At 40.0% G+C, this 288358-nt stretch overlaps 4 protein-coding genes, 3 non-coding genes and 1 pseudogene across 14 annotated transcripts; 4 read left to right on the forward strand and 4 right to left on the reverse strand.

Annotated features, from left to right (window-relative positions):
- The first annotated feature begins 20070 nt into the window (after nt 1-20070).
- On the forward strand, nt 20071-26185 carry NDUFB4 (NADH:ubiquinone oxidoreductase subunit B4). 2 transcript variants are annotated; one of them, XM_069555267.1, is made up of 4 exons: nt 20188-20414; nt 21438-21558; nt 24536-24682; nt 26063-26185. In XM_069555267.1, exons 1-3 carry the CDS (start codon nt 20235-20237, stop codon nt 24670-24672), a joined length of 438 nt encoding a protein of 145 aa, XP_069411368.1. In that variant the 5' UTR covers nt 20188-20234; the 3' UTR covers nt 24673-24682; nt 26063-26185. The 2 variants fall into 2 exon arrangements, with proteins under 2 accessions (XP_069411376.1, XP_069411368.1); XM_069555275.1 differs by lacking the exon at nt 21438-21558 and having other exon boundaries at nt 20071-20414.
- A 13223-nt stretch (nt 26186-39408) lies between these two features.
- HGD (homogentisate 1,2-dioxygenase) lies at nt 39409-83094 on the reverse strand. Its single transcript, XM_069554940.1, has 14 exons — nt 82632-83094; nt 76972-77043; nt 76096-76184; nt 71945-72050; nt 59707-59766; nt 57964-58055; nt 56507-56541; nt 55586-55665; nt 54934-55033; nt 52567-52691; nt 51300-51404; nt 48867-48993; nt 42462-42643; nt 39409-39758 (listed from the first exon to the last, which is right to left on the reverse strand). The coding sequence occupies exons 1-14, from the start codon at nt 82644-82646 to the stop codon at nt 39609-39611; spliced, it is 1338 nt and encodes a 445-aa protein (XP_069411041.1). The 5' UTR covers nt 82647-83094; the 3' UTR covers nt 39409-39608.
- A 7226-nt stretch (nt 83095-90320) lies between these two features.
- Nucleotides 90321-128633, reverse strand: RABL3 (RAB, member of RAS oncogene family like 3). Its single transcript, XM_069555193.1, has 8 exons — nt 128003-128633; nt 121700-121791; nt 106952-107081; nt 102393-102507; nt 99884-100034; nt 95495-95566; nt 92208-92246; nt 90321-91613 (listed from the first exon to the last, which is right to left on the reverse strand). The coding sequence occupies exons 1-8, from the start codon at nt 128046-128048 to the stop codon at nt 91548-91550; spliced, it is 711 nt and encodes a 236-aa protein (XP_069411294.1). The 5' UTR covers nt 128049-128633; the 3' UTR covers nt 90321-91547.
- Nucleotides 96883-96954, forward strand: TRNAC-ACA (transfer RNA cysteine (anticodon ACA)). Its single transcript has one exon. It is a non-coding gene; the product is annotated as a tRNA-Cys (tRNA).
- On the forward strand, nt 128160-226055 carry GTF2E1 (general transcription factor IIE subunit 1). Of its 7 annotated transcripts, none has more exons than XM_069554899.1 (6): nt 128194-128333; nt 132905-133365; nt 150671-150872; nt 157748-157989; nt 162617-163037; nt 170964-171184. In XM_069554899.1, exons 2-6 carry the CDS (start codon nt 132918-132920, stop codon nt 170968-170970), a joined length of 1320 nt encoding a protein of 439 aa, XP_069411000.1. In that variant the 5' UTR covers nt 128194-128333; nt 132905-132917; the 3' UTR covers nt 170971-171184. The 7 variants fall into 7 exon arrangements, with proteins under 7 accessions (XP_069411012.1, XP_069411021.1, XP_069411000.1 ...); XM_069554874.1 differs by lacking the exon at nt 170964-171184 and adding an exon at nt 225632-226055 and having other exon boundaries at nt 128305-128509; XM_069554885.1 differs by having other exon boundaries at nt 128305-128509.
- TRNAW-CCA (transfer RNA tryptophan (anticodon CCA)) lies at nt 133850-133921 on the reverse strand. Its single transcript has one exon. It is a non-coding gene; the product is annotated as a tRNA-Trp (tRNA).
- On the reverse strand, nt 142117-142253 carry LOC138431615 (small nucleolar RNA SNORA70). The gene has a single exon (XR_011253769.1). It is a non-coding gene; the product is annotated as a small nucleolar RNA SNORA70 (small nucleolar RNA).
- On the forward strand, nt 210148-214161 carry LOC138434469 (RNA-binding protein EWS pseudogene; annotated as a pseudogene).
- Nucleotides 226056-288358: the final 62303 nt, after the last annotated feature.

Raw genomic sequence — 288358 nt, forward strand, 5'->3', positions numbered from 1 at the left:
GAATATGTGATTCTGGAGAGACAGTCTTCCCCTCAAGCTAAAACATATTTTGTATGAAAACAGCAGATTTAGTGCAGACTGAAAATAAAGGTAGCCAAACTCACTGCAGGAAGCAGGGAGAATTATCCACAAAGTAAACCAATCCTGCCTCTTCTCCAGCTGACTAACGTGTAAAGGGCTGACACCTCTCTGATCATGCAGTCATGGGTGCTATTTCACTCAAGGCAAGAGGGCCACCTTTGTGTTGACGTCACGGTGACCCCTGCGCAGAGAGAAATAAGGGAGAATCACACTCTTCAGCCCACAGTAATAGGAAAGACTTCCCAAGCTCTCAGAACTGGTGAGGAAGGAAGGTGATGATAGTTAAGTCACCAGCTCAGTTTCTGGGGGCCTCACAGTCACTCCTGCATCCCGGGTATATTATTAGTAATGCCTGCAGAGTCTAGAAGCCTGTGCTCTCTTCTTCCTGTTGCCCCCACAGCACCTTGAAGAACCTGAGCCTGTAAGAACTCTTAGTTAATACTTGAAAAAAGAGGAGGAGTGAAGAAATAGATGAGCACACAGGTGAGAAGCCGCAGTGAAATGCCCTGGGATGCCTGGGGCCATGGTCAACAGCCGTGGTCAACACATGAGTGAGCAAGAAAGACAGGAAGAAATGACTTTACTCACCCACTCTTCATCAGAAGATTAAGACGATTCATAGATCTCTGGACCTGCCTTGTTGAGTCCTGAAGGCAAGGGCAAGCTTCCAGGCACACCTAAGCACATCCTTCTAGAACAGGATGCTTGACTTACCTTTCATTTATCACCTTTATTCAATTCCTGGACAGAAGCTGTAATATGTTAATATCACTGTGTGCTAGTGAGTCAAAATCTGTTTCACTTCTAAGATGCACTGTGAAGAAACTCTGTGAGAGTGTATGCATTTTAAAATTTGTGTTTGCTAATTTAAAACAAACAAACGAAAAAGCACCTTCCTGTTCTGTAATTGGTTATTGTGACCAAGGAGAACAATGATAATGGAATATAGTAAATATTTTCCATCCCTGTGTTTTTCTCCAAGTCTGGTCCTCTGGGTGACCGTTAACGCATTTTAGGGAACCAGGGACTATGTCTAAGTATGTCTTATGAAACCTGCTTAATTATAGATTCAGTCAAGAGATGGGAACTCAGTAACTAATTATGTACCTAGAGCTTCAAACAGGCATTGGAACCAGAGCTCATAACACTTCCAGTTATGCAGTAAGTACGGGGTTAAAAAGTCACAGGCCAAATACCGATTGTTTTTAATAAATTATGAGTTCAGAAGTAAAAAGAATTAGATCTGGGAGCTGGGCAGATCTGGATCTAACACTTGGCTATTTCCTTCTGCTGTTCCTTTAGGAAGTGTGTATTGATCTCCTACTATGTCCAGGCACTGTTAGGCAGTGAAGATATCAATAGAAACACAAATGAGAAAGTCAGTCTCTATCCTTGGAGAGCTTACAGTCCAATAGCTACATAAATACTTATCTTTAAAATGTTGATAAAACTCTCTGCATTCAAATCTGTAAGATGAAAAAAGAAAAGATACCTAATTTGAAAGTTGTAGGAAGGACTAAGTTGAGTAACATAAAATGCCTAGAATATTGCATTTTAAAAAATGTTACTTCTTCTTTCCTTATATACACCCACTGGTAAACTTTATCATTTGCTACCACATGCTACTACTATCTTTAATTGAACATTCCTAGCTTAAAGTGACACCTAATGGGTCAGGGCTTTGGTTAGAAACCCCAAACAGTACGTGTTGCAGGGAGGAACCTTGGGGTTAACATCAGCGAGGTCTTCATTAGAAACCAACTCTGCTAGTTGCTGATTTGGGGCAAGTTATTTAACCTCTCCAAGTTTCACTTTTATCCTCTGTAAAATGAGGCTAAGAATCCTATCCTCATGGAGTTATTGGGAGGTTAAATGAGAAAGACCTGAATACATCATCACGAGTAACAATAATAAAGTGTTAGCTAGTGAAATCTTTGTTACATATCATATATGTGTGTTGATTTATGTATTCTGATGTCACAGTTTAAAATACACTTTTTACTGTGGGCCATGGTCCAAAAGAATTGAGTCACTGCTACTACTTTAAGACACTATATAAGTTGCCTGCAATTAAAACAACAACAACACTATTTTTCTTTTTTAATTGAGGTAAAATTGGTTTATTAAAGTGAAAATAGCTCAGTCATGTCTGACTCTTTGCAACCCCATGGACTGTAAAGGCCATGGGCTTCTCCAGGTCAGAATACTGGAGTGTGTAGCTGTTCCCTTCTCCTAGGGATCTTCCCAACCCAGGGATCGAACCCAGGTCTCTCTCACTGAAGGTGGATTCTTTACCAATTGAGCCACCAGAGAAGCCCCAAATTTGGTATATAACATTGTATAAATTTTAGGTGTACATTATGAATCAATATTTGTATACATTACAAGGCGATCACTCTCATAAATCTGGTTACTATTCATCATCATACAACTGGTTCACACCACCCATTTTATCCTCCCCCAAAACCCCCTTCCCCACTGGCAATCACCAGTCTGTTCTCTGTATCTGTGAGTTTGTTTTTGTTTTGTTTGTTTTATTAGAGTCCACATACAAGTGAAATCATATGGTATTTGTCTCTTTCTATCTATTTCACCTAGCATAATACCTTCTAGGTCCATCCGTGTTGCTGCAAATGGCAAAATTTCCTTCTTTCTAGGGCTGCATAGTATTCCATGGTGTGTGTGTATGATGGAGTTGGCCAAATGATTATATGCAAGGTTCTAAGACACAATGTCTTTCTGAAGACAAGCTGTGTATATACATACACACCACATCTTCTTTATCCATTCATCCATCAATGGACACAGTTGTTTCCGTATCTTGGCAACTGTAAATAATGCTGCAATAAATATAGGGTGCAAACATCTTTTCAAATTAGTGTTTTAATAGTCTTAAGATAATACCCCAAATTACAAGAATAACTGAATCATACGGTAGTGCCAATCTTTTTTTTCCTTTTTGAGGACTTTCCATACTGTTTTCTACCGTGGCTGCACCAATTCCCAGTTCTACCAACAGTGTACAAGTGTTCCTTTTTCTCCATATCCTCTCCAACACTTATTGTTTCTTGTCTTTTTACTAATAGCCATTCTAACAGGGGTGATATTGCATTGTGGTTTTGATTTGCATTTCCCTGATGATTACTGATGTTGAGTATCTTCTCATAAGTTTGGTGGCTATCTGTATGTCTTCTTTGGCAAAATGTATTCATATCTTCTGCCCATTTTTAAATTGGCTTCTTTTGTTTCTTGTTGATGAATTATGTGACTTCTTTAATCCTTTGGATATTAACTCCTTATCAGATACATGATTTAATTTGCAAGCATCTTCTCCCATTTAGCAGGCTGACTTTTCATTTTGTTGATGCTTTCCTTGGCCATGCAGAAGCTTTTTAGTTTGATATGGTACCGTTTGTTTATTTTTACTTTTGTTTCCCTTGCCTTTGGAGTCAGATCTTAAAAAAACACACTTCTAAGACCAATGACAAGGACCTATTTTTTTCCTCTGAGGAATTTTATGGTTTCAGTTAAGTCTTTAATCCATTTTGAGTTGATTTTTCTGAATGGTGTAAGACAGAGATCTAGTTTCATTCTTTTGCTTGCGGCTGTCTAGTTTTTCTAACACCATTTATTGGAGAGACTGTTTTTTCCCCATTATATATTCTTGGCTCCTGTGTGGTAAATCAACTGTCCATGTTTGCATGGATTTATTTCTGGGATCTCTATTTTGTCCCACTGATTTTTCTGTTTTTATATAATTTTTCAATTATATGCTCATTAATTCACTCAGTAAATGTTATTAAGCACCAAATGCCAGGCACTGTTCTAGGCACTGGAAATATAGCAGTGAACAAAATAGACAAAAATTCCTGCAGTCATCTGGCTTACCTTCAGGTTGGGGAGACACTAATGATATATATAGATATGGTACAAAATTAAGGAAATACATAGGAGGAGAAAGGAAGGAAGGAAAAAACAAAAGTGGAGGGCATTCACAATCAGGCAACCCAGAAAAAAACCACTGTTAACATTTCAGTTTATGGTCTTACAGACCTTTCTTCGCCTACGTATGCCTTTTGTCTTGCCATTTAGAGAACTTCAGGGTAATAGGCATCACATAAATGTACAGGATGGGTACTGACCCATATCTAGCCCCTGAAGCATGAAAGGAGAACCTTTGCATTCCTCTCCATCTGCCTTCCTCCTCCCTCTTCCCTTTTATCCCACAGTGGTCTCCACGTTGCCGCTTCTCTGTCTTCTATAGTAATTATACGGCCAGGTCCTCAGCCTTGAAGACAAAGATCTATATTGTACAGGAAACGGCCACAGTGCTGGCTGATGCAGAGCCCTGGGAAGGTCTAAGTCCGGGTTCTGTTGAATACCAACTTTTAGTGACTATGATGATTTAATTATTTATGGATTAAAAAGAAATTGAGGTCCAGAGAGGTTGTGACTTGTCCAGGGTCTCACAAAAAGAAGAGGATCAGAAGTCTGACATGCCTGTGCTCCCCGGTGTGAGCACTTCGATTTGGACATCTCCATCCACCCTGCATTTCAGATCCCCTTCTTATCATGCCTATATATATATATTTATATATATATATTTAATTAAAAAACACTAAGCTGTTGTTTGGTTATTTTCTAGAAGGCACAAGTGGTTAAACCTATCCTGCCTTAAAAGACCATTAATTTAGAAATTCTCCTTGGATTTTGTGACTGCCATACCAAAGATCTTAAAATAAGTGTAATAAGAAATTGCACTTGGGTCCAACAGACAAGAAGACAGAGTGGGGTCTCTTCCAAAGCCAGTGTTTATACTTGGATGCCTCTGACCTTCTCAGTTACTTTAACAAGCTATTTCATGAGGTTACGTTATCTTTAAAGACACCTTTTTTTTTTTTTAAAGGGGACGTGGTTTTTAGGAGAGCAAGAAACTTAAAATCAAGAGGTTTAGGCTCTAGTTCCAATTCTGCTGGGTGACCTTAGATGAATCATGTCTCAGCTTTGAGCCTAAATTCCTCCTTTGCACAATATGAAGGGTGGACTAGACTAGAGATTTTCACAATGGAGTCAGTGGGGCCTCAGGATCTGGGCCACACAGAGAAACCTAAAGTGAGACAGGCTGGGGCTCCAGAACCACGCTGCCCTCTGTCTTCCTTCCCAGCTCTACTCAGAGGACCAGCCCTTTTATTTGCCTCCCAAGGGGAGAATCTGCATCAGATTTTATTTGAAGAAAAGGTTTTGTTATTTTTTTAGTATTTAAATATCACCAGAACAGCTTGATGATCTGAAAGAACCTTCCTTGTTCTACTGTTTCTACCTTCAAAGATTAGCTCTTGATTTTCCTTTTTAGAGGTTTCTTTGTTCTTACGGGGACAGTACACTCACTTATCACCACTTAAAAATGAATATTTTCCCTAGCTGACTGCTAACTATGTATTATGCTGGCTGTAAAGATGCTGGAAATGAGCTTGTCTGGTAATCCTGCCCCAACAGTGTTGCGACCAGCAGGGAAGAGCATTTACAACCGTGCTCATTTGCTGACTGGGATTTTATTCATTTATTTAAACTCGGAGCTGTTTGTTCCAAGCACCTTGGAAAAACAGTCCCAGCTCTGGCCGGCACAGCAGTATCCTCATCCACATGCTGCCGCTTTTAGCGACAGGCATTCTGCTACACTATTTCTCACAGCTCCTATGCAGAGGGGGCCTCATACCCTCTCCTGTGCCTTTTGTCTTTCTGGCCGTCTGTCTCACTGTGTGCTCACAAAGTCGCCTCTCAACGCCAGCGACCTCTGGCTGCCGCTGCGGTTGGGGCTGGATCAGGCCGTGCCAGCCCTGTCCTTCCTAGAGCCTCTCTACCCTTTCTGGTATGGGTTTATTTCACATACAATGTAATTGTGGCTGCTTTGCCCAGAGTGAAGCAAGAGCAGTTTTTCTTTACAAAGAACTGATCTAGACTTTCATCTACTGTTGCTAAAAGCAGACAAAGATAAATCAGCATTTTTCACTCACTGCGGGCAGTAAGGTTCAAGAACTTGCCACCAGATATGTAAAATCAGGATGTAGGCTGGGGGCAGATGAACACTGGTTCAGGGTCTCTGATGTATCACACTGAGTGTTCTTTACCTCATTTAATCCTTAGGATAGCCCTCCTAGGTAGGGACTCTGATCTCTGTTTGTTAAGAGGAAGAACCCAAGGCTCAGGGAGGCAGAATAACTTGTCTGACACACTGTCAGGAAGTGGCAGATGCAGGAACTGGACTTGTTGTATCTGACACCAAATGCTGTGTTCTTTCCAATCTACCATGCTGCCTTCTTGATGAGCATGCTGACTCATTTGAGAAGTTACGTAAGCTTGTAGATCACATTGAGATTCCCAGATAATGTGACTGCATAAAGAAGAACAAAGAATTGCCATGATAGCTTTGGTGCAGTGGCATCGGTGAAAAGAGGAACTCTGCTGCTGGGAAGAATTATGGAAAACTATTGAGAGGTAAACAGTTACACTAGCAGAATCCAAACAAGAAGCAATCACTTGCCCCTTCCCCTCCCAACCTGTTCTGTAAATAAGTAAGGCTTAAATGATAAACATATGAATAAAGCTCTCTCTCTCTCCATTGAATTCACAACTGGACTCACTGAGATTCAAACTCCAAGTGAAACCTTGTCCCCATGCAGAGGTATGCCAAAAGTGCTCAGGATCATATGGTTAAGTACCACTCCAGACAGTCACCTCCATCAGGGGAAACGAACAAGGTTGTTCTTTAGTATCATCCATATACCCCCTTTTTTTTTTTTATTGAATTGAGAAGTGTTAGAGTCAGATTCGCACTTTGGAAAGTTACCTGTGGCCTTTGTGTGGAGAGAGAGCAAGGAGGGAGGCGGATGTACTGAGCGCTGTTAGTACCCTGCCACGTCCCTCTATCCTCACCACTGTGCACTGAAGGTCTGTGACCCTCTGCCTTCTGACTGGCAGCATGCTCAGCCTTTACACAGTGCAGGACTTCTTGCCCCTGAGAGCAGCCATTAAGCGCTGATAGGTAGAGAAGTGGTGGATAAATATCCCAGTTCCCTTGCCTGTCACTTGGGATGATTCTGAGGTGTGTTCTGTAATGTAGTGCTTGATAACACACACTACACTGGCTTCTTTCACTTCCCTGTCTCATTCTCCTACTCGAGTCCTAGGTCTCCTGAGATTACCTCTAGAATAAATTCAGTTCAGTTGCTCAGTCGTGTCCAACTCTTTGCGACCCCGTGAATCACGGCACACCAGGCCTCCCTGTCCATCACCAACTCCCGGAGTTCACTCAAACTCATGTCCATTGAGTCGGTGATGCCATCCAGCCATCTCATCCTCGGTCGTCCCCTTCTCCTCCTGCCCCCAATCCCTCCCAGCATCAGGGTCTTTTCCAATGAGTCAGCTCTTCGCATGAGGTGGCCAAAGTATTACCTACACCCAAATCCTTGTCTCAGGCTCTGTTGTTTGGGGAACTCAAAAGAAGACCTTTCCATATCTCAGTGTAGAGATAGATAATGGGGGTTCAAAAGGAGCAGAAGTGGGATTGGAGAGGAGGGGATGGATATGAGCAATATTCACCCTGAGATTTAGGACTTCAAAACTGGTAAAATGGAGTGCTGGAGAGAGGGGAGGGGAAAAAGACGACACAAGGACTCTGGATCTTGAACTTGAGCTCCTGGATGGTATCTGATGCCTCGAACTGAACTAGGGAATACATTCTGGGATAAGAAGATCCAATTTTGGATATGTAGGAGAAGGCAGCATCTGGTTCTGTGATGTCATTTACAAGAGTGAAAGTACCCATTTTGCCAAAAGCATCTTTCCAAACTGCTTACCCGAGTGCTTGAAATTCTGTATTACTCATTCCTTTGGCTTGCTTTTTCCAGAATCCTATTTTTAAAGTGCTCCTGAGATTATTGATAATTTTGTTACATGTGATAATAGCATTGTGGTTCTGTAGAGAAAAAAACCTTCTTAATGGTTAGAAATATATGCTGAAGTATTTATGGATAAAACAAAGCACTGTTAGAGACTGCTTTAAAATAATCCATTAAAGACAAAAGTGAAATGCAGGGGATAGGTAAAATGACACTAACAAAATATTTTAAATTGTAAAAGTTGGGGGATGAGTACTTGGGATTGGTTCATTGTACCATTTCTTCTCCTTTGTATATATTTGAAGATTTCAATTAAAAAAAACAAAACAACAGAAGTTACCCTGATAGTTTAATGATGGCTCTAGGAGGATATTACATCCAGCTGTCTTTACCACTTGTGAGAAAACAACCACAAAAGTGTGTTTAAAAACTTTGATTTGATTTTATATTTTTAGAACATTTAGAAGAAAAGGGAGGCTAGCCTTTTTAAGAAATAGACTTTTTAAGAGCTGGATCTTAAAAGAGAGAAGAAACTAGGATTCAGAGGTAGAACACCATATATTTTGCCACCTGTTTGATCTTTCCCCCCATTTTCCAAAGAGGAAGATGCTATCTAACCGTTTTCTATCATGGCCCCTACCACAATGGTCCTACATCAGGTGCTTTGAATGCATAATCTCATTTCTCTCCAAAACTCTGTCTAGGATCCATTTGAGAAAATGGAGGTTAGAGAGGTCAGGTCTTTTTCCTAAAGATCGTGGGATGATAAATTGCAGGAGCTTAAGTGATTGTTCACAAACTAGTTCCCATTGAATTGATTTTTCAGGAATTGATTGCTTCTGCACAGAATGAGCCTAAACCAAGAAAAATGAGAAGCATACTCTTTTGGTTAGGGATGACAGGATGATAAGAGTTCCTAGACCAGGCTGGGGCGTGTCAAGGAGGCATTGATCTTGTTTACCTCAGAGCATCATGGGACTGATAGAGGATGCCAGGAAAGCTGGACAAGAGCCCAACGTCTGGAAGAACCAACAGGGCATAAGAAGCAAAGACTGAATTGAAAAAAGCAAATAACTCCATGAGTAAGTGTAAGATGTTTGGAAAATCAGTGTTTTTTAAGTACTTACTATACTTTCTTCTTTTTTTAGTTTAAATACAGGAGATAAAGTAAGTTCCAATTATTTTCTCTTGTTTGACTTTTATATATCCTTAATATTATGGATATTATTATCCACAATAGAGACTAAAGAAAAATGCTTACATAAAATCTCAAGTGCAAAAGCAGAATACTATATCTATAGCATGATGACAATGTTTTAAAAATATTCTCTACATGGAAAAAGTTTGGAAAAAGATGACAAAAAATCTTGGGATTGTCCTTATGTTGTAGAACTATGCATTTTTAAAAATCTTTTGATTTTTTATTATTCTATTTTTAAATTTTCCTGTAATGATATGTATTACTCTTGGAATGGAAAAATGTTAAAAAATAAACCAAAGAACTTCATTTTACTTTTTATTGCTGTTTAATCTAGAGTAATGAAGATGCTAATAAGAGTAAGAAGCTAAAGATATTTATGGTTTCATGTTGAGAACATAAATACAATTTGGTAGGAAATTTGATTAAGTGATGGTAAGTTATATCTTAGCTACCCTCAGTTAGCCATATATACATGAAGCAATCTCATCACTGAGCCTCCAACCCTTTTGCATGATCAAGGTGACTGAAGATCACACTAATGGTAGCAAAATATAGACATCTAGCAACAGGTCTCTCTCTAGACCTCCAGAGTTTAAATGTGTACACCAACATTTTTTGCTGGCATTTTAAAGAAGTTGTAAGAGTTAGACTCTAGTTCTTTTAGGGGCTCTGATAGTCTTTCAGGGGCCAGACTGGTGCTGCATTTTAGAAAGCTAGAATCAACCCAGGCAAAAACGTCAGCTATATTTTCTACCTGGAGAGAGAAGTTCTTCCAAGACTATTAAACCAAAGCTGTGCTGCAGTCACTCATAATATCTACCAAGTTCCTTTATAGCAAGGAGTTGTTTCTGCTAGGTGACTCCAACATTGAAATATTAGCTGTCATTTGGACACATGCAATTTAGTCTCTTTCTTGAAGAGGCTTTTCCTAAAGTGTAAGAAAAGACATGAACAATTTCATTACAATCTAAGCAGGACTGGAGCGGGCTGTACACAGGGTCCTGAGCCAGTGGGACATGTAGAATAAGAAACCAAAGTTGGTCTTAAAGGAGAGGGAGAGAAACACAACTGTAACATTGCCTATAATAAGTAGAGTAAAAGAAGTAGTAAGCATACTTAGGAAAGAGAAAAATCACTTCTACTTGGGTGTTTTATGCAAAGGCTTCCAGAAAATTGGGCATTTGAAGTGGACCTTGATGGATATAATATTTCAGTTGGCCACAGACTGCAGGGAGAGCATAGGCTGGCAGTGATGGAAAGAAGATCATCAAGAAAAGGAGAAAAAAATTATACAAGGGACTTTTATTGGAATTTTTATTGGACTTTTATTGGAACTTTCTGTTCCTTTTTTTTTTTTTTTAAACGCAAGAGGCGCTATAAACTGAGGACTCTAGGAGTTGTGACTTGGTCTATGGCTTGCTCTGTTTTGCTGAGTTTAGACCTGGAGGCAGGTAGAGGACAAGGTAGCTTACTGGAAGGCCTCCCAGGGCAGATGTGGCAAGGGGGCAAAAGAAGAGGGATGAGAAAGTTGCTGCAGAAATAAGGACCAGGGGGAAAAGCAGAGATGTTAAAGGGCATTGTTGAGGCATTTTGCTTTGTGATGTACCCCTCCTCTGTTACTACACAAAATCTTCAGTAAAAGTCTACATTAGTAGACCATTATGGGTTTTGACAGGAATTTTTAATTTGGGGCTGTGAGCAGAAGGGGGTGAAGTGATTAGCATGGAGTATAGTGTAGAAGTGAGGATGGGATAAAAGCAGAGACAGCAAGAAAAGGGTAAGCGTGTTTCATTCATATATTCTCTTTGAAGTGAAGAAAGACAACTGATCATTTATTCATTCACCACTGCGATGATGTGCCAGGCACTGTGCTGGTGTGGGGATACAGGCTGAGCCAAGCCCGATGTGGGCCTGGACTTTGAAGAGTCTACATTCTAATGTGGGGCGGGGGGGGGGGGGGAGGGGGGGGGAGGAAAGACAGGGATTAACTAAATAAAACCAAATATAAAGTTAGGATTGTAGTTAGTGTTGTAAAGCAGACGTCTATAGTGCTACGAAAGCTCATAGGAGAATTTGACCTTGTTGGTTAGTTAAGGGAATACAGAATTGAGCGAGTTCTGAAGGATGAATAGGAGTGTAATGTTTATGGCAGAGGGAAAAATATGTGGAAAGGCCCTGTGGAAGAAAAGAACTCAAGGCAGGCCAGTGTGGCTGGAGCACAGACAGTGAAGGGGAGCATCGTGTAGCTGAAGAGGTAGGGAGCACACCTCACTGGATCTTGAAGTCATGTAAGAGGTGAGATAGATAACATATTTTAAAAGGTCACTTTGGCTGCTAGATAGCATCACTGACTCAATGGACACGAATCTGAACAAATTCTGGGAGACAGTGGAGGACAGAGGAGCCTGGTGTGCTGCAGTCCTTGGGGTCCCAAAGAGTCGGACCTGACTTAGAGACAGAACAGCAACAACTGGATGCTGTGTGGGGAAAAAAAATGCAAGCATAGCATGTGTGCATGTATACAAGAAAACCAACTAGGAGGCTACTGCTTTTCCCAAGCAGAAGATGATGTAGGGCAGAACTTTATCCCAAGAAGAAAGCACGACATAGCCTCAGGTAAGAGGATTAACCCTCTTTTATGTTAAACTGACAACCTGCAAGAAAATGTCACCTTATACTCTGTAGGAAACTTATTGTTCCTTTCAAGTACAAATATGTGCTTATGTAAGTGACTTTAGGAATAAGAACAGATATATGACTAGGATGAAAAGATGTCTCTGAAGAAGAGAAATGCAAAATGTAATATTCATAAGCTTTTGGATCTGTCTACATGACAGATGTGTTTCTAAGTGCACTGTATATTTTAAGCAGAAATCTTTTTTTCTGGTTGGTTTGTATACAGCACAATAAATGGATGGAGTGAGCGAACCCTTATGTATGAACTGTTTTGTCTTTATGGTAAAAACAATTCACAGATGCATGCACATTAAAACGTTTTCATATCACCTTCAATTCACCCTGTGTATTCCAATTTTGCTCAAGGAGAAATTAACAAACCACAGTGGCACTGGAAGATTATAACACACCTCCATGTTAGAAACAGATCAAGCAGACAAAGATATGAGAGATGAATAAAGATATGAGAGATCCAAACCACATGATTAACGAGCCTGATCTAACTTTGCTCTCAATGAATACAGAATATGCTTTCTTTTAAAGCTACACCAGAACTATTATAAAAATGACTATGTGTACACAGGGAATATAGCCAATATTTTATAATTTCTATAATAACTATAAATGGAATTTAATCTTTAAAATTGTGAATCACTGTACAACTGCAACATAATAAGGTATAGCAACTATACTTCAATTAAAAAACAACTGTGCAATTACAGGGGTGTGTCCACATTGTAATAACTCATTGACTATCATATGTACGATTTATGCATTTTTCTATATGTAGATTGGGCTTCCCAGGTGGCACTAGTGATAAAGAACCCACCTGCCAATGCAGGAGACAAGAGACGTGGGTTCAATCCCTGGGTCAGTATGATCCCCTGGTGGAGGGGATGGCTATCCATTCTAGTATTCTTGCCTGGAGAATCCCATGGACAGAGGAGCCTGGCAGGCTATATAGTCCATAGGGTCGCAAAGAGTTGGACAATACTGAAGCAACTCAGTACTCACATGAAAGTGAAAGTGTTAGTCACTCAGTTGTGTTGGATTCTTTGTGACCCCATGGACTGTAACCCACCAGGCGCCTCTGTCCATGAAATTCTCCAGACAAAAATAAATGAGATAAGCATTCTGCTTAAGAAGCCAGGAAAAGAACATTGGCATAATCTCAAGAAAAATAGAAGAAATAAGAGGAAAAATTACTGATTAGAAATAATTTTAAAAATGAAAAATAAGGTCTCTGAAAAGACAAACTAGACAGAACTCTAACAACATTGAGAAAGATAAAAAGAAGCAATAAATAAATAGTAATATAAGCAAAAAGAGGATCATAATTATAAAGACAGTGGAGACTGAAAAGATCGTAAGATGAGAAACTATGGCAGTAAGTTTAAAGAAAAATACCTCAGAAAATGTAAATTATGATAAATGATTCCAGAAGAAAACCTGAACAAACCAATAATAATTACTGAAATTGAACTGAAAGCCAAAAGTCTTCCTTGAAAAAATATGGAAGCCACAGACAATTTTATAAGATAATCTACTAAGCTTTTAAGAATTATAGTTCCTGTCTTGTACAAAATGTTTTGGAGAACTAAAAGAAAAAAAAGAAGGAAATATATCCAACTCATTTCATTTCAATATATTACCAAAAGTAGATAAAAACAAAATAAGAAGAGCCAATTCACTTATGAACATATATGGTAAAATTCTATTTTAAATGCTCATAAATTTAATTCAACAATATATTAAAAAAACACATGACCGTGATGTAGAGTTAATTCTAGAATGCAAAATCACATGACATCAGAAAAACCTACCAAGGTTTTCTGTCTTGTTCAACAAATTAACAGAGAAAAAACATACAGCTCAAGAAAGGTGGAAACAGCATTTGATCAATTAAACAATCATTCATTATTTTAAAACACTTTTGGCAAGAAATAAAGGGAAATTTTACTAATCTGATAGAGAGCTTTTACCAAACCCACAACAAACATCTAACAGTGAACTAACAGAAGATTTCTTATTAGAGCTGGGAATGAGATAGGAGGTTCACTGCTTTCACTATTGTACAATTTGGTCCTGAAGGTCAAAGCTAACGCAGTAAGAGAGAAAAAGGGAAGTATAAAACTTGGATAAGAAAAGGCAAGACTGCTATTTTCATAAGATAATGACTGACTATTCAGAATGTATAGAAAAGCTAATAGGACTGATTCAGCAAGCATACTGGTTTCAAGATCAGCATACTAACATCAATAATATTACTGTATACCAGCAATAATCCTTCAGAACATATAATAGGAGAAATAAACAATTAACAACAGCAATGAAATCTATAATGGAGCAGGAATTAATCTAAAAGAAGAGACCAGAATTCTTTATGGATAAAGTTATAAAACATGATTGAAGGAAATAAAAGACCTAACTAATGAATACATATGGGAAGATACAATATTATAAGGATGTTTGTTCTCAAGTCAAGCTACAACTTTAGTGCAATTCCAACACAAATCCCAATGAAGTTTTTATTTTTTCATGGAACTTGACAGTTTAATACTAAAATTCTTCTGAAAGAGAAAAGGAAAGAGAAGTAGCTAAGACAATTTTGAACTATAATAAAATGGAGAGATTTGCTCCATGATAGCAAGACTTATTAAAAAGCTATGATAGAAATATGTAGAAAGTGATGTTTATTTGTAAGAGGCTGTGTAGTCTAAAATCATCTTCTGGATACAATCTACTTCTGAAGATAGTAGTACTATATGAGTCTTTTCCAAATATGATAAGCTTCTTTGACTTAGGTGTATCTGCTAGGGTAAAATGATTGTGTAATCTTATTCGCATCTAATTCAGACAGTGCCCAAGTCAAAGAACCACAGATGAGCTGGATATAATGAAAGACAATCTCCCATGTGGTGCTTTGGGGTAACTCAGATTGAATAGTGTCAAACTGACTCAGTAATACCCTCTTTTAAAGGAAGAGTAAACGCTAAGTAAAAGCTTAGGTGGGATGCTGAAAACTCTGGAGTATTTTACTTATTCTTTGAACTGCTGTTCATTTCAATTTTGGAAAACAAGTTCCCAGGATGCTATGCAGCTCTTGAAGAGATGACTTTTCTTGCTACCCCCATGTTCCTTGGTTTCCATGCAATTAAATTAATTCACGTAGCATTATGAGTCTCTTCCTTGTAGCCTTAAACAAGACTGACAAACAGGAAGATCCATCAAGAAACTTGATGGGACTTGAAGTTTATACCATTTGGGGGAAAAGGAGCTGTGCCGGGGGGGAGGCATCTTCTTCCAGCAAAAATGATCCACTGATGACTAGAAGAATTTTCTACAAATTAGCTTCTGGTTCTGTTTATTTCAAACCTTGTTCTCTTCCTCTACCCTCATTATTTCCAGGGCCAGGCTTCACAGGACAAGTTTATGTCACAGTACAAACTCTAATCCTGCACCTTCATGGCACACTAGGTGATGACAGTATTCCTGGAAGACATCTTCTACCTGGATGGCTACTAATAACTCCACTTGGCATAGCTGCAAATCAAATAAACATATCTTACTAAATTCCACTTTTTGTGGGCAAGATCCCCCAAATAGCTAAGGTCACTGCAATACTACCCAACAGGTGAAAAATGTTACAGAAGGGGGAAGTCACAGAGGAGAGAGATGGCAGTCTTAGAAAACTGTGATTCAAATAGCTTTCCTTTTCTAATTTTACAAAAACAGAATGACCATTTGAACACATTTTGAGGGTCCTTCCCCGGGTAGTAGAGAGGGCTCTTGTGAAGAGGGGACCTTTCATTCACTTGTCAGTATATCCTTTGTTAACATTTAATGTAGGACAAGATTTTAAAAAATAATAATCGAGAATACTCACTAAATGTCAACTGCTATTAATCACCGATCAACTAAATCTCTGGGCATTGGGTTTACTTTCAACCCAAAGTGAAGAATTTATTCACAAATTTACTTAATATCCTACCCAGTTAAGAGAAGAAACATTCTTCATACTATTGCAAGCTGGAACCTAATCTGCTTCTTGCCCTTTCTGTATTAATCTGTCCGCCTTCTGTTCCCTGAAACCCTGCCCCATTTATATAGCTTAACCACCTCTGGACACATGTACTTCTCTCCTTCTACACTTCACCACTCCATCCACTCTCTTCTGACCAAGTACAGACACACGTGCTTATCCCTGTAATCCACGCTGCAGTAAATTCTGATAAATTCTATTAGGAGATTTCTCAGAGAAGTAAAAAATCTCAAAGCATAAAATTTTCATTGATGATATGACCACCTGTGAAATTGTTACTCACAGAAATTATTTCATTTGCTAACCCTAGTGCCTACATCTACCCCGTCACAGTCTTGGTCATCCATTTGAAAATATCCAGTCCTCAAATGCAATAGAAATCTATTGTAAATCTTGCAAAAGATGTGGAATTTTATGAAACTGATGAAAGTGATGTTGATGAACTGCTAGGTCCACATGCAAAGTCACCAATATACAGGAGGATCTTAGAGCTGAACCAGGTAACAAATGAAAACAAGAAAAATCAATCAGAATGATGATGACATCAATGCTTCAAAAGGAAATAATTCGGTTTCAAAGAATGAAGAGAGAGCATTGGGAAAACTAGACAAAGCCCTCCAACATTTTTGCAAATATGGCCCTACTACAAAACAATAAAATGCAGTGAAGAATAATGAGGTACATAAAAATAACATCCCCACAAGTTAACACTTCATTTATCAGAATTAGCACACAGTTGGAAAATAAAAGGTGATAAATACAAGATAAATTCACTGGTTGCATTGCTTCAAGATAAAATCCCAAACAATTTTTTTCTTTCACTATAGAATCCATGTCTCCAATGTAAATAGATTCATTCTAAGATGGCCATTTCTGGGAAAAGGAAGGCCTCTTGTATTTATTTTTGTGTTCCTCAAACATGCAATATTGTAAGAATCTCCTCAGGAAGTTGTAAAAATTACAACTGCCAGACCAATTCTAAGTGTGCAAGAGCAGAACAAACCCTGCTGCTGCTGCTGCTAAGTCGCTTCAGTCGTGTCCAATTCTGTGTCATCCCACAGACGGCAGCCCACCAGGCTCCCCCGTCCCTGGGACTCTCCAGGCAAGAACACTGGAGTGGGTTGCCATTTCCTTCTCCAATGCATGAAAGTGAAAAGTGAAAGGGAAGTCGCTCAGTCATGTCCAACTCTTCGTGACCCCATGGACTGCAGCCCACCAGGCTTCTCCGTCCATGGGATTTTCCAGGCAAGAGTACTGGAGTGGGGTGCCATTGTTTTCATATTTTTAACAATCATCTAAAGAGATCCTTATGGTAATCAAGCAAATGTAGAGACAACCCCCTTAACTCATCCAAATGAAATGATGAAATTTATTCTGTCTCTCTCTCCTCCTCTCTTAAAGTCTTTTTAAAAAACTTAGTCAGTTTATACTCACTGTACTTCTTTCTTCTTTCTTTTTTCTACATGTCCTTCTTTCTTCAGGGTTTAATCTATTAACAAAGGTTTTTGAAGCTATCAACACAGTCTTTAGAATTTCCAACCTGTTTCTTCTTTTCATTTTGCTTTTATTTTCTTAATCTGTTTAAACACTTTAGAAAAATGGAACTTTCCCCCTGCTCCTTTAAAATCGAGTATGACTGATTTGTCTCAAGCTTCTTTTTTTCTATATTCCCCCAGCCTGTATTCTCCTGGGCCCATTTTGCTCCGTATTCATTTGGACATTAAACTGCTTAGCAAATATTATCATATTCCGTCTGTTCTTTCTGTACCGACTGATTGTCAGCTCCTCAGCTCCTGATGTCAGACAAACATCTCCTCCTTCACTTCTTCTGTGTTTTCTTCACTGAGCCCAGAAGATTGACTAAGACTGACTAGTGCGCAGTGTGCTTCATGCAATGAGTGTTTAATAAATATTTTAAAACAGTATTAAAATGTTGAATTTGACAGCAGTGCTGCTCCTCATCACTTAAAGTGCCAGCATTTTCTAGATCCTTTCTCTGCTTAGCAACCATTTCTTAACATACCTACGTGTCCCCAGATGTTTCACCCAAGCTGATCCAGCTTTCCCTGCCTGAGTTATGGAAATATTGCTCATCTGTTTTCTCCAAAGGATTATCTAATTAGTACACAAAGACCCTGCCATACAACTTGAAGTTGCCCCCCTTTTTTTTTCTGGTGATAGTTGGGGAAAGAGAAGGACAGTAGGGATGGAGAACTTTTCCTTTTAGGTTACTCTTCTTTTTTCCCCAAATCATCTTTCACAGCAAGATACAATGCCCCGATGGTTATTTTCATACCTCTGTGGAACGTTTTTTATTCTTAGCCCCTGAAGAGTGCTAGGAATTTTACCTAAGAGGCTTCAGTAACTTTTTTTTTTGAGGCTTTACTATTTTAACTAAGATATTGTGTCTTCCAGAGGTCTATTCAATAACCTGTCCCCCTCTTTTCTGACCTATAGTCAGGAAGGGAATATTTCTAACATCATTCTATTAGACATCATTCTATGCCAATGAAAAACATTCTTCTGCTTATGTTGTATGGATCTAATATGGCAATGTACAGCAAAGATTATTTTCTTTTTCTTGGATAAGAAATTGAGTTTTGCAGAGTATGTTGGCATTCCATTCACTGTTATTTTAATTCTCACAACAAGTTTGCTAGGTAGAAAGAATAAGGGTCATTATCTCCAGGATAAACAAGAGGAAAGTGACTTGTCCCAGATTACAGAGATGAACCCACATGAATCAGAATCGCAGTCAATCCTTATGTTCCGTCTCTGCTAGCTCAACTTCACATAATAAGCTCTGTTTGTCAGTAGAGATAAGGTTGCTGCTGCTGCTAAGTCGCTTCAGCCGTGTCCAACTCTGTGCAACCCCATAGACAGCAGCCTACCAGGCTCCTCCGTCCCTGGGATTCTCCAGGCAAGAACACTGGAGTGGGTTGCCATTTCCTTCTTCAATGCATGCATGCATGCTAAGTCGCTGCAGTCGTGTCCAACTCTGTGCGACCTCATGGACAGTAGCCCACCAGGCTCCTCTGTCCACAGGCTTCTCCAGGCAAGAACAGTGGAGTGGGTTGTCATGTCCTTCTCCAGATAAGCCTGCTCAGTTCAGTTCAGTCACTCAGTCGTGTCCGACTCCTTGCGACCCCATGAATCGCAGCACGCCAGGCCTCCCTGTCCATCACCAACTCCCGGAGTTCACTCAGACTCACTTCCATCGAGTCAGTGATGCCATCCAGCCATCTCATCCTCTGCCATCCCCTTCTCCTCCTGCCCCCAATCCCTCCCAGCATCAGAATCTTTTCCAATGAGTCAGCTCTTCACATGAGGTGGCCAAAGTACTGGAGTTTCAGCTTTAGCATCATTCCTTCCAAAGTAATCCCAGGGTTGATCTCCTTCAGAATGGATTGGTTGGATCTCCTTGCAGTCCAAGGGACTCTCAAGAGTCTTCTCCAGCACCACAGTTCAAAAGCATCAATTCTTCGGCGCTCAGCCTTCTGCACAGTCCAACTCTCACATCCATACATGACCACAGGAAAAACCATAGCCTTGACTGCTGCTGCTACTGCTAAGTCGCTTCAGTCGTGTCCGACTCTGTGCGACTCCATAGACGGCAGCCCATCAGGCTCCCCTGCCCCTAGGATTCTCCAGGCAAGAACACTGGAGTGGATTGCCATTGCCTTCTCCAATGCATGAAAGTGAAAAGTGAAAGTGAAGTCGCTCAGTCGTGTCTGAGTCTTCGTGACCCCATGGACTGCAGCCCACCAGGCTTCTCCGTCCATGGGATTTTCCAGGCAAGAGTACTGGAGTGGGGTGCTATCGCCTTCTCCGTAGCCTTGACTAGACGGACCTTAGTCGGCAAAGTAATGTCTCTGCTTTTGAATATGCTATCTAGGTTGGTCAGAACTTTTCTTCCAAGGAGTAAGCGTCTTTTAATTTCATGGCTGCAATCACCATCTGCAGTGATTTTGGAGCCCCCCAAAATAAAGTCTGACACTGTTTCCAAAAAAGCGACAGATTTGGAGGCGGGTAGGGGAGGGAAAGTGAACTCCGGGAGTTGGTGATGGACAGGAACTGAGCGACTGAACTGAACTGAACTGAGAGGAGGGAAGCAGGGGTGGGGGAAGGCGAGCAAAGCACCTTGCGCAAGCGCAGATTGCCACTAGAGGGCCAGGACAGTGAGGAAGGAAGGTTGAGGAAAGAAGCTAGCTGAACTCCTTTAACTCCATCTTCAACCTCTGGCTAACGCGCAGGCGCACTTCCTCGGGACGAAGGTCAGACTGAAGTGGGCGGGCCTTGGAGTCGCGCAAGCGCAATTTTGCGCCGGGTCGTCAAGATGTCGTTCCCCAAGTACGAGCCATCGCGCTTGGCCAGCCTACCTACTACCCTCGACCCAGCTGAATACGACATATCTTCTGAAACCCGGAAAGCACAAGCCGAGCGGTTGGCCATAAGATCCCGGCTTAAACGGGAATACCAGCTTCAGTACAACGACCCTAGTCGCCGAGGGGTTGTCGTGAGTGAGGGGCCAGTGGGTGGGAATCGAGGGGCCAGAGTCAGGACTGTCCGGTCTGACTGCTCAGCCCAGACGTGCAGGGGGACCAGCAGCGGGTTGGTCACCATTGCTGAACAATATTTTAGACATAGGTCCTCTTCCAGGCCCAGAGAGCAGGCAGGTTCATTAGTCCTTTGACCTTGGGCAGGATGTTTGGTGGTAAAGAGGACGGATTGTGGATTCACACCTGGCTGGCTTTGAGTCTCGGCTAGATCACTTCCCGCCTGAGTGATCTTGAAAAAGTTGTTGAACTCTGCTGCTTAGCCTCGGTTTTCCTGCCAGAAAAATGGGGATAATATTGTACTTCCTGTCTTATGAGGCTCTTAGGATTAAACGAGATAAGGCAAGTGACCGGCCGGCACAGTGCCTGGCTTGTGATGAGTGTTCAGAAAATGTCGCGGGGAGAGGGGTGTTTTTTTTTTTTTAAGCTGTTTTCCACTTTTCAGTTCACAGTTGAGGCAATACTGCTCTCTCCTGATGGGAATATAGTGATTTTTAAGTTTGTATCTTTTAAAGACCCAAACAGGCTACAGCTTACTGAAGCTCTGTGCTTTGGAGTCAAACACCAAGGGTCTAAGTACTGGCAAACTAAATGACTTTGTACAATATCCCAGACCCTTCTGAAACTTAGTTTTCTAGTTTTCATTTATGGAAATGTTAGTACATTCTTTATAGATCCTTGTGAGGTTAAATGAGATAGTCTGTATAACACTCTTGGCACATGCCCAGTAAATTGAAGGGTATTATTATTTAACAAGCATGCTTTTAGATAATTTTTGTACAAGAACTGTTTAAATATGTCAGATATGATATTAAAACACTTTTCCCAACAATTACATTGGTATTCTGTAGGAATTTTTAGGAAGTTATGAGGATTGAAGGGAATTTACAGTGTGCCAGGCACTATTGAAACTCTTTCTGAATGATATTCAGATATCACAGCTATTCAAAGAGTTAAGCTCTATTACTGTCCCCATTTTACAGATGGGAAGGACCAACTGGCAAGTGATAGAGCAGAATTTGAACTGTAGTCCATGTAACCCAAAGCATCTTCTTACGTTTGGCTATATTGTCTCCAGCCAGAACCTCTTTCACTTGGAAGAAGGTGTGGAGAGAGATATTCATTATATACATACTCACGTGCTTGGGTTTGGTATGCTAGATAGTAAGATGTAGTTTTTAAAAAAAGAGTCTCTCATAAAGTCTCTCTCAAAGAGAGTCTTTGAGTCAGACCTAGTTGAGATTTAAATTCCAGATTTTCACTTTTCCAGTTCTGTGACCCAGAGCAGTTATAGTTTTGCCATGTAAAACAGGTTTTACACCAGCCTCGTTGATTGTTAAGTAAATGTGTGTGTGCTCAGTCATATCCCACTCTGCGACCCCATGGACTGTAGCCCGCCTGCCAGGATCCTCTGTCCATGGAATCCTCCAGGCAAGAATATTGGAGGGGGTTGCCCTTTTTCACTCTAGGGAATCTTCTCAACCTAAGGATCAAACCCATGTCTCTTGTGTCTCCTGCCTTGGCAGGCAGATTCTTTACCACTGTGCCACCTGTGAAGCCCCTAAATAAATGAATGCCTGACTATTATATATTGAGCAGTACATCCAAGTTCTTTGCCTAATCTTTTAAGAATGACTTATTCAGTGAATAAGTAATTGCTTAGAGTCTGTTACATGCCAGGCCTTCTTACAGATACTGTAGTGACAATGGAGAACAAACAGGCAAAGACTCCTGTCCCCATAAAGCTTTGTTTCCAGAGGGAAGACAAGTAATAAGTTAAAAAATTAAATTGTTTAGCGTGTTAAGTAGTGGTTAAGTGATGAGAAGAAAAATAAAGCAAGGAAGGGGGGATTAGGGGTGTGTGTATGTAGAAGCGATAGAGCAGCTATAATTTTAGAAAGGCTCAGGAAAGGCCTCACTTAGAAGGTGACATTGAAGAGTTCAGAAAACTGAAGTGAGGGAGCTAGCCACTTAGCTCTCTGGGAAGGTAGCGTTCTAGTATGGGAGACAGCAAGTACAAGGGTGCCACGACAGGAGTGTGCCTCATTAATCTCCCAAATACTGAAGAGACTGTTGTGATTAACATAGAGAAAGGTGAGGGCAGAGTAGGAAGAGATGAGATGGGAAAGGTGCCTGGAACTAGATCACACCAGGTCTCATAGGTCACTGAAAGGACTTTTCTAAGTTGGATGTTCCATAATCAGAACTTATATTTTAACAACATCTCTGGCTGCTTAGTTGAAAAAGAGACTATGGGAGAGCAAAACTAGGAGCAGGGAGACTAGGACCTTGTTGCAGTATTCTAATTTCTTAGTTGATGGTGGCTGCAAGGGTGGTGGCAGTGAAGTTGGTAAGACATGATCTTTTCTGGTTATGTATTGAAAGTAGAGCCAGCCAGGTTAGCTGGTAGATTGGATATATAGTGTAAGAGAAGGAGAGGGCTCAAGGATAACTCTCAGGTTTTTGACTGAAGTGAAGAATGAAGTTGCAGTTTGCCAGGATAGAGAAGAGTGTGAAAGGATCAGGGATGGAGGTGGAATGGCATGTTGGGAAATCGGTTTGGGATACATCACATTTGGCATCACATTTGCTGGTTAAACTTCCCTGATGGCACAGATGGTAAAGCATCTGCCTACAATGCGGGAGACCTGGGTTCAATCCCTGGGTTGGGAGGATCCCTTGGAGAAGGAAATGGCAACCCACCCACTCCAGTACTCTTGGCTGGAAAATCCCATGGATGGAGGAGCATGGTAGGCTACAGTCCATGGGGTCACAGAGTCGGACATGACTGAGCGACTTCACTTTCTTTTACTTTTCTTTTACTGGTTAAACAAGTCAGCCTTGAGCAGGGAGTGCAATATTATGTCTCCTGTTCAGGCTAGAGGTCTAGAGCTGGAGTTATACTTTTGGGGAGTCATCTGCCTATAGGACAGGGAGGCCTGCTGTGCTGCAGTCCATGGGGTCACTAAGAGTCAGACACAACTGAGCGACTGCATTGAATTGCCTATAGGTGGATATGTAAAGCCATATGACTAGAGATTATCAAGGGAGTGAATGTAGATAGGAAAGACCCATGGGTCTGAGGTCCACCCTTAAGAGATTGGAGAGAGAAGTAGGAAGGGAGAGAAAGAGACTAAGGGAATAGCCAGAGTTAGGAGAAAAGCCAAGCTGGCGTGTGCCCTGGAAGGGATAGATAGAAGAATAGACAGATGTTTTATTCTTTCAGGTATAGAGCTCACACGTCCTACTGAACCTGTATCTTGTGTCTTCACCTTCTTTACTGTCTCTGCAAACAGTTTCATTTAAAATATCACTGTGGGAGACTTCCCTTGTGGTACAGTGGTGAAAAATCCACCTTCAAATGCAGGGCACCTGGGTTTGATCCCTGGTTGGGGAACTGAGAACCCACATATTGCCAGTTAACTAAGCCCTCACATCACAACTACTTTTTTTAACCGAGACAATCTGATTATTTTTCTTTAACAAGTTTATCCTTTTGAAAAACCATTTTAATAGTGTGAAATGTAATAATTTTGCTCCTAAAACTACCAGCTAAGGCAGCTCAAAAACCTTTAAGTTCAGAGTTAGCCTACCTCAGTCTTCATCCTTCCTGCAGTTTATTTGTAGCCTGGAGAGACTGGCATGGGTGTAGCATTAGAAAGGGTCCTGGAAACAAAGTTGACAGTATGATAGAGCACATGAAATCTGTTTGTCTTCATTGGAAATACTGCCTACTTCAAGAAAGGCAGTGAAGCCAAAAACAATCCAGAAAAAAATAGAAAAAGGATTAAAAAAAAGTGCCTTCTCTGACTGCTTAAAATGATTAGGATTCTTAAATCAATGGAAAGCTGAAGGATAATATGAGTGTTTTAAATTGTGAACAGGATCATCAGGAGAAATTAGTCAACAAATGCTAGAAATGTGTGATCTTCTCTGAAGCTATGTAGGAATATTTGAGATATACCCTTAACTGCAGGAGAGAAGAAAGGGTATCGCCTCTGCTCCAGAACAAAAGTCCTGATGAGATTGCTTCTCAGTGTGGAACTTCATTTCCTGTATCTTTTGTTTTCATTCGTTTTAGGAAGATCCTGCCTTGATTCGTTGGACCTATGCAAGATCAGCAAATGTCTATCCCAATTTCAGACCCAATACCAAGACCTCCCTCTTAGGAGCTCTGTTCGGAATTGGGCCCCTCATCTTCTGGTATTACGTTTTTAAAACTGACAGAGTAAGTACTTGAACCTTGTGTTTGGTGACTGTGTGATAGGTTCCTGCTGCGCAGGCTGCAGCTCTCTCTCACTCGATAATTCCCTTCTTGGCTTTCTACTCCTCCTCCTTACCTTTCCTTTTATCTTCTCCTACCTTTATCCCTTTCCAGCTGAATTAAAAACCGGAAGTTTCATTTACATGTTTAGTTTTATTGCTCTATCCTTTCAACTCATGTAGAAATATTCCCTCTTAAAAACCACAGTTGTTTCTTGGTCTTTCAAATTTAATATTAGTGGCTGCTCTAGAATTTAAAATAATGAACTGGTCCCTTTAAATATGTAAGACTTGAACTTAGTTCAGGGCGGCGTCTTCCTGATGTATTCTAGATGAGGTAAGGAAGTTGTGTGTGTGTGTTTGTGTGTGTGCACTCAGTTGTGTCCAGCTCTTTGTACCTCCATGGACTGCGGGCCACCAAGCTCCTCTGTTCATGGAATTTTCCAGGCAAGAATACTGGAGTGGGTTGCTAGTTCCTTCTCCAGGGGATCTTCCTGACCCAGGGGTTGAACCTCTGTCTCTTGTGTCTCTGGCATTGGTAGGCGGATTCTTTACCACTGTACCACCTGTGTATATTAAACAAGAGGATACAGAAATAACTTAAAAAGTTAATTGCTTTTTTCTCATTAGATGTACAGAAGTTAAGATTTTCCATTCTGATTAACCTTTAGGTGTTGTTTTAAAGATATATTTATTGGGTTACATATTAGCAGAATACATGTATCACTTTGTATGTTCCCTGTCTGCTCTGCGTGAATTTCAGTTATATTGGTCACATTGTGTGAGTCAATGTTAAAACATTGATATTCCAACAGTAGAGTAGCAGAAGCAGCCTGTGGTGGGGATCACTGCCATCAGACGCCTGGGTATGTGATTGCATAGAAAGCCAAGCTTATCTTTGACACTAGACCAGTCTGATACTAGATCCCCAACCTGAGCCCACAGGCCTCATGTTGTCATCTACACTGGGGCCCACCAATGTGTTAATAGCTCTGCCTTAAACTGGTCAATCCACTCTCCTGTTAAAGTGTATATATTTTCATTATCTGATAAATTATTGCTTAACAGAAAGGTAGGCCACACTTACCAGAAGGTATATGCCTTTTGCTTTCAGTGTATGCTATTTGGTGGGGTAATATAGATATTTTTCAATGGGAGTGGTTTCTTACTATCCCTTTATTTCTTCAGATTATTGCTTCCTCAGTCACACTGTGCAGACTTTAGACAATGAGAGATTGGAATTAGGTTGGGAGTGTTTCTTCTTGTTTTTCAGAGTTACACCATGAATTGTACCAGAATGCATTGTTTTTGATGTACTTTTTTTTTTTTTTTTCTGTTTGTGCAGGATAGGAAAGAAAAACTTATCCAGGAAGGAAAATTGGATCGAACATTTAACATCTCATATTAAGTCTGACAATGATGTCTATATGTACTATTGTTTAAATAAATCAATTAATCACTAAATAAATAGTTTTCTTTCTTAATATTACTTGGATTCAGCAAACATTTGCTGAACATTGTGGAATCCCACTTTGTAAGAATTCAGTTTAATGAAGAAACAGATTCATGTTCATTCATGCAGTCATTTAGCAAATGAGTGTCTGCTATAAGCCAGGCATTGTGCTGCGTGCTGAGAATATAGCAGTCAGTAGGACAAACTTGGGCCCTGTGCTTTAGAAGTACACACTCTGACAAGTGTTTATTCAACAGTTATTATATGAGTGCTTATTATGTATCTAGTACTATTTAAGACCTAAGCTCTTGTCTGGCTCAAGCCCCAGTCATACAGAACAGTTACAACCTTGTGGTTTAAAGAAAAAAATAGTGATTCAGAAAAGTGATGTAGGCAAGCTGATGAAGAAGCAGTTCTGTCTAGGAAGATGGCATTTGATCTCGGCTCTGAAGATCACAGGGGCTGACAGAGCAAAACAGGAACACAAAAGGGTAAGATGTGTTGGGTATGGCTAGATTGGGGACCACTGTTAGGGAGAAGACAGGGAGGGTGGAGGACATGCTGAAGAACAGAAGTAAAATGATATACAGCATGGTCTTTGGAAGTCAGATCTGGGCTAGAATCTTAGCTTGAGATTAGCAGTTGGAATACCAGACCTCCACATCCTCATCCATGGTCTGGAGATAGTAATGCCTACTACCTCTTAAGATGAAGATGAAGTAACAGAGTATTGCTCAGTGAAAGTTGCCCCATGCTTTGTAGTTCAGTCTTGAAACTGGATGACAATTTCGTCTGTGAGAACAAAGTAAAATCAAATGTTGTAGGGGGAACAGCATGTTCTATGGGGCTGGCTTACATGAGTGTATTGGTTTTAGTTTTCAAAGCATATTTACAACTATTCTCTCATTTGATCCTCATATGAACCTGGAATACCCCCAAAATGCAGAGCCCAAGAGAAAAGCTTGTACAGACTTTATGTTAGGAAGTGATCTGAAAGAACAAGGGGCAGACTGCTAAGAATGAAACAGGGATTGAGGGAAAACCCATGAACTGTGTGCTCTTGGCCTGAGGGTAACGGGCTTAATTCCTATAGGGGCTTTCTGAGGAGCACTGTGGAATGGACACAGGTTTTCCTCAGACATGAGAAAGTGAATATATACCAGTCATTCCTCTCCCTCTTGGTCCACAGTTGTCTCATGCAGTTAATTCTCTTGAACTGCCAGGTGTGAGTAAGCCTCAGGCGGGCCAACGATTCTTATAGGCATCTCATGGAGGATGAAGGAAGGTTAGGGCAGAAAGAAGGTGACATGCTATGCAGCTGAGGTGAAGTATTGTCACACTTGCAGGCAGCTGAAAGCTGCAGCAGCAATGGGAGTGAAGATGGGTCAAGCAGAATTGAAGCAGGCACAAGAAGCATAGGATATCCTCCTCCACTCTGAACAGCTTGCCTCTGTGCACACACTGAATCTGTCATTCAAACGGGTGGTTAGGTACAGTGTCACAGGAGGGCTGGTGGAGCAAGCTGCTGTCCACAGTTGAGACTGGTTGAGGCCCTAGCTGATAATCATTTCCCCTCCCCATGCTTTCGAGATTTCCCTTCTCTTGGCCATCACTTTAGCAGATCTAGGTTGCTTGCCCGAGTCACCAGGATTTTCATTTCTAAAGGCCAGAACCTTAGTTACTCTAGCATCTTCAGGCCTTTGATGCACCAGCTGCCTGTTTACACTTCTCATGGAGCATGAAAGCGTGAAGATGAGCCAGTGAATCCCTTGGGAGCCAGGGGTATCCCTTTCTGCCCAACGGCAACCCTAGTTCCTTGTAATCAAGGTCATTTAGTGCTGCTAGTATAAATAGCCATTTTTTTTCTCTTATCTACTGCTTCTGAAGTACAAAAAACCCCAGATGGCCAGGAGTTAGTAATGACTTCAAATTAAAGTGAAATCCTGTTAACATTAGTTCTATGATTTATAATAAGTATATATTCAGTCTGTGTTTCTGGCACAGAACTCCTAAAATCCTTGGGATTTCCTAAGTGAGATAACAGAAAAAGGTGTCTTATGTTAATAAGGTGACTTTTGAACCACACCTAAGGATGGGGGCTGGCTGTCTGGAACTTTGAGTTGCACCCCTGACCTCCTTAGCTTTTTTTTTTCTCCTCCTTAGTTTTATATCCCTGCTCTGCCACTTATTGGTTAAGTGACCTGGAATATATTTAAAGTCTGTTTCCTTATCTTTAAAATGGATAAACTAGTAAAACATTTTTATTAAATTCATTATATGAGTTATTATAAAATATTTAGAACAGTGGCACACATTCAGGTCTTGGTGAGTATTTATTATTATAACTATTAAACTCTGAGTTTAAAAGTATATTTTAAGCCTAATTAATGAAAACATTTTAATTTGCATTTCATTTATTAAATATAACTTCATATCTCTGTTCAGAGATATGAATTCTCCAGGCAAGAATACTGGAGTGTATTGCCATTTCCTTCTCTAGGGGCTCTTCCTGACGTGATTGAACCTGGGTCTCCCATGTTCCAGGCAGTCTTTTTACCATCTGAGTCACCAAGGAAGTCCATAATATTGAAGTATAATATAACTTCATATATTTTTGTCCATTTATGTTTATTTTGTTCTTTGCTTGCTCAGATCCACTGCCAAATTTTTCTGATGTAAAATGTCTTCTTAGTGATTTAAGATTTGGACAGGTGAAGATATGAATCCTCAATTATACCAATCTTTTTTTCCTCTGAGAGTTATTCTAATTCACCTTAGTTATAGGAAAAACATTTACAGTAGGACTTCTCTGGTGGTACAGTGGATAAGAATCTGCCTGCCAATGCGGGGGATACAGGTTCAATCCCTGGTTCAGGAAGATTTCCATGTACTGCGGAGCAACTAAACTCACATGCCACCCACAATCACTGAGCCTTTGTGTCTAGAGCCTGTATTCTGCGACAAGAGAAGCCACTGCAATGCACTGCAATGAAGAGTAGCCCCCGATCACCACACCTAGAGAGAGCCTGCATGCACAGCAAGGAAGACCTAGCACAACCAGTAATGAATAAGAAGGCAGTATCCAGAAAGACATAGGCAGAATTTTTTAAACAATTGTTTAACATTGAGAATTACTCAACAGTGTGTTCTTATCATGATAAACTGCCCCAAATCACACTCAGAAGCTGTCACCTTATGTGAGCATTCAGTGCTGCCACATGTCTGACTGATGCCACTAGCCCTGGGCACTGGGCATAGACGCCCGCACTGGGTAAGCTGCCTCTGTTAGCCCAAGAACTCAAGTTTGTTACAAGTACAGCCACTGGCAAGAGTTCCTCAAGACCACCGTATTTTCCCATCACTTGCTCCTGAATCCAGGGCATGGGAGTGGCTGAGCTTAGGTGATGTGGGTGAGTTCTGGCTGCCAGGGAGACTGAAAAAGCCAACATGCAGCATGTTCAGCTCTAAAGCACTTCTAAAACAGTGGAAGCCTTTGAAGGTGTTAAGCAGGAGTAAGCTTATTGAATTTGCACTCCTGAAAGATCATTCTGGATCCTGGAGGAACTCATCTTGGGGTAACAGGCTGGAAGATGACCAGTACCAGGCTGTTATAAGACTTTAGGCCGGAAATTGTTTTCAATTTTTGAGATAGTTCTCAGTGCAGAATAAAGCAGCCCATTCCCAATCCCAGGATGACTCACTTCTATGTGAACCTGTCAAAAGCTTTATGAGATTCTAAATATATTATCTGTATTAGATCCCCTTTATGCTCATGCGTGAGGAGCCAGTTTTCTTAATAATTCCTTATCCTTGTATGACATCCCTTCTTCTTTCTGGAACAATATTGCTTCTCTAACAGCCTGGTTTGTTTACGTACTATGTTTTTTTTTACCCTTTATTATGGATCCTTCCTGAAGAAAAAGATTATTTGTGCTCTGATCAAAATCCCATTGGGTTAAGCCCCAGATTTATTTTTCTTCTTTCTCATTCATGGCACACAGTCTTCTCATAACTTCGGGGAAAATACAGGGTACTGATTATATTCTTCAGGATCATTAATGGGGTATTTGAAGAGATTAGAGTTCTGAACAAGAATCTGTCTTTCTGATTTACTTCACTTTGTATAATATGCAAAATAGATAGCCAGTAGAAATTTGCTCTATGACACAGGGAACCCAAAGCTGGTGCCCTGTGATGACTTAGAGGGGTGGAATGGAGAGGGAGGTGGGAAGAAGGTTTAAGAGGGAGGGGACATATGTATACCTATGGCTGATTCTTGCTGATGTATGGCAGAAACCATCACAATATTGTAAAGTAATCCTCCAATTAAAAAAAAAATAAAGAATCTGTCTTACTCAAATGTGTGATTTAAAAATATGAACAGCATTTTTAAATTAGTAAAAATATAATCCTGCAAATACATTCAAAGATTCTGAATTTCCAAAGCTTTCATTGCCACTCTCTACCTTTGTGTGGACAAATAGGGTTTTATGATGTTTCTGTTATAGGACCCATTTGTCCCCTATCACTAGGATTGTAACATATCCAATGATTCCCTCTTTGGCTGCCTTGTTTACTGCCATTTCTCTAGCTGAGCTAGAGATGACCCCTTCTGCTGATACCCATTGTGGCCTGGAGGGACAACGAGCAGTATCACTCACCTGGAAACCATCATCCCTAGAAGACTCAGCGATCTTATGGCCAAGTTTCAGGATTTGTAAGATTAAAGTCAAGCTGAAAGTCTGACATTTGATCTCTGAATACCCCTTAAGACAGATGGCTGGTGCAACATGAGGTTTCTTGAGCAAACTTGCACTAGAGTTCAAATTTATTTCTCCTATAATCACAAGGAGTTATCACCTTGTCATTGTAGGGTCGATTCTTTGCCACCAATCACATTTAAATCATTCCTCTTATTTAATAATTAGGCTGTGGAAAAATCTTAGGGATGGGAGAAAGAGGCAACTTGGCTAAGGCTGCTCCAGAAATCAACACAGGAGGGACTCAAGGACTGCAATCTGATAGACAATTGTGAGTAGGAGGAAAAGGTGGGAGATGGGACTTCTTACGAAACTACATTTGCACAGTTAAACACTTTTTTCTACTTATGTTATATGTTTTGCATGAATTAAAGTTTTTAAAGAGGGTTTTATTCTTTATGTGAGGTGGAGACAGTATCAAAGAGTGGTGTTTTATATGGAGTAGCTTGGATGAAGGTAGATGGAGATGGAGGGTTTCAGTAACCCCAGTGCCATGTCTTAGAAGCTGTACCCCAAGCTTCTGCTCCAAAATCATGCTCTGCAAGAGTGGTCCAGAAGCAGCTTGGTCCCATCAGGAACTTTAGGAGGAGAGACAAATGCCAGACCACAAGGAGAAGGAGCAGCTGTTGGTCTTCAGGTTCTAGAGATGGTTGGTTTCTTGGAGGTATGGACGGAGGAGCCTGTGTCCTGTTAAATTCTAGTAGGATGCTCACCATCAAGTCCCCTCTGCATTGATCATATATCAATACTTATTGAGCTGCAGTCATTTACTAAGCACTGAAGATATTAGTATAAAGATACAGCTTCTTCTTGGAGGAACTCACAATGGAGAACCGTTATAGCAGCCAACATTTATTAAACTTTTACTTGTGTTCCAGGCACTAAGATAAAGTAAGGGCTTTACATATCTCCCAACATACCTTAAAAATCATCACTAAAATGATACCTTAAATCTCATCATCATGAGGCTTTGAGAGGTTAAACAGTTTACTCAAGTCCTCTAGCTAATAAGGGCTAAGATAGAACTGAAATCTGGGCAACCTGAATTCAGAGGGAAATTTTTAACCAATTCTTTGAAAGGGATAAAGATAGATGTTATGAGAAGCCTGATACTGAGAAAGCACACCCAGTCCAGCCTGGAGGGATTAATAGATGGTGCCTTCAAGAGCAAGGACCCCCATGTGCACTTTCTTAGGGTTTCTAGCACATTCACAGGTACACAGAATGTTAGAGCTGGAGGAATTGTTAAAGATCTGCTAGTCTCACAGCCTAACTCTATAGAAAAGGCTTGGATAGGAACAACAACTTGTCCAATTCTTCAAGAACCCTGCTTAAAAAACTGTTGGTCATTACTGATGGGAATGTGAAATGATACAGTCACTTCAGCAGTTCATCAGTTTGTTAGTTTCCTACAAAATTAAACATACTTTTACCATGTGATCCAGCAACCATACTCCTTGTCATTAGCAAAAAGAGTTGAAAACTTAGGCCTACTCAGAAACCTGCATATGGATGTTTATAGATGCTTAATTCGTAATGGTCAGAATCTGGAAGCAACTAAGGGAAGGAAGAATAGGCAAAGCATTTAAGGCAGTGAAACTACTCTGTAGGGCACTGTAAAGATGGATATATGTCATTATGCATTTGTTCAAACCCATAGACTGTACAACGCCAAAAGTGAACCCTAAAGTAAACTATGGGCTTTTGGTGATGATGTATCAATGTAGGTTCATCAGTTATAACAACCATGCCACTTTAGTGGGGGATGTTGATAATGGGGTGGGCTATGCATAACTGAAGGTAGAGGATATTGGGAAATCTCTGTACCTTTAATAAGGATGTATTTGGAGAGAAATCAGGCAGATATTTGGAGCATTTTCTGTGTAAAGCAAGTATTAGAAGATTTATCTCTTCTTGGAGCTTGCACATGAAAATATCTGATTCAAAACCAATACCTCTCATGTTATTCTTGCTAAATCCTCATAAAAAGGTATCCATGGCAGGCATCAGCTCTTACTCATCAACACTCACTCTCCTTCCTTTTCTTCCAATAGAACCCTGGTTTATTTATGAGGCTGGTTCTCAGAGAAAGTGGGCATGATCCCACTCCAGGGAATGAACCTGGATTGGTCTAAGGATAGATGTGTAACCCAGTTCTGAACCAAAGACATAAGAGAAATCTACTAGGGAGGGCTTTCTTTCTTCAATAAAAGACATTTCCCAAAGAGAAATCCTTCTGTCCGTTTACCCTTTTCCTTTCTTCCCTTCCTCTGACCTAGAACATGGAAGTGAGGTGAAGATAAGACATACCCAAGAATCAGTTCAGTTCAGTTCAGTTCAATCTCTCAGTTGTGTCTGATGCTTTGTGACCCCATGGACTGCAGCATACCAGGCCTTCCTCACCATCACCAACTCCCAGGGCTTGTTGCCTCATGTCCATCAAATCGGTGATGCCTTCCAACCGTCTCATCCTCTGTTGTTTCCTTCTCTTCCTGCTTTCAATCTTTCCCAGCATCAGGGTATTTTCCAATGACCCAGTTCTTTGTATCAGGTAGCCAAAGTATTGGAGCTTCAGCATCAGTCCTTCCAATAAATATGCAGGACTTACTTCCTTTAGGATTGACTGGTTTGATCTCCTTGCAGTCCAAGGGACTCTCAGGAGTCTTCTCCAGCACCACTATTCGATTTGGAACCAGCCTGTTGTTCCATGTCCAGTTCTCACTGTTGCTTCTTGACCTGCATACAGATTTCTCAGGAGGCAGGTAAGGTGGTCTGGTAATCCCATCTCTTTAAGAGTTTTCCACAGTTTTTTGTGATCCACACAGTCAAAGTCTTGACATAGTCAGTAAAACAGAAGTAGATGTTTTTCTGGAACTCTCTTGCTTTCTCGATGATCCAACGGATGTTGGCAATTTGATCTCTGGTTCATCTGCCTTTTCTAAATCCAGCTTGAACATCTGGAAGTTCATGGTTCACATACTGTTGAAGCCTGGCTTGGAGAATTTTGAGCATTACTTTGCTAGAGGTGAGATTAGTGCAATTGTGCTGTAGTTTGAACATTCTTTGGCATTGCCTTTCTTTGGGGATGAAATGAAATATTCAGGAATAGCAAAGCAGAAAACCAGAATGAACTTGGCTCCCAACTAACTTCATGTTGTGATTGTCTTTGTCCTGACCTGCCAACCTCAGACTTCTTATATGAGATAAAATCTTAGTTGTTAAACTAATGTTAGATTTTCATTTACAATTGAATGCACTCTTAATTGATACCATGTCCTTTTATTTATTATAAAATATAATTGTTCAGATTTTAATTTTATTTATAAAATCCAAAATAAGGACACTAAATGCTCATGAATGAGCAAAACTGCCCCATTTGCTGAATTTCTCTTCCAGCGACTATATAGAATTTAGACTTGCACACACTTGGTTATTTTGTGAGGTATCACTGTTATAGTGCTATAGTGGGTTGTGTCAAAGCTTGTGATATAATTTTAGATTTTAAAAATACCTAGAGTAGGCTATTTAGAATCCAAAGGCCCACATGGTTAGGCAAGACTCCTCCAGGAAAAGCTCTATAGTTAGTCATAGGCGAACTACTTATATCAAAGGCACTTTAGATTCTGTCTTAGCTTTCACTTTAATTGAGCTATTAATACGCACTGTTGAGATCTTAAATTGAAATTCAATATGGTTTTCTTCAGATCTAAAAGATGATGGAAAAAGGCAATATGTACTTCTAAATTTTCTGCACTTCGGGCTTCTGTTACTTATTGCATTAGAAGAGTGCATGCCTTCCTTCTCAGCTAAAAGCTAGTTATTTACGGACAGGGACCTTGGCTTACTCATTCCAGTATATCCTATAGTAGGCCACACAATAGCCTCGCTGAGGCAGAAACTAATAAGTATTCACTGAATCACAATATCAACAATAACAACAATAATATCTAAATCTGCCCATGTTCACTAGGTGCCAAAAGCAGTGTGAGTGCTGTCAAAGCGTGGTCTCATTTTGTGTTGTTTTAGTCACTGAGTCGTGTCCAGTTCTTTTGAGACCCCATGGACTGTAGCCCACCAGGCTTCTCTATCCACGGTATGTCCCAGGCAAGATTTCTGGAGTGGGTTGCCATTTCCTTCTCCAGGGGATCTTACTGACCCAGGCATTGAACTCTCAACTCCTGCACTGGTGGGTGGATTCTTTACCACTGAGCCCCAAGGGAAGCCCATTGACTCATTTAAACCCCCCACCAAATTCTTATGAAATAAGTCATTTCCTTCTTTCAGAGGAGGAAAGTGAGGCACAGGTTAAGTCACTTGCTCAAACTCATTCAGCTATAAGTACCATCTGGATTCCAGAGTCAGAATTCCTCATGAAGTATTATCTTTATCCACATTTTACAGCTGAGGAAACAAAAGCTCAGAAAGGTTAATAACTCATTCAGAATCACATAGCTAACAAGTGGTTGTGCCTGGATTTGAATCCAGGCAGTCTGGTTTCAGCATCTGCCCTCTTAATTAGGTACCACACTGACTCACAAAAGGATAAATTTTAGATATACTTCAGATTGTCACACAATTATATAAAGTTGATTCTATCAAATTGAAGCCTAGCTGTTTATGAAATGTAACAAAGAAATTTAAATGTCAGCTCTCAAGCCTTTTTTTTTTTTTTTTCCATTTTAGCAGTAAAATATCTTTCTGGAAGGGCAGAACTTGCTTCAAACTCAGAAGTAATAACTCTTGCATCACTCTAGAAAATTACAACACAGAAACCACACATTAATTTTTAACTTATAGTTCACATCTAGGCCCTAGGTTTCCTACCTTCCCTCTCCTCCTCCATCTCTCTCTGTGCCCCATCTGGTCAACAAAGTGTGTGCTTTCTGGAGGCAGGCAGTGGCCCTTCCCACCACTGCCTAATAGTGGCTTCTCCTCCTGGGTAGTTGCTTGTTTACACAACCCATCCTATTCCATTTCAATGTATGTTTACTGAAACATTGGGAGCTTTTCTCACCTCCTTTCTGTAGACCCAAGAAGCCCAGATTTGGACCAGAATCAAAGATTGCAAACAGAATGTTTTGGATACTGATTTTAAGGTAGTTTCTATTAATAGAACAGTGGCCCTCTGCCTTGCTGCGCATTGGAATTACCTGAGGGATTTCAAGAAAATTCTCATTTGGATTCCATCCCCAGCATTTCTAATTTAATTGATCTGAGATACACCCTGGGCACCTGGAGTCTCAGAAACTACCAGGCGCTCCAATGTACAGGCAAAGATGAAAACCACCATGGGGCTTCTCAACCCTGACACTACTGACATTCAGTACCAGATAATACTCTGTCCTGTGCATTGTAGAATGTTTGCCAGCTTCTCTAACCTTTACCTAACAGATGCCAGTAACACCCTCCCCAGTTGTGACAACAATGATGTCTCTAGGCTTTGACAGGTGTCTTGGGTGAGGGATACAAAATCACCTTATTGTGAACCATTGTCTGGAGCCACTGCCAGTAGCCTGGGCTGTGAGAAGTCTCCCAAAAAGAAAAAAGAAAAAGAAGGGCGACTTCTGTGGCATTCTCTCTAACAGGAAAATATATAAAGATGTCAAGGATACCTAGCAGAAAACTCCTGTCATTGGAGGAAACCTAATCAGGGTGCCTTTTTTTTTCTTTTTAAAAAGAGTTTTAAATTTCTAAGCAAACAGATGGCTTATTCCTTGGGAGAACAATAGAGGAACGAATCTTTAAGAGTAGAGAATTAAGGAAATGATACAGATCTCTCTAGCTGATCTGAAGCACAACAGAAGGAAACTATATCTTTTTTTTTTAATTAGCATGAACAGCCTGGCCTGGGTGAAATATTGTCTCCTGCTGACAAGCTGCTGCCAGCAACAGGGAGATAAAGTACACGGGCTTGGATGCTAAATGGATGTAAACCCAGAATGTTTCTTTAGCTCTAGAAAGGTTTTGCCAGCACACTAACAGAGTGAACCAAAATCGGTGAGAGTCTAGGTTTGTGTATAAGAGGAGGGTTGTTGTTGAGTTGCTAAGTCGTGTCTGACTCGTGATCCCATGGACTGCAGCCTGCCAGGCTCCTTTGTCCGTGGAATTCTTCAGGCAAGAACACTGGAGTGGGTTGCCATTGCCTTCTCAAGGGGATCTTCCTGATTCAGGGATCTAATCTGAGTCTCCTTCACCTCCTGCATTGCAGGCGGATTCTTTACTGCTGAGGACTTCCCTGGTGGCTCAGATGGTAAAGTGTCTGTCTGCAATGAGGAAGACCCACGTTTGATCCCCTGGAGAAGGAAATGGCAACCTACTCCAGCACTCTTGCCTGGAAAATCCCATGGCTGGAGGAACATGGTAGGCTACAGTCCATGGGGTCGCAAAGAGTTGGATACAACTGAGCGACCTCACTTTAACTTTCACTTTATTTACTGCTGAGCCACTGCTAGAGTGAGCTCATTACGTAAGCGCTGGAATTTGGAATCATTTAGGGGTTGTCTTCGTTTGGGGTTATTTGAGAAAGATTCCAGCAAGCACTACAGGGGAGTGGGTAGGTAAGAGGCAAGGAAGCTACTAATGGATGTTTTCAGAAGTTGCCACTTTGGGCAGTGAAGCTTAATCATTCTGAAAGTTGCCAGGAACCCCAGCTGAACACAAGCCTCAGAGGTATGGAACAAGAGAACTGGCAGATTTATCCACTAATTTCAACTCTGGTGGTTGAGGACTGTGTCCAGGGCCATTCACTCCTCAGAACTTTTGTTCTGGTTTGGGCCTCAGGCAATATTGTGAGTGTGTTGCTGGCAACTGGAAGCAGCAACAGGATGGTGATCACTGATGGGGTCTCGGTGAGTCACTGGCCACCTGCTGTAGTGGTCAATTTAGAAATTTATCTAGGGACCTCCCTGGTTGCCCAGCGGTTAAGACTTCACACTTACAGTGCAGGGGGGCATGGGTTCAATCTCTGGCCAGAGAACTAAGATCTCATATGCTGGGCAAATAAATAAAAATTTAAAATTTTTTTATTTAAAACTATTAACTGTCTTACTAGTTTACAATGTTTAATTTTTAATAAAGACATCTTAATACGGTATGGAACATTGGGAAGGCACATCAGCTACTAAAATACCTCACCATTTGAGACCAAGAAATGCCACTGCCAGAAACCCACAGTAGTCCCACCCCATCTGCAACTCCTCTTTCCCACACCTCTTACGTCCAGTCCACTAGCGAGTTCTTTCAGGTCTAGTCCGAAGCTTTCATGGATTTATCCCCTAGGTCCCTGCTGTCACTTCGTTAGCCCAGGACAATGGTGTCTTTTGCCTGGACTATTGCAATGGCCTGGTCCTGGGCTCCCCACACTCACTCTCCCGTCAGTCCCTTAAATTCACAAGGCTTCTTCTTGGAATGCTCCTTTTCCCCACCCTAACCCAGAGCAACCCTACCTTTCCTATGACTTGCTCCTTCCTATCCTTTCCCAGTTCCCAAAGCACCTGTACATCATGCTTAGTTTTAGTTGCTAAGTCCTGTCCGACTCTGCAACATGGGATTCTCCAGGGAAGAATACTGGAGTGGGTAGCCATTCCCTTCTCCAGGGGATCTTCCTGACCCAGGGATCAAACCCAGGTCTCCCACATTGCAGGTGGATTCTTTACTGTCTCAGCCACCAGAGAAGCCCTAGGTGTCCTATCCTTTAAGTCTGGCTAAATGTCACTTCATCAAAGACCTAAAGAAAGGCGTCCCCATCCCACCCGTTATTCCCGTCTCAGTTCCTATTTGTTTTCTTCTTTGCATGTTTCTCAATTTGCAATTATTTTGTTTGCATATTTTGTCTCCCTGTCTATAATCTCTGTAAGGGCAATGACCATGCCTATCTCTTGACCTCCATATCCTCATAGAATTGACAAATTTAGTAAATAAAAACACAAGTGTGGTACTTCCTTAGGGGTCCAGTGGTTAAGACTCTGTCTTTCTAGTGCAGGAGGTGAGGGTTCGATCCCTGGTCAGGGAACTGAGATCCCATGCTGTGCCGTGAGAGGGGGAAAAAAAACAGAGGCATATCAGTTAAATTTGAATTTCAGATGAACTACAAATAATTTTTAGTATAGGTATATCCAAGTAATGCACAGGACATATACTAAAAATTATTCGTGATTTATCTGAAATTCACATTTAACAGGATATCTTATTTTATCTGGCAACCCTAGTTCCTAGGCCCCAACACATAGCTGACTCTCATTTTGCAGTGTTAAATAAAAATTTGGTAGCAGCATATCAAAACTGCTACTATGGCAACAAAGTGAGGGAAATGTGTTCAAACTACAAAGTAGTGACAAACACCACTTCCCATTCCTTTCTGTTCTTTTGCCTGTCTTCTCACTCCAGGAGAACCTAATCACCTGGTCCAATCTCGTGGACCCCGTTTCCCTGTCACCCTGGGTCTGCTTCGTCAATGCCTGTATTATGGCCAATTGTCACTTTCACGGAACACCAGCAAGTATTTATTGAGTAATTAAGCTGACAGAACTTAATACATTTCTAAAAATGTTTAAGTTCCTTGACTATGAAACAGTGAGTTCCCATTTTAACCAACTCCCTCCCCGAATACCGCCAAAGGGCATGAGATTCTGAAGGAAATCACACAAATCCATTCTCAACTGTGGCATCATGCTCCGGTTTCAATTAGTTTCTGCAGGGTTCCTGGAATTGGGGGTGAAGTGGCTCTTGAGAGGTTCCCAGCATTTGTAGTAGTTCTCATCCAGACAATTAGAGGTCTTCAGCCCCCACTTGGTGACGGCCATATTTAGAGAAGACTCAAACATAAATGCCTGTAGGGAATGCAAATGGAGACAAGAAAGAGGAAGTGAGGTGGATAATAAAACACATTACGGGTAGGTAGACTCTTTGAGTAATAAATCACATGTGCTTGCATGGTAAGGAGAAAATACTCAAGCCTTGGGTTCTGACTCTGATCCTACTACTTAGAAGTGGGTAATAGCTTGCGTGAAACCCTCAGCTTCTCTGACACTCAAGTTTTATTCTTACTAAACTAGAGTTGGGCACATAAGCATCACAGTGTTTTGTAGCACCACGGAGCTAAGTTTGCTAGATCCAAGGGCAGAGGTGGGAGAGTCCTGGGATTATTCTTTTCAGGAGCCATTATGGTGGCTATGTCCATGTGAAAAAGTTAAGTCGCTCAGTCGTGTCTGAATGTTTGTGACCAGGTGGACTGTAGCCCACCAGGCTCCTCCGTCCATGGGATTCTCCAGGCAAGAATATTGGAGTGGGTTGCCATTTCCTTCTCCAGGGGATCTTCCCAACCCAGGGATCGAACCCAGGTCTCCCGCATTAGAGGCAGACACTTTAACCTCTAAGACACCATGGACTAGAGCCCATCAGACTATGTTCATGTGAGGGAGAACATAATTCCCATTTAACAGATGAGGAAACTAGGGTTCAGATCTGGGAAGTGACTGTCTAAGGTGGTAGTAATGAGAAGTTGCAGATTTGGGATTTGAGCTTTTCTTTTGCAGGACTCTGAAAAGAGATAGGCTAGGGAAGGAAAAAGAAGGAAAAGAGAGACTGAGGAGACAGGAAGAAGGGAGCAGGAATGGCTGTCGCACTTTTAAAAGCCCTGTCCAGGAAGGTTCTGAATGGTGGGTGTCCTTCTATGTTCAGGCAGGTTTTATCTGCAACAGAAAGAATATGCAAGTGCCCTGTGCATCCTTGACATTCCAGCTTTACCTACTGCTGATTTTCTGACCAATTATGGCTTTAAAAAAACCCAAAAACCTACAATTCTTATGCACTCATATTTGGAAATTCTAAAAATATAGATGGACAAAAGGAAGATAAAAATTCTCTTTGTGCCACAACTCAGAGAACCTCTGTTAATGTCTGGTATACATTCTAATATGTCCTAACTTCTTTTTGTCTAAAATGATGGAGATGATGGTCCCTGCTTGACTTCCCATGACAAGCTTGATGTGAGGTGTTGGGCATGTTATAAAGCACTATTCAGATATAAAGATCATTATTATGGACATAATTATTGTTGTCTCTTTGCTAACTGCTTCTTAGGAGACTTCCTGTCTGACTGGACTAACAAAGCCCCATCCCAGCTGAGCTATGAAGGCAGTATTATAAAGTTAATTTATTCCAAAGTAGTATAAGGCTAAGGCATATGGAGGATCCTGGATCCAAATTACATAATGGGAAATGGGGAGGGAGACCCAAAGTCTTGTTCCTCATAAAAACAGCCCTGTCCTGTGCTTCACTGTTGCAGAATACTGCTCCCTGGTAACATTATCCAAAGCCAGGTTGGGCATTCAAGGTTGCTAAGTGGTAACTATGCGATAGCCTGTGTACCTCCAGGAACTTTTGGAGGTAGTAGCTTAAGATGATGAATATCTCATAGAGCTCTTGCACAGAGATGAAAGTGTTCTACAGAAACTGCAGAGGCCCTTGAAAGGGGAAACAGAGCTGAGGTCTGGCAGATGGGACTCACACCCTGCCCCTGAAGATAAGCTTCATCGACTCTGGTCCTTGAGTTGGGACTGAAAGCAATCTGTTGCGTTGGGTAGAGGGGCAGATAAGCTCTCTGCTTAGGTAGTTTGCAAGCTGGGCATGGAGTCAGGCTGGTCTGTGCTATTGATTTTAATGTCAGGTAACTTTGAAGGCATTGGTTTAAAACTGTAAAGCAAGCTTGCATATGATGTCGCATAAAATTACTCCTTGTGGTTCATAAACTCTATCTCCAAGAATGCAAAAATAAAATGAAATCAAGTACCGCAGCCAACTGCAATTGTGTTCAGTTTCAATGTTTACAGCGTGACACAGGAGGAATACAAAATAGCTTTTAAATCCCATCAGTTTCATCCCTTTACAAAGGAGAGCAAAAGAAAAGGAGAGAACTGCTGCTCACAAGCCCTGACTCTAGTCAGGCAAAGGCTTCCTGACCCTCCTGGGCTTGAGAAACCAGCTATAAGTGACACGCTGCAAACCTTGCTGCTATGGTCCTGGAGGATGACTTCAAGAAGCAGGAGATAACTCTGAGACAGAACATATATATATATTATATATATTATATATATTATATATATATACAGGGCCACACACAGATAAGGGAAGACTCCTGACACAGTAGTAATGATGTTCCCCCTTTTGTCTGAACAGTGTAGCGCAGTCAGCAGGGTTAAATCACAGCCACCAGCTGCACTGAATGCCCTACCTTTTCTACAGATGGAGAAAACGAAGCACAGAGAAGTTATGTAAATTCCTCAAGGTCACACAGGAACCAAGAGCTAGAGTTCAAACCTAGACCTGACTCCAAGTACAAAGCTCTTTTTACCCTAACACATCAGGCATCTGGTATACACACAAGGGTGTGTGCGTACACAGGTGGGAACATACATACAGACACTCTCCTCTCTAGACTTCTCTGTGACTTCGGAGAAATAAAAATTAGCCATTCCTTGCAACAAGGTTGGGGGTCCCAGAGGCCGCTAGAGCCTGATGTCTAACTTGCTTACCATGGTGCCATCAGCAATCCTCTCAGGTGCCAGCTTGGCTTTGCTGGCCTTCTCAAAGCAGTCGGCATCAGGCCCATGGGGAGTCATTGGGCTGTGCAGGCTGCCTCCCCCTGGCAGGAATCCACCTTGCTTTGCCTCATAGCGACCTTTGATGAGTCCCATGAATTCACTCATGCAGTTCCCTGGGAAAATTGAAACAGTATTTTTATTATCCAAGGCAAGGACCCCAAACACCTAGACTTCTCAAACATTATTTCCACAGAATGTCAAGAAGAGAGGAGAATCATAAAATTTCATAGAAATAATAAAGAACATAGATAGACAGGAAAACGACCACAAAACATTCATTAGTGTGGAATTCTTGGCATGCAAAGCTCTACTCCATGGCTATGTAGATTAACAGAGGTCTTAGGTTCCACTGTCTGAATGAAATTATGCTAGATCTAAAGAAAAGTAGGCCCCAAACAAGAATTTTAATAATAACTAACATGCAAATTGTGATAAAGAGTGAAGGTACTCCATATAAAAATTACAAGCCCCATATAAAAATTAACCACTTTCCCAGATCTGAATTCCTTCCCAAATAGCCTTACAGTAGTACAGGGCATCACCATATTTCTGGTTACAAATTAGAAAATTAAAGCAGGGTGTGTGTGTGTGTGTGTGTGTGTGTGTGTGTGTGTGTGTGTATGTTTGTGTGTATACGTGTTGATGGAAATGTGATATAAGGAAAGAACCCTGGACCTGGAGTCCATTATCAAATAATAATTTGTGTGAAAAAAATCTTATTATCTATATATCCATAAATACTATATATTCTAACAAATATCTTCTGTATCTGAATCTAATATCATCTTATTCTTTCATTTTCCAAAATGCTTCCTTAGATTGATTCCTTTTCCATTGACATTCTCTTCATAGAACCTGAAAATCTTAATACTAGAAGGGATCCATGAAAAAAAAGTGAAAGTGTTAGTTGCTCATTTGTGTTCAACTCTTTGTGACCGCATGGACTGTAGCCCGCTAGGCTCCTCTGTCCATGGGATTCTCCAGGCAAGAATACTGGAGTGAGTAGCCATTCCCTTCTCTAGGGGATCTTCCCAACCTAGGGATCAAACTCCGGTCTCCTGCATTGCAGGCAGATTCTTTACCATCTGAGCCACCAACGGATTCCCTACTTCTATTCAATACAGAAATAACCTGTGTATCATTCCTGACAAATTACCTGCATGCCTCCTGTAAATTGAAGTGCTCTATTCAACAAAGGAACCTATCATATTACTGAAGACTCTGGGTATTAGAAAGTTCTCCCAAGTCAATTGGAAATTTGCTTTCATGTAAGTTGAGTATATTGGTGCTAGTTGTGCCTCCTGGAATCAACAAAATTTCACAAAAATCACCATGTTCCCACTCTTTCTATCTCACATTTTTGTTTAAACAAAGCTTTTTATTTAGAGCAAGAATTAAAGAAATACAACACCTTGAAAACATCTACCCATCTATGCATCCATCTATTCATCTGTCCATTCCCCTCCCTATTCATCTGCCTATCCATCTAACCAGCATATATGGACACTGTGCTAAGTACTGTGATAGAAATGAGTAAGAAGCAGCATCTTTAATGTTCCTCATAATCATAGTCAGTCCTGTGAGAGTGCAGACACTGCAAATCACAGACAGTAGAGAGATATGGATGGCACTGGCAAACCTTGCAAAGCTAAACATTTGACATGATAAATACTCCACTCTTCTTCCCTACATGTGAATATAGCCAAGTGCCAAAATACTTGTCAGTCAGTTCAGTCGCTCAGTCATGTCCGATTCTTTGTGACCCCATGGACTGCAGCACACCAGCTTGCTCAAACTCATGTCCATCGAGTCGGTGATGCCATCCAACCATCTCATCCTCTGTTGTCCCCTTCTCTTCCTTGTGGAACTGCCCAAACAGTCATACCTATTTTGCCCAGAACCCAAAATGTTGCTGCAGGCCCCTGCAGAAAATGCAAGACCCAGATTATAGCACTACTTGTTTCTCCATGAAGCAGAAATAGAGGGGGGAAAGTAACTGTAAGCATATCTGTTTAGTTCAGTTCAGTTCAGTCGCTCAGTCGTGTCGGACTCTTTGCGACCCCATGAATCGCAGCACGCCAGGCCTCCCTGTCCATCACCAACTCCCAGAGTTCACTCAGACTCATGGCCATCGAGTCAGTGATGCCATCCAGCCATCTCATCCTCTGTCATCCCCTTCTCCTCCTGCCCCCAATCCCTCCCAGCATCACAGTCTTTTCCAGTGAGTCAACTCTTCACATGAGGTGGCCAAAGTACTGGAGTTTCAGCTTTAGCATCATTCCTTCCAAAGAGATCCCAGGGTTGATCTCCTTCAGAATGGATTGGTTGGATCTCCTTGCAGTCCAAGGGACTCTCAAGAGTCTTCTCCAACACCACAGTTCAAAAGCATCAATTCTTTGGCGCTCAGCCTTCTTCACAGTCCAGCTCTCACATCCATACATGACTACTGGAAAAACCATAGCCTTGACTAGACGTAACTTAGTCGGCAAAGTAATGTCTCTGCTTTTGAATATGCTGTCTAGGTCGGTCATAACTTTTCTTCCAAGGAGTAAGCGTCTTTTAATTTCATGGCTGCAGTCACCATCTGCATATAGTGTCTACATTTTAAAAGCAGTTCTGCTCATGACTTAAATATTCTGGCATACTCCTCCATCTAGTATGTGCCCTCAAGGTCACCTTCAAGGCTTAATTTTCAGAAGAGAGCAAGACTGAATTCAGCTTTGATCTGAATATGAATTTAGGTAGCAGTGAGATAGTGATGACATTTCTACATCATCTTCTATATTTCAAAGGACAGTGGGAAGGTAGGCCTTGCCTTTTTGATTAATGCTAAATCCAGTTGGCTAAGGTGCATTAAGATGACTAGAGGCAATATTTCTACAGAAATCATTCTCCATTTCTGTAAAGTCACATCAAAGTAGCAAAGATTTTGATTATTGCTAAAGCATTATTTTTAATGTCTCTGGTAAAAAATAATTTCTAACTCAGGGTTCTGTGGTTTTTCCAACTAACTCAGGGCAATCAAGCCTTTCTGAGATCTGTCTCTCCTGAGCCAAATTATTTCAGAGTTCTTTATAAAAAAAGAAGTTATACGAGGTATTTCATGAGGTCACTTATTTCAGGCAGCCTGAATTACAAACTAGTCATTCAGTGGGTTGAGTGCTGTAGCAGAGTAGGGAACCTGGATGGGGAAGACAAGCCCCAGGCCAGCATATCTCAGTGTGTGGTCTGTAGAGCTCCGGCATTAGAGCCCCTGACTCGCTAGTTCAAAATGCAGATTCTGAGGTTCCACCTCAATACCAACTAATTCAACTCTCTGATAGTGGGAATTTTTTAGCATTCTTTAAGCATTCTGCTAATAAGGGATTTTTATATCCCCTAATGTTCTCAAGTGTCAGACTTTATTTTTTGGGCTCCAAAATCACTGCAGATGGTGATTGCAGCCATGAAATTAAAAGACGCTTACTCCTTGGAAGAAAAGTTTTGACCAACCTAGATAGCATATTCAAAAGCAGAGACATTACTTTGCCAATAAAGGCCCATTTAGTCAAGGCTATGGTTTTTCCAGTAGTCATGTATGGATGTGAGAGTTGCTGAGCACCGAAGAATTGATGCTTTTGAACTGTGGTGTTGGAGAAGACTCTTGAGAGTCCCTTGGACTGCAAGGAGATCCAACCAGTCCATTCTAAAGGAGATCAGTCCTGTGTGTTCTTTGGAAGGAATGATGCTAAAGCTGAAACTCCAGTACTTTGACCACCTCATGTGAAGAGTTGACTCACTGGAAAAGACTGTGATGCTGGGAGGGATTGGGGGCAGGAGAAGAAGGGGACGATAGAGGATGAAATGGCTGGATGGCATCACTGAGTTTGAGTGAACTCCGAGAGCTGGTGATGGACAGGGAGGCCTGGCGTGCTGCGATTCATGGGGTCGCAAAGAGTCCGACACGACTGAGCGACTGAACTGAACTGAACTGAATGCTCTCAAAGTGTGGTTCCTGGAACAGCTGGAGGCCTTAACATCACTCAGGAATTTGTTACAAATGCAAATTATCATGGAGGAAGGTCCAAGAGGGAGATGATAGATGGATACATCTAGCTGATTCACTTCATTGTACAGCGGAAACTAACACAACATGGGAAAGCAATTATACTCCAATTAGAAAAACAAAAAAACAAAAAACAAAAAAACCAACCCACAGATTCTCAGGCCCTGCACTGGATATTCTGAAGGTGGGTCCAAAGAATCTATATTGTAACCCTCCAGGTGGCACTGACATTTGTTAAAATTTGAAAACCAGTGCCTCTGGCACGTACAGCCCCTCCATACAGAACTATGTGAATTAGGGAAGTACCAAGGGTCAGTATGCGAGGGCCAGACTATAATCCAGACTAAGCCTCTCGCCTTGACGACAGGTCCTCTTGGGGACTAGCTTCTAGGAGGAGAACAGTTAGGACATGTGATGGGCTTTGATGGCTGTGATACTTCCCAGGAAGGACAAAATTTGTTGTATCTCTATTCACAAAGCATCTGGTGTCTCTGAAGCATTAAACCAATTGCATCCTTTTCAGCTGATATCACCTGAAAAAGGCGATGCTGACATTTGACCATGAAGTGACCTTCTTCTGTTCTGAAGGCCTTTGTCCTCCACCCTCTGCAAACACCGACATTGCTCATTTTAGTCAAAGCCCTGGCACCTGGGCACATATAGAGAAAAGCCTCAGAGAGAAAGTGCTGAGGTTTACTAAAGAAAGGATTTTTTAAAAAAAAAAGAAAAAAAAAAAAGAAAGCAATGGCACCCCACTCCAGCACTCTTGCCTGGAAAATCCCATGGATGGAGGAGCCTGGTAGGCTGCAGTCCATGGGGTCGCTAAGAGTCGGACATGACTGAGTGACTTCACTTTTACTTTTCCCTTTCATGCATTGAAGAAGGAAATGGCAACCCACTCCAGTGTTCTTGCCTGGAGAATCCCAAGGACGGGGGAGCCTCATGGGCTGCCGTCTATGAGGTCGCACAGAGTCAGACACGACTGAAGCGACTTAGCAGCAGCAGCACAGCTGAAATGCACCTCAGAGTCTTTCCAGAACTCTGTGTACAAAAGTGCAATCTCCAGAAAGGAGAATTGTACATTGACATTTAGGTTGAATTTATAGCTAGCTGCTGCACAATTAAAAATGCCACCTTCATTAAGTACTCCATGAGGTACCTTATTCACGCTTGATGATGCATTCACTTACTAAATAAATATTTATTGGACGCATATCATGCACTGGGCACTGTGCTAGGGACATCCATTAATGCCCATGACTGTCTGCTCTGGCATCAGGCTGTCTTCATGTCCAGTACTTCACCTGTACTTCACTGACTCCACCACTTAACTAGCTGTGAGGACTTGATCCTTCACAGCTCAGTTGCATCTTCTTAAAATAAAAAAAAGAAAGAGAGGATAATGATACCTATCTCTCACAACAGTTATGAGAATTAAATGTGTTAATATTTTTGTAAGAACTTATTACAGAGTCATAAAGAAAGGGTCAATAATTTTTAACTTCCCTGGTGGCTCAGCCAGTAAAGAACTGCCTGTAATGCAGGAGACCCGCATTCAATCCCTGGGTCAGGAAGATCCCCTGAGGAATGGAATGGCTACCCATTCCAGTATTCTTGCCTGGAGAATTCCATGGACAGAAGAGCCTGGTTGGCTACAGTCCACGGGGTTGCAAAGAGTCAGACATGACTGAGTGACTTACACTTTCACTTTTCACCAAATAAAAATATTAATAAAATTAAAATAATAGATTTGACAAGTTCTCTTCTAGACAGCAACTGCTTTGCAGAAACTGCTTCTAGAATAGGATCCATCCCCTGGGGTGGACTGCAATCTGCTTTTCCATTTCAAAACCATTGGAGAAGGCACACTTTATTGGCTCTTGAGCCAGACTTAGATAATGAACTTTCCCCAAACAACTGACTAAGCAACAACAGGCCACAGATCCTCCTCCCTTTACACCTGAAATGTAAAGAAATGTCTTGCTTCAAGCTTTACCAGCCTCTGTGCCTCTCTTCGGGGCCAGAGGAACTGGGCTCTAGGCATTACACAGGGTTTTCTCCTCAGAGTCAACACGCCACTGCCAACTTGATGCCAAACATCACAAGTTGTGATGTTTAAGAAGCTAACAGTCTAGGGAGCAGCGCTGGGCCTTGGGAGGCAGGATTCTGAACTCCAGCCAGGGCAGGACATCCTGCCTCTAGAAATGCCTCTAGCAGTGTTCCCCAGGGGTCATGTTGACCCCTTGGCCGTCTCTCTCTTTTTCCCAAATGTAACTTGGCAAATGACTTACTGTGGTAATAAGGAGGCCTGAAGGTCTTATCAGCAACCCCCCATCGAGGTGGGAAGATGACAAAATCAGCAATGGCCACTCCAGGGCGTACAGACTTAGCAGTCAATACCGTGAAAATGGATGGGTCCTGGGAAAGGAAGGACATGGAGAGCCTGAAGACACGATGAAAGGGGAAGTGACCGATGATGACACACATCCTCCATGCTGAAGGGGTTTTCGAGCGACACTGTAACTTCTGATCAAACTGCAGGCCAGGCTACAAAGTCTGGGCTTGTCATCCAGGTGCAGTAATCACTCATCTGACTTTCCCCTCTTGCTGTGCTTGAAGCAAAATGAATTAACAGTAGCTAAGCAGATTCTGAGCAGCTTTTTCACCCTGCTGAGCCCCCATTTCATATAAGTACTACCCTGTGGATCTGAGAACTGGCAGTGCCTGCCTCCCAACCTCAGGTCAGAGTGACTGGAGCTGGCATGTGCTGCAGGGAGCTCTTGGCAGAAGGGATGCTCAGAGGGAGGTGGAAATAGAAATAAAATAATATCTGAGTGTTGGGATAGATGTAGGATGCGCATCTCTTTGGAGGAATTACTGAGATTCTAGACGGTATCCTTATGGCTTTTTTTATCCTTGTTTGACTCTCAGGCCTAAAATATTAATACATCACTCATCTGGGTGGTGGTAGTGTAGAGGGGAATAGGTTGGGGGACAATATTATGATTTGTAAAGAACGTTAGACTCTTTCAGTGGAAAGACTGAGATTCACATTTAATGGCCATCAGTGTGATCAGGTCTGCTTCCTGATGTCATGTGAGGGCTGGGGATTCAAAGACGACTGAGCTCCATTCTTGGCCCTTCAGCACCACTGGTGGTGGCGGCAAGTGTGTGTGACGGGGACAGAAGGAGTAATGAAACAAGTGTCTGAAGAATCACAGCAAGGTGCCAAGGGCGATCTATCTTTGTAGATAGAGAGCCAAAGGGGTACAGAGTGCTTATCTGTTCCTGAGAAGATCAGGGAAGGCTTCACAGAGGAGGTGATGTTTGAGGTGAGTCCTGAAGAATGAATGCAGAAAGAAAGAAACAGAGGGAATAAGGAAGGGAGGGAAGAAGGGAGGTAGGAAAAAAGAAAAGGAAGGGAAGGAAAGGAAGGAAAAGGCAAAAAGGCATTTTAAGCATAGAAAACAGGAAAGATATCAAAATGCACAGAGATTTTGTTAAGAAGCAAGAAAACTAAAGCCTAGAGTGCATTGGCAGGAGGGAGAGGGGCAGAGGTGGTCCTGGGAAATAAGTCCAGGGCCAGATGGTGAAGAGCATAGGACACCACGCTTCAAAGCTCAGACTTAATCCTACACCACAGGGAGCCTGCAAAGGTTTCTAATGTAGCGTTAGAAAGATCAGGTCTGAATTTTGGGAAAATGACTATAGCCGCAGTACAAAGGAGACTGTCTGTGTAAATGCAAGCCAAGAAATCCTTAATGCTGCAAGAATGAATACTTCTTCATCTGTCATGAGAAATGATCTGAAACTGTTAAAAGGCAGTGAGGCTCAAAAAAAGCTCTTTCAGTGTCTCAGCATCCTTTTTTTTGCTGCTTTGGGCATGATGCTTCATTTTCTTGTCTCTTGGTTTTATCAAGTTGCTGCTTTTCAGAAAGGTAGTTTTGAGCCTCAAGAGGTAAGCTGAACTGGCTTAGAGTAATCTTTCTGTCTTTGGTTCTTTGACTTCTGCTCTAATTGTCCCTCCAGTTTGTGGGTTAAGTTCATCTATTATGCAAAGTGAACTTTCCCCCAGGATCTCAGAACTAGCACTTTATCATGAAAGTGGGTTCTTGGGAGCCTGCACTGTAGGCTGGGGACCTATTTGCAGTCCCTGACTGAGTGTAAAATATGACCGAGTTCATACTCTAGAATTTCTTTGGTTTAAATTCAAGCACTGAATGTTACGAGTAACTTCAGAAGAGAGCTGTCAGTCCCATCTCAGCTAAATAGAGCCGGGAGCGGAAGCTCTGAAGTGGGCAGGCAGATTTTTGGTATTTACGAGCAGGACAGAGAAATTTCCAAATTCAGGAATTTTCCTTTCTCAATACTCCATCACTGACATTAGCCATTGGTTTTCTTATTGGGATACATTGTCTAGGAAGAAATCGTGTTCTTAGCCATGAAGGAAAGTTACTGTGAGTGCCCTGTAGAGGACTGAGCTGTGTGGCAGGGTGAATGCTGAGTGTCTAGTCTGGAGCTTTCTCTGGTAGGTTATTTACTCCTTCACTGAAGCCTTGCAGCAGATGATTCAAATTCCTGTCAACACAATGACAAATGACTTAAGTCTCGGGCTTCCAAGGCAATGCTGGAAAAGTTGAATCTGTGAACACCAGGTGTCTACTGCGGACCTCTCCAACCTAAAGGTACCCTCTCCCCAGGGTTCCTCCATGGGCCAGACTTACTGCATGGTCAAAGGCCACTGAATTGATGACCATAAAGTTCTCCAAGTTGTACTTGTAGGGGGTGTAATTCCCATGCCAAGCCACAACATTGAATGGGGAGACATCCTGATCGACAAAAAGAAAAAGCAGGAAAGGGTGATTTTAGCACATAATACTTTTATAGCTATGATTCCTCAGTTTGTAGTTGACATTACTCTTTCTTGATTTGATTCTGTTTGCATAACTTAATAATACCATCCTTTGGGAGAGATATCACCCTGAATCATCCTATGGTTGCTTCACTTTCTCTCAAACTGTCCTCCCTAAGCCACTGACCCTGTTCTTCCAGTACCTAAGCTACAGCTGCCTCTGATCACATGTGCAGCAGAAACACAGCCAAGTAGTGCCTTTTCAACAATATTAATACAATGGTGAGAATCTGTGGATGCCAGCAATTCTTTGACAATCTGGGCCACCGTCTGGGTTTCCAGTGCTGAGGGCAGGCACTGGCTGCGACTAAGATAAGAAAATAACAGGCCTTAGCAACACATAAGCAATAAGTTAAATGGGCAAAAACAAATCAAATGAATAATAGTAAATAGAATAGATCTTTGGATTATTTTTATTATATGGTTACTTTATTCTATGACATTATATATCCAGTAAATTAAGTAATAATGTATATTACATATTATATTATTATGTTAAAATTATTATTATCTATGCCTTTGTTTATCAATTGAGATTGGTCATGTCCGGGTGGTATGGCTATAGATAATGCCTTTGCTTATCTCCTGAGTTTACCAGTCTGGTGCTATCAACCAAGTCAAACTAATTAACTGAGTTTTGCTTGTTTTCTATCAGTCATTGCTTGTATTTGAAATATGGTGACTATTGACAAATATAAGTCTTAGATGAACTTCTATTAATTAATTTTCCTTTTCAGGCTGTACCTCCCTGCCTGTTTATTATGTTCCCTCACCATTTATAGAGACCTAGGTATTGTGGGGTTTTTTATTGCTTGATGAATAGAAACAGCATGACCTTTGGAGTCAGAAAGATATGGGTTTGAATGCTGATTCTGTCATTTACTGTGACATTTGGCAAGTTATCGCTACCTGGACTGTTTTCATGACTACAAACAGGGCAAATAGTACCTTATTGTAGTATCTTAGTGATGTAGTAAAGATGAAATAATGTATATAAATACTTAACACAAGCCCTGGCAATCAGAAGGTGCTTAATAATTATTCATTCATTCCCCTGCCTGTCAAGCCACTTACTTTACCTGTCTGGCAGCAAATAGCTTGCCCTGGTGTTTATTAATCACAGTGTAACCACCTGGCACTTGGCGATCTTCATACCAGGCAACAGGTATCAAGAAATCACGAGGGTTGGCCAAGCCATTGGCTCCTAGAATATAATGATCCAAAAGCCTTTTAGACACTTTTGAAATCACACAGGAAAGATGCCACTATTGCACAAAGAGAAAGGGCTTTCTCCCACGTCAACAGCCATTCCACAATTTGCTATCCTTGTTGAAAGACTCACTGGAATCCCAGTCTGGTACCTTTTGAGGAGGACCCAAGAAATTTGGTCAGAAAAAAGAAATCCTGAAAATATCACCAGCATTACCTGAATAGAGTGAATATGGTTTATAAACATTTTCCATGCATTACCTCACCACTATAGGGGATGGGAGGGGAAGAGAGGAAGAGAGTAGAAAAGAGGAAAAGGGAAGATACGATAGAATACTAGAGCTTTTTTCCTAATAAAACTCTGACAACTCTAGAACTCATCGACAGTCCTTGAGAAGGAGAAGGTTACACACTGTAGCCTCAGGCACGCCTCTGCTCCTTAGACAGGACTCAGAATCAGCCCACGTCTGCAACACTGCTCTGCAGCCTGACAAATCTGTCTGCCACTGAGGGAGACCTGCCTGCTCACCTTTGCTTTGTGAGTGTTCCCTCCAGAGAAAGCAAATAAATCAGAAGACCAGAAATGAAAAATCTAAGTGCAAAAACATAATTTAACTCTGAGAGGAGAGACCTAGGGAGTGTTTTATCATTTCTAGCTCCTGAGGTTAAAAAAAAATAGGCCCCCAGCTGGTTAGTCAATTATATATATTTTCCAGAGGGTACATGTGGCATGGCACCTGGAGGCCCTGCTGGCTGTGGAGCAGCAGGAAAGCAGACCAAAGTGGGAAGAGCGGATGGAGAGCAGGACGACAGACGGCCCACCGCGCCTCCAGCTGCCTCTCTGCTGCTTCCCACCTTCCTCTGACTATCTGGATCCCCCAGGGGACTGACCAGAAGGCTCATGCTGGCCTGTCCCTGTTTTGCTCTAAAAAAATCTGTTGACAAGGAAAGGGAAGAGCTGGGAGGTGTGGCCACCACCTTCAGCAAACACGCCAAAGATGAAACCAAGGGCCAGTTTCCCCAACCACTCCTGTCACTCGAGAGATGGTTTGAGAACATCCCCTCCTACCACCTCCACTTCTCAGATCCTGCTCTCTTTGCCTCCAGCTTGCCAGAAGAATCGGGGGTAGGGGACCTTGGTTCACTTTGGAAAGTTTTCATTTGCCTCATGGAGGCTGTGGTTTCCAGCTCCTTCACAGCACTGAGTGAGGCACACTTTTTGACTCCTAACTATGTAGATTTTGTAGAAGATGCTCAGTAGGAATGTGACATCCATAGACTTTCTTTCAGTCCATTTCCCCTTTTTATAGCCACATAGCCCCTGCCATTATTATGGTTTTTCCCACTTTATTGTCTACACACAAGCCACTGACAAGAAAATGGTCTCTCTTCTATCCACAAAATCCATTCCCACTTGTACACTTTTTCTTAAACTGGTCCCTTTCCTCTTTCAGTTCAGTTCAGTTCATTTCAGTCACTTGGTTGTGTCCGACTCTTTGCAACCCAATGAATTGCAGCATCCCAGGCCTCCCTGTCCATCACCAACTCCCAGAGTCCACCCAAACCCATGTCCATTGAGTCGGTGATACCATCCAACCATCTCATCCTCTTTTGTCCCCTTCTCCTTTCCTCTTTATTTCTCCTATCTTTCCATCAAGGATTAGTCATATCTTATGATTGCTATGAAGCTGTTCCTGGAAACTTGGCTCACAGTAACCCAGACTTTATATCCTCTAGGGTTTACACTGTATAACCTATAACCTGAAATCTATTACAGATTGTCTTGCTCTCCAATGGTCTATATACTATTCTAGAGAAAGATTTATTGTGGGTTGGGCTGGATTGTTCTCTGTTATGAACGTATGTGATGGGAAGAGGCTTGTGCCATCCTTGATGTGGTTCTGGTCATTACCCTCAGCACACCATGGGAACTGGGACAAGCTGATGGACTGGTGCACTGACCAGCTAATTAATGAAGCTATCATCTCATCAAATGGGTCAACTATACCACCTGGAGCCCCTGAACTTAGAGGCCTGAAATAAGAAGTCTGTGATTGTTCAGGGGACTTTAATATGTTCTGAAATTCCCAACTACACTTGGTCTGGAGAAGAAGTTGTCTAGAGAGGAAAGCTGTAGTTTGAGTGAGATAAGGTGGAGAGATGGATGTTTAACTTTCATGCAATTATTTGTGTCCTATATTTCAAGTCAGGCTTAGAAGCTTGCATTGAAGATTTACCAATTGGTCCCAGGTCAGGCAACTCGAAGTGGACTCCATAAACCTCCAGGATGTAGCCTCTAGTCTCCTCGAAGACATCGATGCTGAACCGCATTCCTCTCTGGAACAGGAAGTAGACACTGGTATGCTCTCGCCAATCATACCTATAGTTATGAAGAAGCTGCCCAAGAGCTACAGCCAACCTCACATGCACAAATAATTCTATAGTCTGCTGAGCTATGTTGGAGAGGTGACCAGCTGAAAGATGAGTTTAAAGAAGTTAACCTCCAATCACATATGTGACCCAAACCAATTCTAGCCTACACTCTCACTGGGTTCAGAGATAAGAGTGCCCTGATTTCACCAAAATTTAAAGAAATCCATCTTCACTGCCTTCTGTCCCCTCCAGAGTATCATCCAGAGTGTGCATAAATATTTAGGAAAGTGAATTGACAATGCTCTTTGCTTTGTGATTGTGTGCTATTTTAAAACAAAGTAGGCACAGAAGCCTGCTTAATCCTTCTACACAGGGAGCCTTCTCTATAACTCAAACTCCCTCCCCATTGCCCAGACATGATAGAGAAATTTCAGAGTTAGAAATAGCAGCAGCTGCAACATCTGATTGCTCCCAAATTAGGGAGAAGCTGGGAGGAGAGGGGGACACATCACCAACCTGAATGACGCAGATCTCGTTGGGCTGAACAAGCATCTTGCCAAACTCGGTGTAAATGAGAAGTTTCCCTTTCTGGGGAACTAACATAAAAGACAAGGCAGCAGTGAGTAACTCGTTTCATGTAAGAACCACTTCATGAAGAGTGAAAGGCTTAAGGGCGGCATTTGCTTTTTCAATCCAAATGAAAAGTGCTTCATTGAGTTTTATGGGAGAAAATGTCAGAATTGACAACTTAAGTTGGCTATTTCTAGAAAAGCATGAATGAAAAAATTGACTCTGCTTTTTTCTTATTTTTGGTTGCCAGATAAGGAGCTTGTATTTGCACAGTTCTGTGGCTTGACCAGAAAGGGCACCAGAAATAGGATGGAAAAAGACCCAGCTCTGATAGTTCCAGCAGGAAGCTGGCATTTGCATGTCTAAGGTTTACATCAAAATGTTCATTCCAAAATATCAGTACTAAGATCATCAAAAAAGAATCAGGAAGAAAAAAAAAAAAGAATCAGGAGACCAGAGAAATCCGTACTAGACTTTCCATCTGGATGGTTTCATGAAAATTTGTATTTATACAAATTTGCAGATATCGATGACAGATGATCTTTACTTGGGTGAGTTTGAAGGCAAATAGAGTTATCTCAATAAGTTAATCACATGTTGATTTTACCCTGTATTTCCTTTAAGTTGCCCAGAGCTTGCATATCAGAAAGGCCTAGAAGAAATGAGTAAAGACAGGGAGACCAGGAAATAGGATAGGGGCTTGAAGGTACAAGGAATCTTTTCCAGACCACCAGTTGCCTTTACACCTCAGTCTGTAGACTACATTAAGTAAGACAGATTGAAAGGACAGTAATATGTATACAATTAATAAGCAGCTTATAACTAGGGATCAATTACCAAGGAAAGGGTCTGAAGTCTAAAACTCACCAATCAAGAGGTCTCCATCTGAATTGTAAAAGCATCTGAAACATATAGAATAATTCCTATGAATAATTCCTATGATTTTCTATTTTAACAATGTCCAGACAAATTAATTCACTGCACAAATTATTGCTCAGTAGATAGGCTGTGCCAGGCTTAGTGCTAGGCATAAAATGATGAGCAAAATGACCTCATCTCTGCCTTCATGGAGACTTAGAGTCTAGTAGGAAGTCAGACTGCAATCCAACAATTATATAACCATCTCATAAACTGTAATGGCACCATGGAAGTCAAGTTCAGGGGACTGAAAGAATAATGGACCTGATCTAGTCTGAGGCTGCAGCCAAGGTTTTCCTGAAGAGGGGATGTTTGACTTGAGATCTGAAGAAATCATCTAGGCAGGGACTTGGGGATGGGAGTGATGTCGGAGAACATTCCAGGCAGAAGGCTGCTCTGAGGCAGGAGGGTGGATGGAAAGCAAAAGGAACTGAATGAAGGCTAATGTATGTAACAGCTCAAGTAGAGAGGGAGGGGAGGTGCCTCATATCACACCGAACATCTCTAGTGTCTTGTCATAGGGCCATGATCTTGGCCCTGATTCGTGGCTCAGAGAAGTTAAATGACTTGCCCAAGGTTGCTCAGCCAGGAAGAATGGACTGGGCTTTGAACACAGTGGTCTGATTCCAGAGGTAGTGGGCAAAACTGTTATGATACTCTGCTTCCCAAAGAAACAGGAAACATACCTTTTATATATAAGTTTTTCTTATTGAAAAAAAATCTAACATGTAAGTTCTCCTATTCAGGATCTTTAAGCTTACACAGTTATTAGTCCGCCAGTTTGAACTGCCACCAACAGGTAGTCCTAATGGCTGCTCAGGTAGTATGACTTTGGACTCAAGAACAGCCCTGGGGAACCCTAGAAGTTAAGGATATTCTGACTCAAACCTGGTTAAAGCCTAAATGCTTCTTGGACTTTCAGTGCCCCATTATTACTTTTCTGCTTGCATTGCTAGGTGACATTCTTGCTTCCCAGGTGGTGCTAGTGGTACAGAACCCACCACCCCACACCCCAACCCCCTGCCAGTGAAAGAGACATAAGAGACACAGTTTCGATCCCTGGGTTGGGAAGATCCCCTGGAGGAGGAAATGGCAATCCACTGCAGTATTCTTGCCTGGAAGAATCCCATGGACAGAGGAGCCTGGCGGGCTACAGTCCATGGAGTTGCAAAGAGTCAGACACGGCTGAAGCAACTTAGCATACACGCACAGGACATTCTTCTTTATGTCACAGGAGTCAGTCAAGATAGAAATGCTCATTTATTGTCATTTTTAAAAAATGTATATTAAGATTGCTCTGGGGTTAAAAGAAAAAAGCAGTAACAAAAACAACGCCCCAGCCTTCACCCTCTGGGCAGCAGCTCTTAGGGAAGGGGGCTGACCTGCTGTAGGGCTGAGCCACTTACCTATTCTCCATGGAGGTATTACAGAGGAAAACGTGGATAGCAAGCCCATTGTTAGACCTGATGTCTCCAGCTCCACACAAGGTGTGCAGGCCCTGGGAAAGATCCGCACAAGAGGGAAAGGTGAATGCAGCTAGCCCTCCCCTAGGTCCCTGAGAATCAGAGGCAAGTTCTACTAGGGTCTTCCCTTTGGGACCAGACTGCCTATGCGGAGCCTGGAATTGACTGACTTATGTTTTGTAGATGTCGGCCCACCCTCATTGCTAGGCATGGCCCTAGATCTGGATTGTCTTAATGGCTCCATCAGAATTGAACTTAGAGAACATCAATTCATTACTTGACGTTTTATCAGTATAGTGCTTAAGAGCACCCTTAAGTAGAGTTTCCTTTGGAGGTAAAATCGGGCATCTAGGAAGCTTGGGGAGGAAGGCTGCAGCATTAGGGCCCAATGAATGATCCTCAGATAACACGTCACTACGTGGACAGCTGTCTGCTTACAAATAGGGTCAGCCCTAATCTTTCCAGAACAGGGTAGAGGAAAGTATTCTGACCAACTGTAATCCTCTCTGCCAATAACCCACAGTCCCAAAGACCTTAACACATGGGCCTCTCTGAAAGGAGGGAGCTCTGCTCTCCAGATATCCGTAATTCACCCAGGGTGAGGGATTTCTTTCGGTATTTTGACTCATTTTGCAAGTTTGGGGCCTATTTAGATGAGCCTTGCACATGGCTTGGAGCATTTAATATGGATAAAGAATTTAATAGGATACAAACAGTTTGGCCTAAGGCTGGATACTTGGACTCTTCCCTAAGTAAGCCATGGACTGAGGTTGGTCTACAGAACCCTCCCCCGGCTTCTTTGAGCCCCACCTCCTTACAGCTCCTGGCCTTTCCCCTACATATGCTTTCTCTGAGCAGAGATGTTTCAATACTCCCAGCACCTGTAACTACCAATCAGAACTTCTAATCATCATTGTGCTAACCGAAGTTGCCACCCTGATTTTGATGCTATTCTAATCTAGGGATCCATTTTGGAGAGTTCATGACCTTGGATGAGAAAAAAAAATGATATATGTATTTCTCTAACTTCTGACTGAAATTTATCATTTCCCTGAATTAATGTAAATGAATGTAAGCAACAAACCCTAGTGGGTTTAGAAGTGGCTGTAACAGTATAGTTGTTTCAGATATCTCAAAATATCATTTATGCTCATTCTTTTAATAACCACAGTTATTAGGTCTTTTTATAGATCTTATGATTTAGTGCATTAAAAAGGCAGCATATATATTACTCTAAAGCAAGCCAAGTTTGTTATTTGAATATTTTTATCACTGTATTTCAATATAATTGGCTACTTTGTACTTTTATGTAATTTATTTTATGCATTGAAAAACACAGGCTTCCAGACTATCAAAGGAGTCCCTGGAACAAAAAGGCTTAGAACCCCTGTTCTAGCCAAGAACAAAGAAACCTGAAGTCAGTAAATGCTCAATTTCCGCTGGCTGTTTGGAGATGTAAACAGCTCACGAGTGCCCTTTGGTGTCAGGGGCCATGTGGTGTCAGGGGCCATGTGGTGCTGGTAAGTAAGACCTCCCTTGGCCAGCCTGGAAGGCAGAGGCGGGTGGCACTCTGTCTGCTGCCCGCCTCCAAGGCTGCTTCTGCTTGGCATCCAGCCTGAAGGCGGCTGTATCACCCACCATGGGAGAGAAGAGAGTGGTGGGCAGGCGTGGATAGTATTGACTTACATTCACGAAGTCCACTTTCTTCTGAGAGGCTTTTGGAATCTCAAATGGTTTCCATCGCAGCTGGGAAAACACACACACACACACACACACACACACGCACGCACACACATGCACACATACAGGAAAGTTATTTCAAAAGGGGAAACCATAGACTTTCTAAATAAATCACATAAAAAGGATAGCTGCTCCCTCTGTGAGGCTCTGACGACTTGTGATTTTGCTATTTTCAATTTAATAATTTATCCATCATTTCCTTAAAGGGGCTCAGTTGGGTTCTGTGTGGGTATGCAGGGTGGGCGTGCGTGTGTGTGAGAGTGTGTGTGTGTGTGAGAGAGAATGTTTAATCTATATGTATACATACTGTCTTCATTCCTTAGCATTTTAAACTATAAAAATATAAAAAAAAATCATTGCTTCCTATTTCAGAAGCTATTTTTTTTAACATTTTGCTCAGGCACATCAGTGAGTTTTGACTGATGCTGCTCTTTGTGCTATTTATAATCAGCTCCCTTTCCTGGTGTGGCAGCCTCACTATGTGGGCTCCTGACACAGCAGGGGAAGGTTCTAGTTCTTACTTCCAGCCCTTGGAGTTTTGAATTATTTCTTTGAGAGAAAGAAAAAATTGAGATTGCCTTTAGTAAGTGCAGTACCGGGTTCAGTTTCTTCACCAAACCCTGTGCTTGTCCCCAGGCTGCCTGACAGTTCAGTTTAAATCACAACAACCTTTAATTTAATAATGAAATGATCTAAGCAAGTGGGAAATAAAATCAGCAGGTCTGAGCTCTACTAGAAGTATCAGCCCAGCACTTATTAATCAACTTGGCAGCAGGCCTGACCCAGGCAGGTTGGCACTTGATAGCCCCAGCAGCCTCAGGACATCTCAGGGAGGGACCTGCACCCCAAGGGCCGGCTCTGCTGGCTGCAGTGCCTGGTCAAGGCAAGCCAGGCTGGGCCACCAGGAGGTCATGGGGTTCAGCTCATTGAGTTATTTCCAGAGAGGCAGCTAGGTGGGGGAGGAAACAGCGAGTGGAAAAGGCGGCTCTGGGATGATCCTGCCTCTCTGATGCACACAGTCAGACAGCAGCCTTTATCTCTTAAAGGCAAAGCAGGATTGTCACATTCTAGGACTGCCTTAAAAGAATGTAAGACGTTGCTTTGAAAAACATTGGAATCATGCTTCAGAAAGAAGGAAAAGGCTTAATTCCACTAAAGATGATATTTCATGGAGGAGGTGCGGGACCTGAGAGCAAGAATCTAGGAAAGGGTTTCTCCTCTCAGGCACCACTGACATTTTGTGTCAGATAATTCTTTGTTGTGGGGGCTGTCCTGTGCACTGTAGGATGTCTGCCAGCATCCCTGACCTCTGCTCCCTGGATGCCGATAGCATTCCCCCATTTGTAACAGCCCCAAAAGTCTCCAGACATTGTCAGATGTCACTGGGAGACAAGCTTCCCCTGGTTGAGCACCATGGACATAGGAGGATATTCCCCTGACATCAGCCAGGGCCAAAACTAAGTGCCACTGGCTTCTTGAGGGAGGTTTTGGTCTATCACGAACTGTTATGTGCCGCTCCCTCTTCAGTAGCAGCATGGAGTTTGTAACCCAGGAAGACTGTCTGGAAGATCATACAATCTAGAATCCTGACTCTAAGAAAAATCTTTCTAGATTTCCCAATGGGAAGGATTTACTATACTCAGCATATCACAAACGATAATAAAGACCCCAAGGTGGTTCTGATAAACCCAAAACCCAGAAGAAGAAGCCAGTTTTGGGTCTTCTTCAGGCAAGAGTTTTGGTGCAATATCATGTTGAATATGGGGAGGCAAATTTGAGGAGAGGACGAACAGGAAGAAGCCCTGGAGTAGAGAGTGGAAACATCTCCTGCTAAACACAGATGTTCAGACTAACTGCATGCTGTGGAGGAGAAACTCTCTGATCCAAGGCCAGCCCAAGGGCACTGTGCACTGGGCTGACCCAGGAGACACGGGTTCTGTTGCTCCCTCTGTTCCTATTTATTCTGTGACTTCTGGAAAGTCATTTCATTCTTATTAACTAATGTAAATCTATAAATTTTTAACAGTTTATTTTATTCATACTATATATTATTGCTAAAGAGCCTCCCCCCATGGAATGCAATTATTAACATTTCAAAGACAACGAAATCCACTGAAGCATCCAATACAATATCTTGACTATCGCAGATATTAATATATTTGTACTGAATGATAGAATGAATGAGTAAATATAAGACACTGAGAACATTGCTAATATCTCAAAGAACAAGACTAAAGCAAATTTGTGAGACTTTCGGAAGTCCAATAACATTCAGGCAATAGCTAGCAAATTGAAAATTGTTTTTAAGAGTCCTAAGATTGTTTCTAAAATAAAAGTCAATTCTTGATATATGTGAAACCCCACAGTTTTTCTATATCCTTTCTGATTTTCTGTTCAGTTGTTCTATCAACTCTTGAGGGAGAAGTGTTGCTGTTTCCCACTATAATTATGGATTTAATCTATTTTTCCTTTTACTGCTATCAATACTTTACATATTTTGCAACTGTGTTCTGCAAATTCTACCGGAAAATAAAGTTTTGCTTAGTTTAAGTGAGGTGGTCAAAAATAACTTGAAAAGCATCTTCAACAGAGACTAAAGTTAGAAGTAAAAATTCTTTCAATTTATCGAAAGAGAAAGAGAATCTGGTAACATTTAATGATAAGGATTTGAAGTTTGTGCTCAGGAATGTAAATGAAACCAGAGAATTGGACTCAGTATTTCTAAAGTCAGAAGACTGGGAGTATGATCTGAGTATCACCTCTCACAGTTGGTTTCTTTGCTTCACTGAGAGTCCCTCCAAAGTTGTGCTAGACTCAATTAAATTGTGTGAGTTGGATACTCTCACCAATATTGGTGGATTAGAGGTAAACATATTGTTAGAAGTTGCTAATATCTATCCAAGAATTTGGAAGTAACTTGTAGATGCAGTTGTGATCACAATGGACAAACAATTGTTAGCAACAGCTATGGCTAGGTGAGGCTCAGGGTAATTCACTACAGAGAGTTTCAGCCCATACTAGGAAAGATTGGGGAGGGAGATAAAATAAAACAGTGGCTCATTAAATTCTTTGGAAAACCTAGAATTTGAGGGAAATGGCAGCATAATTTATGTGGTGAGGAATCAGGCTTTGGGTGACTTATTGGAGTTCTTAGAGGTAATAAGATCATGGTTAAAGAGGATTCAAATCACTTTGTTTAGAGTTTTTTTTTTTAATTAATTGTTTAGACTTTTAAAAGTCTTTTATGAGAAGACAAAAAAGATGAACTAGCATTGTATTTAGATGACATTTTTTCATGGACAGAAACCTGGATACTTGACCTTGCCCTTGAGTGTAAAGCTAAGGGCTTTATATCCCTTACTCAGCACCCAGCATAGAGCAAGCAACATAGTAGTCACTCAACAAATAGTTGTCAGATGACATTTAATTCTCACAACAGTCTTCTAGGGCTCCATTATTATTATCCCTATTTTATAGCGACAAAACTAATGGTTCAGAGCAGTTAAATTTTCTTTACTAAAAACTGATGCTAACAATCTCTCAGCCTCCTTTAGTAATCTAAACCCTGAGTCCTTTAATCTCAGCCTGTCTTGATCTGCTTCCAAAACCATTCATGATCTCCATGGCCCCTGAACCCAGGTTCTGGCTCCTTATAATGGCCTTGTACTTGGTCTTCTAATCTGGGCCCTTATCTACTGTTCCTCCAGGGCTGAGTTGCCTCGGCCTAGTCTAACTCCTGGGACCCAAATCCTGCTAAGGTCCTTCAAGGTCAGTATTCCTGTCCAATCCCTATATATTCACTTATTCAAATGATTTATTGTCGCTCTCCACAGGCTAGGTTTTATGCTAGGTACCATGACAGTCTCTGCCCTTGGGCAAAGAGAAGCCCCTGCAATATGGGCACGTTATGATAGGAAAACAAGGAACTGGGTAACTGGGAATGATTTTGGAAGAGAAATATAAACAGGAATGTTCCCTCAGGAATAATTCCTGGTGCAGGACGTATTTAACATTCTTACACATGAACAATAAAAAACACACACAATAGAATAATCTGGTTTGCAGATAGCTCCAACATCTTTTCCAAGGAATTAAGTGCAAGTTGATGGAGATGTACTGTAAAAAGAGCCAGCATGCTGTCTAAAACAGTTGAACAGGGCAATGTGCACTGCGGTGTTGGCAAACATCAGTGAATGCATTTAGAAGAATGCAATCTAGTCTATTTATAGGAGGATGGGATTGGAGCTATCAGGGAGCTTTTTCAACAAATACTTGGGATTCTACTGTCTGGAAGAAGGCATATGCTGGGTACTGCAGGTTGTAAGAAAATGAGGGAGATGTAGCTCCTACTCTCAAATACTCTGAGAAAAATATTGGAAGAGTTCAGTGAAGAAAGTAGTATTTTAGATCAAAGTGAAAGTGAAAGTTGCTCAGTTGTGTCCAACTCTTTGCAACCCCATGGACTATACCGTCCATGGAATTCTCCAGGCCAGAATGCTGGAGTGGGTAGCCTTTCCCTTCTCCAGGGGATCTTCCCAACCCAGGGATTGAACCCAGGTCTCCTGCATTGTGGGCAGGTTCTTTATCAGCTGCACCACAAGGGAGTTTTAAATTATGGGTGAGATTTGGATGGGTGGATACTTGTGAGGGAAGTAGAGAAAATTCGAGGTAGATGAAAGAGCATAAAGCAGCCAGGTAGGAAAATTTAGACTATTGTCCTAGGTTGGTGACGGTTCCAGGTTGGCTGATGGGTAGAGGACATGGAAGAGAGAAGTGTTTGAAAGGTACAATAGTGAACCACCTGTCTTGGGAGTCTGCATTTGATTGGCTGGGCAGTGAGAGAGAGGTAACAGCAGGATTTAAAGATTTCTGAGTAATAATTTAGTAAGCTGAGTCTGGCAGTAAGGTGTAGGAAAGGGTGGGTTGGGAAGACACATGGATCAGTTAGGAGGCCCTTATAACAGTCAGGTAAGAGGAAGTGAAGTCCAAATCAGGTGCTGCTAAGAAAAGAAAGGAGAGTACATGGCACCCTACTCCAGTACTCTTGCCTGGAAAACCCCATGGACAGAAGAGCCTGGTAGGCTGCGGTCCTTGGGGTCGCGAAGAGTAGGACACGACTGAGCGACTTCCCTTTCACTTTTCCCTTTCATGCATTGGAGATGGAAATGGCAACCCACTCCAGTGTTCTTGCCTGGAGAATCCCAGGGACGGGGGAGCCTGGTGGGCTGCCGTCTATGGGGTCGCACAAAGTTGGACACGTCTGAAGTGACTTAGCAGTAGCAGTAGCATAGATTCCAAAGACATCTTGGGAGCAAATTCTACGGCAATGTTTCTTAAAGTGCAGTCTAGAGCCAATCTGCATGGAAATCATCTGGAGAGAATCCTGTGTATCATCCCAGACCTACTGAATTAGAATCTCTGGGGTGGGAGAGTCTGGGGAATCTATGTCTTCAACAAGTCACCTTGGTAACTTTTATGTAGATGGGAATCATCATTTTATAGGCATGGCACATAACTCAATGTAAAGGGAGAAAGAAATTTTCATGATGACTCCAAGGACTGGCTGGGCAGTGGGTGGTGGTGGGGTAATTGCAGGTTGAGTGTGAAAGAGCGGTTGTGTCATTAACAGATCTAGAAAGCCTGAGAGAAAGGAAAGTCTCGCTGGGACTATGATGTCTTCAGTATGGATCCTGTTGAGGTGGGACATACTCATGGCAATGTCCCATATGGGGTTTGGAGTTGGGGGAGAGATTTGTAAAACATATTGTAGAGGTAATAGTTAATGTCATGGGAATGAATGATGTTTGTTAGATTTTAAAAAGTAAAATATGGGAGATGTGGAAGATAGTGAGAGGAAGATGAAGTAGATCATAGAGTGTAAATGAGGTTCCACAGTGAAGGCAGAATGGCTTACAAATATGACTGTTGGGATGGACTTCCTGAAATATGGCCTACAAGTTACACCAAGTTTGGGGCTGGAATTATGTTGGGTGAAGTTAGATTTCTGCCTGCAGAGACGAATATTTGTGGGGAATTTGGGGGATAGGTGGGAAATGAAGTGGGCTAGAAAAACCCTCTGCTGCTCAAGGAATTCCTCTTCTTAGTTCACCAAAGCTGGGTATTTCTTATCAACAGCAAGTAACCATTTGCCTCTAAGGCAAAGAGAGTCTAATAAAGTGGGAATCACTAACTGATAATTGGAAAGAAAATGGAGACGCAAAGGGCGAATTGGGTTGAACTGTCTTCTCGTGAAAATTCCTATGTGTGAGTCCAAACCCCTACTACCTTAGAATATAACCACATTTGGAGATAGGGTCTTTATGGAAGTGATTAAGTTAAAATGAGGTTGTTGGGGTGGCCCCTGACCAACCTACTGTGTCCTTATAAGAAGAGGAAGTTCAAACATTTAGAAGGAAGACGTTCAGAAGGAAGATGACATGAAGACAGAGGGAGAAGGTAGCCAACTACAAGCCCATCGAGAAGCCTCAGAAGAAACCCAGCTGCCGACACCTTGATCTCAGACATCTTGCCTCCACGGCTGTGAGAAAACAAATCTTTATTGGTTAAGCCACCCAGTAGGTGGTACTTTGTAAAGGCAGCCCTAGCAAAAGAATAAAGAGGGGAGGGGCCTATGTGGGTGATAAGAAAGAGAAGAGAATATAAGAAAGACAAGAAGGAAGAGGAAAGGAGCAGTAGGAGAGTAGGTACTTCTCTCTCTCCCAAGAGGGCGATGGAGACAGGGCAGAGACAAGGAGGTATTTCAGGACACTGGAGATGGCCTGTTTTGCAGGTTTACATGATGTCCTAGACCACAGGAGAGGACAGAGCTCCAGGAAGAAAAGAGGCAAGTCAACTACTCCAGGTTTGGGGATATTGGGGAGAAAAGGGTTGTGTTTAGCCATGGATGATTTATAATAATAAAAATGGAAACAATCTAAGTACCTGAAAATAAAGGAATCATCTCATAAACATGTCCTGGGTAATTATGCCACATGAAAAACCATCTACATTAAAAGAGTTTGAAAAGACATGGGGCAAAGCATAAAATATGATGTTTCCATTAAAAAAACAAAACGTAAAATTGTATTACAGCATGACTGTGTGCGTGCTAAGTCACTAAGTCCTGTCCGACTATGCGACCCTATGGACTGTAGCCCGCCAGGCTCCTCTGTCTGTGGGATTTTCTGGGCAAGAATACTGGAGTGGGTTGCCATGCTCTCCTCCAGGGGATCTTCCCAACCCAGAAATTGAACCTGTGTCCCTTGCATTGCAGGCAGATGCTTTACCACTGAGCCACCAGGGAAGCCCTTCTGTGCTCTACAGTATGACCTTATTATCTATGTATTTTAATTACAGTAATTTGTATCTGTTAATCTCAAATTCCTAACTTATTCCCATCCTGCTTGTTTTCTAAGTCTGTGAGTCTGTTTTTTGGCCATGATGCATGTTTTCCAGGATCTTAGTTCCTCGACCAGGGATCAAAACTGAACCTTGGCAGTGAAAGCATGGAGTCCTAGCCACTGGACCACCAGAGAATTCCTGTTTCTGTTTTGTAAATAAGTTCATTTGTGTTAGAGTTTACATTACACATTTAATTAGTATAATAATTTCTACTAAGTGAAGTTAGAGAAAGACAACATCATATAGTTTTTTAAAAACATCATTAATTTAAGAGTATTCATAGCCTCTTTTACGTCCCTTACCTGCTCCCTACAGAAAACTCTGCTTTGCTTATCCCCACTCCCTCAATCCTTGAACTTCAGTCTCACCATGTAAATCAAAGTTTTGTCCGCATGTGCTCGTGCATGTGCTGTGAAAAGTGGATGAGGACCTACTCTCTGACATCTTCTAGTGGCACAAGGTAGGGGGAGGCAGAGGCAAGCCAGGTACTTGTGGTCCCGGCCTGAGCTTGGGAAAGATAAGAGCTCAGGAGAGTGGTGTGAGAGGGTTGGAGTCCAGGGAAAATTGGGGAAAGAGGATTTTAAAAAGTGTTGCTGTGGGTCATATACTGGACACTCTTTGGTGTTTTCAGGAGAAGCAAATGTGCAAAGAAGAAGACTGGAAAGAAAGAAACCAAAACATTGGAAGTAGTTAACTCTGCATTGGTACGATTATTAAGCACTGACACTTTTATGTAAGTTTTGAATAGAACATGACTCAATAGTAAGGAGCAATTATTGTTGTTTAAAGGAAGTACACATATTAGTACTTTCAGCAGAGTGATCTGGGCAGGTTGTATTGCAAAGGGTTAGGAGTGAATAGAGGTGATAAAGTGGGCTTAGATTACTTTCTCAAGGAATCACTATGAATAGGAATGACAGGCAAAAATCATGAAGAGGCAGGAAATCCAAGACATTTTTGGTGGGAGGGGGTTTTTAGAATAGTGAAACCTAAAGAATGACAACTGCTACTGCTAAGTCGCTTTAGTCGTGTCCGACTCTGTGCGACCCCATAGACAGCAGCCCACCAGGCTCCCCTGTCCCTGGGATTCTCCAGGCAAGAACACTGGAGTGGGTTGCCATTTCCTTCTCCAATGCATGAAAGTGAAAAGTCAAAGTGAAGTTGCTCAGTCGTGTTTGACCCTCAGCGACCCCGTGGACTGCAGCCTTCCAGGCTCCTCTGTCCATGGGATTTTCCAGGCAAGAGTACTGGAGTGGGGTGCCATTGCCTTCTCCAAGAATGACAAATGAGACATCAAACACTCTGTAAGGATGTATTGTTTTGAAACAGTTATGATAATTTGTGTGTCCTGGACGCAGAGGGAGTTTTATGATGTGATCTTTTACTAGCTTTGAAGAATTTCTCACTCGGTCCAAATAATACTGGTTGAGATCTAATAGGTAATTTCCTCAGCTGAGGCTTAACTGGGTCAATAGTCTGATTTTCCAACAGTCAAGACATTAGAGCTAGGGCTATAGTGATAACAAAGATAAACTTTAAAGGACTCTGACTGGTAAAGAGGAATGCTGATTCAGGAATGCTAATTGAAATCTGTAAACTCACAGTTAAATTGGATGTATATTTGTTTGTTAAATTTTGGGATTCCAGAAGTTAGAGGAAGGTGCATGATGCACAAAATTAGGTATATATCTTATGTGAGATATTAATGGTTTGGATTTATGTCCACAGCTGAATCTAAATATAGTCAAAGTTTGCATTAATTCTTAGGTGATTAATTAAATATACACTAAAAGAAAATGAAGTCTTGGAGGACACTATTTCCAATCTTCCTGGGAGGAAATCACAGGTGATGGTGATGATAGCTTATCCCAAAATGCTCCCTTGGAGGAAACATTAAGTAACTGTCATGTCTTCAAATACTCAGAGATGACTAATACAGGGAGTTGATGAAGCATTGGATTGGGTCTGTGACAGGTGACATACCTATTGTACAGGTTTCAGCTGGGAAGACTGTCAGATGGATACCTAAAAATAATTTTCTCAGACTTTCTCGGTGAGAGTCTGGAGTACATATTTGGAAGAGGTTGAGGGGGGTAGGAGGGAGTGATGAATGCAGATTGGTGTGGTTAATTAATGAAGCATAAAATTAGAAAGAGATATTAACTTGTCAAGAAGGTGTAAACAAAAAGACAAAAGGATAAATTTTTCAAGAACAGCCAGGGTGTGTATCAGGACAGGGGAAGCAGGGTGGCAGGTGTAGATTACAGAGACGGAGGAGGATAAACCACCACGTTGATGGAACTGGTGTCCAACTCAAAGTACAGTTGAGTTCTGGGGCACATCTGTCCCCATTTGTGTGAGCACAGAGTCAAAAATGAGCAGGAGAAATAATGGAGAAGAAATGCATTTGGAGAAATGCACTATGGAGAAAGTGTTTGAAGGAATTCAGAACAGGAGGAAGGTAACAAGTTCGAGGAGAAATGCAAAGCAAGGAAATGGAGAAGGGGAGGAAGAAACAAGTGTGTATTGAGGCTCTACTAGAAACAAGCAGAAACTTTCGATGCATCTATTTGGATGCCTCTGGATTAACTCAGGCTTTTAAATCCAGTTTCCTCATTAACAGATATACACCACTACGTATAATAGATAAACAGCAAGGTCCTACTGTATAGTACAGGGAATTATACTCAATATCCTATAATGATGACCCAGAAAGATGTTCTGGGGAGGGAGGTGGGAGGGGGGTTCATGTTTGGGAATGCATAAAAAAAAAAAAATTAAAAAAAAAATAAAAAAAAAAAATAAAAATAAAATAAAAAGAAACAAATATAAAAAATTAAAAAAAACATAATAGAAAAGAATATGAAAAAGATTCTATATAAATAAATCACTTTGCTGTACAATAGAAACTAACACATTATAAATCAACCGTACTTCAATTAAATTTTTAAAACTGCAGTGTCCTCAAACTTCTCTCTCAGAATGTGTGTGTGCCAACTACTTATGCAATAATGAATTTACATGCACAACTGAGGTACTTGACTCTCACCGATGGTGGGAGACTTCCATTTTCTACTTTGCTAATTTCTATAACATTTAAGTTTTTATAAATATATATTACTCTTATAATAAGACAAAATCAGAAAAAATTCTATCAGAATGAGGTTAGCTTCCATAGAAAAGCCACTTGTACCCCCAAATAATCATTATGAAGTGTTGTATTTATGTCAAATAAAATGTATCATAGTAGTCATAGAGATAAAAATACGATATAATAAAAGGATATTACTGGGCATATTAGACATCACACTCACATTTTCCTTAAAGATTAGGTTTAAAACTTCACCCTCCACCCCCAAAAAATGACATAAGTGTGGCTCCACTATTGCCCACACAACCGCATCTAAGATGATGTACATAGACTATCAAGTCTTAGATAACTGTGTGAATGATATTAGCAGCAGGCACAGTGGAACTCCCCTCTTCACCCCATATACCAGGCTGATAGTTATCTTAAGGGTCCCATGATTTAATTCCCAAATATCTGCCTAAGATTTTGCCTGCAATCCTTCTTTTAATTAATGCTCAATGGTTTTCAAATTTAGCTCAATGGTTCTCAAATTTAATGTACATAAGAATTACCATACATGTAAGAATTAAAGATTTTAAAATTTAAAAAATAAAAAAAATAAAAAAAAATGAAAAAAAAAAAGAATTACCATACAGAGTAGCACACACAAAAGCATATATCTTATACTTTATGGGGAGTTAAGGGATTTTTCAGAGATGATTTGGTTTGAACTTGTTTAACTTGCTGATTTAACAGCCACCTTGTTCCTTTGTATAATATGAGATTTGGCTCCACTTGAGAGAACTATCAGAAACTTAATTGGGGATTCTCTTTGCTGAATAAGAAAAGAATTAGAAAGCTTACTGTGGTTCAATTACCTTCTCAACTTTCCAAAACAAATATCCAATAAATGCTTAATTTCTGTCCTGACCATGAATCCTTTAGTAGTATAGGTATCCATCCCTTTTTTTTTTTTTTTCTGATATGATGGAGTCCTGTTATTAAGCCATTGGGTCTATTAATTAATCTAAAACAAATGAGTATGAGCATTGTAACTCTAAAGGAGAAATTGGAGAATTTGAGATACAACCTGTTGAGGAATCAAGCAGATTTTCAGAGAATGAACAGTGACTTGACCGGTCAAAGACAGCGGGTTAATTAGAAGGCCAGGGAGGCAAACCTAGGTCTGTTTTCCTTTCTGCCTTATCCTTTTGTTATTGGTGACATGTACCTAAACTCAGGAGCAAAGAGAATACACTCGGGTGCTCAGAAGGTTAAAAAAAAAAAAAAGAGCTCAGTCTATTATAGCGCTGGGTGTCTCTCATTACTGAAAGCACAGTACATAAATGATATGCAGAGGGAAAGCCCATTTGTCACTAGACCGAAAGAAGGCAACTTTCAGGCAAGGAATGGAGGTTTGCAGGTGACAGTTTAGGTGAAAACCCACCAGTCTGCAGATGTGTAGATGCATTTTCACCAACCTGTATAATTTCCATTCATTCACTGGGCGCTCCTGCAGCTAGAAAAATGAAAGCTTATACACACACATGTGCACAGGCACGGCCGATCACTTCCAAAAGTCCTACCCAAGGTTGGGCAAAGGAACAGACACACTGTAGCACTTGTTTTAAAAATCTAATTTCTCAAAGACCCAGGTTAGGCTTAAATGTTTATATTTAAAGCTTTGCTCTCCAACTCATAGGACCAGGTTACCTGGTTAGGGTCAGGATTAACTTCGTCCCAGTTGTGAGTGATGTGGCCTTGGTCAATGAATTCAAAAGGCTTGTGACAAACTGAAGGGAGAATCCTATACAGCCAGCTGTGGGGAGGAAACAAGGACACACAAAACTTAGGGTGGTGTTATGGGTGATGCCCAGACTGTCTCAGGAAGTACCATCAGGAAGACACTCAAGTCCACAACGATCTGTGGGCTTTAATGTGAGATGCAATGACGCAGCATCGCTCCTTAACAGCCACTGTTGCCCATAGCCCTGCCTCTTCTCACCTTTCAGCTCTACCCATCAAATGCAGAGTTGGAGGCTCTAGCCCTTGGTTGTTTCCACGCTGGCAAAGAAAGAACTGTCTTTCCCAATGACAACTATAAAGGAAGGGAAAGTACCTGGAGGGATATCTGTGCAGGCAGACCCACAGGAAAACATTAGCTTATATATGTCATTGGGTCCTAATCTTTGCTCTGGCTCTAGTTAAGTGAGGAAAATGAAGCCCACACAGTTTGAGACAATACAGGTGGTTTCTTTGTCAGTCTTGAAATATTAACCAATTTTCTTACTTAAAATTGTAAAATTAATTCATGCCAGTGTGAAAAATAATTCAAGCAATTTAAAAAGTCCCAAAAGGTAAAAGACTTTCTCCTCTAGTTTCTCCAGCACCAGTTCTCAGAGGCATTAGAACTGTTTAACAATTTTCTTGTATATTCTTTCAGATGTTTCCAATGTGTAATAAGCAAAATTGCCAAATTGCTGTACCATTTTAGTTTCACAACAATAATGAATGAAAGTGGCTGATTACCAACATCTTTACAAATATGCAGTATTATGGATAATTTTGACCTTAGGTGAAAAATGCTATCTAATTTTTATTTTGAATTACCTTTATTTATGAGTAAGGTTGAGAATCTATATGTTTATGGGCCCCCTGTAATTTTTCTGTGAATGACTTGCCCAAGTTCTTTACTGTTTTTCTATTGGGTTGTCTTTTTTATGCTAATTTGTAAGAGATTTAGGAAATTAACACAACTGTACTCTAAAATTATAAAACCATCCATATTTTCCTATAGCACATTTGTAGCTTTGTTTCAAGCTTCTCTGGTGACTCAGAGAGTAAGCAATCCATCTATAATTCAGGAGACCGGGTTTGATCCCTGGGTTGGGAAGATCTCCTAGAGAAGGGAATGGCAACTCACTCCAGTATTCTTGCCTGGAGAATTCATTCCAGGGACCGAGCAGATTGTGAGCAGGCAGAGGAGACTGTGGCCCGTGGGGTCACAAAGAGTCGGATGTGACCAAGCGACCAACACACACACAGCTTTGCTTCAGTGAGAGATGATCTTAATGAGGGAACCCTGAAGGACACCAGGAGGAGAAGCATCCAGAAGTCGAGGGGACACTGAAATGCACTAAGAGGGACCCACGTCCTCTCAGAGGCTGTTACCCTGACAGAGTACGGCAGGCAGAGGAATACCTCCTGGGGCAATGGAAGATTAGACCTGCTTGAACCGCTTCTGGCCCTTTAAGCTCCAGGACAGTCTACATCAGGAGGTGGAGGTGACCTGGGCTAAAACTGAGTCATTCAGGAGATCAAGCTAGATTTGTTCAGTTTTCTTGTTTCCTCGAGCTCTAGGTGAAGTGATCTCAGGCATTGGACTTCAGACCGTGAATTATTAATAACTATGCCTCGCTAGCATCTAGTAGTATACAAAATTGAGAACACGTATGTGTGTCTTAGAACCAACTGTGAGATTCTGGGCAAGTTTTTTGAGTCTATGTTCCTCATCCTTATCTCCTAGGATTGTTGTCAGGATTCAGAGTTTATGTACCAAGAATGCCTGGTAGAGTAGGTGCTCACTTAATAGATGTGTGTTAAATTGTTTATCTGTCTACCCCTATCATCTAGGTTGTTATGATGGTCCAGATTTTCCACATTCTCTGTCCTGGCTTTCACCTTCTCAGGACTGAAAGGATCAGCTAACTAATCATAAAAACCAACCCCTGATAGATATACTCTCTGATAGTTTTTCGGTGGGGGTGAGGAGTCCTGAACCCTGTGGTTTAAATGCTGCTGCTGCTAAGTCACTTCAGTCGTGTCCCACTCTGTGTGACCCCATAGACGGCAGCCCACCAGGCTCCCAGATCCCTGGGATTCTCCAGGCAAGAACACTGGAGTGGGTTGCCATTTCCTTCTCCAATGCATGAAAGTGACAAATGAAAGTGAAGTCACTCAGTTGTGTCCGACCCTCAGCGACCCCATGGACTGCAGCCCACCAGGCTCCTCCATCCATGGGATTTTCCAGGCAAGAGTACTGGAGTAGGGTGCCATTGCCTTCTCCATGTGGTTTAGATGAGTAGTGACTAAATGTAGGAATACCAGGCTTTCTCACTTAAGGATGGGGTTGGCTCCATCTTCCCCCTGGGGATTTTGAGCATTTTCAGAAAACTCTTGTGGATACCTTTGAAGAGTTCTAGACAGATGGGTGAACCGTGCCTAGTGTCCTTTTTTTTTCAGCCGAGTTTGTATAACTCCCCAGGCAGCACTACATTGCCCTGGACAGAGATTTAATTCTGATTCAGGGAATGGTGCCAGCATCTTAATGAAATGCCAACAGCTCCTTTTCAGCCTCCTGGAACAGAGCTCTACTCCTGCTGGCTAAAGATATTGCTGAATAATGGGGGCAGGCAGCAGAATTCGGAGTCCAGGTGTCCCGTTAGTGAATGGGTCATAAAGTCAAAAACATAGCCATGGAGGCCAGGCTGTCATAAATTAGAATGGACAAGAATTGTCTGTGTGCTTACCTTACCTTGGCTATCTGGGCTTGCAGAGAGAGAGAGATGATTAAATAGTGATAGAATTAATCCTGATTTGACAAGTATGGGAAACTATCTCTTCCCCTCTTCATCTGCAAATCTAGCGAGAGAGAAGCAATATTGATATTGATGTGATAACAGCACCTGCCACTCAATTTTCTGACAGCCTCTTAGGGATACCATGCATTAAAGGGAGACACTCTGTTATTGTGGCAATAATGATGATTATGGTAATTAATGTTAATTGAGCACTCACCAGGTACCTGGCAATGTGCTAAGGACTTTGCATACATTCTTTCCTTTAATCCTCTTCAAGACTATGAAATAAGCACTATTATTATCTTTTTTACAAATGAAAAACCAAAAGGCTCTAAGAGGGTAGATGACATGCCCGAGGTCACACAGCTGAAAAGAGCAGGAGCCAGGATTTAAACTCAGGAGGCCTGACTGCAGTGTGGGCATGATTAACCAGTAAGGGGAACAATCTATCATTTGTGTGGTCCATGATGCTCTTGTACTCGGTCTCATTTACTTCTCAGGAAGACTCTCTGGAGATAAACCCAATCATCTTCCACTAAGCTGTACAAGACTGCCTACCCTCTGCCCCCAACCTCCAATATAAGTAGCAGCCCTCTTTGCAGATACCTTCATCTGGTCTGAAATTCTTGCAACTGGACACAGCTTGTTTAAGTCACAACACATAACTGCCTCCCCAAATCACAACACCTACTGCATCTTATCTGCACCATAGGAGTTAACCAAGGCAGTGTGTCCACTGACCTGGCTTGTAGGACATGGGAACACAACACGTTGTGCTAATGAATGTGCTGGTTTCCAGCAAAGGCAAATTCCAAGGAGAAAAAACCTTATTAATTCAAACCACAAGGGGCCATAATACATGACCTTTCATCTAACCCATGCTTGGATTATCCAATATTTTCATCCAAAGAACATAATACTTCTAGTCAGCTGAGGAAGATATTGCACTGAATCTTCTGTAACTTTGAGTTAATCAGTATTTTAAAAAAAAAAGTAAAACAAAATTGGACAATTCCTAGGGGAAGTCCAGATTATGAGGAACATTTTTTTCTGAGTACAAGCAATAATTTGTAAATGTCACTAGACATGTCTGTTTTCTAGGCTCTATGCAGCTGTTCTCTCCACCTCTTCCAACAGTCACTTGATTCTAGCTGGAGATGAGATTCATCCTTCCCTGACTATGATCCAAGGCACAGTCTATAAGAAGCAGGATTTGGGGCAGCCCTGGGAGGTTGTGGCCCAAGTATAGGAGGCAGAATTAAATACTAGTTATAGCTCCCATACCTTCTTTTATTGGTGCTCCGTGGACAAGTGAAAGCTGATCCTGAGAGCTGCTCAGCATACAGATTGTAGGGGCAAACTTGAGGATTATTCTAAAACAAAGGAGGCAATAAATGACATCACTCCATCAGAAAGGTATCCCACCTTCCCATGAAACAACTCAGTGGGGGAAGTTCTGGCTTGGATGGGGATGCTCTGGGTCACTTACTGCACATGACCATCTTCAACCTATATATCCTTCTTATAATAATGTTTTAGGTAACTTATTGTATAAAATTTATAAATTATAACCTATCTCACCCTTCAGAAATATCCCAGTGCTGACATATGAGTATATGTCTTTCTATTCTTACCCTCCAAAATGGGGATTCTGTGACATGTGTAGTCTTCTTAATAATTAGCACATTAAAATAGAGAAAACAATATATCATGAGCGTTTTTTATGCCATGAAATAGTCTTCAATTTTTTTGAAAGATTTTTGTTTGCCATAGTTTTTATTGTAACCAATACTAGTGTGAATATCTTTGTGTACACATTTTAAAACAAGGGCTGATTATTTTCTCCCCATTGTCATATCTTATGCTGTTCAAAGAAGTATAAGAAAGTCCCCTAACCCTGAACATGGGGGATCCTCCTGAAAGCCCTACAGTTAGTCTTACTTATTTTGGGATAAGTGTTTTGCCATAGGTAATCATCATCCAACTTTAATTTTTGTATTATTGCTGTTCAGTATCCCAGTTGTCTTAACAATCTGTAAAACTTTTAGACAGTTCACAGGCTAATACAATAGCTATGGTGGGAAGAGGCACTTGACCTGAAGGCTGGTATTACATTCCCTTAATTCAGAGCTCTCTAATTAATATTTTATTTACTCATACCTGTCCTTCTGGCAGGGCACCTGGGCAGCGAGGGTCCTCTGAGACACACTCATTCCCGAATCCAGAAATGTACTGCATGTGACAAGACACAAAGGCCACCATCAATGGGACTTAAAGGGTATTCTGCTATTTGACTATCTACGAAGGTAAGAAATTTCTCTATGGACATGTGTTTATCATGTTCTATACATCATATCTTTACTATGTCTTGGCATGTGACCCATTTAGGACAGATAATTTCCCTGCGTGAATTTCAAAGACCCACAGTTGATTGGGAGAAGAGTGCTGGATATTGCATAGACTCACCTCCCCTAGCTGTACTTACTTAATTGATTTATGGGCTTGTTCTTAATTGTCCCACTCCAAGAATAGGTTCTTTAATTCTGGGTCCATCAGGGAGTTCCTGAGAGGGGAGATGGGCTCAACTCCAGGTTAGTAAGATCTTGCTTGCCTAGATAGAAACCTCCCTGAGGTTGGCGCTCCACTCCCCCTCCGTACACTGAAACAAGCAGCTACAAGGAGATGTGTGGATCCAATCTGACAGCAAAACCCTTGAGAAAAAGCCGTCCAATCAACCTGGCTGCAGGCAAAAGCCTATGTCATCTGGGTCACATACAGAGCACTTGTATATATGTTTGCATCTATGTGGATACAGGAAAACAAAATTTGAAGATATGGGTGGCCTTCAGGAGAAGGGTCAGACCGGAATCTGTCCTCAGTGGCACAAAGGAGTGCATTCTGCCTGCCATCTGTTTACTTTACATTCAGAGAGAGGAAAAGAGAGTTTCTCAACAAAGTGTGTAGGTCCCCTGAAACTGACTCTGACAACACTTAACACACTTGTGAGTTCTTGTTCACTCCCTGGCTTTTCTGCTGGTTTATAAGCTCCATAAAGGCAGGAACTACAGCATCTTGTTTACCTCTATATATGACTTGTGCCTTGTTTATAGAAGGTACTCAATAGATACCTATTGTTTTAGTTTCCCTTTGAAGCCTATGCCAGCGCAAGAGTATGTATCCTGCTCTAAGTAGGGTTGTGTGTGTGTGTGTGCACGTGCGTGCGTGTGCTAAGTTGCTTCAGTCGAGTCCTACTCTTTGTGACCCCATGGACAGCAGCCTGCCAGGCTCCCCTGTTCATGGAATTCTCCAGGCAAGGATACTGGAATGCGTAGCCATGCCCTCCTCCAGGGGATCTTCCCGACCGAGGGATTGAACCCACATCTCTTGCATATCCAGCATTTGCAGGCAGGTTCTTTACCAGTAGGGCCACCTGGGAAGCCCAAGTAGGGTTAGGATCAACCCCCCACACCCTTTTCTCTAACTTAAACATCAAAAACGGCTGTTTTCTTCCCATAGTTGTTTCTTAAATGTACTTAGTTTTAGCCCATGAAGATGAAAGTGCAGCCTCACTCAGTGAGTGAAATACCACCATCTGAGCACAGTCTCTAAGAGATATAAGAAGGATGTAAGTGGGTGGAGGATAAGCCCTCCAGAGTTCTCAGCAGCGTGCAGAAGGGTGAGCTTGATGGAATACACCTGCACGTGTGAGCACCGAGCAGGGCAACAGCTGCCCATACTTGGAAGGAATATCAAATGTGAAATGTTAGAACCTAGAAAGCAATGGAACGGAAATTATTCCTTTTTGCCTCCAGACACAGTATTTTTTTTATATTTGAAAATCTATCAGCACTAAAAACAGCGAGTTATATTACACACAGATTGGTTAACAGCAGTGGCATGTAGTTTGGAATGATTTCTTTGGGGAAATGGCAGAGACCATCCAACATTATGACTCTCCACTGAATACAATTTTCTTCTCTCTAAATGAACCTCATGCTCACCAGCAAGAGGATTGAATCTGAGCTGCTGAGAAATGGTAATGACTCCAGATTATCTTTAGCTCTGTGGAATGGAATTTTAGACCAGTCTTGACTGAAGCCACAGGGTGTCACAGTGCCTTCACTATGTTCCGCTGCTGCGTTGTTTCTGCAACGGGAGGCAGGCAGGTCTGAGTGCTGAGTAAGACAGCTGAGGTCTCTGGCAGGAGTGAGTAGGTTTACTCATTAACTTGCTTCATTCTTTGCAATTGCCGGCCTCAGAGCAGAGTCCAGGGTGATTTGTACATTGGAAACAGAGGAAAAGAGTCTCACTATGTGTAGTTTTAAAGCATTTGCTTCAGACTGCTTTAAAAAATAGAAAAGAAAGTAGAAAGAACAGCTGGTGGTTTGGAAGGGAGCCACCCAACTTGGAGAGAGGTGTGAGTTCTGAACTGGTTTCCCACTCTTAGCTGCGGGGCATTGGCTGAAGAGGAGGGTGGAAACTGCTGAGTCATTCTCAGACCAGTTGGTTTTCCAAATCTCCTGAGAGAAAAATTACAGATGAGTTTGTTAGAGCTTTAAATATCTTGTGCCTCACTGCTGAATATATCAGAATGGAGGAAGCAGTGTTCTGCAGCTGCTTTCCCAAGGCTTTGAGATCAAGGGCAGAATCTGAACTCTGCTCCTATAGGCTGTGAAAATCCAAGCTTTCAACTCCAGCTGATTCAGTGACTATACAAATACATCTTATACAAATAAATAAATAAATCTGACATTAAGTGTGTGTATTTATATGCTTTCTTCAATCTGGATTTCTGAATAATTTTATCCAACATAAAAATATGATTTTGTTCCCTTCCAAGAGAATTATACACATCCTTTCCACATCCCTTCTAAAGAACAAATGACTGAACTCCATATCATTTCAGTAGCGTCAGTTCTTTGGCAGTTCCCTAGTGTACAGACTTCTAATTCTCACTTGGTCCCCAGGATATGATTTACTTGTCAGAGTAGTTTTATGAGGTGCTTTCGCCTTAATCTGATTCTGGATAACACCCTGATGGGATGAGCAGATGGTGTACCTCACCTCCTTTTACAGGGCATGAGGAAAAGTGAGAGAAGTCAGGGCAGAGATGGAACTATAGCTACCTTTTTCTCCTTTGTAAAGGGTCCAGTATTTTTAGTTAACCTTGTTGGGAACATAGATTATAGATTGCTAGGTGAACTTGCCGATTATTGCAAGTGGATTAAACTGCACTAGGCTGAAGAGTGAGTGGCTCTCCAAACATATCTATGTCTTAATCCCTTGAATTTGTGAGGGTTGCCTTATATAGCAAAAGAGACTTGGCAAATGTGATTAAGAATCTTGAGATGGGGAAATGTCCTGGATTATTTGGGTGTGCCCTAAATGCAATCAGGGCTTCCCTAATAGCTCAGTTGGTAAAGAATCCACCTGCAATGCAGAAGACCCCGATTTGATTCCTGGGTCAGGAAGACCTGCTGGATAAGGGATAGGCTACCCACTCCAGTATTCTTGGGCTTCCCTGTGGCTCAGCTGGTAAAGAATCTGCCTGCAATACGGGAGACCTAGGTTCGATCCCTGGGTTTGGAAGATGCCCTGGAGAAAGGAAAGGCTACCCACCCCAGTATTCTGGCCTAGAGAATTCCATGGATTGTATAGTCCATGGGGTCGAAAAGAGTCAGACACGACTGAGCGACTTTTCACTTCACTTAAATGTAATCACATATATTCATAAAAGAGGGTGGTAGAGGAGGATTTGATGACAGAAGAGGAAAAGGTGATATGATGATGGAAGCAGAAGTCAGAGTGATGCACTTTGAAGGTGAAGAAAGGGACCATGAATCAAGAAATTTCTAGAAGCTGGAAATGCAGGGAAATGGATTCTTCCCTTGAGTCGTCAAAAGGAACCAGCTAAACACTTTGACTTTAATCCATGGAAACAGATTTTAGACTTCTGAACTCCAGAATTTATTTTCCAGAAGAAAATAAATTTAGTCATTTTAAGCCATTAAATTTGTGGGAATTTGTTACAACAGAAACAGGAAAGTGATACGATAATTATGTAGAGTGGGGGTCCCATCTTCAACTAACCATTAGAATCACCCCCAAAGCTTGTTAAATACAGACCCAAACCTAGTAAATCAAAATAGTTAGTCCTGGGGCCCAAAGTCTGCTTGTTAAACATCTCTTTTCTATAGAAATGAGGAAATCAAGACTTGTAGAAGTGAAACAGCTTTAGAACATAGTGAGGTTCATTTAAAATTAAATTTTATTATTATATCCTTTGAATTTTCTTCCCCCAATTGTGCTGCTTTTATGTAAATATGATTTCATTTGAGGCTCTGGGTTGGCATATCCATTACAAGGAATAAATAAAAGCAGATTTTTTTTTAAACTTAAAATGTGTATTGATTAGAATGATGCAATCTGGCTTTCTGTGTTTGGATCTGTGATCTCTAGAGCTAACCTTTCCTTGCAGAGATTAGACAGCAGGCTGGTAAGAATGCCTTTGAAACTGAGAACAAAGACCAGCATGCAATTTACATTGGTGTGCTGGTGCTGTGCATATTAAGTTTCTTAAAAATTTCGGCAGGATAGGATTTTATATATTATTTATTTATAAATGGTAAGGATGTTTTCATCCTGCTGAACTTCCTCTAGGATTTTCATCAGGAAATAAATTTTTATGTACTCCCCCTCTTCTAAGGCTTCAACTACCATCATTGATATGATGACCTACTGTATCTTGTCTCCTGGGCTTCCCTGGTAGCTCAGATGGTAAAGAATTTGACTGCAGTGCAGGAGACAAGAGTTCAATCCCTGGGTTGGGAAGATCCCCTGAGGAGGAAATGGCAACCCCACTCCAGTATTCTTGCCTGGAAAATTCTATGGACAGAAGAGCCTGGTGGGCTGCAGCCCATGGGGTCACAAAGAGTTAGACATGACTGAGTGACTAACACACACAGACACACACATTTCTAGTCTCCTAGCTCTCCCCTCTTCCCTAAGTTCCAAACACATACAACTGACCATGTCTTGGTATCTCATCTTTGGTTATCTCTGGAGCAACTCAAATTTGACTCTTGGATCTCAGAACAAGATCCAGAGTCTGTGTGTGCCGCGCCTTTGCACTCGCTATTTCTTCTAGCCCTGACCCCTTCTAAGTTAGTCAATTTCAACTTCTCTCTTAAGACTGAGCTCAGGAAGAGTTTCCCTGGTGACTTAGATGCTAAAGAACCTGCTTGCAGTGTGGGAGACCTGGGTTTGATCCCTGGGTTGGGAAAATTCTCTGGAAAAGGGAATGACTACCCTTGCCAGTATTCTTGCCTGGAGACTCCCATACGTATTTTTCAATTGCAGATTAAATAATAAGGAATTATTTCCTAGAGGAAGTGCTAGGACTTCTGTTGGTCAAGGGCTGATTGTGAGCCTCAAAATAACTGAATAGATTAAACATATCTAACTGGTGGGCTGGAGGCTGTCCAGGAAACTGTAGCGACAGGAAGGTGTGTGAGAGTAGGGACTGGCAAACAGTCACAGGGAGAACTGTGTCTGTCCATAGTGGAGGAGAGCCCTTATAAGGTCTATAGATTCCCAAGACAATATATGAACTGAACAAGACAAGAGATAGACAATTAGACTGTCATCTATTTTCTTTGTCATCCCCCAGCCCCCGCCATGCTTACGGCAAAGCCTTGAACACAGTAGCTTGGACCAGGGCCTCTCTAAGTTAGTGTTAACCCTGGCTCTCTGGAATTTTCAGAAGCCTCCATGAATTGTGGCTGAAGAAACGACAGCAAACTGGCCAGATAGTTTCTTACCTTCAACTCAGTCATTTTCCTTCTGCTGCAGGTATGATGATTTCGGGAAACCCAGGCCCAGATGCTTCTGCTTCTCCTGCAAACCACCCTCTGGGTGTTATTCCACTTCTTCACTGTGCTCACTGGCCAGCAGGTCACTCAGATCAGTCACAGGCATTTCCTAACCGGGCTACGCTAGGGAGAAAGTCCAGCATGCGTGTTCCCAAACTGCTTTCCTAATTGCCTTGGGTTTTTATTAAACCTGGGCTGTTTCTAAAGAGTTTGCAGAGGCCTGTCTCCTTTTCACCAGAGATAAAGGTTGATCAGTTATTTGTTTCAGGTAAGGGAAGGAGGCTCATCACTAAAGGCAGAGAATTTAAAGCTCTCTGTGAGAGGAACTGTGGCAGTTAATGCTTTCTGTGTGAGGCAAAGGCTTCTCCACTCAGTCCTGACTGAGGCCAGGAAGGAACACGGCGGAGTGTTCGCTCTCTGAGAGCAGAGAGGAAACTAACTGTGCCCTGACACAGGTGTTTTCACATAGCTGCCTGAGACATGGACCGGGTCTGGGCAGCTCTCCACAGTTGCCTCCCAGGGATGAGCTGGATGAACAGTTCAGAGCGAAGCACTCCAGTTAAAACCAATTTAGATATTTACTGTTGTTCCACTTAATTTCTCAAATGTATTTAGTGTTCTTATAAATTCCTCAAGAATATTATTTCCTTATGCTTGTATCCCTCTGACTTCCCTGGTGGCTCAGAAGGTAAAGCGTCTGTCTACGATGCAGGAGACCTGGGTTCGATCCCTGGGTTGGGAAGGTCCCTTGGAGAAGGAGATGGCAATCCATTTCAGTACTATTGGCTGGAAAATCCCATGGACAGAGGAGCCTGGTAGGCTACAGTCCACGGGGTCACAAAGAGTTGGACACAACTGAACGACTTCACGTTCACGTATCCCTCTAACAAGAGACCCAAGGGTTATTTTCCAGCCACTTTTCCATGACTCCCTTGTCCTTCATCTTGGCTACTCTCCTTAGCCATGGTCAGGTATCAACTTCACGGCTAATGGCATTCAGGAAGGAAGAAACCATATATTGAGTGCTTGTCATGCCAGATTTTCCCACAGACATTACCTCATTTAATTGCACAAAAACAATCTTGTAAACCAGGCTTTATTATCGTAAACTCAAGTGCAGCAGACCAGGCAGAACATGTAAATGGGTAAGGTAGGCTAAGTAAGTTTTAAAGATATATAAATGAAGTTCCAATTTTTAAACACTGGCAACTTACATAAGTGAATGGATGAATGAATGAATGAAGTCATTGTAACAGATTGTAAAAAATGCCCACAATTTCCTTTCATCCTTGTATACATGCTCCTTTGCAATGTGACTTTGCTGCTCCTCCCAACATGAGATGGAGTCTTTAACTTATCTCCCTGAATCTTACTTTGGCTAATAGCAAACATAACACAAGCAGAGGTTTGAAAAATGCTTGTGCTTTAGGATTTTCCCATTTCTTGCTACTTGAGACCACCATGCAGGCTAGCCTCCTTGAGAGTGAGATACCATCTGGACAAAGAGAGTGAGATACCATCTGGACAAAGAGAGTGAGATACCATCTGGATAAAGAGAATGAGATACCACCTGGATAAAATAACTTTTGGGTCTCTTAGAGAGATACAGGCATAAGGAAATAAGATTCTTAAAGAATTTATACCATGTTGCCTTTGTTGAGTTGTCCAGGCACTCAACAGCCAGCACTAGTTGCCAGATGTGTGAATGAAGCAGTGTGGCTGCCAGATGACTGCAGACACATATGTGATCCTAGGTGAGACCAGCAGGAGAACCACCAGCTAAACCCAGCCCAAATTGTGGACACACAGAATGGTGAGTAAATAGAATGACGTATTTTATGCCAGTAAAGTTTTGGGGTGTTTTGTTAAGCAGTGATAGGTAACTGATACAATTATGTCAAAAAAGCATGCATATAGATGTGAGTGACTATGGGCTGCCAGTCTGACACCTTCTGCTTTAGATAAATGGGTCTAAGCATCTTCCAGAGGTCCCCAGGCTCCAGCATACTGCAGTAGCAGCAGAATGATTTGTGTCTGAGGTGTTAGTGCAGAAAGACCAGCCCAAAGGTGCCATGTTGATAGAAACAAGTGACAGGTTGGAAGCACACTGTGTGGATTGATGCCTGCAGACCAGGGAACTTATAGCACATCTTAGCATATGTCAGCACAGACAGCTAACGTGGTATTACATAAGCTCCCCTGGAATTTATATGCAAACCTGGGAGAAAGGGGGAAGGTGTAAACCCCAGCTTTACTGAGGCTAGGTTTTTTATTATTCCTGCAGTATGCAGACTCAAAATCAAAAGTGAATTCAGGAAAAATATTTCTTGCATATCTGAGTTTATGAGTACATTGGCTCTTGAACTGCTATTGATCCTGGAAGCCAGAGTTTGGTGATTAGGGGGGAAAATGGATGGGAACCAATACGAGACAAAGGAAAAGGTTTATTGCTTTGATTTTCCATAAACTTCATGTGCTCTTTCTGAATCAGCTTTAAAGGCAGATTTAAGAGGTGTTTCAGTTCTTTCCTAAGATGTGAGAGATTTCTGAAAGAGTAAGAAAGTGGTAAGAGATCCTTGACAGAATGAAAATTATTTTAGGGGCCTGAAAATATTTAAAATCGAATAAACCTATCAATTTCCTATTTAGGGGTTTTTCCCAAGTGAGTTCACTTTATTTCCTGTCTTCTGTTTTTGTAACAATAACTTAATAAAACAAGTATTTTCTTTGGACAACCATGTGCCAGGTATTGTGCCATATACACACAGGAGAAATGAGAACACATCAAACAGAGAAACACATAGCTTTGATTCTATGTCTGATGGCTTTCTATTTTAATCTAATCACATATTTACTTCACAACTATTGGGGACCTGCTAAATGCCAGGCCCTGTGAGGTGTGGGGGATACAGAGATGAGCCTGGTCCTCTAGGAGGGTGCACATTGGAGAAGACTGACCAATAAATGGGCCATTACAATGGGGTGCCTGGTCTCTTCCTGTGACAAGGAAGAAGAGTCCATGGTGTTATGGGAGGGATTAGGGACTGCAGAGCTCTGACTAGCAGGGCAGGGAAGGCTTCCTGAGGTGATAGCTGAGCCAAGTCACATACAGTAAGGGATGGATCAAGGGAGGATTGTGTACAAAGACCTATTTTTACTGCATTGATGGAATAGAGTGGAGTCTAGTGAGGGAACTCTTTCACAAAGGGGAGTTTGGGCAGATATTTAAAGCAAGGGAAAGAGGCAGAGTGATTAACATTCAAAGACACCCAGTGGAAGAAGCAGGTTGTGTGTAAGGCACACACTATACTGGGTAAGGCAATCATATACTGGACCAGGGAAGAATCACAGGACCCAAGTGGCGAGCAATAATAAAGATGCTAAAAACCAGGCAGAGGGAGAGGGATCCAGTGAATGGATGTGGGGAACAGGTGAAGTGAAGAATTTGCAAAGGACCAGGAATTGGAGACACCAGATATAGGCCACCTCTGGATTCTGGCACAAGATAGGTTTCCTCTCTGAAGAGGCTCTGGATTCACACACACCAGGGAGTGGGAAGAACCAAAACCAAGTGTAGTGATGATGAAATCTCCACTTTCCTTCTCTGACTGTACTTCCAGAATGCTACCAGCATGTGTCTTACCCTCCAGACAGGACCCTGGAGGATTCTTCTCTAGGACAGTGTTACATAAATACTATATATTTTGATAAATACTTATTAAATAAAAGACAAAGTCTTTCTAGAAATGCTTCTTTTAATGAGGTGACTGGCTCCCTCCCACCTTAATTTATATATTCATGAATTAATAATTCTTATTTCTAGAAAGACACAGGATTCCACATCTTTTAATCCTAGCTCTTGCCTTTACAGACATAAATGCTGAGAAAACTTGTTTGCATAAATAAGTGGTTATGAATGGAAGGGATTTTTTAATATCACTGAAATTCCTTCTGAATTAAACACCAAAAATCACACACTGATCTACTGTTAAATATTATTTTAATGACTTATCAGTTAACAACTCGGCTAGATTGATTTTATTGCAAGCAAATAACTGGAAACCTGATTTGGATCAGCTTTGTTACCCAGCTACTGGAATCACTGCTGTAACTGTCACCTTTTCACTTGGAGGTGCTTTGTCCAACTCATTTACTCAGAAAGGGTTAGGAAAATAAAAACGTTAATTATATAGACTTTGCCTGTATAATTATTTTTGATAAAAATGTTACTTCCATATTTTGATAGATTTCTTTCATGGTAAGAAGCCTTGACAAGAAACAAAGTGCCATATAGCCATGGATGTTTCTTACAAAAGCTCTTTGCTTTGTCCTCGGGAGCTATTCCTTAAGAGCTCTGCATTTTTTTTTTTTTTGTAATTGTGAGGAGTGGAACAGACAAAATCCTTAAATAAAACTAGTATTTAGAAATGCCCTTTTATTGGCATCCTGAAGGCATTTACACCTGGGGCAATAAGCCATATTTCTATTGCACTGCTAGGGAGATGCTCCTTTTCTGCCATGGGCAAAGGGCAATCGTGAATGTAGAGGTGAGAAGAACAAACCAGCATTGAGCTGCTTCACAAGCACTGTTAATATACATTCATGTGCGAATTAGTGATCTGGAAAATGATTCCCTTAAACTATCTGTGCCTTTGTACCTTTTGGAAGAGATACATGCACACATCCCAGTTGGAAGACCACTGATCCACACCAAGTAAGTGGAAAACATTGCATCCAGGAAGCTGGGGATTGTCACAGGGTAACGAGAAGGACAAGCGGCATGCCTAGAGAGCAGTCACTCCAGAGTGCAGTTAGAGCAGTGGTCCCCAACCTTTTTGGCACCAGGGACCAGTATCGTGGGACACAATTTTTCCACGAATGAGGCAGGGGGGATGGCTTTGGGATGATCCAAGAGCATTACATTTATTGTACACTTTATTTCTATTATTATTACATCAGCTCCACTTCAGATAATCAGGCCTCAGATCCCAGAGGTTGGGGACCCCTGAATTAGAGGATGGAGGACATCAGAACCGATGTCTCCAAGAAGAAAATGAAACTGATAGATTAGCTGATCTATTTGATGGTACTGAGCAAGATTTTAGATGAAGTTGATGAAGTTTAGGGGTTTCATTCTTCACTGTGACTTGTTGATGACCCTGGTTAGCCAGCTGAGAAAACAAATATGGTATAAGAGAGGGGCTAGGGCTTCCTGGTGGCTCCCACGGTAAAGCGTCTGCCTGCAATGCGGGAAATCCGGGTTTGATTCCTGGGTAGGGAAGATCCCCTGGAGAAGGAAATGGCAATCCACTCCAGCTCTCTTGCCTGGAAAATCCTATGGACAGAGGAGCCTGATAGGCTACAGTCCATGGGGTCGCAAAGGGTCGGACACGACTGAGCAACTTCACTTTACTTTTCATGTATTAGATGACATGGCATTTTATTAGAAATAGATATACTCAGAGGGTAGAAAGTGCTAGTAATAAAAATGGGTAGTAGTACATCAAAGATAAATATCTCCTGTTTTGTGCATAAAGGAGGTGACAATCAGGTTATGATTGCTGTGGTGTGTAGTCTTGAGACGGAGGCATGACTCAGCTCATTGCAGGGTGATCGTGCAGAGGAACCCAAACATGGACTTTGATGAACTCTGCAAAACTGGTGCCATTAGAGTCTACAATCCATGTATTCCTTACTTTTTTAGATATGAATTTGTTTTTTTCAAAGGCTGGATTCTGAACTACCTGCATTGAAATCACCTAGTTTGCCTGTTAAAAATACAAAATCCCAGCCCTACGTCATATAATAGGGTTGGCCAAAAAGTTCATTCTGTTTTTTCCCTAAGACTTTATGGGAAAAACCAAAGAGACTTTTTGGCCAACCCAATACACAGAATTGTGTGAAGAGGGCAGAAGAAATTTCAGAGTCTTTGCATTTTAAATAAACACTTCAGAGGACTTTCATGCATTTTTGAGTTTGAAAGTCATTTCTTTGAGTTCTTAAATGAAGGTGCTAATTGTAACTCAAAGTTGGATCTCTTTCCTACTCTATGGAGCAGCCCTGGTAGGCTCCAACTCTCAATTCTGCATCTGGCCAACATACTGGGGAATATGTGAGGCTCAGGGTTCTCACAGGACTAGGCTTCCTGCAACCCTTTCTCTCCTACCACAGTAATTTAACTCAGTTTTGGGGTTAGGGAGAAATGAAATTTTTATTTCCTTTTCCTCCTTCCCCCAAAGGGTATCCACCTTTGAATTTTAATAGATATTAAATCAAGGCAGACATCCTGTTAGACCTTCAAAGTTCTGAAAACAGTTGCTACCTGTGCTTTAAACCAGCATTTAGATACCCACACAAGGCCCTACCTCGGCTGGGTGCTAAAGCACACACTATTGAAATGAAGACTCAAAACCTCTGATCATAGAGGCGGGTTAGGAGCTCTTCACCTCAGTCTGATGGCCCAGCCCAGCACATCAGTTCTATTAAGTCCATTTTCAGAATGGACAGAAAAACAACAGTGTCAAGGCACCTGGATTATATCAAAGATGCCTCAAGTGCAGGGACTTCTGAGAACCTGAATAAAGCTGATATTGATCAACCCTTTTGGGAGTGGCTCTTTCCTTAGAGCACTAAAGTAGAAAGACCAACCCATATCCTTAGCTGGGTTGCAAACCAAGTAACCTGAGGGACAGATAAGTGGACAAATATTTTCATATCTGGTTGCCTCCACAGTGAGTAAGAATACTGGCTAGACATCTGAATCACAACAGGGGAAAACAAAACACTTTCTCTATTGCTAGCAATTTGTTCCATCAAGAAAGCAAGAAAATCGAAGATTTAATTAACACTTCTAAGGAAGTATTTGGTATTTATACTTGTTTATTACCTAAAAGCAATTTTTATAACCAGGTCTCAGGAAGTCTTGGCAAAAATTATGCTTCAAAAGATTCTTTTTGAAGAACTCTGGCTAATAACATTCATTTTGGCAAACAACCTTATTTTGCTGCTACTAATACTGCAACAAACTTAGTGTAGAGTATTAAAAATTATTTTTCCTTAGGAAACTATAATTTAGGAGTCAAGCCTGAGAGCAAGAAGAAATGGAGTGGAGTACTGTTAATTTTTCAAAGTTGATCCTGAAGCCATCAGGGATGGGTTATTTTTCAATAAGGGAGAAAATATAGAAATTGGAATAGATCTTTTTCTTAATTAAGGGAAAGAAAGAGGAAGAAAGGACTATTGATTTATTTTTTAAAAAAGGAACACAGAGAACTTCAGTTGGTTTAGGTCTCTGTGTATGCATTTGGTTTCTGCTTCCTAACTGCACAGCCTGTGTCACAACACACTTGTGCCAAATTCCACATACAGATCCTGATTTACATAGCTCTCCTCCATGTCAAAAAAGAAATCAGGGCTAACTCTTGTGGGGGAGGATGTGAAGAAAGACTGGAGAATATTCTAGCTGATGAAAAGTGCTTTAAAATCCTTTCTCAAATCCCCAAAACTGCCTTACTAAAAGCACTCTCTAACACTGTGATTTTGATATCCATTTTCAGCATACCTTGACTTCCAAAGTACGGAACAGAAAGAGAATTTAGTGTTTTTTCCCTAGTTTTAAAATGAGAAGCTGAAACTGTGTATTTACTATTATTATACTTTAATATGAAACAAAATCAGGAGTGTGGAGTCTTACAGCAAAGCCAGAGAGAGAATATGTGTGAAAAGCTGTTGTTGAATAAGGCAGCAAATTACAGTTTCTGTAAAACAGGTTTATATATTAATAAAGAACTGGGGCAAAGGGAATTATACAAGCAAAAAAGATGGGTAAAAAAAGTAACAATGAACAGTTATGCATATATACACACACACCACCCTGAAAAACTTTAGATTATGAAATCCAAGAATCCTAGTCCATAATTCATGTAAATGTGTTGCTGTGGAACTTATTTTTACTTCTCTCCATAAATGCATTGTTAACACAAAGAATAATATTCATAGTTTATGCACTATAGTTAAGGGACATTTTAGGAGTTGACTTTTCTTTCAAAAATAAAAATAAAAACTGAAGAGGTTGTAAATCCCTCTTGCTGCTCATGTGCAGGTCTTAGATTTCACCCTGCCTGTTTTCAAACAGAAAAAAGTAAGAGGGTGCAGACAGCTGTAACCTAAAGAGTGAAGGATTTAGTGAGCTGTCAATTTCTTGCAGAATTCTTCTTTACTGGTACTGCTGTTCTCTGTGTATTATTAATCTATTTATATTTAACTCCAGCTATTAGTCTGCCTCTTCCAGCCACTGAGCCATTTGCAAAGAAGAGAGAGAGACAATTGCTATTATTAGGCATCCTTGTGTGTGTGATGGAGGTGGAGACAATTAAATAACACCATTTTGCTTCTTTGAAAATGACAGAGATTGTTTGGGGTGGACAACTCAGGGCTGGTTAACATAACCTTTCCCCTCAGAAGGTAAAACAATGGAGATACATTTCTGAAGTACTTAATTAAGCCTTCAGCAATGAGTGTGGGAAAATTACAGACCCATAACAATCCTCCAGTTCTAGGCAAGAGTAAATGTTCTCTGCAGCATTCTGTCACTGCTCATTTACTGCATCATTTTGACATCTCATGTTTCCACAAGGTTTTTATATAATCTATAAACAGGGAAAAAGGTGAAAAATGGAATGAGGACCAAGTCTGGACCTCCCACGCTGTTACTTCCTTTCAGTTTTCCATTAAAGGGTGAGGCTGAAGGGTGGCATTTTTAAGATGATTTCATTAAAAGGCTGAGACATTAATAATCGACACAGGAAGAAGAAAGCTGTGAAAAACTGCCACCGCTTGCTCACTCTCCCAAAGGATGAGTGTCATTCAGTCATAATGTAAGCTCTTTAACGTTCCTCCCCCAAACCTTTTTCGATCAGGAAAGCCTGGAATCTGTAGGCAAGAAAGATAATCATGTTAGGACTCAAAACAGGCAGAGTTCAAATGCTAATAGCCTTTAAAATGTTTTCCTTATTTTTTGTTTCTGTATATTAGGCTGTTGTTCTTTAAAGAGCTATCTTTTTGAGGTTTTACTCAGAAAACCACAACAGATTAAATAATAAAAATAAATTCTACTAAAATGAAAAACATTTGCTGAGCAATTGGTGAGTGTCATCTAAATCAGACAGGATGAAGGTGAAACTCACAATATTCACCTGCTGGACTTTCATATGAATTATCTGCATTGTGATAGACTATGGATATGTACCTTTGCTGTCTCAAGCAAATTATTTCCTATTATTTTATAATGTAACTTTATCTCTGGATTCTTCTTGTTTCTAAGACCCTTATTTTCCCTTGATCTGAGTTTTCCTTCTGTATTTAAGAAGACAGAAGAAAGTCAGTTGGTTGGGCCTGCAAAGTACTGCCCCGTCACCCCAACTTCTTAAAAAAAACCTCAAAAATGAATTTGGAAGTTCATTTCAGATCAATCAAAACTTTCCACAAATTAAAGAAATCATTTTATCAAAAAAGATAGATACAGACCTGATTACCATCTCTTAAGAAGTATCTCTTCTCTATAACCTGTTAGAAACAAAGATATTAAGGGCTTAGCATGTATACCTTGAAAAAGCAGTAAGTGCACTGACCACTGATGGCACTAAAAGGTGTACACCCAAGTTAAAAGTCGTTTCAATAGCAACAGACATCTACTACACTGAGTTAAGCCTGGTGCTAATGGGATCAGGATTGTGGAAGTATTTTTATAAAAACCTGTCTCTAGTTCCAAAAAGCGTTAACGATCGGTCAAAAGATAAATGAACAAACAAAAACAACTAAATAAGGAGAGAAAATGACATGAGATCCCATGCAATTCCCAGTGTAAATCTGGAAATTTGGCTGCAAATTTGGTTCAAAACTCTCTAGCAGTCAGCCCCAAAAGATACCAGACAGAATCCATAAGATAATTCACTCTGCTGTATTGCAGAAACCAACACAACAGTCTAAAGCAATATCCTCCAATTAAAAAATAAATTAAAAAAAAAAAAGGCAAAGCACTTTTGCTACTACAATAGCACAACTATTCTTTAAAGAGGTCTCTGTATGTATACTGTAGTCAACTGCCATATCCCTCCAGTAACCACAGTTGTAAATTCTGTAGGTCCTTAATGGAGACAGATGACACAATATCAAAATTGGTCAAATAATTTCTTACAGACTTAATTCGCACCCTTAATTCAGCAGTTTCAGAACTATATTTGGTCAGTGGGAGAAATAAGGCAAAATCCATCTCTATTACTGAAAAGAAGCCTTCAAAACATACGCCTTAATATAATGAATTTAAGAGTACCACATGTCTATATGATGAACGCTTGAGAAACTGCAATGTCAACAGAGGCAGTATTATTTTCTTTACACAGAGCTGTTGTGATTAAGAAAAGTTCAGCAGATTAGAATACAGATTATTTGGAGATTAAGAGGTTAGAGTCTAGAACTATGAAGCTAGGAATCTCTCCTGAATAAAGCAGAGTATTTTCTTCCAGGCCTGTACCAGCTTGCTCCCACTGGCCTGACAGTCATCTCACCTGGATTCTTTTTATCTTCAAGACTATGGCTCAGTTACTTTTAGCCACAAGAGATTCAGGGTAAGGTGGCAATCACTGGCCTCAAAGGCAGAAAAGCTGGTTCGTGATTAGTATACATCTAAAATACCTGACCCCACAAAAACTATGACAGAACTGATTCTCTTTCTTCTCTCCAGGGTAGGACAGGAAAACTCTATTACTCTAGAGTGGAGAGGAATTACTATTAGTGAAGGGAGTGTGGAAGAGGATTAGATACCCTCTTGGAAAAGAAATCCTGTAAATTCTGGAAGATAAGATGCAGAGAAAACTGGGTGAAATTTAGCTGCCAGGGCCCTTGCTTTCAGCCAACCACTGCAATCTGGAGGTCTGGCCAACCTCTTAATCCACCTATCTTTTGTTGTGATTTAGGAAACCAAAAGAGGAGTAACTTTTCCCTTTTGCTCATAATTCCCTGCCCTCAACTTGTGTTATTATTCTCCTATTAAATCCTGCTCTCCTCTTAAAACCAACCAAATTCCCTCTAATCTCTTTCTTTTAAGTAAAACTTTGCCTGACAACTTGAATCACACTGGCCTATAATCCATTGTTTCTCTGGGATATAACTTGTCACATTTTATTTTTTTAATTTTAAAATTAATACATGATTTAAGTGACTTCCCTGGAGGCTCAGAGGTTAAGACTCTGTGCTTCCACTGCAGGGGGCATGGGTTCAATCCCTGGTGGGGGAACTAAGATCCCACATACCATGAGGTATGGCCAGAAAGTAGGAAAAAAAATTTTTTAAGTAAAAAATAAAATTAATAAATTATTTAAATTTAAGACAACATCCTGTGGGATCTTTCCATGTCAGATACAGATCTATTCATATAAGATGTTGTTCCTAGGGGACACAGATGGTATATGTCGGTCACGCAGTTGTGTCTGACTCTTGATTCCATGGACTCTAGCCCACCAGGCTCCTTTGCCCACAGAATTCTCTAGGCAAGAATACTGGAGTGGGTAGCCATTCCCTTTTCCAGGGGATCTTCCCAACCCAGGGATTGGGCCTGGGTCTCCTGCACTGGCAGGTGGATTCTTTACTATCTGAGTTACCATGGTGGTCATGGATCTAAACCAAGTAGGAGCTCATATGTTTTAACTGTGAAAACAACGTGGAAAGAAAATTTGGTCCCTTGCAGTGCTTCCTACCATTTTTTTTCAGTCATGGCACATTTAGAGAATACTAATATGTGTGTGTGACTTGGGGTAAATGGTAGAGCCAGTCCAGGGGCCTTGGCTGCTCTGAGAACTGAGGGGATCACCATTTCAGTATACCCGTACCTTTTCTGCCACACACCAGTTGGGAGTTTATGCAATGAAGCAAAAATTTCCCAGTGGTCTAATTTTAAACAGGGATGGGCTGTGGGGCCTATCTTATGTTGACCTATTGGACAAAAGAGCCAAATATTTAGATCTCTAAATAGCTAAAAGAAAAGACTCATAAAACAGAGCTTTGAGGAGGGAAATTTTCTTCTTGGGAGATTTACTTAATATAATACAGAAATCAATCTTTTTTCAATAATAATATAGAAATACATCCTATTTCACTTTACTGCACAATGTCAACATTGGGTGAACAGTTTAACTTGTTCAATATTATGTACAATGCAGACATATGGCCTTGTGAAGGAAAGACAAACAGTGCTCTAATTTACCAGTATGCTGAATCATTCTACATTTTCCTTCCAGTTCAGGACAGTAAGATGATGCTGGTAAGAGTCAATCACTGGAATGCAAAGGTTTCTGATAGGGAACATTAGGGAATCAAGAAGATGACAGAGCCTTAAAAGTAATAGTAACATTTATGTGGGAGAATATTAGTAGCTGGGTGAACAAAATAATTCAGGACTTTAAGCAGAATCTCCTCAGTTTAGTGTGTTTTATGGGGGCTTGAGAGTAGTGAATGAGTACAAAGGGAGCTAGAAAATATGGAAACATAAATTGTTTTAAGGAGGGAATTCAGTACCTTAAAAAAAAAACTATTTGAATCTAGTAGGTCTCATCCTTCACTTAGAGAACACTGGTGACAGAATAAACACGTCAGCAGGTGTTGAGCAATTATACAAACAGATAAGAGAGATCAAAACAAGTATTATTCAAGCTGTGAAGTTCAGGATGAAGGAATAAAAAGACAAAGCATTCTGCAAAGAATTTAAACTCTCATGGTACATAAATTAAGTTTAAAAATAACTTAATTGAAGCCATTACCTTATCAAAAAACCTACTGAGCTTGACAGCATTGGAAGAACCTGCAGCTAAGTACCGTGGATTTGTGCAATCCTAGGAGATAAAACGTAAGATCCACAATTAAACGTTAGGAAACATAAGCTTTTTGTTAGTCATTACTATTCCTCTTGCACATTTCTATAATAAAATATTAGCCATCATACTCTCAAGTAATTTTTCAAATTATGATACACAGAGCAAAAAGGAAAGTGGTAAAGGAAGATAAGGCCACTTACTCTTTGTTATTTAGGCAATTTTAGAGGACACTGAACTAATGCATTCATCATCAAATAATTTCATAAAGGAAGACAGGATTGGTAATGTCTTACTAACAACAAAATCAAGATACTACTTACGTGACTTACCTATATTTACCTTGAAAAGCAGAAACAGAGCTATCAAAAATAAATAACACTTCACTATTTAATACAAGTTATTTACCAGTACTCAACTAACTTAAGTAGTATGAAGTTCTTAGGAAAAGTAGGAAGCATGAAAATAGGAGTAAAGGAGTAACAGCTGCCAGGGGTTTCTCACTCACTGAATGCAAGGCACTACATCCTTGGTGGGCCACAGCAGATATACTTGTGATAATAGTAAACAACAGATAATAAGTTTATTTTAAAATATCATTATTATTTTTAATAATAATTAAATAAGAAACAACAGATATTACTAGAATAAAAAGAGGAGAAAATAGGGCTCTGAAAAGACAAAATAATCTGAAATAGTATAATGATAGTACATTGCAATGGTTAGTAAAGACCTTAAATGGTTTACTATCCTTTTCCTGGAAATCCAATGTTGAATTGCCTTCACTTGTCAATACTGACTTGCCACCTCAATAGACTGACTACTTCGATTTTTACCTCAAATGCCACTTAAGAGCCAACCATGGGGATATGATACAGGCTTCTGTGCAAGGACGATATTTAATTTTTCAGTTATAAATCATCTGTGTTCCTTGGGACCTAATTATTTTTGGATTTATTCTGACTATAATTTATTTGTAATTTATTCTGATAAATACCCACATGATTCCTTTCCAATATATTTTATAACAATCATCTATTTTACCAATATACAACATTTCAAAGCTCACATTTTAAATTTTGGCTAGAAGCTAAAATACATTTTCCAAAACCACAAAAGAAAAAAGAGACAACAATAACTTTTCAAAGATTGTAGAGTAAAAGAAAAATCAGAGGTCTCAGAAGCCAGCAGGCTCTGAACCTGAGTATCTATCTCATATCTCTAGGTTGTGTGACACTGGTTAGGTTACAAAACCTTTAAAGTTAAGCTTACTGATAGCAATACTCATCTCATAGGATTTTTGTGAAAATTAAAGGAGATAATGCATGCCCAGGACTTCCCTGGTGGCTCAGATGGTAAAGCGCTTGCCTACAATGCAGGAGACCCAGGTTTGATCCCTGGGTTGGGAAGATCCTCTGGAGAAGGAAATGGCAACTCGCTCCAGTACTCTTGCCTGGAAAATCCAATGGATGGAGGAGCGTGGTAGGCTACAGTCCATGGGGTTGCAAAGAGTCGGACAACTACTACTGAGCGACTTCACTTTCTTTCACTAACATAGCAGGTACTGAAATATTAGTTTCCTTCTTTCTTTATCCCAAGAAAATGCCATCAGATTGAATTTTTAGACACAAATGCACTTAACATAATAAAAGATAATTCTATATACGGATTAAATACACTGAAATATTGTGTAATCCGTTGTATTTGAAATAATGTTTGAACATTGATATAGTAGCTGGGGCATATAAAAGAAAAACCTTATGTAGATATGTTTTACAAAACGGATATTGATTACATAATCGTCAGACTGTTAAAAACTTCAGAGGTGATTCCACGTAGAGCAAAAGTACTAAATACAAAAACTAAATCAAACATCAAAAAAAACCCAAAACTTCTCCAAAACTTAATCCAACAATTTCAAGGTGATCAGGCTAGAGAAATCCTATAGTTTTAGGATGAGAATCTTAGATCTCAAAGAACTATAAACTATCTGCTATTGATCATGGAGGTCAAAGCCTGAAAACTAAAGCTCTAAATGCTTGCCTAAGCTTGAGAAAGAAATCTTAACTAGGGAAGATGCTTCAGAATGATCACTTTGAAGTAAACACGTAGCAGAGAAAAATTTGTGCTGGACACGATAAGCCTGGTGGTGATTTAGTTGCTAAGTAGTGTCCAACTCTTGTGACCATGGACTGTATCCTGCCAGGCTCCTCTGTCCATGGGATTTTCCAGGCAAGAGTACTGGAGTGGGTTGCCATTTCCTTCTCCAGGGGATCTTCCCAACCCAGGAATCAAACCTCGGTCTCCTGCATTGCAGGCAGATCCTTTTCCGACTGAGCTATGAGGGAAGCCCACAACAAGCCTGGCAGGATTTAAAACAATAAGTAATCGCCTCTCTGTTTATAATTTAAACAATTTGCCTTTTCTCCCCAACACAAGATAGCTTTGATTCTATCTTTGGGGTATACAATTATGTTAATTCGTACTGTTTAATAATGTTAAGTAAATTCATATAGGGACCAAAGATGTTAGCATTAATACTGTTAAATCAGTTTTTACTCGAGACTTTATATATACTTGCTGAGTCTTTTTGACTACTGTCTCTTTTTGAAAAGCTTATCTAATTTTCCTCCTCATTTTTTTCTTCTCTGCATCCTCAAGACCCTCCTGTTGTTTCTTCTGTGCTCTTGAAAGCGTACGCTGATAGAAGGCTTTAAGTATGTTGTATGTGAACACTGTGGAGACCATGCGTGCCAAAGTACCACTATTTGAGTACCTTTACATCTTGTTAACAATTAAAGATGGCCCTGCCTTTGCAAGTACAATACGAAAAGCATATAGCTAGGTGATTGTCATAGAAACTCACAGGCACGGAAACAGATACATTCTAAAATACATTAAAAGTAATTGCTGGAACAAATTAAGCATATTCAATGGTAAATTTCCCTTTGGAAACCATGTTCAAAAAAAGTAACCTCAGCGCTTCTTCAAGAAGGACATTATGTATTCTATGTAATCAGAATTCTCTGGACTGTGATGGTCCAGTCCTCACTACCTGGGACATAATGCTGGCAGCTGAGGAAAAAAGGCACCTCCACTGCAAAGCTGATTGTTAAAAAAAAACCCCCCAAAACCGTGGAATGTCAGGCACAAGCTAACTCAGTTATGGGGGCAGAGGTGGGGTTGAACCTAGCAGCGTTCACTGATGTTGAATCACAGAAGAAGGGCTCAGAATAACCTGAGTCATTTGTTAACATTACAGAATCCAGGTCCTTCTGTCACACGTTATGAATAAAAAGCTCCAGTTGTAGGGCACTTATTCAAAAATTTTTTCAAATACTGTTGGTAATATGAATATGCAGTCAGGTTTGGGTACTTGATGATCTAGATGATTTCTAACAACTCTTTCAGATCCAAGATTCTAAACGTTAGTTGAAGGATAATTAAGTGGAAAATAGGTTTAGTTGTAGAGCACAGGCTCTGGAGTTAGAGCACCTGGTTCCACCTGTGTAATCTTGGTTTAGTTACTCCTCTCCGCTTCTAGTCTTCATTTTTAAAATGGAGATATTTATAGTACCTATCTTCTAGGATTGATGTGACGATGATGCATGTGAGACAATGTACATAAAGTACTAAAATAGTGTGCCTGGCACTAATAAGTGCTTAATAAATGTGAGCCACCACCAGCACGGCTGAAATACCAGTACACCGACATATTGTAGAAATCTTACTTGTGAACAGTGACATATAAACCATGACTGAAACTGCTGGCCAGGATCATTCCCTCAGCAGCACTAACTGGCTTATATGAGAACTTTCCTAGCCTTTTTAAAGTCTAGTTTTAATTGAGCTAAATATCTCAAGAAGGGACTCAATTCATGGTGTATATATATAAATATATATAAACTAATGCTTATGAAGCACTCCTAGTTTTCAGTCTATAATTTTCTCATTTATATGTCTGTTTCCCTTTAAGGTAAACTCTCAAGTTTAAGAAGCTAAGAGGCTTTTTTAAAGCAAGAATAAACAACGCACAGTACCAGTGACCACTCTTTGTCTTCTTAGTTATTTTGATTTTGGTGTGATTTTTAAAGATCTTTTCAAGAAAAAGCCTGTGACTTACATTAGAACAAAGTCTGAACATTGCAACAGATCAGCACACAAGGAGGCTGTGCCCATCTCATAATTTGTATGGCTCCAGTCTTCACTACTGTTTGGATTAAAACCCAAATGCCTGATTCAAATATAAAGCTTCTTCTCTGAGTATGTAATTTGTGAAGTCTTTGGTTTTGCCTTTTCCTGATAATAAAACAAGCATGCATTAGTGAAAATACACACCAAATTGATCTCTTCTGCATTGAAATCCTCAGCCAGGAAAGCAGTCCTAGTTAAAACTTCATGACGCTTGTTTTCATGAATCTGATCCAGTTTAGTCCCTATTACCAACAGTGGGATTTGGTTATCAGCAAACTGTTCCCGGTCATAATCCCTGTGATAAATAATAATGAAGAGGTGAACAGAATTTACCTTTTCTCATGCAGATGTGTAATATTTAAATGTAACTAGCTTATACTATTTTACATATATGTCACTAACTCTTGCTCACCCATCACCTGTAAATCTACTTTTCTCCCAATTTCTTACACATGCCTGTTCATTTTTCAATCAGTCTTCAGCATCTTTCAAGTTCCAACTATTAATTCAACTACTCAAAATTTGTCCCTGGGTCTTTACGGACTACTTGAATAAAGTGAGAGCCCACCAGGTATATGAAAGTAGGTTGACTGACTTCTAAAACTCTGTCTTCTAAGGCTAACAGCTAAGGAATTTTTCTGAGGAGATATAGAGAGTGGATTCAACCCTCAGTGGATAGAAAACCCAGAAACCTAGCACGCAGTCAAGCCTTTTGGCAGAGGGGAATGCCAAGCTTCTGGGTACCTTCTGGAGTACATATAAGCTTTACATCCACCATACTTATTTCTGTCTGTGAACAGCAAAGAAAAATAGATCATTTCAGGAAAATAAGAAATAGGAATGCTGAGGCCAGAATAAATCACCCATAGCTGATGCTACCCTGGGGAAAGATGGATTCAACAAATGGAAAGGGAAAGAAACAGAAAACAGCTTAAATGTAAAATGAATAGTAAAAGGAAAGAATTAAGCAACAAATAGTTGTCTGTCCTGACATGAGCGCCATGGAGTCATAGGACAGGCAGTAAGAATCACTTGGGGTTGGTGGCCTTGGGTCACTCTATTACTGAAAGGAACATAGAGCCCAATATTATTCAGTTAATATAAATTCTACTCACGTATGAGAAATAAAACAGATTTGGATTTCTGACATATTATAAGCTCAGTTTATAACAGTCAGCAAAATCTGGTTGCAACACCGTATGTTAGTAAATCAATACTGCATAACCCAACCAATACAAACCAGGTGAGCATAGCTTTTTCCTTCTTTTGGTATTACTTTTCTTTCTCTTTAAATAATCTAAATCTTGTGTGTATGTGTGTGCAAAATTACCAAATCTTTTTGCCCTTCACAATAACCTTACAGGCCCTCAATTACTGTTCAGCCTTGGAGCACAATTATTTGAACTGCTTTACCTCCCATTTCATAAAAATATTATCATTCTGATTACTGCATCAAAACCAATAACAGTTTGAGTTCAAGGCTTTTGTTTCTTCTTACCAACATCAATGCTGACTTAGGAGACATGGTCCAAAACTGAAAATTGCTTTATTAGAGAATAAAGTTCTTAAAAAAAAACAGTATATGTTTATTTATTTGGTTGTACCAAGTCTTAGTTGCAGTGTGCGAATTCTTATTTGAGGCATGAGGGATCTAGTTCCCTGACCAGGGATTGAACCTTGGGTTCCCTGCATTGGGAGTGTGGTGTCTTAGCTACTAGACTGACAAGGAAGTCCCGAGAATAAAGCTTTAGAAAGGGTCCTCCTTTAGGACTTTTCCACCCCGTACTCTAACTTTGGCTTACATATAAATTTTTGTATGTATTTTAACAAACATCATCTTTGACAGATATATTTCTGTCACTTGCAGTCTTTCATAATCCCTTGCAAGTTAACATACATATGTTTATTGTATATATGTAACATAACATATATGTTACATGAAATATATATATATATATAAATATATACACACACAATCTGTTTTCTCATTTCTTTTTTTAGCTTTCCTTTTCGCTCATTTTCTTTCATTAAATCTTATATCCAATTTGAAACTTGGTAATGAAATCCTTTTTTTTCTTTTTAAATCATTAGGTAAAAAACAAATTAGGAATTTTATCATGAATGGATAAGGCTGATAACACCTTAACATCAAAAGAGACAGATAACCAGGTTTTTGTATTACACGTACAATACCACTTTGACAAAAACAAAAAACCTTGCATCTTTCAGACTATTGTATTTATTTACCATTTTGGAGAAGATAAGAATTCAGAAAAACAAATAATTTGGAATGAGACACTCAGATACAAAAGTCATCCTCAACTAAACCCTCACAACATTATAACTAATTCAAAGTGAATTACAGATCTAGAAGGAAACCAAAAACTAGAAAACTCCTAAAAAGAAACACAGATTAGGCAAATACGTGATTCTCAAAACACAATACATAAAGGTAAAAAACAGAGAAACTAGATTTCATCAAAATGAAAAACTATTGTTTTGTGAGAGATACTGCTAAGAGAATGAAAAGACAAACTACAGACTGGGAGAAAATATTTGCAAATCAAACATCTTCCAAAATGGTTATTTTGGAAGGTACATTCTTATGACTGCTATAGCATTTCAAACCAATTGTGAAGTAATTTGGGCTTACCCATTTGTTACCAAGACTCCAGTTGGCACCAAATCCCTATTTAGAGCTTCCAACGACCAACGGTACAAGTTTTGGGATGACTTCTTATTTGTTAAGTCATGTACTAAAATAATACCTAAAATAATCAGAGAAAATAATGTCAATATTTTAACATTTCCTCTTCATTTCACAAGTGACAAAGCATTAGATTCCTTAATGAATGCATTCTGCTATGACTAACAAACTCAGACATGATTATTTAAAAATTTCCTCTGTAAATTCTTGCAAATAATTAACTAAATTTTTTTCTTTGTCAGTTCTATAACCAAAAAAAAATTCTACAAGGGCTGACAAAAATTTCATTAAGCTTTTAGAATGTCTTTTCTTCCTTCATTAAACACTTAATGAGTGCCTACTCTGCCTGGTCCTAATTACAGAACTATTTCATCAATAAAAAGAATCAAAACTACTTTAAGTATATAGGAAATTATATTCATTCAAAAAGATTATTTTTCTACACTATGCATCTGTCATAGACATCATACATACACCTTTTACAGTCATTAAAATATTTAATAATAAAAATTTATTTAAATGGTATTGATTTAATTTGATACAAATTCCTATTCTTTAGCTGACAAGATGTTTTCTTGTAGGTTACCTGGACCTAAACTTAAAAGTCTAATCATTTAGTTCTCTGAATTAATGCCTAGCTATGTAAGCTTGCTCAATCTATAAGAGATTTAGTTAAAACACAGCAAAAGAAATATGCCACAAGGAGATAGGAAAAGATAGTTAAGAAGTATGAATAGTAGAAAATAGATGGACTTTCTAGAGATTGAGAAAAACTGTAAAATATAACGAAGTTGAGAAGTACAATTAAATAGAATCAGCTAAGATCCTAGACAGAAAGGCAAAGCAGGTAATTATGATACAATATATACAATAGAGGAACTGTTTTAATGCCTAGTGAAATTTAGAGTATCATCTTGTGGTCGAGACTATATGTTTTTAAACAAACCCCAACTCTTTCAAAAGCAGAGACATTACTTTGCCGACTAAGGTCTGTCTAGTCAAGGCTATGGTTTTTCCTGTGGTCATGTGTGGATGTGAGAGTTGGAGTGTGAAGAAGGCTGAGCGCCAAAGAATTGATGCTTTTGAACTGTGGTGTTGGAGAAGACTCTTGAGAGTCCCTTGGACTGCAAGGAGATCCAACCAATCCATTCTGAAGGAGATCAGCCCTGGAATTTCTTTGGAAGGAATGATGCTAAAGCTGAAACTCCAGTACTTTGGCCACCTCATGCGAAGAGTTGACTCACTGGAAAAGACTCTGATGCTGGGAGGATTGGGGGCAGGAGGAGAAGGGGACCACAGAGGATGAGATGGCTGGATGGCATCACTGACTTGATGGACATGAGTCTGAGTGAACTCCGAGAGTTGGTGATGGACAGGGAGGCCTGGCGTGCTGCGATTCATGGGGTCGCAAAGAGTCCGACACGACTGAGCGACTGAACTGAACTGAACTGAACTCTTTCCTATATTACCCAGATTCTACTGTGAAGAAAGAATGTGAAACTGATGATTCTCCCATCTTCAAGATGTAAGATATGTAAATATGAAAAGAGAAGGACATGAGAGTTAGAATTATTTGGCTCCTCTAGGTTTTACAGACACTGTACAACTAAGGTGCTTGCGCAAGTTATAGCTGACTAGTTCCAGGTCGCTTAAGTTAAATCTGCGTTTCTCCTGGCATCTGGAACAAATAGAGATCTGACACTGGCCCCCTGGTCCAACTGCATTCACTCTACCTTCCTCAATGAGGGGCTCTAATACACATTAAGGCAACAAGGGCAGACTGAAAAAGGAATAAAGAGCTACTATTTAAAATTATAGCTAATATTTATTCAGTATTTATGTACTACATATTGTGCTTTCCGCGTGTCATCTAATTTGATTTTCAGAACAGTTCAATGAAATAAGAATTATTATCTTTATTTTACACATGTGGAAACAGGCTCAGAGAGGCTGGTAAGTGGGGCAGCCAGGATTTGAAAATCAAGTAATCTGACAGTAAAAACTGGAGGAAAGCAGAATAAAGTCACCTCAGGGCAAAGGAATGGCAGATATGTTCTCCTCTCCTTATTTCCTAGGTATAAATTCAAACATATGAGTGGGAGAGTGGCTGGGAGAGTGAAAAAATTACAAAGCCCTAAATGAGTTACTAGATGTTTTGAGGATCTCTATTTATGGCTTTTGAGTTTTTAAGAGCACTGAGCACCCTTTCCCTTATGTCCCTTCCTTCATTTGGGCTGAGAGTCCATGCTTTGTAGACTATGAGCTAGAAGGGACACAGTGAGGCCCACAGAAGTCAGGGTAACAGCTGATCAGAATATGTGCTAAAACTGAAAGCGAGAGACACTTTACAGGTCTCCTTTAGGGATTATCAGCCTCAATCGTCACAGTGGGAAGAGGTAGGATATTGAGGGAAGAAAGTTATTGCTAAGAACAGACTGTGTATTTGAATGGAATGATCCTTATGCTCTGTTTCTTAGAAAACTAAGGATGGTAGATTGAGTAAAGAACCTTGAATGCTTCTAACAAGAGAAGTGTTCCAGAGGTAGGCTCAAAGAACTCAGAAACCAATTTTTCTCTTTTTTAAAAAAATGAAGTATCATTGATTTATAATACTGTGTTAGTTTCAAATGTACAGCAAAGTGATTCAGATATATTTATACACATATACATATATATATGAGATTCTTTTCCATTATGGGGTCATTACAAGATATTGAATATAGTTTTCTGTGCTATACACTAGGACCTTATTATCTATTTTATACATAGTATTTGTATCTGCTAATCCCAAACTCCTAATTTATCCCTCCCTACCTTTCTCTTTGGTAATCATAATTTTGTTTTCTGTGTCTGTGAATCCCTATTAAGATTGTTCTTAACAGGGATTATTTTTTAAGAAGCAGGAATGTATCTCAGTCTTACCTGTAAAACTAACACAGGGTATATGAAATTACTTCAATAATATTCAAGGAAGATACAAATCACTAATGGATAGTAGGTATAAAAAAGATAACCAAATAAATATGGATTTAGATGCATTTCTTCAGTACTTACTAAGTTTACAACTCAAAATTCCATGAAGTTTCTAGGATTTGAACAGTCCTTAACTTTATTATTTATTTATAATTTTTATCCTAATTCTTTCTAAAAAAGATCAAACAGCAAAAGTGTCATTTATCCAAACTTCTCTTTGCCAAATCAGATTGATACCAATGCTGACAAGTCATTTGACCAATATAATAAACCAGGCCTCATTTCTTTCTCTCCTAGTCACCTAACACTATACCTGTCTTATTTGTTTTTTCACTTATATACATTCTATTAATACATGCTATTATCATGTACTTTATCATGTATTATGATATCATATATTAATGTCACCATCTTTAACTTGGAGAAGGCAATGGCAACCCACTCCAGTACTCTTGCCTGGAAAATCCCATGGAAGGAGGAGCCTGGTGGGCTGCAGTCTATGGGGTCGCTATCTTTAACTATTTTGTTTCATTTATGAATATTTTGTTTCTTCAGTTAGATTGTGACACTTTCAGATAGAATTCTGAGTTAAATTCGACACAGGTCTGATACAACTAACACAACTCATCCTGTATTCTATAGTATGTATCCAGTGACAAGAGCCTTTTCTACTTTTTGTAGTATCTACAAAACCTTATGATATGGGAGATAACACATTGAAAGAGGAATATAAGTAATGAAGATGTTACTGAATAATTACAATGCTTACCTATTATTGAATAAGATCTAAGTATAGTATAAATGAAGCCCAATTAATAAATAAGCATCTATCAGAAAGGAAGGGTAAGATGCTAAATCTGTTGGTATATCAATCAAAGAGAAGCTGAAATTATATTTCACAGTAAAATAAAAAGAGATAAAAATTGAATTTAAAAAAGATTAAAAAAAAACACCTACGGGTAAATCACAGGTGCCAATAGTTTAGTTCCTTGACACAGAGTAGGCACTCTATGAACTGCAATCATGTCTTATTACACACTTCTGTCTGGAAGTCTGCTCCAGGTATTCGTACATAACTGGATGAAATTTCTGCACCCCTGAAAACATCCTTAGGTAGCTTTTATAATTACATAGGCCTCTCTCTAAGGAGCAGATGAAAGAATTCTCAGGATCTCTGTGACATCTGGCTTAGACCATGAGACTCCTAATGGTATACACTTAGTTGACTAAAGCAACAGCAAGCACTCCCAGGGAACAGTGTTTTGAAAGTTCCATGTTTTATGCCGAGTACCTAAAATACAATTTTATGTCTCAACATTTAGTTTATGACAATAATGTAAACAGAGGCACTTAGACAAAGCAAATATCTAATGTTCTGAAATACATAGTCAGAATCTAGAAAATACAAACTGGAATGTGTTATGCAGATTTAAGAGCTGTGACTATACTATATCTTTCTTAAACTGAGTCTAGCATTCCACATCAGATGATCTGAGACCACTAAAATATGGTAAAAATAAAAAAAGCTTTACCATTTACAGAGTTGTAGAATACTGCTCTTGTGCTTTTCACACTGCTGGCACTGCCCACAGAGCCTCCAACATCCCATAATTCTATATAGTAGGTCTTCTCTTCTGGAGTTCCTTCTTTGTAGTCATGAACCTAACAAATCAATCCATCAGAATAATTATTATAGCCACTAAGAAAACTGGTAAGCCTCCTCATTCCAGCTTAAAGCACTGGACCTTTCCATATCAGCAGCTTACCCTCTGACTTTGATTACCACCTCCCGTCTTTTCAGCTTCTCCCTACTACTCCAACTCTAATAATAACTTCTGACCCCAAAGGTTCCTACAGTTCATTGTTCCTAACATCTTCCAAAGTTCTCCCTTCCACTTCCAAATCTTCACTTCCTTCCTAACAAAGCAAAAGTTCCACTATTTGTCGTTTTTGTCACTCCTTCCCCACCCCACAACATAGTATTCACCAAACACTTCAACCTTGATTATATCCACCTTTTCCTGTATTCCATGTCTGCAACTGGATATAATGTTCAGAAAAATATAAATTCAAGCTAACTGGATTCATTTTAAATTCCAGTCTACCTTTGAAGCTGTCCTTTAGTCAGTTCCACAGCTGATTTCTACTTTTCCTCTCCTAGATAACTATTTCACACTTACTCGTCTTTTTCAAATTTCCAATAACTCTCTCCTATCCTCCAGCACAGCTAATAAGCTTGCTTCCCAAGACAGAAGCAATCAGAAAAGAATGTCTACAACCTGTTCTTCCCTTATCTATCTACTCTCTGCATCTGTACCCATATAATCTGCTTTCCTTGCAGCTCTTATAGATAACTGTCTGTGTCCCTAAGGCCAAATCCCCTTCTTAAGCATGAAATCCCATTTCTTCTTTCTTATCGAAGAGGTAGCTCTATCAATTCTCTTTTTCATCATTAAAATTTTCCTCTCTGTTGGATAATTCCCATCATCAAACATGCCATAATTTTTCCCATCTTAAAACTTGACCTCATGTCTTCCCTTAGCTACCATACCACTTCTCTATTCCTTTTTATAACAACAGCCCTCCAAAGAGTTGTCTCTTCTCAACTGTCTCTGGTTCTTTTCTTTACATTCTCTTTTGAACCCAGTCCTGTCATACCGTTTGTCCCAATCACCCCACTGAAATATTCCTTATCAAGGTCACTAATAGTCTCCATATTGCTAAATCCAACGATCAATGAACAGTTTTCATCTTACTCTACTATCTGATAAAACTAGTCACTCCTCTTTCAGTACTTTTTTCACTTAACTTATAGGATATCATACTGTTCTGCTTTTCTTCCCACCTCACCGTCTAATCTGTTTCTGTCTCCATTTGGGTTGTCCTCATTTGCCTACCCTCTAATTGTTAGAGTGTTCCAAGGTTTAGTTCTTGAGTCTCTATCAACATCTGCTTTTTTGACAATATCATCTAACCTTATGATTTAAAATGTCATAAATATGTTGATGAGCTTCCCTGGTGGCTCAAACGGTAAAGAATCCGTCTGCAATTTACATCCATGCTGGATCAGTCCATTCCACCTCAGACTTATCAGTCCATATCACCAGACTACAATTGGGATGTCTAAAAGGCACCTCAAATTTTACATACTTAAAAATAATATCTCAATCTGCCTCCCACACCCATTCTTCTCCCATTTTCTCTGCTTCAGTAAGAGGCAATTCTAGCCTTCTAGTTAAGATTGAATTCTTAACTTAAAACTTAACTCCTGTCACACTACATATCTGATTTGTCAGAAAATCCTGCTGCTTTTGTCTTAAAAATATACCCAAGACCCATTCATTTCTCACCATCTCTACTACTAACACCCTCAAAGCCTCTAACCATCTCTTTGCCTGAATTAATGTAATCATCTCCTAACTGCTTTCCCCACTGGAGCCTCAGTGACTCACTTTCCCACCACTCTCCGTTTATTCTAGTGTGATCATTTCAAAATGCAACTTAGATCATATCCCCCTTCAATTCAAAACTCTCCAATGTCTTCTACTCAGAGTAAACTCTATAAAATCTCTCTCTCATGGTCTAGACTTTATAAGCATTTATTGCTTGTACCATATTATTACTCAGAAATGAAATCTGATATACAGCAACCTTATTTATTAGAATATAAACAAGAACCAGATTATAGCATGATGGTTCAGGGGTGTACATCGGAGTCTTTCAAGAATTTGTCTGTTTTAGAAATATACATGCCAACAAAGGCAAAAAAAATAAACAAGTGGGACTACATCAAATAAAAGAGCTTCTATACAGCAAAGGAAATAAGCAACAAAGTGAAAAAGCATCCTATGGAATGGGATAAAATATTTGCAAATCATATATCTGATAAAGGGTTAATATCCAAAATATATAAAGAAATCATACAATTCAATAGCAAAAACACCAACAACCCAATTTTAAAAATGGGCAGAGTTTTTCAAAGAAGACAAATGGTCAACAAATACCTGAAAAGTTGCTCAATATCACTAATCAGAAGGGAAGTCCAAATTAAAGGATTGAGACAACACCTCCTACCTCTTAATACGGCTGTTACCAAAAAGACAAGAGATAACGAGTGTAGGTGAGGATGTGGAGAAAAGGGAACCCTTGTGCACTGTTGATGGCAATGTAAACTGGTTCAGCCACTATGGAAACAGAATAAACATTCCTCAAAAAGTTAAAAACAGAACTACCATCAGTTCAGTTCAGTTTAGTCGCTCAGTCGTGTCCGACTCTTTGCGACCCCATGAATCGCAGCACGCCAGGCCTCCCTGTCCATCACCAACTCCAGGAGTTCACTCAGATTCACGTCCATCGAGTCAGTGATGCCATCCAGCCATCTCATCCTGTCGTCCCCTTCTCCTCCTGCCTCCAATCCCTCCCAACATCAGAGTCTTTTCCAATGAGTCAACTCTTCACATGAGGCGGCCAAAGTACTGGAGTTTCAGCTTTAGCATCATTCCTTCCAAAGAAATCCCAGGGCTGATCTCCTTCAGAATGGACTGGTTGGATCTCCCTGCAGTCCAAGGGACTCTCAAGAGTCTTCTCCAACACCACAGTTCAAAAGCATCAATTCTTTGGTGCTCAGCCTTCTTCACAGTCCAACTCTCACATCCATAACCCAGCAATTCCACTTCTGGATATATAGCCAAAGGAAATGAAAATAGGATGCTGAAGAGATTATCTGCACTCCCACATTCTACTGCACAACAGCCAAGACACGACAACAATTCAAGTGTCTGTTAATGGATGATGAATGAACGAGAAGATAGGATATAAAACTGTGGGAAGGGAATAGTCTTCCATTATTCAGCCATGAGAAAAAAGGAAATTCTGCTATTTGCAACCACATGGTTGGATCTTGAGGGAATTATGCTAAGTGAAATAAGCCAGACTGAGAGAAAAAATAAAATACTACATGCTATCACTTATATGTGGAATCTGAATAAAAGGCTAAACTCATAGAAACAGAAAACAGAAAAGTGTTTGCCAGGGGTTGCAGAGGTGGGGGGAAATAGGGAGAATTTGGTAAAAAGGTGCAAATTTTCAGCTTTAAAATAATAAGGTCTGAGGATATACAATGTGGTGAGTGTAGTTGGGAACACTCTACTGTATAACTAAAATATGCTAAAAGAGTAGAATGTAAATGTTCTCACCAAATAAACACGTGAGGTGATGGATGTGCTAATTAACAGGATGGGAGGAATCCTTTCACAATGTATAAGAATATAGTATATCATCACAATATACATTTTATCTTATAATTGTTAATTATATCTAAACAAAGCTGAAAAAAAGTCCTTAAAAAAAAAAGAAAGAAGAAATATACATGCCAGACTTACTGAATCAGTTACTTTTGGGTCCAGTCTTTGGCATGCATAATTTGAAAATTCTCCAAATGATTTTGCTATAACCCCTAGGAATTAAGAATCACTGATTTTATAGAAAGTTGAAACTATTTTGGTATCAGGAGGCCCGACCATACTCCTTGACTGTTACTGATAATCCCTGATATCTTTGAGTCTCTTTACTTGCTTATAAAATGAAAATGAAGAAGTTATACTATGTGTATCAAATGTCTCTGAAATAAAAAGTAAGACAGTTGAGTAGAATGAACTGGGAGATTGGGATTGACATATATACACTACTGATACTATGTTTATAATAGATGATGAGAATCTACTGTAGAGCACAGAGAACTCTATGTTCTGTGGTGACCCAAATGGGAAGGAAAGCCAAAAAGAGATGCATGTATACATATAGCTGATTAACCCTGCTATAGAGTAGAAATTGGGCTTCCCTGGTAGCTCAGCTGGTAAAGAATTCACCTGCAATGCAGGAGACTCCAGTTCAATTCCTGGGTTGGGAAGATTCACTGGAAAAGGGACAGGCTACACACTCCAGTATTCTTGGGCTTCCCTGGAGGCTCAGATGGAAGACCTGAGTTTGATCCCTGGGTAGGAAGATCACTTGGAGGAGGGCATGGCAACTCAATTCAGTATTCTTACCTGGAGAATCCCACAGATAGAGTAACCTGGCGTACTGCAGTCCATGGGGTCACAAAGAGTCAAAGACAGCTGAGCAACTAAGCAGAGCATAGCACAGAGTAGAAACTAACAAAAATTAATTTTAAAAAGATAGCTGAGCAGTTAAAATATATATCATAAAATACATGTACTATATTTAACAGAATGATTCATACTTTTTACTTATTCACATTTTTTAGATACAAATCATTTTGTCCAAGGAAAATCTTAAATAAACAAGATATTCTACAGATAGCCACAATGACATTAAGAGAAGACAATGATTAGAATGGCAACAAAGAGGATAGGAAACACAAATGACAATAGCAAAATCACAGTAGTTGTGGACCATGGTGGATAACAGAAAGTAATTCTGTAGAGTGTGATAAAAGTTATCACTATTTTGCAATTATATGGCATAAATAACAGATAACAAATGATCATGTTAAATTATCAATAAAAAGATTAAACTACATGAATTCTGTTTTTAAAGCAAGAAAATGTTTAATACATTTGATCAAAATTTCTAAGCACAAGCACTGAAATGAACAATATGAGATATTATAAGGCATTAGTTATCTGGTATCAAAAAGCTCAACCACTTTGATGAAGCTCTCTTGATCCTGCCACCTTCCCTGGCTCCAAAACCAAGCAGGGCTGGTTAGGTACTCCTCCTATTTGCTCCCATAATATGCTGCACAGTTCTATCATTTCACTAACCACACTGTCACTTATCTGCCAGTATCTCTTCTATCAGATTCCTGAACTTAAGAGCAGGAACTATATTATTCAACTTTGTAAGCCCAGAACATAGCATAATACCTAGCACATATTAGACATTTGGATATGCTTGGTTAAATCAAGGAAAAGATTCAGGGTGTCTCATCCTCTAAGGTTTTATTGTATTCTGCTTATTATTTTACTGAATTTCAGTGATTCTCAAGTACAGTTCTGAGAATAAACTAAATTAGAACCAATAGGAAGGCTTATTAAAAAAATATATATTCTTGGACAACTCCTGATGCTTCCGGGGTGGGGCTCAAAAAAAAGATAGCTCCCTAGGTGATTCTGATACATAATTAAGTTGGACAACCATTTAAGTACATCACTTTTGTCTCTAATGGTATTTCAAATGTCTAATGTTGCCTCCCCTAAATGACTAACTCCTTCCACAACAGCCACCATGTAACACAATTTCCAGGTAGCATGCCCTCCTAGCCTTGCAATGTACCAAGTCTGTTAGACAGTTCCCTTCTGGCAGTATATACTCCCAAACTGGACTGACCTACTCATCTATACTCTCCACCACAAAATACTTTCCTTAAGCAAATCTTTTCATGTTTCCTTCCAGAGTTAGAAGAGAAGATGCCCTTCTTTCTTTCCAAACTGCTGAATTAAACTAAGTTTAATTTACTTCAAATGTAATGAGTCCTAAGAACTTTAAACCACAGCTTGCAGCTATGACATTGAATCTTTTATGTGGGTGAGTGATCTCCAAGGGAAAGCGTGACATTATAACAAGTATTGCTCTTGACACAGTAAGTGGTACCTTGCTGCTATACTAAGAGTTCAATATGATGGAGAGTAATGCCAAACTCTAAGAAATGTGTTTTATATTTAAATCAGGTCATCAGGGATCCAATATTTAGTCATGACAAACTTTATAGCTACAGAAGGAATGGTTTTTCTCAACAGGCAGCAACAGTATGTGCTGACCATTAAACGGGAAAAGGAACCATACTGTAACTTTGGTCCTTCTCATTTATTCACCTCTTTACTTTTTATTGGCCTTCCCTGGTGGCTCAGATGGTAAAGCGTCCGTCTACAATGCCGGAGACCCAGGTTCGATCCCTGGGTCGGGAAGATCCCCTGGAGAAGGAAATGGCAATCCACTCCAGTACTATTGCCTGGAAAATCCCATGGACAGAGGAGCCTGGTAGGCTACAGTCCATGGGGTCACAAAGAGTCGGACATGACTGAGCGACTTCACTTACTTTTTATTGGAAACCAAATCAAGATCAAGTATAATAGATTTTGTCTCATTTGAAGAGTTTATTCATTGTTCGTAATTTTTAAAAAGAACAAATTTAGTAAAGAAAATGATACATACCAGGAAAGAGCAGTGTAATGTTTTAAATGTTCTTTAATAAGTTTGGTTTGATATGTGTGCCTGTAAACTATTATTAAAGACAGGCAGGAAGGTAGGAGTCTTAGGAGACAATCGGGAGAAAAGACAGAAGGATAGAAAAAAGTCAACAATATGAGTGTATCAGGGGAACAGGAATTGAATTTGCTTCATGCTTCACAGTGTCCGATACCCAGGAGGTATGCAATATATATACTGAACAAATGAATGCATGAATATTATGGAGGTTTCTGCTAACTGTTTTGCCTTCAGCCAAGTTCATTTCCTCTATTAAAAAAAACCCAAAACCTTCACTTTCCCCTTCTATTCTGTACTCACTTGCTCCTTTATTTAACTTCTAAACTTTGTGAAAGATTGATTTAAACCTCTGTCTATATTTTCTCTCTGCCTACTCACATCATTTGGTTTCTATTAACCTTCCACTGCATTTTAAAAGGTCAGCACTAACTGTGTCATTACCAAATGCAGTTTTTCCTCTCAGTCATTATCTCTCTATACTATTTCACACTAAAAATCAATCCCTTCTTCACGAGAGTCTCGTCTCTTTTTTGCTCTTGTGGTTTTTCATCACCTTGGTTATCCCTCCTCTCTCTTCCTTTCTCTGACCCTGCTTTTCACCATCAACTCCCTAAATATACCTCAAGGCTCTCCCTTAGCTCTTCTCTTTCTAAATTTTCCTTTCTGAAAACCTCATCAGCTCTCATGATTCAAGATTATCCCCACAGAGATGATTCCGTCTCAGAATTCTCTCTTGAGCTTCAGCACGTCAAATGCTTTCTCGGCAGCCTCAGGTGGATAGCTCATAGATCCCTCCATTCATCATGTCCAGAGTAGAATCTCCATTTCCTTCTCTTTCACCTGTAATATATATCCCCCTTCTTAAGGAACAGTCTAGCTGTCTGTTGCCCAGGCTACCCATTCAATCATTAACACTCAGTATAATTTTCTGTTCCTCACAAGCACTTCACTTTTTCTCATCAACTGCTGTAACACTTATATTCTATTTAAGAGCTATTCCACAGAACTTTCTGTGATGATAGAAATGTCAAATATAATAATTACCAGCAATATGTGAATTCTGAGCACTTGAAATGTGGTTAGTTCACCTAGACAACTAAATTTTTTATTTTAGTTGATTTAAATTTAAATCTTCACATGAATCTAGTCATTACTATATTTAACAACACCAGAATACCTTTTTCTTAATACCATTCTGGAATAAAAGGTAGTACAGAGTACACAGGCTCTTGAACCAGACTGTCTGTGTTGGAATTTCATTTCCATTACTTTCTGGCAGTGTAACCATGAGCAAAGCAGTTAAGACTTCTGGGCCGCAGCTACCTCATGCATCAGATAGGGAAGCTCACAGTATCTACCTTGACAGGTGAGCATTAAGGGTCATGGATTAGTATATTAAATAGGTGCCTAGCCAAAGTAAGCACTAAAAAAAAAATGTTAGCCATCATCTCAATAATACTATTATTTTAAAGATCATTTATATAAACCCTTGGCCCACCTACTAGTTTCCACCTCATATTCTTAGTGTTAAGAAGACTGCCTCTAAAAAATTTTTTTCTCCCTACTGCTTACATATTGTTATGCTGCCCAAGAGGAATTCAATAAATATTGATTGTATGCAATGTGTAAATTACAGTTAAAAATCCCATTAAAGTAAACTAGAAATGACAAATCAATTTCCTTATTTATAGTTTGTGAAAATATTAAATTCTGTAAGTCTTATTTTCATAATTAAGCACAGCCATGCATTATATTGGTCCCATTAGACTTTGGGCAACAAAATAAGAACACAGTAATGAATGAAGGATACCACAAAATAAAACTTTTCTCCTTTTTCCTTCAATTCAGTTATGAACACCTCTGCAGTGCATACTAAATCCAAAATGTTAATAATTACTGAGTACATACTTTCGATCCCTGGGTTGGGAAGATTCCCCTGGAGATAGGAACAGCTACCCACTCCAGTATTCCGGCCTGGAGAATTCCATGGACTGTATAGTCCATGGGGTCACAAAGAGTCAGATATGACTGAGCGACTTTCACTTTCACTCACATACTTCAACATCATTAGCTTCACCCAGCACTTGAAATTAAACAATTATCTTATCACCTTTATCATCTCTATTTTTAGCTGGTTCTTAACAGTGTGAAATGAGTTAAATGGGGCAACTGTTTTTTTAAGAGTTCTGAAGAGTGTATATTTATGGACCTTTACTGATTCTGGACATCCTCATCACAGGTTTGAATAATACAGAGGCTATAATTACAATATAAAAGCTGCTAGAGAAGAATGTGTTCTTCCAAGTTATCTGGGTCTTATTAGATTTAATCATTTTTGCTGGAGGGAAGAACTGTTCCCTTTGTTATAACAACAGTCAAAATAATTTATATGTCTATCAGAACTTTCCTTAAAATTATTGTTTAAAAATGCCTTTTACTTATGCTGTCACTCAAGAAATGCATTTTTCTCAAAGAAGACAGATCAACCAGGCCAATTCAATGAAGAGTAAATAAAAGCAAGGTCATTTTCAACCCCACATGCTCCACTCTTCCATAGTAATACAATTCAGGCCAGCCTGGCTTTAAAGGAGTCAGTAACACACTCATTCCTGGAGAAGGAAATGGCAACCCACTCCAGTGTTCTTGCCTGGAGAATCCCAGGGACAGAGGAGCCTGGTGGGCTGCCGTCTATGGGGTCGCACAGAGTCAGACACGACTGAAGTGACTTAGCAGCATCAGCAACACACTCATTCCAGTAAAATCTGTCACATTATTACACGACACCATCTTCATCTACTATAGCCTTTATTCCGGACTCCCTTTGAGTAGTTTTACATCTTCTCTAGTGTTTTCTGGAACTATGGAGGGAGTTCAAAACTCAGCAGTCTTTCATTAGCTAACTCAAGGAAACTTTAATTTCACTTTCTTCAAAAGCAGAGGTTTCTGAAAGAAACCTAACTGTATCCTATTTATAAGAAATACACTATAAATACAAGGGTATAGGAAACATTAGAGATAGAAGTAAGATATACCACAGAACATTAACTAAAAATAAGTTGGTTTATATAATATAGTACTATCAGCTATAGTCACCATGTTGTACGTTATATCCCCAGAGCTTATTTATCTTACTATGGGAAGTTTGTACCTTTTGACTACCTTCACCCACAATAACCCTCCCCTTTTTCCACCCCTGACTCTAGCAACCACCAATCTACTTTCTGTTCCCATGAGTTTGTTTTTTTCCAGATTCTACAACTAAGTGTGCTAATACAGTGACTGTCTTTCTCTAACTTAGCATAACTTCACTTAGCATAAAGCCCTCAAGGTCCATTCTTGTTATTTCAAATGGCAGAATTTGCTTCTTTTTTATGGCTGAATAATATTTCCTTGCATATACATTTTATCCATTCATTAATGACACTTCTTAAAAATTCTCATGAAAACAAGAAAAAACCTGTTACTATGTGAGGTGATACATGTTAAAAAAGACATTGTGGTAATAATTTCTCAATATATACATGTATCAAGTCATTATGTTCTACACCTTAAACTAATGCAAAGTCATATGCCAATTATATATCAATAAAATCGGGGGAAAAAGTGGATTTAGCTGTTTTATTACCAGACAAAACAGACTTCAAGGTACAATGTATTACTGGATACAGAGAGGATACATCATGACGATAAAATGTTAAATCCTTCAGGAAGTTTAAACAGTCTTAAATTAGTACACATCTAGTAAAACAACCTCAAAATATATAAACAAAAAATTGGCAGAACTAAAATGAGGAACAGACAAATCCACACTTAAAGTTGGAGATTATAATTCTCATTCCTTAGCAATTGATGAAACAAGCAAAGAAAATCAGTTGGGATAGATAAGATTTGAACAAAAAGATTAACAAACTTGACCTAATTTATATAGTTAGAACAATGTGTGCCAACAGTTACAAAACTGCATTCTTTTCAAGTGCAAATTAAATATTTGCCAAAACTGGCATGAAGCAAATGTCATCAAATTTCAGAAAATGAAATCATATATCATATGTTCTAAGCACAATGAAAGTAAGTTAGAAATCAATAATTCAAAGGTAAAAAAATTCTCAAAGTTGGGAAATTAAGTGGTACATTGCTAAACAACCTATGAGTCAAAGAAGAAATCATAATGGAATTTAGACAGTATTCTAAACTGAATGATAACGAACAAAAGTTCAGAGAGGCAACTAAAGCTGTGCCTAGATAGAAAGAAATTTAGAGCCTTAGAGCTCTAAAAGGAAGCCTGAAACAAACCCAACAAAACAACTACCTAGTGCAAGAAGTTAGAAAAAAACACAGCTAATTAAACCCAAAGAAAGTATGGACATTATAGAGAAAAGAGCAGAAATTAATAAAATAGAAAATAAACATGTAGTAGATAAACTCAACAAAGCCAAAAAGTGGTCCTTGATAGACTCTGGAAAGACTGACCAAGAAAATAAGAGAAAAGCCACAAATTACCCCTATCAGAAATAAAAAAAAGAAATATTATTACAGATCCTACAGATAATGACAGATGACAGAGGATATAAAAATAAATTTTTTTGACAATTTACACAAAATAGATAAATTATTTAAAAAACATGTTACCAAAATTGATTTGGAAGAAATATAGTCATTTTCATATTTTCTTTAATGTTATTTAAAAACTTCCCACAAAGAAAACTTTAGGCCTGGCGGTTTTTAATTCTGAATTCTTCCAAATACCTAGGGAAGAAACAAAACCAAACTTACATAAAGTCTTCCAGAGAACAGACACAGAAATAAAACTTGCCAACTCATTTTACAAGACTAGCATAATCCTGATACTAAAATCCCACAAGGAGATTATAAGAATGGTGATAGGCCAATGTTTCTCATGAGTTTAGATGTAAATATTAGGGGGAAAAAAAACAAAAGAGGGCTTCCCTGGTGGCTCAGACAGTAAAGAATCGGCCTGCAATGCAGGAGATCCAGGTTTGATCCCTGGGTTGGGAAGAACCCCAGGAGAAGGAAATGGCAGTCCACTCCAGTATTCCTGCCTGGGAAATCCCAGAGACAGAGAAGCCTGGCGGGTTACAGTCCATGGAGTCGCCAAAAGTTAGATACAACTGAGTGACTAACACACTAAACACACTACATTTGAAAGAGTATTAGCAAACTGAACCCAGTAATATTATGAAAAGAATGCATCAAGACCAAGTTGGATTTACTCCAAGAATGCAAAGTTCATTTCACATTTAAAGATCAATCAACCTAACTTACCAAAAGTTACAAAATAAAGAAGGGAAATTATGATTACCATGCAAAAGCACCTGATAAAATCCAACACCAGTTTTGTGATACAAACTCTCATCAAAATAGAAAGAGAAGGTAACTTTAATCTGATAAAGTATATCTACAAAAAGTCCTATAACAAATACCATATTTAACAGTATTACATTAAAAATTTCCTGAGACTGGGAATGAGACAAAGATGCCTGTTAGCCCTGCTTCTACCTAACAGTGTACTGGATGGAAATTTAGCCGATTCAATAAGAATAGGGGAAAAAACCCCAAATAAGACAAAATATAAATTACATGAGCAGACTGGGTTCTAGATGGATAAGAGGGGCAAGTGGAAGCAGGGAAGAAAATTGAATTTTAAGTTCAATTTCAACTTCAAATTGTAAAGCACTAGACAGTAACTTCACACGTTTTAAGCTTCTCTGATCTTCCCTACAAACCTGTAGGCTAGATAAAGCAGGTATTATTAACCTTTAGTTTGGAAATGACACACAAGGCTCAGAGAAGTAAACTGATTAGTGTGTCTCTCTTTAAGAAGCAAAGGCAATATGGGGACTGACCAAGGAGGTGGGAGTTCAAATTTAAGTTTCTTTCCAGTATGTCATGCTTTCTCAAGGAAAAGGAGCTAGAAAAATCCAGAGGGAAATCATGCCCAGAACTTACTACTGGGTGTACCAAACTTAAAGTTGCCACTGAACTCATTATCTAGAATTTCTTTTTCTTTCCATAGCTAAGAATCTGGGAACATGGTAGGCTGAAATGACACAGACAAGTCCCTTTTGACTTTAACTCATAGAAAGGCCACACAAAATATGTATATATATTTTTTAAATAAAAAAGAGAAGCTCAAGAGAGAATGAGTGAGAGAGAGAGAAAAAAGGAAATTTCCCAGATGCTAGAAATGAAGAAAAAAGCTTTAGAATGTAAAGTGGGAGCTGACCCAGATTCAGATATAGTTTCAAGGGTTGGTCCCCAGAGTTAGAGTGCCCAGACAAGAATAGGGATCTGTTTTCCAGCTTTCAAAGCGAGCGTATATGTGGATGAGTGACAAAGGACAGATTCGCTTCTTAAAATGTGGACCCTTCATGAGCAGCCCAGTCAGTGAAAAAGAGTAGGAAAAACAGTTCACTGCATCAGGAAAGCGGGAAAAACTTTCTGTCAGAGATCTTGTAGAGAGCAGATGAAAGATCTACAAAAAATAAACACCACAACTGGATACTGGGGACTTTATATTATTAAGATGGCATGGACATTCCAACCCAAGAAATTACAGGGACCACTGAAATCTCTGGAGCTCTACAGAACAGGAACAAAAAGGCACTGTACTCTCAAAACATAAAACATAAGACTTCAAAACGGAAGCAGGAACAAAAATTCTGTTTAAAGATGTGGTCATCTTCAAAGAGTTACAAACCATACAGGAGGTACATTTCCACGAGGCCGAGTCAGCATATACAGCAAGCAGATCTGCCATCCACCCAGAAAAAATAGAATGCTCCAAAGAAACCATGAAATATTATGTTGAAAATGATTAAAATAAGAAACATAATGAAAGATCAGAATATTCTGAAAAATTTTGACATTTGAAAAAGAACCAAAGGATCAACTAGAAATTAAAAATTACAGTTACTGAAATTAAAAAAATTGAGTGGATTTACTAAAAAATGGATTAGACATAGTTGAAGAGATTCTTAGTTAACCAGAAAGTGAATATGAATACATTATCCAGAATGCACCACAGAGAAATAAACAATAGAAAACACGAAAGTGCAATTAAAATATGTGAGGACAAACATCCAGCAGAAGTTCAAAAGGAGAAGTTAGAGGGAACAAGGCGAGGCAAACAGATAACAGCTAAAAATTTTGAAAAATGAAGAGAGACATGAGGTGTACAATTTTTGATCAAGGTGACTAAAAACTAACCTACCCCCAAATATAGGTCAGCAAAACTACAGAACATCAAAGATTAAAAAAAAAATTTTTTTTCTAAAGCAACTAGAGAGAAGAAATTATCTTCAAAAGGAATACTTAGGCTGAAAGATTTCTAATCTTCAGCAACATACATCACAGACTATGGAACAACAGGTGCAATGAACTGAAGGAAAATATAATAGCTGTCAATCGAGCTAACTACTATTCCCTCCTCATTTATTTCTTAACTCAATGCAGAAAGGTATGCCAGTGTAAGAGGGGCTTGGACAGGACTAGCTGGAATTAGCAAGACCAAAATATCTGGAAGGCAGTTAATTCAGGGGAAACAGCACTTGCATTTCCTAAATGTGAGGTGGAACAGATGACCTAGACATAAGACTCCAGAAGCTTTTGTCTTTACACTGTATTTCTAGCCAAAGTTGGCTATCTTAGTGGTAAAGGCTTAGGCAGAATTATTTATGGAGCACATTAAGTGAGCTCTAGATATATAGCACAGTAATTAAAAGTGAAGTCTCTGGAATCAGGCTAATGAGAATCAAATCTTGACTCTGTTTCTTATGAACTGAATGAATTTCATCAAGTTACTTTACTTCTCTGTGCCTTGATTTTGGTAGCTCTATTTCACAGTTTAAAAATGACAAAATAAGCAAAGAAATGTAAAACATTGGGCATAGTATCCAGCACACACTAGGTATTTAATAAAGGCTAGTTATTCTTATTATTTAGTCTTGACTACAGGGCTGTAATCTGACCACAAGTTTGAAGAAGTTATCTTTAATATGACACTGAAAAACTAAAATATAAGAAATACATACTCTGACATCTACTGAGCAGCCCACAGTCCACGACGGATTTCCCAGCACTTGATTCTGGCACAGGAGATGAACTAAGGAAGATTTCCCAACACCTGTAAAAGATACAAGCACTCTAGTCATAAAAGACATGCTGAAAAGACTAAGAATAAGCAGTAATAACGTTATGCACAGCACGGTTGTTTAAAGGGTGTTCATACCATACCGATGATTTAATAGGCTTCGCTGATAGAGAAGGTGGTTAACGACACTGCTTCTCTCAAATTTAGTATCAGGATCCTCTGAAGGACTTTCTAAACAACATAGAATGCTGGGTCCTGTCCTCAGAGCTTGCAATTCAGCAGGTGTATCATGGAAGCCAAAGATTTGCACTTCTAACAAATTCCCAGGTAATGTTGAAGCTACTGATTCAGGGAACTCACTTTGAGAACTATTCATCCAGGGCAATTTCAAATCAACTAATCCTTTTCCTTTGGAATGATTTCATCTATTCAGCTTATTTTAGAATTGTAGACTCTTACACTTTAGAGGTAATCTCTCTATACTGACCACCAATGCAGAGGTCCCTTTCACAGCTCCTGTTAGTTGCTCTTTTGGATTGGGCTTGAACACTGTCAGTAACAGGGATTCACCATTTCACAAATTCATATTTAGATACTTCAGTTCTCCCATACAGTGATCTTTGGAAAGCAGTCAACCACTTGGCCTAGACTTATCTTTTGGAAAAGGAGAACAACTTTCTCCATCTATATTATGGCCCTTTTTCTTTACAGGCAGCAGTTTCCTTTTTATTGAAGTATAGTTGATATAAAATATTATGTTGGTTTCAGGTATACAACATTTAAATACATTATAAAATGATCACCACAGTAAGTCTGGTAACCATCTGTCCCTATACAAAGCTATTACAGTACGATTTGTGATATTTCCTATGCTGTAGAATACATCCCTGTGACTTATTTATAACCAGAAGTTTATAACTCAATTCCCTGTACCTATTTCACCCCTTTCCCCACAGCTCCTTTCTAGCAAACACCAGTTTGTTCTCAGTATTTGAGCCTGTTTTCATTTTGTTTTGTTTGTTTTTTAGATTCTATTATACATATAAGTGAGATCATACAGTTTGTCTTTCTCTGTTTGACTTATTTCACTGAGTATACCTTCTAGATCCATTCATGTTGTCATAAATGGCAAGATCTTGGCTACTGTCAATAACGCTGCAGTGAACATAGGGGTGGATACCTCTTTTCAAATTAGTGTTTTTGTTTTCTTCAGGTAAATACCCAAAAGTAGTTGCTGGATCATATGGCAACTATTTTTAATTTCATGAGGAGCTTCCATAGTTTTCCACAGTGGCTACACCAATTTACAATTACACCATGAGTACATGAGGTTCTCTTCTATCCACATCCTGGACAACACTTGTCATTTGCTGCCTTTTTGATGACAGTCATTCTGGCAGGTGTGAGACAATATTTTGTGGTTTTGATTTGCATTTTCCTGATGATTAGAGATGCTGAGCATATTTTCATGTGTATGTTTTCTTTGGAAAAATGTCTTTTAAGACACTCTGCATATTTTTTAAAATTAGATTTTTTTTATATTGAGTTGTATAAGTTCTTTACATATTTTGGATATCACCTTATGGGATATGTCATTTGCAAATATCTTCTCCCATTCAAAGGACAGTATTTTCTTTTATTATAGATTTCCTGGGTTTAGGATAATATAGTTACTAATGTTAGGGCTAGTATTTAGAGATCTGTAGGACGAGGAAAGGGAATGAACTATCCCATGTACGTTTGTGTGCAGGGTTACTCATTCAACTAACACATTTCAGGATGCTATTGTAACAAGCACATCTGGTGAGGCCTCGTGCGTCACTAGTTGTTATAAAAGATAAAATACCTCTTTGTGTGCTTTATTGCTCATGGACCTATCACTTTTTATAAGTTTTATTTTCAGACTATGTAGCAAGTATAGAAAAAAGAAGAAAAAAATCACCTGAAGAGCACTACTGTCAGCATGCAGATTTAATATCATAAGTAGAGTTTTTCTATAAGGAGGTTGTTATTGTGAACATATACATGTGCGTGTGTGCTCAGCCCCTCAGTCGTGTCCGACTCTTTGTGACCCCATGGACTGTAGCCCGCCAGGCTTCTCCGTCCATAGGATTTTCCAGGCAAGAATACTGGAGTGGGCTGCCATTCCCTTCTTCAGGGGATCTTCCCAACCCAGGGATAGAACCCAAGTCTCCTGCATCTCCTGCACTGTCAGGCAGATTCTTTTACCACTAGCGCCACCTGGGAAGTGCCCTGGTAGCTTAGACGGTAAAGCACCCGCCTGCAATGCAGGAGACCCAGGACAGATCCCTGGGTAGGGAAGATCCCCGGGAGAAGGGAATGGATACCTACTCCAGTATTCTTGCCTGGAGAATCCCACAGACAGAGGAGCCTGGCGGGCTACAGTCCATGGGCTCGCAAAGAGTCGGACTGAGTGACGCAATGCAGGTACTTAAAAAAAAAAAGAAACATAAGCCTTTGCTTACACAGCTGGTTTTGTCTGAAATATTCTACCCAGCCTCTCCTTCTAGTTCCCCTCTCCTGTTGGCCTGATGAATTAACCTTTCAAGACTCAGCATCATTCTATACAGAAAGTCTTTTCATATTCCATACAGGCAGAACTAAGCACATCATTCATCATCCTCTGCAACTCCACTTTTCATGCTCCCATACAGCACTTAAAATGCACTATTATATTTGCTTGTTTAGATTTTATTCTTGCTGCTTAATTTTAAGTTCTTTGAGGCCTGGGACTGGTTTTACTCATTTTTTATTTCTAGTACAAAGAATAGGGTCTCAATTAGTACTTCTTTATTGGCTAAAAATTTCCATGTTCTTACAGAATCTTCAGAAACATTTTCAATGTCTCCAAGTTCAGAGAGTAGACATAATGATTTATTTAAACATTTTCTCATTATTAGATATTAGGGTGCTTTGAACTTTTCACTATACTAAGAAAAGGTTTGTTTAAACTTTTGTTTAAAATTAAAAGTATTTTGTTAGTATACCTTCCAAGAAATGAAATTAACATGTAAAAGGAAACCAACATTTAAAGTTCTTGATATACACTGACAACTTGTATCTGGTTACTCTGCCACCAGCCATATACACAAGCCCGCAGGTCTTACTGCACCTCAACAGTGTGCAGTTGCTTTTTCATCTTTGTTAGTTTATAAGAGGAAAAAAAGTGACATTTTTGTTTTAGTATGCGTTTGTTTACCTTCTGGTAAAGATACACATTATGATCATCTTTGCAAGCCAGTTGCTTTTCCTCTCTTATTAATTATCTATTGACATGCTCTACCCATTTATCTACTGGGTTTTAGTGACCTCTTCATATAGTAAGAACCAAACATATTCTCAGATTTCCCTTTCATTTATTATTTTTATATAGAAGCAAGGAAGACTTTTGAATACTCAAACTGAGCTTTGTCTTTTATTCATCGCATTGCGTTTGCATATGCCTTTAGGGCATATTGTTGATTTTTGTGTTTGCAAGTAGGCTTGTTTATGTTGGAGGCACATAGCTAGGCATTTAGTTATCAGCTTGATACAAGGCTTGAATTTCAAGTTAAGTTTAACTCTGTCAGAGTAGACATTTCTATGCAATAATATTGTGTAGCTCTCCATGAATTAACTTTTGGGTATTTTCGGTGACAAGAGTTAGCTAACACGGGATGAACTTTACACAGTAAGAACAACTTAAGAGCCAAGAATAGTGGCTAACTTTAAGAATTTAAGGAGGTTCTAATTCTATGTTTTCATCAATAGAACTAACTTAGATCAAAAGAATGCACTTGATTTGCTGGGTAAAAAAGTTCAGTATAATCAAATAAATGCCAGGGCCAAACAGAGTTGGTAATGTGTTAAGATCATTCCTTATACCAAAGGAACAAAGAGAAAAGAGTATGTGCATGTTAGATTTTCAGGATTCCTTACTCAATTATCAAGTGACTCTACAGGATACAAACAGATTTCTAAATCCAGTCATTCCTTTATATATTTGTGAAACCCTCAAAATTTCACAGGAAAAATACGCCTTTATTCAAAAATAAACTTTGAAGTTTAAATACAAAGGCAGATGAAGTGTAAAAAGTATATACTAATCTGTCAGATAGCATATCACTGTTAAAAGGGAACTATAAAAAGACAAGAACTGACTTTGCAAATAAAGCCTAACTTCAGTGAATGTGTGACAGGATCAATCACTTTTCTGGTGGGTATGGCTATGTCTTCTGTTTTACAACTAAACTATAAGAATAATTTTAAAAAGCTTTCTATTGATAATTGCCTGATCACATTTCCACATTTAATAGAGCAGCCAATCTCATGGAGAGCTACACAATCAATGCCTTGATTCCACAGATATATCCCTACCACTTAACTCACTGCTTTGTGTAATAGGTGTTTAAAAATTGGGGTAGGGGAATGGACAGTTTGCACAAGATGTCAGCATGAAGGGGTTGCTACATGCAGTAGAAAGGGAATTAAAAAATGAGAGACAGCACCACCCACTTTTACGTGTCAAGCTAAAAATGACATAAACTGGATTATGTTCACAGGGTTTCATCATGCAACTTTCTGAAGGGAATATTAAATAATGCTCTCTGTAAAATATTTTGTAATACAAAATAATCTTCAGGTAATCTGAAAAGGTACTCAAACTCCTCCCCATGGCAATTTTACTCCATTTGGTAAGGCTCATTTTCAAGCTCTTTGGAGTATGTCCTCTCCACCTCCAAGCATCTGACACAATGTTTTTGCTCATAGCAAATATCCAAAGGTCAACTTAGAAAAGTACATCTATGATATGCACCAGGCTGCCCTAGTGGCTCAGAGGTAAAGAATCTGTCTGCAATGCAGGAGATGCAAGAGATGCGGGTTTGATCCCTGGGTCGGGAAGATCCCCTGGGGTAGGGAATGGCAAACCATTCCAGTATGTTTGCCTGGGAAATCCCACAGACAGAGAAGCCTGGTGGGCCACACACAGTCCACCGGGGTAGTAAGGGTCGGACACGACTTATCGACTACACCACCACCACCACCTCCACCACCTCCTGAAAAGCAAGGTTGTCATCTATTCCAAGTTTTTACGAAGATTAGGAATGGAGGCTAGGAGAAACAGAAAGATAGTGAAGGGGAGAGAGAAACACAGACTTCAATTCCAGTTCTCAAGTGTCCAAGGTAAGAATTTTAACACTAGGATTAAGCTGGGCTCAGCATTGTTCTAGCTGCTTCACAATATGGCCTCTATCTTAAATTTTCTATTTCTTACAGCCTAGATCCAACCAGTCCATTCTAAAGATCAGTACTCGGTGTTCTTTGGAAGGAATGATGCTAAAGCTGAAACTCCAGTACTTTGGCCACCTCATGCGAAGAGTTGACTCATTGGAAAAGACTCTGATGCTGGGAGGGATTGGGGGCAAGAGGAAAAGGGGACGGCAGAGGATGAGATGACTGGATGGCATCACCGACTCGATGGACATGAGTTTGAGTGAACTCCGAGAGTTGGTGATGGACAGGAGGCCTGGCGTGCTGCGATTCATGGGGTCGCAAGGAGTCGGACACGACTGAGCGACTGAACTAGAACTAGCACATAATAGGTTTTCAGTTAAGATTAAAGAGAACGAAAAAAAGAGAAGTGCAGCTGAAAGTAAAACAAGACTACCACCTGTTATTTTATGAAATAGTATGGGTTGGTGTTTTAGATACGTGGACTTGCAGCTCAAACCAGTTCTGTCATTTACAAAGTAAAAACCATAAATCATACATCTCTCCACCTCGCTTTTATCATTTGTAAAATGGTATAATAGGACTGATCTCGGGATTAAATGAGTTAATACCTGCAAAGTTTGGAACAGTGTCAATAATACTTGGAACAGTGTCATTCTTCCTAATGCATGTTTGATTTCCTTAACTAAAATCTCCCAAAGGCATCTGCGCTTGTCTCAGCCCGGCGCTCAATTCAACACTCAGTATCTGCGCATCTTGCCCTGGAAACCGACGTAGAAACCTGCGAAAGCAGAGAAAAGGCCCCGGGTCCGCGGCCCCCACCCGGACGACGCTGCCGCTCCGTTAAATTGAGCAAAGTCCTCTGGGAAGTGTAGTCTTTAAGACTTAAGAAGGAATTCAGCCACGAGCCGAAATCAGTTAGTCGGTGGCTGGATGGAGGGAGAGTGAAAGGGGAGGATTTTCGGATAACTCAAAAGTGTCGGGAGCCCCAGGGTTGTGTTAAGACGCTCACCTGAGTCTCCCAAAACCAGTACCTTCACTCGATCCAGGGACGCCATCTTGTCATCGCCTTCCTGAGGTTAACGCCTACTCCGGGATTATAGGCCAATCAGAGCTGGGTTTGAAAGGCAGTGCCTTCAATGTTATTGGCCAATAGGAGCGTGACTCTTGATTGAAGGCCTCGCTGTGCCGATTGGCCCTCCTAGTTGAAAGTAGCGGGTGGTTTCTAAAGCTGGTCGCAGGAATAAAGCGTTTTCTTTGACGCACAAGTGGCGTGGCTCGGATAAGCCGGTAGTTGAGGCGCTGAGGGAAGCTGTAGTGGGAGTGTTCGAGGATTCGCTTTGGTAAACCTTGTTCCCTGTTTCTCGGTTTCCTGGCCAGGCGCCGCCTCTTAGGGTGCCTTCTCTTTTTCGCTCCTTTCTTGGCTATCCTCCTCCCCCTTAGCTACTCTCTTGATTCGATTCTCTTCTTGGTCTTCCAAAGAACCAGTGACCGCGGAGCGGCCCATGTGCGACCTCGGGTAGGACGGGCTTGACTGCGCCGAGTGTGTCCTCAGCTGATAGAGTCCTAGGGAATTTAGGGTGTCGGGGTGTCACAGTGGGGAGGAGGAGAACGTTACCTGGCGCGTGGAGGCCAACTGATCCGGAGGTTTCGCGGTATTGTGCCACTTTATGTACGAAGGCATGGAGAGTACCGTGAAATGTGGCAACCGAGAAAGCCAGTTGGGTGTGTAAATCCAAGTTTTTCTGGAACTGGAATAGAAGTAAACTGAAATAATCTGACAGGACTCCCTACATCCACTCCTTCCATTTTTTCTTTTACACGCTGCAGTCAGCATAAGCCCTTAAAAACACGAATTTGATGCTGTCGCCTCCTGTTTAAAACCATTTGAAGTTTAAGAAGAGGATTTCCAATACCCTGTCTTTTTCTACTCTGGAAGCCGCAGTAAAGGAAGTGAATTGAGGGGAAGCTGGGTAGGCATATTTGAAGAACAGGTGCTTAGCCGACCTATTGAAAGTTTTGTGGGGCACTTGACCAGCTGTGGCACATGCTGGAAAGTCAGTGGTGGACAAGATCAAGCCCCTGGTCTCCGAGGTAGATATGGAGAAAGTATGTTCACTATATTCTGTTCACTGTAAAAAAATGAGGGGAGAGAACTGTGGGAACTTGGGAAAGGGGGCTCATTTAATCTGCTAAGGGGAACCTGAGACGGTGTCTCTGAGGAAATGTCACTCAACATGTGAAGGATTGTTAGGAGAAGGGACTTTGGGCTTAGCTGTGGGGGCATAGAGAACAGCATGTGCAAAGGCCTGGAAGCGGGGAACGCATGTATGGCTGGTGGAATTGGAGAATGCCTGGAAATGAGACTGAGGAGGATAGACCAAGTGCGAAGAGTGCATTCATTTCATCTTTGTTTCTCCACCTCTGTGCCCAGTGTTTGTATGATTGTAATACATATGGTTCAAAAACAGAACCAACTTACCTTTGGGGCTCTGGGCTGGGTAGGGTCATAGGTGAGGCTGAGAGGTAACTGATGAACTCTGAGGCTAAAAAAAGAGAAGCATGGGCTGGTCCCCAGAGGTCACACACTCAGAAGTCAACAGAGGCCAATCCAACTCCTTCCCTGTTTAGAAGTGTCAACTGCTCTTTGTTTCTATGTGGGAACATGGTCACATTTTCCCCCTCAGATGTTTCCAATTTTCAAGACTCTGAAAATTGAAATCTCATGATTTTTAATTGTTGACCAGTAATTCAGAAAATTTTCAAAACGTTCTTTGAATCAAGTGATGTGGTAGATGTTGCCAGTTTGAGACCTCTGACCTCAGTATTATGAAATCCAGAGATTGAGGAGATTCAGTATAATTAGGTGAGTAGAGGCGACTTAGCAGGAGCAGAGGCAGTTAGGGGAGAACACATGGTCAGGAAGGAGGATTTTAGAATGTAGAGATTTTGAACAAGGTGATTCTTTGCTGAGCTCCAGTTTCATTTGTCCAGTTACCTCCTGGGTGTCTTCACAGTAATATCCTGTGGTATTTCCTCAAAGACAAGCAGCTAACACTGATTGCTTCATTTCTTCCAAATCTGTTTCTCTTCAGGTGGTAATGTACTTCTCATAGTAGTACTTTTTTCTTCCAGTTACAGTGGCTTAAAATGAATAGCTGTATTTTATTGTTTAATAGGTATAATGTTTCAGTTTTACAGGATGAAAAGAGTTTGGAAGTGGTTGGTGATGATAGGTGGATAACATCAAGAATGTATTTAACATTACTGAACTATTACTTAAAAATGCTTAACTGGTAACTTTTGTTATGTATATTTTATCGCTATTAAAAAACTGGGGGGAAAACCCCAAATAGCTATTAAAAATTTTAAAAATACTCGATTTCCAGTATATTATTGGAATATATTATTGGGGCCTTTTGATTTTGTTTCTCTAATAAGTTTCATTCATCCTGTCCTCTGGTAATTTCTTCTCTTCTGTAGTATAAGTCTGATGACTATAGCTTTTAATATCAGTACTTCCATATAAATTGTCTCATTTAATCTCACACATCAATGCTATGAGGAAGGCACTGTTAATCTGATGAAATGGAGGCTGAGAATTTTCCAGGGTCATAGGCTAAGAAATGGTGGAACTGGGATTCAAAGCCTAAATCTATTGGAGTCCTCATGTCACTCCCTTTTTCAAATCTTTAGTGCACCCTGTGATGTTTCAGGCAAAAGTAACAGACTGAATGATAAGTAGTACAGGGTTCTTCCTATGTGCGATGTGCTTTAGTGGCGGTGTGTAGTAGCCAGGTACCCAGTTTGTTGGTGGCAGTAGTCACGGACTTATTCTGTATATTTGTCACCTAAGGAGCTTTAAAAAAAATCAGTATGATGCTTAATCTGGCCCTCCCAGACCAGCTAAAACAATCTCTGGGAATGGGTCCAGAGTGGATATTTTTAAATGCTCCCTGGGTGATTTGGCTTTACAGCCAGGGTTGAGCGTTGTTGGCCTGGAAATGGAGTATATGGGGTAGAAGGTCAGGGAGGGGAATACAATAGTAGGAAATAATACTAGAAAAATAGGTTATCTTCATATTTGTCTGAGATCCTTTGGTCTGTTTCTGAAACCACATACTATGTTCTGCCAGTTGTTGAGCATGTAAAACATAACCCCCAAAAGTAGGTTCAAGTACAACATATAGACCAAATTGGAAAGGAGAACAAAATACGTCTCTTAGTATATTATGATACTGCTTTGGTGTGGGCCCAGACACTTGCTTGGCCTCCTTAAGCCTTGGAATGACAGAAAGCCTCAAGGACCACAAGTTTGAATCTAGGTGCTACTTTGTTATCTCTTATATTTATTCATGCCTGAGTATTTATAATCCAAAATAAATATTATAACTATTCCCTTTTATTTTTCCTTTATTACAGGTCAGGTATTATATCCCTTCCCCTGTATGTGTATGTTATTGGCTATTTAGAAATACCTTTATAGTACTGTGGATATAAATATATTTCTTATAAAAAGGTATTAAATCTAATAAGGTTAATAACTACTGATTTTAAATAAAAGGGTCAGGAGAAACTAGTATTAATAACAGTATGATTCCCTATTGAAACAGTTCAATAGGATGTCTGTTAGAAATTTTCTTGTAGTGTAGGGACACATTAAATTGATATTCAAGCACTTTATTAACAAGTGCTTTCTAAGCACGTTGGACTTTCCTGGTGGCTCAGATGGTAAAGCATCTGCCCACTATGCGGGAGACCCAGGTTTGATCCCTGGGTCGGGAAGATCCGCTGGAGAAGGAAATGGCAATCCACTCCAGTAATCTTGCCTGGAAAATCCCATGGACGGAGGAGCGTGGTAGGCTACAGTCCATGGGGTTGCAAAGAGTCGGACACGACTGAGTGACTTCACTTTTTTCACTCTAAGCACATTACATTCTCATTAATTCACCACAACCTCATTGAGGCAGTTGATATTATCCTTATTTCTCAGGGAGTAAAGTGTGCCTTGAAGTTGTTAAGGAATTTGCTTAGAGTCACACAGCCACAAATTCAAATCCCAGGCTCTTTAACAATCACATGGAAGTCTAGTTTATGCCGGTTTGGGCTTCTAGAAGACCGTACTCTGGGTACAGTTAGCTTCTGCTTGTCCTGCAGGGGATCCAGTATTTAAGGATATCTTGGTCTTTGTTGTTGTTTTTAAGAACTGTATAGCATTTGCTTATTTGGTCATTTATCTTTTCAAGGTTGGTAAAGTGGTATGTAGTTGTTCATTTCTTTCAGATTTTTAACAGTAATTTTGCCAGTCCCCCCAACTGGTCATTATTTAGGTGTTTTATTGGTTTCTTATGAGTTTATTATGAGAGCATGACTGTGTAGAACATCCTACAATCTATCCTGGTAGAAAAATTTTACTCAAGAAATAAAGACACTTAAAAGAGTATGCTAACTGCTAACTAAGTTTCTCAGGGTTTTTTTTCCCCCAGCATTCCCAAAGATGTGTAGCTTTAAGAATAATGAATGAGACTTTATTTAGCCTTTTTGTGTTTCCCTTTCTGAAATAAAGTGGGTTTGATACAATATATCATTGTATCATTGCTATAAATAATGTTGCTTTTTGGAATTAAACACTCTGTAGGTCATGAAAATAACCATTTAAGAAATATGTCAAGCTTTTTATGTGTAATCTTTTGTGTACTCTAAAGGAATATCTTGTTCTCTTGTTACATGCTTGGGCATTATAAGTCTTTTAAAAACAACATTTTGAGTACTATTGTGGTACTCCAAGAATACTGGTTATCAGCTACTTAATGGGTTGATTATTTTAGATTTAAAATGATTGCTTTGTCCGTATTCTAGATAATTTTCTCTCTCTCTCTTTTTTTTTTTTCTGACCGTACATTTGAAATTGAAGTTTGCTGCTAAAGATGGCAGATCCAGATGTCCTCACTGAGGTTCCTGCAGCATTGAAGCGGCTAGCAAAGTACGTGATCCGGGGATTTTATGGCATTGAGCATGCTTTGGCCTTGGACATCTTGATCCGAAACCCCTGTGTGAAAGAGGAGGACATGCTGGAGCTTCTCAAATTTGATCGGAAGCAACTTCGATCAGTCTTGAATAATTTAAAGGGAGACAAGTTCATCAAGTGCAGAATGAGGGTAGAGACTGCTGCAGATGGGAAAACCACTCGCCACAACTACTACTTCATCAATTATCGTACTCTTGTTAATGTGGTAAAATATAAATTGGACCACATGAGAAGGAGGATTGAAACTGATGAGAGAGATTCCACCAACCGGGCTTCCTTCAAATGTCCTGTCTGTAGTAGTACTTTTACAGACTTAGAAGCTAATCAGCTCTTTGATCCCATGACAGGTGAGATTTTTCCAGTTAATGAATCTTTCTTTTAAGTAACTTTTTAGAATAAAGTGTATATCCTTTATCTTAAATTGATTTACATAGTTTTTAAACTGATTATATGTATCATTGTGTGCTCAGTTGTGTCCAACTCTTTGTGGCCCCATGGACTGTAGCCTGTCTGGCTCCTCTGTCCATGGGATTTCCCAGGCAAGCATACTGGAGTGGGTTGCCATTCCCTACTTCAGAGGATCTTCCTGACCCAGAGATCAAACTCTCACCTTTTGCATCTCCTGCACTGACAGGAGAATTCTTTACTACTAGCGCCACCTGGGAAGCTCTGTAGTGTAGTATAGTATAGTATAGTATAGTAAAGTGAAGTCGCTTAGTCGTGTCCAACTCTTTGCGACCCCGTGAACTGTAGCCTACCAGGCTTCTCTGTCCATGGGATTCTCCAGGCAAAATTACTGGAGTGGGTTACCATTTCCTTCTCCAGGGGATCTTCCCGACCCAGGGATCGAACCTGGGTCTCCAGCATTGGAGGCAGACGCTTTAACCTCTGAGCCACCAGGGAAGCTATATCATTATAAAAGGGAATATATTGGTGTAAGTAAGCATATAGTCATTCTTAGCCTTAATGTCCAATTTGTCATACTACTTTTAGGAGCTATTGCAAAGCACTTCTCCTTTACAAGGGAATTTACTCATCCATGGACTATTCTTTCACCCATGGCCCTTCCACCTCTCCTTCCACTCCCATCCCTTGTTTACAACTGCAGCCTAATCTGAAGGGTTTACTTTCCCTACCACTTTGAGGCTATTCTGACTTTACTGAGTTTACTTTTGACCTCTTCATTCAACAAATATTTGAGCATTTTCTTGTGCCAATCACTGCCAGACAGTTATAATAAATGCTTATTATTAGTACTTAAATACTTGGTTAGTAGAAATGCAAAGTGCTCTCAGGAGGATATAACTAGGGCAGCTAATCTGGTTTTGGGAAGGCCTCTGAAAGAAATTAAATAGCAGGGGCCTAAAAGATAAGTTAAAGTTAACCAGATGAAAGAAGAGGGAGCACCCTTTCCGCTTAAGTTAACAATATATATTTAGTTTCTTAGCCAGTCATTGATGGAAGAGAATTGTCAACAAGAGTTATAAATTGTTTCATTTCATTAAATACTTAGTTTTAAGGATTTTTCTGATCAACACAGAATTTACAAAACGTGTTTTCTGAAAATACAACGTCTAACATTAACATGAGAAACTTTAAATTGCTGACTTGTATAGTTGTGTTGCTATTTGTAAATTGGAAAATAGACTATAGTTTTACTAATTACTCAGTAGATCAATCTTGTATTAAAAATCTGTAAAAACCTAAGAAAGAATCACTGCTGCTATGTTACATCGTTCCTTTGTTATGACTGAATTCAGAAATACAGGTGACTTTTTCATTCATAGATCTGACTTTAAAATAACTTTCTAAAAATATAATCTAAATTTTTCACATATGAAATGCTTTATTGTAAAAAATATTACAGGTTTGTGAACATGTTTAGTTGTGTATATATTATATATTGTACATTGTAAAGAATTTTTAAAGATTTTTAATGGGTAATAATACCAATATCAATTAAGATTATTAACAAAAAGAGCATGATGGCCTATGACTTTTTCCCTTATCTATCGAGAAGCAATCATTTTGGATGAAAAGTCATTTAAAGAATTCACATTTGTGCTAAATATATAATTTTTTTAAACCTAACTATTTACTTTGAAAGGGCTTGACTAGGAGAGGTCTTAGTTATAAGAAAATCTTAACCATCCTGAGTATTGATGAGTGTACTATAGAGGAAGATTGTAGATTATATCTGGAGCTCTTTAAAATAGACTAGAAAGTCTCATGATTTTTTTGCTGTTGACTGTAACAGATTTCTTAAAGGAGCTCTGGGTTTTGGTTTTGTGATTTTCTGCAGATGTTGGTGTTACAGTGGTCGTCTTCGTCACTCTTGACTGCAGTGGAAGGTGTTATCCAGTCCCTCAGAGGGGGTAATTTAAAGTAATATGCTTCTATTACATTTACTCAATTTGATTCTCATTTAATTTCATGAAAGTTTCTAAAAGGAAGTTATCCCACTGCTTATATATCAGTATTCAGGAGTTTGATTCATGATATCTTCAAATTTTACCTAGGGTTTGTATCTGAAAGAAATTAGTTGTAATTAACAGGTGGTTTGTAGAAGAAGTGACCTAACCAAATACAGTCAAGATTATTTGGGTGAGGGAGTTGAGATAGAGTAGGGAGCATGAAAACCTTTTATAAAAGAGAGCTAAAACTGAAACAGTTGTTTGTGGTCAGTGTGAACAGAGGCCTGTTCTGTTCACTGTATTCTTAATACAGGGGTTATGGTCAGTGTGAAGCTGGAGAGAAGGGGTTCAGCAGAGCAAGAGTAAGTCCCTTTACATTGGTGTCACTCATGGGAAGGTGCCCCGATCAGCCAGCACTAATAGTCAACTTAATTGGCAGTTATGTCTCTTTAGTGAAGCCTGTATGTAACACCATGATTGAAAATTGTTAATCATTGGAGATCCCCATTCTGAGAAAGTACTTGCCTTTTGATTATGATTTTGTTTTTCATTTGACCTTTTCCTTTATGGAAAGAATACGCTGATTGGTGATATTAGACTTCTCAACCTGCTTGTCAGTTTGGTTTTGTTTTGTTTTTCCACTATTAATACCTGGACACCCTCCCTTGTTCTGCTGTATATTCCCTTTAGAAATCTTGGTCTTTTCCCATCTGTTTCCTTCCTGTTTTGCTCAGTATTCATTTCTCTCCCTGTCATTTTGAAGAAGACAAGAAATAAATTTTTGGTATGTGTATCAGAAGAGAAGGAGGGAAGTTTTTCTGCTGTTAATATACTCTATTTGAATTGGTACAGTTTTCATTCTAAGCTAGAGCTGTACAATGCTATTTTATTTCTTGGTTGCTGTTAGAGATTGATGGTATTTCTGACAGTGCTATCTAATGGGCTTCTATTTCCCTTCCCATTTCAACAGTTCTTAGGTTTATACACTGTGATTTATGTTAGTAAATAGGTGGTACTCAGGAATTAGATGAAGCCCTCTAGGTTTTACTTCTTCCCTGATGAAAAGTTCTTAACTGTGTATGGGCAACTCTGCCACTGGACAGAGAGTAGTGACTCCTAGATGAGTATCCAGAAATTCTGGGCTCAGGAAATTGGGTTCAGCAAAAATGGTTTTACCAGGGTTAATTCACATATAAGCCAGTGATTTCTCACTTTCAGTTCAGTTCGGTCACTCAGTTGTGTCCGACTCTTTGTAACCCCATGAATCTCAGCATGCCAGGCCTCCCTGTCCATCACCGTCTCCCAGAGTTCACTCAAACTCACGTCTATCGAGTCGGTGATGCCATCCAGCCATCTCATCCTCTGTCGTCCCCTTCTCCTCCTGCCCCCAATCCCTCCCAGCATTAGAGTCTTTTCCAGTGAGTCAGCTCTTTGCATGAGGTGGCCAAAGTACTGGAGTTTCAGCTTTAGCATCATTCCTTCCAAAGAACACCCAGGGCTGATCTCCTTCAGAATGGACTGGATGGATCTCCTTGCAGTCCAAGGGACTCTCAAGAGTCTTCTCTAACACCACAGTTCAAAAACATCAATTCTTCGGTGCTCAGCTTTTTTCACAGTCCAACTCTCGCATCCATATATGGCCACTGGAAAAACCATAGCCTTGACTAGACAGACCTTTGTTGGCAAAGTAATGTCTCTGCCTTTCAATATGCTGTCTAGGTTGGTCATAACTTTTCTTCCAAGGAGAAACCGTCTTTTAATTTCATGGCTGCAGTCACCATCTGCAGTGATTTTGGAGCCCAAAAAAATAGTCTGACACTGTTTCCACTGTTTCCCTATCTATTTCCCATGAAGTGATGGGACCAGATGCCATGATCTTCGTTTTCTGAATGTTGAGCTTTAAGCCAGCTTTTTCACTCTCCTCTTTCACTTTCATCAAGAGGCTTTTTAGCTCCTCTTCACTTTCTGCCATAAGGGTGGTGTCATCTGTATATCTGAGGTTATTGATATTTCTCCCGGTAATCTTGATTCCAGCTTGTGCTTCTTCCAGCCCAGCATTTCTCATGCTATACTCTGCATATAAGTTAAATAAGCAGGGTTACAATATACAGCCTTGATGTACTCCTTTTCCTATTTGGAACCAGTCTGTTGTTCCATGTCCAGTTCTAACTGTTGCTTCCTGACCTTCATAGAGGTTTCTCAAGAGGCAGGTCAGGTGGTCTGGTATTCCCATTTTTTTCAGAATTGTCCACAGTTTATTGTGATCCACACAGTCATAGGCTTTGGCACAGCCAATAAAGCAGAAATCGATGTTTTTCTGAAACTCTCTTGCTTTTTCGATGATCCAGTGGATGTTGGCAATTTGATCTCTGGTTCCTCTGCCTTTTCTAAAACCAGCTTGAACATCTGGAAGTTCACGGTTCACATATTGCTAAATCTTGGCTTGGAGAATTTTGAGCATTACTTGACTAGCATGTGAGATGAGTGCAATTGTGCAGTAGTTTGAGCTTTCTTTGGCATTGCCTTTCTTTGGGATTGGAATGAAAACTGACCTCTTCCAGTCCTGTGGCCACTGCTGAGTTTTCCAAATTTGCTGGCATATTGAGTGCAGCACTTTCACAGCATCCTCTCCCTCCCCCATTTCTTTTTCCTAAAGAGTGTAGACTCTTTCCATACTTTCCACTTAGATTCTTCCTTTGGTGTTCTGGGGTTGAACTCCAAAATTTTGATGCTTGATATGTTTAAAGTGAAAGTGAAGTCACTCAGTCGTGTCCGACTCTTTATGACCCCATGGACTGTAGCCTACCAGACCTCTCCATCCATGGGATTTTCCAGGCAAGAGTATTGGAGTGGGTTGCCATTTCCTTCTCCAATAGCTAATTTTATTAAAATGGAATAGTCTAGCTTTTGCCCAATAGTCCCTGGTTTCAGAAACTTAATCAGACAAAACCAGTTGTTTTCTTTCCTGAAATATGGGACTCTTCTGTAATGAAAACAAATGTAGCATGGCATTAAACCCCATCAATCAGCAAAATACCGTCTTGCGGTTCATAAATGCATATTTTAGATTTAGCAAGCCTCTGACCATGAGGATAGACTTAGCATTTCTACTTTGCAGTCTCAACCACCATGATATTGTTAATGATGCTTGTAAGTTAAATTCAGCAACATGTTTCCTAGAAGGGAGGGGGAGACTATATTTTCTTTTTAGATGTTAAAAGTTAGATGATATGGAAATATTTTTCATTTCTAATTTAAAAATTACATAGCCATAGTGCCAGAAAAAGTTCTGAAGAGAAAAAGGTTACCTCAGCACCACCAGCCTTTTGTGTATTATCTCATCTCTTGGTTTCTTAATGCAGCAACTCTCCTGTTTCTCTCTAGTGTTCTAAATGTGTTTTTAGGTGTGATTTTTCTCCCATATTTTCCTTTCCAGTCCTTTGGGGCACTTTTATTGTTCTTGTTTTTGGCTGATATAGATTGACACTTTAAGTATTTTTGTGCATATAGCCTTTTATTCTTGTTTTTAAGTTTTTCCTTAAGAGGAATTCTTAGCAATGGGAATACTATTAAAAAAAGTTTAAAAAGTTGAAAAAATAAGTTAAAATTATTGTTAAATAATTGAAATTAAGAAAGTTAAAAGTTAATAAGTTAAAAAATATAGTTTTATAACTTATGTAAAGGCATATACGAATAGTTGTATTGGGGGTTGGCTAAAATTGCTAGGTGTTTGGGTTAGAAATAGTTAGTGAAGCCCCTATTACTGAATTCAACTAGAGATGGGGGGGTGTCCCATATTAAATAAACTTTGAAATAAGTTAAGTTTTTAAAGAAGAATCTTATAAATGAGTGTTTAATACAGTCTTATAAATAGGAGCTTAGAGATTATCTAGTTCAACTCATCAAATGTGTGTGTGGGTATATATACTCATGTCTTTATTGTATTCTAGAGGATATTTCGAAGTAATAAATAAATGTAGGGCTATTTCTGGAATGTTTTAGATTGCGTGTATTGGAGATACAGTAGCTTTCATGGGGATTCACCTTTTCTGTGGCTCCTTGGAAAAGACTTAAGTGTCAGAGTTTAGGATTAGTGTAAAAGAGATGGACATGAGTTTGAGTGAACTCCAGGAGTTGATGGACAGGGAGGCCTGGTGTGCTGCAATTCATGGGGTCGCAAAGAGTCAGACACAACTGAGCGACTGAACTGAACTGAAAAGAAGTCTTTAATAATTAAACTAAAGTGTTTAATGAATAACTCTTAAAAATAGCCAACAGTGGAAACGGACCTCTTCCAGTGGTTAGTTTTTAGTCATTCAGAATATTCAAGTAAACTCCTTTTCTTCTTGGGATATTAATTTCTAAGTTTGGGGTTAAATCATGAGTCCCTCCTTCCTTTGTGACTGTAGGTATGCTTTTTGACTTAGATAGATCAGTTTCCTGATTCCTACATCATTGAACTTCCTCTGCAGCTCCTTTAACATTTTAAAGCTGTTAGAGTCCTGTTTTAGTGAGCCTGTTCAAGACTTGTTCGCTTGTGTCCTGCTTGGTTCATGTCTGACTCTGCATCTCCTTGGACTGTAGTCCATCAGGTTACTCTGTCCATTGTATTTTCCAGGCAAGAGTACAGGAGAGGGTTGCCGTTTCCTTCTGCAGGGGATCTTCCCAACCCAGGGCTCAAACCCTAGTCTCCTGCATTGACAGGCAGATTCTTTACCACTGAGCCACCAGGAAGCCCCAAGACTTGTTGCCTTCATGATTACTAACTTCATAGAGCAGGCTGCTGTTTCCTCTCTTCACCTCTTTCTGCTTAAGACAAGATGTCTGATAAGCAGTGTGTTCAATTCCTGAAATGCTAAAAACACAAACAAACATAAAGAGGAATCTTTCTAGGATTGCTTTGCTCAGTTGCTGATTTGGAATCTTTGCTCGGGATGGGTTCATTAGAAAATTATACTGGGAAGCTCAGAGGTGTGAACTGGGGGAGATTGGTGATGGGGCCAAACGAAGGTGTTATTAGAGTAAGTAAGGAATAAGTGTCTTCTTTTACCCTTAACTTTTCACCAAAACCTTTAGGGCTGATATTTTAAAAAATCTGTTTAAGGGTTTGAAAACTTTAAAAAAATTATCTGTGATTTATCTTTTTTGTATTTTGATGCTTTTTTGTATTTTACATAGGAGCAAACTCATTTGTGAAGAGTTGCTTTTTAGTTTTGATGCTGGTCTTTCAAATAGTCATATCAAAACAAGATACTTTTTTGCCTGCTCACGGTATGTTAAGATAAATTCGATTTAGGCCTAATTCAGAGAATATATTATAAACTTCCTTTAGTTTTCACTCAAACACTACACTTCAATTTATTGTTTTCTTTCCCAGGCGTAGTATATTTTTCCCCTTTTATAATGAGTTCCAGAATCTAGGAATGATGCATGATTAGACCAAATCTAGATGTGTTGATTTAAGGAAAGACAGAAGCCAATTTGATTGATTGAATTGAAGTTTTGGGGGTGGAATTATATTGTGTACATCATTAATATATTTGAGATCTTCTGAATTTAAAAACATATTAAATCTGCTTTAGTTTTTTTTTTCCTTTTTCATGCAAATGAATGAATATTTTACAGTGTAACTTATATGTTCTGCAGTAGATTGCTGAAGTCTGGTTTTTCAAATTCAATTTTATTATAGGTAAAATAATTGTATAAAATATATAACTATGCTCCTCTCATGTCTGTTACTATTTTATAATAGCAATTCCTTTTTTCATGCACATACCCTTCTCCAGTTATACTGAAAAAATTTGCTTTATGAAAGAAGTTTGGAAATTAGAATAAACGGTAACTTTTTGAGACTTCAGTATTTGGTGTAACATTTTAACAGATATACCCATTAACATTTTGAGTTATAAAGGTTTTAGCAAAGGACTTGATAGTGCTTTCAAAGAATATCCCAAGGATGATTGTACAACTTTCATGTATTAAGAGGTAGTTAGTTGAGTGTGTTTGGAGATTCAAAATAACATTTGTTTTCTTTCTTCTAAAAGTAAATAATTAATATATGAATGTAAACTTGTTAAACACTCAAAATATATAGACTAAAATGGCCAACCTAGTTTTTCTTCCTCTCCTACTCAACCCAGTCCCTGCTCTTTCCACCTTTCTCTGTGTTGACAATTGGTAAGTTTTATGATTATATAAAGTTTTACTTTATATACCCAAGTCTACCCCACCCTCCCTCCTCCATAAGCTAAATCTGAGAAAGCAAGTGAATTTTTCTTTTTTGACAGGAAAATAGGATTTATTTGTGGGCGTGAATAAGGAAGGGAAAGCGCCAAGGCTCTTGTGAGTGCAAGGCCCTCCATTTTTCCAGGGAACCACGATTAGGGTTGTATTGACCCCATAGCCGTCTGGAATGAGCCACTTTTCTGCCACCATGTTTTCAAATTCATCTGCATTAAACTTAGTAAATCTCTAGTCTTTGGAGATGTGGATCTTCTGGCAGCCAGGGATCTTGAACTTGGCCCTGAATAGGGCCTCAATCACATGCCCCTTCTTCTGCAGCTTGGTGCAGATAGACAGTATGACTTGGTCAGTGTGGACCCTAGTCACTGTGCCCTGGGGATTTCCAAAGGCAGTACATACTTGTCTGGGACAGCATGCCAGACATGAATGTCCACTGGAAAAGGCTGTCTCTAGGGTCCCTTAGGGTAACCCATATATGCAGCACACTATATACACTACCAGGGACGGTGCTGTTTGCAGCCACTGTACATCAGACCTCCATGGGGAAAGTGATAGTTAATGAAATATTTTTGTTATTGTAACAGCTGTGGTTATTAATGCTTGACCAACTTAGGTTCATATTGTAAGGGTATTTCAGAGCACTTATTATTAATGCATTGAGTCTTTTTTTTTTGCATGATCAGTGTGTTCAGTGGCTATGTCATTTTCAGAGGTTGTTTTTGTTTCATTTTGTTTTTTAAGCAGTGCCTATGAGACAGCAAAGTGACCTTGTATTTGGGTTCCAGAGCCATGCTGGCTTCCAGTCTTGTACTATATTAGTAACTATTCCTTGGGAAAATCCTATAATCATTGCAGGTCTTTTTTTAAGGATATGTAAAATGATAAAGTCAGTCTATTCTGTACCGTATATGATTTCTCTCAACTCTTAATTTCAAAGCACCCTTTTATTTGGAGAATAGTTGACATTTTAAAAGTATAGAGAAGCTTGGGGATGTTTTATCACTGCTTTTAGAGGGTAATGTTAGTCACTTTTGGTTAATTTGAAAGCCTTGGAAGCCTTGGTTAGGAACTGAAATTCCCATAGTAGCATTCATATAGAAAATATGCTCTGTTTAATTAGGCTGTCTTCAGAAACATATTGTGGCATAATGGAAAGTAATATTTAGAATTTTGGGTTATCTTATTTTCCCAAGCTCCTCAGTTTATTTTCTTTCTTCATATATACATAATCCATAAAATAGTCATTGGGAGGGAAACTGATGTCCAAATTTGATTTCTAAAATATATAATATATAGTGGTTGGATTTTTAAAGAATGGTAAAATTAATCCCAGGTCTCCTGCATTGCAGGTGGATTCTTTACTATCTGAGTCACCACGGAAGCCCATGAATACTAGAGTGGGTTGACTTTGGCTTAGTGGTAAAGAATCCACCTGTCAATGCAGGAGGTATGGATTCAAGCCCTGGGTCAGGAAGATCCCCTGGAGGAGGAAATGGCAACCCACTCCAGTATTCTTGCCTGGAAAATCCTATGGACAGAGGAGCCTTGTGGGCTACAGTCCATGGGGTCACAAGAGTTGGTTAGGACTTAGTGACTAAACCACCACCACTCCCCAGTAGAATATGAGCTCTAGAAAAGCAGCTCAGAAGATGACTGGCAAGATTTAGGGAGGCAGAATGTGGCAAATCCTTGGGACATTAGTTTCACTGTGTTGGAGTACGGGCTCTGCAGCAGCAAACATTTGATCATCCTGCCTCTTTCTTTGGCCAACCTTGAGAACTTGGGCTGCAGCATAACTTCTGCTTCAGCACTGCAACACCTGTAGCATATCAAAACAGTTCAGCTTATTTTATTTTGATTGATGGATTGATTTTGGGGGGGGGGTAGAAAAATGGCTGAGTAATAGTCCAGTTGCAATTAATATGTTTGGTAGATCTTTGACAGTGAACTCTAGGCATTAGCCAATGACTTACTCATTGTGTGTTTGTGTGAAGAAGGGAAAAACACAATCCAAATAATGTTTAATTCCTTGGGGATTTGACTCATAACGTCCTCATCCCTTTTCCTCAATTGTGATAAATTTTCAAAGCATTTTCTTCTTGTTAAACTAAGGAGGATATACAATTTTTTTCACTTTGGTTTTACTTGTACTTATTCATTGTTCCCTTGACTAAATACTTGCGTAATTAAAATGAGTCCCATGTGTGTTAATGAGTAAACAGTTAAGTCAAAGACCTTGGCCAGCATAATAGACATCATCTAAATTTTCTTTTTCTGGTTTAGCAAAGGAAAGTGTTAAGTTTGAATTTTGTTGAACATGACTTTTTTTTTTTTTTTCTCCTTTTGTTCCCAGTCCTTTTTCTCCCCTCCTCCCATGCCCCAGATTCATTTTGGTTGTTACATTTATTATTTTGGGAGAAAGTTAAAATTGTATAAAACTCTTTCACTCTCCCTCTTCTTTTCTCCTCATCCAAACAAGTAGGTCTCCATTTATTTTCTTGTTTTGGGGTAATAACTTACCTTCACAAGAAAAGTCCTGAGTCATAGAATTGGTACTTTCACATACTACTGAATGGACAACCCTAAATTATAGTTTTAAAATATGTTTTTTTAAAAAATCTTTTTCTCCCTATTTTCAATACCTGTTAATTATCTATATCTGGATATATTTTAATCATGCTGCCAATCCCAATACATTAAAACTCAGCAGAGTAAATACCAGGCATGTGATACACATTTAATGTTTGTTTAATACATTTTTTTTTGTTACAAATCTTCTCTCCTGCTCCATATTTTTTAAAATTGGAGCCTTTCCTACACATGGGAAAAGTTTGCTAAATTGTGGCTGGCAGGGATGATAGATTAGGAAAGGGATGTGTAATTCAGGGTGGTACAGTGAATTTAGTCTTTTGTGTCAGAAAGATTTGTATTTGAATCTAGGCTTTGTGATTTCGTTTTTAAGCTCTGACCTGATAGAGGTTAACTCCTCTGAGTCTTTATTCCCGCATATGTTAGATTTGAATAATACTGTTGCAGATTGACTGTGATGAATACATGGGATTATTTGTAAAGTAGCTTTCTTAGATGTGTGTGTGTGTAGTTTATGGGTGTGTATGATCAAATATAAGTGTTTTTGAACTCATCTTTTCCTCCTTATCTCATCATTTGTCAAACTTGGCCTAAAGAATCTTTGTAACCTTCATTTTCTGTCTGCTGGCACATTCTTTGATCTAGATTGCATGTTCTCCCTTATGTGCCTTTTTGGTCCTGTTTGAGGTGAGTGAAAGATCGTAAAGAAACTGAGGCAGCCTGGAGTAGTTAGAGAATACCCTAAGATAGGGTCTTCCCAGGTGGTGCTAGTGGTAAGGAACCTGCCTCCCAGTGAAGGAGATGTAAAAGATGCATATTTGATCCCTGGATTGGAAAGATCCCCTGGGGAGGGCATGGCAACCCACTCCAGTATTCTTCCCTGGAGAATCCCATGAACAGAGGAGCCTAGTGGGCTACAGTCCATGGGGTTGCAGAGTTGGACACAACCGAAGCGTCTTCGCATGCACACACCCTAAGATAGCATATAAACGAAAACCTCTCTAACCAAGGTCTCTATTTAGCTTTTGTTATGAAATATAAAGCATCCCTGGTGGCTCAGACAGTAAAGTATCTGCCTGCATTGTGGGAGAACCAGGTTCGATCCCTGGATCGGGAAGATCCCCTGGAGAAGGAAATAGCAAACCACTCCAATACCCTTGCCTGGAAAATCCTGTGGTTGGAGTAACCTGGTAGGCTACAGTCCATGAAGTCGCAGAGAGTCGGACATGACTGAGCAACTTCACTTTTCACTTTTACTTTGACTTTATGAAATATAAAAGCTAGCTTTCAATTCTTGTTGACCTTGAAAATTAGCACCATACCCTCTGATTGTACCAAATTCTATCTCTCAAAGATTTCTCTTGCCTTGGGTTTATACCTTAACTGTTTGTGCTTCTCACTCTCCTTAATCTCTGGATACTCTGATTTACTTTATGGCTTCAATTATCATCTATATGTTGTTGATTGTCATATCAAAATTTCTAATCTTAAATTGCACTTTTGAGCTTTCAGAAGTTATAATGCTTCTGCTGCTAAATCACTTCAGTTGTGTCCAACTCTCTGCAACCCCATAGATGGAAGCCCACCAGGCTCCCCTGTTCCCGGGATTCTCCAGGCAAGAACACTGGAGTGGGTCACCATTTCCTTCTCCAATGCATGAAAGTGAAAAGTGAAAGTGAAGTCCTGCTCAGTCGTGTCTGACTCTTAGTGACCCCATGAACTGCAGCCTACCAGGCTCCTCCGTCCATGGGATTTTCCAGGCAAGAGTACTGGAGTGGGGTGCCATTGCCTTCTCCGAGAAGTTATAATAAGTTGACTTCTAATAAATCCATTTTTTTGGTACATATCTTTTTACTTTTTTTTTTTTTTAATTTTGAAATCTTTATTTCTTACATGCGTTCCCAAACATGAACCCCCCTCCCACCTCCCTCCCCGTAACATCTCTCTGGGTCATCCCCATGCACCAGCCCCAAGCATGCTGTATCCTGCGTCAGACATAGACTGGAGATTCGATTCTTACATGATAGTATACATGTTAGAATGCCATTCTCCCAAATCATCCCACCCTCTCCCTCTCCCTCTGAGTCCAAAAGTCCGTTATACACATCTGTGTCTTTTTTGCTGTCTTGCATACAGGGTCGTCATTGCCATCTTTCTAAATTCCATATATATGTGTTAGTATACTGTATTGGTGTTTTTCTTTCTGGCTTACTTCACTCTGTATAATCGACTCCAGTTTCATCCATCTCATCAGAACTGATTCAAATGAATTCTTTTTAACGGCTGAGTAATACTCCATTGTGTATATGTACCACAGCTTTCTTATCCATTCATCTGCTGATGGACATCTAGGTTGTTTCCATGTCCTGGCTATTAGAAGGGCAGTGGATTCAGATATCTAAAGCAACTTGATATCTTTCTCCCACAAAGAAAAACAAACTTGTTCTTCCTCTTTGTTTTGGTAAATAGTATCCTTGTTCAGTTAAGTCAGATCTTTGTGTTGATGTCCATTAGTCAAAGACCATCAGATATATGCTCACAGTAAACAAAATCAAGTTTGTTGATGCTTTCTGCAGCAAGAAAGCCGCACACCATAGGGAGCCGTGTGGTGACTCAGCATGACTTTGCTAAACAAACTTAGAGAATATGGGCTTTTGTTAGATAATTTTGGGGAGGATTCAGGTAATTGGAGAAGATTTGCTGTGGATTAGGTACTGTCAAGAAGGGAGGCTAAGGGACTTCCCTGGTGGTTCAGTGGTTGGGACTTTTCCTTCCAATGTGGGGGTGCGGGTTCAAGCCCTGGCTGGGGATCTGGGATCCCACATGCCTTGTGGCTAAAAAACCAAGGCATAAAATAGAAGCAGTATTTAACAAATTCAATACAGAGTTTAAAAAAAGATAAGAAGTGAGTCTACTTCTTTGATTGGATATCTTAATAAATCTTATCCCAGAAGTGAGATGACCAGGCTGAGGCTAAAACTATAATTGGTAAAGAAGCAGCAGTCCCTTGTGTTACCTAGAATTTTCTTTTTTAGTGGTTGTGCAGACCTTGCCTTTATCTGTATTCAGACAGACACAAATTGACTTGGTTTTGCCTCATTTCCATCGTGGTTTCAGAGAACCTTTTATCTGATGTTGGTGATCTGTGGATTCCATTTGTCAGAAAAGCGCCACAATCTAACATATGAGTGCTGGGCTACTTCTTAGCTATGAGAAGCTGTTTTCTCCTTTTTATTTGTTTGGAATAGATGTAGATGATGAGATAGCATATGGATAGCAGAAAGATGGATTAAGAGTATTTAGACAGGGTTTATGAGCAAAGAATTTACATGTGATTGGATATTTTATGTGTGAGAGGCAGTAGAGAAACTTATTCTGTTGGAAATATATCAGTAGAGCCTACTGTTAATGTTGAAGCAGAGATGTCTAGATGGTTTATTCTTTATTAGGGGAAGTGGGGTTGAGGGTGGGGTTATTAATCAATCATATATTAGGCTTTTTAAAAGGAAATGTTTTACATATTTACTATGTGCCAGACACTTAAGTGCTTAGGTGATCACACTTAAGTGATCTCTCTTAATCTCTTGGGTTGATTGGGTTAGAAAGGAAGGATGGCTATCCCTGGCATTTGAGAGTCAGAACCAAACTGGAGGTCTGAGTTGGGCCAGTGGTATTAAGTAATGTTAAAGAGTATGAGTTTCATCATAATAGGTTGGATTTGAATCCTGCCATCACCTCCCAATTAGTAGTGATAAGATTTTTCGAAAGTTTCCTAACCTCTTAGAATCTCTGTATTGTACAGATTTAAATGAGCACTAATAATAATATCATCTTCAGATGATTGGCTATAGTTGGCACTTAGTAAACACTGGGTATACAATAGCTGCTGTTACTGCGTTTCTCTTGTTGGCTGTGTGCCTTTGGACAAATCATAAAACTCATATCCTCAGTTCTGACATCATTTTACAGGGTTGGTATAGGGATCAAAAAGTGTACATGGAAGTACTTTAGAAAGAAAGCACTTATATACAGTAAAATAGATGTTAATATATATTGTCTCTCAAGTGTTTGAATTTACTTGAAAAGTAAAGGACTGTGGTTGGGTTTTGATGTTTCTGGATCAAGTTATTTGGATCTTGAATGTTAGGATGAGAAATTTCAGTTTGATGCTGTGGACTTTAGAGATTCAACTATCAGACAGATTTCAGAGCAGGAGGATGAGATTAAGAAAACAGTGGCCTAGGAACTTGGAATTGGAAAGACAGAGCCTAAAGGTTCAAAGACCAGATCTAGGAAGCTAAATTTCAGGCTAAGTAGATAATGGTGCCCCAGATAGGTGAAATGATAGTAGAAGTGAAAAATCTGAGGTATTTCTAAAGAATTACAATTTAATTACAAGTTGAAATTATAATTAAGCTGAAGTTGAAGCTATAGATATAAAAACAACACAGGCTTCTTGAACTTTAAATTTGAAAATGGATTGGTCTCATCTATTCCAGTTGAGCTATTTCAAATCCTAAAAGATGATGCTGTGAAAGTGCTGCACTCAATATGCCAGCAAATTTGGAAAACTCAGCAGTGGCCACAGGACTGGAAGAGGTCAGTTTTCATTCCAATCCCAAAGAAAGGCAATGCCAAAGAAAGCTCAAACTACTGCACAATTGCACTCATCTCACACGCTAGTTAAGTAATGCTCAAAATTCTCCAAGCCAGGCTTCAGCAATATGTGAACCATGAACTTCCAGATTTTCAAGCTGGATTTAGAAAAGGCAGAGGAACCAGAGATCAAATTACCAAAATCCGTTGGATCATCGAAAAAACGAGAGTTTCAGAAAAACATCTATTTCTGCTTGATTGACTATGCCAAAGCCTTTGACTGTGTGGATCACAATAAACTGTGGACAATTCTGAAAGAGATGGGAATACCAGACCACCTGACCTGCCTCTTGAGAAATCTGTATGCAGGTCAGGAAGCAACAGTTAGAACTGGACATGGAACAACAGACTGGTTCCAAATAGGAAAAGCCGAGTACGTCAAGGCTGAATATTGTCACCCTGCTTATTTAACTTACATGCGGAGTACAGCATGAGAAATGCTGGGCTGGAAGAAGCACACGCTGGAATCAAGATTACCGGGAGAAATATCAATAACCTCAGATATACAGATGACACCACCCTTATGGCAGAAAGTGAAGAAGAACTAAAGAGCCTCTTGATGAAAGTGAAAGAGGAAAGTGAAAAAGTTGGCTTAAAGCTCAACATTCAGAAAACTAAGATCATGGCATATGGTCCCATCACTTCATGGGAAATAGATAGGGAAACAGTGGAAACAGTGTCAGACTATTTTTTTAGGCTCCAAAATCACTGCAGATGGTGACTGCAGCCATGAAATTAAAAGATGCTTACTCCTGGGAAGGAAAGTTATGACCAACCTAGACAGCTTATTAAAAAGCAGAGACATTACTTTGCCAACAAAGGTCTGTCTAGTCAAGGCTATTCCAGTAGTCATGTATGGATGTGAGAGTTGGATTATAAAAAAAGCTGAGCGCCGAAGAATTGATGCTTTTGAACTGTGGTGTTGAAGACTCTTGAGAGTCCCTTGGACTGCAAGGAGATCCAACTAGTCCATCCTAAGGGAGATCAGTCCTGGGTGTTCATTGGAAGGACTGATGTTGAAGCTGAAGCTCCAATACTTTGTCCACGTGATGTGAAGAGCTGACTCATTTGAAAGACCCTGATGCTGGGAAAGATTGAAGGCTGGAGGAAAAGGGGACAACAGCACATGAGATGGTTGGATGGCATCACCTACTCAATGGACATGAGTTTGGGCAAACTCCGGGACTTGGTAATGGGCAGGGAGGCCTGGCCTGCTGCAGTCCATGGGGTTGCAAAGAGTCCGACTGAACTGAACTGAGTTAGATGTAAGTAGTAAGTTTGAAGAAATAGCCTTAACGGCAATGTACAGAATTACTGGAGACTTTCGGTTTTAGGTATTTATTTGGCTTTCCCCATAATGTAGACTCAAATGTATACAGTGCGAAAAGAAAAGTGTTGATTTTAGGCTACAGGTCTCAGTGGAGCTGTAAAGAATTTGATTTTAAGTTAAAATAAGTATAAATGTGTTAGAAATGTTATGATTAAAATCTGTTTGCTGTAGTTAGGAGTGAAATTACTTGAAATGCTTCAAAAAATGATAGATGAATAGATATATGATAAATCAACAATAGAAAAATGTTAATTTTAAAATCTCGGTGGGCACAGAGAAGTTCACTGTAAAATTCTTTAATCTTTTGAATATTTTTGAAAGCTTTAATAATAAAATGTTGGAAGAAGAGTGGAGATATATACTGTTTGCTAAAGGCTAGTCTTTGTGTGCCCTGACTTAAGACTTTTATTTTCTCTGTAGGAACTTTCCGCTGTACCTTTTGCCAGACAGAGGTAGAAGAAGATGAATCAGCAATGCCTAAAAAAGATGCACGCACACTTTTGGCAAGGTTTAATGAACAAATTGAGCCTATTTATGCCTTGCTTCGAGAGACAGAGGATGTAAACTTGGCCTATGAAATACTTGAACCAGAACCTACAGAAATTCCAGCCCTGAAACAGAGGTGAGTATAGGCTCTGTACTCTTACCAAGAATACCTTTAAGCTCGCCGTTTTTTAAACTGCCTGTACTTTGGAGAACAGGTAAGTAATTTACTAGGAGACTAAAAACTATAAGATTAAGTGGATTCTAAGCTCTGTCACACTTGTTGTATTAACTTGTGCCTTTGATGAAATTTGTTTGTACTGAATGCAGAACAGTGTGGACCTTAGGAAAAAATCTTTCAATAGGTTTGATTTTAAGTATTCAATCAGCTTGGGCCTGCTGCAACTCTTCTAATTATTGGTTAGTCCCAAACTGGTTCTGCCTCTTGGGAAAATCTGAATTTTTGCCTAGTCAAGTTCTGAAGCCTGAAGTTCTTTAAGAAATACAGCAATCACTTTTTAAATTTGTATTTGAAGCATTCTAACCACACTTTTCTTGCCTTCCTTAGCTTTCAGTGCAACTTTCTTGAGAGTGAAGTATAAGTGGGTGTTACCTATGGGTTAATACTTCTTTCTATGGCTCTCTGTTTTTATCAGTGTATCCTAATGTTTGAATTGTAGAGGCAGCCTTCATTTTGTCATGCCGTAAAAAGCAGTTTATCTTCTTCTTTGAAAAGCATAAACAAGAATTGAGATCAGGGAGTGCTCTCCTATTATACCCTTTTTCTTTCTTCTTTCCAGTTTCAAGCTGATGGCTTAGAGTTTATATACATCTACTCCATTCCATAGAACCCAATAGTCCAAATTGTATGGATTTTGGGAGCACTCTTAGTATTCTATGTTCTCTGGTACAGATGTTGCTGAAAAGCCAGTTATGGGCAGTTCTGAGCAAATTGAATTTCATTTTGGTGGCTAAAAACAATCTAATTATATAGAAGGTTTTGTATCTATACAAATCAATGTGAATTTTCTTTCCTAGCATATGTGTCAGTTAGAATGCCTCTATCTGTAATAATAGAACACCAATTAGAAGTAGCTTGAACAGTAAGAAAAACATTCTAGCATAACCAAAAGTCCTTAGGTAGCACAGCTCAGAATTAATTTCACAGCTCAATTACATCTTCAAGGATCTAGATTTGTTCCATATTTACTCTGCTGAACTCAGCCTGTAGGTTGTCCTCTTGGGACCACCAGGGGAGCTAGCTAAGATAGCCATGTCTTTCTAGGTATCACATACAGATGAAAATGTTCACGTGCAGAAAATGGGACCATCCCTTCGTTGTGTCCTGTTTTAAGATGGAAGAAAGCTTTCTCAGAGGGCCACCTTCATCCTGCTGTATCCACCAATGTCGCACTGGCCAGAATTGCTTATTTGCTTATTTCTAAGCCAGCATCTCACAAAGAAAATGAGATCACATGATTGATGCTTAGACTGGTTAAGGTTTACCTCCTAGGACTAAGTAAGGTCCCAGAGTCCTTTGAAGCAAATAGCCATCAGTACTTGAATAAAATCGATAAACAAAGGAGAGGAGCCATAATTGATAGGCAGCCAGCATCATCCACATTACAGATAGCCTTTTCTTACTGGTTGTTGGTCTCTTATCAAGAATTTATTTGTTATATCTTTTTCTGTGCATTTAAATAATACTGCAACCCTGTCAGAATAGCCTGTGAGGGAAATTTGTTTTACAAAAATACATACATTTTAAGTGTATGGGTTATTTTATATTGAAGTGTTTTAGACATTTTCTCTGATTGCTTTCTGTACAGTGTATAATATTAATACTGTTTGTGAATTATACTTGTGTTTCCTCCTCTAAATATAGTTTATCTGGTTTATTAAGATCCTTCCCCACTGTAATAATGTTCATTCACCACCACCATTGGCATTCTACCTCTATTGTTCCACACTTACCACAGTCCACCTCCCATTCCAGGACCTTTACTTAGGTATCCCTCTGTCCATGCTGGCGATAAGTCTGAGCAACGAGAGAAGCCTAACAGCAGCTCAGTATATCAGATCACCTGCTCCTCGTTAGGAGTGATGGAAATACTAATCAAAAAAGAGGCCACTCAACAGCTTGGTCAGTAAGAAGAAAGGGGGAAATGAAGGCAGGCAAGAAAGATAGAATGGGGTACTTGGACTTCCAGCCAGAACAAAATACAATTGCTTCTACATAGTTAGGAGCAAGACTGTTAAGAGCTAGGTTAGAAGGTGTTACTCTGGCTAAGGTGGCCTCACCAGCATTTGACAAGCTCCACTGCTTGTATCCAACATCCTGGAAGTCGTGTTTATTTAAGTTTTCTGTACTGTAGGCTTTATTTCAGAGCACAACAGTTTTGTAGTAGCCACCCTGCCCCAGCGCAAGAAAAGGAAAACATCAATAGAGTGGTGTGGGAGTACACAGACAATAGTAATGCATTATTTTGTTTAAAAAATTGGTGGCATGATTGTTCGTTTGGCTCCTGTAACCAATTAATTCTAGTTAATCCCTAGAACAGGAACCAGAGGCTGCCTCTGCAAAACTGCCAGTAGATTTAACCCAAGAACTACTGATGAACAGTTCCAGCCTTTCAGCAAGTCGACCCACTGGTGATATTTAGTTTTTCTGTCCTTCCTAAATGGAATTCCTTGCCAGTAACCTCTCCTTTTCCATCATATCTTACTTAACACTCAAGTTAAAAATCTTTAAAAATTTAGTTTTGAAATAATATTCTTCCCTCATCCCTGAGTAAGAGTTATATCTTTTAAAAATTCTACAATTGTTTAAGTAATGTAAAAGGATTCAAAACTAAATTGTCACTTTGGTCATCTTTAAGTGAAATGTGTACATTCTCTCCATAGGAGAAATTTAAGCATGCAGAAGAAGTAAAGTCTGTTTTCTCTCACCCGGATTTTCTTTAGTGTCACATCTGCTGATGATTTGACTGTATATTTGGTGAAGATATAAATAAAATCTGTGTAGTCAATTCTCCATGCTTAAAAATATCTTTTAAAAAATTCTTCCAAATTTAATAATTTAACTTGTGGCCAAATCTTTTCTGCCTCAAACCAAAATAAAACCAATCTTGAGTTTCTGTAATGGAGTAATGAAAACAAAAGACCTTTAAAAAGTAGTCTTATATTCACATTTATTTGAATTGTCCTACCGAAAGTACTGAACACTTACTAACCTTCAGAAGATAGTCTTCAGAGTTAATGCTAAAGATACAGCGTAGATGACAACTATGTGTTCAAGCTGATATGGAGAAATAGTAGCTTCAGAAAGACTGAGTGGATCATTTAAGATTCTGGGTGAAGGAGCAACAGGACAGGATGGAGTTAGCCAAGTCAGAACTAGAGAAACATTGAGTGGGTGGAAAGAGACAGAAAAGGCATCTGGCTAACTCAGGGAGATGCATGTGGGCACAGACAGGCTCAGCACAACAAGGTAAGACTATTAGCTGAAGATAGAAGAGACATTAAAAGGAGTTAAGGAGACAACTGGGTGAGAGAGGAGAGACTCAGAATGTAGAGTAAGCACAGAAACATGAAAACACAGATCAGGCTAAGAGAGAAGGGAAGACTGAATGCTTGAGAGAGACCGGCTTTTAAAAAGATGGCTTACATCAGACTAAGTAGAGTCATATTATAGTGAAAGCAACAATACAACCTTTTAGAAGACAACATGGAAGAGAGAAAAGGAATGAAGAAGAACAGATATGGATTAAATTGAGATCGACATTGTAAATAATGCAAAAAGTAACATTAGAATGAATGCAGAAAGGAATAAAAGCTAGAAGGAAACCAGTTATTTGCAACTGTAACATAAGACTTTAAACTATAGCAAGACAGGTAGATGGATTGGGTACAGAGACATGCCTCGTAGGCCTAAACTCAGAGTGAGTGAGAAGATAACTAATAAGTTTGTGGGAAAGAATGATGTACAAAGCAGCCCTGGTACAGCTAAGGGCAGTAGTTAGAAGGCATGGATTAAGTGACCAGATCAGCATGGTTTGAACAGCTAGAGAGGGTACATTTATTATTCTTTTTCTTTTGAGGGAAAAAGTGGCAGTGGGTCTGTAGATATCCAGAGGCAAGGAGGTATGAGATGAAACCAGGATTACCTCCAGAGAAACATAGTGTTCTCAGGAAGAGGTGTAATGAGCCAGTCAGATACACGGACCACAGTATATATCAGTTGCTCAGTCATGTCCAACTCTTTGCAACCCCCATATATATCAGACAAGTCTTAATTAAACGTGAGACAAAAAAGTTAAGCAGATGTAAGTGGGCCCAGGAAGAAATGAGGAGCAATGGAGTAAGCAGACAGGAAGGAGGATCAAAGAGAAGGAAAAATAGTGAGTGGCATCTGAGAGAAGTGGTACAGAACTTAAAGACAAATGAAGTATTGCTTAGGCTCAGAACGAGAAAGGGTACTGCCCAGGAGACAGTTCAGGATCCATGGGAAAATTTTAGGGAAAAAATAGCAGAGAAGTTAGAGAAATGTGGAGCAAGGGAATCAGTAGACATGGAAAAGAACACAGCAGAAGGTATGGAGAAAGGTATAGGGCAGGTACTAAGTGAACAGGTAATTCATGAAACATGGAGATAATTTATGGACTAAAACAGAGTTGTCTAAACAGAAAGGGAGGGAGAGTCATGCATAGATGTTGATGCAGAAAGCATCAGTAGCAGGCAAAGAAAGGTAAGGTGTGAGCTTAGACACAGAAAATCAGGTATATTCAAAAGAGTTTGGAGCAGATTGAAAGTAAAACAAGCAGATGGAGCAGCAGAAAGACTAAAACTTAACAGAGATGAGGAAACATTAAGTGACTAGAGAAAAATAAGGAGTGATCTGGCCTGAAGCATGGGTCTTCCCTGGTGGCTCAGTGGTAAAGAATCTGCCTGCAGGAGACACAGGTTCGATCCCTGGTCCGGAAAGATCCCACATGCCACGGAGCAGCTAAGCCTGTGGGCCACAACTGTTGAGCCTGCGCACCCCAGCTACTGAGCCCACGTGCTGCAACTACTGAAGCCCTCAGGCCCTGAAGCCTGTGCTCCGCGACAAAATAAGCCACTGCAATGAGAAGCCCTTGCATTGCAATGAAGAGTAGTCCTTGCTCACTGCGACCAGAGAAAAGCCCATGCAGCAGTGAAGACCCACCACAGCCAAAAATAAATACATTATTTTTTTTTTTTTTAAATCATGGCTAGTAGAGGTAAAAAGCTAAACAAAATAGACTCAGAAACAGATTATGGTTGCCATGGAGTAGAAATAATGGTTGGAGCTGGATATGGAGAGTCAGTGTAGGTGCAGAAATGGAGAGATACAACTTGACAGAAAAGAGGCCAATCTCTGCATGAAGATTTGCCTTATTTGGTGAGTTGCAGAAGAACATTGATTCTGAGTTGAAGTCTGGCTTTGTAGAATATTTTTTTAGTTTCTCAGCACATGAAGTATTCAAGCAACTTCTGCAGCTCAATTCCAGAAAAATAAACGACCCAATCAAAAAATGGGCCAAAGAACTAAATAGACATTTCTCCAAAGAAGACATACGGATGGCTAACAAACACATGAAAAGATGCTCAACATCACTCATTATTAGAGAAATGCAAATCAAAACCACAATGAGGTACCACTTCACACCAGTCAGAATGGCTGCGATCCAAAAATCTGCAAGCAATAAATGCTGGAGAGGGTGTGGAGAAAAGGGAACCCTCCTACACTGTTGGTGGGAATGCAAACTAGTACAGCCACTATGGAGAACGGTGTGGAGATTCCTTAAAAAATTGCAAATAGAACTACCTTATGACCCAGCAATCCCACTGCTGGGCATACACACCGAGGAAACCAGAATTGAAAGAGACACATGTACCCCAATGTTCATTGCAGCACTGTTTATAATAGCCAGGACATGGAAACAACCTAGATGTCCATCAGCAGATGAATGGATAAGCAAGCTGTGGTACATATACACAATGGAGTATTACTCAGCCGTTAAAAAGAATTCATTTGAATCAGTTCTGATGAGATGGATGAAACTGGAGCCGATTATACAGAGTGAAGTAAGCCAGAAAGAAAAACACCAATACAGTATACTAACACATATATATGGAATTTAGGAAGATGGCAATGACGACCCTGTATGCAAGACAGGGAAAGAGACACAGATGTGTATAACGGACTTTTGGACTCAGAGGGAGAGGGAGAGGGTGTGATGATTTGGGAGAATGACATTCTAACATGTATACTATCATGTGAATTGAATCGCCAGTCTATGTCTGACGCAGGATGCAGCATGCTTGGGGCTGGTGCATGGGGATGACCCAGACAGTTGTTATGGGGAGGGAGGTGGGAGGGGGGTTCATGTTTGGGAATGCATGTAAGAATTAAAGATTTTAAAATTTAAAAAATAAAAAACTAAAATTAAAAAAAATAAAAAATTTTAAAAAAAAAATAAAAAAAATAAAAAAGAACATAAGCCAAAAAAAAAAAAAAAAAGAAAGACAGGGAAAAGCCTATAGAACTACTTTGAATTTTTCTGCATTCAGCTGAAAAGATGCTTTTAAAAATATAACATGTGTTTTGTTTTAAAACAAAATTCTCATCAAAGATTTTACTGGCAGAGAGTTTTGCCAAACTAGTGTCTTTAAGTGGTCTATGTCACTATATCTTTCTCTCTTCTCACTAAGTATATTTATTGAAACATCTTAATCTATCCAACCTCAAGCATTTGTACACACCAGAGGATTCAGAGTTTAAGGAACTTAAATATAAATATAATGTGTTCTTCTAACCAATGTAAGCTTCACCCAGAGGTATAAGAGCAAATTCTCAGAATTATTAAAGCATGTGTACATGATCACATTTATATGTAATGCTTCAGTAACCACTTCCCCAGCTGCCCTTCTTTTCCTGCACTAAGCCTTCAAGTTTTCTTCTTTCTTTCCTCCTCTGATCTTTTTATGTAGCAAGGACCGTGCAGCATCTGCTGCTGGAGCTGCTGGCCTGGCAGGTGGGCACCACCGGGAAGCGTGGACCACCAAGGGTCCCTCCTATGAGGACTTATACACTCAGAATGTTGTCATTAACATGGATGACCAAGAAGATCTTCATCGAGCCTCACTGGAGGGGAAATCTGCCAAAGAGAGACCTATTTGGTTAAGAGAGAGCACTGTCCAAGGAGCATATAGTTCTGAAGAGATGAAAGAAGGTAAGAGTAGAAGTTAGTAAGATGAATATGTCTTGAGTTCAGTAGAAAATAAACTTGACTTGGTAAGAAATTTTGCCTGGGCAATTCTTAGTTTTATTGAAAACCATTCCCCATCTGTTTATAAAACATATAGCAGAAAGTAAGTTGAGCAATAAGCAGTAAAACCAACCAGTATTCTTGTATTATCCTTTAACTTAATTGAAATACCAGAGACTTTTTAAATCCCTGTTTTTAGATTTGAGAAATTATCATTGTTTTGTCTTAATTTCTTGCAAAAGTACTCTTGTATGCAAAGTGGCCAAATTCATCTCTTCTTTAATCTTCTGTTGCCTTTTTACATGCATTTTTATTTCTTTGAATTGGGAGCCTTAACTATATACTAGCCCAAACTTTTTATGTTGCCTCCTCATAAGTAAAAAGGAGTTGTGCTCCTTGAAATACATAAAAGATACCACATAAATAAAGAACAAGTATCTCACCATCCAAGAAGACTGACAGAACTTTATACCAGAAGGTTTTAGAAATCTCTGTGAGCCCTGAAGTGTTAACAATTGCATAATAATCAGAAGTTTGAGAGCTACACCATTTTACTTTATAAATTTTAGTCTCAAATTACTGGATTTAGAGACTTTGGATGATGATGGTTTAGGAGTAGGTAGGAAATGGGAGGCTAAAACTGGATAAATATTATTCAGAAACTGGGAAACAGGGGTGAAATAGGGAGTCTGTACCTCTAATCAGATTTCATTAGTATTATAACCTACCTGCCCCTACTCCTAGGTTATGTATCATTGCCAATGTATCACTGAGTCTGGTTCTTTAATGCTGAAGAATCATCAGTAACTAAAAACCACTTGTTCACTTTTTTCCTAACCGCTTTCTCCTTCGTAATTAGCAGTGCTTTTACTAAGAATGTATGCTAAGAATTGTAAGAGTAATGTGGAGTTGGGTAGTGATGGTAAAAGCAGGTAATGCCTCTAGTGTGATTCTCTTTCGTTTTTTAATTCCAACTGGAAAAAAATTTCCCTTGGTAGTCATACTTCAGTCTCCCTTCTTCCCATTGATTACCTTGGCTGTGATGTTTAGTTATTTTGATGCAAGTTATTTTAGATTACATCGTAGTTAGTCTGTCAACTATTTAATGGTTTGTTTTCCCCGGCTTGGCCTCTTGCCTATTCTTGAAGCAACAAGACTTTTTTTCTGTGAACTTAGTAACAAAATCGAAGGAAATAAAGCCATTATTAGCCAGTGTTATATACAATTAGGCTCATAAGTTTAACATTCAATGTTTATAATTCCTAGAATGGTGGAATTTAAATCATAAGGACTTTAAATAAGTCATCTAGCCTTGGTTCCCTTTTGTGAATATTTCCTTCTGTGTATAAAATAGTATATGCTGTTAGGTCTAAATTTGCTTTCATTAGGTTTTGTGATAGTTGAATAGACTCTATCCAGTGAACTGTAAAGTGATTCTTATTTGTCCTACACTTTATTTTCCTCACAGTTCAATTTACTTTAATATCTTTAAGAATTTCATAGACTTCAATCATGTCCTCATTACTTTAGTGATAATTCTAATTCTTTTCTACTCTCCTTACAAATCATTCTCTTCCCCCAAGTGATCTCCACCTACATTTTTTGTCTTATTTTAATTGTCTTTTTCTGGACTATCTCCAGTTGTAATATACTTTACTTGAGACCTAATGACCAGAATAATACATATTATTTATGAATGATTTATCATTAATAATTTGAGTTTTATTTCAAATATCCTTCAGATTTTACATGACTCTTATTGCTTTGGTTCTGGAAGCATATTAAGACAACTTTAGAATTATTTGCAGGAATTTTTTTTTAGATCCTCTCCTTCCCTTTATGTGGTAGCTTAGATCAGGTTTTTTAGTATATTTTAGATTATTTTTTGCTAGGCAGATTTTCTTATACTATGCCAGTACTAAAATAGATCTAGGGACTTACCTAGTGGCCAGGGTTAAGACTATGCAATCTCGGTGCAGGGGGCATGGGTTTGATCCCTGATTAGGGAACCAAGATCTCTCTTGCTGCACAGCAGAGCCAAAAAAAATTTTTAAACTAAAAAAAAATCCCCCAAACTCAGCAGGTTTGAAAAACAAGCTAGATCTGACACTCTTATGCCCACTTATTCAACCTTCAGCTCTTCCTATATTTTTTTGGTGTTAGTTTGGGCTTTAAGTACCCAGAATCGCTTAGCCTCATCAGCAAACTTGACAGTTTCCCAGTACACATCTTCTTCGTAATCTATAACTCTGTTAAATAAGACAGTTCCTAGAACTGCTTTTTCTGCTTCACCATTTAGAGATTTCATATATCCTTATTTTTTGTCTTCTGTCTATATAATAGACAATTCCTTTTTTGCCTAAGTCTCTCAGGAACCTTGTCAGAAATCTTTTAGACATGACTTCATTTAGTTTTGGCTTGCATACATTACTTGTCTTTTTTTCCCCTTGAAACACTACATTGGCAATAAGGACCCTAAGGAGGAGGGTCAGCCGCCGGCACTATTTTTAAATAAATGGTGAAGTGTGATTTTAGTTCTCACGTCTACATCCATGTTATAAAAAACTTGTTTTCTCTGATCTAAACTTTTTAACTTCTCAACTCCTGTTTCCTTTTCTCTTTCTTGTATGTTTCATCTTAGGAGTTCTATCTATACGTTGTAAAAATGTCCAAGATTACAACTAATTCATTCTCATGTGTTAGTGAGAAGATGCTTTCACTTTATCCATGGCCAGAATTGGGCATAGCAACCAACCCACCCCAGTATGCTTGCCTGGAGAATCCCACAGATAGAGGAGCCTGGTGGGCTACACTCCATAGGGTTTCACAGAGTCGGCCACAAGGAGTGAAGCAGCTTAGCTCACACGGGTCTTCTCTTGATAATGATAATGGATAACACTAAAAAGTGCCAGACCTTTGCAGATATTCACTTAATCACCCTGGTAATCCAGTGAGATAAATACTATTTTCCACCCTTTTTGTACTTCAGAAAACTGAGGCAGAAAAAGATGAAGTAGCTTGGCCAAAATAACACATCTAATAAATGTTAGGATTTGAATAAAGGAGTCAGGTTTCAATCAACATTTATATTTGGTATTATTTTCAGAATACAGGATGCAGGTATTTTTCTTAAATTCTTCATTTGTAATGTGTACACAAAATGATAGGAAGTGTGTGATGGGAGAAGTATCCTTTCTGATACTAGATTCCTAGATAAAGTTCAAAGTACACTTAATTTGCTTCAGGAGAATAAGCTGCCATTTATTTACTCATTCATCAAATATTTATTCAGTACCTAACAATCAGTAGGCACTATTCCGGGTGCATGGGATATATCACTGAGTAAAAAGAGTAAGTATCTATTGTGGAGAACTGACATTTGTGGAAAGTAGATGACAGACTAGACATGAAGTACTATGTTAGAAAATAAATGCTATATGGAAAAAATAGAGCATTAAGAATATAGAGGTAGGGGTGAATTGAAAGAATGTAAAATTTGAGTAAAGACATGCAAAGAGAAAGATGCAAGAGAGTATAGGTAGCTAGAGGAAAGATATCCCAGGCAAAGGAAATGGGCAGTGGAGAGGGCCTGAGGTAGGAGTGTGTGTATGGTGTGCACGGGGAATCCGATGGAGGCCACTGTGACTGGAGCAGAACAAGCAAGGGGTAAGAGAAGGGGTAAGTAGTGGGGCAGGAGGGGTTCAGATGATGTGGGACTTTATAGGTTATTGTAAGGCCTTTGGCTTTTGCCCCAAGCAGGATGAGGAGCTTTATTTTGATGTCCTGTTATGCCAGCTACAAACTTGGTCCTTCACAGACATTATTTCATGTTCTTAACCAGAGCCCTAGAAACCAAACACTTCTATCATCCCATCTTATAGAAAAAGGTACCGAAGTTTAGAGACTAAATAACTAGCCCAAAGTGTTACAGCTTGCATGTTGGATGAACCAGGGTTCAGATCCAAGCTATGTCTCTTAAAACCCATGTGCAGGGACTTCCCTGATGGTCCAGTGGTTAAGAATCCACCTTGCAATGTAGAGAACATGCATTCGACCCCTGGTTGGGAAACTAAGATCCCACATGCCACAGGGCAACTAACCCTGTGTGCCCAGTGAAGATCCCATTGTGCCCCAACTAAGACCCGATGCAGGCCAATCAATAAGTAGATATTAAAAAACAAAACAAATCAAAACAGACCCAGGTACAGTTGACCTTTGAACATAGGGATTAACCTAGGTATAACTTACATTCATAGTTCCTTCACGTCCATGGATTCAACCAACCATGGATCATATATTACTGTAGTATTTACTGTTAGAAAAAATAAGTAAATCCATGTATAAGTGGGCCTGCACAGTTCAAACCTACATTGTTCAAGGGTCAAGCTATACTTATGGTTTATGTTACTTAAGCTCTAGTTTGTGAGAAACATTTTGAATGTCTTTTGGACAGTAGCTCAAAAAAATGAAACCAGCGAAATCTGTGTTATCTTATCCTATATTTAAATATATTAAGCTTTTATATTTTATTAGCTGTAAAGGAGTGCCTTTTTTATTTAAGGATACTGACTCTCTGATTTTCTCTTTCCAGGCGGCATAGATATAGACTCATTTCAGGAGCATGAAGAAGGCCACGCAGGGCCAGATGATAATGAGGAGGTCATGCGAGCGTTGCTTATTCATGAGAAGAAGACCCCGTCTGCCCCTGCAGGTTCAGTGGGGGCGGCTGCTCCCATGACTGCTGCCAACGGCAGTGACTCTGAGAGTGAGACCAGCGAGTCAGATGATGACTCTCCACCCCGTGTGGCCACTGTGGCTGCACATCATGGGGAAGAGGATGAGGAAGATGATGAATTTGAGGAAGTAGCAGATGACCCCATTGTCATGGTGGCTGGCCGTCCGTTCTCCTATAGTGAAGTGAGCCAGAAGCCCGAGCTGGTGGCCCAGATGACACCAGAGGAAAAGGAAGCATACATAGCAATGGGACAGCGCATGTTTGAGGACCTCTTTGAGTGAGCTTTCCCTGCCTTTTCCTCCCTTCTCTAATGCTCGTTTCAAAAAGAGATTTCTTACCTTTGAAGAAATGTGTTTAATGGCTTTCTGCCCCTCTTGATGTAAAGCAACTGTTAATCTTGTGCAAACAATAATGGGAGAGAAAGTTTGATTATTCTATGCCAGAAACTTCCCCCACAAGGTAGGTTAGCTATACGCATTCCCTTTCCTATTACTACAGTAGTAATATTTTGCTATATTCCCTTATCTAATCTTTTTCCTTTCCTTTTTAAGACACATTTTTCTCCCTTCTGAAATGAGTGCGACAAGTCTATAAGGTAAATTCTTCCTGTCTGCCTGTAAGAAGCCCATTATGATAGGTTACAGTTTCACTGATCACATCCTTTTTATCTGTTCTGACCAAGCATTCCTAACAGCCCCTGATATTGCTGCCAACCAAGCACCTTCACAACAGGCAAGTCATTGATGTAGGAAAAAAAATCTTAAAGCTTCACATTGCCTCATGGTTGAAGATGGAGTCATTGTATAAGGGGAGATGAGAGTATGTGTGGAAGGAGGATGGTTATGCCTATATCTCATGATTAATATGTAAACCAAAATTGGTGTGTTTAGAACTGACTTGACTGACAGATGTTGTTTTGCTTACTGCCTTGTGGTTTGTATATTGGATAATAGAAAACAGAAAGTGTGTTTGGAAAGTCCTTAGGAATAAATTAGAGAAAAAAAACGTGGGCTTAAGATAAGGAGTCCACATAAAGTATTGAAGAGTCGAGAGCATTGGGAACAGTACCCTTTAAAATTGTCTGAATTTGTGCTGAGACTGGTACCCTTCTTTTTTCAGTTCTTCCACAGTGCTGTAAATTGTTTAAAGAGGTCATCGTAGCAGAAATCAGCATATAACAATTGATTGCTCCTTTGTTTTTTCTCTCAACCTTTTTGAAGGCCGCCTTTGTCTCTTTTGATTCTTGTCAAGCATGGTATTTTAGAGTCCATCCAGTATATTGTTGAGCATTGTAACCTCAAGGAAAATAGTTTATTTTTGGTTCTGATATGTAGCATGGAATTATTCCCAAAGGCAGAACTTTAAAGAACTTTCATACAAGGGTCTACAGTTGTATTTTTTATAATATTTTCCCTTGCATTGTCATTTTTAGGTATTTATCATTTTCTAGTACATGTGTGAAGTTAAGATAGATTTTAGAGCATCTGAGCCTTGTGTGAAGTAATGTTTTATTAACCTGGGTTGTATGAATGACTGAATATTGACAATAAATCTATTTTATACTGACTGAAATTTGTTAATTTCTAGCTCTGTAACATCTTGGAGCATAATTAAAATGAATACTTTTCCCAATGAAGAAAAGTGTTTCAGAAATTTTTCTCTTACTGGCATTGTTTCAAATAGTAGATGCAGTTGTATGTGATCTAAACTTTTTTCTTAAGTTGCCTTAAGAATGACATTAAGTATGTACCTTGTGCAAATAGGGCTATTCAACTTTGAAACGTTGTTTTCTAAACATTGATAGTTTAGAAAGAAGTTCAGTAGTAATCAGATGTTAAGTTTTGAAATGTAGTTCTAGGTGAACTGTCAGCTCTTCATTTCAGTGAATACTCGTTTCTTGTGGTTTTTTTCTTAATCTCACTTGCATGTTCCTTTTCCTAAAGCTACTGTTCTATTTTTCTTATCTGTTATCTATTCTTTCATCTCCCTCTTGGAGTCTGTGTTATAACCTATGACTGTGCTGAAATTGTTCAGTTGTTTTTTTTTAATGTCTTATTTCTTATTTTCATTATTTCTCAGTTTCTTTGGCTGCTCTTTGGCTGTTCAACCCGTCTTTTCCTTGAAACATTTTTTGTTTGGTATCCTAGCTATTACACTGGCCAGGTTTCTCCTTACTTTAGGAAGCCTCCATGCTTCCCTGGCCTCTTTACCTTGCCTCTGCACCATCTGTACTGACTCACAGTAACCATGGACACAAGTCTGTGTGGCAGATTTTCACTGAAGTCTTGTATTATAGTAGAGGGCAAGGCATGGTCAATGGGAGGGAGTCAGCATTGAATAGTCAAGGAATATGATACACATTCTTGTTCTTAAAGAGTGTCTTTTCCATTCTCACATGTTTCATCCCAAGTAGAGTGCTGTAATATTTCAGCTTCCTTTTTCCTTCTCATCATCACCTTTTTCTTCCCAAAGGCCTTGGAAAGTTATAAATGTATTAGAAAAAATAACAGTTCTATATTTTATTCCTGTTCCAAGTATGACCTTGAAAGATCCTATCATATTCCAAAGTGGTCTATCAGAATGTTTCCCTAACTAAGAAACCATTTTTCCACCCACTTTTACCCCCTCCCCCCACTTTGCCACTTTTTTCTCCTCTCACTGCACTAAATAAATATTCCTCATACACTTGACCAAAGTCAGGTGATGAGTAAACAACTTTGGCTGTAGGTAATCGATCCATAGCTTTATATCTGCCGGAAGATTGCTTCCAATCTATCTGCCCTTGTAGTTGAAGCCTTTTTCTCATTTAGATACAACTTTTTTTCCAGAACACCTTAAGGAGCATTAACTTTAAATGATTAAAAGAAAATATCCAATTTGGCATAGCCTGGAAGTCAGGAGACTAGGTTCGAGTCCCAGTTAACTAGACACTTGCAGTGTGACACTATTACCTGATGTCATCTTCCTGGGCTAGTTTCTCAGTTGTCACTAATGAGAGGATTACGGTAGGATCACCAATATTCCTTTCTGCTCTGATATTTTATGAAGGTAAGTGGTAGCTAACGCATTTTAAAGTGAGGCTGAATAATAATAATACAAAACAACGAGAAGAAGTCTTCTGATGTGCTACAGCACTTCAAGCCAGTTGAAGGATATTTTAATGGCAGGGCTGGTGTAGATAGCAGCTTTAGGATATAGAATGTAGAAGACCAGAGCATAAGCAATTACTAACTAGGTTTTTGTCTTCCGGTCCTGCCAAGGTACTTCATTTCTGACCTCAATAACTGAGGAGGAAATAATTGAATATTTCATAACTCTTTTTGGTGTCATTTTGAGATGATTAGACAGTGAATGGGAATGAGATTGGGAAGAGCAGTTCCTCTTCTTTCTACCAGTTGGCTGTTTGGCTAGATTCCCAGCCATTACTACAATAGAAAAACTTTTATGTATAGTTTCTTGTTCTCCTTATTCCTGGGTTAAAAAAAAAAAGTAACTAGGAGATGACAATCAAAAAACAAATACGAAAATCTTTAGAATTTAGAAATTGGTATAATTCCATCTGCTATTTGTTCAGCATTTTGATTCCATGAAAGCTGTTTCACATTGTTATCTAGCAGAGCTATGCTGCTGCTGCTTAGTCGCTTCAGTCATGTCCAACTCTGTGTGATCCCATAGACGGCAGCCCACCAGGCTCCTTTGTCCCTGGGATTTTCCAGGCAAGAGTACTGGAGTGGGGTGCCATTGCCTTCTCCGAGAGCTATGCTACTGTCACTTAAAAATTTTTCTTTTTTAAATCTCCTGGGGAAATGAGGAAAATTTTCAGAAAGAAACTAGAACTATGACACTAAACTTACTGTCCCTTTCTATTGGCTTTTTATATTATAAAAGCAAAATAAACTGTAAATAAGAAAAGTACAGGTATTCTTAAAACATATAAAGCCGAATGGGTTGAAACGGGAAATGCCTTGAAACTTTGCTTCTTCCTTTGAAGAGCTAAAAGGAATGAACTAATTCTAGTGGGTCCTTAAGGAAAGGAACAAGCACCTTAACCTCTCTTCAGAAAGATCTTGCTGTCCTTCTGAGTACTAGAGGCTGCCATTCCTATTCCAGTTGCAAAGCAAATAGGTCTCTAACATGACCCAGTTTCAGCAATCAACCCACATTTCCCATCACACGAAAGTACATTATCATTTTCCTGATGTAAATAAGTCTGAGAAATTTGTGTGGAAACAAAGGCTAGTGCCAGGTGCTAAAGTGCCTTTAATCACATTAAGGCATGTAGAATAGCTGTACAATTTGTTGTTGTTATATAAATATATTATTGGAAAATTCATCCAATAAGATATATATATCTCCATATCCTTTGTTGACAGTGTGTATCATCCCAGACCTTTTCTAGACCTTTCGAAACAACATACACTCATACCCACAAATACACTGCAATGCTTTTTAAGTGAATACAATCATATATACACTGCCCATACATACATTGCTATTTGTTTTTGAAATATCTTGAAGATCTTTCTATATCTGTATATTTAAATCTGATTCATTTTTAGAAATAAGGACTAGGTTGAATTGTATAATTATGTGGTGGTTTGTATAACAGTTCCCTTCTTGAATGGCATTTCGGTAGTGTCCAGTTTTTCACTACTAAAGTGCTATAATGAATTAGCCTTATATATCCTTATTCTATATTTCTATAGGATAGAACCATAAAAGAGAAGTAGCAAGTCAAAGGACATGTCCATCTTAAACTGTTCAGTTCAGTTCAGTCACTCAGTCGTGTCCGACTCTTTGTGACCCCATGAATCATAGCACGCCAGGCCTCCCTGTCCATCAGCAACTCTCGGAGTTTACCCAAACTCATGTCCATTGAGTCGGTGATGCCATCCAGCCATCTCATCCTGTGTCGTCCCCTTCTCCTCCTGCCCCCAATCCCTCCCAGAATCAGAGTCTTTTCCAGTGAGTCAAATCTTCTCATGAGGTGGCCAAAGTATTGGAGTTTCAGCTTCAGCATCATTCCTTCCAATGAACACCCAGGACTGATCTCCTTTAGAATGGACTGGTTGGGTCTCCTTGCAGTCCAAGGGACTCTCAAGAGTCTTCTCCAACACCACGGTTCAAAAGCATCAATTCTTTGGCGCTCAGCTTTCTTCACAGTCCAACTCTCACATCCATACATGACCACGGGAAAAACCATAGCCTTGACTGATGGACCTTTCTTGGCAAAGTAATGTCTCTGCTTTGGAATATGCTATCTAGGTTGGTCATAACTTTCCTTCCAAGGAGTAAGTGTCTTTTAATTTCATGGCTGCAGTTACCATCTGCAGTGATTTTGGAACCCCAAAAAATAGAGTCTGACACTGTTTCCACTGTTACCCCATCTATTTCCCATGAAGTGATGGGACCAGATGCCATGATCTTTGTTTTCTGAATGTTGAGCTTTAAGCCAACTTTTTCACTCTCCTCTCTCACTTTCATCAAGCGGCTTTTTAGTTTCTCTTCACTTTCTGCCATAAGGATGATGTCATCCAAATCACTTTTCAAAAAAACTGTTGGAGAATTTTAAGCAGGGAGACAATTTGTAGCATTGCTGTTGGTTTGGAATTGAAACCTGGAGATTATTAAGGTGATTTCAATAGTCTTAGTAATAGAGGGCTTCCCTCATAGCTCAGATAGTAAAGAATCTTCCTGCAATGCAAGAGACCCAGGTTCAATCCCTGAGTTGGGAAGATCCCCTGGAGAAAGGAATGGCAACCCACTCTAGTATTCTTGCCTGGAGAATTCTATGGACAGAGGACTACAGTCCTCTACAGTCCTTGGGGTCACAAAGAGTCATGACTAAGCGACTAAAACACACACACACACACAAGTCTATGGGGATGGAAAGAGGGGACAGGTTTAAGAAACTTTGGAGAGGTGGCATTAATGGACTTGGTGACTGTTTGAATATGGCACTACTCTGGATGAAGCTGTCTTCTGACTGAATGGTTGTTCCATTTATCAAGATTGGAAATACAGGAGGGAGAGCAGAGTTTATTCTTGTTTCAGCTCACATAAATGGCACCATCATTTCACCTACATCCTCACACCAAAGTCTAGTAGTTGGTCATCACATCCTGTTCATCAGCAAATCCTGTCAGACTCAAAATATAATCTAATTTATATAACCTAAGTTTGAAGGTAGAGCTGATAGGACTTGCTAATAAATTGAAAATATATTCTAAATCTCACCTCTTATACTTCCAACACTACCAGCCTACCCCAGGCCATATTAATACCTCCCCCTACCTGCACTTAAAACACTTCATTGACTGTTTCTTAGAATAACATCTAGACTAAACTCCTGACCCTTTTCTATAGGTCCTAAGAGATCTGGCCTCTGACTACTTTGATGAGCACATCTATTTTCCTGTTAACTACTGTCTAACAACATTGACATTCTCTGCTTTGCAAATATGCCAAGGTTTTTCCTGCCTTAGGTCTTTGCCCTAACTATATTCTCTGTGTAGAACTGTCTTCTCCATGCCTGTCACTTTTATTTCATTCTCAGCTTAAATGGCACTTTCTCAGAAAAGCCTTCTCTTCTCTTAAAGTAATCTCTTCTCCCATTCATGGTGATATTTTCCTACTTTATTTTCTTCATAACAATATTGCTGTATACAATGAACCTGTTTATTTTTTTATGTCTCTCAACTCCCCCCCCCCCACGCCCACAACCCCAAAAGACTAAGGACAGAATACTAGTTATGTGCAGTTAATTCTGGCACGTGACAGGCTCTCAACAAATGTTGAATAGATGAATGGACAGATGAATTGGCACTAGGAGAACATACTCTTTTTCTCCACCAAGGCATATCATTTTGTTCCTGCCTGAATTTTATTTGTATATGTATTTCTTAATCAATTAGTTATGTTTACCTGTGGTTCATGGTACCTAGGACTGTGTCCCCAGGGTAGCAGAATATAGCTTCTTCAGTGCAACCAATGAGACGCCTAGAAACTTTAGTTCTGAGGAGCCATTTGCTTCAGTGTTCGTGGAAAAGAGAACTTAGTATTTTGTCTAGGACCACCCTGTCAAATAAGGTAGCCAACTAGCCACTTGTGACAATTGAGTACTTGAACTGTATCTAGTCCAAATTGAAATGTGCTGTAAATATGAAACACATACCAAATTTTGAAGACTCAGTGTGGGATTAAAGAATGTAAAATACCTTATTAATAACTTTTATATTGATTATTTGTTGAAAAGATAGTACTGTAGATATGCTAGGTTAGAGGAAATATGCTATTAAAGCTAATTTAACCTGTTTCTTTTTATTTCTTTTATATGGCTATTAGAAAATTTTAAATTGCCTATATTGCTAACATTTGTAGCTTGCATTGTATTTCTGTTGAACAGCACTAGTCTAGGACATTCCCTTCAGGTGCTAGAATTATGTATTGTACTTAGTGACGATATACATTTTTCCTTGTGTACAACTTTTTGACCTCAATGCTGTGCTCATGCTGCCCTCCTCCCTATCCTCTACTAGAAAGGTAGGCTTCGTTTTGTTGGTAGACTCTTTCTCTTGGGAACAATAATGAATTTTGCTTCTGGTTTAATTTTTCCACTTTCATGGGTGAAAATGATTGGGATGAGGAGTTTTTTTTTGTTGTTTTGTGTGTTTCCTGAAGTAGGGTGAAATATTAGGGATGACATCAGCAGTAGAGATAAGGAACTGAGAATTGTTGACTACCTAGACCAATTTTGTGATGTTGAAAGTGCTGCTGACTTCTCGGTAAGTGAGCATCCTGTGAAGCCACGCCAGAGACAGAGGAGCTCAGAGCCAGTCCGAAATCAGAGGAGGTGGAAGCCCAGAATGGTGCTCTGTATGCGTGATCTTAACAGCAGCGTATGTGAGACTGCTCATGTGTTTGTTTCTGTCTCTCCCCTTGCTAGAATGTAAGCTCCCTGAGGGCAGAGGCTTATCTTTCTTGCTTTCTGCAGTGTTCTGGCTCATATCCCTGACTCAGTATGCCCAGCACATAGTAAGTACTCATCAATAAATACTGAATGAATAAACGGTTATGTTTATCCAGGCCAGGAGTAAGCCATGGCTTATTCAAAAGACTATTTTCCGTTTGTATATCTAATCGTATACCTAATGTCTGTGATGCTATTTTGTATTAATTATCTTCCTGTTTGGAATGCTTACAGATGGTGAGTGCTGATCTACGCAGCAAAGTGCATTTTTCCCAGCAACTGGTGAAACCACCTAACCAAAATACATCTAACAAATGCGTCTAACTAAAGAGAATTTGTTCACTTAGTCTGTGTTAAGGTCATTCTTTACAGAAGAAATTGTGAGGAGCCAAGATTGTGCTATTTCTTCAACTGGAGATTTTATTTATCTCTTAATAAATTAAAATTGATGATTCCATGGTTTCCTTCATGATATCAAAGACCCAGCTTCCTTCTATCTTTATAATGAGTCTTTCTTTTTTGAGGCAAGTGTTTGTTGCTTTGTGGTTCCGTAATGGCCAATACTTCGTCTTTCTACATACATCTTCAGGTAGAAGTGAGGGAGTAAGGCGATAAAGTTATATCACAGCTGAGTCAGTACCCCACTCCCTTTTTAAAACAATTATGGTGAAATTCATATGACATAAAATTAATCATTTTAAACTGAACAGTTCAGTGACATTTAGTTTATTCACTATCCAGTTCCAAAACATTTTCATCACTGCAAAACAAAATCCATCCCCATTAAGCGGTTGTTTTCCTTTCTCCTGGGGAAACCACAGCCCTTGGCAACTACCATTCTTCTTTCTGTCTATGGATTTATGTATTCTGGTTATTTTGTATAAATGGAATCATTCAGTATGTGACCTGACCTTTGTATCTGGCCTCTTTCACTTAGTATAACGTTTTAGAGGTTCATCCATGGGGTAGCATGTGTCAGTTCTTCATTCCTTTTTACGACTGAGGAGTATTCTGTTGTGTGTGTATGCCACAATTTGTTTATTTATTCAGTTGTTGATGGGCATTTGGATTGTTTCAGCATTTTGGCTATTGTGAATAATGCTGCTGTGAATATTCATATACATGTATTTGAGTACCAGTTTTCAATTTGAGGGGCCTATAGCTAAGAGTGAAATTGCTGAGTTTGTGATAATGTCTTTGTGCTGTTTCTTTTTAGCATACCACCTTCCCAGCACTGTGTGCAGTAATTACTGGTACTCACTGGGGAGTAGTAACCAAGATGTCTGTTTTGGAAGTGAGAGTCAACAGAGAATATTCAGAGCTCTAGGGTCTGTGACCAGAGCAACAGCTACAGAGGGCCAAGTAATAGTAGGTGTGCGTATGAAGTAAGAATTGAAGCATCCTGGATTTTCTTTTGTGAAGGAATTAGCTTCTCTGCATTGACCTTTATATCCTTTCCTGGGTTTCAGACTTTTAAGTCATAACATAGACTTATTCTGGCCATCTGAGTACTCACCTGGGGCTGTGGTCTCTGTGCTCCATCCAGTTCTCTGTCACAGAGCCAATCCTTTAAGTTCAGGGTCATAGCGGGCTAATGTCTTCTTTTGGTCAAGCACGAGGTGAAGCCCTTTTTGTTTGAACATGCTTGGAAGTGTGCCAGTATCGAGGGTGGTGGTGATGGTAATTGTTAAGATCCAGAGGATGAATCCAGAACTAAATTGCCTCTCACAAGTATTTGCTCAGTATGAAGTCAGCTTTAATCAGCCCTGTTCCACCAGCTTCAAAAATGGGAGGCTGGCAGCTTTTCATTTCAGGGTAGTGACCTGCCTGGAAGGTCTAAAGAATGATTCTGACAATGTTCCAAGAGAATCCTTCCCTGCTGTTATGTGCCTGTGTGCAGGTATAATGTGTATGTAGGAGGGTAGAAGAAAGGCAAGACAGGGTGGGCCTTTCTGTTTAGTGGGTAGGTGGAGAGGACTTGGCGTGCTGTGTATGTCACTGACATTTCACATCTCTCTGACAGGCTGTAACTTTAGCAACTTTATGGATAATTTCTTTATTGCTTTTTCCACTGAGATTCATTAAGCTATCAAATTATGGCAGTGATAGGGAGACCTCTGCCCGTGTCTCCTGCGTTAGTCTAGTTCCTTCAAGACTGACACAGTCCTTTTCCCTCCCTCCCCCACCTCAGTAGTTAGCAACAAAAACACCTAACAAGCAAAGAATCATTTGAAAGTCTGTGACAGTGTCTACTTTTGTCTCCTAAACTACTATTTCTCAAAGAGTGTATTGGGCCACTTTGGGAATTCTTAAATATATTCTCAGTGTTTTGACCAACAGATATCTGTGATCACCATCTGTCTCATTACACTACTTCCCCATCTCCCAAAGTGCACTTGGTAAATCCCTTTTTTAAAACTTGCTATGCTGCAATAAATGCTGCTCTCCCTCTGCCTCAAATCCTCTCTTGATGTTCTTCCCTCCTCTGTCCTGTGTCCTCTTCTCCACAGTCATCACTTCAGGAACAGGCTTCCTAAGCCTGCTTCCTATGGTGGATGTGGGAGGTTTTCATTTGTTCTCCCACAGTGTGCATTTCTCCCCCACTCTCCCTCCATGTGATTCAGCTGGGATGGATGCCAGTCATAGTGACTGATTCAGAGAGGAGCATACGATCCAGACCAGGTAATGAGAGTTACTTCAGGACTTTGGTTGAAACAAGAAAAAGGCACTGCCTTTTTCTACTAGGGTTACTAAACTGGTAGAGTATAGCTGGTAGCAGCTGGGGACAATCTTTGTTACCATTTGAGGACAATCTGCCTGAAAATAAAACCAACACAGAGGAAGGTAGACACTATAGAGATGGAGAAAGAGTGATTTCCCATCACAGTGCTTGAGCACCTAATCTTACCATACTTGAATCCATTTTTACCTTTGTAATTATTTCTATTATGTGGGTCAGTATGTTTAGTTTTATTCTTTGGCCAGTTTGGGTTGAGGTTTCCCAGGTGATGGAGTGGTAAAAACTCCTCCCGCCAATGCAGGAGACTTAGGAGATGTGGGCTTGATCCCTGGGTTGGGAAGATGCCCTGGAGAAGGAAATGGCAACCAACTCCAGTATTCTTGCCTGGAAAGTTCCATGGACAGAGGAGCCTGGCAGGCTGCACTCCATGCCTGTCTAGTCAAGGCTATGGTTTTTCCAGTAGTCATGTATGGATGTGAGAGTTGGACTGTGAAGAAAGCTGAGCGCCAAAGAATTGATGCTTTTGAACTGCGGTGTTGGAGAAGACTCTTGAGAGTCCCTTGGACTGCAAGGAGATCCAACCAGTCCATCCTAAAGGAGATCAGTCCTGGGTGTTCTTTGGAAGGACTGATGTTGAAGCTGAAACTCCAGTATGACTGGTTCTGGGTTCTATTATGACTTTGGCCCCCCATGCACATTTGAGAACCTCTTAACTGTTTCAGCTCTTCAACATCTTTGACAATCCAAGACCTCACACAAAGCTCCTCAAATCATCCACCATCCCTACGTATCTTCCTGATAATGCAGTTTATGCTCCCATGGTGGGGCTGGGGAGCGTAGCCACAAAGATGCTAATTCATGCCCTGGCCCTGCTGCCTATTTCCATCTAGGCCCTTCCTGCTGTGCAGATCTCTAGATGGCTACAGACCTACAGTGGTTGCTTCTCTCTCCCTCAGCCTTTGCCAATCTGTTGATGATCTTCTTTTCTCCACTTGTTTGATGTCTGAGATCATTTTGCCTTCATATAACTTCTATAGTAAACATTATCAGTTCCATGCTTAGCATTCATTGCTTCCTTCCTAGTAGTACCTAATTTTTGCTAAGAGATTTCTTTCCCAAGGAGGTACATGTGCTTCAGGAGAAGCTAATTCTATAGTCATCTGTACAGTTCCTATATAGTTCCTGTATAGTCATCTGTACAGGTCCTGCTTGGGCCAAGAGTAATCGTAGTAGTGATTGTGCATGTGTGCATGCTTAATCATGTCCAACCCCATGGACTCTAGCCCACCAGACTCCTCTGCCCATGGGATTTTATAGGCAAGAATACTGGAGCGGATTGCCATTTCCTCCTCCAGAGCATCTTCCTGATGCAGGGATTGAACCTGCATCTCCTATGTCTCCTGCATTGGCAGGCGGATTGTTTACCAGTGAGCCACCTGGGAAGCCCAGTAGTGATTGTTCAGTTCAGTTCAGTTACTCAGTCGTGTCTGACTCTTTGCGACCCCATGAACCACAGCACGCCAGGCCTCCCTGTCCATCACCAACTTCCGGAGTCTACCCAAACCCATGTCCATTGAGTTGGTGATGCCATCCAACCATCTCATCCTCTGTCATCCCCTTCTCGTCCTGCCCTCAATCTTTCCCAGCATCAGGGTCTTTTCAAATGAGTCAGCTCTTTGCATCAGGTGGACAAAGTATTGGAGTTTCAGCTTCAGCATCAGTCCTTCCAATGAACACCCAGGACTGATCTCCCTTAGGATGGACTAGTTGGATCTCCTTGCAGTCCAAGGGACTCACGAGTCTTCTCCCACACCACAGTTCAAAGGCATCAGTTCTTCGGTGCTCAGCTTTCTTTATAGTGATTGTAGCTCTTCACAAATATTCCAGTTTACTATATACATTATAGAATTGCATTTCCTAGATTGTTTTAGGTAGGTGTGGCCATGTGACTTGCTTTGGTCTATGAAATGTGAATAGAAGTGATATATGTCTTTTCCAGGCAGAAGCCTTTAAGGGCTAGTGTATGATTCACCTGGTGCCCCTCCCAGATACTGCTAAGTCGCTTCAGTCATGTCTGACTCTGTGCGACCCCAGAGACGGCAGCCCACTAGGCTCCCCCGTCCCTGGGATTCTCCAGGCAAGAACACTGAAGTGGGTTGCCATGTCCTTCTCCAATGCATGAAAGTGAAAAGTGAAAGTGAAGTCGCTCAGTCGTGTCCGACCCTCAGCGACCGCATGGACTGCAGCCTTCCAGGCTCCTCTGTCCATGGGATTTTCCAGGCAAGAGTACTGGAGCGGGGTGCCATTGCCTTCTCCGCTCCCAGATACAGTGATTGCTAAAGCATGTGTCGAGATGAAGCCTCCATCAGCCTGGGTCCCAGGGTGACTATTATGGTAGAGATCCCCCTGCCGACATACACCAGCATATAGTTAGAACAAGAAGTAAATGTTTGCTGTTATGTCACTGAGATTTGCAGTATAAGCAGGACGTTCTGACTGATACAGTAATCTCATCTTTATAACAGTGCCTGGGTCAAAAACCTACTCTAAGCCAAGCCAAGTGAAAGCTACTCAGTTTTTTCCAACTCTTTGTGATCCCATGGGCTATACAGTCCATGGAATTCTTGAGGCCAGAATACTGGAGTGGATAGCCTTTCCCTTCTTCAGGGGATCTTCACAACCCGGGGATCGAGCCCAGGACTCCCTCATTGCAGACAGATTCTTTACCAGCTGAGCCACCAGGGAAACCCCATCTAAGCAAAGTAGTCATGGCATTTCTTGGTCAAGAAATTGGTTGAGAAAAATGCTGTGACTCACTTGGTACACTGAAATGAGAAGGGGATTTGCTGGGGCCTTTAGCAAAGAAGTTTCTTGATTTACAAGAAAGCTACCAGAAGAGGTAAATTCTCTCTTCCTCTTGATGTTATGTGTAAATGTGAAGCCTGTAGTTACTATAATTACCTTGCTACAGGGATAAAGCCAAAACAAGGGAGAGTGGTATCAAAAGAATCTCAAAGAAATGGTGCCAAAACCCTGATGGAATCATAACTGATCATTACTCTTTGTCTGGAATTTTTTCAGTTAGACAAGCCAATAAGCCCCTTTTACTATTTAAGCTATTTGAGTTGGATTTCTTATATATCTCCACAAAAGTAACCTAACAGTTGTAACTTCCTTTCTTAGTTCTTATCTTTACTTCTCACTCATTTATGTAGTATCAGAGAAATAATAGCTAATGATAGTTCATTTATAGAAGACATTATGTGTCTGGCACTATTCTAAGTGCTTTCTAGACAGATTCTGATTCCATTTCAGAATAGAGAATATATGTGTGAGCTCCTTGAGAACTCTTTTCTTATTTATATCTATTTCTCCCACAGTGCTGATTTGGTACAAACAGATGCTAACCAAATATTGAATAATTGAACAAATATAAATTGAGTTTTAGTCTTACAGAGTTTGTAGTGTATTTGACCATCCAGGTCTCACAAACCTGAAAGACTGAGACCAACACAAGACATCATCAATTCTGTTAGGTACTAAACCGAAGTTCCAAAAGGCATGTTAAAGGCTGTGAAGAAAAGATAGCATTATTGGGTGAAGGTTGGGAGTGAAAAGCTTTTGAAGAAAATCAGATTTGTTCTTTGAAAAAACAAAAGCAGATACGGATAAGCATAGCAGAGTGGGAGGGTGGATATTAAAGTTAGGGTAACAACAAGCAAGAGTATTGTGTCAAGAAGGAATGTGGTGTACTGAAGAACATTCAGTATGTTCAATTTAGGTGCTCAATAAATGTTAGATATTTTTTCTCATCATGAGACAATAGAGAGCCTTTTTCCCTTGAAATATTTGATGCGGGCTTGATATAAAAGAGATGTTATGGCCACTACTCTACTTATCTCCTTACCTGCTCAAACCCGTTGCACATAGTAAGCAGTCACAGATGTTTGTAAAATTTCAGGCATCCATTAATGCACTATTTCTCCTTAGAGAAAGAAGTTTCTGAGGGCTTGTCTGCTAAGCATTCTACATGTCTTCTGGCTCTCTTAACTCAATGCTGGGCACATACTGTGGCACTGTCGGACCTTAGTTAAATACTTGATTGAATTGATTCAAATTATCTGGCTTGGGAAGAACTTCTTTACCTAGTGAGCCTGGCTTTTCAGTACATCAACACTTCATCAAACCCCTGTCAGATCAGATCCTCAATAGGGTATCTTAAATGCATGCTATTAAAATACTTAAATAGAAGTCCCATCTGTTTGAATAGATTGAGCCTGATGAATCAGCCAGAGAGGTGGGAGGCTGATCCAGCCACACATGAACCAATCGGGTGGGGAACAGGCAGCTCTGTCTCCCTTTGCCACCCCAGAGTGCTTATGCCAGAATGTACAGATTTATAAACAGAAATCAGTTAGCAAAATATGAGGGCTGAAGCATGCCACAGGGCAGTGTCTGTGGGCTAATCAACAGAGATCTGGCTGGAGCCCTTCATCCCAGCTGCAGATCATGCTGAAGGGCATGTCAGAGCAGGAGAAAGAGGAGCCCAGGGACTTGCCCCTTCCATAATTCTTGCACCTCTGGAATCTAGATTTTGTTTTCATGCAATTGTAAACAACAGCTTTATTTTGGGAACTGTCACTGGTAAAGTCAGCAAGGACTTAAAGACCTAAGATAAAATACAATGATGGAAAAGTGTTGAGGAAGCTGCCTTTTTATTCCCCAAGAAGGATTTTGCACAGACATCCATCCCTGATGAGGTGTCATCAAGCCCTCATTTCCAAATGGCCTTGGCTGCCAGAGTCCTAATTACAATCAGCTTCTCAACCCCACTGTCTCCCTTTTCCCACCTCCCCTGATATACCCTGGATGTGGATCATACTCTTTAGTGCTGCATTAAAAAAAGAAAAAGTTTTTTGGGGGTCACTCTTCACCACACCAAAATACGTGTTAAAAAATATTCTTTCTGAAGCTCCATTCCTCTGATAACACTTAAGACATGAGGCCTTGTGCACAATAGATGCTCAATAAATAGTTTGTTCAATTAACATGAATCATTTCTCAGTTTCCTGCGCTAAGAAGAAAAAAATGTGATGTGCTTTCTTATTATCACGACTGATCTGATTTCTCTTCTGTTCTACTGTCAACTTTGCCCCTCCATACCCATGTCCTTAACCCAGCTGCGCATATACACATGGAAACATGGTCCCACTCTATCCCATTTGGGTTATTCTACTGCTTATTTAGGAGTTTTTTCAGAGTATTTTTTTTTCATTAGAGGAGAAGTTAAAAGAATAATGTATAAGTCAGATGTTCTGGATTCTGGTCCTAACTGGACCATTTTGTTTGGATCTAAGGTAAGTGAATATGTACTCAGATTCCTCACCTCAGATATAGTAATAATAATAATATATGACTCAGTCACCTCCCAGGTTGGTTCAAGTGTCAAATGAGCTAATATATATGAAAGTCTGAGAAAGAGACAAAGTACTTTAAATGACTCTTACTGTAAAAACCTAACCACTTCTGAGTTCATGTACCCAATAAAACACACACAGTATCAAAAAAGTATAGGAGAGGCCCTGTGGTTGAGATTCTGTACTTCCACTTCAGGGGGTCCAGGCTTGACTCCTGGTTGGGGAACAGATACATGAAAGAAAAAAAAAAAGTCTTCCATAGTGTGTTCCCCTGGGAAGTGGGCCCCTTCTCACTTTCCTCCTCAGGAGAGGCTAACTGGCTGGCTTCCTGGACCCGCATGGGATGCTTTTACTCTGATGAATTCAATGGGGCCTAGAGTCAGGCCCTCACCTTTGCAGCATCAGAATTCAGTTTTGGCAGAAACTCTGAGTTGATCAGCCTCAAGATGCTGACTCATGCCCACTCACAGGAGACTGATAAATAACCAGAATGCCCGTTTATTAATTTACAGTGGGGAGCATTTAGCCTGCTCTGTACCTTTGCTCCCTATAGACCAGTTGCAAGGGAAGAGGAAGTATCAGAAGGTTGCTCAGTGAGCAAGGAACTTTGATAAGGGGAGTAACATCAGGCTCTGCTCATTTGGCTTTGTTATCTTAAAAGGAATCCACTCTCCAGAAAGCCTGATGTTTCTGACACCCTGGCAGGCACCCAATTCTAGAATTTTGCTTACATGAGTCAGAATGTGCCAAGCATTCCCTTTGCTCGACCAGCCCTCTTCTGACCTACACATTGTTATTTATATATGATGATCCTTTTCAGACCTCCTGCAATGGTTCCCAGAGCCAGTCTGCTAGCCAGGCTGGGGTTTATTGCCACAACAGCACCTAGAGGATTTACAAAGAAAGATTTTTTTCCCCTCAACTAGAAATTCTAATTTATTGGATCTGGAAGGGCGTAGGAATCTGAATGTTTACAGGATCCCGAGTGACTCTGATCATTAGCCAGGTTGGGGAACCACTTATTTGGCTAAGAATCTATACTGTCCCTTTAAGATGACTTTGCATATTCTGATCTGATCTGTTCTGAACTGATTGTATAGGTTAACTCTGAGAACAGAATGTTATTTCCTAGGTCTCAAGGGCCAATCAGTGTTGCATCCTTGAACCAACCTTCCTTCTTTCCTTCCTTCCTGTCTTCTTTCTTTCTTTTCTTCCATAAATATTTATAAATACCCAATGCATAAGGAAGCTTACCAAGAGAAGATTGTGGCAATCAACACTTCAAGTGCCAAAAGCAAAAGCTGTTTTTAGGTGATAATAGACTTTGAGGATTAGGATATATAATCCCAGTGCATAGACCACTCTGAGGCCAGCCAATGAAATCAAGGCCTGACATGAAACAATCCAGAGACAATTTCCCTGTGGTAAGTAATGCTGGGTCTTGGTATACTTCCTGAGCTGATGTCGTCTAGGAAACATCCTTGTGCCCACAAATGGCCCTGATGGAAACTCTAAGGACCATGTATCCATCCCACTTACGGCCAAGAAAACACGTCATCGTCTTTCCTCTCAAACATGGTTCTCATCTTACCAGCACCTGGCAGTGGCTAGCTTCCATAAGAGTACCAACATCAGGGGAATCAAATGAGCATCATCTAAGGAGGGGTGCCAACAAGTGATGGGTATCTCAATATACCAGCCATTTTGTGTCCATAGTTGATAAGCCTTATACATCACAAAAGCTACTGTTAAGGGTTAGTATTCCCATTTTCCAGATGAAGAAATTTAACTTCAAAGAGGTTAAATGAGTTGCTAAAGGTCATACAAGCAGTAAGTGGTAGAATTGGGATTAGAATCCAGGCCCACTCAGTTTCCAAGTTCTATGCCCCTTCCCCATGACCGCATGGTGCTTAGTAAAGAGGGTTGTGTGTGTGTGTGTGTGTGGTGGTGTTTTTTAAGAAGTTTTGAGCATAAGATTCATTGTGCTATAGCTAATACTTAAAATTTCTCTCTACATAATAATGTATATATGTATAACAATTTATGGGATTCCCAGGTGGTTCAGTGGTAAAGAATCCGCCAGCCAATGCAGGAGACACAGGAGATGCAGGTTAGATCCCTGGGTCGGGAAGATCCCTGGAGGAAGAAATGGTAACTCCAGTATTCTTGCTGGGAAAATCCCATGAACAGAGGAGACGGGTGGGCTATGGTTTGTGGGGTTACAAAGAGTTGGACATGACTGAGCACAACAACAAAGCACCATACCAATTTAAATATCAATATATATATAGTAGCATCCAAGTGGGCATTTGGTAATGCACTAAGTCTGATTCCTTTCTGCTATAGCTGGGGACAGGATTGGGAGTCAGGATACCTGATTATAGTCCTGGCTCATTCATGTACTCACTGTGTGCCTTGAGAAGCTCCTTTTTCCTAGCTGGGCCTCAATTTTTTCATCTAGTCAGAGGAAGGTGAGACTAGATCTAGGGTTGAACTAGAGCTCTAACATGCTAGGATTCTAAGAATCTGGTGACAACAGTCACCATCTTTCTTAATTATTTTTATATCAAAGCATAGCAATTGAATTCTAGAAAAAAAGAAAGTTGAACATATATATCATTGTTGTTGAGTCACTCAGTCGTGTCCGACTCTTTGCAACCACATGGACTCCAGCACGCCAGGCTTCCCTGTTCTTCACTATCTCCCAGAGCTCGCTCACACTCATGTCTATTAGTCGGTGACGCCATCCAACCATCTCATCCTCTGTCATCCCCTCTCCTCCTGCCCTCAATCTTTCCCAACATCAAGGTTTTTTCCAATGGAACATGTATATTAGAAAACTATTTTAAAATAACACATTTATTAAGACCTATATAGATGCCAGGGACTATAATCACTAATTTACAGACTTTTGATTAATTCTTATCACATCAACTATTTTTATTTATCCATCTCTCAGGAACAGAGAGAGAAGTACTTTGCCCAGGACAGCATGGCCAATGGGTAGAGAAGCCAGGACTGAAATCTAGAACTGATTCTACAGCTATCTCTCAAATGTGGTCCTACCCTCTATTCTCTTGTTTTATGGCTCCCATAAATGGTATGATGACTATATAGAACATTTCTCAAAGTTCCATTTGACGTTACCCGACTTTGAAATATGAGGAAAAAGCAGCCCACACCATTGTAGCGGAATTTTCCTGGAGACTTTTGTTACTGTACGATTCTCTCTCCCTGGGAGGGGAGCTATAAAAGTCAGACTGAATATGGGTTTAGAGAGTATGTTTTCATTTCAACTGTATGAGAGAAAACATTATACTGGTCAGCAGACCCTGGCTATAAAATTGGTTCTATTTGTTAGCTTAATTAGTATCCTTTGTTTTCCTAATATTAAGCTCATAAAAGTTAGCCCCAGTTCCTTTGACTGGGTCTGAATAGGAGGAAGTAAATCAATGAAGGAAAAACTCCTTTTCTGTCTGTTACTGATCCTGTGGAGATGAAAAGAAGAAAGAGGAAGAGATGGTTACTGGCAGGAAAATAGAGAACTATCAAAGGTTTGGGTCTTAGACAGACTGGGGTGGATGCATCTGACTTCCATCCTCTTCAAATGATGCCTCGATACCTACCTGTTGCCTCTGATCTTCCTGGACAGGAAGTCAGGTGGCTAGTCTGAGCAATGGTCTAGAAAGAGCCATAAACACACCAGTCTAACCCTAACCCTAACCCACCCTATCAGCTTCATCTTCATTAGGGATGATGCCTGAATCAAACCACAGGAGTGTCCAATCCTGGGACCAGAGATAAGAGAATAGGGAGGAAGACAGAGGTAGCATCCCTACTTCCTTCCATTGTCTTGCTTACTACCCACAGGAAAGGGTTCTCTTTCTCTTGTGTGCCTTGAATTACATGTCACACAGGTGGGTTGGTGAGAATTGAAAAAGGCGGTCTATAAACTGCTCAAACAAATTTAGAAGTCATTCTGCAACATGTGCTCAAGTCTACACTTTCAGTAATGTCAGAAAAGTTCGCTTTACTTTTATATCAATAGGTTATGGCATTTTTTACTAAACATAAGAGTGACACAAAGCTGAAAAGCAGAACCACAGAACCAAATCAGAATGTAAAATTGTCTAGACAGTCTAGACTGTTTTGTCTAACTCAGTAAGTTAAAGTGTATCAGAAATAATTGCAGAATTCTACATTTCGGCTAAAAAAAGAAAACCAGCTCTGCAGGATGGAGGAGATTACCTGGACTGTGTTCATTCATATAAAAGAACTGGGAACTTAAATTAACCACAAGTTGAATATTTGCCACCACTGTGATGTGTCTGCTAAAGAAAACCAACCCAACCTTTGACTGCAAGAGGGGAAATGAGGTGGATATGACAGGCAGCCCTGGTCCTACTGCAGTGAGCTGTGGTCAGACCGCACTGAAGTGCTGGGTTCCGTGGTAGGTACCACAATTCTTGGGGGATACTGACCAACTAGAGCAATGGCAAATAGAATGGTGAGAGTCAGAAAATCAGAGAATTGATAGAAATGGTCATATTTAGCCTAGAGAAGAAAAAAACAGTCAACCAAAGGAGCAGCCCAATCATTGCAAATATTTCAAAGGCTCTTATGTGACTGGCAGAAGGAATTTGTCCTTCCCTGTCAAGATGTGGAGCAAGGCTAAGGAACAGAAGCTAAAAAAGTCAGAATTCAGAGCTATTTAATAGCTGAGCCACTGTCCTAGAGACGGGGGGCTCCCAGATTCTTGAAGTACCATGTTGCTAAGGCTGCCTTTGAGGAGAGCTTTCCATTAGGCAGTGGGAGGTGAGAAGGGAGGAAACATTATTTATTTGATTTTTATTCCCTACACCAAAGAGACCACCATTTTCTCTGTTTTCCCCCAATTGGATTCACTTCTCTGATTTCACATGATATTTCATATTTTTTTTCTTCAGCCTTAATTTGGGAGCCACTGACATCTGCTGAAAGTCCAGGCTTGAGGGTTCAAGTCTTGGGACTTTCTGAGCAGGGACCACCACTTTGGAGAACCTGAGTCTCTTAGGAATTCTCCCCATAGTGAAACTTAAGCTCTTGTACTAATCCATTACCTTAATAACAGAAATCCTCACTTTGCTTTTTGAACATACGTTAGGCAATAATTGTTTCTGCTGGAGAAATATTTTTATTATTTCATATATTATACTTTCATTTCTTTGAGTTTCATTTGGTGATTCTTACACACTTTCCCCCTGCTTTTAAAAATGATGAACAGACATTTGATAATAGATTAATTTTAATTTGTTACATGAAAGAAAAAAAAGATGACAGGAAGTTTCTACTCTGAGGCTTGACTGTGTAGTTAAGATGACACCAGGAGACTTTTCACTGTAAAGTCATCCTTTTCACTGAAAGTCATCCTTTTCACTGTCAAGTCATCCCCAAAGAGATTGACCACCATAATACCTTCATTCCTTTCCTCACTGCTATTCCACTAGAAAAGGAAGGCAATCATTCTTAAAATCCTCAGTGCAGGAGCTTAGGAGAGTTTTAGCCCAGATTTCTTTTCAGAAGAATAGCTTGGCTTCAAAAACCTTGGAATAAAAATAATAATAAGAACAATACTGACAACAGCAATAATACTTTCATAGTACTCACTATGTGCCAGGTGCTATTTAAGCATTTTATGTAATACAATAGTTTTCACAATAACCCCATAGTAGGTGCTATTATCTCCATTTTGTCAATGGAGAAAATATGTTATGGGGAAGTTATGTAACTTGCCTAGGGTCGTGGAGATAGCAAGACTATGTAACTGAAAGTTGAGCTCATGAGTTCTGGCTCCAAAATCCAGGCTCTTAACCACCATACTAAATATACTATTATGCCATGTACCCTTTCATTTTTAGAACAGTACAATTTCTTAAGATAAAGTCATGACTAAATTTCTAGTTTCAACATCTTATAATCTTTATTTAATGTGTACTTTCTCTGTTATAAAAATAATATTGTTGTAGCTAAGAGTCCTGACTTTAATGCCAGCTAGACCTGAACTTAGACGCAGGCTACTCACTGATAAGTTACTTAATTTCTTTAGTTTCCTTATATGTATATCCATAGATTTTTAATGAGGATTAAGTGAGATAAAATATGTAATGTGCTTAGCAGAGTACCTGGCCTAGAGTCAGTACTCAGGAAATGTTAGCATTTATTAATATGTATTATAATCAAAGAGAGTATGGCAAGGCTGAAAGTAGAAAGAAGAAAAAAATTAAACCACCCAGAATTCCACCCCTTGAGCTATTTTCGTTTTGTCTTTTATCTGTGTGTAAGAGAATTTAATTTTTTGTTGTTTATATTTCTGAGCAGAGGTCGTGGTAGCTGTTTGCCAAGTCACGATGGGTGGTGGAGAGGAAATTTGGAGGTAGATGTTAGGGTGTATGTGTATGCAGAATTACTGGCATAACACAGGAGGTAAATGAGACTCCCTGCTGTTGCTGCTGCTGCTAAGCCGCTTCAGTCGTGTTCGACTCTGTGCAACCACATAGACGGCAGCCCACCAGGCCTTCCCGTCCCTGGCATTCTTCAGCCAAGAACACTGGAGTGGGTTGCCATGTTCTTCTCCAATGCATGAAAGTGAAAAGTGAAAGTGAAGTCACTCAGTCGTGTCTGACTCTTCGCAACCGCTTGGACTGCAGCCCACCAGGCTCCTCCATCCATGGGATTTTCCAGGCAAGAATATTGAAGTGGGGTGCCATTGCCTTCTCCAAAATGAGACTTCCTGGGGGACAAATAACTTAATCTCTGAATTAGATCTTCTGAGCAGTTCCTGATAAAGACAGAGAAGGAGCCATGGAGGGCCTCAAGATTTAGAACTACCCCTGTCAGAATGGACCACCTTTGTAATGTCTTTATCAGTTCAGTCCAGTTCAGTTGCTCTTTGTGTGTCCTTCTCTTTGCAACCCCGTGGACTGCAGCATGCCAAGCTTCCCTATCCATAAACAACTCTCGGAGCTTGCTCAAACTCATGTCCATCAAGTCAATGATGCCATCTAACCATCTCATACTCTATTGTCCCCTTCTCCTCCAGCCTTCAATCTTTCCCAGCATCAGGGTCCTTTCGAATGAGTCAGCTCTTCACATCAGGTGGCCAAAGTATTGGAGCTTCAGCTTGAGCATCAGTCCTTCCAATGAGTATTCAGGATTGATTTCCTTTGGGATTGACTGGTTTGATCTTGCAGTCCAAGGAACTCTCAAGAATCTTCTCCAGTACTACAGTTCAAAAGCATCAACTCTTTGGTGCTCAGTCTTCTTTATGGTCCAACTCTCACATCCATACATGACTACTGGAAAACCCATAATTTTGACAAGATGGACCTTTGTTGGCAAAGTAATGTTTCTTCTTTTTAATATGCTGTCTAGGTTGGTCATAGATTTTCTTCCAAGGAGGAAGTATCTTTTAATTTCATGGTTACAGTCACTATCTGCAGTGATTTTTAGAGCCCTAGAAAATAAAGTCTCACTGCTTCCATTGTTTCCCCATCTATTTGCCATGAAGTGATGGGACCGGATGCCATGATCTTGGTCTTTTGAATGTTGAGTTTTAAGCCAGCTTTTTCACTTTCATCTTTCACTTTCATCAAGAGGCTGTTTAGTTCCTCTTCGTTTTCTGCCATAAGGTGGTGTCATCTGCATATCTGAGGTTATTGATATTTCTCCCTGCAATCTTGATTCCAGCTTGTGTTTCATTCAGCCTGGCATTTCGCATGATATATTCTGCATATAAGTTAAATAAACAGGGTGACAATGTACAACCTTGACATACAGCTGTTGAAGCCTAGCTTGGAGAATTTTGAGCATTACTTTGCTAGTGTGTGAGATGAGTACAACTGTGCAGTAGTTTGAACATTCTTTGGCATTGCCTTTCTTTGGGATTGGAATGAAAACACCTTTTTCAGTTCTGTAACCACTGCTGAGTTTTCCAAATTTACTGGCATATTGAGTGCAGCACTTTCACAGCATCATCTTTTAGGATTTGAAATATCTTCCCTGGAATATGTTTTTATAGCAGTTCTCAATTTGTTGAAAGTAATAATAAGTCTCCAAAAGCCAAGCCTTAGATACTCATGCCAAGAGACATTTAATGTAGCCTTTCATCTTCTCCAAGTCATTCTTCTCTGCACAGTTCCTCCCGGGGCCAGCCAAGGGGGCCTCTTCTGTCTCAAGTCAGGCTCTTAGACAAGTGGGAGCACACACAAACCAAGTTAAACTACATTAGGCAATAGTCCTGTGAATGCTTTATTAGCAGCGAATCTGGACCAGATAGATTGCTTCCCTGAGGGTTTGCGTTAAGGACAACCGCGAGAAAATATGACCAGACTATGTTATAGTCACAGCTAATGTTTCTGAGGGATAGTTTAGGGGAGGATTGTACTTAGCACTAAAATCCAGACACTGAGGGATAGTTCTAAGGGATAGTTTAGGGGAGAATTGTACTTAGCACTAAAATCCAGACACTGAGGCTACTATTTAATAATTCACTTTGTTTGCTAATTTTTTTTTTTTTGCACAAGTTGGATATCTTAGATTGGCTTAAAAGTTACTACTTATCCATTAAGTAAATTCATATCTTAAAGACTTCAGATCTTTTGTGTTGCTAGAATCATAACTTAATGAGAAAGATTAAGGGGTAAAAATAATATAATAGATCAATGGCCTCTCTAGTTCTGCGGTTAACCTTTGGGGGAAAATTTCCCCCCAAAGCTTCTTCTTCCTCCCACCTATGCATAGATTTTTCAGCTGGGTCTAGTTAGCCATGATTACCTCTTGCTCTCACTATGGGAACTAGTCCTTAATTTGACAGAGACTGTTAGGAAAGGGGGAAAAAAGAATCTGGAAATTGCAGATAAAATTTGAGCACATCTTAGGTGATGTTCTAAAAAGAAATATCTCATATAAATCTTTTATAGGCATTTAGTAGAAAGTTGTTCAGGACGCCCCCCAGCAGGTGCAGACACTAATTGAGCGGGTAGGAGTGAGGAGGGGCGGGGTTTAGAAGGAGAAGCGGCTTCCCAGGCAAAGCCCGTATGCAACAGCAACACAGGCAAAGGTTAAGAAGGAAAGAACACAGCCTTGGGTGTCCAGAGTCAGGTTTAAAGAGTCCAGAGACTGAGGCTGTGGCCTTGCCAGGGCACCAGTGTGGGAGATGGAGGTGCGAAGAGAGGACTGAAGAACTGCAAGTAACCGAGGAATCCAGACTTAGAGGAACCTTTAGGGCATTCAGACGAGGCGTTCAAAGGAAACTCTCTCTGAATGCGTTTCAGGGTTGTTTGGCTCCTGCGTCAGTAATTTTGGGCTTCAAGTTTTAAAAAATCTGACAAAAGTGTAGATTAAACAAGATGGGTATGTACTTTCCTCTCAAACGACCTAAAGTTGGAAACTTCCAGAGCCGATCTGCAGCACCACAACGTCAAGGATGACGCTTATTCCTTGGCCTGCAGTTTTCCTCTTCAGGACTGCCTCACCGGTGGGGTTTCTGCAACTCCAGCCTTCACACAGGTAGGAAGAGGGAGGAAGCGGGGAAGAACCAAATAAATGCTTATCAAGAGTCAGTCAGTCCGCTTTAAAGGCTATTCTCTGTAAGAATCCCCACTGTGATCCCTACTTATATCTTTTAACCCAGTCTGTTTTACTTGACCAGTCCTAACTAAAAGAGAGACTGTAGAAATAGGAGTTTTTTAAGCTTGGTATTCAGTTGTTTTTTAAATAAAATTGGGTTTTATTAGTAAGATAAAAGGAAATTATGGATATTAAACACAATAATCAGGCTCTACCACAAACCCCAACCATATGACAGAAAAATTATTTCTAATTCCCAGTTATGTGTTGAGTGAAGCTCTGAGGTGTTCTCTAGATGTCCTTTCTCTGATTCTGAGGAAGAACAAGACAGTTTGCAGACAGCTGTTTCCAAAAACAAGTCAGAACTAAGTCAGTTTAAGGACAGATAACAATGCTATTTAAAAGAGATGCCTGTGAGAAGGCCTGGAGGAAGTATTAAAACATCATAGTGATTACAGTGGTGGGTAACGTGATGGGATTATTACTTTCCCAGTTTTCTGTTATGCATTTGTTGTATTTTCCACTTTTTTAAAAAGAAAAATAGAGGATTTTCTGTTGAGTTCTTTTTTTTACTGTTTTGATACTTCTTTTAGAGGGAAGGTGTTTGGGCCAGCCTGCTTAAAGTAAAACATATGTCCAACGTGCAAACTAAGCCAAAAGGCCACAAAAATGTGTTTCAGAAACCAGACCAGGGCATTTGAGATTGCCTTTGCATAAACATTTTGTGTGTGTGTGCCCTTGCATAAACATGTTGTGTGTGTGTGTTATATTGACTCCATGTCATCTGTAAAGATGCCGTAAAGAGCTGGCAAAAGCCCCCAGGAAGGAAAGTTAGAAAATGAGAGAGCTGCCCTAGGAGAGTAACTGAAGAGCAGGCAACAGCCAGAGGCCTGTTGGAAGGGGGACCTGGGTTCTAGGTCTTTCCTCAACCCTGCCTTTAACTGGTGGCAGGATCCTAGGAAAATTAACCCATCTTGTCCTGGTTTTCTTACCTAGAAAATGAGAGAATAGGACAAGATGATCATTAAAATTGTTTTTTTACTCCTAAATAGTTTTATTTTATGTTATTGTGCAACCGAGAGAGAAAACAGAACTATTTTGCAAGGTAAGGGTAAGGAGGAATGAAAGTAAGCAAGTAGTCTTCACATGGGAACAGGTTTAGCATGCAGACTGCAATTCCAGCACTAGGAGGGGTTCCCCAGGTGTACCTTGTTGTAGCCATCCAATTAAAATTCCTGAAAAAAGGAATTACTTTTGTAATCTAAGCCAATAAAATGGACTAATTCCTTGAGAAAAATTTTAACACAATTATTTTTTTTAAACAGCATTAATTCCACAATTCTCTTAACCTTGCCATACAGTTTTTTTTAATATCTCTTCTTTCAAACTCCCAGTCCTTTTCTCTTGAAAGCTCCACAGGTCTTCCTGTCTTAAATTTAGAAGCATCCAGGGGTCAGTTTATATTACTTTGTGGATGATTTTTAATTAAAAAAAAAGTATGTACTTTTAATTGGAAAATTTAGGGTATGCATCTGTGTCTGTTTGTGTACGTATATGCAAGGGATTGCTATGGCTCTTCTGAAAGAGTGTCCTGGAAAATCTTATAATCTAATATACTGCTCTAATGAGATTGTTTTTCTAATGCAAATGAGGCCCGGAATTCAGCAGAAGAAATGGAGCTTCTCTCCCTGCACTACCACACTAATTATACTTATTTTGTTAACACAGCTCTTCTTTGAGCAAAGTTTTGCTCCTTCTTCTTTCCACCAGTAACTTGGGGATCAGGACATAAAAGTCTGGTTCTTGGGTGGGTGGGAAAGTCAATGAGCCAAATGTTAAGGGAGAGAAATCAGAACAGTACATATTTAGCTGCAATTTAGTGGAAATTAAGGCTCTTCACCTTCACTGTGGCCTCAGTGCAGCCTCCGCTCCTTGGTCCCTGTGAGCCTTCATGATTACTTGGATCAACATGGGAATTCTAAAGCCTCTGTACTAAGTCCCTGCTTTCATTTCCTTGGCACTGATATTCTATGAAACTCCTCTTTTAAAATCGCCCTTCACTGTGACAGAGAAAACCCTTTCCAACCGTGTTCCCTAATCCTACCTTCCAGATCCAGAGAAAGAGGTGCCTCTCCATTTAATGTCTGGGGCCTTCCCTGGTGGTCCAGTGGTTAAGACTTTGCCTTCCAATGCAGGGAGTGCAGGTTCAGTCCCTCATGGGGGAACTAAGATCCCACAGTCCTTGGAGCCAAAACACCAAAACATAAAACAGAACAATATTGTAACAAATTAAAAAAATTTGAGTGGACTTTAAAAATGGTCCATGTCAAAAAAAAAAAAAAAATCTTAAAAATGTTAATGTCTGTAATGTATACTCCTCCAGAGTTCCCAGAGACCATACCTTTGGGTAGATCTGAAGGAGCTGGGCTATCCAGCTCTCGTTAAGCCCAGACTTGGCACATTATTGAAGACTACAAAAGCCTGAGGCAGAAAAGTCTAAAGGGCAGTGTAGGTCTTCATTAAAAATTCTCAAAGACGTGGAGAAGGGATATGCAAAACTTCCTTAAAATATTTTGTAAACTTCTCACCTTTCTGAATCCCACTTCCTTCTTACCTGCCTCTCTGTTTACTTACCCAATCTTTCCCTCTGGGAGTCAGCTTCATCTTCTAAGTCATTTGGCTTCCGTCAGCTTTTCCTTCTCCCCTCCTGACCACATGGCACAATTAAGGCTCAAAAATTAGCTGTCCAAGAAAATGTTCTTTCTCTTTAGAGCTCATCATTCAACATTACAGAATAGAGATAAGAATCATACCCTCATACAGTTCTTGCAAAAATTAAGTGAGATAATATATCTCACTAAGTTCTTAGAATAGTAACTATGTTGTAAATTCTGCACACATTTTAGTTCCTGTTATTACTAGCTGTATTTTCCTGGCACATTACATTTATTTTTTTTTCCTTTTCTAGCAATTCCCCATTTGCTCCTGTTCTCCATCCTAAACTATCTATACTGACCATTTCTGACTTTTTTAAAAATGATAAGTTTTTTGAAATATAAATTATCCACTTTCACTTTCAAAGTGCCTATTACTCCTCAAGTCCTTGATTTCTAGAAGGTCATAAGAGGAAAAATACCATGAAAAGAACTTTCCTTCATAGCATGGACAGTCATGGAGGTACACCAAGTGGACCTCCCATCGAGTTTGCTCTGCAGTTTTAAAGAGTATAGCTGACTGTCTTCTTTCAGTACCTCCAGGATCTGCCCCAGCTTTCTAGCCAGGCCACATGCCTTATATACAGGCACCTGCCTTACAGAAGTGTTTGTCATACTTATACCTGCCTTATAGAGGTGGTAGTTCCTCCCTCCCATCACCCTCTGGTACTATCAGGCCAAGAGGAGTGGGCTTGAGTGGAGTTTGAGAAGAGAGGAAGAAAATTTTGGCAGAAGGTGGGGAAAGGCATGCATGTGGACATGGACTGTGGTTTGGAGCAGAAATGTATAAATTGTGTTCAGGGAATAGTAAGGTTGTTACAATGAAGCGAAATGTATGGAACAGAGCAATGAAATAGGGGGGTATGGAATACTATAATCAGTGATGAATGATGACTAGCCTGGAGGTAATTGGTCAAGAGCTTAAGGCAAATGTAAAATTGTCTAGATTTAATGCACAGAGCAAGAGTATGTAATTCAGGCTTATAATTATTAATAATGATGATTGGTCTTGTTTTTGGAGGGCTTACTATGTCTGAGTTATTGTGCAAGAACCTCCTAAATGGTCTCCCTGAATTTCTTCTTGTTCTGCTAATTCTTATGTCAACAGAGCAGCCACCGTAATTTTTAAAAACTGCAGATCTGATCATGTTGTTGACTCCTCCCTCATCCTTCTTAAAATTCTTACTAGTTTCTCTTCATTCTGAGAAAGACCAAAATCCTTTCCACGGATGACTAGGTCCTGCCCAATCTGGCTCCAGCCTTTTCAGCTTCAAATCTTATTCTCTTTTGGTTCCCTAACCCAAGTCCTGCCCTCTCCTGGCAGAGTGCTTTCACAGATGCTCTTGCTTATCCTAGACAGCTCCTGCCAGTACCTCTTGGTCTGGTTAATGCGGCTTTATCCTCTACATCTCCATGTAAAGGACACGTTGCCAGGGAAGTCTAAGCTAGGTTCTGCATTAATCTCTCTTGGAATTTTCCTTCATAGCACGGACAGCCATGGAGTTACACCAAATGGATCTCCTGTTAAGAATTTGCTGTGCAGTTGTAAAGAGTATAGCTGACTGACTGTCGTCTTTCATTGCATCCAGGACCTGCCCCAGCTTTCTAGCCAGGCCACATTCTTCCAGGTAGCCCCAATCTAATGACTAGACATAGTGTGTAGTCCTAGTGCCTGGTCATTCTTTTTTTTAATTTTATTTTATTTATTTATTTATTTTTTTATGGTCATTCTTGTCCAACATGGAATTCCTCTAATGGGCAACCTTTGTTCCTAGGTCCCTCTCTATGTGGCTGAGCCTTTGAGAGATCTGCATTGCAGTCTGAGACTCTTCTGCCCAATTCTGCTTCCTCTGCCCTTAACATTCCCCCCCTCCACCAAATCTCTTATGCTTATAATTCTCTTTGTAGCTGTTCCCTGGAGGACCCAAATGACACATAGCACTTAGAGCTTTTTAAACTGATATATTTATTTGTATGATATCTCATGTTTGCACCACACTGAAAAATTCGTGAGGGGAAGGTCCAGTTTTGCACTCAAAATTGTATGCTTAGTTATCTTCCAGAGTACAAATAGGCATTTAAAAGCTATTTATGACAAGAAAGTAAAGCATTTTTACATGCATTATTATCTCACTAATCCTTTGAGAGTGGTTCTATTTTTGTGACATTTTGAAGATGAGGAAACTAAATGAGAGATTAGCCCAAATTTGGATCCAGGTGTGTCTGATGTCAAACATCTTCTGAACTGCTGCTTAATTCCTTTTTGCTCAGGTGAAAATGAGGATCAAAATAATTATTCAACTAGGGCCCTTGGGTTTTTACCTTGCAGGGTCCTTGATCCATCAAATATTGTAAGCTTGATTTGAAATCTATCTTGCCAAATTAATCTTTGTATTTCTAACAGTGATTGACACTGAGAAGTACTCACTCCATGTGCAGCAAACTGGATGGGCAGCGGAGGGCAGGGATGATGCTTAAAGATGATTCTTGCCAATGTCCAGGACTCTGGAGCACAATCTTCTTTGACCGCCATTCTTGTCCCCCCAGGCAGTGTCCCCTGCAAAGTTTCCATTAAAGCTTCAAAGAGAAAATAGTGCACCTGAGAACCAATCAATTCTTTGTTGCCTTCAGAGTCATGATGTACTTAACGCAGCTAAGAATAAATGATTACGGCAGAGCCTGGGAGGAATCTTTGAGAAAAATTTAGCCAATTTATTTCACAGGGGGAAGAAATCGAGACCCGGATAAACTTTGCTTTAGAGAGAGTCATGCAACCCCCTATTGCTGGGATGTGGCCCAGGGAGAGAGGGATGGAATGAAAATGGGGTTCTAGAATAGCAGTACTGTGCAAGAATCGGTATTTCCTAGACAAGCCTGACTTGTGAAAATAAGATATACTCACTGGCAAGAGAAGTGTAATTGCTTGACTGTAGATTACCTAATGTAGTTTGGATCTTATCATTGCAAAGTCTGAGCGAATCTGAGTTCTCCTGCACTGCTTCCTCACATCTTTAATTGTTCTGGCCTAGAGCAATCACTGCTTTCTTTCAAGGAGCTCTTGCCACTGTGCTGACATTGAGTGTCTCTTTGTGAAGATTTGTGCCTTTCTGGTGTTGTTTTCATCTTTTAAATTAAAAAGGAGGCAAAAATAGATCCTGCCAAAGGTCACACCACCTCAATGTTAGGACCAGTCTCTCTCCATTTACAAAGGGATGCTCAGCCTAGGAGGGATGGACCAGGTAGCCCTGGTTCTCTTCCAGCTGCTGGTCCTCTCTGGTGCCTGTCAGCCTGCCAGAGCCGGTGCCGCAACTCTTAGTGCCCATCATTATCCTGGTTGGCAAGGAGGCCCTGCTGGGTTTGGAGAGGGTCAGGGCACAGGGCCAGCCAAGATGAGAGGCCACAGAGAAGAAGTGAGGAAAAAAGTCCTGGGGAAATGCATCAAAACAATGCTGAGAACACAACTCTGGCTATAGACTAAGGATTGGCAAGAAAGTGAAATAGCCCTGTTCAAGGTCAGAGCAGTGAGGACATTCTCAAGTTGGAAACTGAAATCAATTCTCCTTTCCTTTCAGCCTGGCAGCTGAATCTGGTGGGTGCCTAGGAAGCTAGAACACTAAGAGACAGCCCTGGCAGCTGCATGAGAAAAAGGTGAAAGGGCCCACAGACACAGGGCCGGGGCCAGACAGGAGCCATCCTTTGACTCTTGTCATGGATCCCTTGCTAATAAAGGCAGAGCCACTCCATGGCCCATGAAGGGCATTGTGGGAGTATCTATTCTTATGGGCTCTCATTTTCATCACAATCGGTTTTCCATATGTTTGTTTTTAAAATAAAGGAATCATATGTCCTTGTAGCTAAGACCATTTTTTGATGAGAGTGGGGGTGGGAAGAGGCTCTTCTTCTACTGTGAGTTTTAAAATTCAGGACAGGAAAGCTGCTGCCCTTCTTACCAGAATCAGTTCTTGCCAAGACAGGTTCAAATGTTTTGGATCAATGGAGCAAGAGGAAGGAGGTGGGGGGAATATAGAAAAATAGAGCTCCTTTTCTCTCTTCTGCTTCACTGCTTGATGGGTACATAAAGGTGAATGTTTAGGAGTTGAGAAGGAGGCAAGGGAAAATAGTGTCCAGAGGAAGAAAAAGTATTAGAGAAAGAATTTTTAAAGAAAGAATAAAATCCATAGTTTGAAATTTTTAGCAGGAAAGACACATTTTTCACACAGATGCAATTTACGTAGATCTGTAAATGAGCAAATAAATCGAGAATGGAAAGGGGAAAACAATGCAATGGCCAGAACACGGTCTGCTGGAGGCAGGTCTACTAGCTGCTGTGATAGACAAGAAAGAGAAAAGATGTGTTTGGAGTGAATTTTCACATTTCAATTCAGCATATACTGAGCACCTAAATTAGGTGCCAGGCATTGTGCTGGATACTGGGTATTCAGAAGCCTCCATGATAAGAGTTATACCACTAAGGAACTCAGATTCTGGGAGAGAAGAGAGATCTGTTCACAGACAATCTCAAAACAAGGCATAATGTGACAGATTCAGTCGAGGTACAAGCTACATGCTACAGAAGACAGATGAGTCTGACATGAATTCCATCTAGCAGAGCACAGGAACCATCACAGAGGAAGTAACATTTGATCTAGAATGTGAAAGGTGAGGGTTTTTTTCCCCCTTTTCACTGTGCTTTGATGTTTTCCTTATATGGAAAGGTAAATTTATTAGCTTAAGAAAATTAAATCTCTCCATTTTGCATTCTAACAACGTCAGGGACAGCATGTGAGATGACTCGTTGGATATGTTATTGTTAACTGAAAAAGTACGTGCTGCCTAAAAGTTGAGAGTTATGTTTTATTCCATGAAAATTTTTAGGACTTAAGCCTGAGAGGCAGCATCTCAAGTAACCTGAGAGACCTTCTTTGAGGATGGGGGACAGGGGGGAGAGCCAGGTTACATACAAATTTTGCAACAAAGAGCAGGAAGGTTGAATGTCAAAAGTTTTGTTTGTTTTTTTTTTTTTGTAAATTAAGGAAAACCAGATACCCCAAGTTAAGAAATTTAGAGCTTTTCTATGTATGGGAGGATGCAAGAGACCTCCCACAGAAGTCATTCCTTCGATAATACACCTCAGCTATGTAGGGCCAGTATCCTGTGTTTTTCACATCCTCAGCTTCCTCAGGGTTCATCATAGGGAGTGGCTGCAGTTTGATGGCTGCTAAATGTCACATATTGATTCCTTCCCGAGTACCCTCAGTTCTCACCAGCTCACCTTCTGATGGTGGCTGCAATTGTTGATGATTGTGACATCCTTTGTTTACTGATATGGCAAGAAATATTCCATTTCTCATTACCTATCAGAGGTGAGGTCCAGACACAGTTGCTCCAATAGCCATGGAAAGGATCTTATGGAAACAAGAGAATTCAGAGTCTAGAGAACCCAACTAGCTACAATGAGTAGAAACTTCTCCAGGGTAAAGGGCAACTCATTATTTAAGAAAAGTAATTTTGCCCCTCCCTCAATAATATGCAACTATTGCATTCTTATTATTATACCTCAGATCATATTTATAATCTATTATTTTTACATGTGAAATTACTTTAAGGACATAGCAAGTATTTAAAGTTAGAGATTGGACTGCTTCACTCAGATGTTTTAACCAGGGTCTGCAAACTTTTTCTTTAAAGATCCAAATAGCAAATATTTTCAGCTTTGCAGGCCACGTGGTCTCTGTTGCAACTACCAGTTTCTACCTTTACAAGCATGAAAATAACCATAGGTGCTATATAAATGAATGAGCATGACTGCTTTCTAATAAAACTTTATTTACAAAAACAGTGAGCTGGATTTAGTCCTGCTGGTGCTGCTAAGTCACTTCAGTCCTGTCCGACTCTGTGTGACCCCATAGACAGCAGCCCACTAGGCTCCTCTGTCCCTGGGATTCTCCAGGCAAGAGTACTGGAGTGGGGTGCCATTGGCCATAGTTTATTGACCTCTGCTTTTAACCATCCGGAGAAGGCAATGGCACCCCACTCCAGTACTCTTGCCTGGAGAATCCCATGGACAGAGGAGCCTGGTAAACTACAGTCCATGGGGTCGCTAAGAGTCAGACACAACTGAGCGACTTCACTTTCACTTTTCACTTTCATGCATTGGAGAAGGACATGGCAGCCCACTCCAGTATTCTTGCCTGAAGAATCCCAGGGACGGGGGAGCCTGGTGGGCTGCTGTCTATGGGGTTGCACAGAGTCGGACACGACTGACGTGACTTAGCAGCAGCAGCATTTAACCATCAGTTTAATCAACTCTCCTCAGACTCTCCCACTTCTATAGCATGAAGGGCAGAGCAGATATCAATTAAGAGCATAGCCCTCCTTTCCAGCCCCTCATCAGTATTTTCTGAAGAATAATTTCCTTTTGTATTTTAAAATCAAAGCATTCTATTCTACCTTCTAACCGAAATTTCCACCTCCATTTTTTCTACCTCTAGCCAGTCATGTCTTAATAGCTACATGGATTAATCTTCTCATGCCTAGCAACAGCTGTGGCTAAGCTGCTCTGGAAACAGAATTTCGAGCTCTATCCTGCACTGTGGCATAGATTGCCAGTTGTTAGCCTCAATGTTTATTCTTCTTTCCCTAGTAATATAACCCTCAATATTACTTAGGCATATAGCCACCCAGAATGCAGACACTTTCCAGTTTCCTTGTAGCTGACCATGACAAGGTGATTAGGATCTTGCTAATGTGAGGTGAAAAGAAATATTGTGCAGCACCTTTCAGGAAACCATTTTAAAAAGCAGTTGATGGGTGTCTTCTGCCTGTCTTCATCCTTTCTCCATTATTCCACCTGGAAAATTGACATGATGACCAAACTCTAGCTCTTCTCTTTGTCCAAGAGGGCAGAGACTTTATCACAGAATGTCAAAGCAGTGATGTGGAAAAGGTGTTAATAGTTGAAGACTGTAGATTCTCATAGCAGCCCCAGGCCACCTTACTTTGACCTGATCCAGAAATAAACTTTTGCCTTGTTTAAGTCACTTGCAGCCATACCTAACTGTGATTAATACCTTGCTTTAAATTTTTAAATAAGGAAAATTTTTTTGAAATGAAGATTGAGATGAGTTTCACTGTAGGTCTTAAAATGACTATTTTTTAAAAGCAATAAAGTTTTTAGTCTTAAATCATTGAATATTTATGATTGTCAAATGCAGAAGAGAGCACAGGTATCTCTTTGAATTTATTGGAAGTTTATATGATAGCTTGTAAATGTTTTGCTTCTTATGAATTCAAATAACAAAGAGAGGCAATGGAGAAACATTTACTAATATCCTGGAATCTGGAGCCTGTTTGTTCTCTCAACAACACTGTTAAAGCAACGGGGCAAAGGTTATGCTGCTGCTGCTGCTGCTGCTGCTGCTGCTGCTGCTGCTGCTGCTGCTAAGTCGCTTCAGTCCTGTCCGACCCCATAGACGGCAGTCCATCAGGCTCCCCCGTCCCTGGGATTCTCAGGCAAGCACACTGGAGTGGGTTGCCATTTCCTTCTCCAGTGCATAAAAGTGAGAAGTGAAAGTGAAGTCACTCAGTCGTGTCCGACTCTTAGAGACCCCATGGAGAGCCTACCAGTCTCTTCCATCCATGGGATTTTCCAGGCAAGAGTACTGGAGTGGGGTGCCATCCCCTTCTCCTATGCTACTGATATATAACCAGGTTAAATGGACACCATCAGAGTGCTGAACTGAGCAAGTACCTCTTAGAAGAGCTAAGGGTATACATCTTCTACAGTTCCTTGTTCCTACTTGCACTCCAGGCTTGCAAACTGCAGCAAGGTCTGCCCTCCCACCTAAGCTTGCACTCTAAGGCCAATTTTGTTGGAGGAGGTAATCAAGAGATTGTGCCCACCTGAGAGCTGGACCTGTGCATCAGAAGCTCCTCACTCCCTCCCCTGTCCTTGGAATGTTGGTTCTGCCCACCATTCCCACAGTGGGAGCTTTTCCAAGGACGCAGCCTTGAAAGAGTAATGTCTTGTTGAGCCATCTGGATTGGATACATGACTAACCAGGTTAAAACCTCTATATGAACTTTCAGATCCTGGCCAGAGAGGTAGGAGAGCATGGAAATCTACTTGTTTTGTGGCTATTCAAGGTAAGTCTCATGAGTAAGTGCCCTTGCTTATTGAAACTGCCATTTATCGATCTGGAATGTGTCGACTAAAACAATAGTCACAACCTAGAAATTGAGAATTATGTTTTATGTGGTGGAAATTCTTAGGACTTCAAGCCCAGGAGACAGCATCTCAAGTGATCCTGAGAGAACTTTTCAGAGGAGGCTGTGGGCTGTGGGGAGGAGTCAGGTTATATAGAAGTTTGCAGCAAGAATATCAAAAGATTATTGTTAATTAAGGAAAACCAGATATCTCAAGGAACTTAGCACTCTTCTATGTATGGGAAGATACAAGCCTCTAGGCTCACTAAAATTATTTCTTTTATATGCACCTCAGCTCTCTGGGGGCCAGCACCATGCTTCTTGATTTTTTTTTTTTTTACATTCTTAGTTCCTTGTATGGAGTGACAGCAGCCCAGCCTACAACTGTTGGATCACAAGTATTGTCTCCCTTTTGGGTGCACTTCAGGCTCAGAAATTCACATTTGGAGGCCCCAAATCGCTGATGGCTTTGACATCCTTGTTTACTGATAAGGCAGGAAATACTTCATTTCACAAAATGATCTACCTGTTTCTTTGGTCTCTCTTTGCTCTTCCTGATCAGGTGCCACTTTGAGAACCAACACAGCTTCTTGTGAGATAGAAGTATATAAAATAGGACCAGGAAACCCCATAGCTGTCAGCTGATTCTCTCAACTGTTTGGAGAAAAGCTTATATTTTGCTCACCAAGCAGACTGCCTGAGTTTTGATTCTGCTGTAGGAGTTTGCTATGCACAGAAGCCCCACAGAGCAGTCCTTTTCTGCAATTCTCCGATGCTGGACAGTGTAATTTGTCTTTTCCTTCTTTGCACTCAGTATGGATGTTCCCTGACATGTTGATTTGTAAGACACAGGACAGAGGCAAGAAGGTTACAATGGCTCTACAAGGTTATACACAGGCCCTGTTTTTCTTTGTCTGCCACTAGCTGGGCAATCTGGAAAAAAGATTGCCTCTTTCCTGCTGTGCTTTACTTGAGAAAATGAAAAGTAATAAACCCCTCTTCTTTATTTTTATTCCTCATAAATGCTCTAACGCAGGGACCATCAGGTTCCTGAAAGATTTATCTTTTAGGGGCTCAAGGTATCCCAGTCCATGGCTTATAATTCCAGCCTTTCCTCCGTAAACCGTACACTTCCTCCTTTTCATACACAGATGGGGAGATGCTACTGTTCCTCACCCTGATTGTAGGCCACAGTCAGTGCTACACTTTCCTCGGGACTAGTATTTGACACCCCAATGCTGGTAACAATTTCAGGTTTAGTTCTTTCACTTGTGAGGAACCAGAGATAAACGAGGGGACTGGCCATTCTAAGGATATACTTGGGCTGTCAGTGAGGCTAGAAATCTGGTTGGAGTCAAAGCAGATCTGGAGACAGGCTGCTTTCTCCGGTTCTCTCAAAGACATCTGGCTTCCCTACGTGACTTTCTTTTTGCTCTCTGGATTGGCTTTGTCTTCATTCATTCACCAAATACTTATCACTTACCATATGCTGGGTACTGCTCTAGGCAGCAAGAATACAGCAGTGAGCAAAACAGACAGAACTGTGGAGTTCAGACTTGAATGGAAAAAGACAGGAAAAAAACACAGGTAAATGAGTAATGTCAAGTAGCAATACATACTATGAAGAAAAATAAATCCAGATAAGAAGATAGAGAGTAGCAGGGTGCTATGTTATAATAGATAGGATAGTTAGACAAAGCCTTTCTCAGAGGTAAAATTTGAGCACAGATCCAAATGAATTGAGAGAAGGAGCCAAGTAGGGGAGGGTGTTCCTGCAGAGGAAATGGCAGGTATGAAGATCCTAAGGCAAGAATGTGCTTGGCCAGCGAAAGGATCAGCATGGATATTAGCTGTGGCTAGGTTGCTGAGAGCAGGGGGAAATTTCACAAATAACAGGGTTGGAAAGAGGTATCCTGGAGCCAGATTATGTCGAGCCCCATGCTGCTGCTGCTGCTGCTGCTAAGTTGCTTCTGTTGTGTCCGACTCTGTGCGACCCCATAGACGGCAGCCCACCAGGTTCCCGTCCCTGGATTCTCCAGGCAAGAATACTGGAGTGGGTTGCCATTGCCTTCTCTGGTCGGGCCCTGTAGGGCATGGTATAAACAGTCGTGATCTGATTTACAATTTACAAGTGTTATGTGGAGACTAGACTGTAGGGTAGCAGGAGTGAAAGCAGAGAAGCCAGTCAGGAGGTGAATATAGTAATCCAAAGAGAGATGATGACAGCTCAAACCTGCTACTGCTGAAAAGGTAGGAATAAATTTTGAAGAATTTGCTTGTCCATTGGATATTGCCTATGAGGGGGAAAATGAAACAAAGTTGACTTAAATATTTTTTTTTGCCTTAGAAACTGGGTGATGTTATTTTCTGAGAAGGAAAACAATGAAAGAAGAATAGGTTTGAGTAGGAATACCAAGATTTTGATTATGGTAAACTTTTTTTTCTTATATTGGTGAGTTTATTTTAATCTCTGAAAGCATCTGTCAATTTTCAATGTCATTTCTACAGCATACAAAGATAGTAAATTTGAGTAGGTCAGTTGAGATACTTGGGGCACAGTGGCAAATATAATCTGGAGTTAGAGAAGTTATAATTTTCATGATCTTTAACAAGTTTAGTAATTTAAAAAAGAATAAAATAAAAGGAAAGTACTTGACTCGCACTCACTTTGTGTCAGGCACTGTTCTAAGTGCTTTATAGTCTACTAACGCAATCCTCAAAATAACCCATGAGGAAATAGGCATAGAGAGATTTCTGACTTGCCCTGGATCACGCGACGGAGCTGGTGTGGAGCTGGTGTAGAAGCCTATGTAGCTGGTTCCAGAGACAGTGCTCTTGGCCATGTTGCTCTACTACCTCATGCGGTTTTGTCCTTTAATCTATTGATATGGTGCATTATACACTGATTTTCATATGTCAAACTACCTATACATTCCTGGGATAGATCCCATTTAGTTGTGATGTATGATTCTGCTTTCTGGTATTTTGTTGAAGAATTTTTCTTCTGTATTCGTAATGGGTATTAGTCTCTATTTTTCTTTCTTGAGTTTTTTTTTTTTTTGGTCTCCTTTTGATATTGTTGGCCTCATAGAATCAGTTGGGAGATATTTCCCCCTGTTCTATTATTTGGGAGAATTTATGAAGTGTTGGAAAGCTGGGCCTTTCTTTTGGGAAATTTGTCAATTATTAATTCAATTTCTTCACTTGTTAAAGGTCTGTTCAGATTTTCTTGGTGTTTCCCTGGTGGCTCAGAAGGTCTTTCTTTCTTTCAGATCTTCTACTTCTTAAATCAATTTTGGTAGCTCATGTCTTTGTAGGAATTTGTCCATTTGCATCTGTAATGTGTATTTTACTGGCATACAATTGTTCATAGTGTTCCCTTATAATCCTTTTTATTTCTATAAAGTCAGTAGGAATGCTCCCTCTTTTATTCCCTATTTTAGAAATGTAGATACTTTCTCTTTTTTCTTGATAAATTTTACCAAAACTTGCCAATTTGTTGAATTTTTCAAAGAATCAACTTCTGATTTTATGTATTTTCCTATTATACATTTCACTTATTTCTTCTCTGATATTATTTCTTCCTTCTACTCGCTTTAGGCTGAGTTTTTTAGATTCTTAAGATAGAAGTTTAGGTTATTGATTTGTGATCATTTATCTTCCCCCCCCCCCACTTTATTAAGGTATAACTGAAAAATAATTGTATTATACTTAAAGTATACAATGAGATGATTTGATACAAGTGTGTATACAATGTCAAATAATTCACCCTATAATGTTAATTAACACATTCATCACCTCATGTGCTTAATTTTTTTGGTGAGAACACTTGAGTTCTACTCTTAGCAAATTTCAATTATATAATGCAGTATTAATTGTAATCACTACATTATGTATTAGATTCTCAGAATTTATTCATCTTACAGATTAAAATTTATACCCATTTACCATCTTTCCCCATTTCTTCGACCCCAAGCCCCTGGCAACATTCACTCTACTGTCTGTTTCTATGAGTTAAACTTTTTTTTTAAAAAAAAGACTCTGCGTATTATGATAGCATGCAGTATTTGTCTTTATCTGTCAAACTCATTTATTATAATGCCCTCCAGGTTAATTCATGTTATTGCAAATGTCAGTATTTTCTTTTTTGGGTCTGAATAAAATTCTATTGTGTGTGTGCATATATATATTCACCACATTTTTGTTTTAATCCATTCATCCATTGATGGGCACTTGGGTTGTTTCCATACCTTGACTCTGGAGGATAATGCTGCAGTGAACAGAGAGTGCAGATATTTCTTCGGTATTCTATTTTCATTTCCTTTGAATATATACCCAGCAGTGGGGTTGGTGAATCATATGGTAGTTCTATTTTTAATTTTGTGAAGAACCACCATACTGAATTTCCAGGTTTTCTAACACCATTTATTGAAGAGATTATTCTCTCACCATTGTATGTTCCTGACATCTTTGTTGAAAATTGATACTATATATGCAAGGGTTTATTTATGGGCTCCCCAGTCTATTCTGTTAGTCTATGTTTCTGTTTCTATGCCAATACCATACTATTTTGGTTACTATGGCTTTGTAATGTAGTTTGAAATCAGGAATTGGCTATTTGGAGCTTTTTGTGATTCAATAGGCATTTTAGAGTCCAAGAAGCCTGACCTTCAGGCAGTGTCTAGGGAAGTCAGGACATTAGACATGCACTTTAGGCTGTATCAGATAAACTGGGAACATTGTTTTCTTTGCTACTAATTCTGCTGAACCAGAGGGAATAGTTTCTGGGAGTGCTTATGAACCAAATAGAGTCACCTCTTTGTTTTGTGTGGTTCTGGGGAACTTGTGAATGCTAAGCCCTGATAGCTCTCAGAGCTAAGTGGTTTGAGAACCGTTCCCTTGGGTGGCCACTGTAAAAGTTAGGGTCCTAGATGTGTGGACCAGATTCTCTCAGGGAGAAGCTGGAGGTTTGGTTTTACCACTGGAGTGAGCCAGAGGGTTACAGCAGGAGCATGCCTATTCAGGCTCCTGGAAGGATTCTAGTCAGCTTCCATAGGCAGGCTGGTTAGAAGCCAGGACTTCAAGCAGCATCTGGTGAAACATGCAGTCAGACCCCTTCCAAGAAAAAAATGGGAGATAGGTGTTTTGCTTGTGTGCCTGTTTTAAAACTCCTTTTAAAAACACTAATATAACTCCATGGGACTTGTGAATACCAAGCATTGTTGGCAATCAGAGCTAGGTGACTTAAAGGCCCATTTCTCAGATAGTACTCAAAAATTGAGGTGCTAGATATGGACATGCTTTTTCCAGGTAGAAGCTGGAAACTTAGTTGTGTTGGACTATGCAAGAGGGAAAATGTGGGTAAGTGTTTACTAGCCCACCAATTCTTTTGGGTGCCTGGGAGGATTCCAGTAATCACCTAGACATACATGTACTGATTAAAAGTTAGCCTCTCAGGCACCAGTTACTAAGGTTCACATTAAACCCTTTCTGGGGAGCAAACTGGGAGATGGGAAATTTTGCCTGCCCCTTCTGTACATATGGATGCAGGGAGAGCTCATATGCATGATGAAAAACTGCTTCTTTTGGAATTTCCTGGTGGTCCAGTGGTTGCGACTCTGTCGGTTTACTGCCAAGGATCCAGGTTCAGTCCCTGGTGGGGGAATTACAGTCCTGCAAACCATGTGGCATAGCCCCAAACAAAATAAAAATCCCAGCTTCTTTGTTTGCTAAAGTCCTGTAGGACTCATGGATGAATGCAAGCCAGATTGGTTATCAGAGCTAGGTGATTTGGGCACCTGTCCCCAGGTGCTGCTAGAACCTGCCTACTGCTACAGGAGACATAAGAGACAAGGGTTTGAGCCCTAGGTCCTGGGTCTGGAAGATCCCATGGAGGAGGAAATGGCAACCCTCTCTGGTATTCTTGCCTGAGAAATCCCATGGACAGAGGAGCCTGGCATGCTACAGTCCATGGAGTCAGAAAGAGTCAGACACACCTGAGGCAACTTAGCATGCACCTTGAAAGTAGTTGCTAGTTGGTGACAGAGGACACCCTTAGGTGGCAACTATAAAAGTTGGGGTGCTAGATGAAGAAACTTTGGGCAAGTTTCTTCCAGGAAGATCCTGGTGACTTGGTTTTACAGTTGGAGTGAGCCAGAGAGAGAAGGTAGGGAAGGTGCCCACTGCTTCTTTTGGGCTCTGGGCAGGATCCGTCAATACATAGATGTAGGCTTATTAGAAGCTGGACCCTCGGGTAGCAGCTGGTAATCAGATAGAAGAAGAAAAGAGTTATAATTTTAAAATACATTTATAATGTCTTTTATAATTACCTAGGTAATTAACTTTATTGGTTCTCTCTCTCTCTTTTTTTTAATGTGGATTTGAATTATTGTCTCATATCCTTGATTTTAGCCAGAAGGTCTTCTTTTAGTATTTCTTTTAAGGCAGATCTGTTAATGATACATTTTCTCTGTTTTTGTTTATCTGGGACTGTCTTAATTTCACTGGTTTTGAAAGAAAATTTTGCTAGGTGTAGCATTCTTGGTTGACTGTGACTTTCTTTTGCTACTTGGATTATATCAGCTCAGTGTCTTCTGGCCTCCATAGTTTCTGATAAGAAATTAGCTGTTAATTTTATTACAGCTCCCTTGTACATAATAAATTGCTTGTCTTACTGATTTTAAGATTCATTGTCTTTGGCTTCCAACATTTTTATTACAGTGTATTTCAGTATGAATCTCTTTTAAGTTTATCCTTTTTGGAAATTTTTGAGTATTGATTATGGATGTGCAGATTAATGTTTTTCATCAAATTTGGGAAGTTTCTGACAAATATTTCTTCAAATATTGTTTCTCACCTTCTCCTTCTCTCTCATTCCCTCTTTGCTCCTCCCCCTCTATATCCCCCCTCCATATCCCCCCTCCCCCTCTATATCCCTCCCTCCTCCTTGAAACTCCTGTTACGCCTATGTTGATATTTTTTATGTTCCGATGTTGATATTTTTGATGTTGATATTTTTTACAGCCTTCTGACACTTTATTTCTAGAAGCATATATACATTCTATTTTCTCTGCAAACTGGATAATCTTGACCTATCTTCAAGTTCATTGATTTTTTTCCTTCTGCCATCTCAAGTTAGCTGTTGAGCCATAGTACTAAATTTTTAATTTCGGTGTTGTACTTTTCACCTCTAGAATTTATATTTGCTTTTGAAAAAAATTATAATTTCTGTCTCTTGATGTTTCCTATTTTGTAAGACATTCTTATTTTCCTTTAGTTCTTTGAACATACTTATAATAGCTTATATAAAGTCTTTGCTTAGAAAGTCCAATGTTTGGGACAGTTTCTATAGATTGCTTTTTCTTGTTTCTTTGCATGTATCTTAATTCTTTATTAACTAGGCATTTAAAATAATATAATGTGTTAATTTTGGCCATTGATTGCCCCTCTTTCTCAGGGTTTGTTGTTTTCCCCCGTATTATTGTTATTGCTTCTTGTTTGTTTGGTAACTTTTGGCAGTCACAAACTGGCACTTGCCGTGGATGCTTGCCATCTGCCTCTACAAGGATTAAATCATGTGCCGCTGTACTTGCTGATCCTCAACACCCCCTGAAGGAGTTCAGTGTGGAAAACAGAAATGAGGCACTCTGTGCTTTCGGAAACTGGCAGAAGTCTTTAGATAGTTAGATATTCTCAGGAGCTGATTTTATGAGGCCAATTCTTATATCTCCTCATTTCTAGAAAAGCACTAAAGTCCTTCAGGGTGATGATTGTTTCTCTTCACTAGCAGAAACTTCATGAGACCAGCAGAAGCTTTCTACAAAAAATATGTGCTTTGTTGCATGCATTCCTGCTTTGCCAGAATCACATACATACTGTCTTTTCCCATTACCTCTTTGAAACAGTTTCTCAGAGCTGTCTGAAGTGCTGTCTCCTGAGCTTCAGTCCTCATAATGCCCCAAATAATATGTAACTCACAGTCTCATGTTGTGCATTTTTTCAAGTTGACACTTTTCTAAACTAATTCTGTCAATTCTGCATTATTTACTATGCTTCATCATTAAAGTCTCTGCTTTGTTATCTTAGTGGTCAACTAATGATTGCACAGTGATTTTCTTAAATGCTTTGAATTAATGTATCTCCTAGCCTTTGCAACGGAGAAGGCAATGGCAACCCACTCCAGTACTCTTGCCTGGAAAATCCAATGGACGGAGGAGCCTGCTAGGCTGCAGTCCACGGGGTCTAAGAGTCGGACACGACTGGGCGACTTCACTTTCACTTTTCACTTTCATGCGTTGGAGAAGGAAATGGCAACCCACTCCAGTGTTCTTGCCTGGAGAATCCCAGGGACGGGGGAGCCTGGTGGGCTGCCGTCTCTGGGGTCGCACAGAGTCAGACACGACTGAAGCGACTTAGCAGTAGCAGCAACCTTTGCAAGTGAGCTATGTGTGTGTATTGGGGCATACCTTCAACTCCCTGGCAGTTCACAACTCTGCTTTATCCCTCACTTCTTATTTATGTAGAACCTCAATGTCAGCCGAAATCAATATACTAGAACCTTCTCAGGCCTTTTCTGGGCATGCACAGAGCCTTGTGCATGTGTGTAGCTTTCTAGATTTTTAAGAATATGTTGCAGCTTTTCAAAGCCCCCTAAGGATATTTTATTCCCCAGCTTTTCTTCTTAGGTTTTTTGACAACCTCTTATTTGTCTTAGTAATTATCTTCCCTCCAGAAAGTTGTTTCATTAAACAATCACCATGAATTATTTTTGACAGATGCCCCAGGGTAAAGGCTATATATACTGAATGGGCTCTGGGCCAGATCAAATAAAGACCTGTGAGTTGGGGGTTCCAAGGAGATATCAAACAAGTACTACAATGATAATTCTCTCATATAGGAGTATTCCAAATCAATTTTGAATTTTTTTTACCATTGGCCATTAGGCTGATTTTCACAGCTACTGTGTTCACAAGGCTGTTAATATTGAAGTCTACTGAGGAACTGGGAAGAGGGAGTTGGGAATAGGGCAACTTAAAACTCATCATCCTTACCAAGATTTGTCCACTTTTCTTAAATAAATGCTTCTCAGATTGTAGTAAGTATGGTTAATTTCCAGAGTTCTGAAAAGTTGATTTCAAATATTCTCTTTGCTAGTGTTCTGTTTGCTTTTATGGAGGAATGGAATTTTACTCTATCATTTCTTATTCCACCATTCCAAAAGTGCTTCTCTTGAATATGTTAAATTTGAATTATTTATTAGCACAAGACAAGATTGCAAAACTAACAGCATGTAATCTAGAATCAGATTTGTTTGGTTCTGCTAATTTCTAGCTGTGATAACTTTTGCCTCACTTTCCTCTTCTATGAAGGGAGCATGTGTGTGTGTGCTAAGTCTCTTCAGTCGTCCAATCTGTGCAACTTTAGGGATTGTAGCCTACCAGGCTCTTTGGTCCATGGAATTCTCTAGGCAAGAATACTGTAGTGGGTTGCCATGCCCTTTTCCAGGGGATGTTCCCAACCCAGGGATTAAACCCATGTCTCTTACGTCTCCTGCGTTGGCAGGTGGGTTCTTTACCATTAGTGCTGCCTGGAGAGCCCAGGAGGGAGTATATTATTAGTAACTATCTTACAGAGTTGTTGAGATATTACAAGAATTAATTGCAAGTAAAGCATGTAGAATAGAGATTGACTGACTATGGCTTATAGACCAATCTTGCACACAATTTTGTTTTTCAAGGCCCCCATTATATCTACTACTGTGGGCAGGGTTCCCTTAGAAGAAATGGAGTAGCCATCATAGTCAACAAGAGTCTGAAATGCAGTACTTGGATGCAATCTGAAAAATGGCAGAATGATCTCTGTTTGTTTCCAGGGCAAACCGTTCAATATCACGGTAATCCAAGTCTGTGTCCCGACCAGTAACGCTGAAGAAGCTGAAGTTGAGCGGTTCTATGGAGACCTACAAGACCTTCTAGAACTAACATTCTAAGAAGATGTCCTTTTCATTATAGGGGAGTGGAATGAAAAAGTAGGAAGTCAAGAAACACCTGGAGTAACAGGCAAATTTGGCCTTCGAGTACAGAATGAAGTGGGGCAAAGGCTAATAGAGTTCTGCCAAGAGAACGCACTGGTCATAGCAAACACCCTCTTCCAACAACACAAGAGAAGACTCTACACAAGGACATAACCAGATGGTTATGAAATCAGATTGATTATATTCTTTGCAGCCAAAGATGGAGAAGCTCTATAAAGTCAGCAGAAACAATACTGGGAGCTGACTGTGGCTCAGATCATGAACTCCTTATTGCCAAATTCAGACTGAAACTGAAGAAAGTGGGGAAAACCACTAGACCATTCAGGTATCACCTAAATCAGATCCCTTATGACTATACAGTGGAAATGAGAAATAGATTTAACAGACTAGATCTGATAGAGTGCCTAATGAACTATGGACAGAGGTTTGTGACATTGTACAGGAGACAGGGATCAAGACCATCCCCAAGAAAAAGAAATGGAAAAAGGCAAAATGGCTGTCTGAGGAGGCCTTACAAATAGCTGTGAAAAGAAGGGAAGCGAAAAGCAAAGGAGAAAAGGAAAGATATACCCATTTGAATGCAGAGTTCCAAAGAATAGCAAGGAGAGATAAGAAAGCCTTCCTCAGTGATCAGTGCAAAGAAACAGAGGAAAACAACAGAATGGGAAAGACTAGAGATCTCTTCAAGAAAATTAGAGGCGTCTAGAGGAACAGCGAGAGGGAGACGGACGTTGAGAGAACAAGAAGGAAGGAGAGAAAATGGCTTCCACGGATTATAGTACATACAGCCAAGCTGCAGCCCAGCAGGGCTACAGCGCTTATACTGCCCAGCCCACTCAAGGATATGCACAGATTACCCAGGCATATGGGCAGCAAAGTTATGGAACCTATGGACAGCCCACTGATGTCAGCTATACCCAGGCTCAGACCACTGCAACCTATGGGCAGACCGCCTATGCAACTTCTTATGGACAGCCTCCCACTGGATATTCAACTCCAGCTGCCCCCCAAGGCGTACAGTCAGCCTGTCCAGGGGTACGGCACTGGCGCTTACGACACCACCACTGCCACGGTTACGACCACCCAGGCCTCCTATGCAGCTCAGCCTGCATATGGTACTCAGCCTGCCTACCCAGCTTATGGACAGCAGCCAGCAGCCACCGCGCCCGCAAGACTGCAGGATGGTAACAAACCCGCTGAGACTAGTCAACCTCAATCTAGCACAGGGGGTTACAACCAGCCCAGCCTAGGATACGGACAGAGTAACTACAGTTATCCCCAGGTACCTGGGAGCTACCCCATGCAGCCAGTCTCGGCACCACCATCCTATCCTCCTACCAGCTACTCCTCTATGCAGCCGACTAGTTACGATCAGAGCAGTTACTCCCAGCAGAACACCTACGGGCAGCCGAGCAGCTACGGGCAGCAGAGTAGCTATGGCCAGCAAAGCAGCTATGGGCAGCAGCCACCCACTAGTTACCCACCCCCCCCCCCCCCCAGACTGGATCCTACAGCCAGGCTCCAAGTCAATATAGTCAACAGAGCAGCAGCTACAGGCAGCAGAGTTCATTCCGACAGGACCACCCCAGTAGCATGGGTGTTTATGGGCAGGAGTCTGGAGGATTTTCCGGGCCAGGAGAGAACCGGAGCATGAGTGGCCCTGATAACCGGGGCAGGGGAAGAGGGGGATTTGATCGTGGAGGCATGAACAGAGGTGGGCGGGGAGGAGGACGTGGTGGAATGGGCGCTGGAGAGCGAGGTGGCTTCAATAAGCCTGGTGGACCCATGGATGAAGGACCAGATCTTGATTTAGGCCCACCTGTAGATCCAGATGAAGACTATGACAACAGTGCCATTTACGTGCAAGGACTGAGTGACAGTGTGACTCTCGATGATCTGGTCGACTTCTTTAAGCAGTGTGGAGGCGTTAAGATGAACAAGAGGACTGGACAACCCATGATCCATATTTACTTGGACAAGGAAACAGGAAAGCCCAAAGGCGATGCTACAGTGTCTTATGAAGACCCACCAACTGCCAAAACTGCCGTCGAGTGGTTTGATGGCAAAGATTTCCAAGGGAGCAAACTTAAAGTGTCTCTTGCTCGGAAGAAGCCGCCCATGAACAGCATGCGGGGCGGGATGCCACCGCGCGAGGGCAGGGGGATGCTGCCGCCGCTCCGAGAAAGTCCAGGGGGCCCAGGAGGTCTTGGAGGACCCATGGGGCGCATGGGAGGCCGTGGAGGAGACAGAGGCGGCTTCCCACCAAGAGGGCCCCGTGGTTCCCGGGGGAACCCATCTGGAGGAGGAAACGTCCAGCACCGAGCTGGAGACTGGCAGTGCTCCAGCCCGGGCTGTGGAAACCAGAACTTCGCCTGGAGAACAGAGTGCAACCAGTGTAAGGCCCCAAAGCCTGAAGGCTTCCTCCCACCACCTTTCCCGCCCCCGGGCGGTGACCTCGGCAGAGGTGGCCCTGGAGGCATGCGGGGAGGAAGAGGTGGCCTCATGGACTGCGGGGGTCCCGGTGGAATGTTCAGAGGCGGCCGTGGTGGAGACAGAGGTGGCTTCCGTGGCGGCCGGGGCATGGACCGCGGTGGCTTTGGTGGTGGAAGACGAGGTGGCCCTGGGGGACCCCCTGGACCACTGATGGAACAGATGGGAGGACGACGAGGCAGGCGAGGAGGACCTGGAAAGATGGATAAAGGCGAGCACCGTCAGGAGCGCAGAGACCGGCCCTACTAGACGCAGAGTCCCGCAGAAATGCATTGACTACCAGATTTATTTTTTAAACCAGAAAATGTTTTAAATTTATAATTCCATATTTATAATGTTGGCCACAACATTATGATTATTCCTTGTCTGTACTTTAGTATTTTTCACCATTTGTGAAGAAACATTAAAACAAGTTAAATGGTAAAAAGAAAAAAAAAAGAAAGAAAATTAGAGATAGCAAGGGAACATTTCATGCAAAGATGGGCTCAATAAAGGACAGAGATGGTAGGGACCTAACAGAAGCAGAAGATATTAAGAAGAGGTGGCAAGAATACACAGGAGAACTGTACAAAAAAGATCTTCATGACCCAGATAATCACGATGGTGTGATCACTCACCTAGAGCCAGTCATCTGGGAGTGTGAAGTCAATTGGGCCTTAGCAAGCATCACTACGAGCAAAGCTAGAGGAGGTGATGGAATTCCAGTTGAGCTATTTCAAATCCTGAAGGATGATGCTGTGAAAGTGCTGCACTCAGTATGCCAGCAAATTTGGAAAACTCAGCAGCGGCCACAGGACTAAAGAAAGGCAATGCCAAAGAATACTCAGACTACTGCACAATTACACTCATCTCACATGCTAGTAAAGTGATGCTTAAAATTCTCCAAGCTAGGATTCAGCAATACGTGAACTGTGAACTTCCAGATGTTTAAGCTGGTTTTAGAAAAGGCAGAGGAACCAGAGATCAAATTGCCAACATCCACTGGATCATGGAAAAGCAAGAGAGTTCCAGAAAAACATCTATTTCTGCTTTGTTGACTATGCCAAAGCCTTTGACTGTGTGGATCACAATAAACTGTGGAAAATTCTGAGAGAGATGGGAATACCAGACCACCTGACCTGCCTCCTGAGAAACCTCTATGCAGGTCAGGAAGCAACAGTTAGAACAGGGCATGGAACAACAGACTGGTTCCAAATAGGAAAAGGAGTACGTCAAGGCTGTATATTGTCACCTTGCTTATTTAACTTATATGCAGAGTACATCATGAGAAATGCTGGGCTGGAAGAAGCACAAGCTGGAATCAAGATTGCCGGGAGAAATATGAATAACCTCAGATATGCAGATGACACCACCCTTATGGCAGAAAGTAAAGAGGAACTCAAAAGCCTCTTGATGAAAGTAAAGAGGAGAGTGAAAAAGTTGGCTTAAAGCTCAACATTCAGAAAACTAAGATCATGGCATGTGGTTCCATCACTTCATGGGAAATAGATGGGGAAATAGTGGAAACAGTGTCAGACTTTATTTTGGGGGGCTCCAAAATCACTGCAGATGGTGATTGCAGCCATGAAATTAAAAGACACTTCCTCCTTGGAAGGAAAGTTATAACCAACCTAGACAGTATACAAAAGCAGAAACATTACTTTGTCAACAAAGGTCCATCTAGTCAAGACTATGGTTTTTCCAGTAGTCACGTATGGATGTGAGAGTTGGACTATAAAGAAAGCTGAGTGCCGAAGAATTGATGCTTTTGAACTGTGGTGTTGGAGAAGACTCTTGAGAGTCCCTTGGACTACAAAGAGATCCAACTAGTCCATTCTAAAGGAGATCAGTCCTGGATGTTTATTGGAGGGACTGATGTTGAAGCTGAAACTCCAATACTTTGGCCACTTAATGCGAAGAGCTGATTCATTTGAAAAGACCCTGATGCTGGGAAAGATTGAGGGCAGGAGGAGAGGGGGATGACAGAGGAAGAGATGGTTGGATGGCATCACCGACTCAATGGACATGGGTTTGGGTGGACTCCAGGAGTTGGTGATGGACAGGAAGGCCTGGTGTGCTGAGGTTCATGGGGTCGCAAAGAGTCCGACACAGCTGAGCGACTGAACTGAAACTAAGAATAATTTTTAAAAAGTTTTAAATGGTTTTAAAATCAAAGGAATATTTCCTGACACATGAACATATAAAATTCAAATTTCAGTGTCCATAAATAAAGTTTTACTGATAACCAGCCATGCAATTTTTTTTTTTTTTTTTTGCATATTGTCTGTGGCAGCTTTGGCACTAAAACAGTAGGGTTAAGTAGTTGTCATCAAGAGTGTATGACCAACGGAGTTTCAAATACTTAGTATCTAGCTATTTTGGGGCAAGGTTTGCCGAACTTTAGTACATTAAAAGACACAAAAGAACTGAATAATTGTTAGCTATAGTTTTTTATTAGATGGCTCATAGTCACTCCTTTGCTCTTTTTTTTTTTTTAAGGTTATTTCACATAGTCCACACAGGTCTCAACTCTGTTTCACTAGGTCACATTGTACTCATCGTGGCCTCCCAATCTCAGCATGGTCTGGCTCCTGTCTCCCTCTCTGAGCTCACCTTTCCCTTTCCTCACTCTGATCTAGTTGCCCTGGCCGTCTGTCAGTTCTGGGAGTGTGCCGAGCAATTTCCTTCCTCAGGGGCTTTGCATTTGCTATTCTCCATTTCCCTGAATCTTCACAAATCTGGATCTGTATCATTTTTCACATCTCAGTTAAAAAAAAAAAATCACACCTTAGCAAGCCCTTCCCATACCCTAGATTAGGGTCCCTTCTTCTTCTATTCCTTATCAAAATGTTCTATTTACTTCCTTCATGGCAATACTACTACTGTCATTATCTAATTTATTTATTCATTTTAACTGCTTTTTGTCTGATTCCCCACTAGAACATTAGCTCCTCAAGAGTAGGGACTTCATTCCTTATTATAGCATGGTAGTACCCTCACAAAATATTTGTTGAATGAATGAATAATATTTTAGCTTCAGCTGCCATGATTGAGGATAGTCATTGTTTTCTTTTTCTTATATTCACTTGCCAAGGAAACTGATTGCCCTACTTAACGTGTTGCTCAAGAGCATCTCATAGTCTCTGGCTGAGCTGTTGTTTGGCTGACTTAGGACAGATACTCTTCCCTAATCAACTTTGGGCAGGAACTGGGAGTGAAGTGGAGTTACAAGGGGTAAAACTTGGTTCTCTAGGGTTTGTCCTTTCAGCAGGACCTGTGGACATAGAGGAAAAAGTAGGATGCCATCAGAAAACAGCTTTGTATTTTTTCTTCACTGCCTGTGTTTTGTGCAGTTACATTTCCTTTACTCCTAGATGAATTCTTGGGCAGCCTGAATAGCTTACATGCCCACAATCAGATCATAAAGTCTTGTCTCCTCGGGTCATTTGACTTCCTAAAACAGTCTGAGCTGAGTAATTAATATGCCTCGTCCAGTGTAATAGTAAAAACTCTGAACTTCATTTAAAGCTACATCATCTTTTCCCCCCTAACTTGGACCTGCTTCAGTTGGAAGCTTGCTGTTCAGGTGGGTGTGAGTTATTTCCTTTACTTCTGCTCCACTCACTAGGCGTGCTCTGGCTCCTTTAATAGTGAAATGTGGGGAGACAGGAGGACAGCGGGATGGCAGAAGTCTGACCAGCACCACTGTAGTGATCTTAACTTCCTCTGGCTGGGGCAGAGATGCAAACAAACTGCGTGTGTGTGCCAAGTTGCTTTCATCGTGTCTGACTTTCTGTGACCCCATGGACTGTAGCTCACCAGACTTCTCTCTCCATGGGATTCTCCAGGCAAGAATACTGGAGTGGGTTGCCATTTCCTCCTACAGGGGATCTTTCCAACCCAGGGATTGCACCTGCTTCTCTTAAGTCTCCTGTATTGGCAGGTGGGTTCTTTACCCCTAGTGCCACCTGGGAAGCCCAGGCAAACTGCAGTGGTGCTTTTGTGGCCTCCTCAGTGATTCTCTTCGTGGATACTCAACTGTAACCCCTTCTCCTGGCTGCTGATAACCTCTTTGGGTACCTCTCTGCAACTTCTAAGCTGTTGATACTTGTGAGCCTCTTTGGCTGAAGGTTGTCTTGTCTCTCATAGCAAATCCTGCTGGACACTATTCTAACCAGTTCTAGGCCAGCGCCTTCTTTCCTGTGTTGTCCACAACTGACTTATAGCAAGCAAGCACTTTGGCTCTGATGTCAGTGGGGATGTAGCTACCTACCAGCTGCAGTACTCTATTCTACTGCCTCAGGATGCTTCCGGCAGCGTCTGATCCTTTAGATATCTCAAGGTTGATCTGGAGATGCATTCTGAAGTTTGGTGTTCTCCTGACTCTCCTCTCGATGGGCTTGAAGTGGGGTTCAGGGCTCCATGATGCTGCGAGGTAGGCATGATGGGGAAGGAGAATGCTACCACAGTTCCACAACTCACTCTAGAAGAAATCTTTTTCTCAGTTTCCAAGAACTCAGCATCCCCAGCCTTATTTTCCTAGGCAGAGAAGGGTTGATCAACTAACGGTTACAAAACAGCAAGCCCTGCTTAGGGGATCTAGCACCTCACATTGGAATGTGGGAGTGGTTGGCATTCATTATCCCAGGGGCTTTGGCCAAAAGCAGAGTCCTACTATCCTGTTATACATATCTGGTACCTTCTGAAAAATTACATGTTTTATGCATGAAGCATTTACTTAACCTGTATGTCTATCATTTTGTGTGTGTGTGTGTATATGTCTGTGTGTGAGTGATAGTTTTATTAATTCTAAAGATTGCACCATATGCTTTTCAATCTGTTCTGGAAGATTTGCAAAGGTCTCTGGCCAAAAAGTTTTACCTCATTTAGGAACTAACTTAGACTGTTGAGTCAATATTAAAAAATTCATGAGCAAAAATTAAATATTTTTAAAATAGTTTCAGGTGTGTTAGGTGAGGTGGTAGAGTTTTATTGCATGGCAGATTCTTCTTGCATCCCTTGAGGCATCATTTTTGTAACACAGCTTTAAAGGCAGCAGAAGGTAGTTCTGCGTTTATTACTTATGTGTTGGTGGAGTGAGAAAGAACAATTTCTAATTTCTGCCAGTAAAATTCTTTTCTGTTCCTGTCTGTTGAGCTTGTTCTGGCAGTAATCATATTCTCCCTCCCCTTTTCTCCTGCTAGCCTTAACAGAGATACATTTGTGCTCATGCTGGATTGATGTAGGAAAAGAGGAAAAACTCTTCTTTTTTTGGAACCATTAATTTCTTCTTAAATTCAGAAATTAGGATTAAGTAGCCTACACATCTGATTGTCCTCTCTGCTACAAAGTGGAGGGAGCTTATGAACACAGATGAAGAGTTAAATGCTCTGTGGCATCTTATTAGTAGCCTGTATCTCTTTAGCTCTTACTAATTATTTTCTCTCCACTCCCATGTCTATTCATTGGGCTTACCCTTTTTTTAGGACCTTATTTTTTTTTTTAATGTGGGTGACATTGTGCCTGAATCAGAGTTGGTACTTAATATATGTTAACAAATGGATGACTGATTTTCTGTCTCCCTATATGGATACTGTGGGTACTGTGGGATTTAAGAGACCTCATGTTAGGGCTGCTTGATTAGAGAGCTGTCCAGGTACAGAGCACTGAAGCCAAGTGGCCATGATGTTGCAGGCATATTACAAAGTGGAAGTCCCTGTTCCAGGTGATGCTAACTGCCCTTGAACTCAAGCAAGAATACTTCATGATCTCAAGGTTGATCTTAACTGGCTAGAATACTAATAATGGTGGTGGTGGTTGGTGGTTTAGGTGCCAAGTCATGTCCGACTCTTGCAATCCCATGGACTGTGGCCTGCCAGGCTCTTCTGTCCATGGGATTCTCCAGGCAAGAATACTGGTAGGCTCCTACAAACTCTGGCTTAAAAAAATATCAGTGAGTCATATTTTATATCACTTTCAAGTAATGGCTGAATGATCAATTAATATATCTCTTAGGAATTCAACCTACCAACAAAACTGTTAATATTCAGCCCTCTTTTTGTAGTTGGTAAGGAGTTTTGTGGAAGATGATTCTCAGGAGCCCTGGGGCATCCCCGCATTGAGGCCTGACCACCTTACCATGGAATGAACTCTCTGATCAGATAGGAGTGCTGCTGTGGTTCGCCATGCATGCCCCTCTCCTTTGAAAGCTCCTTGTCTGCCTTGTGTTTTAAATCTGCATGTTCTTAACTGTAGTAAAAGCTGCTATTTGTTGATTTCTTACTAGGTGCCCAACACTTTACATACAGAATCATATTTAATTTTTTAACATTCTATCCTAAATCCTGAGTTATGCTCTTTTCACTATTCACCAAGGGAGCTCGTCTATTCCAATGGCTTCAACTGTCATCATCATACTTAATCTGGATATGTCCACATCACCAGGTCCATACACCAAAAGCTCAAACAATGTTTCCCAATGGATGACTTGCCATCACCATTCTAATTCAATATTTTGGAAACCCTTTCTTTTTTTCTCTCCCATCATCTTTCTCTGTGTATGACATCATCATCTTTGCTATCACCCAGACTTAAAACTTGCAGTCATCCTTGACTCATTCTTCTCCTCCTTTCATGTGTATATTAATGTATGTGTATGTGTATATGAAAGACTCACCAAGTTATACAGATTTTCACCCTTCTAGTCCCTCTAACATGATGCTACTTAACATCTCCTCACCTCACATCTGAATTATTGCAACTCACTTTTGAGGACTTTTCCAATTCCAGGCACTTTGCTCTTTGGTGCATATTACTAACTCCTTTGGCCAATCTTTACACACGTGTGCATGTTACTCTGGTTGCCAGTGACCTACTGAGTTATGTTTACATCTGTATTCTGATCCTATTTATCCAATTTTATCCATGCCACCTTCTTCCTTTTTCCAATATTTAGTTTCTGCCTTAGTCAAGCGCAAGGTCTTCTATAACCTTCACCTCCAGGTCTCTGGGTATAAGGTTCCCTTCATCTAGAATTTTCTCCCTTCCCCTTTGTGGATAAAAAAAAATCCATGGCTCAAAGAAGCTGAATTATTTTCCTGAGGTTGTACTGCAAGTGATTGAGCTGGATTTAAATCTGTTCTTCTGATTCTTAAGACAGTACTTTCTTTCAGCCACACTGCTTGTTTCAGAATCAGATTAATATAGGATGGAACCATAAATGGAAACTGAAATTGCATTTGTGTAGCACCTGCCTGACAATAAAATGCAGGAAAACATTAGTCTCTGAAGACTCTGTCCCTTATACTGACCCTTAGCCATGGCAAATGAAGACATTTTAACATACCTGACCAAATTAATCTGCAAAATATGAAGTAATTTTTATGGCTTTTCAATCTGTGATCCTTATAGTAATATAAAATTCAGTAAAATGATAGTGGGATGCCCACAATTTGTTTTAAAGTTACAAAAATTCTTCATTCAAATTCAGTTATAGGGGCATTGCTCCTAGTTGTCCTAGGTTTGTACTTTAAGCTGCACCCAAAGTTCCAGCATTGGTTTTTTTTAGGATTCTAAAAAGGGATCAGATAGCATATGTTCAAGCTGAGCAAGCTACTAGGATGCCAATAGTATGTTTCTGTTAACTTTTAATTGTGGATTTCCTATGCAAATGGGACTTCTCAGGGTCCTGGCTAGTATTGCTTTTAAATGAGGACATGACCTTTATTTCAAACAGATATCAAAGATTACTAAGCTGTTAGTCAAAGTCTGTCTTAGGTGTCCTTAGAATAACAGAGATTTGGATTTGTTATCTGGCTGCTAACTTACTGAATAACCAAAAGATATCTTTCTTCATCTCTGTTTTCTTCTTTAGTGAAGAAAGATAACAGCTGTCTCTTTACATTCTCCCAGGGGTATCAAGGATTAAGGATGTTGTGAACATTCTTTAAAGAGAGGTTATTGTTTATTGCATAAAGATAGCATCATCATCTTTGGCAATAGTTAAGTTTTATTACTTAACACAAGAGAAGACTCTACACATGGACATCACCAGATGGTCAATACCGAAATCAGATTGATTATATTCATTGCAGTCAAAGATGGAGAAGCTCTATACAGTCAGCAAAAACAAGACTAGGAGCTGACTGTGACTCAGATCATGAACTCCTTATTGCCAAATTCAGACTGAAATTGAAGAAAGTAGGGAAAACCGCTAGACCATTCAGGTATGACCTAAATCAAATCCCTTAGGATTATACAGTGGAAGTGACAAATAGATTCAAGGGACTAGATCTGATAGAGTGCCTGAAGAACTATGGATGGAGGTTCGTGACAATGTACAGGAAGCAGAGATCAAGACCATTCCCCCCAAAAATGCAAAAAGGCAAAATAGTTGTCTGGGGAGGCCTTACAAATAGCTGTGAAAAGAAGAGAAGCAAAAGGCAAAGGAGAAAAGGAAAGATATACCCATTTGGATGCAGAGTTCCAAAGAATAGCAAGGAGAGATTTAAAAAAAGCCTTCCTCAGTGATCACTGCAAAGAAATAGAGAAAAACAACAGAATGGGAAAGACTAGAGATTTCTTCAAGAAAATTAGAGATACCAAGGGGACATGTCATACAAAGATGGGCACAATAAAGGACAGAAATGGTATGGACGTAACAGAAGCAGAAGATGTTAAGAGGAGGTGGCAAGAATACACAGAAGAACTATACAAAAAAGATCTTCATGACCCAGATAACCATGATGGTATGATCACTCACCTAGAGCCATCCTATAATGCGAGGGCAGGTGGGCCTTAGGAAGCATCACTACAAACAAAGCTAGTGGAGGTGATGGAATTCTAGTTGAGCTCTTTCAAATCCTAAAGATGATGCTGTGAAAGTGCTGCACTCAATATGCCAGCAAATTTGGAAAACAGCAGTGGCCACAAGACTGGAAAAGGTAAGTTTTCATTCCAATCCCCAAAGAAGGCAATGCCAAAGAATGCTCTACTACCGCACAATTGCACTCATCTCATATGCTAGTAAAGTAATGCTCAAAATTCTCCAAGCCAGGCTTCAGCAATACGTGAATCGTGAACTTTCAGATGTTCAAGCTGGTTTTAGAAAAGGCAGAGTAACCAGAGATTAAATTGCCATCTGCTGGATGACCAAAAAAGCAAGAGAGTTCCAGAAAAACATCTACTTCTGCTTTATTATTAAAGTGCCAGGCCTTTGACTGTGTGGATCACAACAAACTGGAAAATTCTGCAATAGATGGGAATACCAGACCACCTGACCTGCCTCATGAGAAATCTGTATGTAAGTCAAGAAGCAGCAATTAGAACTGAACATGGAACAACAGACTCGTTCCAAATAGGAAAAGGAGTATGTCAAGGCTATATATTGTCACCCTGGTTATTTAACTTACATGCAGAGTACATCATGAGAAACTCTGGACTGGATGAAGCACAAGCCAGAATTAAGATTGCTGGGAGAAATATCAATAACCTCAGATATGCAGATGACACCACCCTTATGGCAGAAATCAAAGAACTAAAGAGCCTCTTGATGAAAGTGAAAGAGGAAAGTGAAAAAGTTGGCTTAAAACTCAACATTCAGAAAACTAACATCATGGCATCCGGTCCCATTCCTTCATGGCAAATAGATGGGGAAACAATGGAAACAGTGACAGACTTTTTTTTGGGGGCTCCAAAATCACTGCAGATGGTGACTGCAGCATGAAATTAAGACACTTGCTCCTTGGAAGAAAAGTTTTGACTAACCTAGATAGCATATTTAAAAGCAGAGACATTACCTTGCCCACAGAGGTCCATCTAGTCAAAGCTTTGGTTTTTCCAGTAGTCATGTATGAATGTGAGAGCTGGACTATAAAGAAAGCTGAGTTCTGAAGAATTAATGCTTTTGAACTGTGGTGTTGAAGAAGACTCTTGAGAGTCCCTTGGACTGCAAGGAGATCCAACCAGTCTATCCTAAAGGAAATCAGTCCTGAATATTCATTGGAAGGACCGATGATGAAGCTGAAACTCCAATACTTTCGCCACCTGATGTGAAGAACTGACTCATCAGAAAAGACCTTGATGCTGGGAGTGATTGATGGTGGGAGGAGAAGGGGATGACAGAGATTGAGATGGTTGGATGCCATCACTGACTCAATGGACATGAGTTTGAGAAAGCTCCGGGAGTTGGTGATGGATAGGGAAACCTGTCGTACTGCGGTCCATGGGGTTGCAAAGAGTTGGACATGACTGAGGTAACTGAACTGAACTGAGGTTTTATTACAGGTACATACAGAGGGCAGTTTTGCTGCTTATTTATTCAGCCTCATTACTTGCCGTAACCACATTGATTTCAGTCTAAAAAAGCCATAATCTCAGGAGCATAAACATCAAATTTGATTCAGACTCAGTTCAGTTCAGTCGATCAGTTGTGTCTGACTCTTTGCTACCCCATGAATCGCAGCACGCCAGGCCTCTCTGTCCATCACCGACTCCCAGAGTTCACTCAAACTCACGTCCATCAAGTCAGTGATGCCATCCAGCCATCTCATCCTCTGTCGTCCCCTTCTCTTCCTGCCCCCAATCCCTCCCAGCATCAGAGTCTTTTCCAATGAGTCAACTCTTCTCATGAGGTGGCCAAAGTACTGGATTTTCAGCTTCAGCATCATTCCTTCCAAAGAAATCCCAGGGCTGATCTCCTTCAGAATGAACTGGTTGGATCTCCTTGCAGTCCAAGGGACTCTCAAGAGTCTTCTCCAACACCACAGTTCAAAAGCATCAATTCTTCGGCGCTCAGCCTTCTTCACAGCCCAACTCTCACATCCATACATGACCACAATGATTTTGGAGCCCCCCCAAATAAAATCTGACACTGTTTCCACTGTTTCCCCATCTATTTGCCATGAAGTGATGGGACCAGATGCCATGATCTTTGTTTTCTGAATGTTAAGCCAACCTTTTCACTCTCCTCTTTCACTTTCATCAAGAGGATTTTTAGTTCCTCTTTCTGCCATAAAGGTGGTGTCATCTGCATATCTGAGGTTATTGATATTTCTCCTGGCAATCTTGATTCCAGCTTGTGCTTCTTCTAGTCCAGCATTTCTCATGATGTACTCTGCATATAAGTTAAATAAGCAGGGTGACAATATGCAGCCTTGACGTACTCCTTTTCCTGTTGGAACCAGTCTGTTCTTCCAGGTCCAGTTCTAACTGTTGCTTCCTGACTTGCATACAGAGTTCTCAAGAGGCAGGTCAGGTGGTCTGGTATTCCCATCTCTTTCAGAATTGTCCAGTATATTGTGATCCACACAGTCAAAGGCTTTGGTGTAGTCAATAAAGCAGAAATAGATGTTTTTCTGGAACTCTTACTTTTTCCATGATCCAGCGAATGTTGGCAATTTGATCTCAGACCATCAACATGTAAATCTTAGATACTTAGAATTAGAAACTAGACAGTTGTCAAAATCTGTCTCTGGAGTCATCCTCTTTTTTTTTTTCCTTAGATTTTGATGGTTCAGATGCACAGGCTATTTGCTGATAGTAGCAGAAGCTATGTCAACCTCATCTGAGCTCTCCAAGCCATGATGAAATGCTGATAATCATCTGTGGTGAACATAGCAACTTTTTCCACTGCTTTCCCAATAAAAGAAAACCACACATTACATTACAAACCAGATACCATTGGCCACTAATTCTATTATTAATTCAGTAACTACAATGTATAACACTTTGTTTGCAGTGATGGGGCTGGGAAGAAGGTTCAGTGCTGAGAACTTAGAATATGCCAGACACTGGTTCAGTTACTTGGGTTACCTTAGTGACCTAAACAGACATAATCCTGCTCTCCTCTTCTGTTATAGTCTATAGCAGAGGCAGAGAGACAATGAATAAATATATAATATGGCATATTAGAAGGTTATTTGTTGTTTAGTTGTCAAGTTGTGTCTGACTCTTTTGTGACCCCATGGACTATAGCCCACCAGGCTCCTCTGTCCATGGGATTTTCCAGGGAAGAAGATCAGAGTGGGTTGCCATTTCCTTCTCTAGGCTGTAGTGTAATGGAAAAAGGAGCACAATGAAAATGGAGTGTGGTATGGTGAAATAGTGCAATTTTATTTAGAGTGATCCGGTGTGAATGAGAAAGTGCCATATAAGCAAAGATGTGGCAATGTCCTGTTTAATGCCTTTTCAAAGTTTTCTATTTTCCTGTTTGATAAGAGGGCAAAAAATTAGTAAAGTGCTAGGGCAAATACCACAGAGAAGGCTTACCTTTTCTTTGTTCTTTCCTTTCCATACAGCTGTGTATATACTGGGTTAAATAAAAACATGTTTTACTTTTTTTATTTTTTAGAAAATTTAAAGTTTATCCATGTAGTTTATCCATGTGATATATTATCCAATGTAATATTTCACATTATATTTCTTTTGGGTATCTCATATCTAGAATTTGAATTGGGGGTGGGGGTTGCTGTTATAGTAAATATGATTCTTGCCTTACTAGCTAAGTCATGTGTCATTTTGTTGGATGTCTTCCCTCTTGCATTCCTCAAAAGTAACCCCCCTGCACCACCACCCCCCCGCCGCCACCAAGGCCTCTGTGTCAAGGAATGCAACCACAGGGTTCGCATTTCTAAAATTCAGGATACTTTAAAGCTATAATTAAGATGTAGTAGGGGCAGGGAAGGAAAAGGAATAGAACATTGGTTCACAAGGGCATGTTTTAGAAACTATAAGACAGACTACTTTTATTTAGTTGTTATGCTAATTAGGCTGAATTATTTCTATCTTTAATATTCATTATGAACTTGGTGACAGAAAATGTTAGCGGTCCCAAGTAGTGAATGAGGGTAATGCTGATATGAAACAGCATTTCTTCAAACCGCAACTAATCATGGAGATCAATTTTGGAAAGTCAAATTTAAAATTAGGAGAAGGGCTTATATAAAATACAGGTATCTCTTCACTTGTTTATTTTGGAAAGTCAGGTATAGCCTGGGACCAATTCAGCATACAACTCTAAACAATTCACTTTCTAGAATCCTGAGTTCCCCTGAATCATGTTTTTGGATGTATTCTAAAGTCAGGGAGAATCATTCAGCTACTTTCCTTTAAGCAGGCAAAGACCTGAATCTTCCACCTTAGGGAGTTTTCTGTCCTCTTTACGATAATTCCCCAAGGATACCAATAAATATTTATTGAATGATTAGAGATTTTACTTTAGGAATAAAATTTTACTTTAGTCTGCTTTAGGAGCCTGTTTCTGTATTTCATCCATCTGATAGTAAAGAAAGCTTTGCTGTATACAACCAAAAATAATATTCTTTATTCTAAGACAATTTATTTCTTTTCCTTTTTTCCCTATCCCTGGTGAACTACTGATGAGCACTAGTCTCTTAAAATTTTTCAAGTATGTAAGACTTCTGGATGCAATTTATGTCTCCCTTCTTCCCTTTGCAAACTGTTGTGTTAGCTGCAAAGCTCTACACAGTTGCACAGCATTTTCTACCTTGTTTTTATTATATACTTGTGTCTCGGTCTATAAATCAACTACCTTGACTTTTGTTTATTGAATTTCATTGTATTGTTCTATTTTCTCATTTATCAAGGTCACTATCAATGTTTTTTTCCTTTCACCTCATCTTACCAAATGGATGTATTTCTGAACCTGTAGTATCAGAATGCCATGAATCATGACATTCCTAAAATATATGTTCCAACAGGGAATCAAGAGAAACCAGGTTCCACTGAAGATCATAGAAGGGAAAGAAGAAAGAATGTGAGATCATGAGGAAGTCAGTAGCTGAAAATCAAGTAGGAGCCAATTGCCACAGAACACCAGGGAAGAGGAAAAGACAGAACTTGATGAAAGTAAAATGATTCTTAGGTATCTCAAGTTACATTATATAATCTGAACCGTCTCAAGAAATAAGCTGTTTAGAAATTCCCTGTCCATCCAGTTTAGAACAATTCAGTTTGGGCTGTTTGATTCAGAGCAATTCTCCTTGAAAACAATGGAAAGTAAGTCTTGTTCAGATCCCAAAGGTTCTAATGATCTTTTTTTTATACCAATATCACCATGGGTAAGTTGTTCAATCTGTGTTGTCTTGCTGGCACCAAATAAAACTCTGACTGAAAGGCATATAACTTTTTACCACTGTTCTGAAGAATCATTGCTTTAATAAAATGTAAAATGCAAAAAAGCAAAATGGCTGTCTGGGGAGGCCTTACAAATAGCTGTGAAAAGAAGAGAAGGGAAAAGCAAAGGAGAAAAGGAAAGATATAAGCATCTGAATGCAGAGTTCCAAAGAATAGCAAGGAGAGATAAGAAAGCCTTCCTCAGTGATCAATGCAAAAATAGAGGAAAACAACAGAATGGGAAAGACTAGAGATCTCTTCAAGAAAATTAGAGATAGCAAGGCAACATTTCATGCAAAGATGGGCTTGATAAAGGACAGAAATGGTATGGAACTAACAGACGCAGAAGATATTAAGAAGAGGTGGCAAGAATACACAGAAGAACTGTACAAAACAGATCTTCACAACCAAGATAATCATGATGGTGTGATCACTCACCCAGAGCCAGACATCCTGGAATGTGAAGTCAAGTGGGCCTTAGAAAGTATCACTATGAACAAAGCTAGTGGAGGTGATGGAATTCCAGTTGACCTATTTCAAATCCTGAAAGATGACACTGTGAAAGTGCTGCACTCAATATGCCAGCAAATTTGGGAAACTCAGCAGTGGCCACAGGACTGGAAAAGGTCAGTTTTCATTCTAATCCCAAAGAAAGACAATGCCAAAGAATGCTCAAACTACTGCACAATTGCGCTCATCTCACACACTAGTAAAGTAACGCTCAAAATTCTCCAAGCCAGGCTTCAGCAACACGTGAATCGTGAACCTCCAGATGTTCAAGCTGGTTTTAGAAAAGGCAGAGGAACCAGAGATCACATTGCCAACATCTGCTGGATCATGGAAAAAGCAAGAGAGTTCCAGAAAAACATCTATTTCTGCTTTGTTGACTATGCCAAAGCCTTTGACTGTGTGGATCACAATAAACTGTGGAAAATTCTGAAAGAGATGGGAATACCAGACCACCTGACCTGCCTCTTGAGAAACCTATATGCAGGCCAGGAAGCATCAGTTAGAATTGGACGTGGAACAACAGACTGGTTCCAAATAGGAAAAGGAGTACGTCAAGGCTGTATATTGTCACCCTGCTTATTTAACTTATATGCAGAGTACGTCATGAGAAACTCTGGGCTGGATGAAGCACAAGCTGGAATCAAGATTGCCAGGAGAAATATGCAGATGACACCACCCTATGGCAGAAAGTGAAGAGGAACTAAAAAGCCTCTTGATGAAAGTAAAAGAGGAGAGTGAAAAAGTTGGCTTAAAGCTCAACATTTAGAAAACTAAGATCATGGCATCCGGTCCCATCACTTCATGGGAAATAGATGGGGAAACAGTGAAAACAGTGTCAGACTTTATTTTGGGGGGCTCCAAAATCACTGCAGATGGTGATTGTAGCCATGAAATTAAAAGATGCTTACTCCTTGGAAGGAAAGTTATGACCAACTTAGATAGCATATTCAAAAGCAGAGACATTACTTGGTCAACAAAGGTCCGTCTAGTCAAGGCTATGGTTTTTCCAGTGGTCATGTATAGATGTGAAAGTTGGACTGTGAAGAAAGCTGAGTGCTGAAGAATTGATGCTTTTGAACTGTGGTGTTGGAGAAGACTCTTGAGAGTCCCTTGGACTGCAAGGAGATCCAACCAGTCCATTCTAAAGGAGATCAGTCCTGGGTGTTCTTTGGAAGGAATGATGCTGAAGCTGAAACTCCAATACTTTGGCCACCTGATGTGAAGAGTTGACTCATTGGAAAAGACTCTGATGCTGGGAGGGATTGGGGACAGGAAGAGAAGGGGACGACAGAGGATGAGATGGCTGGATGGCATCACCGACTCAATGGACATGGATTTGGGTGGACTCCGGGAGTTGGTGATGGACAGGGAGGCCTGGCATGCTGCAGTTCATGGGGTCTCAAAGAGTCGGACACAACGGAGCGACTGAACTGGACTGAAAATACATGAGACAGTTGCTTACTGATGGATCTGTCATTTTGGATAAGAGAGGTAGGCAGTACTGACTTTTGTGTCTATATGGGCCAAGAAGAATTTCTAGAAAAGTAGCTGACAATTCTAGGTGTCTAATATAATTGCAATTATCTAGTTTCTTCTCTATCTCCTCACTGGTCTGTAAGCTCACTGAGGGTAGTGACAGTGTCTTATTCATCTTGAGATTTCCAGATCACATTCAAGTTCAGGACAATAGATTTTCAATAAACAAGTAGTTAATCAGTGAATGAATGAACCTATAGATGTATGGATCAAGTAATCTGTCTATTCATGAAGAAAAATAAACGGCAATATCAATATTTCAAACTAATTCATTTCCTCCAAAATCATTAGTAATAATCTATGGGAGAGATTGGGGGCAGGATGAGAAGGGGACGACCCGGGATGAGATGGCTGGATGGCATCACTGACTTGATGGACGTGAGTCTGAGTGAACTCTGGGAGATGGTGATGGACAGGGAGGCCTGGCGTGCTGCGATTCATGGGGTCACAAAGAGTCAGACACGACTGAGCAACTGAACTGAACTGATGTATAATTCAATTTTATGCTGACGAAACATTAAAGTAATAAAGTCCTTTAATTTTATATACAGTAATTTGAATGATAAAATAAGCAATATTAATATATAAAATCATATATACATTATACATATGAATGAAAGTACATGGAAATGAAAATCAAGGTGATTATCAGTGAGTCCTAGGCTTAACCACAGAAGATGTCCAATGAATCTTAAATCTCATTTTAATTGAATGCTGGTCATGAATTGATGGAGAGATTTTGAGAGCCACCCAGGCAAAGAGAAAGATCGTTAAAAAATGAACGAAAATGGAAATGACTAAGAGTTGAGCCAGTAGGTGGGGGAGGAATGGTAAGAATATCAATTTGACTCACACCGTGCAGAGATACTAAGAAATATTAATACATACACATCATCTATCTATTTATATTTGAGTCAATAGACAAGTAGAAGAAATTGGTTGTTCTTAAGCAAAAGAAAAAGGCTGTTTTGAGAGCTGTGCCAGGAAGAACTAGAGATCAGAGGAATAAAGTCCTGTCAGGGAAGGTGAAATGATTTAGTGTTTGTCCAGCAATGACAACTATGGGATAAGATAGGAAAGAAGAGACTTAAGACATCCAGTAAAACCACAGAACTTTGTACCAGGATGGACACGGGACAAAGAAAAGAAAGTAAATTTGAGATTGTAAGGGAAAACTGAAGATAAAGTGTCATCAATGATGATGGAGAATTTAGGAAGGTACAACGTTTTGTACCTTTAGGAAGGTATTCATTTTAACAAGTGGTATGAGCTGAGTATCTTCTCTGTGTTAGGAACAAAGCTGAGAGCTGTAGACAAAAAGATGATCTCTTAGACATAGTCATCCAAACAAACAATTATAAAAATGCAATAATCAGTGAAATCCAGGTTACTTAACTCATCCTTGCTTGAGGGTAAAATTGAGGATACAAAATTTGTCATAAAACTATGTCCTTCGCTTTATCCCTATGCTCAGCCGAAAATCCGGCCTTTTCAAAAGCCTTTAAAATAGTTTAGGATTCCTTAGAAGTATCACACATTTGCCCTTACCTATCATGTGGCATCTCTTTCACACAGGAGGGTGCATGGAAAGTTCTGGATCTAAACCCACCTCATCATTGTGCGCTCAGTCACTTCAGTTGCCCTACGGACTGTAGCCCACCAGGCTCCTGTGTCCATGGGGTTCTCCAGACAAGGATACTGGAGTGAGTTGCCATGCCCTCCTCCAGATCTTCCCCACCCAGGGATCAAACCTCAGCTTTGCAAGAGTATAAAGTATGAAGTGAAGCATAGCAAGATATAAGGCTGGACAAGCAGAGATAGTCAGATATCCATACTGGAGCTCTCTGACTTCTGTATGATTTTGTCATAGTTTGCTGCTATGAAATAGTACCTACTCTTCATAGGAATATTCCACAGGACTGTTGTTTGTTCAGAGGAACAAAGAAAAGCAAATAGATCTCTTTGTTCTGCGTCTTTGGAATACTTTTGATGTGAGTTGGGCTGGCTTCCTCTGATGGAATGCTGCCATTTGCCTCCTTAGGATGCTGTATCTCTGTGTTTTTCTTTTTTGTCTTAGAGCCTCTCACAAATTTAATCCCTGCCTCTTCATGGCTAGGTATCTTCTAATCATTTGGAACTTTCTCCTAAGAAGATCTTTAGAGCTGCCTGATTAAATAAAACAAAAAACAAAAAACTCTTACCTGCTTAGCTGGCCAAGAAAAGGAATCTGTTCTCTCACCAAGAGGTGCCACCATTCCCCCGTCAGTAGAGCTGACTGGCTCTTCACCCTTGAATTTTCTCCAGTCCAGCTTTGGTTCAAACTGTAATTCATCATCTGCCTCCAGTCCCACAGATGAGCTTTCTTCCTCCTGTCCTCTCTTTATGTAATCTATAATGCTCTCGGATTCTCCAGGGATGTTCTAGACCAGTGCTCTTCAAGCTTTAAATGATATAGAAATCACATGTGATTTCATATGTAGACTCTAATTTAATAGGTCTGGGCTGGAGCTTGAGATTTTGAATTTCCAACAGTATCCCAGGTAAAATTGATGCTGCTAGTCCATGCATCATATTCTTAAGTAGCAAGGTTCGGAAGATTTTCTTCTTGGGAGTCTACCGTAGCTCAGGTCTAAGTAAGCCACCTCATCTGAAGATGAAATGTTGGCCATCATTGCATCTGCCTGGCCCAATTATGCTTTCTTTAACCTGGTTTCCTGGGTATCTAAACTTCCAGCTGGGCTTCATGGGATTCAGCATGAGTCCAAGTGGAATCAACCTCATGTCTGATCATCAAATGTCAGCGAACCTCATATAGGCCCTTCTACCACTCAGTCCCAGGTTTTCAAAGCAGCTCTCTGTGTTGTCTCCCATTTTTCTTTCTGTAGCTATTTCTATAGCTGGAGATCTATTTCCTCCTAACTTGACTACAAGAGGGATACAGACTTCTTAGCGCCCCAGTCTCACAGCCTCTTGAGGCTCACAGGCTGTGTTGGCTTTAAAGCTGTTCCTTCTAATTGTTTGGGCAAAACATATTTTTTTAAAACTACATTTATAGTAAAACGTATAAACATAAGGAAATTACCGAGATGAGAGCTCTTAAAATCCGGTCCTTGTTTTGCAACTATCTTCCTCTGCCTTGGTAAAAATGGATGCCAACCAGTCCATTCTGAAGGAGATCAGCCCTGGGATTTCTTTGGAAAGAATGATGCTAAAGCTGAAGCTCCAGTACTTTGGCCACCTCATGCGAAGAGTTGACTCATTGGAAAAGACTCTGATGCTGGGAGGGTTTGGGGGCAGGAGGAGAAGGGGACAACAGAGGATGAGATGGCTGGATGGCATCACTGACTCAATGGATGTGAGTCTGAGTGAACTCTGGGAGTTGGTGATGAACAGGGAGGCCTGGCGTGCTGCGATTCATGGGATTGCAAAGAGTCGGACATAACTGAGCTACTGAACTGAACTGAAAAATCCCTTCCTTCTGTTGTCAAAGTCCTACTTTCCTCCAATTGCTTCATATGTGTTATCTTTTGGTTTCTCCCTGGTTCTCTGGTTATGTGACCTCCCTTCTTACTTGCTCCAATATCTGAGCCCCCTTCTCTTGAACCTCTCATTTCTTATATATTTAGATTCTGACTTCCTACTTCTGGTCCCTTGCTTCCTCCAACCAGTCCAACTTACCATTTTGCTTCCTCCAAGGAGGCAAGGGACCAGGAAACCCTATTGGTTTGACAGCAGTCCTATAGATGTTTTAGAATGGTGACCTTGCCAATATTACTTGACTTTGTTCCCCTTGACTGCCCTCTGGCTCCTGACAGACGCTTTGGATCTCAGCTGTGTTGGTGCTATGCCTTTGTCAATTGCCCAGGTGTACCATTGACCTGATGATTTTCTGCCACTTATCATTTGGACTTCTTGTTTCTGTCTCCATTTTCCAGTTCTAATCCACACACCTGCTGCCAAACAACTAGTATTTATCATAGAGCAATTAGGGTTATCTCTCACATTTACTTAAGATTTACCATTAGCAAATTGACTGTCCTTGCTACCTTTTAAAAAGAGTTGGAAAATCCAAATTTTGTGTCATAAATTCAAAATAAATTCAGAGTTAATACGTGTTCCTTTAAGGTTGACACGGTGTTCTTCTTCAACTGCACTAGCCCCTTAGCCTATGCTGTTGCCTTCTAACACTTGCCCCCATAGCTCTTCAATTGGCTAGTTCCTTCTTATCATTTATATCTTGGTTTAAACATTAGCTTTCATAGACCCTGAAGTCACTCTTGTTTCATTATGTTTGGATACTTTATTCCTTTTATTTTCTTCCTACTCTGATTATAAGTTATGCTTATATATTTATTCATCTCTACATTTTTATCTCTTCACTAGGCTATGAATTCTACAAGAACACAGGAACTGTATCTGGTTGGTGCAATATTAAATCAGCAGATTTAATATTGTTGATTAAATAAAATAGCATGCTTATTTAAATAAATAAAGCAGCATGCTACGTTATAGATGTTCAGTAACTACTCAGAGAATGAATACCTGAATTGGATATAACCTTAGTAAGAGGCAAATATTCCAGCATTAACTCAACCAAAAGTGTTTGAAGTCTTCTCAGTGATGGTAGAGGTCTAAAATTTTGAATTTAAATAGACGGAATGGGAAGCCTAAAAAGTCATGGGAGTTCTGAAACCCCAGATAGGTTTCAAGGCTAATCAGCAATTTAGCACGGTTTGCCCCTTGACCTTGTTTTTGTTGAAATCCCTCCTGAGACTATCAAACATGATCAGTTATTAGATTAACAAACAAAGGATTAATGGGGCCTCCTGATTCAAATGGTTTGTAAAGCTGATGTAAAGCATTCCTAGTCTCTCATTCTGTCCCTTGAAAGATTGTCTTTTTTCTCTCTGTCCTTAAATTATTTGCTGTAGTTCCTGTATATAACTAGAAAAATTGTCACCTATTGATTTTCATTTTTCTTTCAGTTTAGTTAAAAAAACAGATGTGAGGTCTCTAGGTAAATCAAGAGGTGAGTAGAAAGAAGTGCAACCTTGGTATGGTTAGGGAATGGAACTATGCATGATTTTAGAGAAGTTAAATATATGGTTGCTGCTGCTGCTAAGTTGCTTCAGTCGTGTCCTACTCTGTGCTACCCCATAGACGGCAGCCCACCAGGCTCCCCTGTCCCTGGGATTCTCCAGGCAAGAACACTGGAGTGGGTTGCCATTTCCTTCTCCAACGCATGAAAGTGAAAGTAAAGTCGCTCAGTCATGTCTGACTCTTAGCGACCCCATGGACTGCAGCCTACCAGGCTCCTCTGTCCATGGGATTCTCCAGGCAAGAACACTGGAGTGGGGTGCCATTAATATATGGTTAGAGCTCCCTAAAAACAGCACTGAAGAAAATTAAAATAATCTTCTGTCATGATTGTGAGTAGGGCAAACCAGTAGTAAAATGAAGAGTTTTATAGAACATTCTCAGTCTCTCTTCTCAGAAGAAGGCTCTGGTAAGCTTAGACTATCCAACTTTATTAAATCTAGGAAAAGCAAATAAGCTTCATGTAAAAGAATAACACATATATGAATACAGGTAGGTTGAACTATAAGAGGAAAGGAAGAGGAAAGTCATTCTTTGTGTGCACAGCAAAAACAAGATTCTTTCCCTGAAGTGTGAAACCATTATAACTCCAAAGTGCTTGGTAGAACTGAAGCCAAAAGGGTGCATATGACTCAGCAATTCCACTCCCTGGATATGCCCAATAGAAAGGCATACACGTAGTCACCAAAAAAAAACCAAACAAAACATGCACTTGTGTGTGTATAGAAACACTATTTATAATAACCTCAAACTGGCAACTACCCAAATGTCCAACAAAAATAGAAAGGAAAAATAAATTGTGGTATATTCACATAATGGAATACTATCCTGCCACGGGAGACTTGAGATCTGAACCTGTACACAACAATATAAAAGACTTCACAAATGCAATATTGAGCAAAAGAAAAACAGTCCCAAGGATTGTTTATGATACGATTCAAATGATATGCTGCTGCTGCTGCTAAGTTGCTTCAGTCATGTCTGACACTCTGCGACCCCATAGACAGCAGCCCACCAGGCTCCCCTGTCCCTGGGATTCTCCAGGCAAGAACACTGGAGTGGGTTGCCATGTCCTTCTCCAATGCATGGAAGTGAAAAGTGCAAGTGAAGTCGCTCAGTCGTGTCTGACTGGTAGCGACCCCATGGTCTGCAGCCTACCAGGCTCCTCTGTCCATGGGATTTTCCAGGCAAGAGTACTGGAGTGGGGTGCCATTGCATTCTCCCCAGATGATATGAAAACAGACACATCTCTACTTTTAGAAAATGAGATAGCACTTACCTTTGAAGAGGAAGGTGAGGACTAGAAGGGGCCTTGGGACTTAGGGTTTCTGGAATGCTGCTAATGTTCTGTTCTTAGACCTGTGTTTTGGTTAAACAGCTATATTCAATTTATGAAAATTCATCAAGCTATATGCATATCATATATGCATTTTCTATAGGCATATGTTACATATTAATTTTTTTAAACACATTTTGTCAGGACTAAGGATTCTGTTTTCCCCAACTGTCAAACAATTACTCTTCTTTCCTTGCTTTCATTCTTTTTGGCTGGTGTCTTTAAAATTTAAAAGAGGAACAAGAAACAGTGATTTAAATGATTAAGCCCAAGTGAAAGGAGTGATAATCAAAGAAAGTTTTTTTTAAAAAAAGGAGAAGAAAAGAAAGCAAGAAAGATAAATGCAATTGCATCACCTGGTGTCAGCCCTTATCACTCCCTGTATATGACTGAGCTGCTAGACCTTCTCCCTTAAATGGCCACCATCTTTCCATAGCCTGCTCATCACAGAGAAGCCAAGTTTTATACAGTTTGGGGACTTTTTCAGGAAGACATGGCTTAATGGGAAAAGGAGAAGAGAAAAATGAGAGGAAAGTATAGAAAGAAGGAAAGGAAGTCACCATCTTCAGTGAGGCTCTTTATAAATCACTACTTGCGCAATGTTTTTAAAACTTAATTTTCTTGGCATTTAATTATTCAGTAGCCACTTTGGAAAATACACTCAATAATAAACATTAAATTATGTTTTTCAAATCAAACATATTTGAACCAGATACAAATTCTCCCCTTATTCATAAATATTAGCAAAAATAATAAACTTTCAATACCATGATCAAATTTTGCTTTTTTTAAATCTATTTCAAACAGTATTTCTGGAAGTGAATTGCTTTCATTCTTAAAAATTCCCTTGGCTTACATGACATAAAACTAAAAATTATTCTCTGACAAGACTCTTTTGAGTTATTGAAGCATAATCTGGCTGGGGCCAGTGAGGTAAGCCACAGAATAAAAACACAAGAGTCAAACACTTTGATCCTAGAGATTACTGATGTGTGGGGTGATTTGTGATGGTTCTTATCTGTTCCTGCATTTTTAACATATTAACTTCTAAATGGAAAAGCCTGATTGGCTCTTTTGTCTTCACTATATGGAAACCTCAGGAACATCTGCATGGTCTATTTTTTATCCAGAAATAAAATATTAACATAAACATTGTTACTGTTTTCCACTCTCAGAAGTCAAAAGAAACCCCATGGCCTGTAGTCCAAGGTCAAGAAACTCCAGTGAGTACCAGGTGCCAATTCCTCATTTTTATAGATGGGGAGGTAGAGGTGAAATACCTTATTCAAGGTTAAACTGGAGTTGGTAACTGGAACCCAACCAATCCCTGGGTAATATGTGATGCATGTTATCATATATTACTTTTGAGAATCCAGTTTCAATTCAGTGTCAGGGCACAGAAGAGAAACTACTTTCAGTTTTTAAAATTTAGATAAAATAATCATAGAACTAGGAGTATAGATTATAGAATAAATGCCTCCCAGAAGCGTCTTCTTTAAAAAATGTGTTCCTTCAAGGTTACTTTCTGTTCCTCATCTTTTCCTCCATAATATTTTCCTGCCCTTTTCCAATGTCACTCAGTCTTGCATTATCTGTTTTCATTCATTCCTTCTTCATGTTTCTGGGTTCAACTGGGAGATGATTTAAAAATAAATATATGGATGAAAATGTTCACATGTAGAACTTTCACTAATTTAAAGGGACTAGTTTTATGAATATTGAAGTAGAAATGAAAATCTGTTTTACATAAAATCTTACTCAAATTCTACTTCATTTTGAAAAATATTTTGATGCAGATCATCCTTCTGAATTTTTAAAAATATTTTCTTCTCCTTAACCTGAAATAATTGTGGAAATTTAAAGAATATAGTAAACAAATATTTTGTTATATAAATAAAGTTTTTGCAAAGTCTTTGAAGAAGAAAGCATTTATTTTTCTCCTTTGGGGAAAAAAGAAACCCCAAAAGTTTACCATCTTTATACATTTGTGATCTATATAATGCTTTCTGAATTACTTTTTGATAGGTAACATGGAAGCTAATTCTGTGTTATGCAGCTATTTCTAAATATAACTTTATCAGCAAGTGATTTTAGCACTTAAAAAAAATTGAGCCATGTTGCTGAAGAAAAATTTTATTTTATAATATAAATTTATTTATTTATTGGAGGTTAATTACTTTACAATATTGTATTGGTTTTGCCATACATCAACATGAATCTGCCACGGGTGTACACATGTTTGAAGAAGAATTTTATTTTCACTTGTGTTCATTAAGTTGGTAATTTTCCTCACTACATCCAAAATATTAAACCATTCAATAATTGCTCAGAAAAAAAAGCATTGTCTTAGACATTAATGTATCATGAGATGAGGATGTAATCTTTTACAGTTTACAAAGTATTTTAACACGAATTAAACTTGCTTGATCCTTGTAAAAGTATGAGAAATAAGCAGGATAAACATTATTATTCCCATTTCATAGATGAGGAAACTGTGACTAAGATTTTTGCACAAATAGCAATTTAACAGCAAGAAACAACTTGAAACTATATTTTTGATCCCTAAGTTCTGTTTTTTTTTTAATGTGATAGGTGACTGCTACCCCTCTTCTCCTTCACCACCCCCCTGCTCCCCCCACCTTGTCAATTGCCCTTCCTATTCCACACGATGCTTCTAAGGTGGCCTGTTCAGAGAATATACTCAGGAAGACATATTGAATTATGAATTCTGGCTGTACAAGCCTCCACCCTCCTACCCAAGTGAAGAAATTCTGGCAAGGCCATCTGTTTAGTCAAGCATGTGCCTGATGTCTGTGGGAGGATCGACAACTGTACCACCATGGATCCAGGCCCCAGAGAGTAAATATTGAAACATGTGTTTGTTTCTGTACATGTGCCTCAGGGCTCAGTGATGGGCACATTTCAAGGATCTAAATAATAATAGTGATGGTGATGCTGCCAGCCCCAGTACTATTGCAGTACCTGAGCTTCACTCAAAGAAGAGCTGTGGCCATTTTTCTGATTACACCTTCTCTCTCGCTTTCATGCTGTTTCCAACTGATCCCTGTTGTTTCCCTGCCTTCCTTGGTTCCCTCTTTCCTGCTCCTCCAGCTGGTTTCTCTTTTGAAGGACCCACTACCGTGTGTTTTCACAGATTCTTGACAATTGAGTTCTTTAAGGAGATGCCTGGTGGCTCAGTTGGTAAAGAATCTGCCTGCAATGTGGGAGACCTGGGTTCAATCCCTGGGTTGGGAAGATCCCCTGGAGAAGGGAACAGCTACCCACTCCAGTATTCTAGCCTAGAGAATTCCATGGACAGAAAAGCCTGGCAGGCTACAGTCCATGGAGTTGCAAAGAGTTGGACATGATTGAGCAACTTTCACTCACTCAAGGGGATGCCTAAATTCCCGTCCCCCCCCCCCACGGCTTACTTCATATTATCAGTAGAAGCAAATAACATATCATCAGAATTTCTTGAGTATGATATACATGAGGTGTCACAGGAGTATGCAAAACAATTAGAAAGCTGTATCTGCCCTCATCCCAATTGGTTTGTAAGGTAAAGGATGAGATCATCTAGGAAAAGCAACCTTTAGATAGGTGCTTAATAGCATCACCATCTCAACTGACATGAGTTTGGGCAAACTCCAGGAGATAGTGCAGGAGAGAGGAGCCTGGTGTGTTGCAGTTCATGGGGCTGCAAAGAGTTGAACAAGACATAGTGACTGAACAGCCACAAATTATCTGTGATGGCACATGGGAATTAAGGATATCAGGTGGGTTATACAGGGGTAGCTTTTAGGAAGATGAGAAAACAGTGTCAAGCGGTGATATAAGTGGGCTTAGACCCAATAATCCCCAGCAGTGCTCATTCCCAAACTATTGCAAATAAACATAGAATCCAAGGTAAGAAGAAACAATTTCCTATCCAATTTCAGCTTTAAAATGAGACTCCTCACTATTCCCCTCAGATCAGGTTGCCATATAACTTAAGTTCCTCAAATTTACAAGTTCTGGAGGTACACTGAGAAGTGAGTTTCAAAGGAAATGATGCATGTAGAATTTTAGAAAAAAGGTTTGAGAGAATTTTTCTAGTTGGAAATAGAGGATTGTATAAAGCCAGTGATAAGCGCATAGAAAGGAGATATGACTAAAGCAAAAAGAAAGCCCTGTTAGGTTATAAAAGAAAATGGAGATTGGGAAAGAAGGGTAAACTGATGGAGGTTCCTGAAAGTCAGAAGAATGACAACCATGCTTAACAATTCTCAAGCCTCAGTTATATTCTGGGCTCCGTGTTTTCTCTCACAACAAGATGGGACACTGCCTTAGTTCCACAGCAGTCCTACCAGAAAGTGTAATGAATCTTGTTTTAGAGGATTCGATAAAAGGGTTAAAATGTTGACCAGAGTCACAGGGCTAGTAAGTGGCACATCTGTCTGAATCTGCAGTTCATGTTCTTTCCGCTTTTCATAATTTGAGTGATGAGAAGTTTATGCAGGAAGTTGGGAATCTCTACAGGTTTTATTTTTCAGTTCAATTTTATTTTTGTCAGAGTAATATGTGCAAATAGTTTTGAAAGTCAAATATGACATAACAAAATGTGCCGTTCCATGTCCCTTTCTCCCTCCCCCTCACTAAGCCCTGTTCTTCAGAGGCAACCATGTCCATTTCTTTTAGTTTTCTTTTTTTTGTTCATTCTATTCCATTTTTCATATTTCAGAATGAAATACTTCTACTTATTATCAATTTGAAACATCCATCGGTATCTTATTTTTGTACATTAGGATTTATCTTTTATATACCTCCACGTCTACTCCCGCCTTCTACTCCACTCTCTCAACAGTTATATAATTTGCGGGGATAAACTAATACTCAATGTTTACGTTATGATGATGATATAAATAGTGTTTACTGTGTAGCTAGGTATTGTACCCTGGCTATATTTACTTCTTATATACCTCTTTGCCTTTTTTTTTTTTTGAGGTAAGAAATTTCCTTGGTTTTTAAATGACTTTGTTTTCTGTCTACTTACTGATAATTCTTTCTAAATGAACCATAGATTTTAAAACATCTCACAAAACTAATTGGTGTTGAAAAGTCCAGTGACTTCCAACCCTTTGTGATTTGTTATCTTTTCTTTTTGCTCTTTCTTTCCTTTTTTCTTTTTCTAACAGTTTTCTCTTTACCACTTACGTTATCATTTTCTATGAGCCTTGGTTCTTGGGTCTTTTAAAAAAGTCTTCTCTATTATTCATCTCTTTGTCATTTGTTTTTTATTTGAGAGCATTTTACATCTTTGTCGGCCAAGCCCTCTATTGCATTTGTATTTTTTATCATGTTAATATTTTTGTTTATCAAAAGTTCTTAGCCTCTAACTGTTCTTCCTCCTCATTTTTGCTTCGTAGATGTAGCAGCTTTTCCATTTCCTCTACAGATACTAAATTATGGGTGTTTTGTCCTTGGGAAATTTTTTTTCCCTGCATTTTTTTCTATACTCTTTTTTTCCTGTTTGTGTTGGTCATTTTTCCTAATGAAGGCTTTCTTTAAATGTCTGGTCACCATAGCCTGACCATTCATAAGTAAGAATGAGGAACTATAAAATTGGAAGCTCCGCGTGTGGGAGCAGTGTGGAATGATAGAGTGTGGGAGCTGTGTGGAATGATAGAGCAGTCGTATAGCTTTTTCATTGAGGACCCTCAAATGCCAGTATCGAGTAATTATGTTTTTCCTGAAGTCATTCAGTTTCTACAGAGAAAAATCCCCAGTCTATTTCTTAGAGTCAATACCCCAGCCTTTGTGAAGAGAGCTAATAGAAAAAGCAGAGGGGAGGAGAACTGTCTTCCTATTCAACATGTGAGCTTTCATTTATTCCCACTGTTTTCAGCTCCAGACTTCACTCCTCTAGTGAGCCTAGGATTCACAAATTCAGTCTCCCTAGTCCATTTTTCTAGGAAATAAATCTCTAGTCTTAAGCAAGGATAAAGGCAGAAGCCTAGGAGCTGTAAGCAATTGGCATATTGATTTAAATCAGTCCCTTGTTACCAGCTTTATTCTTGTATCTCTGTCTGAAGACTCCTTTCCTCCCAAGTCCTTAGACTTTCAGTGGCTCAGACAGTAAAGAATCTGCTTTCAGTGCAGGAGACCTGGGTTCAATCCCCGGGTTGGGAAGATCCCCTGGAGAAGGGAATGGCAACCCACTCCAATATTCTTGCCTGGAAAATTCCATCAACAGAGGAACCTGGCAGGCTACAATCCCTGGTATCATAGAGTTGGACATGTCTGAGAGACTAACGTTTTACTTTTACTATGGAAGAAATTGCCCAACTTCTCATTGGCTCCCCCGCTGTACAAGGATTATTATTGTTTCCTTCTTTCTGTTAAAACAACTATTATCTTTTCATAGAGGTTTTTTCCTTCTCTTTCACCTGAATTAAAAAGCAAAATCAGTATTAATTTGCCTTCATTTGAGTGGAGTTTCTGAGATATGAAATATATATGTTTGCCTAATCTTCCATGTTGATCATACTCACAGTTTGGTTTCCCTGGAAACAAATGCTGAGTTAGTTTGAGGTTCAAGGTTAGAGATCAATGCTTGTGAAGGGAAAGAGAAGAAAGCATGACTGAGCAGAGGGAGAAGTTGAATTTGCACAGACCTCTTGCAGGTCTGACAAAGCCTCAGCCCACCAAGCAAGGGGCTCTGTAGTGAACAATGCTAGTCAGAACTGTCCTTGACCCAGCGGAAAGAGCTGGGTCTTTATACTCCTGCCTCACTGAAATGTGGGCTGCCCTGGGAAAGCTGTGATCTTGGATGAAAAGGAAAAGCTTACTTCCCTCTGTGCTTCTCTCCTGTGAATCTCCTTTACTGCTCACACAGAACACTTCACTTGTGACTCTTCTAGTCACTGCGTATGTGGAAGTAAATCCCACAGCAAGCAGTTCTCTGCAACACCAGCTGGGTGTCCATAATTTAACTCAATTCTGACATTACCTACTGAAGATAGTGCCAGATACCACAGATAAGGCTCAGACCCACAAACTCCTACCTTACTTCAAGCGCCAGTCACAGGTAGTAGGCCCCCAGGTTACCCACAACTTCTGTCCAGTTAGGCTACAAATCAGAGGTTCCCATCACCTTCTCCTCAGCTTCAAATAATTTGCTAGAGTGGCTCCCAGAACTTAGGGAAACACTTAATTTGTTTACCAGTTTATTAAAAAATATGATAAAGGACATAGATGTACAGCCAGATGAAGACTTATATAGGGTGAGGTCTGCGAAGGTCTGTAGCACAGGAACTTCAGTCCCCATGGAGGTGAGGGGTGTCATCCTCTTAGTAGGCAGGTGTGTCTACCAACCTGAAAGCTCTCCTACCCAGTGCTATTGGGACTTTTATGGAGGCTTCCTCCTGTAGGCGTGGTCAATTATTAACTCTATTTCCAGCCTTTCTCGCCTCTCTGGGAAAGGGATGGGACTGAAAAGTCTAAGTTTCTAATCATGGCATGATTCTTCTGGTGACCACCCCTCATCCAGGAGTCACTTAGAATCCTCTCATTAGAACAAAAGATACTCCTAGTGCTCTCATCACTTAGGAATTTACAGGAGTTTTAGGAGCCCTGTGTCAGGGATGGAGGTCAGAGAACAAGAGATGCTCCTAGTAGGCTCATCACTTAAAAAATTGCAAGAGTTTTGAAAACTTTGTGCCAGGAACCAGGGGCAGAGACCAGTATGTATACTTTCTGTTGTCTCGTGTTGGGCAAGGCAACTCCCTGAATCTGAGGGTGACCCTGAAGGAGCTAACAGTGGTAGGCTATCTGCTGACTCTCCTCCTCCTAGCTGGGCGGCAAGTCCTTCCCTGAAGGGGGATCTGGGTTGTATACCTCCATGTCTACCACAAAAGGAAGTCCCACCAGAAGTTTTCTTTTAAAATGGCATTATAGAAATAAAATCTACATACCAAGTGATTCATCTATTTAATGTGTATAGTTCGATGGCCTTTAGTATATTCACAGAGTTGTGCATTTGTTATCATTTTAGACCATTTTCATTACCTTTGAAAGAAACACTGCTCCTCTTATATGTCACCCTTCAATCCTTTCATTGTCCCAAGCCCCAGGGAACTACTAATCTAAATTCATTCTATTTCTGTAGATCTGCCTATACGGGACATTATATGTAAATGGAATCACACAATATGTAGTTCTTTGTGACTGGCTTCTTTCACATATAATAATGTTTTCAAGGTTCACAAATGTGTAGCATACATCAGTTCTTCAGTTTTTATTGCTGAAGAAAATTCCAATGTATGGATATTATTTATCCATTAATCAGTTGATGGATATTTGAGATATTTTCATTTTTGTGAAGGACTATTTTCACTTTTGTTGTTTTCACTATTGTGAATAATGCTGCCATATCCAACCAGTCCATTCTGAAGGAGATCAGCCCTGGGATTTCTTTGGAAGGAATGATGCTAAAGCTGAAACTCCAGTACTTTGGCCACCTCATGCGAAGAGTTGACTCATTGGAAATGACTCTGATGCTGGGAGGGATTGGGGGCAGGAGGAGAAGGGGACAACAGAGGATGAGATGGCTGGATGGCATCACTGACTTGATGGACATGAGTCTGAGTGAACTCCAGGAATTGGTGATGGACAGGGAGGCCTGGCGTGCTGTGATTCATGGGGTCGCAGAGAGTTGGACACGACTGAGTGACTGAACTGAACTGAAATATTCATGTACAAATTTTTGGACATGTTTTTATTCCTTTTAAATATATGATACCTAGGAGTGAAAATTGATGGGTCATATGATGACTCTATACTTAACTGTTTGGGGACATGCCAAACTGTTTTTCAAAGTGGCTGGACCATTTTTATTCCCACTATCAGTTTATGAAGGTTTCATTCTCTCTGTGTCATTGCTAACATTTGTTATTGTCTGTCTTTTTAAATTGTACTTATTCTAGTGATGTAAAGTTGTGTTTCCTTGTGGTTTTGTTTGGTATTTCACTGATGGCTAATACTGTTGAGCTTCCTTTCATGTGCTTATTGGCCATTTATACAACTCCATGGAGAAATGCATATTCAAAGCTATTGCCCAGTTTAAAGTTGAGTTATTTGTCCTTCTATTATTGAGTTGTAAGAGTTCTTCATAGACTATAGATACAGGTCCTTTGTCAGATATAGGATCCTTTGTTAAATATATTATTAGCAAGTATCTTCTCTCATTCTGTAGTTGTCTTCTCCTTTATAATATTGGCTGAAGTACAAGAATACACAGAAGAACTGTACAAAAAAGATCTTCACGATCAAGATAATCACAATGGTGTGATCACTCACTTAGAGCCAGACATCCTGGAATGTGAAGTCAAGTGGGCCTTAGAAAGCTTCACTATGAACAAAGCTAGTGGAGGTGATGGAATTCCAGTGGAGCTATTTCAAATCCTGAAAGATGATGCTGTGAAAGTGCTGCACTCAATATGCCAGCAAATGTGGACAACTCAGCAGTGGCCACAGGACTGGAAGAGGTCAGTTTTCATTCCAATCCCAAAGAAAGACAATGTCAAAGAATGCGCAAACTACCGCACAATTGCACTCATTTCACACGCTAGTAAAGTAATGCTCAAAATTCTCCAAGGCAGGCTTCAGCAATATGTGAACAGTGAACTTCCAGATGTTCAAGCTGGTTTTAGAAAAGGCAGAGGAACCAGGAATCAAATTGCCAACATCTGCTGGATCATGGAAAAAGCAAGAGAGTTCCAGAAAAACATCTATTTCTGCTTTGTTGACTATGCCAAAGCCTTTGACTGTGTGGATCACAATCAACTGTGGAAAATTCTGAAAGAGATGGGAATACCAGACCACCTGACCTGCCTCTTGAGAAACGTCTATGCAGGTCAGAAAGCAACAGTTAGAACTGGACATGAAACAACAGACTGGTTCCAAATAAGAAAAGGAGTACGTCAAGGCTGTATATTATCACCCTGCTTATTTAACTTCTATGCAGAGTACATCATGAGAAACGCTGGACTGGAAGAAGCACAAGCTGGAATCAAGATTGCCAGGGGAAATATCAATCACCTCAGATATGCAGATGACACCACCCTTATGGCAGAAAGTGAAGAGGAACTAAAGAGCCTCTTGATGAAAGTGAAAGAGGAGAGTGAAAAAGTTGGCTTAAAGTTCAACATTCAGAAAACAAAGATCATGGCATCTGGTCCCATCACTTCATGGCAAATAGATGGGGAAACAGTGGAAACAGTGACAGACTTTATTTTTGGGGGCTCCAAAATCACTGCAGATGGTGATTGCAGCCATGAAATTAAAAGAGGCTTACTCCTTGGAAGGAAACTTATGACCAACCTAGATAGCATATTCAAAAGCAGAGACATTACGTTGTCAACAAAGGTCCATCTAGTCAAGGCTATGGTTTTTCCATTAGTCATGTATGGATGTGAGAGTTGGACTGTGAAGAAAGCTGAGGGCCGAAGAATTGATTCTTTTGAACTGTGGTGTTGGAGAAGGCTCTTAAGAGTCCCTTGGACTGCAAGGAGATCCAACCAGTCCATCCTAAAGGAGATCAGTCCTGGGTGTTCTTTGGAAAGACTGTTGTTGAAGCTGAAACTCCAATACTTTGGCCACTTCATATAAAGAGTTGAGTCATTGGAAAAGACTCTGATGCTGGGAGGGATTGGGGGCAGGAAGAGAAGGGGACGACAGAGGATGAGATGGCTGGATGGCATCACCGAGTCAATGGACGTGAGTTTAAGTGAACTCTGGGAGATGGTGATGGACAGAGAGGCCTGGTGTGCTGCAATTCATGGGGTTGCAAAGAGTCGGACTCAACTGAGCGACTGAACTGAACAGAACCGAAGCACAGATGTTTTAAAATTTTGATTACGTCCAGTTTAATGTATTTTTTCTTGTGATGTTCATGCTTTTGGTGTTGTATATAAGATACCATTCTATAATCTAAGGTCATGGAGATTTATACCTATGTTTTCTTCTATGAGTTTTTTAAAATTAATTTTTATTGGAGTATATTTGCTTTACAGTGTTATATTAGTTTCTACTATACAGCAGAGTGAGTCAGCTATACATATACATTTATCTCTTCTTTTTTGGATTTACTTCCCATTTTGTTCTATGGGTTTTATAGTTTTAGCTCTTATATGCAAGCCTTTGATGGATTTTGAGTTAATTTTTGTATGGATATTATTATTTGTATAAAATAATATCAAATCGATAATGAAGGTTAATATTATTATTAATATCAAATGGATATTTGTATGAATATATTATCTGTACAGATATTGTGTGAGCTAGGTGGCCTCATGTGGATATCTTGTTGTTCCAGCCACCATAAACATTAAGGCTTGAGAATGACAAGATTTAATTTTTAAGAAGTTAAAATAGCTATTAAGCACCTCTTCTGCATTCAGCACTATAATAGACATTATGAGATAAAGGGACAATGTCCTCTTTCTGGTTATTAGTTTCTGATTCTTAGGTACTGGACCACTTGCCTGTAAAATTTTCCCTTTTAATTGCTAATGTGAAAGTGTTGACCATAATAATGACCATGCATCAGGCATTTAAAACATTACACTTGGTAATTCTATTGTGGTCAATGTGCATCCATTAGAAAGTTCATTTTGAGTAGACTTCAGTGCCTATGAATTCAAGAAAAATGGATTGGCTACTTAGTATTTGTCAAGCATGAATTAAGTACCAGTGATGCAAAGCCATATGAAATATGCTCTGTTCTGTCATTGTGGGAGAGAATGACACATTCTAAAGAAATTTCAACCCACTCTAAACCATCATCCTCTCACACCAAAATCATCTTGTCCATGACAGTCTAAGAGACTTACTGAAATCATAATTTGTCTTTAGAATTTCTTTTATTTAGCAAACCTCTAATCTTAATGAAGGAAAACAATTTTTCAAGATCGCATACTGGTTCCTGATGAACGCTACCACTATATCTATGTGCTTATTCACCGTTGTAAATAAATCTGTTTGCAGTTTTAGACTTGTTTGTTCATAGTTCCAAGTCATAGAAAAAGTTACTCTTTTACATTGCCACTTTTGTTAATTAAGGAAAAGTTAGCTATTTCCAATCTCGAAGCATCTTTACTATTTTCTATGATTATTAATATTAATCTGTAATGGTTCTGTAAATTGACTTTTCTTGTTAATTTAGTTAGAAAAAAATTTCAGCCTATATATGACTTTTTATGTAAGAGTCTTTATGTAAGCGTCCATCTTAGTAAATGCAGTCACCTCATAGCAGAAGTAGGGCAGGGAGATATAGTCCAACATCAGGGGCTATAATGAAGAAGAATTTACATTATACGAGGCAGGGAAAACAATTTTAAAAAATAATGGATGAAAGTGACTCTATAATTTAATGGAATGGAAAAATAAATAAGATTGAGTATAAAGACATTAACAGTGATCTAATTTTTGAAGCACAACATATATTCTTGGTGCTAAGAATCCTAATAAAGGTAGCAAGATCTTACCTGAGCCTCAAATCTCCTTTTCCTAAAATAAATATGCTTTGGTCTTAAGACATAGTGCAAATTCATGTGTCTTTCGTACCATTTCTCTCAAATTCCAGCCTTGCCTTAGCTAGGTGGACTCTGGGAGTCTGATCATATTTATTTTTCCTTGGAGCTAGCCTAATTGGCTTTCTCAATGCCTCTCAGAGCAAGTTTGTTTTCTTCTGGCTCAAAAGTCCAGAATTGTTTGAGTTCTTATATCTAACCTGGATTTCTCATCTGAGATATGTGCTTTATTTATAGGCATGGCAAAAGTAATAGACATGTGTTCCCGTTTTGAGCTCAGGTTATTGATTCTCACACCTCTGGGTAATTTGAAGACATGGAATTACCAGAAAACGTAACATTTTTTCAAAGTTTGAGGATTTTGTAGAGTGAGTGAATTTTCCTGACTGTCTGTTACCTATTACTGCAGATGATGTACCCAACAGACATTTATAAGATTGTACCAAATCATTATGGACTTCCGAATATGCTTTCGTCTTTTTAAAAAATTAAACCATGATATCTAATTTTTTCTTGCACTTGATCTCCTTCTAAAAAATAAAGCTATAGAAAGCATCCTCAGATGAATCCATTCTCAGTAGCTGGGTTCCTGTTAACAAAAATTTTACTATAAGAAAACTCATGAAGTAGAAAATGTGATTTTAAAAAAAAGTGATTATAAACTAAACTCCAGCAATGCTCCCATCCTATGATTAGAAGTGAAATATTTTGTCTTTCCCCTGATTTTCACATGCAGACAAAAATTGTGTAAACAATATTTTTTGTTTATCCTTTTTATTTTGGTTTCACTGTTTATCTGCACCATGATGAGAGGAGCATTCTATGTGAAATCACTATGAATTATTGTTGGCAGGAAGAAGAACAGCCAGAATAAGTGATTAAAAAGAGAATGAGGCAAGGGTCTGGTGGGGATAGGGTGCAGTGCTGCAGCTGCTACCCCAGCATGAGAATGAGGACCTGTTATGCACGTGGGGAGAACACATGGTCTGCTTCCCTCCTCGCAGAGCTCCCGTTTCCGCTGAGTTCTCTGCTGACTCTAGTTCTCAGTCCAGAAGGAACTGGCACAATGTTTATTGCCTGGAGGGATCAGAAATAAAGACCGAAATCCCCATGGTGACTTTGAATATGTAAGCTTAGAAAGCCACAGAAGGATGGACAGATTGCTAATAGCAGCGGGAGGTGGGTATGCCTTCTATGCTATGGTCCTAAGGGACTACTATCTATGGGCAACCAGAAAGAAGATGAGCCAGATCTCTGCTCGAAAAAAATCTCATTGCCTGGGTAGGGACTGATCAGAGGCACTGGCCCTCTGTTTATACACTGTTGAGAGGACTGCTTAGGAAGAATGGGCACACATAAGCAGCCATTCCTCTGTTGGAAATTGTCTCTTGGCATGGCGAGCTCATTTTTCACATAGAATACGCTGGCACTGGGACACACAGCTCCTTGGAAATTCTCCCAAGTGTACTTTCTGGGATATGCCAGGTTCATGACAATCACCTGGGATCACAGAATCCTATAGAATTAAAAAGCCGAGGGGGTCTTAGGGGTCATCCAGTTAGCTGTGTATGCCCAACAGACACAAATTGAATCATGAGCTTCATCAAGTTTGGCATCTGCCTGTGAATTTACATGATGTCACTTCAATGCTGACAAATGAACATCCCAGCTAGAGCCAACACTTGTGTGGGATGCTTCATCCACAGGCGTTAGCTGGTTAATTTGATGAGAAATCCGTTCTTTCTGACTCAGTGGACTGCAGCGTCAGACTCTTGCCTGGTCTGGGCTTCATTTTCCTGTCACTGTCACAGTGATTGCTGGGACTCTGATATTATCCTTTCCCCACTTTCCTGCTGACGTTTTGGTGGGCTAACTAATTGGTTAACTCTTCTCCTTTGCCCGGCCCCCCTGTGCACTCTGCCTTCTCAAATCTCTTCTTTCAAATCAGGCAAATAGAGGAACATAGATTGGGCCTCATGTCTCAGGATGAGGGGTGATTGACCATCTTCTCCCAACCTGAAGTTCCTCCCTTCTCTTCTGGAGGCAGAATCTCTCCTATCCCCTCATCCCCACCCCGGCCCCCATCAGCACACTGGCAGGATTGGTGGGAAGGCCTGAGTTGATCCTGATTTCAGCCTTTGGGTCAGGGCTTGAGACCAGGCCAGACATGAAGAGGGAAATGCAGAGATTTAGCTCCAGAGAAGAACTTTGAGTTGGGTCAAGACACTGGTGTCTCCATCTTTAAGCTAAGGGAACCTCCAGCTATAGCAGCAATGAACTAGAGGTGGATATGCTACAGACATTTCTCTTAAAACCACTTCGTCCAAACTTGTCTCCTCCCCTGGGTCCATCAGCCTGAGAGAAAGATACACCCATATCAGAGAAAGGAACATTAAGATAAACCAGAGAGACTATGTCATTGAGATAAACTGAAACAGGGAGACAGATTTTACCTTAGTGGTGAATAGAAGCTATGTTTGTCCATTCCATTTCTGAACCAATGCTGCTGCTGCTCCTGCTGTTAAGTCGCTTCAGTTGTGTCCAACTCTGTGTGACCCCATAGACAGCAGCCCACCAGGCTCCTCTGTTCCTGGGATTCTCCAGGCAAGAATACTGGAGTGGGTTGCCATTTCCTTCTCCAGTGCATGCATGCATGCTAAGTTGCTTCAGTCATGACCAACTCTGTGCGACGCCACGGATAGCAGCCCACCAGGCTCCTCTGCCCATGGGATTCTCCAGGCAAGAATACTGGAGTGTGTTGCCATTTCCTTCTCTGAGTCTGAACCAATAAGTAATCCTAATCTTGTCAGGGAAGCTAGGGAGTTATGATAGCTAAACATCTGTACTAAGAGGGAAAATCTCCATAAATTCTGAATCTGTGATTTTCAACCTTGGCTTCACACTGGAATCAACCGGGGAACACTAAAAAATACCAATGGCTGGTTCCTATTCTCATAAATTCTGATTTAGTTGGCCTGGGCTGGGCCTGAGTGTTGGAATCTTTAAAATCTATTTAGGTGATACAGCTTAACAGACAGGTATGAGGACTAATATTCTGAAAAGAAATGATCATAAATAGTAGGGAAACTTCCAGAGCTTAAGTTTCTTTTCTTTTCCTCCAGTAAGAGAGGTATCATGAAACTTCTTGGAGTCACTTGAAGACTTTCTTTTAGAAGAGAAATTTCATTAGAACATGAGGGTGGTTTCTTTCAGACGGCAGGTGTATAGGAGCCCTGAAGTGTGAACTCAGCAGTTGCTGTCTAGAGAAGAGGGGATATGATTAGACGCTTTAGCTTTTGCAAGTTCAAAAGAAGATTCTACTCAATCCTTTGTTTCAGATCCCCAGAGAACAGGGATAGTGGTTCTGGGTCTGCTGATGTTCTGGCAGGCATCTGTATATGATTTGCTTTTGCTGCTGTGTGCCTGAAATTCCTTTCTCTCTCTTGTCAAGTTCCCAGCTCAAATATCAACTTTCCTCCCCATAGTTCCCCCTGAGCTCCTCAGGTAAAATTAATCTGTGTTGCATTCCTAGAATACTGTATGCATATTTCTATTCATGTCCTTGTCACATTGTATTACAATTATTTGTTTACCTGCCTGTCATCTTTCCCAGCTAGACTGTGAACTTCCTAGAATCAGTGACTTCACTTTGCATCTTTATGTAATAAATGTTGAGAGTGCCTGACATATGGTAGGTGCCTCACAGATATTTTTTAAAGAATTTTAATTGAAGGATAGTTGCTTTACAATGTTATATTGGTTTCTGCTGTACAACCATGTGAGTTAGCTATAAGTATGCATATATCCCCTCCTTCTTGAGCCTCTCTCTTACCCTCCATCCCAGCCCTGTAGGTCATCACAGAGCTCTGAACTGAATTCCCTGTGTTATACAGCAACTTCCCAGTAGCTATCTGCTTTACACATGGTAATGTATATATGTCAATACTACTCTCTGTTTGTCCCATCCACCTCACAGATATTTATGAAACTAATCAGAAACAGTATAGTAGGTTCATCAGTTCAGTTTAGTAGCTCAGTTGTGTCTGACTCTTTGTGACCCCATGGAGAATAGCCTCTTAGACTAATTCAGAACCCTGTTTAACTTAAAATGTCATGGAAATAGATATGCAGGTAATGAATGGTAGAAAGCAATAAGATGAAATCATCTCCATATTTAAAGTACTATGAAATTTGTTTAAACACATGGAATAAATAAGAACATAAAATATAGGACACAGAAGTTTCTCAACATTCTACCAGTCTATGGTCCAGGCATCATGTGCATGGGATAGAGGAGTGGCTGGAGGTGAGGCTGGGAAGACTGGCTGCAGCTTATTGTGAGAAGCTGCATGTTCTAGAGGAGGCTTTTGGACTTTACACCAAAGTGTTGAGAAGCCGCAGAAGTCCTCTAAGCAGGAAATGACAAAATCAGATTAGTCATTTAGAAAAGGATCAGTCTGGTGGTTTTCTGACAGATTTATCACAGTACAGCAAAATGATGGTATCAGGTAGGAGGCTACTATCCAAGTGAGAGATGGCAAAATGTGCTTTCTGTTCTTAGTTCCAAATAATACATATACCAGTTGTTGTGGGCTGAATTGCCCATGCCTCAGAATTCATATATTGGAGTCCTAATCACCACCCCCCCCCCAACTACTTCAGAATGCGACTATGTTAGGAGATAGGGTCTTCAGTTCAGTCGCTCAGTTGTGTCCCAACTCTTTGTGACCCCATGGACTGCAGCACACCAGGCCTCCCTGTCCATCACCAACTTCTGGAGTTTACTCAAACTCATTTCCATTGAGTCGGTGAGGCCATCCAACCATCTCATCCTTTGTTGTCCCCTTCTTCTCCCGCCATCAATCTTTCCCAGCATCAGAGTCTTTTCAAATGAGTCAGTCCTTTGCATCACGTGGCCAAAATATTGTCAGGTACCTGCTGCGAAGAACTGATGAGAAGGGCCTTCAAAGTGGTAATTAAGTTGAGTTTATTAAGTCCAAACAATGTGACTGGTGTCCTTATAAGAAGAGGACATTAGGACACGGCACATGTGAAGACCATGTGAAATTACAGGGAGAAAACAGCCATCTGCCAGCCAAGGAAAAGGTCCATAAGAAACCAGTTCTGATGACACCTTTATCTCAGACTTCTAGCCTCTTAAAATTGTGAGAAAATAAATTTCTGTAGATTTAAGCCACCCAGCCTGTTATGTTTTGTGTTATGTATTATGGCAGCTCTGCTGCTGCTGCTAAGTAACTTCAGTCGTGTCCGACTCTGTGCGACCCCATAGATAGCAGGCCACCAGGCTCCCCCATCCCTGGGATTCTCCAGGCAAGAACACTGGAGTGGGTTGCCATTTCCTCCTCCGTTGCAGGAAAGTGACAGTGAAGTCACTCAGTCGTGTCCAACTCATACCGACTCCATGGACTACAGCCTACCAGGCTCCTCCATCCATGGGATTTTCCAGGGAAGAGTACTGGAGTGGGTTGCCACTGCCTTCTCCGATGGCAGCTCTAGAAAATGAATATACCAATAACTCTTAGGACACGACCGATAGGTAAGTTATATACTGCCGTTATGTATTATTTTTCATGCCGGATGACCTAGGTTTTGGTGCAGTTTAGGGGCTGGAGAACAGGTATTTTAATATGCAACATGTGACTAAACTTCAAGAACATCCTAGAAATGTCCCATAGAAACCTAGGGTTTGAATGAGCTATATGAACCTTTCAAAAATCTTGAATAAATATATTTTTCATCCATTTTAGATTTTGCTCAATGACTGTATTGGGAATTGATATTTTTCACTCTCTATCTCTCCCTGCCCATTCAACTTGAAACATGCACTCTCATCCACTTAAATATATAACCTACTGAGAGAATCTGCAGTATACCACTGGTGGCTCTGTTGGTAGCAAGTAATTCTGTCCCACCTTGGCTACAGTAAACACAGGAGAAGTAGTCATCTGATTGAAAGAGAGCTAATGTATTGGCCAGACAGACCGGTCAACTTCTCTCTCTCTCTCCCTTGCTCCCCTACTCCCCACTCCCACCACCCCCAATAAAGAACCAAGAAGTCTAGAAGTTGAGAGTGTTGGCAGCTAGATACTATTTATGGTATGGAATGGCTGCTACAGAGGTTTCTTGACTAATCTGAGGCCTCTTAGTTTGTAGGAGATCTGCATCATTATAATAAATTACACATCCCCCTTTACTTATTTTATTTTAGTTGATTTACAGTGTTTTGCAAAGATGGGCTCGATAAAGGACAGAAATGGTATGGACCTAACAGAAGCAGAAGATATTAAGAAGAGGTGGCAAGAATACACAGGAGAACTGTATTAAAAAAGATCTTCATGACAAAGATAATCACTATGGTGTGATCACTCACCTAGAACCAGACATCCTGGAATGTGAAGTCAAGTGGGCCTTAGACAGCTTCACTATGAACAAAGCTAGTGGAGGTGATGGAATTCCAGTGGAGCTATTTCAATCCTGAATGATGATGCTGTGAAAGTGCTGCACTCAATATGCCAGCAAATGTGGACAACTCAGCAGTGGCCACAGGACTGGAAAAGTTCAGTTTTCATTCCAATCCCAAAGAAAGGCAATGCCAAAGAATGCTCAAACTACTGCACAATTGCACTCATCTCACACGTTAGTAAAGTAATGCTCAAAATTCTCCAAGGCAGGCTTCAGCAATATGTGAACAGTGAACTTCCAGATGTTCAAGCTGGTTTTAGAAAAGGCAGAGGAACCAGAGATCAAATTGCCAACATCTGCTGGATCATCAAAAAAGCAAGAGAGTTCCAGAAAAACTTCTATTTCTGCTTTGTTGACTATGCCAAAGCCTTTGACTGTGTGGATCACAATAAACTGGAAAATTCTGAAAGATGGAAATACCAGACCACCTGACCTGCCTCTTGAGAAACCTCTATGCAGGTCAGGAAGCAACAGTTAGAACTGGACATGGAACAACAGACTGGCTCCAAATAGGAAAAGGAGTACGTCAAGGCTGTATATTGTCACCCTGCTTATTTAACTTCTATGCAGAGTACATCATGAGAAACGCTGGACTGGAAGAAACACAAGCTGGCATCAAGATTGCCAGGAGAAGTATGAATAACCTCAGATATGCAGATGATACCACCCTTAGGGCAGAAAGTGAAGAGGAACTAAGGAGCCTCTTGATGAAAGTGAAAGTGGAGAGTGGAGAGTTGGCTTGAAGCTCAACATTCAGAAAACGAAGATCATGGCATCTGGTGCCATCACTTCATGGGTAATAGATGGGGAAACAGTGGAAACAGTGTCAGACTTTATTTTTTGGGCTCCAAAATCACTGCAGATGGTGATTGCAGCCATGAAATTAAAAGATGCTTACTTCTTGGAAGGAAAGTCATGACCAACCTAGATAGCATATTCAAAAGCAGAGACATTACTTGGTCAACAAAGGTCCATCTAGTCAAGGCTATGGTTTTTCCATTAGTCATGTATGGATGTGAGAGTTGGACTGTGAAGACAGCTGAGTGCTGAGGAATTGATGCTTTTGAACTGTGGTATTGGAGAAGACTCTTGAGAGTCCCTTGGACTGCAAGCAGATCTAACCAGTCCATCCTAAAGGAGATCAGTCCTGGGTGTTCTTTGGAAGGACTGATGCTGAAGCTGAAACTCCAATACTTTGGCTACCTCATGCGAAGTGTTGAGTCATTGGAAAAGACTCTGATGCTGGGAGGGATTGGGGGCAGGAGGAGAAGGGGACAACAGAGGATGAGATGGCTGGATGGCATCACCGACTCAATGGACATGAGTTTAAGTGAACTCCAGGAGTTGCTGATGGACAGGGAGGCCTGGCATGCTATGATTCATGGGGTCACAAAGAGTCGGACACAACTGAGCGACTGAACTGAACTGAGGTGTACAGAAAAGTGACTCAGTGGTTTACACACACACACCATATCTTCTTTATCCATTCATCTCCCAGTGGACAGTTTGGTTGCTTCCATGTCTTGGAGATTGCAAATAGTGCTTCTCTGAACACTAGTATTGTGTATCTTTTCAGGTTAGAGGTTTCATCTTTTCCACATAGGCCCAGAAATTTACTTAAGTTATTTATTAATTTATTTAGTGTTATTTTTTAAATATAAATGTATTTATTTTAATTGGAGGTTAATTACTTTACACTATTGTATTGGTTTTGCCATACATCAACATGAATCCACCACAGGTATACACGTGTTACCCATCCTGAACCCCCCTCTCTCCTCCCTCCATGTACAAAGTCTGTGAAAAGAGACAAAGAAGGACACTACATAATGATCAAAGGATCAATCCGAGAAAAAGATATAACAATTATAAATATATATGCACCCAACATAGGAACAATCGCAATATATAAGACAAATGTTAACAAGTATGAAAGCGGAAATTAACAATACTTGAGTTATTTTAAGTAGACCTTTCTTCCTTGCAACTTAATGTGCCCTAATACAGAGGATAAAATTACTTTATGGCTGAGATTAAACTTGAGAGACTAAAACCATGAATAACCATTGGTATTTGCCAAAATGTGTGTAATTCCACATATTCTTTTATTCTTTAGAGCAGAGGACAAAGTTCATATTATGTAGGGGAGGCAGAGTAGAGGAAAAGGAAAAACAAAGGTGGTTAAGTAGCTGTTTCCATGATTCATGTAAACTTTCTTTTGAATCTCTTAAAAATAATGTTTTCATTTATATGGGAGTCAGTCCATATGTATGCATATATCATATGCCAAATATACCAGAATACTGGATAGAGTTACTTAAAAAAGAAAAAAGGCAGAAGATACAGAATTGAAGCACGAAGTTTCATAATATACATAGAAAGCAATTTAAAATCTATTCCTATAAATACCAAAATGTACACATGAAACATGAACATAGTATAGTGTTAAGAAAGTCTAAATAGATACCAGAATTTTCATTTTCTTCAGCAATTTTAAGTGTTATTTATAACTAACCAATTGAAAGGTTTTATCTAAACTAAACTGATGTTTAGTTTCCTTAATCAAGGAAAATTTTAGTAGACTTCTGAATTATAATTGTATTCCTGTATGTGAGTGTTTAAGTCATTCTTAATTCTCTGAAAATACTTGGTGGATGAATTTGGGGTGTGATTCATTTTCCTCTTCTCTCTGACTCAGTTCCGCCACAGTAGCATTGCTCTCTATGGGCATTGCCATAGATTCAGGCTAATGGCCCAGCTTCCTTTTCCTCTTAAGGTAGTTCAGATAGGATTTCTGGACTTAGTGGAACATTTCTGGTAGGGTTCTGCATTGAAGATTAGGAACTGAAAATGGGATTCTAAGCAGATGAGGTATGGCCCTCCAGGAAGTGGTCTGGCTGCTTCATCCCTCGCTGACCCAGAACCCGCTGCCCTCGGGGTGGTCCTCCAACTGATTCTCACTGGGAGGAGAGAGAAACCAGGCCAGGTGGATCTGGTCTTCCCTTCTGAGCATCTCAGAGGAAATAGTCAGAAATCAAAGAGTAAGTGATCAGTCCAGGGTCAGAAACATGGAGACCAGGCTGGCTCAGAGAACAGAAGCAGCAAAGCCACTGTCCATATAAGGACAAGATAGCATAGTCTAGGGGTTAAGTGCACAGACATGAAGTCAGTCTACTGAGGCTCAGACTCCAGCCTGCCATCTGTTTACTGAGTCTGTTGACCTCCCCAAGTCCTAATGTCCCTGTCTGAATAGACGTATGGTAATCATAGTACCTGCCTCATAATGTTACTTTGAGGACTAAATGTGATAATATATGTAAAATGAGTTGAGTCTATCTCATGTGTGCCCAGTGTCTTATGTTAGTAATATAAAGCTTGCTGTCTTAGAGGAGAGACACGCAGTGAGGGGGACAGGCCAGGGGCAGTAGCATGGAGGGGATACAGGGTGGGTGGAGGCTGCATGTCATAGCACCTTGCTTTCTACCTGTGCCTGTTATAGATACCTGTCCTCTTCTTGGCTGTGCAGCTGCACCAGCACAGAATAAAGGAAAAGATCTGGAGACGCCTCAGAGAGGAAAGAACAGCTCTGATTTTTCTCCTCAACTCAGCTTATTTTTGTTCCCGTGAAGGCCATTGTAGCTACTAAGATTAAAAACAACCCCCTTTCCCACTAAAAAGCCTGTCTCCAGTGAACTAAGAGATTTAAGTGGCAGCACCAGTGACAGAATATCTGGCTGTCTGGCTCCTGTGTGCTGGTGCCTCTCCACCCCCGCCCATCTCCATCCTGGTTTTGGCTTTCCTAGTCAGACTTCTCTGCATAGCAGCAGAGGGTGTGCTCAGCATCTCTGCCCAGTGCCTGATGGGCCTGCAGCAGCCCCCGCTGAGGAGGCCAGGCTATGATTCAGAGCACATTTGGAGGGTATTGCATCTCAGATGCCAGTGACAGCGTTAGATTTTGTGTTTTGTGATGGGCACTCTGTGGTCACTTTTCTAGTTAATCAGTTTTCTTGTCTACCTGACCCTCTTCCCAAGGACCCTGTCTTCTCTCTCATTCATCTCCTATTTGTCCTTGTGATTAACTACATATTTCAGTGTATTTGGATATAAAGTCATCTCTCTAATCTGGTGGACAATGAAACCCTTTTGCAGGGATTCTACTTATAGATAGATGAGGCTACTCAAAGGGAGTAGCCTAAAAAACCAAAGCCTGTCCAGGGGGATATGAATGTCCTCAGCAGGAGGACCTGTAGACATTTCATTCAGTCCTCAGGTTCCCAGGTTCAAGGCTCCCTCAGAATAATCATGTGTGCAGTCAGATTCTTCTTTTCAGAGCCTGGGACCCTGAGCCTTAAAGAACCTGTCTGCTGCCTCTCATTGTCCTATGGTAAGTGCAAGTTATCTTATCCACATGCATGTCATATTTCTGCAAAGGACACAGACCTATTGTTGATTGTTATTGAGATATTTATAACATAAGGAGTAGACCAGAGCCCTGGGGTTTGACAAATGTGCCCTAGAGATTGCTGTGATCACAATGAGCGAGGTCAGAGAGAGGCAAGCTGGCAGGCTCTGAACCATCTTCCACCCCAATTCAACAAGAGAAGCTCTGCTTTATGAGTATTGTGTATTTGGTTTTTTATTGAATGGTCTCTATTTTCTTGTTCAAATCCATTCTCTGCTCTTCTCCATCTTGCCTTTCCCTCCAAGAAGCTGAGGCCTTGAACTGCATCATCTGGTTTTCCTTGCCCTCTAGCTGGGTTCAGCCAATGGGAGGAGCAGCAGGAGACTGGAAGGCAGAAGAGAGAGAATAAGGAGTGTTTATTCCCCTGACTCCTTTTGTTCGAGGTTGTTGTTTGGCAATGGCTACATTCCTCTGTCAAAGTCCACAACTCCTATCTGGTGGTACCTTCCTATAGCTACAGTTCTTGCCAGATTCTGCTAACCATGCTTTCCACTCCTTTGTCCCTTAAAGCCTAGGGGTGGCCATGCCACCCCACTATGGCTAATTTTGTGTTAATTTTTTTTAAAAATCATCCTTTGCTGGATTCTTTTTATCCTACCCTGACATTTGTGAATAGTCCTTTCATTAAACCCTTTTCGCTCACCCCTTTTGAGTTTTCCATTTGTGTTTGCATTTTCCATGCTAGTACTATGATTTAGTTGTCTATTGTAAAATCTTATTTAGTAGAGGATTGTACTGCTAAATAAAATTTGGAAAACCACAACAATGGATCATACAGAAGCATTTTAAGAACAAGTGTCACATTCTTTGTGAGTGTAAATTACCCAAGATGGTGGAGCAGTGTCTTCAAAAAACCATTGATTAGATGATCTTTGCCATACATTTTAAAGTTTCTATTGAAGAATACATTTATTTCAGTACTAAGTATATTTACTAAATAGAGGCTAAAATGACTCTGGAATCAGACAGACTTGAATCCTGACACTGGCACTTAGAATCTGTGTGATTTTGAGTAAGTTTTTTAATCTCCCTGAGCCTCAGTTTTCTCATCTGTAAAATGGAAGTAATAACTGTCTCTATTTCATAGAACTGTTGTGAGAATAAGTGAGATACTATATATACAGTACTCAATACTGAGCTTGATACCCAATAAAACTTTAACTCTTGCTATTACTTATGTGTAATAATAAAACAAAAAGAATATATCAAAGCAGTATAAGTCAACAGCTTGAAGAAATAATAGTTGGAAAATCTAAACGTCTAGATGGGGAAGCAACAAGTGCTTTACTCACACAAATACCAGACCTGTTTCTTCCTGGGGCTTGTAGGTGTTTAAATCAGTCTTCCTGTTCAAAGGCCTATGGTGAACCAACAGGCATTCTAAGCCAGCAGAGATATGCTGGTGCCATCAGTAAATACAGCCAGGTGTACAAAAGGCAGTGAAGGCAGCAGTTACCTGAGGAATTATCAGTGTTGGAGATCCTCCTTCAAATCTTGGCTCAAATGTTGTGTTTTCAGTGAGATCTACCCCTGACCTATTTATTTTATTTATCTATTATTTATTATTATGAATTTATTTGGCTGTGCTGGGTCTTACTTGCAGCACGTAGGGTCTTTTAGTTCAGTTCAGTCGCTCACTTTCTGACTCTTTGTGACACCGTGGACTGCAGCACACTGGGCTTCCCTGTCCATCACCAACTCCCAGAGCTTACTCAAACTCATGTCCATTGAGTCGGTGATGCCATCCAACCATCTTATCCTCTGTCATTCCCTTCTCCTGCCTTCAGTCTTTCCCAGCATCAGGGTCTTCTCCAATCTTTCCCAGGATCATGAAACAAAGTCTAAAAGAAAGTCTTTTAGACATTTAGACTACTAAAATAAAGTCTTTTAGTAGCAGCATGCGAACTCTAAATTGTAGCATGTGGGATCAAGTTCCCTGACCAGGGTTTGAAACCAAGCCCCCTGCATTGGTGAAAGATGGAGAAGTTCTATAGAGTCAGCAAAAACAAGACCAGGAGCTGACAGTAGCTCCAATCATGAATATCTTATTGCAAAATTCAGACTTAAAGAAAGTAGGGAAAACCACTAGGCCATTCAAGTATGACCTAAATCAAATCCCTGGTGATTATACAGTGAAAGTGACAAATAGATTCAAAAGATTAGATCTGATAGAGAGCCTGAAGATCTATGGACAGAGGTCTGTGACATTGTACAGGAGGCAGTGATCAAGACCATCCCCAAGAAAAAGAAATGCAAAAAGGCAAAATGGTTGTCTGAGAAGGCCTTATAAATAACTGTGAAAAGAAGAGAAGCTAAAGGCAAAGGAAAAAAGGAAAGATATACCCATTTGAATGCAGAGTTCCAAAGAATAGCAAGGAGAGATAAGAAAGCCTTCCCCAGTGATCAATGCAAAGAAATAGAGGAAAACAATAGGATGGGAAAGACTAGAGATCTCTTCAAGAAAATTAGAGATACTAAGGGAACATTTCATGTAAAGATGGGCTCAGTAAAGGACAGAAATGGTATCTACCAGAAGCAGAAGAAATTAAGAAGATCTGGCAAGAATACACAGAAGAACTATACAAAAAAGAATTTCATGACCCAGATAATCATGATAGTGTGATCACTCACCTAGAGCCAGACATCCTGGAATTCAAAGTCAAGTGGGCCTTAGGAAGTATGACTTCCTAAGGTGAACAAAGCTAGCAGAAGTGATGGATTCCAGTTGAGCTGTTTCAAATCCTAAAAGATGATGCTGTGAAAGTGCTGCACTGAATATGCTGGGAAATTTGGAAAACTCAGCAGTGGCCACAGGACTGGAAAGGATCAATTTTCATTCCAATCCCAAAGGAAGGCAATGCCAAAGAATGCTCAAACTACTGCACAATTGCACCCATCTCACATGCTAGCAAAGTAATGCTCAAAATTCTCCAAGCCAGGCTTCAATAGTATGTGAACCAGGAAATTCCAGATGTTCAAGCTGGATTTGGAAAAGGCAGAGGAACCAGAGATCAAATTGCCAACATCTGTTGGTTCATTGAAAAAGCACGAGAGTTCCAGAAAAACATCTCCTTTATTGACTACATCAAAGCCTTTGACTGTGTAGATCACAGCAAACTGTGGAAAATTCTTAAAGACATGGGAATACTAGACCACCTTCCATGCCTCATGAAAAACCTGCATGCATGTCGAGAAACAACAGTTAGAACTGGACACGGAATGACGGACTGGTTCCAAATTGGGAAAGGAGTACGTCAAGGCTGTATATGTCACTCTGCTTATTTAACTTATATGCAGAGTACATCATGCGAAATGCTGGGCTGGATGAAGCACAAGCTGGAATCAAGATTGCCAGAAGAAATATCAATAACCTCAGATATGCAGACACCACCACCCTTATGGCAGAAAGTGAAGAGGAACTAAAAAGCCTCTTGATGAAAGTGAAAGAGGAGAGTGAAAAAGTTGGCTTAAAACTCAACATTCAAAAAACTAAGATCATGGCATCTGGTCCCATCATTCGTGGCAAACAGACGGGAAAACAATAAAAACAGTGATATGCTTTATTTTCTAGGGCTCCAAAATGACTGCAGATGGTGACTGCAGCCATGATTAAAAGACTCTTGCTCCTTGGAAGAAAAGCTGTGACCAACCTAGACAGCAGAGACATTTTAATAAAAGCAGAGACATTACTTTGCCAACAAAGGTCTGTCTAGTCAAAGCTATGGTTTTTCCATTGGTCATGTATGGATGTGAGAGTTGGACCATAAAGAAAGCTGAGCACCAAAGAATTCATGCTTTTGAACTGTGGTATTGGAAAAGACTCTTGAGAGTCCCTTGGAGTGCAAGGAGATCCAACCAATCCATCCTAAAGGAAATCAGTCCTGGATATTCATTGGAAGGGCTGATGTTGAAGGTGAAGCGCCAATACTTTGGCCACCTGATATGGAGAATTGACTCTGTGGAAAAGACCCTGATGCAGGGAAAGATGGTTGGATGACATCACTGACTCGATGGACATGAGTCTGAGTAAGCTCTGGGAGTTGGTGATGGACAGGGAAGCCTGGCATGCTGCAGTCCACGGGGTCGCAAAGAGTTCGACATGACTGAGCAACTGAACTGAACTGCGTTGGGAGTGCTGTGTCTTTGCCACTGGGCCACCAGGGAATTCCCTACCTCTGAGCTATTTAAAATTGTAGCTGTACCTCAGCCTCCAGAACTCTTGATATCCTGTGTCCTGTTTGATTATTTTCTTACTCCATTGCACCCATCACCTCTCACCTACCATTCAGTCTGTTTATTTATCACACATTTGGCTTGTCTGTCTCTTCCAGTTGAAATATAAACTCTTTAAAGGCAGGATTTTTTTTTTTTTGGTGTTATACACTGATGTTTGCCAGGTTGATAATCAGTAAATATCTGTTGGATGTTGTTGAGTCATTTCTGGATTTCACTGTGTGTGAGATTTGGCTCCCTAGTTGTGCTAAATGATAACCTCTGGGTAATTATTTAATTGCATTCAATATATAGATGGTTACATCAGTTTAGCAAGTTAGTTGTCATTTATCATTTATGTCTGGCCTGTACTTGAATTGTTTCTGTTTAGCTGTCTGGCAGAAAGTGGGCACTCAGTAGGTGTATTAGTCTCCTTGTTTTTTTATTTAACTTTTTGTTGGATATAGGTTTTTTTTTAAAAAGACCATTCTTGTTTCAGAATAAGTTAACTATACTAAATACATTTCTTTCTCTATGACCTTTTTTTAAAAATTTTTATTTTTACTTTATTTTACTTTACAATACTGTACTGGTTTTGCCATACATTTTTGAATGTGTAAATACATTTTAATTATCATTTATGCAAAGTTTCCTTCTAATGATATAGCATCATTTTTATGCTACAAATCAAAATGTCTACAAGTCAGATCTCTATAATGTTTCTACTGTGCTACAATTCTTCAATATATAATTTCTGAGAAAATAAGGGCTTTGGAATAGTATTGAAATAACATTTCTTGTGATTTCAGGTTGCAGTAATGTGTAATAGGGTAAATAAACATGTGTAAGTTTTAAAAAATAAAAAATAAAAAAATAAAAGACCATTCTTTTGTGTACATGTATCTTTGTGGGTGAATATACCTCAAAGTGCAACTGTACTTGAGAGCCGTGATAAAACCCTCAACTATTTGTACCTTATCAGAGAGAAGATGTTAATTGCTTGTTTAGTATTCCTTCTAACTTTGAGTGTTTCCCCTCATTTCCTTCTTTCCTGCCTGGAGTGACATATTTACTTTTCTAAGTTTTAACATTTAGTCTGTTTTACACATTGAATGCTTGATACAGAAGCAAGCAAAGCCCAGCAAATCTTTTCTTAGTCAATATAGGTTCTGTTTGTACTGTCCCTCCTCATTAAATAGCCTTGTGATTTCTGTCCACACTATCTTCTAACAGGAAGCAGATACCCCTTCACTGCTTTCTTCTGATTAAAAGAGAGATTAGAAATTAACTTGCTAGTTCACAGCATTAAGTCCAAAGGCATAGTGCAAAAAGCTGAATCTCAGTCCAAGACAAAGGACTTGTGACGGAGAATACATAGTAGATACTGGGTAGAAGTATATCCTGGAAGGAGAAACCAGAAATTTTGTGAATCAAAGGGAGGAGAGCTTTTATAGGTTCTCATCTGCTCTGGATAGCTATTACCTGGTTTCTGAAGAGTCATGGAAATAAGGTATCCTAACAAACAGTAGCAAATAGGGTCCATCTTAGGAGCCAGCTGGGCTCAGTTATGGTAGTAGTTGAAGTAGTGTTTCTCACAGTAGTCCACCAACCAGCAATGTTAGTTTAGCACCACCTTGTTCAGTTCAGTTCAGTTCAGTCGCTCAGTCATGTCTGACTCTTTGTGACTCCATGAGTTGCAGCACGCCAGGCCTCCCTGTCCATCACCAACTCCCGGAGTTCACTCAAACTCACATCCATCAAGTTGGTGATGCCATCCAGCCATCTCATCCTCTGTCGTCCCCTTCTCCTCCTGCCCACAATCTCTCCCAGCATCAGAGTCTTTTCCAATCAGCAACTCTCTGCATGAGGTGGCCAAAGTTTTGGAGTTTCAGCTTTAGCATCAGTCCTTCCAATGAACACCCAGGTCTGATCTCCTTTAGAATGGACTGGTTGGATCTCCTTGCAGTCCAAGGGACTCTCAAGAATCTTCTCCAGCACTACAGTTCAAAAGCATCAATTCTTTGGCACTCAGCTTTCTTCACAGTCCAACTCTCACATCCATACATGATCACTGGGAAAACTATAGCCTTGACAGACCTTTGTTGACAAAGTAATGTCTCTGCTTTTGAATATGCTATCTAGGTTGGTCAAAACTTTCCTTCCAAGGAGTAAGCATCTTTTAATTTCATGGCTGCAATCACCATCTGCAGTGATTTTGGAGCCCCCAAAATAAAATCTGACACTGTTTCCTCTGTTTCCCTCATGTATTTGCCGTGAAGTGATGGGACGAGATGCCATGATCTTAGTTTTCTGAATGTTGAGCTTTAAGCCAACTTTTTCACTCTCCTCTTTCACTTTCATCAAGAGGCTTTTTAGTTCCTCTTCACTTTCTGCCATAAGGGTGCTGTCATCTGCACATCTGAGGTTATTCATATTTCTCCCAGCAATCTTGATTCTGCCTTGTGCTTCTTCCAGTCCAGCGTTTCTCATGATGTACTCTGCATATAAGTTAAATAAGCAGGGTGACAATATACAGCCTTGACGTACTCCTTTCCCAATTTGGAACCAATCTGTTGTTCGATGGATTTGGGATTCAATTTTGGTTCTCCTAACTCCAAATTTGCCACTTTGTTTATTATTAATACCTCAGATGGTAACAAAAGAGTAGTATAAATAAACATCTGCTGTTGGGAAAGGTAATTTGCTTTAAGTTTTAATTTTCATTGTGTGTCAGAAAATATGGTTATACTTTTAGTCATGCCATGGTAGGTAAGTAATTGGGATCTCATCTAAAAGGTTATTGCAGGTTTTTGTAATGGAAGCAAGGAAAGTTTTTCATACTAGAACTGGAGCAATGATAGTTTGAAAGCAGAAAGCACTCAGTCTAGCTTAGTCTAGTTACAGAAGATTAAAATGACCTCTTGGTGGGAGTTAGTAAGAGCACTTTGAGACTCAGTATATACCTTCAGAGAGATAGTACAGATGGAATAGGATAGAAAGCAAGCTATACAAGATTGTCAGAAACCAGTGCTTTGTAAACAGCATTGTTTTTTTGCTTTTGTTCTCTGCTTATTTTATTTTCCTTCTTCTCTTCTATTTAATACAGTTGTATTAAAAGTTCCATCCTGACTAAGCCGAGCTAAAGGGAACTAAGAAAAGGGACTTGGTATTACAGCTTGGAGTTTTACCTGAAGACCTCTGAGAATTCATAATGGTGGTGTGAATGGAAAGATTAATTTCTAATCTAGTATTTAGAGTTGGGGTGATGTGGTCAGTTGGCTCTTCCTGCAGAGAGATACCCTTTTCTTGCATAAAATGTTGGAGGAATGTGATCCTTTAATTTTTATTTATTATTTCCCCCTTAAGAAAGAGAGAAACCACATGATTTGATGAGAATTAAGGCAGTGTAAAGGAGTGGTTGGAAGGAAAAATTAGTAATAAATTATAAAGCCAGACTTTTTAAAAAAGTTGATTCAGTTCAGTTCAGTGTCTCAGTCGTGTCTGACTCTTTGCGACCCCATAGACTGAAACTTTAAAAATAAATTGTTTAGAGTGTGGCATTTCTCTGTTGATGTCTGGTCTTTGCATGTTCCAAATTCAGATGGATTATTATTTTTTTAATGTAAGGCTCTTCATGGTATCAGGTGATGAGCAACACAGCATAGCTCTCAAATGCAAAAGTAAAACAAATTTCAGGGTATCTTTCCATTTTTCCAAGCTGAAGACAAAGAATTAAGGGCTTTCTTTGCTTGTTGCCTTCTAATTGAAAAGTTAGGAAGTTTTTCCTTTTCTACTGATTAGGCCTTGAAGTGTAGAGTGAAGAAGTGGTTACAACAAGCATCTACCCCCTTAGAGGCTGGATTCAAGAAGCATATTGCCCTAATTCTTCAAACACTATTGCGGAAGAGAGAAAGGGAGAGAGAGAGAGAAAGAGAAGGGGAAGCGAGAAAAATAAATACATCTAAAGATAGAGTGATTGGAATATGGCTATTTCTTATCCCAAGGAGTTGAACAATCACCACTGGCAAAGAAGAGTTCAAATATACATGAATGAAAATACTAGGCTATATTTGAACAACATTGGTATATCTTCCTAGCCTATATAATTTGTCACTGAAGTTCTATTTACTTGGTGTTACTGCATAATCACTTGCTTGAACTTGGCAATGAAATAAGCCTGTATGACTAGAAATTTGTTTACATTGAACTCTGTGGGGTCTCATCCCTGTATTGACACATTGCTATAGGTTGTCATTTACCTACAATCTAGCCAATTATTTATATTTTTCTTTGTTACCCCCTCAGCAGAATGGTAAAACCAATTTCTTGCATGTATAATTCTAAGAAATGTAACTCTAATGAAGAAAATTTCACAAATGCTGTCCAATAAAATGTATAGTTCAGTGCTACAGGATGACAAAGTACAAAGTACATATGTAGAAAGTGTACTGCAGTTTGGTTTTTGCTTTTTAAAAAGAGGAATCCTTAATGGATCTGGGAGAGAAAGAGTCATAAAGAAGAGAGACAGATTGCTCTTGCCACTAGTCTATCATCACTTTTTCTGTTGCTACTTTTGCAAAATGAGCTGAGAAAGGTACCCAATTAACTTTAACCAAATATTTAAAAGTGAGTACACAAAAACCTTTCAGCAACCTTCATGTAGGCAAGCAGAGAATAAATAAATTAACCAAGCTCCTGTAAGAATAATGCATTTGTCACAGGGCAGTGTTGCTTACAATACATCTGACTTTCTTTCTGTCCCCAGGGTCCCCTCACCCAGGTGGCTACTCCTTTCTAAATCCACCTGGAGGCTCTGCTTCTTCCCAAGTCTTGGAATAAGTCTGACCCAATTCATTGGTTTGAGATCAAGTCAGGTTTGTTGTCTCTAACTCTAGTGTCTGTTCTAATTGTTCCTGGTTGGGTTAATTTCCTGTTTCCTAATTATATAAATGACTGAGCTTCTTGTCAATTTCTCCATCTCTCAAGTTTCTCTGTTCTCTGATGCTTATATATTTAGTTTGCTAGGGCTACTGTAACAAAGTGCCACTAACTAGGTTGCTTAAAAGAAATTTATTCTCTCACAGTTCTGGAGACTAGAAGTTTGAGTTCTTGCATTTAACCTGGATTTTTCATCTGAGAGATGTGCTTTATCTACAGGCATGGAAAAAGTAATTGACACGTGTTTCCCATTTGAGTTTGGGTTTGTTCCTTCTGAGGGCTTTGAGAGAGTCTCTTCCATGTCTCCTAGCTTCTCGTGGGTTGTTAGGAATCTTTGGTGTCTCTTGGCTTGTAGAGGCATCCCCCGATCTCTGCTTTGTGTTCACATGGTGTTCTTCTTGTGTATGTCTATCTCTTCATATGGCATTCTTTTTATGGGGACACCAGTCATCTTGGATTATGGGCCCACCCTACTTTAATATGATCTTATCTTAATTAGTTATATCTGCACTGATTCTATTTCCAAATAAGGTCACATTTTGAGGATTTCAACGTATGAATTTTCAGGGGACACAATTCAACCCATAACAGATACTAATCTTGTCCTAATTTCTAAATGCTGTCTTGTTTGATTTCTGCCAATGGCATGCTCAGTTTTGATTGCTTATTCCACCAATTCTTTGATAGATATCTTGGATTTTATTTGAAATTCACTTGACTATACTCATGATCTTCCTCTGTTCTTAGGACATTAATATCCTAGGTCTATAACTACTTTGAGATTCATGTCTCATTACTCCTAGTGATTTGTAGTAGACAGAATAATTCTCCCACTCAGTTCAGTTCAGTTCAGTCACTCAGTCAGGTCTGACTCTTTGCGACCCCATGAATCGCAGCATGCCAGGCCTCCCTGTCCATCATCAACTCCCAGAGTTCACTCAGATTCACGTCCATCGAGTCAGTGATGCCATCCAGCCATCTCATCCTCTGTCGTCCCCTTCTCCTCCTGCCCCCAATCCCTCCCAGCATCAGGGTCTTTTCCAATGAGTCAACTCTTTGCATCAGGTGGCCAAAGTACTAGAGGTTCAGCTTCAGCATCATTCCTTCCAAAGAAATCCCAGGGCTGATCTCCTTCAGAATGGACTGGTTGGATCTCCTTGCAGTCCAAGGGACTCTCAAGAGTCTTCTCCAACACCACAGTTCAAAAGCATCAATTCTTCGGCACTCAGCTTTCTTCACAGTCCAACTCTCACATCCATACATGACCACTGGAAAAACCATAGCCTTGACTAGACGGACCTTTATTGACAAAGTAATGTCTCTGCTTTTGAATATGCTATCTAGGTTGGTCAGAACTTTTCTTCCAAGGAGTAAGCCTCTTTTAATTTCATGGCTGCAATCACCATCTGCAGTGATATTGGAGCCCAAAAAAGTAAAGTCTGACACTGTTTCCACTGTTTCCCCATCTATTTCCCATGAAGTGATGGGACCAGATGCCACAATCTTAGTTTTCTGAATGTTGAGCTTTAAGCCAACTTTTTCACTCTCCCTTTCACTTTCATCAAGAGGCTTTTTAGTTCCTCTTCACTTTCTGCCATAAGGGTGCTGTCATCTGCATATCTGACGTTATTCATATTTCTCCTGGCAATCTTGATTCTGCCTTGTGCTTCATCCGTCCCAGCGTTTCTCATGATATATTCTGCATAGAAGTTAAATAAGCAGTGTGACAATATACAGCCTTGACGTACTCCTTTCCCAATTTGGAACCAGTCTGTTGTTCCATGTCCAGTTCTAACTGTTGCTGCCTGACCTGCATATAGGTTTCTCAAGAGGCAGGTCAGGTGGTCTGGTATTCCCATCTCTTTCAGAATTTTCCACAGTTGATTGTGATCCGCACAGTCAAAGGCTTTGGCGTAGTCAATAAAGCAGAAATAGATGTTTTTCTAGAACTCTCTTGCTTTTTCCATGATCCAGTGGATGTTGCAATTTGATCTCTGGTTCCTCTGCCTTTTCTAAAACCAGCTTGAACATCTGGAAGTTCACTGTTCACATATTGCTGAAGCCTGGCTTGGAGAATTTTGAACATTACTTTACTAGCTAGTGTAAGATGAGTGCAATTGTGCAGTAGTTTGAGCATTTTTGGCATTGCCTTTCTTTGGGATTGGAATGAAACCTGACTTTTTCCAGTCCTGTGGCCACTGCTGAGTTGTCCAAATTTGCTGGCATATTGAGTGCAGCACTTTCACAGCATCATCTTTCAGGATTTGAATAGCTCAACTGGAATTCCATCACCTCCACTAGCTTTGTTCGTAGTGATAGTTTCTAAGGCCCACTTGACTTCATATTCCAGGATGTCTGGCTCTAGGTGAATGATCACACCATTGTGATTATCTGGGTCATGAAGATCTTTTTTGTACAGTTCTCCTGTGTGTTCTTGCCACCTCTTCTTAATATCTTCTGCTTCTGTTAGGTCCATACCATTTCTGTCCTTTATTGAGCCCATCTTTGCATGAAATGTTCCCTTGGTATCTCTAATTTTCTTGACGAGATCTCTAGTCTTTCCCATCCTGTTGTTTTCCTCTATTTCTTTGCATTGATTGCTGAGGAAGGGTTTCTTTTCTCTCCTTGCTATTCTTTGGACCGCAGTCTGATCACATGGGCCACAACCTTGTCTGTCAAGGTATGTCTTATGTAATACAGGGTCATTAAAAATGGAAGAGGGATGTCCAAGAAGATGTTCAGAGAGAGAGATGTGATTATGAAAGCAAAGACAAAGAGATACTGTATTGCTACTTTGAAGGAAGGGGAAGGAAGGGGACTGCAAGCCAAAGAATGGGAGTGTCCTCTTAAATTGGAAAAGGCAAGGAAACACATTGTCTCCTAAAGCCTCCAGAAAGGTACCTAGCCTTAGTGACACCTTAATTTGACCCAGTAAGACCTTTGTCATACTTCTTAATTACAGAATTATAAGGTGATAAGTTTGAATTGTTAAGGTACTAAGTTTGTGCTAATTATTGTAGCAGCGATAGAAAAAAAATATACCAAGAGTCAGAAACTCTTGAATGTGTCCTTATGTTTAGACACCAGTCACTGGGTGATTGTGAAAGTTTTCCTATTCCCCTAGTCCTAGGATTACCCCCAATTAATCCATTCTGTGTGTGTGTTAATTGCTCAGTAGTGTCCAGCTCTTTGCAACCCCCTGGACTGTATGTAACTCACCAGGCTTCTCTATCCACAGAATTCTCTAGGCAAGAGTACTGGAATGGGTTGCCATTTCCTTCTCCAGGGGATCTTCCCAACCCAGGAATCGAACCTGGTTCTCCTGCATTGCTGGTGGATTCTGCCATCACTTAACATGTTAGAATGAAAATGGCTCAGATGAACATGGTGTTATGTATTATAGTTTCATGGGCATTGAATCCTGATTTGACTGCAAATTCTGGTCTTGCCATACTCTAGCTGTATTACTTGACACAAATCACTTAATCTTTCTGGGCTTCAATTACCTTTCCCCTATGGCAACCCACTCCAGTATTCTTGCCTGATGAATCCCATGGACGGAGGAGCCTGGTGGGCTATAGTCCACGGGGTCACAAAGAGTCAGACATGACTGAGCGACTTCACTATCTACAAAAGGGAGACAATAAGACATACCTCTTACTATAAGGATTAGTGATAATATCTAATTAAATTATAATATTAGATAATATCTAATCTCAGATATGCAGATAACACAACCCTTATGGCAGAAAGTGAAGAGGAACTAAAAAGCCTCTTGATGAAAGTGAAAGAGGAGAGTGAAAAAGTTGGCTTAAAGCTCAACATTCAGAAAACTAAGATCATGGCATCTCGTCCCATCCCTTCACGGCAAATACATGAGGGAAACAGAGGAAACAGTGTCAGATTTTATTTTTGGGGCTCCAGAATCACTGCAGATGGTGATTGCAGCCATGAAATTAAAAGATGCTTACTCCTTGGAAGGAAAGTTTTGACCAACCTAGATAGCATATTCAAAAGCAGAGACATTACTTTGTCAACAAAGGTCTGTCTAGTCAAGGCTATGGTTTTCCCAGTGATCATGTATGGATGTGAGAGTTGGACTGTGAAGAAAGCTGAGTGCCAAAGAATTGATGCTTTTGAACTGTAGTGTTGGAGAAGACTCTTGAGAGTCCCTTGGACTGCAAGGAGATTCAACCAGTCCATTCTGAAGGAGATCAGCCATGGGATTTCTTTGGAAGGAATGATGCTGAAGCTGAAGCTCCAGTACTTTGGCCACCTCATGCAAAGAGTTGACTGATTGGAAAAGACTCTGATGCTGGGAGGGATTGGGGGCAGGAGGAGAAGGGGACGACAGATGAGATGGCTGGATGGCATCACAGACTCGATGGATATGAGTCTGAGTGAACTCTGGGAGTTGGTGATGGACTGGGAGGCCTGGCGTGATTCATGGGGTCACAAAGGGTCGGACACAACTGAGCGACTGAACTGAACTGAATCTAGTTATTATCTGGTAGCATAGTTCAGTTAGTAAAGAATCTGCCTGCAATGCGGGAGACCTGGGTTTGATTCCTGGGTTGTGGAGATCCCCTGGAGAAGGGAAAGGCTACCCACTCCGGTATTCTGGCCTGAAGAATTCCATGCACTGTGTAGTCCATGGGTCACAAAGAGTCGGACACGACTGAGTGACTTTCAGTTTAGTTAGTGTGTGCACCTAACACATTGCATTGTGCATATTAGTACTCAATATGTGGTAGTTATCATTATGGCTTCTTAAGTTCTTAAGACCACTCTTTCATCTTCCTACTGCAAGGTGTGTTTAATCAAGGCTCATCTTAGAGTCAGAATATAAACAGGTAATGAGATCTTGAAAGGAAGAGTCAGTGAGACATTGTATTTTATAGTACTTAATGATGAATGGATAGATATTCAAGAATAAGAAAACTGTAAAAATAAGTCCAATTTTTTTTTAGGGGGCACACCATGAAACTGAAGATGACATCTGTACATTGAGTTAGTTGTGAAATAATTGTTGTCCTTCATAGATAGAGAGCAGAAAGGTATTTTCTCTGTTGAATAATAATATAAGTAACTTGAAAGCTGTTTGGGAGCTCATATACATGTATTCTTTCTCCTTGAAAGGATTGTACGTCTCATGACCTAAATCTGTTTCATCATGTCATCACACCAAAAGATCTTTAGAAATATGGAAGCTATAAAACATCTTAAAACTACTGATGACAAAAAGTAGTTTGTTTTAAAACTATTTTAAAAATTCTGTTTGAAAAAATAAGCAAGGGCAAAAAATGGAAAAGAATGCTAAAATGACACTGAAATCTCACAGTAAAACTTAATAGGGTTACTGGTAGTTTCCCCTGAGAGTTTTAAAAAACTTCAAAAAATAGCAGTCATCATTAATAATCTTGCCGTACTCAGGAAAATAGGGCCAAATTACCTAAGGCAGTATTTTGGGTTCAACTACAGAGCTACAAACTTCAGAATATTTTAAAACCATGGTATTTAGTAACCATTGCCTCTGAATAAAATAGTGTGCTTTTGTTAGGTATTTGTCAATTAAATTATGGATATACTCTACTTAAAATATATTTGAGATTCAAAATGTTCCTAATTTAAGAACCAAAGGACATAAATAGATCACCAGTCCAGGTATAATGCCTGAGACAGGGTGCTCAGGGCTGGTGCACTGGGATGACCCTGAGGGATAGGATGGGAAGGGAGGTGGGGGGTGGCGGTTCAGGATGGGGAACACATGTACACCCATGGCTGATTCATGCTGATGTCTGGCAAAACCCACTACAATATTGTAAAGTAATTAGCCTCCAATTAAAATAAATACATTAATTTTTTTAAAGTTAAAAAAAGAAGCAAAGGACATCAATAGTAGACTTTTATTAAGAAACAGGAGTATCATTAGTTAATTCCTGCCGCTGCAAATTTTTAAAATTCCAAATTCAAAAAAGAAATATGGAGCCAGCTGTCTGATAACATTTTACAGGACTGGATAGCAAGTGGTATCACTCTTGGAGGAACAGATGGGATCCAATGGGTAATTCCAGTTGCAAATAGCAACCGTGATGACTGGAGTAAAGCCAGAATGGCAGTTGTATGGAAGAGGCTTTCCAGAAGGTTGGGGGAAGCTCCAGGATGGAAGTGGAGTAGCTGGAAGAAATACAACCTTCCTCCTGGGGAGGAGCCAGATGTCATGTTCAGACAGGTTGAAGGTCAAGGTATGACACCAGAAACATGTGATGCACAAAGAAGTAAGTGGTATTTGTGAGGAAGCATGCCATCTCTCAGGATCACTGATCAGGAACAAAGTAGAGGACACACAAGGCGACTTCAGCATCCAGCAGGCAGTTACTTCTAAAAAAGAGCTTGTAGGCATGGCCTGATTTCCACAATGTCAACCAGGACCTTTGTCCCTTTATTCTCAGTTCTTAAAGTGGTCAGACGTGGCCAGGTGGATGACAGTGTGAGTCTTGGCAGGCAGCATCCTTATGATTTGATATTGCAAACACAGAATGTCTTCAGGCGGTAGGTCCCAGAAAACAGGCTAGGATTCTGCTAAACAAATATGTTCTGAAGTATGCTGGAAAGACCTTTACACAGCAAGACTACTAGCATCTCCTGCTTCTTGTCTGACTAAGATGTCACAGAATTCTTCAGCCAGTGACAAAATTAAACATTCATTCCAAACCAAGCTATAACCTGACTTACTATGAAGCAGAAAATTGTTTCAATTTGGGTAATCCTGTAATTTTTAGAAGTCTATAAAATTAGTAAAATGAGATATCAGATGCCCAGAGTCATTGGCAACTTCCTAATTCATCTCAGTTATTGATTTATGTAATGATTTCAGGCAAGTGGACTTGTATAAGAAGTAAAGTCTTCAATTGCATTTACAATTCTAAATGAAAGATATTGGTGTGATATTTTGCTCTCTGAGTTGGTAACACCGTAATCTCATCCCATGGTTAATAAATGTTTGTGATGTGAACTAGGAATCTTTGCTCTATCTTACATAGATTAATAAGTACCTAGATAAAATACAGAAAAATATCTGAAATACTGCAAGTTGATGCTACATGAAACCCACATTGAGTTAGAAACTGTATTATTTCATTTCTACCTCCTAAATATCTCCCAGGTCAATCCACATTGTTTCACAGCTTTTTAGACACATTATCCTAGTTTACAGTTCATCACCTGGATTATTGAAATAGTTTCTTAATTAGCCTCCAGTCTTGTTCTCTTTCATTTCTTCCAGTTTTTTTTTCATACTAAAGGAGTTATGATTTTTCTAAATATCTGACATAGACATTTCACTTCCTTTGGGTAACATATTTAATGAAGCTATTTTCTTGGGATAAAAGAAATATTTTTCCTTCATATTTCTCAAAATGGTCTGCAAAGATGTGCATGACCTGCCCATCATTTACTTCACCAGTTTGAATTCCATATTCCAGCCGCAATGGACAACTTTGAAGTCCCATACGCCATGTTCTCTTATCTCCATGTTTTCTATTTTATATTCTCTCATCCTGTAACATTCTTCATTACCTCTCTCCCACTCCTCTTTCCCTTCAGCTTTCACAGCTCATGCTACTCTCCCTTCAGGTGTGGTAGGCACTGGCTTGTATTTGCCAGTATCCACCTTCCCCACTTCATCCTTGGCACATGGCTACACTATAATCTTAGCCTGCCTTGCAATTAAGTGTGAACATGTAACTCAGTAAATTGTGGTGAAAGTGATATGCCACTGTCAGTACTGGTCCTTGTTCTATTTCACCATCCACCATCTACCTGGAAAGAATTCAGAAATCTTTGAAGAGGACAGAGGCCAAAGATGAAGGAGCCTGAGTCTTTAATTTGACTATAATATGAGGAAGAGTAAGTCACTAGGACAGAAATGGTATGGACCCAACAGAAGCAGATGTTAAGACATGGCAAGAATACAGAAAACTATACAAAAAAGATCTTCATGACCAGACAACCATGATGGTGTGATCACTCATCTGGAGCCAGGCATCTTGGAGTGGGAAGTCAAGGGGGTCCTAGGAAGCATCACTATAAACAAAGCTGGTGGAGGTGCTGGAATTCCAGTTGAGCTATTTCAAATCCTAAAAGATGATGCTGTGAATGTGCTGCACTCAGTATGCCAGCAAATTTGGAAAACTCAGCAGTGGCTACAGGACTGGAAAGAGTGAGTTTTCAATCCAATCCCAAAGAAAGGCAATGCCAAAGAATGTTCAAACTACCCCACAATTGCACTCATCTCACATGCTAGCAAAGTAATGCTCAAAATTCTCCAAACTAAGGCTTCAACAGTATATAAACTGAGAGCTTCCATATGTTCAAGCTGGATTTAGAAAAGGCAGAGGAACCAGAGTTCAAATTGCCAAATCCGTTGGATCATCGAAAGAGCAAGAGAATTCCAGAAAAATATCTACCTCGCTTCATTGACTACACTAAAGCCTTTGACTGTGTGGATCACAACAAACTATGGAAAATTATTAAAGAGATGGGAATACCAGATCACCTGACCTACCTCTTGGGAAACCTGTATGCAGGTCAAGAAGCAACAGTTAGAACCAGACTTGGAACAATGGACTGGTTCCAAATTGGAAAAGGAGTATTTCAAGGCTGTATATTGTCACCTTGCTTATTTAACTTACATGCAGAGTACGTCATGTGAAATGCCAGGATGGATGAAGCACAAGCTGGAATCAAGATTGCCGGGAGAAATATCAATAACCTCAGATATGCAGATGACACTACCTTTATGGCAGAAAGTGAAGAGGAACTAAAGAGCCTCCTGATGAGGTGAAAGAGGAGAGTGAAAAAGCTGGCTTAAAACTCAACATTCAAAAAACCAAGATCATGGCATCCAGTCCCATCACCTCATGGCAAATAGATGGGGAAACAGAGACAAACTTTATTTTCTTGGGCTCCAAAATCACTGCATATGGTGACTGCAGCCATGAAATTAAAAGACTCCTGCTCCTTGGAAGAAAGCTATGACCAACCTAATTCACTTCAGTTTAGTTCAGTCACTCAGTCGTGTCTGACTCTGTGACCCCATGAACTGCAGAACGCCAGGCCTCCCTGTCCATTACCAACTCCCAGAGTTTACCAAAACTCATGTCCATTGAGTCAGTGATGCCATCCAACCATCTCATCCTCTGTCATCCCTTTCTCCTCCTGCCCTCAATCTTTCCCAGCACTGGGGTCTTTTCAAATGAGTCAATTCTTCGCATCAGGTGGCCAAAGTATTGGAGTTTCAGCTTCAACATTAGGCCTTCCAATCAACACCCAGGACTGATCTCCTTTAGAATGGACTGGTTGGATCTCCTTGTAGTCCAAGGGACTCTCAAGAGTCTTCTCTAACACTACAGTTCAAAAGCATCAATTCTTCGGCACTCAGCTTTCTTTATAGTCCAACTCCCACATCCATACATGACTACTGGAAAAACCATAGCTTTGACTAGACAGACCTTGTTGGCAAAGTAATGTCTCTTCTTTTTATTTTTTAAATTTATTTTTAATATAAATTTATTTGTTTTAATTGGAGATTAATTACTTTACAATATTGTATTGGTTTTGCCATACATCAACATAATGTCTCTGCTTTTTAATATGCTGTCTAGGTTGGTCATAACTTTCCTTTCAAGGAGTAAGCATCTTTTAATTTCATGGCTGCAGTCACCATCTGCAGTGATTTTGGAGCCCCCTAAAATAAAGTCAGCCACTGTTTCCCCATCTATTTGCCATGAAATGATGGGACCAGATGCCATGATCTTAGTTTTCTGAATGTTGAGCTTTAAGTCAACTTTTTCACTTTCCTCTTTCACTTTCATCAAGAGACTCTTTAGTTCTTCTTCACTTTCTGCCATAAGGGTGGTGTCATCTGCATATCTGAGGTTATTGATATTTCTCCTGGCAATCTTGATTCCAGCTTGTGCTTCTTCCAGCCCAGCATTTCTCATGGTGTACTCTGCATATAAGTTAAATAAGCAGGGTGACAATATACAGCCTTGATGTATTCCTTTTCCTATTTGGAACTGGTCTGTTGTTCCATGTCCAGTTCTAACTGTTGCTTCCTGACCTGCATACAGATTTCTCAAGAGGCAGGTCAAGTGGTCTGGTATTCCCATCTCTTTCAGAATTTTCCACAGTTCATTGTGATCCATCCACACAGTCAAAGGCTTTGGCATAGTCAACAAAGCAGAAATAGATGTTTTTCTGGAACTCTCTTGCTTTTTCCATGATCCAGTGGATGTTGCAATTTGATCTCTGGTTCCTCTGCCTTTTCTAAAACCAGCTTGAACATCTGGAAGTTCACGGTTCATGTATTGCTAAAGCCTGGCTTGGAGAATTTTGAGCATTACTTTACTAGCGTGTGAGATGAGTGCAGTTGTGTGGTAGTTTGAGCATTTTTGGCATTGCCTTTCTTTGGGATTGGAATGAAAACTGACCTTTTCCAGTCCTGTGGCCACTGCTGAGTTTTCCAAATTTGTTGGCATATTGAGTGCAGCACTTTCACAGCATCATCTACTAGAATTTGAAATAGCTCCACTGGGATTCCATCACCTCCACTAGTTTTGTTCATAGTGATGAGCAACCTAGACAGAATATTAAAAGGCAGAGACATTACTCTGCCAACAAAGTTCTGTCTAGTCAAAGCTATGATTTTTCTAGTAGTCATGTATGGATCTTGAGAGATGAACCATAAAGAAAGTTGAGTGCTGAAGAATTGATGCTTTTGAACTGTGGTGTTCGAAAAGACTCTTGAGAGTCCCTTGGACTGCAAGGAGATCCAACCAATCCATCCTAGATTAAATCAGTCCTGAATATTGATTGGAAGGACAGATGCTGAAGTTCCAATAAGTTGGCTACCTGATGTGAAGAACTGACTCTTTGGAAAAGACCCTGACAGGGAAAGATTGAAGGCAGGAGGAGAAAGGGATGACAGAGGAGAAGATTGTTGGATGGCATCACCGATTTAATAAACCTGAGTTTGAGCAAACTCTGGGAGATGGTGAAAGACAAAGAAGCCTGGAAATCTGCAGTCCATAGTGTTGCAAAGAGTCAGACATGACTGGGCAACTGAACAGAACACCACTAGTGTATTGCTAAGTCGCGCCAGTTGTGTCTGACTTTGTGTGACACCATAGATGGAAGCCCACCAGGCTCCTCTGTCCCTGGGATTCTCCAGGCAAGAACACTGGAGTGGGTTGACATTTCCTTCTCCAGTGCATGAAAGTGAAAAGTGAAAGTGAAGTCGCTCAGTTGTGTCCGACTCTTAGCGACCCCATGGACTGCAGCCTACCAGACTCCTCCTTCCACGGAATTTTCCAGGCAAGAGTACAGGAGTGGGGTGCCATTGCCTCCTCCGCACTAGTGTATTAAGCTGCTGTAAGTTGGGGTTAGTTTGTTTCAGCAGCTGGCATTAGTTTCCTTACCAATGCAAGATCTTAGCTTTATTTTTTAATTCCATTAGGAAACCTCCTTGGAGAAGGCAATGGCACCCCACTCCAGTACTCTTGCCTGGAAAATCCCATGAACAAAGGAGCCTGGTAGGCTGCAGTCCATGGAGTCGCTAAGAGTTTGATACGACTGAGCGACTTCCCTTTCACTTTTCACTTTCATGCATTGAAGAAGGATATGGCAACCCACTCCAGTGTTATTGCCTGGAGAATCCCAGAGACGGAGGAGCCTGGTGGGCTGCCATCTATGGGGTCGCACAGAGTCGGACACGACTGAAGTGACTTAGCAGTAGCAGCAGCAGGAAACCTCCTTTGACTGACAATATCTGTATTATGCACTCTACTTAAGCTCAGTAAGAGTAAGGGCAGATTCCATTCATTATTTTATTCACTATCATAGCTTCAGTTCTTATTACAGTGTGTTATTACAACGCTTGAACAAGCAAGATACTGGTTGAATATTTAATAAAATGGCTTTATATTGAAGCTTATAAAATTCAAATTTGAGTGTTCAGAGGTTAAGCATGGAATAAACTTGGAAAAGTACATTTAATTCCTTTATACAATAAAGAGGACAGCATAAGAAACTGGAAAATTCTTATGTACTTGCAAACAAATAACTTAAAAAACCAAACTGGCATGTTGGGGACAGGAATTTTAATATAAAATGCCTCCCTTTGCCATTCTAGCTGGTCTGCTTTTTATATTGCTCAGAAGGAAAAACCATGATAAGGATATCTGTCACCTGGAATGTCAAGAAGCTTTTGAAAACTGAAATAAGCTCTGATTTTTCTATCAGTTTTTAGAGCTCCAGGCATTTCAAACCTGTTCAGAGTGGCAGTTGACATGCCCAATAATGGTTGGAGCACTTTATTACAAGACCACAAAGTATTGAATAGTTAGTTCATCTACTTATGAGGAAATGTTGCCAAAAGAAAGAAATGCGTTTTCTCTGTAGCATTAATATAAAGCAATTTGTACTTGGACAAACCAAATCTCTCACTTGGGCCAAGATTTTTTTGTGTGTGTGTTAAGTGATTGTTGCTGTGCTTAGTCAGTCATGTCTAACTCTTTGTGACCCCATGGACTTTAGCCCGCCAGGCTCCTCTGTCCATGGAGGTTTTCCAGGCAAGACTACTGGAGTGGGTTGCCATTTCCTCCTCCAGGGGATCTTCCCAACCCAGGGATTGAACCCAGGTCTCCCACAATGCAGGTGGATTCCTTACCATCTGAGCCACAGGGAAGTCCAAGTGATTGTTAGGCTCTCTCTTAATTAGAGTGTGCTGGGCTTCCCTGATAGCTCAGTTGGTAAAGAATCTGCCTGCAATGCAGGAAAACCCAGTTCGATTCCTGGGTTGGGAAGATTCCCTGGAGAAGGGATAGGCTATCCCCTCCAGTATTCTTGGGCTACCCCTGTGGCTCAGCCAGTAAAGAATCTGCCTGCATTGCGGGAGACCTGTGTTTGATCCCTGGGTTGGGAAGATCCCCTGGAGAAGGGAAAGGCTACCCACTCCAGTATTCTGACCTGGAGAATTCCATGGACAGTATAGTCAGTCCATGGGGTCGCAAAGGGTTGGACACGACTGAGCAACTTTCATCTTCTAGGGCTTTAACAGTGGCAGATAGAAAAGATTCTGAAATGACCAGTGTGAGTGAATCTTCAGAGATGGAGAGAGAGAAAAGGGGGCTTGGAGATCTTATACTAGAATATTCTCTGTGTGGCTAGAAAGCCTAGGGTTTCCCAGGTGGTGCTAGTGGTAAAGAATCTGCCTGCCAGTGCAGGGGATGCAAGAGACTCTGGTTCAGTCCCTGGATTGGAAAGATCCCCTGGAGAAGGAAATGGCAACCCACTCTAGTATTCTTGGCTGGAAAATTCCTTGGGCAGAGGAGCCTGGTATGCGATAGTCCATGGGGCCACAAAGAGTAATACACAACTGAGCAACCAAGCGCACAAAAAGCCTAAAGTTTTTATATTTCATATATTTTCTTCAACTAATAGTAATTATACAATTGAGAGTAGAGGAGGTATGGCCAAGATGGCGGAGTAAGACCATGAACTCACCTCCTCCCACCCAGCACAGCAAAATTACAGCTATTTGCAAAGCAACTATCTTTCGGAATGACCTGAAGACTAGCAGAAAAGTTTTTCCATAATTAAAGATCTAAGGAAGGAACCACAAGATGGGTAGAAGGGTAGAGATGCAGTATAGAAAAAAGCACACCCTTAAGTAGATGACCTGCACAAGAAGGGTAATCACAATTAAGCAGTTCTTCCCAAGGAGTGAAGGGTATGAGCTCCATATTGGGTTCTCTAGCCTGGGGGTCTTGCATTGTGGAGACAAACCTCAGACCATCAGGCTTTGAAGGACCATGGGACTTGTGTTATGAGTGGACTAGGGGGGCTGTTAGAAACAGTGACCCCACTCTTAAAGGGTTTGCACAATATCTCACATGCTCTGAGTATCAGCATAGAAATAGTAATTTGAAAGGAGACTGGGTCAGACCTACTTGCTGACATTAGAAGCTCTCCTGGAGGGACAAGGAGCAACTGAGATCCACCTGGGGACATAAATGTGGTGGCAGCTATTCTGGGGAGCTTGTTCTACCAGGATACTGATACTGCAAGCACCATTTTAAAAAAATGACTTTTATTTATTTATATACTTATTAATTAATTTTTAACTAAAATATTTGATTTACCATATTTTTAGTCTCATGTATGCAACATAGTGATTCAATATTTTTATAGATTATAGTCCGCTTAAAGTTATAAGATATTGGGTATATTCTCTGTGCTGTACAATATATCCTTCTACCTTATTTTATGCATAACAGTTTGTACCTCTTAAACCCATAGCTCTATCCTGCCCCTCCTCCATTCCCCTTCTTACTGGTAATCATTAGTTTGCTTTCTTTACTTTTGAGTCTGTTTTTGTTTTGTTATATTGTTTTCTTTTTTTTTTTTTAAGATTTCACTTATAAGTGACACAGTATAGTATTTATCTTTCTCTTTTTACCTGTTTCACTAATTATACTCCCTAGGCCCATCATGTTGCAGATGGCATAATTTTGTTCATTTTGATGTCTGAGTAACATTCCATTGTGTATATATACTGTTTCTTCTTTATCCATTCATCTGTTGATGGACACTAAGATTGCTTCTATAACTTTGCTATTATAAATACTGCTGCTGTGAACATTGGTCTGTATATATCTTTATGAATCAGTGTTTTCCTTTTCTTGGGATTTATACCCAGAAATGGAACTGCTGGATCATATGGTAGTTCTATTTTTAGTTTTTTGAGGAAATGCCATACTGTTTTCCATAAGGGCTGCACTAGTTGACATTCCCACCAGCAGTGCATTAGGGTTCCCTTTTCTACACATCTTTTATTTGTTATTTGTGGTCTTTTTGACAGTAGCCATTCTGACCAGTGTGAAGAGATATCATATTTTTATTTTGACTTGTATTTCCATAATGATTAGTGATACTGAACAACTTCTAATGTGCCTGTTGGCCATCTATATGTCTTATTTGGAAAAATATCTATTCAGATTTTCTGCCTCTTTTAAAATTGGTTTGTTTTTGTGATGTTGAATGATATTGAGTTGTGTGAGCTGTTTATATGTTTTGGATGTTAACCCCTTGTCAGTTATATTTCCAAGTGTTTTATCACACTCAGTAGGTTTTACTTTTGTTTTATTGATGGTTTTCCTGGAGGTGCCAAAGCTTTGAAGATTGATTAAGTTCTATTTGTTTATTTTTACTTGTTTTCCTTTGCCTTGAGAGACAGATCCAAATAAATATTGCTATGATTTATGTCAAAGAGTATTCTGCCTTTATTCCCTTCTAGGAGTTCTATGGTTTCAGGATGTACTTTTAGGTCTTTCACCTATTTTGACTTTATTTTTGTATATGGTATGAGAAAATATTCTAACTTTATTCTTTTCTATGTAGCTGTTTACTTTTACAGTACCACTTATTGAAGAGGCTTTGTTCCATTGTTTGTTTTTTGCCTACTTCGTCGCACATTGATCAAATGTGTGTGACTATTTCTGGGCTGTCTTTTCTATTCCATTGATTTATGTATCTGTTTATGTGCCAGAACCATCCAGTTTTGTTTATGTAGCTTTGTAGTATAGTCTGATGTCAGGGAGTGTGATGCCTCCATCTTTGTTTTTAGGTTTAAGGTGGCTTTGACTACTTGGAGTGGTTTGTGGTTCAATATTAATTTTAGCATGATTTTAGTTTTGTAAAAATGTTATGGGTAATTTGGTAGGTATTGCATTTAATCTATAGATTGCATTGAGTAGTATGGACATTTTATCAGTATTCTTCCAATCCATGAATACAGGTTTTCTTTCCATTTCTTGGTATCATATTCAGTTTCCTTCATTAGTTTTACAGTTTTCACAGTATAGGTATTTTAACATCTTGATTCATTCCTATTATTTTTGTTATGATTTTAAAGGGGATTGTTTTCTTGCTTTCTCTTTCTGATAGTTTATGATCAGTATATAGAAAAGAAACAGATTTCTGTATGTTAATCTTGTATCCTGAAAGTTTACTGAATTCATTTATTCTAATAATATTTTGATGAAGACTTTGGGTTTTCTATATATAGTACCATGTTGTCTACAATTAGTGAGAGTTTTACTTCTTCCATTTCAATTTGACATTCCTTTCCTTACTTTTTCTTATCTGATAGATAATACTTCCAATACTATGGTAAATAGAAGTGATAGGAGTGGGAAACTTGTCTTGTTCCTAACATTAGAGGAAAAGTTTTCAGCCTCTCATCATTGAGTATAATCATAAATGGGTTTATTATGTTAGGGCTTCCCTGGTAGCTCAGATGGTAAAGATATCCTGTAATGCAGGATATCTGGGTTCGATCCTTGGGTTGGGAAGATCCCCTGGAGAAGGGAATGGCAACCCACTCCAGTATTCTTGCCTGGAGAATTCCATGGACAAAGAAGCCTGGCAGTCTACAGTCCATGGGGTCGCACAGAGTTGGACATGACTGAGTGACTAACACACACACACACACACACACACACACACACACACACACATTCCCTCTATACAAACTTTGATGAGAGTTTTTACCATAAATGTCATTGAATTTTGTCAAATGCTTTTTTATGTCTATTGAGATCATCGTTGACTTTTATCCTTCCTTTTGTTAATGTGGTATATCTCATTATTGATTTGTGGGTATCGAACAAACCTTTCATTCCTGGAGTAAATCCCACTTGATCATGGTGTATGATTCCTTTTGTTGAACTTGGTTTCCTAATATTTTGTTGAGGATTTTTACATCTATCTTCATCAGAGATACTGGCTTGAGAGTTCTTTTTTTTTTTTTTTGTAGTATCTTTGGTATCAGGGTAATGGTGGCCTCATAGAATGAGCTTGGAAGCATTCCTTGCTCTGCAATTTTTCAAAATAGCTTAAGAAAATAAATGTTAACTTTTCTTTATATGTTTGGTAGAATTCACCTGTGAAGCTATTTGGTCTTGGACTTTTGTTTATTGGAAGTTCAGTTTCACTACTAGTGATCAGCCTGTTTAGACTAATTCTTCCTGATTCAATCTTGGAAGATTGTAGGTTTCTAGGAATTTATCCATTTCTTCTATCCAGTTTGTTAGCATAAACCTGTTCATAGTATTTTCTTACGATTTTTTTTTGTATTTCTATGACATTGGCCTTTCATTTCTTATTTTGTTTATTTAAACCCTGTCATTTTCTTGATGAGCTTGGCTAAAGTCTTATCAACTTTATCTCAAAAAACAGTTCTTGGTTTCATTGATTTTTTTCTATTTTTAAACCTCTGTTTTATTTCTTCTCTGATCTTCATTACTTCCTTATGCTAACTTTAGGCTTTGTTTATTCTTCTTTTTCTAATTCCTTTAGATGATAGGGTAACTTGTTTATCTGAAGTTTTTCTTGTTTCCTGAGGTAGGTCTGCACACAGAACTGCTTTTCCTGTATCTCAGATTTTAGAGTGTTGTGTTTTCGTTTTCAGAGTATCAAGGTTGGTTTTTTTTTTTTTTTTTGATGCCCCCTTTGATTTCTTCATTGTCCCATTGAGATTTTAGTATAGTCTCCATGGGTTTGTGTTTTTCCCCATTTTTTATCCTGTAATTGATTTCTAGTGTCATAGCCTTGTGACAGAAATAGCTCATTGACATTGAAAAAGTTACTCTGTTATTCAGATTTTTCCGTGAATATAATACTCCTTTTCCTTAATTTCTTGCAGGGTTTTTGCCAAGCTCAGGTAAGGTAATATATATAAGATCTTTCTGTATACTGTTAAATGCTACATGAATGTTACTTGTCATGATGATGGTGATGATGGTGGCAATTCATATGCCTACTGTGGTGCCTGCTTATTACTCAAGAATTACTAGTCTCTCTTAATTACTTCCTTATTAAAAAATCACAACGGGCTCTTGAGCACTGTCTTTCATAAACATCTCCATCTGGATTCAAAGAACAAGCAGCTATCTAGGGTCTAATTGCTGGAGTCATGGCTGTGTTATCAGCTAGCGTATTTCTGGTGACCTTTCAATGTCACTGCCAACCTGAGGTGTGCTTTTCAGCCTGTCATCTGTCAGAGGCTGAGAGATTTTTAGTGAGGGAAGAAAAGTCTGAGAGCTGTTTGCCTCCTTGCCCTTGAAAAGAAAATATAATTGTTTGGTATAAAAACCATTCGCAAATCTGACAAAGGCCTAACATTTATTCTTTCAAAATATACTTATTCTGAAGTAGTTCAGACATATAGAAATTTAGAATAGTTTATAGTGGACCTTCACATATTCACCACCCATCTTAGGAAATAAAACAATGGAAATACAATTAAAACCCTTTGGTCCCTCTCTCAGTTTGCATCTCAGGTAACCAGTATCTTGAATTTTGCTGTACATGGCATTTCTCTGTATTTTTGCTCAATTCTTTATAAGAACAGCTCTTACTACATTTATCACAGTTCTATGTCTCAGTCAGTACTCTTCTTTCAGCTCCTGTTTTAAAGGTTATAGTACTTCTTTTTAAAACTGTAAATTTCTCGCTATCATACATGTTTTTGACATCTTAAGAACTCAGTTTGGTGGGATATATATATATATTGGTAAAAAATAAAGCACCAATATCTATTATCTGTACACACTGCAGAATGTGTCCCCCACTCACCCCTTTCCCTGAACCTCTTTCCCCTTCAGTATTTGCACTGGCATGCGGACTTCTTGTTCCCACCAAATGAGTCAGTCAAGATAGAACGGATGTCAGTGTCTCCTGAAAAAAAATATGCCATACTGTTGTAAAGTCACAAAAAAGCATCAGTTTGAGCCAACACTGAAAAAACTTGGGAGAGCTCACTTAAAAGTCTGAATTTCTGGCTTCTTTTGAAAAACTGAAAAGACTGATAACATAGTACCCAGTCCCTAAATGGCAATAATCCACTTGAACCAAATAGAAGCTGCCTCTTTTCCATGGGACCCTCTCCATTTTGCCATAGGAATTCTTTTTTTTTTCTCCCCAGGATTCAGACCAATGTCATTAGCCATTTATTGTCCTTGGATTGCTGATAACCTACAATGATAGAGAAAAAAATAATGTTTTTTTCTTTTCACATGTCAGTACTATGCAAAGTGATGAAACAAAAAAAAATCTGTCAAAAGGGCCACCTCTACTCTCACGCTACTCTCAGGTAAACACAGGTGCCTAGAAGAAACCATGTACTCACATCATAATCTCAACTTTAAGAGAAGTTCCTTTGTCAATCAGATTGATACCTTTATAGTCCTCTTCTATAAAAATGTACTCTGGTCATTCCCTTCCCTACCCCAGCCCCCCACATGCACAACCACTTGCCTCTTTCCTTGTCTAGATTCATATATAGTTTTAACATAGACTTGAGGCAATGGGTGTGGAACATAAGACAAGAGAAATAGAAGAAGAAGAAATGCCAAACACTTGCAGTGTAAGCTAGAGCTTTAAATATAGGAGTGAGACACAGGAATCAACACATCATAGGTGGCACTCTTTGCAAAACAATTTCACAGGGGAGACCCACTTTAAATATGATTTATAAAGTGTTGCTGGTGAGATTAAGGTGTCTGTTCTCCTAACATCTCATCAGGAAGCCAATCTAAAATGTGATGATGAAGGATAAGCTCTAACCTTGGAAATTATATTGAGAGGTAAGGCTGTAATGACTGAAGCACTTTGTGGACTAATAGAGAATATTAAAAAGGAAGAGAAGGAAAGTGAAACAAATAATATGTCTTTAGCTAGCTGTATCCAAACAAAAAAAGGCACTGTCTGTCCAGCAGGTCGTCAAAAGAAATCCAGTCCTTAGCAATGTGTTCTCTGGACAGAGCAGGTATAAATCTTTTAGCTTTTGCATGACTTATTCAAATACTTTGTCTCTGGCTTCATGTTTAAGAAAAATCTTAATTATTATTTTGGGAAGTGTGTGTCTTAGTTAATAGACGTGAAAACAAGCACTCCCTGATCTGGGAACATCTGATTTATAAACAACTGGAACCTTTGGAATATTTTCTCAATATTACTCACAATCCTTTCTCATGCACCACTTTTCCCATCTGTGATACACCTTCTATTTGTTCTTCTGTTGAGAGTGCATGAGAGGTGAGGTGTAGAAGTGGGAAATTAAATGTTATGGCCCTCTAGATGCATCAGCCTAGCTTCAGGTGACTATTTCAGTTCTCCTCTTTCCACCTCTTCATCCCTTGGTCCCTGTACCATCTCTGTCATGGGAGGGGAAGTGTCAAGGGAACACTGCTGCCACAGGATAAGTGGATTCTTGGTTTCTTTATGTAGAATTCAGAATGTCTTTTCATATATAAATAATATTATAAACTGTGGCTCAATGTAGTTGTACTGAAAGCACTGTACTCAAGAGTGTTTTGGGGCAGGTCAGTCTTTTTGAATTAGCTTGGGACTTCAAGTATGATTGAAAAACATATTCTACACTTTAAAAAACAGAGCTATGTACACATGAGATTTAGGGAACAACTTCACTTTCACAAGGAAGGCTAATTGGGGGCCTGAAACGAGGAGGTAGCCATTTAACAAAATGGAGAACAAGTATCCCCATTAAAGGAGTGAGTATGTGCAGAGAACCTGAGGTGAGGAGGAGCTTGGGTTATCAGAAGACCTGAAAGGAGGCCACTGTGGCTAAAGCATATTTCATGAGCTAAGGCTGGATGGTAGGCAAGGGCTAGATCAGGCAGGATGTTGCAGGCTATGTCACAGATTTTATAGACTTCACTCTAGATCATGGGAAACCACTGGAGTATGTTAATCAGGAGAATGACATGATGACAATTAAATTTAGGTTTAGATCCAGTCTCAGATCTATAGTGATCCCACGAAGGTTTAGCTGCCCCCGTCAATTAGCCTGTAGCAAATAGCCACCTCAATCCATAATACTGAAAGCAGCAGCATTCTGTACAATGCATTTCTATACTGTAACCAGTAGCATTGTATATAGTGTATTTCTTAGTCTATTCTTGGAGTAAGTTCTTAAAATTTAAGATCACTGTGCCCACTTTGCCTCCTAGAACGACTGGCTTTCACTTCTTGGCTTGAGGCATGAATACAGTGCTAGTTTTTTTTTTTAATCTTTAATCTTTTA

The sequence above is a fragment of the Ovis canadensis genome, chromosome 1, assembly GCF_042477335.2.
Source record: "Ovis canadensis isolate MfBH-ARS-UI-01 breed Bighorn chromosome 1, ARS-UI_OviCan_v2, whole genome shotgun sequence".
Taxonomy (NCBI): Eukaryota; Metazoa; Chordata; class Mammalia; order Artiodactyla; family Bovidae; genus Ovis; species Ovis canadensis.

Excerpts from the sequence above, each read along its gene's own strand:
- NDUFB4 (XM_069555267.1), top strand. The coding sequence starts at position 20,235 with ATGTCGTTCCCCAAGTACGAGCCATCGCGCTTGGCCAGCCTACCTACT. Across the intron at positions 20,415-21,437 it reads CTAGTCGCCGAGGGGTTGTC|ATGGGAAGGACCAACTGGCA; the intron begins GTGAGTGAGGGG and ends CCCATTTTACAG. Across the intron at positions 21,559-24,535 it reads CCTCTTTCACTTGGAAGAAG|GAAGATCCTGCCTTGATTCG; the intron begins GTGTGGAGAGAG and ends CATTCGTTTTAG.
- HGD (XM_069554940.1), bottom strand. Across the intron at positions 52,692-54,933 it reads GCCTGACCTGGGACCAATTG|GAGCCAATGGCTTGGCCAAC; the intron begins GTAAATCTTCAA and ends ATTATATTCTAG. Across the intron at positions 39,759-42,461 it reads GGATTGCTGATGGCACCATG|GCATTTATGTTTGAGTCTTC; the intron begins GTAAGCAAGTTA and ends CATTCCCTACAG.
- RABL3 (XM_069555193.1), bottom strand. The coding sequence starts at position 128,048 with ATGGCGTCCCTGGATCGAGTGAAGGTACTGGTTTTGGGAGACTCAG. Across the intron at positions 100,035-102,392 it reads GGAGTCTTGGTAACAAATGG|GGATTATGACCGGGAACAGT; the intron begins GTAAGCCCAAAT and ends TATTTATCACAG. Across the intron at positions 95,567-99,883 it reads ATGCAGAAGAGATCAATTTG|GATTGCACAAATCCACGGTA; the intron begins GTGTGTATTTTC and ends TTTATCTCCTAG.
- GTF2E1 (XM_069554863.1), top strand. The coding sequence starts at position 129,038 with ATGCTGGAAAGTCAGTGGTGGACAAGATCAAGCCCCTGGTCTCCGAG. Across the intron at positions 129,085-132,904 it reads TCAAGCCCCTGGTCTCCGAG|TTTGCTGCTAAAGATGGCAG; the intron begins GTAGATATGGAG and ends TTGAAATTGAAG. Across the intron at positions 133,366-150,670 it reads GCTCTTTGATCCCATGACAG|GAACTTTCCGCTGTACCTTT; the intron begins GTGAGATTTTTC and ends TTTTCTCTGTAG.